This window comes from Equus caballus, chromosome 10, assembly GCF_041296265.1.
Source record: "Equus caballus isolate H_3958 breed thoroughbred chromosome 10, TB-T2T, whole genome shotgun sequence".
Taxonomy (NCBI): Eukaryota; Metazoa; Chordata; class Mammalia; order Perissodactyla; family Equidae; genus Equus; species Equus caballus.
In genome coordinates, this window is record NC_091693.1 from 89647498 (window position 1) to 89912490 (window position 264993).

A 264993-nucleotide genomic window follows, 5' to 3' on the forward strand; every position below is an offset into this window, starting at 1 on the left:
TGGTGTGAGGACAAGCCACCAGTTCATCTAACAGCTGCATAAAGTTTAAAAGAAGGGTGATGAGAAGTGGAGACAGAGTCTGTTTGCCAAATTTAGAATTAAAATGTCATGTCAAAAGTCCATTCTTACTTATTCTGGATGCTGTGTATGGCAGCTCTGTTTCCAAACTCTTCCATCGGAGCCAGGGAGAGTGCCGTCTTGGGAAATAATCCAAGGCCAGGTCAATAAGGGGAATTGTGTTGGTGTTGGTTTGACACCTCTGTTTTATCTGCAAGTTTGCCATTTGTTTCATAATTTATGCTAATTTCTTTTAATACAAAATCATGTTTTGAATTCCTTAATCCTCCAAGAAAAATCTGTGCTCCTGGAAGATGAACCTGGTTGCTTTGTATATCCAGTAGCTTCAAATTCCCCTTCCACCCACCTCAGCAGACTCCTGGGGGTGGTTCTCAGCCGTGGGCACAGATCAGATTCATGGAAGGAGTTCACACAGATAGAGACCCCTGACCCCAACCCCAGAGAGGGGATTTAAATAAGGTTAAGAACGCGATCCTTCAAGATGCCTACAGGATTTGATAAAGCAATTTTGTTGTCTAGAGATCTTATTCTTGGGATTCCTTTCATCTTTAAGTGACTCAATAAACGCTCAAAAATGGACAGAGTTCTGGAGTTCAGCTACACAAGTACAAGGATCTTCAACACTTAAAGAGATTGTCATAAATTCTAAAGTTGAGTAAAATGATCCCCTTCAGGCAAGTATAGAAATCTGTGCTACTATTCCTCTTATAGGAGCCATATAAGTGGAGAATGACGTCCCCAAGTTTTTTTAGCATAAAAGCTCACCCTGAATTCTATTATAAACCATTTTAAAATAATGCATTACTTACAAAAGACTTAAAATATCAGAAATAAGTGATTTCATTGGATTAAGTATACTGTATGTTATATTGAATGGCTTCTGTAAAAGTTAGGATAGAACCTAATCTGTCAAAATATTTAGACAAAAAATATTTTTACTTTGGGTTTTTTGCTGCAAACTTACCTATACCTTCTTATTTTGAATCACCTTAATCTAGCAAACATTTAAGCCTAAGTATAAATGACAAGGGAGTCCAGGAAATGGTTGAAGTTAAAGTAAAAAGTAAGAAAAGAAAACGTGACTATTTAAATTTAGATTAATAAAAATGACATCAAATTGAAAATTTAATTTCTCAGTCGCAGTAGCCACATTTCAAGTACTCAACAGCCATATGTGGCTAATGGCTACTTCACTGGACAATGCAGGTACAGAACATTTCCATCACTGCAGAAAATCCTACTGCACAGTAGCATAGAGAAGCTATTTGCCATAATACTAACTGCAGGGTTTGTATTCATTCATTTAGCACTATATTAAACAATTAATAAAGCATGATCCCAACTGAGCTCACTCCTATCTGGAGAGACAGACAGGTGAAGAGACTGAGCTGCAGTAGGATCTGCACAGAGAGTGGGAGTCAGAGCTACGCCAGTCCAGGTGAGTGGGAGGGAATTCCAGCCCACGCAGAAGCCTGCAGAAAAGCACGAACATGAGCTGGTCTGTTGCGTCCTGGAAAACCGCAGTAGCTCAAGCGCTGATACATACAGCAGAGGGAGGAGCGATGGCTTCCTAGTTCTCCCACCACCACTCCCGCTCCACGCTGCCCTTACTACTCGGGAAACCTACTGCTACAGCTGCTGCAGCGAGTAGAGCGCACGTTGAGACAGGGGTTGTCAGGAAACAGGTCTGCACACTGAGGCTGAGGCCAGACGTTGAAGCAGCTTGAGGGAAGAGAGCTTAACCTCATCCTGTAAGACCAGGAGACATGCAACGACTTCAAGCAGGGGAGTAATATGATCCATCCATGTTTCAGAAAGAGAACTCCGGCTCGGGGTAGAAGTTTGGGCCTGCAGCTCACCCAACAGGAAGTCAGGAGGCTCCGAGCCTGGACTGGGAAGTGGAGAGACCTCACTGCAGCTCGTCTCCTTCGGCTGGAATGACTTCTGACGGGATCTGGGATATGCTGCTTCTGCAAGGACAGCTGCCAAAATTTTAATTTCACTTTCCGCCCTAGTAAGTTAAAGCCATTTTAAGACAGAGAATGCTTCTCTTCACGTTTTGTGAAAGGAAGGCCAAGGCCACATCTATTTAATATTGCCCATGCTGCCCCATGCTCCTCCCACACACTCATCTCCCAGACTGTCAGTGTCACCTCTTTCTTCCCTCTTTGACTAAAGTTCTTACTATTAAAGGCATCCCTTTAATGTAGATAAACAAATCATGAAAAATATATAGCTAGGGTTGCAGTAAATGTTTTTGTGTAAGCAACAGAAACCGACTCTGACTACCAAAACCAAAATATCAATTTTTTACCAAGATAATGGGGCTCCTGGCATCAATGCAAGACGGGGGTCCAGGCCCAGAAAATGGGCAGAAACCAAGAGCTGTCAGAGGCCAGGAGCTACACCTGAGGTCATTCCACAGGAACAGCAGCTGTGATTCTGTCCCAAATAGACATCACACCTATTTTATGTGACACTACAGTGGTTAAAGACATAAGCCCTCTAAAATTAATAGTGTTGGATCATGAGTAGACAAGTCAATGAGACAGAATACAAAATACAGAAATAGATTCAATTATATATGAAAAATTTAGTATAAGATAAAAACAGCCTTTTAGAAGATTGGAAAAGAAGGACTTTTAAAAAGTGGTGTTGGAATAACTGCACAGCCATGTGGAAAAGATAACATTGGATTCATTCCCCAGACCACTTCCAAATGGATAGGAGATATAATTATGAAAAATGAAACTCTATGAGTACGGAATAAATATAAGGGTAAATTCTTTTCAATTTAGGAGTGAAGAAAACTTTCAGGACTGTGACTCAAAATCCAAAGGCAAAAAGGAAAAAAATAGATAAACCTGATAACATAAAAATAAAAAGTCTTTACATGGCCAAAGACTAGGCACGAAAATAGCAAACTGGGGAAAATATTTGCAACTGATATCACAGCCCATAAAATGAGTTTCCAGAAATAGAGAGCTAGGAGACAAAAATTCCTATAGAAAAATGAGCTATGGGAAGCCACAGTCAACTCAAAAACATGGAAAGACAGGCATCTTTATCCATATAAAAAGATTACCAACCTTATTCACAATGTGACAAATGCAAATTAAAATTATACTAAGATTCCAATTTTCACTTATTATATTGGCAAAAATCCAAAAGTTTGACAACACACTCTATTGGTGAGGGTGTAGAAAATAGGCACTCATTCATTTCTAGTGGAATAAAAAACTGATAAAACACCTACAGAGGAAAATCTGGCAATATATAGCAAAATTATGTATACATTTACCTTTTCACCCATCAATCCCACTTCTAAAGCTACATTGGCACAATTTTGAAAGCCATTTTTACAAGGCTGTTTGTTTCAGTATTATTTTTAATAGCAAAAGACTGAAAAATTGCCCAAATGTTCATCAGTCAAGAACTGGTTTAATAAACTATGATATATCCACTAAACAGAGTACTATGCAGCTATAAAAAGGAATGTTCACCATCTCTATATAGAACCATTTTTTCCTAATCTTCTAGTTATTTACACTGGGAGGATAATTCCAGGTCCTATTTCTCTTTCATGGTTGGAATCAGAAATCCAAGTAACAATTTTTTTAAGTAATGTTTTATATTTCCACTGAATTTTGTAATATAAACACATACACATGTGTTTATATGTGTGTGTCTGTGTCTTACTTTTTTTTCCTGAGGAACATGTGCCATGAGCTAACGTCTGTGCCAACCTTCCTCTATTTTTTGGTGTGTGGGACACCTCACAGCATGTCTGCTAACAGAGTGGTGTAGGTAGGTCTGTGCCTGGGAACCAAACCCTGGCTGCTGAAGTGGACATGCTGAACGTAACCACTAGGCCACCGGGGCTGGCCCCGTAATTTCTCAATAAAATAGTATCACACTACGTACAATTTTCCGCTTCTTGTATTTTCAGGTGTGTGCATGACTGTGAAGGGCAAAGTATCCAAGAGAAGGAAGCTAGGCAGAGAAAGAATTCCTTTGAGATTTTGTCTGAATACACTCTGCATATGTCTAGGATGAAACCTCATAAGGCCAGGCAAGAACAACTTCTCAGGAAAGAAGTGTGGGGGACTCTCAGATGAACAGTTCCCAGAGCTGGGAGTAACCTCATCGAATATACAGAACATTTGGAAGAGATCCCAGAAGAGCCACAACTTAGAAATGAGCTAGGGGCTGGCCCTGTGGCCGAGTGGCTAAGTTTGTGTGCTCCACTTTGGCAGCCATGAGTTCGCTGGTGCAGATCCTGGGTGTGGACCTACACACCACTCATCAAGCCATGCTGTGGCAGCGTCCACACAGAAGAACTAGAATGACTTGCAACTAGGATATACAACTATGTACTGGAGCTTTGGGGAGAAAAAAAAAGGTGGGGGCTGGTCCCATGGCCCAGTGGTTAAAGTTCCGTGCACTCTGCTTTGGCCACCCAGGTTCACAGGTTTGGACCCTGGGTGCAGACATACTCCACTCATCAAGCCATGCTGTGGAGGCGTCTCACATACAAAGTAGAAGATTGGCACAGATGTTAGCTCAGGGTGACTTTTCCTTACAAAAAGAAAACCAAATAAAAGCTAAAAAGAAAAAAGAAAGAAATGAGCTAGACAATCCCTAGAGTAAAGGCCATGAAGGCATGCCTTAAATGATTTTAGGAACAAGAAAGTTCACCCATAATTGCTTGCCAGAAAAAACCTGATATCCTCTAAAGAAACAGAAAAAATATATAGCATTCAATAAAGTAAAACATTTAACATCTGGCATCTTATCAAAACTTACCAGACAAACAAAGGAGAAAAAAAAATGTGACTCTTAGCAAGGAGAAAAATCAGTTGTAGAAACAGACTGAGAGATGACAGAAATAATGCAATTACAGGACATTAAAACAGGTTTATAAATACACACAACTGCTCGAGGATGCAAAAGAACACATGAGCATAATGAGGACAGAAATGGAAAACCATAACAAAGAACCAGAGGGGATTTCTAGATATGAAAAATAGAGTATTTAAAATTAAAATTTAGGGGCCAGCCCCATGGCCGAGATGGTTAAATTCATGAGCTCTCCTTCAATGGCGCAGGGTTTTGCCGGTTTGGATCCTGGGCACAGACATGGCACCACTTGTCAGGCCATGCTCAGGCAGCATCCTGCATAGCACAACCAAAGGTACTCACAAATAGAATATACAATTATGCACCAAGGGGCCTTAGGAAGAAGAAGAAAAAAAAACAAGATTGGCAACAGATGTTAGCTCAGGTGCCAATCTTTAAAATAAATAAATAAATAAAATTAAAATTTAATTGGCTGAGATTAACAGCAGATTAGACACTACAAAAGAAAAGATCAGTGAACTTGAAGGAAAAGAAACAGAAGTTATCTGAAATGAAGCACAGAGAGAGAAAACTGAAAAAAAAAAACATGGCAGAGGCCACTATCTGTGCAAAAATAGTGAGTGGCCCCAAATACATGTAACTGGCATGTCAGAAATGTTAAAGGATAGGTAAAAGCTTTTAAATTTACTTTGTTCCCTTTTCTGAGCTACAAGTTTTTCTTATTTTAAAAAGACAAACATTCTCCTATCATTTTTTATTACATAAAAAGCATGCTTTGTATAAATCCAAATGATTCTCCCAGTTAGTAATATCTTGACCCAATACCAGTTCCAGTTGTGCATTTTCCAGTAGGATGATTAAAGATTATCTTCATATCTTGGGATGCCATATGAATAGCAAAGCTTGATATATGTAAATATAGGCTGCCCTTGAGATTGACTGAAATCCTCTTTTGATGTATGAGCCAAAATGTCATATTTCTACTACCTTTAATTACAGATAACTCTAATCTCTAGTGTAGAATTCCAATTTATGAGGCCTTTAAACAAATACAAATACTTATTGTCTTCAATGATTTGTGAACTAAAACCCCCAAAAGCCAACCAAGAAAATTTTTAAAAATCACTTTTTATCTAGATAATAACATTTAATTAAATTGATTACTGTGATGACTAATTTTATGTGTCAACTTGGCTAGGCTATCGTGGCCAGTTGTTTGAGCAAACCCTAGTCTAGATGTTGCTATGAAGGTAGAATTATTAATTTTGTAGAAGGATTAACATTCACAACACTTGACTTCAATAAATAAAGCAGATTATACTCCATAATGTGGGTGGGCCTCATCAAATCAGTTGAAGGCCTTAAGAGCAAAGATTGAGGTTTCCTGGAAAAGGAATTCTGCCTCAGGATTGTAACATAGAAATCCTGCCTGAGTTTCTAGCCTGCCTTATGCATTTTGGATTTGCCAGCCCCTATAATCGCATGAGCCAGTTCCTTAAAATCTGTCTGTCTGTCTCTGTCTGTCTGTCTCTGTCTGTCTGTCTCTCTCTCACACACACACACACATACTGACTGACACAATCACCCATATAAAAAAATGTGTCAAATGCTAAACATTTACACTGTACCCAGAATTTTGAAGCGGAAACTTCTCTATAGATTCAGGAAATTTTCAGCATTCCTAATTCACGCTAGAACTAATTCACAAACTATGCAAGTGTTTACACACTTCAAGTACAAAACATTTCATTTGAAACTTTACGCTTTTCATTACATTTAAATAAATTTAGCTATGTAGTTTTAGCACACAATTCCAAATCTCTGCCTGCTGTCACACGTGCCATATCCCAATCCCCAATTTTGTATTCTTTAGTGACTGTACTTAACCACTACTGAGAAAACCAATTAAATTATATTGTTTTAAAATTAAGGAAAAAATCTAAATCTCCCAGACTCATTGTTTTATTCCTTTGGATATCTGAAATATATTTACTACAAAAAACCAAATTGGAATATTCAAAAAGAAACCCTGAAATTCATAAATTATTCTTCTACCAAAAAAGGAGGGAAGTAGTTGGTTTGACCCTCATCTTTGTAAAACCATGCTTTATTAAAAACTAGACAATATTTAAAACTGTCATTTTTCCCCTTTATTTTTTTTCAGTTCTTTGCCTACTTCCTATCTTTGAAGTCTTTTTGAAAAAGTTTAATTTACACCACTTCTGGCTCCATACAAATACATTCATGGTCATTCTCTCTGGAGAAAAGCCATTTCAAGTGAAGTGAATTTCAAGTCACCTTTCAGTTCTTCATGTTGCATGGATTTGCCACTCGAGGCTTCCTCACTTCAGTTGACTCGTGTTTGGAACACGAGTCTCAGACAATGGTTCTCGGCCCTGAGATCTTTGTGCCATTTCCATTCGCAGCCTCTGCGGTGTTTGCGTGATTCACGGGGCTACACGCTCTTTTTGGAAAGAACAGAAACTTTCATGTGTAAGACAGAACACCTCATGCTGTAACCCAGAGTCTTATGTTTACGAACATTTAAAACTCAGCAACTGCTCACTGCCTTCCATCTCGCTGGGATTCTTTACTTCAAACACAGACAATTCTTCACTCTCTGTAGCCTAGGCTTATTCTGATTTTTAATTTCTGAAATACTGAGGCTTAGACTCCAGGGAAGTGAATTTCAGTCCCCTGACCTCCCCTCGGGAGGTGTCTCTGGTCCATCCAAGATAAGTGGGACAAGCTCCATAGGAGCACAGCACTTTCCCGAGGCACATATCCCGGAAATTCCAAGTTCCTTATTTCTAGGATATTCACTCGGCTTTTCAGGCCAGCTTCTCCTCAAAGCAGAAGGCAGCTGGAAAAGGGTCAGGGAGTAAACTAGTGTGGCCAGCCCCAGGGTCACGTGTAGTCCTGGAGCCATACCACGAGGCTCAGCCTTGGGCTGCGTCAGGAGAGGGAGAGAGAAGTCAGCAGCAACAGAGGAGTGAGAGTGCGAGCAGACAGAATTAACAGCCATGGCAGGGCTTTTGAGGTTACTCCTTGTAGACGAACGGAATTACCTGGTCTAACCTGCTCTGGCATGAATTCCAGAGCATTGTTCCCATCAGCTTTCCTAAGACCTCAGCCCTGAACACTAATACTCTGTGAGTACTCAAGTGTCACAGTCACAGGATAGAGACTGTGTTTTTACCAGTAGTCCTGCCACCCAGCAGGAAGGGGATTAGACGAGGAATTTGTTGGTGGCAGTAATTGAAAATGACAGGATTCCATGTTTATTCCCAAATGAGTTGAGACATCTTTATCACACCAATTACCGTCATTTATAACCGAATGCAGAAATTACAGTCTTGTCACACATGTGTGAACACGCTGCTGATTGCATCACCTCCAGGGGTATGTGCAGCTCTGCTGACTGGAGGCCTTCTGACGCTGAGCCCGAGCATGCAGTCTCGGTAGAAAGGAGCCCTGAAAAGGATGTACCTTCCATTGTGCCGATGGTTTCTATTTCTCCCGGCTGTTACACATTCGTGCCAACACAAACCCAGAAGCTCTGAAACGTGGCTCTCCTCTATTACAAATGTTCTCTTCTGTGCCCTCTGCAAACGCATCTTTGCTGTGTGCTCCGTTGGAGGGGAGGTTTTCAGAATTGTTTTGCCTTTTTAGGAGGTAAGTTGGTATTTTCTATTCATATGAACATTTAGTCAGAAATGCAGAAGAAACTTTTTCGTTAACTTTCCCCCAAAGTTAGGACGATACTCTAAGTCCACGTTAATTTTCAGTTGGGCTCTCTGTCATTCATCAACCAGTCCTCTGCTCCTTTGTTATTCCTCCTATGTCCCTGTTTAGTTTAGATTGGGTTAATGGAAATATGCTTCAGAGTCCCCCAAAAATAAGGCAGTTGACAACCATCATTAATGAACATTATTAGTTGCTCATTTACTAGTGGCCCTGACTCATTCTAGGAATAAGTCATACTCAAGAAGGATAAACGGACCAACTGAAAAAAACAAACAACGCTATTACGTTAAGTAGTATATTTCCAATGGCATTTTACTTTTTTTTTTTAAGATTGGCACCTGAGCTAACAACTGTTCCCAATCTTTTTTTTTTTCTGCTTTATCTCCCCAAATCCCCCCCGGTACATAGTTGTATATCTTAGTTGCAGGTCCTTCTAGTTGTGGCATGTGGGATGCCACCTCAACACGGCCTGACGAGTGGTGCCATGTCCGGGCCCAGGATCTGAACCAGTGAAACCCTGGGCCACCACAGCAGACACACAAACTTAACCACTTGGCCACAGGGCTGGTCCCTTTACTTTTTGTATTTAATAATTATTTATCAAATTTTATTAAATGTTTACATAGTTTTGATCAATAATACTAACCATAACACTAGTACTAAAAATAAATGAATGATAACTAGTCCCAGACAAAAAAACTAATCCCTAAAACCATATGGTCATAGGATATTTTTTAAAATTAAAATTTCAGTTTACATGCATAATTTTCTTATAGTGATATATGATAAGGAAATCAATAAAATAATTCCAAGCATAAATGTATATATTACATTAGAACAAGATTCAGAGAATAGTAGAATGGAATTATGAGTTCAGGGAGAAAAAGGAATGATAAAATTTTCTAATAGTTAAAGGTGCCCTTCCTCAAGCATTTTCTAAAATTGGCAATTGTGGTAGGCAGCCACCACAAAAAGGCCCGGTGATCCCTGCCTCCTGGTGTTCACACCCCTGAGTGATTGCATCCCTGTGAGGCTGGGCTTGACCTAGTGACTTGCTTCTAACAAAGAAAATGCAGCAGAAGGGATGGGATGTGGCTTCCCAGATTAGGTTACAAAAAGACCGATTTTCTTCTTGCTCATCCTCTTTTGTTCTCTCTCTGTCTCCTCCTCTCTCTCTCTCACTTGTTCTGAGAGAAGTCAGTTGTCAAGTTGTGAACTGCCCTCTGGAGAGCCTCGTATGCCAAGGAACTGAGGGAGGACTCTGGCCATTGGCCAGCAAGGAGCCAGGCCCTCAGTCCACAGCCCACAAGGAACTGCATCCTGCCAGCAGCTCAGTGAGTGAGCCGGGAGGCAGATCCTCCTTGTCAGGTCTTCAGATGAGACTGGAGCCCTGGCTGACCCCTTGATCGCAATCTTGTGGGAGATTGTGAGTGATCTGACCCAGAGAACCATGAGAACATAAAATGGTTGCTTTCATCTGCTTAGTTTAGGGACAATCTGTTACACAGCACTAGATAACTAATACAATAATCACAAGTGTCAAGTGGCTGGTATTTTAGAATCTATTGGATACATTTAAAAGTGACAAAATATTTTGAATTATAAAATGACATTATTTTTCAATAAGCTTGAAATTACATCATTTGTACCCATTTAAACTTATGAGAAAACACTTCAGAAGGCAACTTAAAATGTGGGGTTGGGGGGTTTCATGACTTTTCTAAATTCTTTTAGGGAGCACTTGAACAAAAAATTAGCAGAGTCCTACAGCAGTGGGAAACCCCATTCCTTGGTGATAGTGAAAGAGGTTAAGGGAGACAATTAAAACTGAAATGGGAACTAAAGGGTTAAACTTTCTGCCTTGAAGAAGTCAGGGCAGGAACTGGGCCAAGCTAGACAGCATACAACTAAAATAATAGCCCCTACCAACTGAGAGCTTGCAGCCACACGTTACCTTGCTGAATCTCTACAACAACCCTTTGGGGAGATTTTGTCATTACGGAGATTGGAGGTGACCAATTTATCATCCCCCAGGTTGTTTCATTGAGTTGAGCCTACAGAAGAGGCACCCATTTATCCAGCTGTTCATCCATTGGGGCCCATATCTACTTACGTGATACATCCACCCATTCATCCCATTCATCCATTGGAGCCCATATCTACTTATGGGATACAACCACCCATTCATCCCATTCATCCATTGGTGCCCATATCCACTTATGGGATACATCCACCCATTCATCCCATTCATCCATTGGTGCCCATATCCACTTATGGGATACATCCACCCATTCATCCCATTCATCCATTGGTGCCCATATCCACTTATGGGATACATCCACCCATTCATCCCATTCATCCATTGGTGCCCATATCCACTTACGGGATACATCCACCCATTCATCCCATTCATCCATTGGAGCCCATATCCACTTAGGGGATACATCCACCCATTCATCCCATTCATCCATTGATGCCCATATCCACTTAGGGGATACATCCACCCATTCATCCCATTCATCCATTGGAGCCCATATCTACTTATGGGATACATCCACCCATTCATCCCATTCATCCATTGGTGCCCATATCTACTTACGGGATACATCCACCCATTCATCCCATTCATCCATTGGAGCCCATATCCACTTATGGGATACATCCACCCATTCATCCCATTCATCCATTGGTGCCCATATCTACTTACGGGATACATCCACCCATTCATCCCATTCATCCATTGGAGCCCATATCCACTTAGGGGATACATCCACCCATTCATCCCATTCATCCATTGGAGCCCATATCTACTTACGGGATACATCCACCCATTCATCCCATTCATCCATTGGTGCCCATATCTACTTACGGGATACATCCACCCATTCATCCCATTCATCCATTGGAGCCCATATCTACTTACGGGATACATCCACCCATTCATCCCATTCATCCATTGGAGCCCATATCTACTTACGGGATACATCCACCCATTCATCCCATTCATCCATTGGTGCCCATATCCACTTATGGGATACATCCACCCATTCATCCCATTCATCCATTGGAGCCCATATCTACTTACGGGATACATCCACCCATTCATCCCATTCATCCATTGGAGCCCATATCTACTTACGGGATACATCCACCCATTCATCCCATTCATCCATTGGTGCCCCTTTCCACTTATGGGATACATCCACCCATTCATCCCATTCATCTATTGGAGCCCATATCTACTTATGGGATACATCCACCCATTCATCCCATTCATCCATTGGAGCCCATATCTACTTACGGGATACATCCACCCATTCGTCCCATTCATCCATTGGTGCCCATATCCACTTATGGGATACATCCACCCATTCATCCCATTCATCCATTGGAGCCCATATCTACTTATGGGATACATCCACCCACTCATCCCATCTATCCATTGGAGCCCATATCCACTTATGGCATACACCCAGCTACTTATCCCATCTAGCCATTGGAGCCCATATCCACTTATGGGATATATCCACCCATTCATCCCATCTATCCATTGGAGCCCATATCCACTTATGGGGTACACCCAGCTATTTATCCCATCTACCCATTGGAGCCCATATCCACTTATGGGATACACCCACCCACTCATCCCATTTATTCAATGATAATCAAGAGTTGTCAGTACATGTGTAGCATCACCTAAAATATTAATCCTGCCCAAGAGCTGAAAGTGGATTTCAGACCCTCCTCATCACACAAATGAGAAGCACAGGGCCTGGGCTCAGTCCTAAGTTTGATTCTGAAGCCTGTGCTAACAGCTCTGTCTTTCCAGAAGACAAGGAAAATGACTAAATGCATTCTCTACTATGTTAGGATTCTATCAATCACTCAGATTGTTGTCTCTCCTTCTACTTAAAAGTAAACATGTGTCCTAGACCAACACTCTAGTTAAGATTCTAAAATTGTTTTCATTGTGTTAAAATATACATACCATAAAATCTACCATTTTAACCATTTCTAGGTGCACAGTTCAGTGGCATTAAGTACACTCACACTGTTGTGCAACCGTCGCTGTCATCCATCTCCTGAACTTTTCATCTTCCCAAATTGAAACTCCACACCACTAAACAATACCTCTCTACTGCCCCCTCCCCCAGCCCCTAGCAACCACCCTTTTACGTTCAGTCTCTATGAATTTGATTACTCTGAGCATATCACATAGGTGGAATCATACAATGTTTGTCCTTTTGTGGCCGGTTCATTTTACTTAGCATAATGTTCTCAAGGGTCTCCATGTTGTAGAATGTGTCAGAATTTTCTTCCTTTTTAGGGCTGAATAACATTCCTTTGTATGGATGGACCACATGTGTTTATCCCTTCATCTGTTGATGAACACCTGGGTTGCTTCCACCTTTTGGCTATCGTGAATAATGCTGCTACGAACATGGTATACAATATTTTAGTCCCTGCTTTCAATTCTTTTGGGTATATACCCAGAATCGGAATTGGGATCATATGGTAATTTTATGTTTAATTTTTTGAGGGACTGCTATACTGTGTCACACGTTGGCTGCACCATTTTACATTCCCACAAGATGCTAAAACTTTTAGCAGAAAGGCATAACTAAAATAATAAGTAATGGGTGATATACCATGAGCAATGCAGACAATTAGCTCACAATTATGGACTCTCAGAGCTTGAAGAGCCTTTAAAATACAGCAGCCCAAATAGTCATCATTCATTTGAAGATAATGCTAAAGTGTGTGGCTGATGATTACGTTACCCTTTAGCAAACGCTGATTAAAGGCCTACTATGCACCCAGCGCAATGCTGTGCAAAACTAAATGAAAAAGGAAATTACTCACCCTTTTCTGGAATTGTTTCCTGTAATGACCAGATGCAGTCTTAAACACAGCAACCTGTTCATTTACCCAGCATAATGACTCACCTGGGTGGAAAGACCCTGTTTTTCAATTATTTTACTTTCTGTCTATCTCCATGGGAAAGATAAACTAGTTATAACAATGTGGATCAGCAAATATTTGCAATTAGAGTCTTTGTGAGGTCCCATAGCAGTTATAAAAACAAAACAATTTAAATATAATCGTAGATCCTTACAGAAACCTGACATCTAGCCATGCCCACCCATATTATTTTAGTTAAATGGGCTTCCACAGCGTTGGCCAGGTTAGAAGTTACACAACTCTGAGGTTTAATTAACGTTTTGATGAAAATGGTTTCTCTCTCTGTTGAGAGCAATGATGATGAGGGCAGGTAGTGGACAAGCATATCAGAACAGGAAGGGGGCCCTTTCTAAACGCTGCTCAGGGCCCGGGGTCTGAGGGGAGAGCACTCTGAGTTACAGTCGGGGAGGAAATGGTCACTCTGCTGGGCCGTGAGTGCCCTGTATCTCCCCTCCTCTTCAAGGCTTCTGCCTGAAGTCCCATAGGGGTATATTATTCAGCCTTTAAGAAGAAGGAAATCCTGTGACTTATGACATATGCTAAGTGGGATAAACCAGTCACAGAAAGATAAATACTGCACGATGTTGCTTATATACGGAATCTAATATAGTTGAACTCATAGAAGCACAGGGTAGAATGGTGGTTGCCAGGGGTGGGGGGTAGGGGAGATGTTGGTCACAGGATACAAAGTTTCAGTTACACAAGATGCACAAGTTCTGGAGATGTAATGTCAGCAGTTAACAATACTGTATTGTATACTTGAAAGTTGCTAAGAGAGTAGATCTTATGTGTTCTCAACACACACACACACACAAAGGTAAACTATGTGAGGTGATGGATATGTTCATGAGCCTGATTGTGGTGGTCATTTCACAATGTATGCATATATCAAAGCATGTGGAAATACATACAATTTCTACTTATCAATTACACCCCAATAAAACTGGCAAAAGGAGTCACAATAAGGTGAGAGTGACAGAAGGCAACTCTATCCCTTAGTCCCCCGAGCTGTGCAGAACCTTAAAGATCAACCTGTTTAATCCCCATGAACCTTTTCAAATATTTTTCCTCCAGGAGCCCCAGAAATGTCGCGATTTCATAAGTGGTCAATCAGAGGTTAATATCAACACCAGAGCATGAGTGGAACCACACTGCATTCATACAATGTCAGCCTGAAAACAAAGAAAACTAGAATTTTATGTTGGCCTCTGCTGCGGGGTATAAATGTACAATTCCTGTTTGGCTTTTGAAATATTTAGATTAGTTTTTCTAACCCTGTTATAGTCTTTAAGGCCTCCTAGCTAGAAATGATTGATCTAGTCGAAACTTTTCCATTTTACATAGGAAGATGCGGAAATCTGGGGAACACATGGAAAGGAGAAGGAAAAAGCAAACAGATTGAAACTCAGTATTCTTTGTCCTGTATCCTACTTGTATTTAAAAGAGGAACCTTCAAGTAATCGAATAAAAAACTCACAGGGAATAAATTTCTAGTAATGAAATTTCAAGCAGTTTGTAACTGTGCTTCCATCTAACACACCTGCACCCCCTGGAAAGCGCAGGTGCCAGAGGGGGAGGGGGGAGGGGAAGCTTCTTGTGTCTCCTCTCCCCTGATCGTCAGGTCAAAGCAGTTGTCAAACACCCATGGAAGGTGCCATGTGCAGCGGGCATTCTTGAAGACTCTGGAGACACAAACAATTAGACCTGGCTTACTTCAGGGTGCCCCAAATCCAGTATGAGTGTGGTTCGTTTATGTACATGTCTAATCGTTTCTTATTCTAGTAAACCTTGTTGGCGGGATGAAATATCTTACAGCGCTGTGGTCATGGGTTGCCAGGTAAGGAGTGGCTGACATCTCAGGGCCCTGAGGATTTTGTCCGTGGCCAGGGTCACCGTAAACAGTTTACCCCAGCTGGACCCAGCCTCTGTCCTTCCCAGAGAGACCACACTATTTTTAGCTCAGTTTGGATAAATCCTCCTGCAATCTTCGCCAAGGTTCCAGCTGCTCTGTGTTTGCTCACTTCTATCTTCCAGCAACCTCTCTTTAGCTCTGCGAAACACTCCAGAGTTTTCCCAGTTCACCCTTTGCAATATTACGAAAAACACAGTTAGAGTTTAGGCTGCATACTGCTGCATTCCCTCAACGATAGCCTTTCCCAAATGATGCCTATGTTGGGTCCTTGGGATATACCAGTGGCTATAACAGGCAAAGACTCCTGCCTCGTGGAACACAAACATCCAAAATAACTGAGGCTCAAAAATGATATAAAATTTTCTCTCACATAAAACAAGTCCAGATTTAGTCAGTTCAGGGCTCCACCAGTGGCTCCACTGTCACCTAGGATCTTGACTCCACTATTTCTGCTTTCTCAGCCCTACCTCACAGCTTCCATTCTCAGGGTCACCTTGTGATTAGAAAATGGCTGCTGTAGTCCAGCCATCATGTCCAGATGCCAGGTAGCAGGAAGAGGGGGAGTGCAGGCACAAGCACATGCCCGCATGCCAGTCAGCTCTTTTAAAATCACTTTCCTGGAAGCCTCAACCATCGACGTCCACTTAGAGAAGGGAGATCTGCGAGGGAAGCTGGAAACTTAGCTTTAAATGTGGACACACATGTGCGGCCAACAATTTAGGTTTTTTTTTTTTTACCAGGGAAGAAGGGGAGACTGGAAAGTAGACAGGCAAGTCTTTGTTCCAGGTATCTGAATCTTCAACACGGTGTGTGTGTGTGTCCATCTATAAGTAGACAGATGGTAGATGACAGATAGACAGATGACAGACAGACGACAGAGAGAGACAGGTAGATGGGTGTAGAAGGAGAAACCGTAGAGCATCATATGGGGGAAACATCATATATCTGGAGTAGTTTGGGGTTGTTGTATGTGCTCTTTCAAAAAATCATATCTATAAACCCAAACTTTAAATATTAGACTTCTACCCATCTTTAAATGGTGCTAAGTATCCCATCTAGACAATTATTGTTTAAGGAGTGTGGGTTATGTGCCGCCACTCATTTCGTTTAATGAAATCCACTATCCTTGGTTCTCAAAATAACCTGCAAATTCCTTAATGTATTTATAACCTGAATCAAAAAGATCTCCACTGATCTCCTAAATAAGAGAGAAAAGGCCTTCTCTGAGAGGCCCTGGTTTTGGTTCAGGGAAGAGAGCGCAGGTCCCTAAATCCTGGTCTCGTGGAGCTCCGGCAGGGAGGTGAGTGTGCGGTCAGCTCCCCCATCCCCTCCACTCCCCACTCCCTGCAGCCCAGGAGGGGGAGACCTGGCTCTAAGCAGTGGCTGTGATGGTGAGAGCACTGGGCACCTGGACTAAACGCAGTTCTGGCTCAGCCGTGAGGGAGCTGACTTCCGCTCTCTTGGCCTGAGTTTCCGAATTTGTAAAGTAAACGTGATTAAGTGCAATTACTGTCACAGCAGTTTATTTCACTGCTAGAGTAAAGCACTAACTAACTTCTTGACAGGTTTCTGAACTTGCACTGTCTGCATCTTTTTTTGTCTTAGAAACAATTTAGATCGAAGACAGGTATATATCTCAACAAAAGCAAGAGCCCATTTCCAGCTGTCCCGACAGAGGGAAATTCCTCTAGCAGTGTGTTAATCTACTCAGGCCGCCATAACAAAAGATCACAGACTGGGCGGGGTAAACTACAGCCATTTATTTTCTCACAGTTCTGGAGGCTGGAAGTCCATGGTCACGGTGCCGGCAAGTTCAGTTTCTGGTGAGAGGTCTCTTTCTGGCCTGTAGACGGCCACCTTGCTGTTCCCTCACGTGGCTGTTCCTCTGTGTATGCAGGAAAAGAGAGAGAGAGAGAGCGAGGCTGGAGACCCTTCCTCTTACAGGGATTCCAGTCCCATTGGATTAGAACCCCTCTCTTACGACTTTATTTAACCTTAATTACCTCCATAAAGGCTCTGTCTCCAAATACAGTCACATCAGGGGTTGGGGCTTCAACATATAAATTTGGGGAGGGGCGACACAAATCAGATCATCACAAATAGTAACACAGAGAGCAGTGTGGTTCTACAATCGTTTCTTGACAATTGTGGCAACGTAGCAGATAAGCTACGTATGCTATATGTTAGTTGAATGTCTCAAATAGCTCCCTCATTTTTGGCCTGAATTATTCGAATTGGAAAGCTCAGCTGACAACAAGAACGGATAATTGCTCCATGCTCTCATTTCCCTCATTTAACTGCCTGAAAAATAAAAGACAAGCTTAGTCCTTTCAAAGGATACCCGATCTTGGATCACACTTACTTTGACGCCTACTTTCCAGTGTTTATTTCCTCAGAGCAGAAGTCTACTACAAACTCCAAGACGAGGAGAAATCACTAACAACAATAAGAGCACACCTTAGTCTCTTCATTTCAGGCATTTAATCGACTTTTTCAAAAAGCCAGCAGAGAAATCTGAACCTCACTGAGTGCTGACCGTGGCCTGGCCCTTTGCATAGCATAGTCTGCGTGATGTGCTCCTCACATCCTCACAATAGCCCTGACGACTGGGGCCGGATCAGCCACGGAGAAGGCACCTGACGTGAAGCGGCACCCAGAGCTGCACTCGGAGTTAGTGCTGGAGCCTGGATTCCAGCCTGGATCTGCTCAGTTCCAGAGCCTGGTATCGGCAATATTATTTTGGGTAAAACTGAATATATGTAATTTCAAGTAGAGTAAGAACATTCAGTATTGTTAAAAAGCATGAGATAGAACTATGTGTGGATATGGAATGGTCTCCAAGATATGCTGTGGGAATTTGTAATTGATAGCTGCACATGGTAAAAAATTAAAAGGTAAAAATGTATACGGTGACTACTGAGTCTTGATTCCCTCTTGTCTCCTGGGGTCTCCATTTTTCTTCCCCTTGGCAGCCATGATCACCAGTTTCCTCATGTTTCTTCCCAGAGGCACTCTATGAATTTACAGGCAGGACATACACACACATGTTCTGAAAACACAGATGGTGGCATGTTATAAGCGCTGGGCTGCACTTCGCTCTTTTCAGCAAACAGTGTACTTCTCTCTGACGAGGGGGGCTGAGAAATTAAAGAGATTCAAGGTTCTGGAGTGAGAAGGAGACGGCTTCGCAGCGACACTCCTGGAATAATTGTTTTAACTGTGTGCATGTATTAATTTTTTCAATTATAAAACATACATACAAGAACGCTGCATATTCTTAATATTTGGATCTTAAAAACAAGTAGTAAATTTTAAAGAAAACCAGTTCAAGGTCCTTTTACTTCTAATTTTGTGGCACCATAAACTTTCTGCTTCTCGAGGAGCATGATGTTCAGCAACAATCACTTTGTGAATTAAGCTCTGGATTGTGAGGCCACTTAAAATCAACCACCACGAGAAGGAAAAGTTATTCCGTTGCCCATCAAATGGAGATTCCAAGTTTCCGGATACCACCACCTGGTGGTCTTAGTTTGAATAGAAATAACCTTCAGTTGTAATAACTTTTCTTTGTAACAAGTCTTGGAGTCACAATACTAAGAGATAAAAAGGATCAGAATCTAGCACACTTACTTTATGATGAGAAAATTGAACGCCAAAATGGTAAAGCAATGTGCCCCAAAACACAAAGCAGAGGCTCCTGATATTCAGTCCACTGCCTTCTCCATTAAAAAAAATGCCTTAATAATCATTATCTCATAAAAATTTTATTCATTAAGTTTGTCACAAAAAGGATATGATCTGTATAACCCCAAGAATAGGGGCAAATGAGAAAAGCAACTACAATTCTCACAAACTATATTAGATGCTCTTTCCAAACTAGGAAGTTAAGTTTTAGAGATGAGTTAGGATTTCTGGAAGAATTCAACCTTGAGGGAGAATTTGAAAGAGGACAGAGAGTTGGCTCGTAGATAAGAAAGCAAAGACTTTTCCTGCGTAGGGGGCAGCATTAAAGAAACCCAGAAAATCAGTGGGTGTAGGGAACAAAAGAATCTTTCAGAAGAAATCTGTAGGCAAGCCATGTTAGTGAGATGGGGGAGGGGAGACTTCATTTTCTTCTTTAGCTTCTTGAAAAATTTCTCTCTGGAGGCTTGTGGAGAATAAAACCAAATTCTAAAACTCTTTTAATTTACTTAAGAACATTAATTGCTTTAAGGTTTGTTTTTAATGCACCATTTTTTTTTTAAAGATTATTTCTTGAGAGCAGTTTCAGGTTCACAGCAAAACTGAGGGGAAAGTACAGAGAGTTCCCATATATCCCCTGCCCCCACACGTGCACAGCCTCCCCCAGCATCCTCTGTCAGAGTGGTACATTTGTTACAATTGGTGAACCTACACTGACACATCATAATCACCCAAAGTCCACAGTTTACACCAGGGCTCACTCTAGGTGTTGGTTTGGACAGATGTGTAATGACGTGAATCCATCATTATGGTATCATACAGAATATCTTCACTGCCCTAAAAATTCTCTGTACTCTGCCTATTCATCTCTCCCAATCCCCTCTTCCCAACCCAGAGCAACCACTAATGTTCTTACTGTCCATTATTTTGCTTTTTCCAGAATGTCATATAGTTGGAATCATACAGTATGTAGCCTTTTCAGATTGTCTTCTTTCACTTAGCAATATGCATTTAAGACTCTTCCATGTCTCTTCCTGGCTTGATAGCTCATTTTTTGGGAGGGTTAATGATATTCCATTGTCTAGATGGTAAACCACAGTTTATTTATCCATTCACCAACTGAAGGACATCTTGGTTTCTTCCAAGTTCTGGCAATTATCAATAAAGCTGCTGTAACATCCGTGTGCATGTTTTTGTGTGGACATAAGTTTTCAGCTTCTGTAGGTAAATACCAAGGATCACAATCGCTGGACCGTATGGTAAGAGTGTTTAGTTCTGTAAGAAACCCCCAAACTGTCTTCCAAAGTGTCTGCACCGTTTTGCATTCCCGCCAGCCACGAGGGAGAATTCCTGTTGCCCTGCGTCCTCATCAGCATTTGGTGTTGTCAGTGTTTGGGATTTTGGCCATTCTCACAGGCGTGTGGTGGTACCCCAGCTCTCTTACCAATTCTCTAAGTCACCTGGTTCCCAGACCCCCCACTGTTCTGCTTGGCCTTCTTGGGAAGCTCTGTTTTCTAAAGAAACTGAGTCTCCAGGAGATGAATCATTTGCTCAGAATCATACAGTCAACAATATCAGAGCTGAAATTTGTACTCATCATTGTTTGCAAGGAATCGACTCAGAATGGAGTGACCTCTTTTTATACTGTGAATAATGCTGTACTATAAACACCAGGGAGCCCAGGGGCTATGAGAAGAATGATATGACTTTCAAGATTTCCACACCTTTCACATGAAAGCCTGCCTGCCTTTCTGACCAAAAGGACTGAGCAGGTTAGAAGGAATCGGTGTTGCTTCTGTTTCCCAGTTAATGACATGACAGCTTTTGGAGAACACGCCAAGCCCTCTCAGAGCTGGGAAGTCCAGGGCAGTAACGAGCGAACTGGAGCTTTACCGTCTGATACTCACATCGAGATGATCACATGCAGTCCCTTTACCCTGGGCAAACGCTTCTCTATCGGAACGTGTCCTTAGAGCACGTGAACACCACATACAGTCCTGAGACGCAGCTTCGCGCTGTACCGCACGTCCATCTGAGAGATGAAGCGCGTGCAGTGGTCTGGTTTACGTTTGCTGTCAGTGGTAAGACTGATGAATTGCCGAGTCAGCCCTACCAAGAATCCTGGAAATGGCGATGCTGACCTGACTGTGATTTCTCCCTGTGGTCAGCGCTGGGTCACCGCATCATGAGTCTTCACACCACTTAGTCATGACGGGAACTACAGTTGACCCAGACTTCCACCCCCCCGATATTTCCACTTGATTGGCCCTGGAATATGAAGTCTATGCGTTCTGTTTCGTTCTAGACTTAAGTAGCAGGAAACTTCTGCTTTTCTTCCCAAACACACTCCCTCAAATTTAAGGAGGTCAGAAGTCCCGGTAGAATCACATAACAGACGTTTCTGGCTTGTGATTCGCCCATAGGGACCCTGCGGGCACCACGATAAGAATTCTTCCCAGGCCCCAGGGTTCTACGTAACAAATGAGAGCCGTTTCTTACTAGTTCAAGCTAATGGACAAAGAACGGTCTGAGTCAGTACAATCTTCAAACACAAGCTTCAGAAAACCTTTTAACTGCAATAATTTCAAACTTACAGAAGACTTATAAGAATATACAAAATTCCCATGTATCTTTTATCCAGATTCCCAGATTTTTAACATTTTTACCCCTTTGTCTTATCGTTCTATTTGCGCAAGTCTCTGTTCTTTATTTGTTCTGAATCATTTGAGGGTTATCCTATTATACTTCCCTTTACCTCATTACTTTATAAGTATTTCCTAAGAATAAGGGCATTTTCTTACATAACCACAGCGCAGTCATCAAACGGGACACTTCACATTGATGCAATAGTTTAATCTACCATTCCTGTTTTTTCAACTATCCCAGTAAGATGTATGTGACAGACAGCAACTCCATGCCTTAGTCCCCTGGGCAGAGAGGCCTTGGTGAAGGCCTCCTGCAGAACCTTAGACAACAAGCTGTTTAACCTTTTCAAATTTTTTTCCTCCATGAGCCCCAGAATTGTTATGATTTCATAAGCAGTCAATCAGAAGCTAATATCAACACCAGAGAACAAGTGTAACCACCTTGCACTCATATAATTTCAGCCTAGAAACAAAGAAAATTGAAATTTTAGGCTGGCCTCTGCTGCAGAATTACACACGTAAATTCCTGTTTGGCTTCTGAAGTGTTTAGATTAGTTTTTCTAACCCTGTTATTGTCTTCAAGTCCTCCTAGCCAGAAATGGTTGATCTAGTAAAAACTTGTCCATTTCACCTAAGAAGAAACAAAAATCTAGAGAAAGTATAGAACAGAGAAGTAAAGGAATTACTTCTTTCACTGAATTTAAATTTAGTTAAAACTAAGTGATTGTTGTCCTAGAGCCTACTTGCATTTAAAGAAGGGATCTTCAAGTAATCATTTCAAAAACTCGCAGGGAATAAAATTCTAGTAATGGACTTCCAGGCCGTCCTTAACAGGCAAAATCAGATCAGCGGTTGATCGGGGGCAGGGGTGGGTTTGACTAGGAAGCGGCACAAGGGAACTTTGTAGGATGACGGGAATGCTCCGTGTCTCGATGGGCTCAGTTCCATGGGCACACGCACCTGTGCGATCTGATTGACCTGTACACTTAAGGTCTGTGTCGCAATAAGACTGTTAAGAAGAAACAGGTGCATAGCCCCCAGCTAACAGCCCTGTTTGGGGCTGTATCTTATTGTGAGAGAAGTCACCTGTACGTGAGGATGTGCGTGAAAGGAAGTCTGCTGTAATAGTATTTATTCCAGTAAAACAACCAAACAATCCACACCGGGAAACATCCTAAATGTTCATTTTTAGAGGGATAGTTAAATATACTTTGAAATAGGTATAATGGAAAATTATGCAACTACTTAAAAGAGTAAGTACAATCTAAAGGTACTGATCTGGAGGGACGTGCATGATGTATTTTCAACCGCCAAAAAAAATTTTGAATAGAGTGTGTGGTATTTTACAATTTTTAACTGAGATATAATTAACATATAACTGTACTAGTTTTAGGTGTACAACATAACAATTTGATATAGGTAATGATTGCAAAATGACTACCACAATACATTTAGTTAACAACTATCACCACATATAATTACAACCTTTTTTTGTTGTGATGAGAACCTTTAAGATCTACTCTCTTGGCAACTTTCAAATATAGCATACAGCATTGCTAACTACAGCACCACGCTATACATTACATTCCCAAGGGCTTATTTATTTTATAACTGGAAGTTTGTACCTATTGACCACTTGCACCCATTTCACCCACCTCACACCTTCTGCCTGGGGCAACCACCAATCTGTACTCTGTATCTATGAGTTTGGGTTTTTTGGTGTGTTTCTTTTTAGATTCCACAAGTGAGATCATACGGCATTTATCTTTCTCTGTCTGACTTCTTTCACTTAGCATAATGCCCTCAGAGTCCATTCATGTTGTTGCAAATGGCAAGATTATATTCTTTTTTATGCCAAAGTAATATTCTGTTCTATATATATATACACCCCATCTTCTTTACCTATTCATCCATCGATGGACACTTAGGTTACCTCCATGTCTTGGCTGTTATAAATAATGCTGCAGTGAACACGGGGTCCACACATGTTTTCAAGATAGTGATTTTGTTTCCTTATTGGATAAATACCCAGAAGCAAAATTGCTGGATTACATGATAGTTCTATTTTTAATTTTTTGAGGAACTTCCATACTGTTTTCCATAGTGGCTGCACCAATTTACATTCCTATCAACAGTGCACCTGGGTTCTCTTTTCTCTACATCCTCGCCAACTCTTGTTATTTCTTGTCTTTTTGATAATAGCCATTCTAAGAGGTGTGAGGTGATACCTCATTGTGCTTTTGATCTGCACTTCCCTGATGATTACTGATGTTGAGCATCTTTTCATGTACCTGTTGGCCATCTGTATGTCTTCACTGGAAAAATGTCCATTCAGATCCTCTGTCCATTTTTTAATGAGATATTTTATCTCTTGAGTTGTATGTGTTTGAGCCAATTTTTATTAATTCTTTTCTTCTGCTTACTTTGAATTTAATTTGCTCTTTTTCCAGTTTCCAAAGGTGGAAACTTAGATTATGGATTTTACATCTTTCTTCTTTTCTAACAAATGAATTCAATGCTATAAATTTCCATCGAAGCACTGCATCCCACAAATTTAAATAAGTTGTATTCTTATTTTCATTTAGTTCAAAATATTTTTAAATTTCTCTTGAGAATTCTTCTTTGATCCATGTGTTATTTAGAAGTGTTTGTTTAATCTTGACGTATTTTGGGATTTTCCAGTTATCTTTCTGATATTGATTTCTAATTCAATTCCATTGTGGTCTGAGAGCAGACATTTTATGATTTCTATTATTTTAAATTTATTACAGAGTGTTTTACGGCCCAGAATGTGGTCTCTCTTGGTCAATGTTCCATGTGAGCTTGAGATGAATGTGTATTCCCCTGTTTTTGGGGGAAGTAGTCTACAGGTGTCAATTATTTCCAGTTGATTGATGGTCTTGTTGATTTCACCTATGTCCTCACTGATTTTCTGCCTGCTGGATCTGTCCCTTTCTGAGGGAGGGGTGTTGAAGTCTCTAACTATGATAGTGGATTCATCGACTTCTCCTTGCAGCTCTGTCAGTGTTTGCCTCATGTAGTTTGACACTCTGTTGTCAGGCACGTACATTTTAAGGATTGTGTCTCTTGGAAAACTAGCTCCTTTACCATTATGTGATGCCCTTCTTTATCCCTAGTAGCTTTACTTGCTTTGAAGTCTGCTCTGTCTGAAATTAATGGTTATTCCAGCTCTCTTTTGATTAGTGTTAGCATGGTATATTTTTCTTCATCCATTTACTTTTCATCTATGTGTCTTTATATTTAAAGTGAGTTTCTTGTAGAAGACATATAGTGGGGTCTTGTTTTCTTATCCACTTGGACAATCTCTGTCTTTTAATTGGTCCATTTAGACCACTGATGTTCAAAGTGATTACTGATATAGGTGTATCCATATTTGTTACTGTTTTCTATTTGTTGTCCTTGTTCTTAGTTCTGATTTTCATCTTCCACTCTTTTTCTGCCTTTTGTGGGTTTTTTTTTTTTTGAGGAAGATTAGCCCTGAGCTAACTACTGCCAATCCTCCTCTTTCTGCTGAGGAAGACCGTCCCGGAGCTAACATCCATGCCCATCTTCCTCTACTTTATACGTGGGACGCCTCCCCCAGTATGGCGTGCCAAGCAGTGCCATGTTCACACCCGGGATCTGAACTGGAGAATCCCGGGCCACTGAGGAGCAGAACGTGCGCACTGAACTGCTGCGCCACTGGGCTGGCGCAGCCTTTTGTGGTTTTAACTGAGCATTTTCTCTCCTTTCTTAGCTTACAGATTGGCACCTGAGCTAACAACTGTTGCCAATCTTCTTTTTTTTTCCTGCTTTTTCTCCCCAAATCCCCCCAGTACATAGTTGTATATTTTAGTTGTGAGTCCTTCTACTTGTGGCATGTGGGATGCCCCCTCAGTGTGGCCTGATGAGCGGTGCCACGTCCGTGCCCAGGATCTGAACCAGCAAAACCCTGGGCAACCAAAGGGGTGCGCGCGAACCTAACCACCCGGGCATGGGGCCGGCCCCAAACTTTTTTTTCAGTAGTTGCTCTAGAGCTTGTGATAAACATCTACAGGCGCTCCAAGTCCACTTTTAAATAACACTATACCGCTTCATGGGTAACGTGATGCCTCATAATAACAAAATAATCCTAACTCCTCCCTCCGCCTTCCACCCCTTGTATCATTGCCCTCGTTCATTTCACTGATATAAAAGCATACATAGATACATAAGATAGACACATAAGCATACATAAACAAATACATCGTTGGTATTGTTACTTCGAACACACTTTCATCGGATCAATTAAGAATCAGAGAAACAAAATTTTTATTTCACGTCCACTTATTTCCTCTTCTGTGCTCTTCCTTACTTAATGTACATCTGAGTTTCTTACCTCTATCATTTTCCTTCTCTCTAAAGAATTTTTAACATTTCTTGCAAGCAAGTCTACTGGCAACACATTCCTTCAATTTTTGTTTGTCTGAGAAAGTCTTTATTTCTCCTTCACTTTTGAAGGATAATTTCACAGTGCACAGATTCTAGATTGGTGGTTTTTTCCTTCAGCACTGTAAATATTTCACTCCACTCTCTTTTCGCTTGTATGGATTCTGAGGAGAAGTCAAATATAATTCTTATCTTTGTTCATTGATAGGTGTTTTTTCTTCTGTCTTCTTTCAGGATTTTTAAATTTATCTTTGATTTTCTGTAGTTTGAAATTGATATGCCTACATGTAATTTTAATTGGCAGCTTCTCCACATCCGTGTTGTTACTGTCAATGTTATTAATTATTGATTTATATCCATTTTTGTTAATGAATAGTATGGCAGGACAATCGATTAGGGATTAGTTTGTGTTGTGCTGTAGTTTTTCTGCCCTTGCTCTGATTAGATAGCCAGGTGGTTTGTGATCCTTGGTCTTAGGGCACTTGAGGGACTGGCAGCAACGCTACTCACAATCATTAAACTCACTGAAGAGAGCTTTGATGTGTCCTTGAGGAGGGAGAGGCAAGAGATGACCATACGATGGCAGGGAGGGAGCAGAGGGAAAGATTCTTCAGCATGGAGAAGTGACAACAATCTGGCCCTGCTCCCCAGTGGGAATGGCTTCCGGGGCCCCCAGTAGTGGGAGCCCCTCTCAGTAACGATACCTTGGCCCTGCCTAGGTGCAAGCATGACACAGAAATGCACTTTCACATGCTCATCAGATGTGCACAGGGAGCTATCCATGGTGACCCCAAAAGCCAGAAGATTAGAGACTCTTTACCATTTGTCAGGCACTGTTCTAGGCGCTGAGATACCTGGGTGAAGAAAACGACAATCCTCCCACTGTGAACTTTACAGTCTAGTGTCGGGTTCTGGTGTGATCCCAGGGAGTGCCAGGAAGAACCTTCTAACAGCCTAGGGAGCTGGAGATGTAAGTTCGTTGTAGAAAATAAAGAAATGTTCCATTTCTTGCATACTTGAGTCTGTGCTGGTAAACTCTTGCTTGCTACAATAGTGATGGTCACTTTATTATGCGTGCCTACTATGCACCAGGCACCATGAGAGATGTTTTATGTTCTTTTCTTTGATACTCTTATGATCTCTGTTGAGTCATCTTCCTAATATAGGACCCACCCCAACCTGTCCACCTAAACATGCCTCAGGGGGTAGTGTGCAAATCCTCCCAATTTGAGCTGTATTCCAGAACAGATTACTTGATTAATTAATAGGATCCACCTTGTGTCCCTCTCAGCCATCCTAGCTCTTCTTCTGCCATCTCTTAAACACGGGTGTTTCCTCCAAGATTCTGTCTTTGTCCCTTTTCTCTTCTGAGTGAGGGCAATCCTTTCCACAGCTTACATATTTTCTTCATGCAGATAAGAACTCTTGCCTTAGCTCCCGACTGGTATGTCCAATAGCCCATAAGAAATTCACATTCCACCTGTTTAAACTGGAGCTCATTTTCTCCCCAAACCTGCTCCTCCTCCCATAGTCCTTACTTCAGTTAACAGTCCCTGCATCCATCCAGGCACCCGAGTCAGAAATCTGGGAGTCATTTTGACTCCTCCTCGTTCCTTACATATTATAAGAGCTATTCCCTTAAAATTTCATCTGACTCTTACTTTCCACTCCCATTACCACAGTCTTTGTTTAAATTCTTATCATCTTTTGCTTGAACTATTACTGAAGTCTTCTAACAGGCCTCCCCACCTTTAATCTCTGTCCTCCAAATTAGTAATGCCAGAAGATCTTTCAAAATGAAAACTTGGTCATTTAATTTCTCACATTAGAAAACTCAGATGGTTTCCTTTGTTGAAATTACAGTAGAAATCCAATTCCCTTGGTTTGGTACACAAGACTGCTCATGACCCAGCTCCAGTACAACACTCTAGTCCCTCCCCCCAATACTCTTCGCCACACTCCTTCCACCTGCACAGGCTGAGTCCTGGCAGCCGCCATCTCTGACGATCACACTGTTTTAGATCTCTTGGGTTGCTCATGTTCTTCCTGCTCCTACAATGACCTTCACCTCCTTGTCTATTTTAAGAAAACTTCATCATCTACTCACCACAAGCATTACCTCTGTTCTGAAGCTCTTCCTCCCATCCCCATCCTCCAGCCCTGACAATTTCCTTTTTTAAATACCCCATATACATTTCTCATAGCACCTGCTTAACTGACGACACGTCTACTAGACTAATTTCTCGAGGGCAGGGACTATAGCTCACTGCTTTTGAATCCCAAGTGCCCAGCACTGTACTTGGCGTATAGTTAAGCTGACCATACGACTAGGTTTGTGCCTGTACCAGGCTTAATTATTAACCGCACCCTCTTTCACTCTCAAAAGTGTCTCGTTAGGCGGATAAATTATACGTGGCCCTCCTGCACGTAGTACACGTTGGTAGATGTTTGAATGAATAAGCCCTAGTTTTCCTTAATCAGCCCGCATCTGAGCACTTAATACTATAAAGTATATGTAGAGAGCATTGGGAAAAAAAAAAAAAAGCTGCTTCCGACAGCCTCCCCTCGCTCGCTCGCCCATTTACCGCCCCTGGGATGCGCCTGGCGGCTCCGCGCTCCGGGGCCCCGGGCCGGCGCCGGCCGCAGCGTGCCTCCCCTGCGAGGGTCGCACCGTGTCCCGACGGCAGCCTCCGAAGCCCCAGGGTTAGGAAACAGCAGCCGGCCCCGCGGCGAGGCCGACTCGCGGACACAGCAGCCGTCGGGCCGCTCCCAACCGGGAACCGCCTCGCGCCTGGTCCGCCGCTCAGTTTGTTTTGCCCAAAGCAAAGATGGGCCCGTCGGAGTCACGCCCTCTCCTTCGCGGGCCAGTCGGAGCCCCGCATTCGGGGCCCGTGTCGTCACTTCCGCCCGGCCTTCCGGGTCCGACCTCCCACGGCGAGCGCGGTGGTCGCCGGGTGTCCGAGCGGAGCGGTCCGCGGGCGGCATGAGCGCGGCGGCGCGGACGCTGCGGGTGCCGGGCCGCCACGGCTACGCGGCCGAGTTCTCCCCGTACCTGCCGGGCCGCCTGGCCTGCGCCGCGGCGCAGCACTACGGCATCGCGGGTGAGCGCCCGGCGGGCGGGGCCGGCGGCGGAGGTCCGGTCCCCACGGCCACGCTCCCCCCGCGGCCCGCGTCCTCCCCTCCCCTCACGGCGGTCCCGGGGCGCTGACCGCGTCCTCCGCTCACGGCGGTCCCGGGGCGCTGACCGCGTCCTCCTCTCGCGGCGGTCCCGGGGCGCTGACCGCGTCCTCCCCTCGCGGCGGTCCCGGGGCGCTGACCGCGTCCTCCGCTCGCGGCGGTCCCGGGGCGCTGACCGCGTCCTCCCGCTCTGGTCCCCGGGCGCTGACCGCGTCCTCCCGCTCTGGTCCCGGGGTGCTGACCGCGTCCTCCCCTCGCGGCGGTCCCGGGGCGCTGACCGCGTCCTCCCCGGCGGTTCCGGGGCGCTGACCGCGTCCTCCGCTCACGGCGGTCCCGGGGCGCTGACCGCGTCCTCCCGCTCTGGTCCCCGGGCGCTGACCGCGTCCTCCCGCTCTGGTCCCGGGGCGCTGACCGCGTCCTCCCGCTCTGGTCCCGGGGCGCTGACCGCGTCCTCCCCGCTCTGGTCCCTGGGCGCTGACCGCGTCCTCCCCGCTCTGGTCCCCGGGTCCCCGGGCGCTGACCGCGTCCTCCCCTCTGGTCCCGGGGCGCTGACCGTGTCCTCCCCTCACGGCGGTCCCGGGGCGCTGACCGCGTCCTCCGCTCTGGTCCCGGGGCGCTGACCGCGTCCTCCCCACTCTGGTCCCCGGGCGCTGACCGCGTCCTCCCGCTCTGGTCCCAGGGCGCTCACCGTGTCCTCCCCCTCTGGTCCCTGGGCGCTGACCGCGTCCTCCCCTCTGGTCCCTGGGCGCTCACCACGTCCTCCCCGCTCTGGTCCCCAGGCGCTGACCGTGTCCTCCCCTCTGGTCCCGGGGCGCTCACCGCGTCCTCCCCTCACGGCGGTCCCGGGGCGCTCACCGTGTCCTCCCGCTCTGGTCCCTGGGCGCTGACCGCGTCCTCCCCTCTGGTCGCGGGGCGCTGACCACGTCCTCCCCTCACCGTGCTCCTGGGACACTGACCGCGTCCTCCCCGCTCTGGTCCCCGGGCGCTGACCGCGTCCTCCCTGCTCTGGTCCCCGGGTCCCCGGGCGCTGACCGCGTCCTCCCCTCTGGTCCCGGGGCGCTGACCGTGTCCTCCCCTCACGGCGGTCCCGGGGCGCTGACCGCGTCCTCCCCTCTGGTCCCGGGGCGCTGACCGCGTCCTCCCTGCTCTGGTCCCCGGGTCCCCGGGCGCTGACCGCGTCCTCCCCTCTGGTCCCGGGGCGCTGACCGTGTCCTCCCCTCACGGCGGTCCCGGGGCGCTGACCGCGTCCTCCCCTCTGGTCCCGGGGCGCTGACCGTGTCCTCCCCTCACGGCGGTCCCGGGGCGCTCACCGCATCCTCCCCTCTGGTCCCGGGGCGCTCACCGCGTCCTCCCCACTCTGGTCCCCGGGCGCTGACCGCGTCCTCCCGCTCTGGCCCCGGGGCGCTCACCGCGTCCTCCCCTCTGGTCCCGGGGCGCTCACCGTGTCCTCCCCTCACGGCGGTCCCCGGGCACTGACCGCGTCCTCCCGCTCTGGTCCCTGGGCGCTGACTGCGTCCTCCCCTCTGGTCGCGGGGCGCTGACCATGTCCTCCCCTCACCATGGTCTCAGGACACTGACCACGTCCTCCCCTCACCGTGCTCCTGGGACACCGACCACGTCCTCCCCCGTGGTCTCCGGACACCGACCACGTCCTCCCCCGTGGTCTCGGGACACCGACCACGTCCTCCCCCGTGGTCTCGGGACACCGACCGCGTCCTCCCCCGTGGTCTCCGGACACCGACCGCGTCCTCCCCCGTGGTCTCCGGACACCGACCGCGTCCTCCCCCGTGGTCTCGGGACACCGACCGCGTCCTCCCCCGTGGTCTCCGGACACCGACCGCGTCCTCCCCCGTGGTCTCGGGACACCGACCGCGTCCTCCCCCGTGGTCTCGGGACACCGACCGCGTCCTCCCCCGTGGTCTCGGGACACCGACCGCGTCCTCCCCCGTGGTCTCGGGACACCGACCACGTCCTCCCCTGTGGTCTCGGGAACCTGATTTTGATTGTAATGATTGAAGCACAGTATAGACAGAAATGGAGAGCACAGTCCTGTCACTTTGTGTATGTGGTCTCGATAACCATAGGGAGAAATTTGTGTAGTAAAATGGCTACTCAGTGCTTGATCCCCCCTTGACCTTAGACGGCCGCCCGCAGGTTCGACAGCATGACCTCGATTTTTTGTCTCCTTAGGCTGTGGAACCCTGCTAATATTGGACCAAAATGAATCTGGGCTTAGGGTTTTCAGAAGGTAAGGTGGCTCTAATTATTAAACTTAGGTGTCTTCTCTGTTGGTCTTAAAGCCTTAATAGAATTAGGTTTTAAATCTTTTTGATCAATGAAAGATTTTTAAATTTGCAATATAAAAGAAACTTCAGCATTTCCAAAGCGTAGAACTTATTTTTGCCATTAAGTTGTGATTATGTCATTTTTCTGCTAAAGCTCTTGTCCCTCAGTGTCCATTTATACATCATAAAACTTAAACATGAGAAAGAGCGCACGCGTTAGTGTCTGGGTGGCGTTCCTGTCTTTGCTGTCTGCTTGACGCAGTTCAGCTCCACCCGTCAGGAGCTAAGTCTCCGTCCTGTGGCTTGTCTGGCCTGCGTTCCCTGTCTTCTTTCCACGCCTGTCTTGTCTGCGTGACTGCTGGACTCACTGACACCTCCATCAGGGTGGTCAGTGGTGGAGCAGGGAAAGGAAATCCCATCAGACAACAACTACCTGCTCGTGCCTCAGGGGAAAGATTTGTGGGAAAAGTTGAAATGATTGGTCTGAATACTAATTTAGCATTAGTGGCAGCATGCCCTCCTGTAAATAGTGCCGTATTTCTAGTTGGGGGAACTAATTTTATTTTATTGATTTATAAATTATTTGATTGAGGTGATGCTGGCTTATAACATTGTGTGTTTTCAGGTGTACATTACTATTGATCAGTTTCTGTATAGACTACATCGTGCTGCCCACTACTAGTCTAGCCTTGACGCGTATGTGGCTGTCACCATACCCATGTGCCCCTTCACCCCTTTCGCCCTCCCGCCACCCCTTTCCCCTCTGGTAACCCCCAGTCTGTTTGAGAGAACTAGTTCAGTCTAGCTCTGCAGTTTTCCAGCTGGGTGACCTGGGCTCTGAACTTAGTCTGCACCTGTCAAGTGCCTGCTCTGCCTACCTCCCATAGTTGTGGACACCATGTGAGATAATGTGTGTTAAAATATGTGGTAAACTTAAAAAAAAAATGTAAAATTATGGTTTTAATTTTATGTTCAGCTGCCTGTATAACTAGATTTTTTGTCTTAATTTTCCTGGCGTAGCTTTGAGTGGAACGACGGTTTGTTTGATGTGACCTGGAGTGAGAACAATGAACACGTCCTGGTCACCTGTAGTGGCGATGGCTCGCTGCAGCTCTGGGACACCGCCAAAGCCGCAGGGCCGCTGCAAGTCTACAAGGAACACACTCAGGAGGTGGGAAGGAGCTCTCTGGGCTGCTTGTTTTTCTCTGGGTGAAATCCATTTGGGGATGGAAACATGGGGAAGTGTCTTTAGGGGACAAGAAGTTTGAGCTTTAGTGTTTCTTGTACATGGTAGATGTCACTTATTATTTGATTACTCAACATAAGACACCTCTTGGCCTGAGGAGCTGGGAAGCAGGAAAAGGTCAGGCTTCTCATGAGTCAGTGAAGCGCCTCCAGTCCTGAGCACACTGCTGCATCTCCTCCAGAGGGCCCCGCTGTCTTCACACTGTAGGGTGTGCCTGCCCTGCACAGCCTTAAGACAGAGGTGAGCGGACTTTTCTCAGAGACTGCACAAGGTCGCCTGGAGGGCTTCAGTAAGATTCCTAAGGGTTTTCAGAATATATTGGAGCAAGAGCATCTCGTACTGAATCTGAGGCAGGGCTTACTGAAGAAATTTTAAATCTAAATCTGGTTCGTGTGTCTGGATATTGTGTGTGTGTCTATGGGTAGCATAGAAAGTAGTTTGGCCTTCATTGTTAACTCACATACATATGTATTTTAATGAACGTGATGGGGAAGACATTCTCTTTTGGTGTTTGACCTTAAATGTTTTAAAGTTTTCCTCAAAGTAGCAATAGATCCTTCAAATGAAAACTTGCACGTTTACTTTCGAGTTTGTGTCTGCCACAGTGCCTGGCCCCTAGAAGGCCTTCAGGAAATGCGTATTAGATGCAAGAACCTTAGTCTTTTGTGATAAAAGAATGGTTATGTGAGATTCCGGACATGATTTTATAGCTATAGCCATTGAAAATCAATGTTTCTAAGAGTGGAGTGGAAAATTTTAGTCCCTCGATCTCATTGTGAAGCCTCCTTGAATAAATGTAGTCATAGATGACCATGTTTCGTAGAATCACTGAATACTGAGACGACTTTGGGAAAGGAGGACTTCAGTTTCATGATGTTCAACGCAAGAATCCCCACAGATCAGCATGTCCGAAATTCAGATGCTTTTGTGGTACCTTCATGATTTTGCTGTTTTCTTATACCATTTATAATTAATGTTTTCCTTTTTTGTTTGTTTTAATGTTTTTCCTCTCAAAAGTTTTTTTTTCTTTTTCTTAAATCTTTAGTGCCTTGTGTTGCTTATCTTTGTACATTTTTGGGCTTTACCTAACAGATCATAAAATAGTATATCCAATTATGTTAAATGGGATATACTGATTTAATGTTTTTCTTTAAATGAACTTTATTATTTTACTTATCCTAAAACAGTTATATTCATGAAGCCATGGGATTGATGGCTAACTTAGTATGTACATTTATTAGCTTTTAGTGTATGTTGGAGTAAGTATATAATGAATAAAATAAAATGTATATAACAGTTAAAATCATCTCTTGTACAACTAGTGGTCTATGTACTACTCTCTGGGAATTACTATTCTAGAATTTTCCTGATGATGGTCACTCAGTCTTTACTTCACTCAGTGAAAGTGAATTTCACTATCTCCTGAGATAACTTATCTGACTTTTAGGTTGCTCTAATGGTTAAAAAAGTTTGCTCTTTTAAGCTCAAACCTACCTTCCATATCAACCAACTATTGCTTCTAATGCCTTTCTCTGCAATGGTGAGATGAGGGTCATGCTCGCTTCTAGGAGAACCCTCAACAAGAGCCATCGTGCCCCTTTTAGTCTTCCCTCTTCCAGACTGTGCCTTTCTAACTCCTTTAGCCTGCCTTCACGTTACGCGGTCTATATTTCCCCTCCGGGTAAGCTCCTTCACGCACTCTTCTGTCTTTCATGACTTTTGATGCTGTATACCTAATTTATTCCAGAAATGTGGTGATCGGTATTGAGCTTTATAAGACTTTGCCACCATAATCTGGAACCTCTGGTTCTCATATCATCCTGTGTTCCTCAGCCGTGTCACAGTGTTGAATTGCTTCGAGTCTGCTAGTAAAGCATCTTGATCTTTATTATTTGAACTGCTGTTAAACCAGGTTTATGTCATTCTACAATTGCATAACCGGATTTTTTGAACTGAAGACATACTGTGTGGGTTTTTTTTTTCCTGACTATTATTCTAGGTTGTCCTTCCTTATTCTCTTTTCAAATGCAGTTTTTGATAAGTGTTTGTATCAGTTAGGATGCCTTGGCTGTTACTGTAATGGAAAATACGGCTAAAAGTGGATTTGACAGTCAGAGTTGATTATTGCACATAACCCAGTATGTGGGGGTGGGATGGTCCTGTCTTGATTATTCAGGGTTGGCCGTGCCATCAGATACCCAAGTTCTCCCTGCTTTCCACCTGTTGTCCTCAGTGGGTTTCTTCATATGTTGCTTATAGTTCTGAGTATCATCTTATCACCCTTCAAGGTAAGGAGCAAAAGAAGTGAGTATCCCTGTCTTGGGACTCCTTCTAAGAGTGAGAAGAAGCTTCTTCAAAGCTCCACAGCACACAGACGCCTCTTCACACCTCAGTGGCCAGAAGAGCGTCATTGGCCCAGTCCAAACCCTGTCGCCTGTGAAAGAAACAAGCCACCATTCCTGCCTCACCTGAGCAGGGTTCAGCCAAGGGCGAGGAAAGGGCAGAGCTGTCTCTGAAGGACACAGTTAGGGTTCTGTGAGCCAGGAGGAAAGCAGGCTTGGCTCTCAGGGAGCCAGCCGTCACAGACACATCTGCCACCACATTGCTTCTTGTTGTTCTCACAGTTGTTAGTGCAATCACACTACTGCAAGTGGGGTGGTGAATAGAGCACCATAGGGTACTCATAGAAGCCGTCCTCCGTGAGACTGAGAGAAAGAACTTCTCAACTTGAAGCTTAGGATTATAATACCAAATATTTGGCATTTTTCATTTAAGAGGAATACAGCATTTATTCAAAGTATCTCTCTTATGCCAAATACTCAGAAACACTTCAGAGGACTTAAGGTCAAACAAGAGAGTTTTGAGGAGCTAATGAATATTTGTTGAATAGATTAACAAGTGAATGAGCATAACTCATTCCTGTTTTTTTCCTCTAACGTGTTCAAGAATAGCAAACAGTGAGTCGTTTTTGTCCTATGAGAGAGAGTGTAGAATAAGGATGAATAGCATGGTTTCAGTCAACCTTGGGTTGAATCCTGGCTTTATAACTTATGTGCTGTGTGACCCTGGGCAAGTTACTCGTTTTTCCTAAAACTTAGTTTCTTCATTTGCAAACTGAGGATGGCAGTCGTCTGTGTCATAGGGTTGTTACAAGTGCTTAGAACAGAGCCAGCACTGAGTAAGTATGAGCTATTATTATTATTTCTCTTATTAGAACAGGGTTAGAAACACAGGAAACAAGTTAGGCATCCTCCAGCTACCACTTCGCCACTTGGTGACTGTCTGAGAAATGTCCAACAGTCAGTTTTCAGAGTCAGATGAGTAGGTACTGAAGCAAGAAGTCCAGGACCTAGACGTATTGTGGGCCTCGAGGAAGGAAGGTCTCGGTGAAATGAAGACAAAGAAAATTGTGGACGTTGTCTGTGGGTGTGGCTTCTAAGCTTGGTGTCAAAGCAGGAATCCAGTCTTCTCCGTGTTGCTTGTCTGGCATCTGCAGAGGCCATTCTGTCTTTGGAGCCCCATGAAATACCTTTAGCTTAGCCTGCTGCTGAATATGTAATAGGAGTGGAAGAAGAGGAAAGTTAACCAGTTCAGAGGAGAGAAAGAGGGTGAACTGAGAATTTTGTTCCTCTGCTTTATGACTTAAAGCACTGTGCTATTGAGAGTGGGTTCAAAGTGACTTTAAAAATGACATAGACTCAATTTAATATTTATTTCAATATCTAGTTTTCAGTGTGCTTGTTACAATTTTTAAAAATACTTTATCAATTTGCTGGATTTTTTAGAAAGATATTTGATCATTGCTTATAAAAACTTATCTTTGAACTAAGTATGTGCTATCAGTATCTTGTTGTGGAGAAAATGTATTTAACTATACATTTCATTGTAAAGATGTGCTGTGTAACTTTAAAAACAGAATCCGGGGCCGGCCACGTGGCCAAGTGGTTAAGTTTGCGCGCTCTGCTTTGACAGCACAGGGTTTCGCCTGTTTGAATCCTCGGCGTGGACATGGCACTGCTTGTCAGGCCATGCTGATGCGGCGTCCCACATGCCACAACTAGAATGACCCACAACTGAAAAATACACAACTATGTTCTGGGGGCTTTGGGGAGAAAAAGGAAAAATAAAATCTTTAAAAAAAAAAAAAGAAGCAATTATTTACTCCTTTGATAATAATAGAAGCTGAAAAGTTTATAATGATGGATGCCCATAAAAAATAATAATCCAGAATGACAACCAGTCGTGGATTTAACACCAGTTTGTTTCCCTTAAAAATGCATTTACATTTAAAACTACACAGCAGGTTTGTCACCGAGGGGATCTAGCTTTCTTTCAGGACACAATTGAACTTGATGTATTTCCTTTTGCATCTTTAGTTATGCTTAGCCATTCATTCTGGATTAAGTTAGTGCAGTAAGATTTTTATTATAATCTATAAGCCATTTAACACTTTCTCCCCTAAAACTGTGATTGTAGAGAAAAATAGTTTCTAATTATATGTCAGTTGAATCAATTCTCCCTTTTTGGATTTTACTACAGGTAAGATGTAATATCTCTTACCACTTTTCAATCTTTGTGTTTTCAAAGCATTCACTTTTTTTGTCTTTTAAAGTTTGGACTTGTGTTAAAAAAGCTAGATCTGTCTGTACTGGTAGCACATGTTATGTGCCAGGCATATGCTAGTCTCTGAAGATGCAAATATGAGTAAGACTCAGGTGCTCGTCTCTGGTGGTGGTTCTGGGACGTGCAGGCAAACCATTTAATATGATGTGGTAATGCCGAAAAGAAGTGTCTGAAATGTACACAAGAGGGAACCAAGAGAGATGCTGTTTGAGCTGAGTCTTGGGCAATAGTAGGAGTTTGCCAGGCAGCCCAAAGGGAGAGGGCATTTCTGGTAGAAAAGAGCATCTGCAGAGGGGCCGGTCTGTGGGAGAGCATGCTAAGGCCAGGCAGCCACAAGTCCTTTGTGTGACGGGAGCATGGAGGGTACAGTGGGATGGTGGGAGACGACGCAGGAAGGTGGTGAGGGGCCTTCCTCATGGGCCTTCAGTGCCTGGTTGGGGTTGGACTTCATGCTGCGAGCGTTCAGGAGAGACATGGACTGACTGTATTATTTGGGGCCACGCACTGTGGGCAGAAAACAGGATGTGTAAGTGTTAGCCATTTTCCACTCACTCTACTTTTTCAGATGTTAGGTAGGACTAGACTATAATTGAGGTATTTGAAATTTTAGTATTTGAAATGAAAAAAAAGTAGAAAATGCTGGTCTTAACTCAGTGGTTCCCGAACGTTACTACTTAGTAGAATCTCCAAGGGAGCTTGTGAACATCTTCATCCTGATCACACTGCCTGGGCACTGGAGCCGGGTGTAGTGTTAGTCAGAGGCTCCCAGATGGTCCCAATGGGCAGCAGTCTTCTGAAGTCACTGTCTTAGCTTAGTAGGCCTTCAATCCGATGGCCTTAATATGTGTGTCTAGTATTTTGGGGGTTGTAGATTCAAAATGTAAATTTAAAAAATTACTCAATAAAAGGAGTTATTTGATTTACCTTGCAAAGTGGTCACTCAGAGTCCATTTAACCTCAAAGCTTTGAAACTGGTTTTTTTTTAAAGAAGAGAAAATAATAGTTTTAAATAGGTGGAAACTGCAATGGAATATGTTTGGGTAGAGAATGGCTTTCGTGCATGCCCACTGCTGCTATAGCTGTCGTTTCTCTGCCATGTACCCCGTGCAGGCCTCAAGCACTGCATGTGTCTCCATAGCAAGTTGGCGAGTGTGTCTCACCTAGGAGTTAGAACCCCATATCTCCTAGCTTAGAATCTGTTAGGAAACATATGTAGGAGAATGATGCAATCTTATTTGATAATTTCAAATCATATGAAACTAGAAATCATTTTTAGTTTAGCTGCAAGCTAATATCCTATGAAGTGAAATTATTGGCAGAGCGGTTTAAATAGATGTAGAATTTACTTTTATGTAAGACAGGGAGGAATACAAGCATATATATATATTTAAATATGTTAAATATATACTTTATAATTTTTCAAAAAGAAACGATGGAAAGATAATTCGAAAGCTAATAAAAATGGTTACCTTTAAAGCGAGTGGGGGGAGAGAGGACAAGGATAGACATAAGATTTCTCCAAATATAACTTGTCTTATAGTTTTGACCTTGGAGCAGTTGAAATATTTTACATAATTAAAAATCACAACTTAAATTTTAAAAAAAGCAATTGCTAAAAATTGAAAAAAAAAGACAGAAACAAATTAACCTAGTGACTTTAAAAACAGTATTGTGACTGTACATACCTATTGGGGTGTGTCTGATAAACAAAAAGAATTGCAAAGGAGTTTTAAACTACGTTCAGAAAAATCAATGTTGTTATTGTGAAACTCTCTTATGTTTATTGTAAGATAAAGCAAATCAGTAATTATGTCATTAGAAACCAAAAGTTTTAAGTTAAGAGAAAAGTGATATGAAAATAAAGATGTTAAATGGAAACATTTAATCTTAAAATTGAACGGGAAGGGGCTGGCCCCACGGCCGAGTGGTTAAGTTCGTGCACTCCGCTTTGGTGGCCCAGGGTTCAGATCCTGGGCGCGGACATGGCACCACTCATTAGGCCATGTTGAGGCGGCATCCCACATGCCACAACTAGAAGGACCTGCAACTAAAATATACAACTATGTACTGGGGAGATTTGGGCAGAAAAAAGCAGGAAAAAAAAATTGAATGGGAAATATCCATATAGACTCATGATTTAGTTTTCTCTAAAAGTGTACATGTTTCCTAGTTCTTTGGATTGTAAAGACCTAGAAGCATTGACAACTCAGTTACAGTGAACATCCCTAGTGCCCAGACTATGGCCTCCCAATGCTGTTTCCCACCAGAAAGAACAGGGATCTTTGGAGAAACAGTCGATTCCAGGACTGGGCAGGAAACATACGAGATGAATCCAAGACATCATCTAGTGTCAGAAAGCAGTGAAAGGCCACTGGGATCACGTCAAAGTTTGGAAGAGATGGCCTGAAGAGGCTCTCACTGGCCAGTGATGGGACAATTTGAATGTCAGGAAGAGTGACAGCAGTGGATTGAAACACTGTACACACACAGACACACACTTGTGTGTACATTTTCACTCATTACATGGAGTTGTATGATGAAAAAAACAGCTGGTCACCATTGAAGATTACTAGGACAACTGCCTCAGTCTGAAAATTGGTAAATGAAGATAAGGAATCAAGGCGTTTATCCTGCCTTTCCTATATGAATTTCATTGTGAGGTAATCAAACAGTTGATGTGGAAATTTCTTATAACAGAATTCTAGCTAATAAATGCAGAAGAATTAACAGAATTAGAAAATCACCAGTTAGTAGCCCCTAGTGAAATAATGACTCTAGGAAGTATCATCCATGATGCTAAAGCCATTAATTTAAGATCAGCACATCTTCTGAACGGTTTTGGTGTCACTAAAAGTGGGTCAACCAGAAATTACACACCTCCTAATACAACAGGAAGCTGAAGATTGAACTGAATCTCATCAAGCCTCCAGGTCTAACGTCCAATTTAAAGGAAGTAGGATGGGTAGAAGTTAGACACCACCGTGAGGAAACGATGAGCCAAAGCCAGAGTTGGAAGGTTCCACAGCACCATCCCCTTTGGTTCTTCAGCAGATACATGTCATGGGAAGATGAGAAGAGACTTGAGAGATGGAACAGCCAAGTGTGAAATGTGGATTTTGTTTGGATCCTGATTCAAACCAACTGTTACAAGACATTTTTGAGACGATCAGGGAAATAGGAGTATGAACTAAGTGTTAGGTGATATTAAGGAACTGTTGTAAATCTTGTGAGATGTGAGAATGGCCTTGAGCTTGTGTAAAAAAGAGCAGTGTCCTCATCTGCTGAAGTGTTGATGAATGAAATGGTCTGATGTTAAAATACGGCAGGCAGTCAGTCAGTCAGTAATGGGACAGACAAAACGAGATGGGCAACATGCTGATACTTCTGGAAGGTATGTGATGGATACCTGGGGATTTATTATGCTATTTTCTCTACTCTTTTGCACATTTTTAAATTTCCACAATGAAAACGTTTTTATCTGAGTTTTACATTGAAAGAAATCGTTCTCTCTAATCACGCAGTAATGAAAAGTCAGTGTCCCTTTCCTTTATGTTGATACAGAGAAATGTGAACATCCCGGACATAGTTTTTATTTGATGATTTTTAATTAAATAGACCAACTTAAAAAGGGCAGTACTGCACAATAGATTAAAAACGAGCTCTTTGGGAATTGGTTTCAATAATAAAATTTGTCCTCTCAAGCTACGGTTTTGATGAGGTTCAGATTTCATAAAGCAGCACAAAATATTGTTGAGTGGTTTTCTTTTTTCTTTTTGCAGTTTCTCAGTTAATTTTCTTTACCACTACCAAGAATAACTTCACAAGATAGGCCTTCAGACGACCTGCTTTTGAAGCAAAACTGCATCTCTCTCTTTTCTTTTTTATCTTTAATTTGACCATTTGCCACTTCCACTGTTTGAGTGGGAGTGGCGGGGGTTTGGGGATAGGGAAAGAGGAGGAGTGGGTCACCAGGAGATCTGCTTTCTGTTCACCTTTGTTCTCTGTCCCTTTGCTCCTTCCCAAGCTTTCGTGGTCTCCTGTCTGCAGGGGACTGTGCCAGGCTTCCTGGAAAGGTGCGCAAGTCAGGCAGGACCCTCGTCCCTCTGAGGGAGAGGCTAAGCTGCTGGGTGTCTAGTTTATGGTGTGGTAAGTGCTGTGAACATGCAGGCAGAGGGGGATCTTGTCTGGGGAAGGGACAGGAGGGCATCCTTCGGTCTGAAGGGAATTAGCTATCCAGGTGGAGAGGCCAGAGGAAGAGGATCAGTGGCAGAGGAGAGTGCGTGCTTGAAGGGGAAGGACTGAGCCTGTGTGCCTGGAACAGTTAGCATTTTAGCTGTTATGCTAAGATCAGTGGAAAGACATTGAGATTTTTAAAAATTTACTATGAAGAATTTCATGCATATAAAATACATGTAAGATGTAAAATGTATAATAAACACTTGTATAGTCATCATCTTGCTTAAGAAATAAAACTTACCTGCACCATTGGAGCCCTGGATACCGACTCTGCCCTTCCTCTATCTCCTTTTTTCTGACTCTACTCATCTCCCTCTGTTTTTCTTTCATCCCTTCTTCCCTCTGGAGTAACCACTATCCTGAATTTTCTATTTATATTTTCTTTGCGTTTCCTTTTAGTTTTACTGCTTGTGTGTGCATCCCTAAGTCATGCATAGTTTTGGGTGATAAGCAGCAGCATGGACACATCTCAGTGTTGAGTGAAGATGGAAAGTTACAGGAGCCATGTAGTACGAAACCACTGGAGGGCTTTCTGCAGGGATGTGACGATAATTTGTGTTTTGTAAAGGTTATTTCCTATGCGCTGTGGATAATGGATTGGAAGGAGCAAGAACTGATGGAGAGGGCAGTTAGAAGGATGCTGTGACTCTTCCTTCCCAGAGGCTAATGGTTGTAGCCTCTCAAGAGAAAGTGTAGACAAACTCATAACCATGGCCCTTTACCATCTTGTCCCTCGTGACTGTTTGACCTCGCTGTTGTTCAGACATGTCAAGTGTCTCCTGTGTTGAGGTCTTCCCTCTTCTTCCCCTGGAAGGCTTTCCTCTCAAATGTGCATTCTCTTTCACTGCCCTCAGGTCTCTGCCCAGAGGTGTCCCCTGCCCACCACTGAGAAGTGACCCCATCCTTGTCACTGTTTTCTGGTCTTCTTTTTTTTTTTTTTAAAGATTGGCAGCTGAGCTAACAACTGTTGCCAATCTTTTTTTTTGTTTTTTCTGCTTTTTCTCCCCAAATCCCCCCCAGTATATAGTTGTATATTTTAGCTGTGGGTGGTCTTCTTACTTTGCTTTATTTCGCTTTGTAGTTTTTTTTCAATCGTACCCTGAAATCATATGTTTATTTATATACAGCCTGTCTTCCCTGCTAACATATAAGATCCACCAGGGCTGGGACTTTTATCTGTCTCGTCTGACACTGTGCTCCCTCCCCGTGCCTTGTGCATAGCAGGCGCTTAACGAATATTTGTTGAGTAGGTTAGTGAGATTGGGACGATGGGATCCAGTTGTCCCTTTTCGGCTGTCTCCTAAACATACCTCTGGCTGTGAACTTTTTTCAGAGCTTAAGGTTAATACCAACTCTTATTCCCACAAGACGTTTCCACTTGACTGTCTTGCTGTCGCCTCAGACTCAGTAAGTCTAAAATTACACATTGTCTTCCTTCCTCCAGTCTCCCACTGTCACTGGTGGTCCCCAGGCACAAAGCCTCAGAGTTATCCACAGTGTTCACTAGTCCTAACCCCTCGGGTACTCTCTGTCCCCATTTCTGTCCTTGGGGGTGTGTCTGGTCCCTGTCATCATCTCTGCTTTCTGTGCTGGCATTTTAGCCAGCCCTCAAGGCCCTGCTCGGATCCTTCTCTTCCGGGCCTCAAGCGGAAGTTTCTACCCCAGCACCCTTTTGTACTTAGGTCTATAGTTTTTGTTTTTTAAACACAATATCCTGGTTTGTACTGTTACTTTCCATGTCCTAATATTTAAAAATATTTAACTGTCCTAAATACTTAAACAAATATTTGTTGTATAAAGTACAACAAATAAAGCACTTATTGATTGAGTTGCCTTTGTTTCCTTCATTACCCTGTTTTTGGCCTCACCACATGTCCTATCCTTAGATTTGTCCTGGAGCCCTAACCTTGTCACCTTGTTGTATGACAGAGAAGACAGCTGCCAGCAGCACTGCCAGCAGCAGAAGTAGCTTTCTTGCCTCCTGTCTCTAGCCCTCACTGGCGCTGCGTTCTCTCTGAGCCTGTGGGGGCTCTTGCAGTTTTAAAAGATGAGAAGTCGTGAGGTTTCAGCTCCTGCATCATGCTGGGAATGGGTAGAGGCGGTGGATCTGAGCTGATGACGTTAGTTTTTAGTTGTACTTGTTCAGTTATCCTCTAAAAGGAAAACAGCAGCTCTTCATAACTACTTAGAGATGCAGGTTGTGAAGATAAACTTGATTGGTTAAATTATTTTAACTCATGTTTATTGAGTGTCTCTTATATTGCAGTGAGCATAGACAAGATGGTTTTGCTTCTGACAGGTCTTTCAAAATCCAGCAGGTATGGGAGTTATTTAACAGTAGATTTAGTAAGTAAATCTGGTAAAGGCTGAATTAGAAGTAGGCACAAGATGCTGATGGAGTGCAGGAAAGGAAGCATCTGACTCATTGAGGGGTTCCTAGGGAAGGCTTGTTTCATAGAGGACGGAACAGGCCCGGTCTTGACAGATGAGCGGGAGTGCAGCAAGTGGCAAGGGCTTTAAGTTCTTGGACGTGGGTAATTCATAAAAACAAAACGGAATCAGTCTGGGCCCATCGGAGCTCCATTGAGGGGCAATATCAACAAGGGCAGGGTTTTCTGTTTCCTTAGTGTCAGCCCAGGGTTACCACTGTGCAGTCCCAGTGCCACAGTACTCTCAGGCAGCGGGCTGCAGAGACGGCTTCACATAGCGGTTGACGGTGGACTCTGCACTTCGGCTGCCCAGCTTCAGATGCCCCTCTGCAGCTTCCTGGCCTTGGGGATTTGAACAAGTGACTCAGCCTCTTTGGCCTTGGCACAGTGTCTCTTCACAGAAATGAAGATTAAATGAGATAAAATAGGTAAAGTGCTTATGATAACGACTGGCACCCAGTAGATGCTCAATAAAATTTGCTGTGGGGGTGAGTTTTGACTGTTCACATCAGCCCAGATCAGGGGTTGGCAAACTATTGCCAGGGCCAGACCCTCCCTCTGTCTGATCTGTCTGTAAAGTTTTCTGGGAGCACAGCCATGCCCGTTCATGCAGTAGCGTCTCTGGCTGCTGCTCTGCTCTGCAAGGCTGAGTTTAGCAGTTGTGACAGAGACCAAATGGCCCACGAAGCCTGAGATGTTCACAGGGCCCTTTACAGAGGAATTTCCTGAGCCTTGGCCTGGAGGATGAAATCAAACTCTTCAGCTCTGAAGATCTTCAGTGGTCACTTCCACGCCTCCTTGTCCGTCCGTAACTCACAGGTGGCCGCAGTAGCTCTATGGGTTTTGCTCCCCTCTCTGTATCCTTTGTGAGCTGCTTCCTGTTGCTGGCTCCTGCGCTCTTTAGAGTTTCAACTGCTCTGTTCTCTTTTGCATGAATATGGGCAGCAGCGGGGCCAAGACCCTGGTGAGGCTGGTGAACTTCTCACCTTGGCACACAATTTAAGAGGTTCCCCCCAAAATCTATGATGAACAAAATGTCAAAATTTTAAGTAAAGACAGAACCAGTGTTAATGATTTTTTTTATCCTCAGGCTCCAACATGGCTAGACACAGCACTAGGCAGCAGAGAACAGGCAACCCGTACTTAAGCCACAACAAACCCTAGACACTCATACTTCCTACATAAATATAGTAGAGTTTTTAGATTCAAAATAATCTGCTGGCTGATCATATTTAATCACACATACTCAGGTCCATGTCAGGACTACTTTCATAAAGTGTAATTAAGCACGCATTTTTTTGGACTTAGCTTATAGTAGTGATCCATATATAATCTGTTGTATAAAGTGACAGAATGAAAAATATTTCCGTAAGTTTTTGAATGATTCATTTGAATGGTTCCCTGAGAGCCGTGGAGCATGGATCAGAATAGCAGCCTTGGATAAGTGAAGCTGTTTGCCAAGAGATCTGAGAGGATCCCCTGGTTCCTATAAGCTTTTTCTAAGAAAGGCCAGATAGGGGTATTAATTGAATTTTAATGCTTTCTGATAAACGTTGGCCCGGCAAGCGTTTTTAGATGACTGACTTTCTAATCTGCTTTGACATTTCTTCAGGGTGTTGCAAACAGTGCTTTGTTGGCAGGTTTAAAAATGTGTATAATTTGTATTAGTGAAGAAGGTTTGGAAATATTCTGTGGAATTCTCTTCCAGTACAACGGAGTCTGGTCTGTAGGGAGTGGGTCTGGAGGAGTGGACAAGATGACCTTTCCATTTCTCAGATGCTATGTTGAGGTTTGTGGGATTTTATTTGATGTTTCAACAGAATGAATTAGTTGTTCTAACTGGCCGTCACTGTTATAAAGAGATAAAATGCAATATTGAGCTTACTGATCTTGGTGCTCCTTTGCTTTCTGAATGACGCTTTAAAATGTTTTTAGGTGTATAGTGTTGATTGGAGCCAAACCAGGGGTGAGCAGCTTATGGTGTCTGGCTCATGGGATCAAACTATCAAACTGGTATGTCAGCATTACTGTATTCAAAACCATATAGTCCCTTCGCCAAAGCCTCCACTGAATTTTTTTTCTTTCCTAGAGTATAATTCTGTAGCTTTTCAATGACAGCTAATTTCCTTTTCAAAAAAATACATCAAAGCATTTATTAGAATTTAAAATTTTCTAATCTTGTGGCTAAAACCTAGTAATTAGCTCAGCACTGATTGTTTTGGCTCCTTAAATACCATCTTGCTTTATATAAAAATAGACTTAAAAACCCCTTGTATCTGTGTATATTGTGTGTGTGTATAAATACACATATATGGTATATCGTATACATAAAAGCGTAAGCTTGACTTTTCTTCTGTTGAATATCGATCTGTTCATTTATTTGTAGTGGGATCCGACTGTTGGAAAGTCTCTGTGCACCTTCAGAGGCCACGAAAGTGTCATTTATAGCACGATCTGGTCTCCCCACATCCCTGGCTGCTTTGCCTCCGCCTCAGGTGAGTGAGCGGGTTCTACTGGAAGCTTTGCTGGTGGTGCACGGGGCCTGGCTTTGCCCAGCAGGTGCTGGTGGTGGACCGGGCCTCGCTTTCCCCAGCAGGTGGCGCCATCCCCTTAGCTGGGAGGCAGTAGGAGGCTGCGGCTGTTTGTGCTCTTTAGGCCGTGTCCCACCAGCCTCGGATCAGTGTACCCACTTGACTGCACATGTCCCTTCCAGTGAGGTGAGAGGCAGGGACGAAGCGCAGGGGAAGGCTTGGCGTCATTCTGCTCGAAGGGGAGCCGTCCCTGCAGCTGGCTGGTTGTGGGGCCTCGGGGCGGAGGGCGAGCATCCTGGTCAGCGGCTGGTTAAGAAGGGCTCACCTGGGGGTTTGTTCTGAGGGTGAAATACGGAAACACAGTGACGTGTCCAGCAGGAGGTCAGCCTCCCTTCCTCAGGGTCAGCCTCCTTTTAGGATCTCTCTGAGTCATTGCCACTGAGCCACACAAGGATGTTTTTGGTATGATCTTTTTTCTGACTGCTTTTGATTTATGCCAGCAACTCTGCAGTAAAGTAGATACTTAGATTTATATGTCTCTATGTTTTTGTATAGAAAAGTCATCTTATAGAAACTTAAAAATTGCACCTTGTACTGTTTGCATAAAGATTTACAAATTTAGTTTGCTAGCCAATTCATAAATCACATAAAACATGACAGTCTAACTCATACGTGAGTTGTGGAGAAACCTTGCTCGGCCCCTGTGCAGTGCTGCTTAAAGTGGCAGAGTCCCCTGGCCAAGTGCTCACTTAAGTGGCCTCCCCTCTTCACTGTTGTTGTGAATTGCACATTCATGTCTTTGGCCCATGTTTCTACTGAGAGATGTTTGTTGTTGTTTTTCTGTATCGAAGTATGAGTTGTTTTTATTTTTAGGCATTAGTCTTCTGTATCTTACAAATGTTACTAATATTTTCCCAATTTGTCTGTCTTTTAACCTGTTTATTTTATTTTACTTTTTACTGTATAAGCATTTAACCTTTTTGGTAGTCAAAACCATCAATTTTTTACTTGATAGATTTCTGACCTTCATTTAAGATGCATAAGGAGTTGGCTCAGTGAAAATTGGGAGGCCTTGGATGGCAAAGAAGGAGAGAACATTCCTGGCAGAGAGAATAGGATGCTCAAAAGTACAATCTTGATGCGTCTGAGAAACTGAAAGAAGGCTGTTGCTTCAGAGGAAAAGGGGTAAAAACGAGGTCGGGGTAGTAGGCAGGGGCCCACATCACACCTTGTGGGCTGGATTCAAGATAGTGGATTTTATCCTGTGGACAATGGGAAAACGTTGAAGAGGTTTAAGCAAGGTTGCGATATGATCATGCTTGCGTTTTTAAAAACGCACTCTGGCTGTCATGTAGAGAATGCTGTGGAGGGGAGCAGAAGTGGGTGCAGGGGGACCACTTAAGAGAGACGAAGACGTGGTTGAGGATGGTGGCAGAAGGGATGGAAGAAAGTAGGCTGACCTGAGTGGTATGTAGAGACGATTTTACAAGATGTGGAAGAGGTGAGGGGGAGGGCTGAGGCAAGAATAACTGCTGTATTCCTCGCAAGGACAAATTCATGGATGGTAGTGTCGTAGCTGAGGTAAGAAGTTTGTTTGAAAGAGAAGATGTCTCGTTTTGTTTTGGAGCACCTCCTGCCTGTGGACACACATGTGACCTTGTCAACAAGCGGCTTGAGTCTGGAGCTGAGACATCTGGCCTTATGGATAAAAACTGTGTCAGTGGCTCATCAGTGGTAACTAAGGCCATGGCGGTGAATCAGAGCACCCGGTGAATCAGAGCACTAGGGAGAAGAGACCCTGGAATAGAGCACAGGTTGGCAAACTACTGCCCTCAGATCCGAATGACCCGCTGGCAGTTGTTGTGAATAAAGTTTTATTGGAACACAGCCACGCCCTCTCGTTGGTATGCTGTCTGTGGCTGCTTTCACACTGCAGTGGCAGAGCTGAGTGGTTGTGACAGAGACGGAATCGCCCTCAAAGCCAGAAATGCTTACGCTTAGGCCCTTCCCAGGAGGCATTTGCTAACTGCCAGTGTAGAGTCTTGAGGGAGATGAAGATTGGAAGCTCCTGTGTAGTTCGGCTGTTGAGGGGGGAGAGATGACAGTGAGGGGCAGGTAGGGGGCTTCCAGCGCTGTTTCCTCGGGGTAGGTGTTCCCTTCTTGCTAGTAAACTGCATCGGTGCCCTGAGTTGTTGGATTATGTCGAGTGGCTTCCACAGGAAATATGCTGTCACAGAATCCTTTCCATTTGTTTATTTTATTTTTTTAATCCTAAAAATTAAAAATGACCAAATATCTCTCAATTCTGGAGTATTATTAGATTGAAGACACTCAGAAGTGGGAACCTTCAGATAAATTGTGCAGACAGATATGTCCATTTAGATTAAGCGATTTTTTAGATCCTAAGATAATAGCAAATAATAGTAACTGTGTATAGAGGTTCAGTTAATTCAAAAAATGTTTTATTCACTGATTAAAATTAACAGCATTGTTTTCTAGAATGAAGAACAGTACATTTATAAAACTTTTACTATTATTTTTAAAATTTCTGAGTTGTCTAAGTCATAGTTTTTTGGTCCATAATCTGAATCAAATCTTTTCCAAAATGTCAAGTCTTTGGGGATGGAACCAGTAATACATTTTTCCTGTCACCTTTCCTTTTCCAAGCCTAAATTTCTTCTTTGATTTTTTTTGTCTGTCTGTGGCACAGCTAACTGTAAGGCTGGGTGTGTGTTAAGTAAGTGATAGTGATATTGATATACTCCTTTGAATTAACTAACCCTTTCGGCTTCGTATATAATTTGAGTTAGTCATCTTTTGTGCTTTTAATTTAGTGTAAATGCTACTGAGTTTCATGCTGATAGTGATCAGATCTGTAAGATGACCGCAGTTCAGCCTAATGGTTATAACTTCACTATTGGTGAAAAGCCCTAATACAGAGAGTATTAGTACGAGTTCAATTAAAATTCTTGTAAGGATATGTATTTTTACATTAGCATCATTTTCAAAAGGTTCATTGAAAACCCTGGATGGAATTAGTGGTACAGAATAGATCCATCCTCAAAATGAACTGAAACCTACTTCCCGTCTGGTGGAACAGTGAAGACTTGTCTTCTGGGAGCTCTGATTGGCAGTGTGTATAATCAACTGGGATTAATAATGAGATAGTTTTATGTATTTGGAAAAGGATTAGTAAGTAAAACTTCTTGAACTAGGGGTAGATTTTTAAAAATTCCTTTACCTTACTATTCTATGTATTTTTGTTAATTTATATTATTAAAGTTCTAAAATTGTCCTCATTTGTTTTTAATCACTGTTCTTTTTATGACCATGACTAAATGTAAAATCTGATAGTGACAAAATCATGAATGAATATGGCTGCATTTATTTAAACAACATCCAGAATATTAGCCCTTTGTTTGGGCTGAGTCACACACCTCTTCCTCCTACACTGGCCTTCTGTGTAGCGTGGTATACATAATACTGACTCTGGACATTGCGTATAGAATATTCAGTGTGTGAGACTGAATAGCAGAAAAAAATGAATTGTGTGTAGAGTTAACAGTATAATCACAAAACTTAACTCTCTGTACATTGTAAATAGGTGGCATATGAATACAGTCTTTTATCTATAGAATGGCCATTTGCTTTAATAGAAAAAAAAGATGATCTGTTTAATGACATTACCTTTATGTGTTTTATTAGAAATTAATACAGTTGTCATATTAGCCAAGACTTCTTTGGTTGAAAATGAAAGACATTCTGACCCAAACTGCCTTAAGGAAGGAGATCATTTATTTGCTCATCTAGTTGAAATGTCCAGAATTACATCTGACTTTATAGACATGGCTAGATGTAGGGGTCAAAGGATGTTCTTGCCTCTCTTTTGTTACGTGTTCTGTTGAGTTGGTTTCAGTATCAGGTACCACATGATAGGAAGATGGGAGTAGCTCCACCCCTGCATCCTTTCTGGTTTCCGTCCAGTAGGAAAAAGTGAGAGGTTCCTTCTCAGACATCTGGAAAAGTTTCCTTTCCTCTCCTTGGCTCTGACGGTCCGTGTGGATGTTCCTAAACTAACCATTGTGCCTGGGGGAAGGGGTGTAGTGTGTTGATTGTCTTGGGCCAGCCCAGCCCCTGCAGTTGGGAATGGGAGGTGGGTGGGGGGGGTGGGACCCAAACTACACGCTGAGAATGGAAAGAGTGGGTCCTGATTAGGTGGAAGGAGATGGGGGCCAATATTCACTAAATCGTCTGCACATCCAAGGCTTAAAATAAATCAGAAGGGATTTGATGAAAACTGAACTGTAAAATATATTCCTGTAAAAAAAACTTAATACATTAAAGCCGTTTTCTGCGAGCTTTTATGATTTTGGAAACTCATTGGAAGGTTTATTTATCAAGCATTTGCGATTTTCCTGACGTATTCCTTCATGATGATTTTCAGATATTAGCCTCTTGATAAAGTTGAAAAGATTTAAAGTTTTTCTTCCACTCTACAAAAAGAGGGTTCGTGGGATAGTAAAAGTTGGGGTGAGCTCTGAAGCTCTCATTGTGCCTTTGCCATTTCAAGTGAGACAAGAAACTTTGCTTACTATGGACAATGCACTCGTAGGAAATGAACTTCTTTGCATATTTTCTTTGCTTGACTTGTCTTCACACTTTACCTTTGGGGCATGTATATCTTCTATATACCTGAGTGCCTTCCACAGGCAAACACTAAAACATTTTTGATTATTATCATGTAAGATATGGGTGTAACCGTCTTATTAGAATTTTGAAAACATATCTGAGGCTAATTTTGTTTGTTGAGGGGGACATTATCAGTGAGTCAGATATTTAGTCAATGTCCACCATTTTCTGGGCACTGAAGATACATTGAGGAGGAAAACAGACAGGGTTCCTGACCTCTGAGAGCGTAGAGTCCCTTGGGAAAGAGAGATGCTAGAAGAAAAACTAATAGCAGATGATGAGGAGGAGGGTGATGTTCTCTGAAGGAGAGGCGACACAGCCAGTGGTTAGAAACATGGACTCTGGACAGAGCTGGACTGCCTGGGACCAGACTCTGCTTTCAGCACTGTTACATGACTGGTGATGCAACTCAACCTCTGTCTCTTCATTCCTCATTTGAAAAATAAGGGTGATAATAACACCCACAGCATGGAGTTTTGGGAAGGATTAAGTGAGTCAATGTATGCAAAGGGCTCAGAACAGTCCCTGGCACAGAGTAAGGGCTCCATAGAATGCCTCTTATTATTAACGTGTGTGCTCAGAATTCTGCGGAAACAGCTTTGACGTTCTCAAGAATGCTTTGCTATGTGTCTGTGCTGTAAGAATTAATGGTCAGTGCTTATCTGAGAACTCAAATCTGAGAGCAGAGTTTTAAAGTCACTTGCTCCAGATAGAATCTAGAATGCTTGGTTGTGTAATGACATACTAGTCCAGTCATCCTGAAACCTGGCTGACCATAAGAATCATTTTTGTTTTGTTGTTAGTAGCATTCAGTGGACTCCAGCGCCTAGTGACCCTGTGCACAGCAGAGGGATCCCAGTCCGGTCTTTCTGTGCCATCCTCTCACCTTCCTGTACTCTATCAGACAGTGCTCTGCTGCTGTTCACAGGGTTTTCAGGGCCACTTTTTTGGAAGTGGGTGGCCAGGTCCTTCTTCTAGTCTGTCTTAGTCTGGAAGCTCTGCTGAAACCTGTCCACCGTGGGTGACCCTGCTGGTATTTGAAATCCTAGTGGCATAGCTTTCAGCATCACGGCAACATGCAGGCACACAGAATGACACCCCACAGATGGTGGTGTGATTCCCTGACCTGAAACGGACCTGGGCTGCCATGATGAGAGCACCAGATCTAACCACTAGACCACCAGGGCTGGTTATCAGAATCATGGGGAGGAACTTAAAAAAACAACAGACTTCTGGCTCTGTCTTAGTCCTGCTGAATCTAATCTCTCTGGGAGATATATTTTTTAATCACTCCAGCTAAATCTAGAGATCATCCTGATTCAGAAAGCACTGTACTAGTCTATGGTGTTGCTCTGTTTGAGATGCCAAATTATAGCTTTTTTCTGTTGATATAATGGGAATGGCATGTTTGTTTTAATAGAAATATACTTATTTCTTTTTTAAAAACCCACAGAATGGTTTCAGTGCTGAATTCAGAGAGGAAGTAATTTCTTTAGTTTGAGAACTTGTTAGTTTTTTTCCAAAGTTTTTTTAGTTATAGTTTGAGTTGTATTATGGTCTTTATCAATTAATTCTTTTACTTTATGTTCTTGCTTACAGGCAGGAACTTGTTATAAAGCATACTATAATCTTTGCATAAAAATCATCTCAACTGCAAAATTCATGGATCTGGAACCCAAAGTGGTAAAATATTTGTTTTTACAAATATTAAAAATATTAGAAGCCTCTATGATAGACAATTAAGGTGTATTTTTATGTTTAGTCCTGTGGTGCATGTATAGTTAATTATGTCATCAACCGTTCATAACAGTTTATATTTTAAGAAATATATGAGAATATAGCATTTAACTTATTCCAAGAATTTAGTCACCTTCAAAGCTGTATGGTGTTTGCAAACCTAGAACTAAATTTGTTATCATTAGCTAAGTAAAGACAGGCCCAAAGGGGATTTTTAGAGATTGAGATCTAGGTTTACCTTCCATAGCAGAGTCTCTATGTTTTGTCATTAATGAAAGTCGTATAGGACACAATTCATGTTTCTAGAGTCTGTGAGATAGGAGGAAAGAATATTTGAGCTCTTTACAGAAGATTAATATGAAGTACACTTTCTTGGGAACCTTGAGAACTAAATTACTGCTCTTACAGACCCCATATAATCGCGTAAGCCCTGGCTGTGCCTGAGTGTGTGGGTCCAGTAGTTTAAAAAGCTTCATTCTACTCTAGGAAAAAAGTCATATTACATCTGCTAGGCATCTGGCATTTCCGTTGAATTAAGTTATTTGGGCCCAATATGCATCCTTTTGTTACTCATTTTGCTTCACAGTTTCAGACTCAACATTTACCCTCATTCTCCTCACCAATGGCTGCGATCTGAAATTAGATGTGGCGGCAGCCAGCACTTCCCATCCTGTAGCGTGCTCTTGACTGCACTGGTTCTGCTACCGGTGGCAGGGCTGCAACTGATAAGGGAAGCTGGTGATGCAGGTGTGTCTGTGGCACCATTACAGGCTCTGATAAACGTCTGGCTGACAATGACAGGCCAGTTGTCTGGAAAAGGCAATTTGAAAAACAGCATACATACAGATGTCCTGGTGGCTGAAAGAGCTGAGTGAGTCATGGTACCATTTGGCCAGAAGGTCTCCCTCCTTCCTGGACGAGAGCGATGAGGATGAAGTGCCAACTGTGCAGCAGAGGGTCTGCGAGGAGGCGGGGTCCTGAGCTCCTTCAGAGCAGCCCTCACTCTTTGTGCCCTTTAAATTAACTGCGAGCGGTGACAGCCCAAACCATGCCTGCTGAATGCGAGAGTGAGGAGCCGGAATATTGTCCCAGAGAAACTTGGAATAGCCGTCCACCCAGCCTTTGTGCTCATCTATTTAATCTTTTATTGAAGTATAAGACACGTACAGAACAGTGCGTAATCTCAAGTATATGACACGATGGATTTTCACAATGAACGCGTCTGTGTGCCATCACCCAGATCAGGAAACAGAGTGCTCCCAAGCTCCCCCGACAATCTTCCAGTCCTCACCCCCTGCCCCTGCTCCAGGGCAACCACTGTGCTGCCTTCTGATAACAACGGATTAATGTTGCCTGTTTTTATACTTTTGTTTCTGGTTGCTTTTGCTCAACATTATGTTTTGTGAGATTCATCCCTACTGTTGCTGGAATAACAGTTCTTAATCTAGTCCACATTCACTCTGATGTTTTAGTACTTTAACTCATTCATATACTCATAAAATGTAATTTTTAGGATGGACACAAGCTCATTGAACTTTAAATGATGCTTTAGTCCTGGCTATAGCAGACTTCATAGTTTCAGACCTGATGTTAGACACACACTTTTGAAAGCTAGTGTACATCATTAGGCATTTCCCATGTTTTAGTGGTAGCCTTGTGCTGGATCACGTGTTCTTCTCTGGGGCTAGGCTCTTTAGAGACTGAAGCTTCAGATGGATTCCATTCACTCCCTCCATGGTGATAAGGGATCTCCTTTGCCTACAGGTGATAGAACTTGAACTATCTTGGGTCTTTGTAGAATTTATTGAAAAGCATCCCAGAAAGGGAAAGGATGCTTGAACGGCCACAGGATACATTCTTTGTCTCTAATCAGGACTTTTCTCTGCTTGTTGGCTTGACTCTGCCGGCTGGCTTTCTCCATACAATGAAACACATGGCCACCAGCAGCTCCTCAATTTTATAATCTGTAAATTCTCTTATAAGAGAGGGACTGACATTATTTTTTCACTTATAGTTCAGAAAATCCCAAGTACCTACCTTTGACCTGTTAGCAGTGGTCAGGACAAGAAATCAGAGGCTTGGACCTGTCCCTGGCTGGTCATCTGTGTTGAGCCATAAGTCTTTCTAGAATCACATGGTGAGAAGAGGATGCTGTTCCTAGAAGGGTGTTGTTGGGCAGACCAAACACTAGATATCCAGAGCCCCCTGCTTTATACTCTGAAAGTTAGGGAAAGCCCTGGAAGATCATTTTATCAAAGCTATTTAGAATTGTGGAGCAAATTCTACTGACTGGTGGCAAGACCACAGACAGCGATTATAATTAGGGCCCCTGAAGATATTTGAAGCTCTAGTCTGTACCAATTCTGAAGTTTCTGTTTGGTGCTTTCAAACTTGTCATTCCCTCCCATCCCTGCCATCCTTGACTAGATCCAGAGAGGTTGCTTACTCTTCTGTCAGAGTTTTCAACCTTCTGTAAAGTAGGAGGGTGGTGTTTTAAAATAAAAACATTTAAAATCCAACACACAAAGCAAAAGTACATGTTTGTGAATTCATGAAAATGTAGTAATAGGGGCTGGCCCTGTGGCTGAGTGGTTAAGTTCGTGCACTCCGCTTTGGCAGCCCAGGGTTTTGCTGGTTCAGATCCTGGGCGTGGACATGGCACAGCTCATCAGGCCATGCTGAGGTGGTGTCCCACATAGAGGAAATAAAGGACCCACAATAGTGTGTACAACTATGTATTGGGGGGCTTTGGGGAGAAGAAAAAAAAAAGAAAAAGATTGTCAACAGATGTTAGCTCAGGGCCACTCCTTAAAAAAAAAAAAAAGTAGTAATACATTACAACACAGACTAAAGGGACACACACCAAATTCATGACCGTGGTGACCTCTGGGCAAGGAGGATGGGGAAGGGAGTTGAAAATACAATAGAAGTTTCAACTTTATCTGTTGTGTGTTATTACTTTTATTTCTAAAATAACTGAGGGGCAAATATGACAGTGTCGTGTGTGTATGATTAAATGTTTTCACCCCAATTTGTAGAAAAAATTAACATATAAATTATAAGAATAATTCCTCAAGATCCAGCTGGCCTTGGTTGCTTGGAACTTCCCTCCAGCAGCGTTAGGAGGCAGCGTGGCATAGAAGAGCTCACAGCCTGTGGAGCCGGCAGCCTCGCCAGCTTCTGGTTCCACATCCTGACCCGCTCGCTTGCTCCGTTGAGCAAGTCATTTCATCAGTTTCTCCGTTTGTGAGTTACTACAAAAAGTACTTTTTATATTATCAAAATTTCTACCTTACTTGTGATGTTTTAAAAAAGTTAATACATACAAAATGCTTGGACCAGAATCTAGTACATAGTAAGCACTCAATAAATATTAGCTATTATTCATGTTATTAATAGGGACAGGAATGAGTTCTAATCATGGGTATGTTTTCTTGTTTTATTTTTAAAAGCTTTATCTCATTTCAACTTGATAAGGTAGATATTTTATCATGGGGGTGGAAATGAGAATCAGTGAAGTTAAGTAACTTGATTAAATGCCAACAGTTACCAAATGATTGAGCTGGATTAGAACCAAGCTCTGGAACCCCAGCACCCTGGCTTTTAACCTCTACATTCATTACCACCAGCAATTAGGTCTTATCTTTCCTAAGCAACTTCCAAAGGAATCAGAAAAAAAGTCATAAACTGCTAAATTTAGCTTAATGACATATGATTTAGAATTAGGAATATAGGAAAATACATGTGGGTAAGCAAAGGGCAATTTAAAATTTTAGCATTTTGATATACAATATAAAGTATCTACTATGTGCTAGACACTATGCCAAGTGCTTTACAGAAACTTTATTATACTAAATCTTACAACTCTGCACGTAGGCATTCTGTTTCTTTTTTAGAAATGAGAAATGAGTCTCAGATGTTATATAACTTGTGCAGGGTCATATAACTCCTAAACGGAATTCAAAACGTTGACTGCCATGGCGCCATCACCACATTTTTTCATCCAGCTGAACCACATTTCTCCCACGATTAGTTGTTTGTAATTTGCTTTTGATGTAGACACATATATCCCGTTTTACTCATCTGATAATTTTGTGGTTTCCTCATAGTTTACAAAAATTGAAGGCAAGCAGCATAGAAAACATTTAATCAGGGCGACTTTCTGCAGCTAAGCAACATAAACCATTTTGTAATAATGCGAAATATAATCCTTAAATTTTTTCAACTTGTTTTTTCTAAGGAGAAAAATATACCTATGTCTGGCCCATTGAAATGTAGTAAATATAAAGGCTAAGATTTAAAAATTGTCCATTCTGGCTTGGTAGACTTTGCCCCCATTTAACGTAAAACTGTTACCATTTTGTTTCTTATAGAACGTGCTGGTACAGGGCGCTAACTTTATTTTATGAAATGAGGATTTTCAGGGCCTTTTCCTATCCTGAAGGAAAATGCCTGGTGTGTATTTCGTCACCACTGTGCTTGTCTCAGCATGAGATTCACACTGTCCTACTTTGAGTAGATCTAAAAATATTATCGTGGTATGTCACTCTTAGTCTTTTGTACATGTTGTCATAGTTAAAAACAACATATATGTGTGTGATACACAGATGGGAGCATCCTCACAGTGAGACAATGTATATGTGTGTGTGTGTGTGATACACAGATGGCAGCATCCTCACAGTGGAACAGTATATACGTGTGTGTGTGTGATACACAGATGGCAGCATCATTACACTGAAGCAGTGCACGCTTCCTGATTTATCATCCTGAGCCCAGTATGTCCCTGAGCATCCAGGTGGTGTGATGGAGAGTGATCACATCTTCCTCTTTCCTCAGGTGATCAGACTCTGAGAATTTGGGACGTGAAGTCAACGGGAGTCAGAATTGTGGTTCCAGCACATCAGGCAGAAATTTTGAGTTGTGACTGGTGTAAATACAATGAGGTACCCTGTCTGGCTCTGACCTGAACTGCTGAGCCCTTCCTAATGTTGAAATGTTCTAGATTTTATTTTATCTTTGTTTATGTGGACTTTGGTCATGTTTATGGGCCATTAAGTTAAATTCAGTCCCTTTCATTTCTAATTGATGATTGTGAGTGACCTGCATTAGCATTAATTGGATTTAAGGGCACATAAAACAGGCTTAATAAGAAACAGAAATTCTCAAAGTTCAACAGTGCAGCCTTACTTGTTTGTTTGGCAAATTGCTTTACAATTTATGTAATTTTTTCTTTATTGTTCATAACCCCACCAATTTGTATCATCTTTTTCTTTCATTTCTTGTTCACTTTGCTCATCAGGCTGCTGAACTATTTGTAACTTGATTTTTAATTTGACACTTCATCAGTTTTTAAAATTTTCTGTTTCATCTTCCCATATAAGCGTAACCAAGCTTCAGGCTTCTGTAAGATAGCAGCGTCCATTTGTAACTTTTTGCAAAGCTTCAGTTAACCACATGAGCATACGAATCAGAAACAGAAATCCATTAAATATGTGTTCATATACTGTTTATGTACCTGAAGTTGTCTGTTGACTGTGATGGTTAGGTAAAACATTTGCCTTGTTTTTTCCAAGTTTTAAATTAATTAATGAAAGTTAAGAGAACATTGTACTGGCATAGTTCTTTAAATAAAAAGAAATAAAATAGGTTAAAAGAAAATATAGTACATATTCAGTAATAGACTTTAAATAAAAATTTCAATGCTGATACCTACAGTTCAGATCTCTCACATCATAAATGAATTTTTCACATAGGAAAATGAAATTGTGGAGTATATGTTATACTTTTGGGAATTCTAAAAAAGATGCTGATAGACACTTGAGAGTGGTTAAAAACAATTTTGTTCTGGGGCCGGCCTGGTGGCGGAATGGTTATATTTGTGCGCTCTGCTTCAGCAGCCCGGGGTTCCCTGGTTCAGATCCCAGGTGCAGACCTACACACTGCTGGTCAAGCCATGCTGTGGCGGCATCCCACATACAAAGTAGAGGAAGAGTAGCACAGATGTTAGCTCAGCGGCAGTCTTCCTCAGACAAAAAAAAAGAGGGTTGGCAACAGATGTTAGCTCAGGGCCTATCTTCCTATAGGATATATATTTTTTTCTAAGTTACTGGAACTTTTCTTCAAGTGAGCTTATCCTGAAGCCCAGCACACTGAGCCAGTGAATTACTGCTGTGGTTGCTGTGAGACAGGGCTGACTGTGGACCCAGCACTTGGCCTGTTCAGCCGGGAACACTGGGTTCACCTAGGGCTCTAGGCAGCAGGATTTGTAAAGCCTGACTTGGTAGGAGACTTATAGCCCTGTCTGCGTGGATTCTCAGGCATGATCAGATATTGTATTAAGACATGGCCCATGAGAGTTGGGAACAATGATTGACTTACAGTTAGAAAACATAAAAATGTAATTTATACCTTTGCTCTTTCAAATATTCCTAAATTAACAGTGCTTTTGCCTTTTAATGCCTGGTCAAACCTCAGAGCATGCTGAAGAGAAAGTGAGCTCATTAGTAAGGCATTGTTTTTATCCCTTACGTGCTTATTTATTAATCCTACTAAAGGCGGGTTGGAGAGTCCACCATGCTATTGGGGCCTGGGCCTTTTTCTGCTGTGTGTAGTGTTCCATCAAATGCATAAAGCATGTTGAGTTCCGTTTCTCCCAAGTCATATTAATTTTTGCTTTTTGATATGTGTTTTGATTTTTTCCATACTTGTCATATAACTTCTCAAGAATGACTCCTGGGTTCAGATTAAGTGATTACTAGAAAATAGATATCGTTTCTAGTAGGAGAGCCTGGATACTGCTTAATTGCCAAGAAGTCACTGTTGACTTGTCTCTGACTTGTTTTCAGAATTTGCTGGTGACAGGGGCAGTCGACTGTAGTTTGAGAGGCTGGGACTTGAGGAATGTGCGACAGCCAGTGTTCGAGCTTCTTGGTCACACCTATGCTATTAGGAGAGTGAAAGTAAGTTTCTGTCTTTTCTCTTCATATGTAGAATATAAATAGGAACACAATCAATGAAGTATATGTAAAAGGTGTTTAGAGGTTGGGGTTGATTCTTTTTGGGCATATTTTTGTTACCCAATTAATGATGATAAACACTGAAAACTAAAATTAGGTAAAATATTTGAATAATTATTGAGTGAAGTAGGACAGCATAGCCAATCAGTACTTAAGGTTAAATAAAAATGTTTTTCATGCTGTCATCCTCAATCTACTGTTCCTTTTAGTACTTTTTAACTATAGTAATTTACTTCTGGTTTTACATTCTTCATAGTTTTCCATTCAGTTGGAAGGTCTCTTTACCTTGTTGAAACTCATATGGAGAGATGGTTAATTCTTTCTTTTCTTCAATGTGATAACATATATGAATGTTCACAAACATTTGGGGTATAGAAAGTTTTCCACTCTGCAAACAGCAGAGGATGAGATAAAAATGACTTTTTTCTGCTGCTCCCAAGAAATTTGTCTGGTTATAAGATGACTGAAGTTAGTGTCCCAGCTTTTATGTAGGTGAGTTTTGCTAAGTCACTGTGGAAAACATCTTAAGTGACATCTCCCAATTTCATTCTTTGTTTTATTACTTAAAGAGTAAAAAAAGCACCTTAATGATCTTAGCAGTAAGATAATTATGCTATTCCTATTTCAAAAATTCTGAATTTCAGTTAAATTAATATTTGAACTTTTACTGGCTGCAACTCAGCATATGAGACACAGTGTCCTGTTTGTTTAACGACACAGGTTTTAGTAGCTGAAAAATATTTTCTATGTATGTTTCATAGTGCTTCTGAGACTGAAATTGGTTAACGTAGTGAAAATATTTTGCAAACTATAAAGCGTATTCAAATGTAGTTGTGTCTGTGTTTATAACTATTAAAGTACTGGTGAGAAAAACACTGAAGAAATATAATTGCAAAGGGCAGCCTATTGAAGTATGTTTATTACTTATCCAAAAGATATTATTGGTCTCTAAGTTTGCAGTTTTTATTCTTGATATCATTTTTCATGAGCTATGATATACAAGTAACAAAAATTCTTTTACAGATATTTTTATTTAACATGTAAATGTTTATTTGATACTTGTGTGTATAGCAATCCTTATATGTAGTCATAAAATTGGTAAATTACATGTTTGTACTATCACATACTTAAAACCCTTGTATTCTGTAGGTGTCATTTTTGGATAGCCAATATGAAATTGTATTTAATTTTTCTAGAATACAATACTTTGGGAATATTTTCTTCTAAATAAGCTCTAAAAAGCCTGAGTAATGGTTTTTCTTTGGAGAATGTAAAAATAATGGTTTTTTCTATAGATGATACTTAAAAGGCCAGAAGATTTTTGCCTTGAATTAAAGTATAAGGTTCAGGAAAGCGTATTTTAAGGACAGCCCTGACTAATCTTTCATTTATTGTGACGTTCATGGGAATGACCATATGCAGCAGCATGGTATAATTATGGCTAACTTCAAAAGGCTGTTTTTGTTTTGTAGTTTTCACCATTTCATGCTTCCGTGCTGGCCTCATGCTCCTATGACTTTTCTGTAAGGTACAGTGCTTTTGATAAGTTTCATTATAAAATACCAAGTAGCATTTGCATCTTTGCAACTTTTGTGAAAGACAATATGTTTATCTTACTAATGTGAAAATAATCTGAACTAGGCACATTTGAATATTTGCAACTGGGATTAATATTACATTTTTTCTGTTTTTATGATCCTACCACATATGTGAGTACATTCTTTGCTATTTAAGGATTCGCCTGGCTGCTCTGTTTAAAAGCGTTTTTTCTTGACAGTTTTTCATAACACCTTCCTATGGTATACATTGCATAGCCAATATCTTTTAAATTTAGTTTTTAAAAATTGTGAAATTTCATTTCTTCAGGCATAATCATATGAATCTTAAGACTAAGATTGTTATAGATGGGAAAAAGATCATCATGAGTAAACGTGTTTGTGAATGTGTATATATGAATGTGTGTGTATGTGTATATCTGTGTGTGGATATATATGTCTGTGTGTGTGTCTCTCTCTCTATCCATGCCTCTTAATTCCAGTCCCACACTACACACTACATACGTTCATTCTACTTTTCCTCTTTTTCCAAATTTATAACTCCTGATTCACCTTATTCACAACATATTTACTCATTTGCTAATCCCTAAATGCTCAGAAAATAGCCTTGGAATTGCAAAGCCATGCTGCTGCAAAAAAGAGTCTTATAAGTAGAGTTCAACATTTGTTTAGAGCTTTTATTTTCTGGTAGAAATACTGTGTTTAAAAGTTATTTAGGTTAGTTCTGCTCTCCTCCATCAGTGTGGTTATATTATTCATTGGAAACATAGCCTGATTCATTTGTTTCTGTTTCTATTCAGTTTTAGGATTTTCTTCCCATCCTTGTTGGTTTTGTCCATTTTTCTGAGCAGACATTTCTGAACAAATGTTCACCTGGTTCCCAAAGTCAAGATGTGGATAAAGGCCTGTACAGGAATGTGTCGCTCTCCCCGCCACTTCCTCTGTTCTTTCTTCCCATTCAGCAGGCGCCCACACTCTGTAGGTAACCAGTCTTGCTCGTGTGAGTAGACACATGTATATTTTCTTATTTCCCACTTTCTCACTCAAGAAGTAGAATCCTCTGGATACTTTTCAGTTTTGCTTTTTTCACTTAAAATATATCCTGGAAATCACTCTGTATCAGTTCATAGAGCTCTTTCTCATTCTGCATGATACTCCAATACATGGATGTCCTATAATTTATTCATCTACCCTCCTACATATAGGCATTTAGCTAGTTTCAAATATTTTGTAAACCAACAATGCCACAATGAAGAATAATCTTGTATGTATGTTTCTTCACATTACTTGAGTAGAAACTTCAGGCTGTATTCCCAGAAGTGGGATTTGCTGGGTTAAAAGGTAAACATATATATATAGTTTTGTTAGATAGTCCCAAATTCCCATCCATAAGGAATATACCAATTTCCATTACAAGCAGCAGTGTTTGAGCGTACATGTTTCTCTACTGTCTAAAGATCATTGATTCTTTAGGGTTTTCCAGGTATGTGATCATGTCATCATGTACCTGGAACAAGGATAGTTTTATATCTTCAGTTCTAATTCTGATACCTCTAATTGGTATCAAATTGGTTTAGCACATACTTCTGTTACAATGTTAAATAGTATTATAAATGTCATTTCTGATTTTGTATATTTGTGATTTCTTTGATTAAGTTATCTAATAGTATGTTTATTTTCTTATTTTTCTTCAGCAAACAAGATTTTGATTTATTAATTAGAATTGCTGAGTTTTTATTCGCTGTCTCATTAATTGCTTCTTTGATCTTAGTACTTTCTTCTTGCTTTCTTTGTAGTTTTTCCAACTTTTGCACTGGGAATTTATTTATTTTTACTTTTCCATTTTATTAATAAAGTGTTTAAGGCTATGAATTTTCTTCTGGTTACTATTTCAGTTGTAGCCCACAAATTCTGATATATAATGTTTTCATTGTCATTTAAAAAAATTTTGTAATTTCTATTTTTTCCCCTTTCTCCCAAGAGTTGTTAAATAGGAAATTAATTTCCAGATGAAAGTATCTTTTAATTTTTAAAAATTTGTTAGTAATTTCTAGTTTTATTGCATCATGATTAGGGAATACTGTTTTTAGCCATTCTATTTTATGAGACATATTGATATTTTGGGGAGGATCTAATAAATGGTGAGTTTTCGTGAATGATCCATATGTAATTGAGAAGAAGGGGTGTTCTCTATTATCATGCTTTGAAGTTCAATACAGAACCATAAGCTTTACTAATTGTTCTTTAGATCTTCTGTATCCTTTTAATTTTTGGTCCACTTAATCTGTTTTGTGCTGAGAGTGAGATGTTAAAATCTCCTATTATCTATGAACTTCTATCCGTGTCTGTCTGCCTCTTTTGTAGTTTCATTTCATGAAGGCAGATGGACTGTTATTTGCCACATGGATACTTAGAGCATCCACGTGGTGAATTGAGACTTTTTGCACAAAGTTAGTGCTTTTTAGTTTTAATTGTGGTTGGTCTCTCACCAGTATCATGAACTAAATAAAAAATCTTTTTATTTTAATCTATTCACATTTCTTGATAAAAACATGTTTTGTATCAAGTCTGTCATATTATGTTAATTATGTGTGTTATGTTACATTTGCTGTTTATGTGGTGCGTTTTTTATTGTTTTGTTTTTTGCTCTTTGAAACATTTTTTGTATATTTAGGTGTTTAATTTTTTTAGTGGTTGCCTTTGATCTTATAACTTTTTAATACCTTTATTCCCTTGTGTTTTAAAATTTAGCCATTTGTTATCTGGTTTGTGAGTTTTTAATGGTATTTATTTTAACTTCTACTTACTGCATGTACAACAACCAGTGAGCTTATTCTACTTTCCTTTTTCCCTCTCCCGTCTCCATCAGATTTTGAGTTGTTTTATTTATACTTTGTCAGAACGTGCAACATAGAACATAGAGCACACACCATATGATATGTTCTTCTTCCTCTTTTCCCCACCTTTGTTTTCATCTTAGATACGTAACTAACTATATTAAAAACTCACCATCAGTCTTTTTGCTGGAATCTGCATGTCATCTCTTGGTTTGATGACGTTTATCTTGTGGTAGATTCCTCACCAACAGCTGATGGGAACAGAATTCTCAGGGGCTCTCGCATGTTTGAAACTACTTCCTGTAGCCCCGTTGTTCAGAGCGCAGCGTAGTGGAATATAACTCCTTGACTGACAGTTCTTCTCTGGAGTTCTTTGAAAATGCTACCTAATTTGTTGTTTTTGAGAATTCCGATGCCTGTCTCATTCTCTTTGTCTTTGTCAGTTATTTGATCTTTCTTCCTGGGGATCCTGATTGTTGTGGTTCGCTTTTCCCAGCTACAGGTTAAAGCGTTCAATAGCTTCTTTAAATGTGTAGATTCAGGTCCTATTTTATTTCCAGAAAGTTATTTTGGATTGTAATTTTAAGTATTCTGATCTATTGTTTTATCTTCTAGAAAGTCTTCAGTTATACAGAAACTGAATCTCTTTTACCTGTCTTTTGTGTCAGACACTTTCTCTCTGATACTTTTTACTTCTTTCTTTATCTCATTTTCATTCTCTTGGTTATTTTTCTGCTGTCTTCACTGCCCTTGTTGTGTTTGTGTGTAAATTTATTCTTTGGGCACCATGTAATTTTGTCTTCATTTCTGATATGATTTTGCCATTTTTCTTCTATTTCTTTCTTGTGTTCAGTCAGCTCTATTTCACTTCTTTCTGTTATTTTTTTAAAATTGAGGTCTGTATATTGTGAAATTTCAGGTGTACATTATTATTTTTCAGTCACCACGTATATGTGCCCCTTTCCCCCTTATGCCCACCCCCACCCCCTTCCCCTCTGGTAACCACTAATCTATTCTCTTTGTCCCTGTGTTTGTTTATATTCCACATATGAGTGAAATCATATGGTGGTTATCTTTCTCTGGCTTATTTCGCTTAACATAGTACCCTCAAGGTCCATCCATTGGTTGCAAATGGGACAATTTTGTCTTTTTTTAATGGGTGAGTAGTATTCCATTGTATGTGTATATACCACATCTTTATCCATTCATCAGTTGGTGGGCACTTAGGTTGCTTCCACGTCTTGGCTATTGTGAATAATGCTGCAATGAGCATAGGGGTGCATAAGTCTTTTTTACTTGTTGATTTCAAGTTCTTTGGATAAATACCCAGTACTAGGATAGCTGGGTCATATGGTATTTCTACTTTTAATTTTTTGAGAAATCTCCGTACTGTTTTCCATAGTGGCTGCACCAGTTTGCAGCCTCACCAGCAGTATATGAAGGCTCCCTTTTCTCCACATCCTCTCCAACATTTATTTTTTGTCCTGGTAATTATAGCCATTCTGGCAGGTATAAGGTGATATCTCATTGTAGTTTTGATTTGCATTTCCCTAATGATTAGTGAGGTTGAACATCTTTCCATGTGCCTGTTGGCCATCTGTATATCTTCTTTGGAAAAATGTCTGTTCATATCCTCTGCCCATTTTTGATCAGGTTGTTTGTTTTTTGTTGTTGAGTTGGATGAGTTCTTTATGTATTTTGGAGATTAACCCCTTGTTGGATATATGATTTGCAAATATTTTCTCCCAGTTGGCGTGTTGTCTTTCCATTTTGTTCCTGATTTCCTTTGCTGTACAGAAGCTCTTTACTTGGATGTAGTCCCATTTGTTTATTTTTTCTTTTGTTTCTCTTGCCTGAGTAGACGTGGTATTCGAACAGATGCTTCTAAGACTGGTGTCAAAGAGTGTACTGCCTATATTTTCTTTTAGGAGTTTTATGGTTTCACATCCTACCTTCAAATCTTTAATCCGCTTTGAGTTAATTTTTGTGTGGTGCAAGATAATGGTCTACTTTCATTCTTTTGCATGTGGCTGTCCAGTTTTCCCAACACCATTTATTGAAGAGACTTTCCTTTCTCCATTGTATGTTCTTGGCTCCTTTGTCGAAGATTAGCTATCCATAGATATATGGTTTTGTTTCTGGGCTTTCAATTCTGTTCTATTGATCTGTGTGTCTGTTTTTGTACCAGTACCATGCTGTTTTCATTACAACAGCTTTGTAGTATATTTTGGAGTCCTCAGCTTTGTTCTTTTTTTCTCAGAATTGCTTTACCTATTTGGGGTCTTTTGTTGCCCCATATGAATTTTAGGATTCTTTGTTCTATTTCTGTGAAGCATGTCATTGTGATTCTGATTGGGATTGCGCTGAATCTGTAGATTGCTTTAAGTAATACGGACATTTTAACTATGTTTGTTCTTCCAATCCACCTGCGTGGAATATCTTTCCATTTCGTTATGTTGTTGATTTTTTTCAATAATGTCTTATAGTTTTCATTGTATAGATCTTTCACCTCCTTGGTTAAATTAACTCCTAGATATTTTATTCTTTTTGTTGCAATTGTAAATGGGATTATATTCTTGGGTTCTTTTTCTCTTAGTTTCTTATTAGAGTATAAAAGTGCAAGTGATTTTTGTAAGTTGAATTTGTACCCTGCAGCTTTGCTGTACTTGTTGATTATTTCTCATAGTTTTCTGATGGATTCTCTGGGATTTTCTGTATATAGAATCATATTGTCTGCAAACAGTGAGAGTTTCACTTCTTCCTTGCCAATTTGGATACCTTTTATTCCTTTTTCTTGCCTAATTGCTCCGGCCAAAACCTTCAGTACTATTTTGGCTAAGAGTGGTGAGAGTGGGCACCCTTGTCTTGTTCCTGTTCAGAGGGATGGCTTTCACTTTTCCCCATTGAGTATGATGTTGGCTGTGGATTTGTCATATATGGCCTTTATTATGTTGAGGTAATTTCCTTCTATATGCATTTTGTTGAGAGTTTTTATCATAAATGGATTTGGGATCTTGTCAAACGCTTTCTCTGCATCTATTGAGATGATCACATGATTTTTATTCCTCATTTTGTTAATATGGTGTATCACATTGATTGATTTGCAGTTGTTGAACCATCCCTGCATTCCTGGTATAAATCCCACATGATTATGGTGCGTGATTCTTTTAATGTATTGCTGTATTCAGTTTGCCAATATTTTGTTGAGGACTTTTGCATCTGTGTTCATCAGCAATATCGGCCTGTAGTTTTCCTTCTTTATGTTGTCCTTGTCTGGCTTTGGGATCAGGGTGATGTTGGCCTCATAGAATGAGTTAGGAAGCGTTCCGTCTTCTTGAATTTTTTGGAATAGTTTGAGAAGGATAGGTCTTAAATATTCTTTGAATGTTTGTAGAATTCTCCAGAGAAGCCATCTGGTCCTTGGCTTTTGTTTTTTTGGGAGGTTTTTGATTACTATTTCAATTTCTTTACTTGTGATTGGTCTATTCAGATTCTCTATTTCTTCTGGATTGTCCAATTTGTTCACATATACTTTTTCATAGTATTCTCTTATAATCCTTTGTATTTCTGTGGCATCCGTTGTAATTTCTCCTTTTTCATTTCTAACTTTATTTATTGAAACCTTCTTTTTTTTCTTAGTCTGGCTAAGCGTTTGTCAATTATGTTTATCTTCTCAAAGAACCAGCTCTCAGTTTCATTTATCCTTTCTACTGGTTTTTTGTTTCTATTTCATTTATTTCTGCTCTAATTTTTATTATTTCCCTTCTGCTGACTTTGGGCTTTGTTTGTTCTTATTTTCTAGTTGTGTTAGGTGTAGTTTAAGATTACTTATTTGAGATTTTTCTTGTTTCTTAAGGTGGGCCTGTATTGCCATGAATTTCCATCTTAGGATTGCTTTTGCCGCATCCCGTAAGAGTTGGTATGATGTATTTTCATTTTCATTTGTCTCCAGATATTTTTTGATTTCTCCATTAATTCCTTCATTGATCCAATGGTTGTTCAGTAGTGTGTTGTTTAGTCTCCACATATTTGTCACTTTCCCAACTTTCCCAGTTGATTTCTAATTTCATAGCATTATGGTCAGAAAAGATGCTTGATATGATTTTAATCTTCTTAATTTTGTTGAGGCTTCCCTTGTTCCCCAACATATGGTCTGTCTTTGAGAACGTTCCATGTGCACTTGAGAAGAGTGTGTATTCTGCTGTTTTTGGATGGAGTGTTCTCTATATATAAGTCCATCTGCTCTAGTTTTTTGTTTAATTCCACTATTTCCTTGTTGACTTTCTGTCTGGATGATCTTTCCATTGATGTAACTTGGGTGCTGAGGTCCCCTACTATTAATGTGTTGCTGTTAGTTTCTCATTTTAGGTCTGTTAATAGTTGCTTTATGCACTTTGGTGCTCCTGTGTTAGGTGCATATAGATTTATAAGTGTTACGCCCTCTTGGTGGGGTATCCCTTTTATCATTGTATACTGCCCTCCTTTGTCTCTCATTGCCTTTTTCATCTTGGTCTGCTTTGTCTGATAAAAGTATGGCAATACCTGCTTTCTTTTGTTTGCCACTAGCTTGGAGTATTGCCTTCCATCCCTTCACTCTGAGCCTGTGTTTGTCTTTAGAGCTGAGATGGGTTTCCTGGAGGCAGCATATTGTTGGGTCTTGTTTTTTAATCCATCTCTCCACTCTGTGTCTTTTGGTTGGAGAATTCAATCCATTTACATTTAGAGTGATTACTGATATGTGAGGGCTTAATGCTGCCATGTTATCACTTGTTTTCCAGTTGTTCTGTATTTCCCTTGTTTCTTGTCCTGTGTATTTCTGACTGCCATTTTCAGTTTGGTGATTCTCTATGATGGTTTTCTCAGTTTTTTTCTTTATTTATCATTTGTGTCTCTGTTCTAATTTTTTCTTTAGTAGTTACCATGAAGTTTATATAAAACATCTTGTAGATGATACAGTCCATTTTCTGATATCCTCTTATCTCCTTAGCCTAAGTAGTTTCCATCCTTTTCCTCTTCCCTAAGTTATTGTTGCTACAACTTATTCCATTTTGTGTCATGAGTTTGTGATTAAAATGAAGTGATTATAGTTATTTTTGATGCTTTCCTTCCCTTTATCTTTAATGTTATAGACAGTGTTTGCTAACCTGTTCTGATAGAGAGCTACAGTTTTCTGATTTTGTCTTTCCATTCATCTGCTTGCTCAAGGCTTTGTAAACCTTTTCTTTCTTTTTCAGGTATGAGGGCCTTCTTGATCGTTTCTTGTAGGGGGGTTTCTTGTGATGATGAACTCCCTCAGCTTTTGTTTATCTGGGAAAGTTTATATTTCTCAATCATATCTGAAGGATAGTTTCTCTGGATAGAGTATTCTTGACTGAAAGTTTTTGTCTTTCAGAATTTTGAATACATCATTCCACTCTCTCCTAGCCTGTAAGGTTTCTGCTGAGAAATCTCTGAGAGCCTGATGGGGGTTCCTTCATAGGTTATTTTCTTCTGCCTTGTTGCCCTTAATATTTTTCCTTTGTCATTGACTTTTGCCAATTTTACTAACGTATGCCTTGGAGAAGGTCTTTTTACAGTGATGTAATTAGGAGTTCTGTTAGGTTCTTTTACATGTAATTCCAGCTCCTTCTCCAGGTTTGGGACGTCCTCAGCTATTATTTCTTTGAATAAGCTGTCTTCTCCTTTCTCCCTGTCTTCTCACAGTGGAATTCCTGTAATCCTTATGTTGCATTTCCTAATTGAGTTGGATATTTCTCAGAGAATGTCTTCATTTCTTCTTGGTCCTAGTTGTCTCTCCTCCCTCTGCAGCCTTTCTACATTTCTGTCCTCTGAATTACTGATTCTGTCCTCCGTAATGTCAGCTCTGTTTAGAGTTTTAATCTGTTTTGTGAAGAATTGCCTCTGCTTATTAATTTTATTCCTGAGTTCATTGAACTGTCTTTGTGAGTTTTCTTGTGACTCTTTGAGTTTCTTCATGGTAACTACTTTGAATTCTCTGTCATTTAGATTGTAAATTTTTGTGACTTCAAGATTGGTTTCTGGACACTTGTCATTTTCCTTCTGGTCTGGAGTGTTAATGTGTTTCTTCATGCTGTTTGATTGAGTGGACCTTCGCCGTCTCATAGTAGTAGTGTCTGGTCGCAGATTCCACCTGTGACCACTGCGGGAGGTGGGGGACGGGCAGGAGCTGTGTTTCTGAGCCTGCTGCCTCCCCTAGCAGTTGTGCCAATCCATTGGAAGCTGTGCCTATAGGGCTCTCTGTGTCTGGCTGCTCCTGCTTCCCACACAGGTGCATGCACTCTGGTGGGGATCCCCTGCCCTTGCTGACAGGCTGCACTGTTCCACCAGGTGGGATAGGGGGAAGGGGCGCCTCCTTTTCCACCTGTGCTCCCACTCTTCACTCACTGGCGGCCCACCTGGGCTGCTCAGCTTGGTGGGGGTTCATCCATGATGGCTTAGCTGCCTCAGTGTAGAGCATTCCTGTGGGCTGGGGTGCAACTCTGAGAATGAAAGCATCCCCGCAGAGGGCCACCTTTCCCTGTCTCCTCTCAGAGTTGTGCACCAGCTGCTATGTGAGGTCCCATGCCCTAGATTGCTGCTGCTGAGGGGGAGGAGGGCCACTCATCTCCTTCCACTGCTTCCCCAGGGGTCCTGTGCCCCCACCTGTAGATGTATGGCTGTGTGCATCTCTCAGCCATCTGTTGTGTTGTGTGAATGTCCTCTGTTGGTTAATGAGTGTCGTTTTCATCGTGTCTTATGGGGAGAGCCTAAGGGCACAGTTCATTCCTCCATGATACTGATGTCTCTCCCACTTTTTTCTGTTTTTATCCACTCCTTTTCTTTATGTTTGAGTTCTTGATTGTAAGGGGAAACTCTGTTTTTCTGCTCTACTCTCAGTACTTCCGACCTGGATGTGTGTGAGTTTTCCCACACAGAGCAGTTCTACAGTTCTCACTGGATATCGACTGGATGTCCAACAAATTTAGCTCAGTTCTGACACTGTCTGCCTGGAGGTAACGTCAGATCCCACAGGTTAGCTCAGTTCCACAAGACGGCCCCACTTCAGATGCCACTTGCAAGTCTAGGTTGTGTCGACGAAAATAATCCATATCCAATCTATAAATGAAAATTTGGGTGAGTTTATTCTGAGCTTAAATCTGAGGATTATAACCCAGGAGAGTCTTTCCACAAAGGAACAGAGCACTCCAAAGAAGTGGGGGTATAAGGGTGGTTATATACCCTCAAAGAGGATGTTTCACATAGGATTGCAATGTCCCTTTTACAATAGTCACGAGACTGCTCTGTTGGCACAGTGATTGATGGAAATAGCAGGTAGGTCTTCTGTCTCTGTGAACACAGCAGGGTGGCAGTCTGTTGTCTTCAGCTAGGTGGTCACAGGTGAGCTGGGAGGTGAGTGCAGCAATCAGTTCCTAGCCTAAGGAAAAATGCTTATCCCTAAGGAAATGCTGATGTGGGGGGAAGTTGCATCTTTATCACAAGGGCCTTTGTTCTGGCCATAGGAAATGTCTAAGCAGATATGCAATGCGTGCTCAATAGCCAGTCAGGCCCTTTTGGAGGAAAAAAAAGAGAAGTCAGGCCGAATTAGGTTTATACCAAATGGCTTCCTCATATACTCCAATATATCCTATTGCTTGCCATTTTTATTTGTCAGTTGCCACCTGTACTTCTGACTGACTAGTTATGAATCGAGGTTCCCGTGATTCCCTCCTCAGGTTCAGTAATTTGCTAGAATGGCTCACAAAGCTCAGGGGTCACCAGTGTTTATAAAAGATATTGTAAAGGATAAAGATGAACAGCCAGATGAAGAGGTGTGTAGGGCGAGCTCTGGAAGTGTCCTGAGCACAGGAGCTGCTGTCCCCATGGAACAGGGGTGCCTCACCCTCCCAGATATGGACGTGTTCACCAGCCTCTAAGCTCATCAACTCTCGTTGTTCAAGGGTTTCTATTGAGCTTAGTTTCTAGGCCTCCCCTTCCCTGGGGTGCAGTGGGCAGGGCTGCACTTCCAACCCCCTCGTCACTGGGACCACGCAGGGACTCCATCCTAAGTCACTCATTAGCATAAACTCAGGTGTGCTCGAAAGGGACACCTTATGAATAACAAAAGACCCTCCTGTCACTCAGGAAATCCCAAGGGTTTTAGCAGCTCTTTGCCAGAAGCTGGGACAAAGATTATATTTACTATACCACACTGGTCAAGATCAAGTTTGTTTGTTTCTTTTTCTTCACATCTTGAAATTCTTGTTTGAAGATACTTAATTCAGCTTACAATGTTATGTTACAATTTTCTTCCACTTTGCTGTTTGTTTTTTGAGGTGAATCTGTTGTCAGGTGAATTGTTTGAATTACCATATCCATTTTATTTTTATGGCACCTTTTTCTTTTTTTTAACAGATGATGACTGTGTGTGTTTCTGCAGATCCGTGGACAGGGTTGGTGGTTGGGGTGGGCACTTCCTTTGTTTTAACCCTCTTTTCCCCTAAACTGTTAGCTTCCTAGGATACCTCCTTGTGTCCTATGCCCTTTTAAGTCTGGACTCCCTGCTGTGGTTTTCCAGGATTTTCACTCGTAGGGTGGACTTTGTCTTTCTAGTGGTGGCTTTAAGTCCGTTTTAGACCTGACCCCAGCTATTTGTTTGGCTCAGTTCTTTCTAGCCTGCCCTTGTGTCCAGTGTGGCTTACAGCTGGGACGTGGGAGAGAGCTCCTTGGGATTCTGTTTTTATTTTTATTTTTACGTGTAATTAGAAGTCCGGGTGTGTTGAAGCCTGTGTTTTGTGTAGTTCTATTTGCTCTTCTTGTTCTGTGTTGGGTTTTGTGAAGATACACTGAGACTTTTGGATTTACATGGCCTCGTTGGCTCAGATACCCGGAGCCCTCTCTCCGTTAAGCGTGGGTCAGTATTTGATGTGGCAGAAGCTGCATAACTTTGTTTGCGTGCAGTGTCCTCTAGTAGACTAAATTGCAGCAGTGCCTTGAGAGAAATTACATGCCCAAACTTGGTTTTTTTGACTGATCCAATGCAAGCAGGCAGACAGACGGGGAAAAATAATCACACTGAAGCTTCCAGCTCTCAATTAAAAGGATACCATAACCAGGTTTGTTTTTGTAGTAGTCTGTATAAAGTAGTAAGGAATGATGCTGGAAGTTTTAGTGTGGGAGCCAAAGAATGGCAACGTGGCAGACAGGGAGAGAACTTGTCACTTGTTTGCTGGCCACCCCAGACTCTTCCAAATTTGAGCTGCAGAGGTTTGGGCTGTAAATGCAGATTTGAAGGCCATTAATTTACTGATAATTCAGTCCGGAAGAACGAATGAGCCCAAGGGAGATAAGTTTAGAGAAAGAAGAGCAAAAACACATTGTCTTCTGGAGGGAATTCATGTTGGAAGGAAGAAGGGAACGGCCCACCCCAAACAGGAGGAGATCCCGGAGTGTGCAGTGTGTCACAGAAACTGGGGGAGAGGCTCCAGCCAGGCAGGGGCGGCTGTCCAATGAGGTCCCCCAGGTAGGCTGTGCAGGATGAAGGGTGAACTGTCACTCCTCTCTTGCATGGTCAAAAGGGATTTCTGGATGGAGAATCTAGTCCTTGGATTTCAAAGACCTTTATGGTGTTTGAAACTGATCACCAGAGACTTGACCATCTGAGATGGGGCATTAATCTTTTGATTATCTCACCTTTGGTATCCTTAACAAGTTTTAATTGGGTCTTTCTGATTTTTGGATCCTGTCAATCAGAGGACTTCTTAAATCTGTTTCACTGTTCTGTTTCTAATTAAGGGGGAAACCTAGTGACTGTCCATCCTTTCTTTCCAGAATTGTCATTATGATCTCAGTCCTATGGGCCCCTCCCTGTCTTATCTACATACTTAAAGATCCCTGAACACCCAGCTGGGAAATGCATTACTTTGTAGATATAGGTTTGTCTCAGGAATGTTTGTTGAGACTGGGCTTTTGAATGTGAACTGCACTGTCTGATATGTTGTAGGTACCTAACCGTGCTCAGAAATCATCACAGTTTGTGGCTCACGGTCTTACTTTTCTCTCCACTTTTAAGAATTAGGCTTTGTTTATTTCCTGAATCCTAAGCAAAACTGGAGATTGGGGGTAAATGTTTAGGCTTCTGGGGAGAGAAATGGCTGAGGTCATGGTTTTATGGCATGCGAGATCACAGTGTTGTAGTTGTATTGGTAAGCATTTGGAAAAATTGAAATTATAATTAAGTAATATGAGATCTTAACATGTAGTTGAAAAAGACACTCTAATAGGCAATTTTCCTATATGACTTAGTCCAGGTTTCTTTATATGTAAAGTGGAATTGGTAGTATCTGTCCTCACAAGCTCACAAGGTGATTATAAGAGTCACAGAAGAGGACACACTTGAAAACCCCATGTGAATTTGTCACTGTTCCCAGCCTTTGCTTCTCTTCTCAAGCCACGGCAAACGCTATTCCCGGCACTTTCAGTAAAAGACCTTATCTCTCTCTTTAAAGAAAAAAATAACGGTAGGGCTCAAGCACAAATTATCTCAATTTCCACTGCAGGCCTGCAAATTTATCTACGTCTGTACCTGTCCATTTCTCCTCTGCTGCCCTTGGACATGAGTGCTCTTACCCCATGCGCTTCTGTTTCCTGCAGGACTTTACTCTGTGGAATTACCCCACCGTGTCATCAGTCTCCAACTCTACCGACCTTTTCCTTAGCCTGCAACTTCTTCCTTTATCCCGTATTTTCCTTAACTCTTCTCTTGCATTTCTCTTTCCTCTCCAGCCCAGCTCTTAGTGTCCCCTTCAGCTTCCATTTGTCAGGGCCATTTTAGGGCCGTCACAGCCCAGGGGACTCTCCTTGGGAGGTCTCACCCCGTGTCAGTTGAATCTGTAAAATGGCTCCACATCACTGACTAAACAAGGCTAATTATGCTGAAAAGATTTTTATACTTTTGCTTTTGAAGTGATTTGGCAGTGAGTGACTCACTCATGATAGATTGTTATTTCTTGGCAATTACAATGCTTACTTAGGGATTTCTGTGAAATAGGAAAACCTAACCTAGAAATTGTTTTCAGATGGAATGATGCTTAATATAAAATTTGTCGATTAATGATGTTAATTGATATATAGTTAATTAATTAAGTTTAATTTTCAGCTCTTAGCCATTTCTAGGCCCTTGGAAACTTGTAGTCCTAAGCCCCCAAGGCCCCTTGTCCATTTTCTCCTAAATGCATGGCTGGCTTCAGCCCCACTTCTTTCTGAAATTGCTCTGGCCAAAGCCAGCCGTGAGCTCCCTAATGCCGGATCTGGCCCCTTGTCAGCACTTGTCGTGCTGGACCCAGCTGCTGTATTCTGCACTGTCGACTCAGCTGTCCTTCTGGAAACTCCCTCTCTCAGGGAGTCTGTGTGCTTCTTGTTTTTCTCGTCTCCTCTGATCCTTCCTTCTTAGGCTTCATCATGGGCTCTCCTCTCTTCCCTTTGAACTTGGTGGTCTTTGGCTCAGTGCTCTGCCCTTACGTGTTCTGAGTGGTAACTCCGCCTCCTGTGTCTGGCCTCTAGGAGCCTTGGGCTGCATCTTCCGCTGCGTGCTGGACACAGGCACCTGAGCGTCCAACAGGCATCTCACGCCGGACTCTCTTCCTTTCCTCCCCTCCCTCTGTCAGTTTCGCATATTTGTCCCCATTATTTGTCTCGCTTAATGGCAGTATTATCCCTAGTCAGGCCTGAAACCGGAAATTCCTTTTTTCTGCAAAATTGGTAAACATTTTTCCAATATGAAGTGGAGCAAAAAACTTAAACCAAATTGCTTCACAGGCAGAGTATATAAGCAACATCATTTTTTTTTCCAGAAATAGAATTTTTATTTTAACATACGTTATAGCAACTAAATTACAGTTTTGCCTCTGTACTAAATGTAACTGGAGGCTAGTAATTATGTATTTCAGTATAGGATTATCAAGGACTTCCTTATGAAAACGAAGGTAGATAGAAACGGAAAACAAAATCATTTTTAAAACTTTCATTTTTTAATATATGTATTATACGTATGTGTATTTGTAGCTCTCAAAATATTTTGAGAACACAGCTTTAACTGTACTAATGTCTGTGTGAGTTCTGTCTCTCATATGTAGGGGGACCACTCACCGGAAAGGTCAGAAAAGGGGTGTTTTTGGTAGACTTTTACCCCATGTGATATGAGTTAAATTTATCCTCTGAGGAATTTTAAATCTCATTGGATTGGTGATATTCTTAGTGCCAGAAAAATCTTAACAGAAAGGAAGATTCAAGATGTAAGACCAGCACTAACCTGTTTAGACTCTGGCACTGGTAATTATACAGATATGTCACTGCTCAATTCTGGAGGGCTGGCTTTTGTAATCTAAGCTCTTCAAACATAAATTTTCTCTTACATGCTCATTTTGTTTAGTTTTTTAAGCCTTTAAAATTTTATTTTAAAATAGTTCATTTGGTGGGCATTATATCAAAATTGATGATATGGATGTTTCAGTATTATAAAATGTAAGTTTCATATTTTTGTTCTGTGTGGATATATTATTATATCTAATAGAAAAAGCTTTAAGTCCTTTACCTGTATAATAGCTCATTATGTTTCACTGAATAAGTAATGAAAATCTAAAAAGTAATATGGAACATAGCATTTGAAATTATTTAGTACGGTTTAGATTACATAAAAACTCCAGCCTTTATGAAAAATATCAGAACTCCCTTCAGCTGATGGCAAATATACTGTGTAAAGATACACATTGATTCTTTCTAAACTTCATTCAAGATAGTACTGAATCTAGAATATTTCATAGTGAGTTGTTCCATTCCTCTATGAGTGTTCCCATCATAGCTTTCAGCGTGTTACCTTCTCCTGGTAGACTCTCCATTGGATTACTTCTCTTTCTGCTGAGCCACGCTCGCTGTGCCAGCCTCGCCTAGGCAGGATTTGAGTTCTGAAGGCTCGTTTTTGGTTTCATACCAAGTAGATAAACAGTCAGAAACCAACAAACCAGGCATGTATGACAGCCAAATGAAAGTAAAAGCTGCCATAATTATGTTTTTTCATTGGGAAGAGCAATATTTTGTCTCTTCCATGTTGTAGCAAATATTTCTCAGATATTGGAAGATATGACTTTCATAAATTGTTAAAGCTAAAAGGATCAGTTTAGCCTCAGAGTAACACTCTTCACTTTCATGATATTTTTACAAATATTCTAACCTTTAAACTGTTTCTTATCAACAGTCTTTGGGAATAATAAACCAAACAGTAGTGGGTTTTTTTGGACTTATAGAATATTTGCCAAAAAAAAAAATATGAAGCGAATTTTAATTCCGTTGTTTTCAAACTGTATTCATCCACAGCTTGTATGGTGTGAAACCTCTGCCTGTACAAAATGGTACAGCTGGACTCTGCTTTAAAATTCAGACACTATAGAATGCCTGTTACCTGCTAGCCATTGTCGTAGACACTTTGGAATACTTTGCTGAGGAAATGATAAGAGCGAAGGCTTGGAGAGAAGTAGAAACATGCTTAGGAAGCCTGAGTGTCCATTGTGTCAGCGTCGTGGAAGGTGTGTAGTCACAATGGTGGGTTTGAGGGAGTGGAAGATGCGTGCCGAGTGGACTCACTGTAGTTGGCACAGCCACAGTGACAGGGGAGTTAGGGTCACAGATTGGAGCTAGACTGCCTCTTACTCTCTGCGTAGACGGGAACAGCTGTTTTAAAGCTGTGGCTCAGTGTCCTCCTCTGTAGAGTGGAGGAGACAGTAGGATTGCCGTGAGGATCAGAGGAGCTAATGCACACAAGTGCTGGCACACAGGAAGTGCTCCCTAGGTGTCTGCCGCTGTCGTCATCATCGCTCCTGCCAGGGTGGGCGGTCACAGAAGACCATCTGTTTGGGGTTGAGGGCCGTTTTGGTTCTAGTTTTCAAGGGTGAGGTAGTAATTTTATTTCACGGCAACAAAACCAGGCCGCGTCCACCTGGCCTTTTGTTGTCTTCTGCCTCCTTGGAGTTCAGTTTCTTGGTGGCAGTGTGAAACTTTGTCAGCCTGTTCTCCGGTACCTAACTTCTGAATTCGTAGTTCCAGCTGAGTTCTAAAAGTGTCAGTGTAAGGTAATAGTGTTTTTATCAGCGCTTCTCTTGTTTATAAGACCTGATAATGACACCATTTGAGTTTATTAACAATTTATTACTCAACACAGAACACAGTGAGGGCCCACCAGTGATGTGCTGATAAACGTTTAACAGCCGGCTCTCAGGTGGGTGGGGGACCTGACCTGCAATGTTTGACATATGCGTTTGGTGGTGTGCATACTCCTGCCAGGGCCAATAGCAAGCTCCCAGGATAACGTGTTGTCACTAAACATGGAGTCGGGACGAGATGTGCAGTCAGCTCTCACAAACCAGTACCAGCTGGCTCCAGCGCTCCACAGGGGCTGGCCCTAGACCTTGATGACTGCAGTCTGAATTACTGACTTTAAAAACCTTCTGTGATTAGAATGTGTGCACATACATGCGTTTTCATTGAGAATGTCTGGAAGGTGGAGACCTGATACGCTTTCCTTCAGCATTCCGTGCCTCCTCGCCTTCTGGTGACTTTCTAGCCCTGGGCACGACCTTCTTCCCCCTACCATGTGCCTGAGGTGCCTAGGGATCTCACGAGGTCTCGCGGGCTCTCTCCCCTTGGTTTGTGTGGCGGTCAAAGGGCCCGAGGCTTCCCGTGTGTGTCCCAGTTGCACTCTCACCTTGAGTTAAGCCTGCAGTAGTTCTTGGTGGGGCATGTTGGCTTTTGCGGCAAGGGTGGAGGCCGCTTCTGGCATCAAGTGGGCAGGGACCAGGCGTAGGGTCCTACAGTGGCACGGCAGCCCCTACAGTTAGGAGGTGGCTCCCCTTCCTAGTGTGGTAGTGCCCCGTTGAACCCCAGCAGTGGGAACACCGAGTGGGCTAGGCCGCGGGGCGGGGGGAGTGTCTTCACTGTGTCCCATACTCTCCGCATCACCATCTGTCTCTACTTAACGTGTTAGCTTTGTGTGGCCACGTCTGGTTACAAAGCGCGTTCATGTGCAGTGCTTCCTTTAATCCGCACTGCCCTCGCAGTGTGCTCCTTTTGTCCAGGACACCATCGACTCCGGGAGGTGGCAGGCAGCCCACATCCCACAGCTGGCAAGTTAGAGAGCGAAGTCAAACCTAGATCCTCCGTTTCCACATCCAGTGCTTTTTATGGTACTCGGTACCTGAAAACTTCATGTAAGCCCAGGCCTTTCTGTATTCCCAAATATGTGTAATTTTCTTGTATTGTGTAAACATTGTCTTTATAGGGACTAAATCGCCAAAATACAGTATTGCCTCTAATATCTGTAAGCATTTTAGGATTGAAATATTCCACCAAGTGAGTCTTGACAATAATAGATGCATGTATGCCGTAACTTTGATCTTAACAATTGTGGATTTAAAACCCTTTCAGAATGATAATGTGTGTGTTTATACACATATCCACACTTAGGCATATACGTATATACGCACGTGTGTACATATATGTGTATGTAGATACACACAAATATATATACACACAAACATACACATACATGGACACATTTTTACTGAAAAATGTTTGGACAGACATAACTAGAATTTAAAGATTACTCATGGGTGGGATTTCGAGTGTCCTTAATATAATTTTGTAAACTCCTTTATTGGGACATAACCTAGGTACACAATCTTAAGTCTTCCCTAACTGGAGTCTCCCCTCCTCTGACCGTAGCCTGTAATACCGTCTGTGTGACATAGACTGTCCTGAGGGACTGTGGCCCCAGAAGGTTTTACTCTACAGTTTCTTTTCTTTCACTTTTCGTATGTTTTCCCTGTGCTTCTTCACCTCCAGCTTCATGTTATTCTGCTTTTGTATGTACTGTTTTTAATCTGCTCACTTAATAAAATTCATGTTCGCTCCTCAATAAAATTCACAGACTTAAAAATAGCCATTTACCACATATACACACTTTTCCATATTTTTTGGTTCTCTATTTTGGGTTATTGTTCCTCCCAAAAGTCAGATTCCTGAGTAAGTGCAATGTCACTGTAATAAATACGTATCAGATGATCTGTCATTGAGTGAACTATATTACTATGTTATTAAAGTATAATTGAGTCCCAGGTTACAAGTCCTGCTCACCAGCCGTGAAACACAGGCAGTGACTTGCAACGATGTTCAGAGGATTCAGTGAAACTGTCTTTAGACACTCTTGGCACATGCTCAGTGGTCAAAGGAACGGCAGATATTTTAAAGGAGAATATTAATAGCAATAATGTTTCCTATTTTAAATGTAAGTGCCATCAGGAGAGGTATGGTATTCATCATTGATGCCTTACCAGCGTTATTTTAATATTGTAGTTGTGTTGCTCAGAGCCGCTGAGGAGCTCTGTAAGTGGGAATTCTTATTCCATTGTCAAGAGGAGGGGGAGCGTACCTTGTGAAGACAGTGCGCGTGAACTGCACAGTGGACCACATACAAAGTTGAAAATGGGTGGACCCTTTTATGCAAATCCTTGACCACATGACCACTTCACTTCAATTCAACCTATATTTTCCTCTCAGTTATTATCTGTGATCTATGTTTAAAAATTATTTCTTAAGGAGGCAGCATAATGTAGTAGAAAAAGAGCTATGGTTTAAAATCCTGGATTTGCCATTAGTTGCTATTGTTCTATTAATCTGCTATATAGTCATTGACATCCCTGAGCCATTGTTTCCTCAGTCATGAAATGTGTCGTTATGTGATTTAAATATCAATATATGCAAGGCTGATCACATAGTGCCTGGCCTATGTCAAGTGCTCAATAAATTTTAGTTTCTTCTCTTTTTCATTCACATATATCTTCCTCAAACTTTCTGCTTTGTACCATAACACTACAAATATATGCTCTTATATTTGTTTTTTTGTTTTTGTTTTTGTTTTTGTTTTGGAGGAAGATTAGCCCTGAGCTAACATATGCTGCCAGTCCTCCTCTTTTTGCTGAGGAAGACTGGCCCTGAGCTCACATCCGTGCCCATCTTCCTCTACTTTATATGTGGGATGCCTGCCACAGCATGGCTTGCCAAGTGGTGTCATGTCCACATACGGGAGCTGAACTGGAAAACCCCGGGCCACGGAAGTGGAACATGCAAACTTAACCACTGCGCCACCAGGCCAGCCCCATGCTCTTATATTTGTGATAAAAATTGCTGTAAACAAGCAGAATCACAAAAACACACTCAAATCATGATGTCTGCAATTTATTTTTAAATGGTTCAGCAAAAATATTATTTTATATGTATATGTCTGGGAGAGAAAAGTAAAGCAAATGTGGCAAAATTTTAACAATTGGTGAATCTAGATGAAGGGCGTATGGGTGTTCATTATATTATTCTTTGAATTTTTCTCTGGGTTGGTAATTTTCAAAATAAAAACATTTGAGGAAAAAGTAAGTTGTATTTGCTCATGTAAAATGACACCAAAAATGTTTCTTAGTAATACCTTTTAATAGACGTGATATTTAATGATTTTGTTTAATATCAAGATAAATTTTACATTTATATGTTTAATGTTGAGATAAATGGCCTTGTTGTGTTGCATAAGCAGGGAGATGGTCTTTGATTGGGTTGTAGTGGACGTAGACTCCACACAGCAGTGGATGCAGAAACACCTTTATCTCTGTCCCATTTACGCTCATGAGATTCGTCTTTACATAGCAAGTGTCTTAACTTTGGTGTGGTCGATGGGCCTTTTTGATCCTTATGTTTATTAGCACAGAGATTTCCACGGGTAGATACTTCTCTTTCTTCCCCTCCCCCATAAAAAAGGTCAGCCAGAGTAAACAGATGGTATAGCTGAATATGTACTCTGTCTCACAGGCTTTCATTTCAACTTTACTCAGTCCCCCCACCCACAAAAAAGGTCAGTCAGAGTAAATAGACGGAAACACGGCTGAATATGAGCTCGTGTGCAGCTTCAACTCATCATTCCACCTCACCTTTTAAGGTAGCCATTTCTAATTCCTCTTCATTTGTTGCTCAAACCACCTGAAGTTACGTGGCTGATGATATGATACCAATTGTTAATATTTGCAGGAACTCTGACCAAATTCTTGAAATGATCAAAGAGTTGTTTAATGTTCTGTGCCTTTCAGATACCGTATATATGAATGTCTCTGTACTCTGTCATAGTTTGTGCTTTGTGGCCAGGTTCCCCAAACTTCCCCACTGATATTAGGAAAGCATCTTAGTGTGGTTGTCTTTGGTTTCCATTTTAAGACTGAGAATATTTACATTCACATATTCATTTAATTCCTGTAAGGCTGTTTTAGTACTGCGTATATTTTGCGATAATGAAGCACATTGCCTGATGATGGGGAGCGGTCTGTGTCATTACTTTATTCCTGGCACCTGGGACATGAATGTACTAAATAAGTGGTTATAAATGTGAGTGAATTTAAATTATATGAAAAATCATGGTACCCTTTGGTCACTCGGACTATAAAAGCCTGCAAGCAATTGTATTTTAATATGGTTTTCACTTTAATTATGTTTGGAGTAGTTACTAATAGAACTGAATTTAAAGTCGTGTGGGATAAGAAAGTGATATTTTTCAAGGAGAAAACTTGCTGTTCTGTTGTGTTTAAGTCAGTACTGACTAGATCCCCAAATTTTACTATTTAACAAATTTGGAACCAGTATATTAGAATACTGATTATTAACTAAAGTTACAGGTAGATATTTTTGTTTTTTCTACAATCAATTGTATTGTGCAATTTACTAATAAATTTCTTTGAGCCTCATATACCTAATGGTTAGGATATTTGTATGTATGAAGCAGTAACTCCTGAGTTGGTTGATGTGTTGGTGTTTTTATATGTCCCAAAAGAGGTTTTCCATTTGACTCGTTATAATTAGAAAATTCTTGTGTTAATTATTGTCATACTGGAAAAGTCTTTTGATGACGAAAAGAGTAATTATGCAAGGTAAATGCCAGGTATAAAATGAAAATAATTTCCTGTGAAATGAAACAATATACATTAATTAGAAAGAAACTTGTAAGGCTTTTGATTTTAAATAGCTTGATTTATAACTGCAGAACATTTTCAGAGTTATTGAGTACTAACATTTTTCTTTAAGAATCAAAGCAAATCCACGTCTAATTCATAACCTAATGCAAGCACGTGAAGAGCTAGATCTGAAGGAGTGAGGAATGTTAAGCCTTAGCTTAACGCAGGATAAGTCACTGCTTTGAACTTTGGATTGTGCTGATTAGTTCCAACAGAAAATTTATGAAGTTTGTCAGTTAATTTGCATTTTAATTTTTTTTAAAATTCTGTTGTGCAGTTTCAGTAAGGCAACGGCGTGGATTGTGTTGTGTTTATATTTTCTAATGTAGGTATTGCTTTGCCTCATCTTCCATAGTAGCAAGTCAAGAGATAATATCTGAAAATCAAAATCATCAGTGAATTCTGTGGACATATTATTTAGGGATATAGGGTAACATATCAGAAGAAACAGCAAGGAGCATTTGGTGTGGTTGCCCCGAGGTGAAGGGGTGCCGCAGGAAGCTGCCAGGCGCTGTAGTGAGCCCTGTAGAATTGGGGGACTCGACTCTGCATTTACGGTTTTTAAGAAGAAGGTAATCGGGCAGAACAGCCTTGCCGTTTCCCTCTCCTAGTTGCTTGCACATGCAGTGGACCTGTTTACTTATACCAGCTGGGTCCTGCCAGTCAGCTGCTAGCAGTTCACTCTGACCCCTGCGGACTCAGGGATAATCTTTCTCTCTGAGCTCTGTCCTGAACCCCAGCCTAGAGGGTCGCAACACCAAATAATATCCTAAAGTTGAATTCTTAGAGATTTGACCTCGTGGAATAAACCATGCAGAGAATGAAAAACAATAATTATTACTCTATTTTCATCTTCAACAAACTTCAGCCGAGTCCTTTATCTTTCTTCAGTGTGTCATTTAGGGCATGTGTGTCTGCATGTGTGCATGCTCGTGTCTAAAACAGAAAACATCTTGAGCCAGCCTAGCTAGAAAGGGGAAATGTTTCTCGGGATGTGGGATGCCCCAGAGGCAAAGGGCGGCAGTGTGGGAGCCTGAGGGAGACTGAGGCAGCCTCTCTGAGTGTCTGCTTCACCATTGCTCCCCTTTCTGCAGGCTGACTCCTTTTTCTTTTTCCCTCTGGCTTTCATCTGCAGCCACAGAAAAGAAATAGAAGTGTTTGGTCTGCTGTGTCTCTGTCTCTCTCTCCACTTTGTCGGTGTCTGTCCCCTCCCCCTGCATCCATCCTCTGATGAGGAGAGCGTTGGTCACTCGAGGAGGTCCTTGTAAGCCGGGCAGACATTTGTTCATTAGCTGCCCTGCTGAGCTGCAGAGATGGGGACACCAAGTGTTCCGTGGTGACGTGGTTGTGAATTTGGTGCTCCGTGGCCTTTGGTGTGGGGTGCAGCCCTGCTGTGCCCTCTGACCACGCTGTCACCAGAACGTCTGTGAGCGTCTCTTGCTCAAGGAGCCACATTTTACTGCTGGTTACCATCCAGATGCATGCGGACTGTTCTTATCTCTGAGGTGCTGATGATGCTATTTCCTGTGTACAGAGAATTACCATTTTGTTTATTTTCTAGTCAGATGTGTATTTGGAACTTTATCGCAAAATTATTTCATGGTTCTTCAATTTGTACCAGTAAGCAGTAAACAAACCCTATGGGAGTTTTCCTCTTTTCCTTTTTCTCCTCTTGTTGATGGGTAGCATCCTTAAGAAAGTCACCCTGCATCCCCATGGATCACAGCCATAAGCACTCCCAGAGCAAGCCTTCCATCAGCTAATGATTTTCTTTCATTTATCGAAGTACTGTAGCCTTTGCGGTTTGCGGCTCCTGGGCTTAATGTTTATTGTGATGGAGTGGAGTCAGCCCTCTAAAATACTGATCTAATTAAAGTTTTAATTGAAGTATTATAATTAGTCCATTTTGATAGAGAAGCTTAAGTCTAGAATTTTATCATATTTAACCGTGAAAATTTGTAAATATGGTATGGTTTCTGGATATTTGTCATTGAGTATACTAAAAGTCATCTTTGAAAATTGTTCGGCAATCCTTTGAAATTAGCATATATTCTTCATTTAGCAGGCAAGTGTTTTTCTGTTTTAAACTTTATTTTTGTTATTACCAGTTCCAAAAACAAAAAACCAAACAACTCTCCAAGTCAATCATGCAAATAAATGAGCATTACGACTCATTAAGTATTTTTGAGTTAATGGATGAAAATTTAGCTGTTTATAAAGTTGTTTTGCTAGTCTACGATTTCTGTCTTTAATCCCCTCCAAAGCGATGCAGACGGTGGAGTATTAAGCCTGTGACTCCATGTCTCCTACTGAGGGGAGGACTCACTTCAAAGGATGGGAATCTGTGAGGTTACAGAAAGAGCGGATCAGTTGAGCAGTGCTATGTCAGGAAGAGGCAGAAGGTAGATGAGAGGATGCAGTAAGTGTGTATAAAAATATTAGAAGACAAAAGGGAAAATTCCTATACTCCAGATTTATTCTGGCTCGTAATTTCCTTAGGCATTGGTTTGGAATGTAAGTTGGCAGACGAATGGAGTCTTGGCATGGACTTTGGCTTCTGGAATTTTCTGTGTAGTTTGAGGAGTTTGAGGGAAGCCAGACTTGGTCCAGATCCATCTGAACTTCCAGGGTGTTAATCAGAACTGCTTGAAGAATCCCAGATCCTGCCCACCTGTATTCCAGATTCCCTGGCATGGCCCAGGCTTAGAGAAAAAGTGGACGACAGCATCTTTCAGTAGAAGAAGTACTTGACATGATGCCAGTAGAGTCCATGCTTTGGGGCTGCCATTTGTTAGCTCTCTCCCCATGGGTTGCTTAATTTCTTTGAGCATATGCTCCTCATCTCTGAAACGAGAATAATCACACTGTTTGGATCTGATCAGCAGTGTGGAAGATGATGGGAAAGACCGTGCAGGCTGTGCATTAGTCTTTCTTGCTAAGGATGGGTTGGGTAAAGTGAGAAACTCAGTTTTGGATCATCTTCATTCTTTATTTTTGGGAAGCAGGAGCTAACATTGATACTGTTTTGTTATTTTTTAGCAATAAAGAACATAGCAGCCGTTTATACCTAGTCTGCTGAGTTAATCAAATTATATGAAACAGTAGTGTTACTCTTCCTGTGAAAATCTTTGCCTATCTTTTGCTTCTGATATATTTATCCCTCCCCAAAGTTTTGCCTTCGCTAGTGGTTAGAGGCACAGTGTATTAATAACTTCTTCCCAAAAACAACTGTCTAGATCAGTGGTTTCCAGAGTGTGGTCCTGGGACCAGCAACATCAGCTGCAGGAACTTGTGTCCAAAGCAAATTCTCGAGCAAACTTCAGACCTTCTGAATCTGGCTGCACGTTGCAATCACCTGGAGAATGTTTGAACCTCCCAATGCCCGCGACATACTCCCAGCCAATTAAATCAGAATTTCTAGGAGTAGCATTCACACATCAGTGCTTTTGAAGTTTCTCAGTTGATTCCAGTGTAGCCGAGGCTGAGAACCACTGTCCAGTGGCTCTTCCCTTCGCCTCGCCCTCTGCTTGAAGGCACTTTGTGAACGGGAATTTATCAGATCTGTGTCTGTTGAGATAAGCTTGGGAAGACTGCTTTAGATGGTGATTCCCAAACCTAGCTGGTTGAACATCAGCCTTTCCTGGGAAGAGATTTCTGGATTCCATACAGATCTACTCAATCAGAATTTTCAGGAAAAACTTCTTCAGCAAGTTTTTCTACATGTCTGATATAATGAGTCTTTGGGCCATCATTTGGGAAGCATGTCTGTAGGTGATTTAAAAGTTACCTTATTTGTGGTGTTGGCCTTTTTTATTGATCTTGTCCTTAATATACTCATTTAATTAATTTATTTCTTCATTCATTGATTCATGAGACATTCTTTGTCCACTTTTATACATGCAAGAGATGCAGAGAAGACTAGGATACTCTCCCAGAATTCAAGGGGCTTAGTGCCCATTAGTGGAAAATACGCTCATAAATAAATAAATGCATAGAAGTGTTGTACTACAGTAGGAGACAGAAACATGGGAATCATTCTTGACATTTTCTGTCCTGTGAATCATTCTTGATTTCTTCTGTCCTACTAATTCTTCCACTTAAATGTATTTCCAGTCTGTCGACCTTTCTTCATCATCACTGTTACCCCTTAAATCCAAGCTACGGTACCCTCGTTTGGGACCACTGAGCGCTCCACCCCGCTCTTGAGCCCTCGAGTTCATTCTCCTCACAGGGGCCCGGGACACCTTCAACAGGCAAAGCTCGCCGCACCGCATGAGGTCATACTGTACGGGAATTCTCTGTGCTGCCTTCACAGGTTTTTTCGATAAATTTAAAACTACTCAAAATTAACGAAGTTTATTTAAAAAAATTTTTTAAAGAAGGCAAAGCTGACTATATAAATCTGCTGCTTAGACCATTCATAGTGTATGTTTGTGTGTGTCTATGTGTATTTTAAACAAGAGAAAATTCCAAATTCTTCACATCGCCTATAAACCTGTGTGACCGGCCCTGCTTCGCCTTCCCCTGCCCCAGCCATGGGGCCCTCTGTCACACCGTCGGGCTCCTCTCTGTCTCTCCATCGGGCTCCTCTCTGTCACACCGTCATGCTCTCTGTCGCTCTGTCGGGCTCCCCTCTGTCGCTCTGTTGGGCTCCCCTCTGTCACTCCGTTGGGCTCCCCTCTGTCACACTGTCAGGCTCCCCTCTGTCACACCGTCACAGCCTGTCTGTCACACTGTCCGTCTCCCAGCCGACAGGGGTAAGCTGCCATCTTTGTTCTCCACCAGTCTAAGTCCTCACCCCTCAGGTTTCAGCTCGCTGTCACGTCCTCAGGGCGTCATTCTTACATCGCCCTGCATTGTCTTTTCAGGCTCTTGTCCGTTGAAGGAAGTTTGTATTTTTGTGATTTTTAAAGTCATCCATCTGTCCCACCGAGCTGTGAGCTGCCAGAGGGCTGATCCGGTCTCCCGCTTCTGGTGCTCAGCACGGTGCCTGCTCTGCCAGCACTCAGACTGGTGAAGAGACGAGTAATCAGATGACAAGAAGCTCTGGTGACATTTTTTGCTTATCACACTGGAGACCAAGCAGTGCAAACAGAGGGAATTATGATGGTGCAATTTGGTTAAAATTTTAAAAACACAGGATGACCACAAGGCACTACGGGAGGACCTAACTGCCTGTGGGCCCTGAAAAGTTCACTGGGCAGTGTGAACAGCGGCAAACCCGCACCACCAAAGTAATGTGCGCGGAGAGCGTCAAAAAGTAGCCAAAACATTTCCCTGTCTTTTTCTTGTAGTTAGGAGAGACTCACCAAGAATTAATGACTAACTCCTAAGTGGAGAACGGGAAGGGAAAGGGAAGAACTTTGAAAAATATTTTAAACCTTCTGCTGAATTCGTCTATTGGCTAAAATTCAAAAATGTTACCATAGAGATTTAAAATTACACTTTAGTAAAGTAAAAAGTGATTTCAGCTTAATTTTTGAAATAGTTTTGTTGTTTTATTGAACACAGTGCCACATTCTTGCTTTGTTAAAGAATTGTGGAGTCAGAAGGCAAAAAGGGACTCAACCAAGGAGTTGTATCATGATGGATTTTTCTCTCTCTCTCCATCTCCCATTTAAATGAAAAATGTTCCTACGGTTCTGTAATATTTTTAATCATCGGAGGCCTGTGCAGTATATTTACTTCCCATGAGAGAGCTTAAATAGTCAATGATTTCATCAGCAAAGAGACAAAAAGGCACCAAGTAGAATATGTGCTGGACCAAAACAAACATTTCACTTAAAAATAATATGTCTTATTTGACTACTTAATGATGTATGTAGCCTGACTTCTCCCAATAGAGAGGAGCCCACTTTACTTGTGTGATGGGCACATTATGGGCTCCTCGCGTCCAGAAGAAGATTGCAGAGAGGCTTGCCCACTTTATTAACTGCAAGCATGAGAAAACCTGGAGAAACGCTCACTTCCTTCTTACAACTCACCCCTTCTTGCTGGAACTTGAGTGAAGATATGTAGAAAAATTCTGGAAATGTACACATCAAACTGTTAACAATAGTTGCTGTTAGAGTGGGAATGAGGCAAGAAATACATATATTCTTTTGTTATTAAGAAAGCCATTAGTGCTTAAAAATAAATTATAGTGTATAGACACATTGCTTAGCTTTTGGTTTTCTAAACTTATTTACGTTGTAAAGTTCACTATATTTAACTTGATTTTCTTTTCTTTTCTTTTTTTTCTTTGCTGAGGAAGATTTGCCCTGAGCTAACATTTGGGACAGTCTTCCTCCACTTTACATGTGGGATGCCACCGTAGCATGGCTGACGAGTGGTCTGTAGGTCCCCACCCAGGATCTGAACCTGTGAATCTGGACCACCAGAGCAGAGCACATGAACCTAACCATGACGCCACGGGGCCAGCCCCCTTAACTTGATATTTTTGATAAGATATTTTAGTTTACTGAAAATTATTTTTAAATTATTAATATTAATTTTTCTGACTTTCCTGGGTCCTGATCCCCTTGAGGTTAAGAAAACTGAAGCTTGGGCTCCCCCTATTCAGCAGATCCTCTCAAGGCAGAAGCTGGCGTCCTTGTTATGTGCACTGCTCTGGGTTTCCATTTAAGCATAGTTTTCTCCTGAGAGTTCATCACTGATACTTTCATCAAGTTTTTGTGGTGGTGGTTATTTTTATGTGTCATCTAGGATTTTCAGGTTTTTCCAGTAGGAATGCTGGTCTAGGTACCTAGTCAGCCATCCTGCTGGGAGTGAACCTCTCATCATGTTTGCACCGTAACGTACACTTGGCATGTTACACGCTTTCCGTCAGAGCTGTGAAACGGTGTGGTAGCCAAGAGCACTTCTGTGTCACTCGCTAGACCAAACGTCCCTTTGCCAAGTAGGACCCTTAGAGTTTTAGCATGCGTTTTGTCTGATGCACTGTTTGTAGGATGCGGGTAAATACTTGGTCGTGTTTCCCAGGCTAAGGTTATGGCAGTGTATGGCAGGCGTGACCTGTGGTGTGGAGCTGGGTGGGACCTTGACTACCCGCGGAGCAACTCAGAGTAGAATCTCAGCCCTCCCGCACGTGTGACCTCCCTTCTCCCTCTTTCAAGCTGCAGTAGGCTGCTTTCACGTGCATGTCCTCATCGGGCCTGCCTGTCTTGTCCTCGGTGCAGCCTTAGCCTGACCTGCCTTACGACAACAGAACAACAAAAACTGCCTTCCAGGAACTTGTCAGGAGGGTAGAAACGAACCCTTGTTGCTTTTTGTCATCCTTAAAAAGTTCTACTGAAAGAAACCAATTTTTATGGTTTGTCTAAGGACTGTTTAGCCCCTCCATTCTATTGAAATAAAATCTGTATTCCAAATGAGGTCAGAGAGCCGAATACTGGGATTAACTTGACCTTCCTGTGGAATGATTCCACCAGGTTGCCCTTTGGGGTGACACCTTTGACTCCTGAGGAGCAGCCTGAGAAACAGCATCTCTGTGTTTCCTGAAGACACGTGAGGATGCTCTTCATTACATAGGTGTGGGGTTTCTTCTCCACAAACTCCCAGGGGGAATTTCCCTCTGAGATTTCCAAGAGCACTTTGATAGTAGACACTAGGAATTCAGGGCCCTTTTTCCTTTGGCTGCTGGAAAGCTCGGCATCTCCAGATCTCCCTGTCAAGTGTGTACAGTTTCCTGGGATCTAGTCTGCTTACAGTCTCCTTTCCTACCCTCACTGTCCCTTTAGCTCATTTTTTTTTTTGCCATATTAAATGCATATTTTTAAAACCATTTGAATATATTTTGAAACATAATGGGTATATACAAAATCATTTGATTATTGTTTCAAATAATGCAAATCGGTGAATAACTATGTTTTAGAAATGAAATTACACAGTTAAATATTTACTTTTGCTTTTGTAAACATTATCAAGATAAAAAAATTAGATTTCAGTACAGTTCACTGTCGCTCGACCCAAAACAACAAATACGTGAAGACAGTGGAGACCCCTGTTAGTAATGCAGAGAAGGGCTGCAGCTGGTTCCATCACTTGTTTGAACAGGCAAATTTTCAAGAGTAAAATCACTCTCCTTCTGTATTTTGCAGGTTTCAGTAATCTGATAAATGAGCTATTTATTCATTGTCTCCCTGTATCCACACAGTGGATTATCCATAGCAACAATCCTTTTCAAACTTAATAAGACCAACTCTGTATTTATTAGAGAAATAATACGACCAGGTTAAACAAACTCTGACTGTTGGTTCTGGGTATTTACTCTCTTTCAAAGACATCTGCCAAACCTTCGGTGAGTTGCATGTTGTGGATCATTAGGGAGCTGAATTGAGGTATCACTCTATGATTTCAAATGTGTTCATTTTATGGTGTGTTTAGAGTTAAATAAGGAAGATGATGAGCAAATAAAGCTTTAGAATAAAGTACTATTTTGTGTATTGAAAGTAGAGCCGTATTCTTCTCTGTACAATAGAAATCAGCGGTATATTGTGGTAAGTATTTCCACTCCCAGTCTATAGAGGATAAATAGACTACTTAATATGGGCCCAGGAAAACATATTTCAATTTTTCTTGACTCTAGAAATTACATTGACATGGACTCTGTAAGAAAGGCTGTACCTTAAATAAAAAGATAGTTTCAGAATTACAGAGATTTTCAAAAGAGAACAGATGCTTTTTAAAGAATTTGAATTGCTGTTGAAATGTAAATTAAACCTAAGATCTTTTCATGTCAGTCCTCGAGAAATGAAGTAGTATTTAAAATCATAAAATGTTAGAGTTCACGTAATCCAATATCCTAATTTTACAGCCGTGAATGCTTTTAGAAATTGCTGCAAAAGCGTTAGTGTCTCTCATCTCCAATGTGCTTGTGCGATGTAGAAATGTTTTACTCAAACTTGTTAAGCTTCCATCCTACAAAGTCTACTAATGGGAATATAATAATCTCTTACAAGAGTAGATTGATTAATCTATTTTGTTTTGGTTTTTTACATATAATAGAATGGAGTACTTTTTTTTCTTTATTAGATTTTTTATGTGGATCAGTAGTGGGGCTCTGCATTTATGAATTGGTTGAATCTGTTTTGGTAAAATCTTTGCTATGTTAAAGATCTGTTTTTTTCTTAGATAAATTTTTGGTAGTTTTGGCACTTAAATTGTTTCTTTTTGTTTATGTTCACAGATTCTGGAACTTTTCAAATCCTGACCCTCTTCTTGAAACAGTGGAGCATCACACGGAGTTTACTTGCGGTTTGGATTTGAGTCTTCAGAGTCCTACTCAGGTAACGGAGGCAAACTGCTGATGCTTTTCCACCCGCACACTTCCCAGATAGCTCTGCGTGTGGCATGTGTTGCTTTTTGTGAACAAAACTGTTGCCCTTAGGGCAGAACAAAGTACTTTACTTAATCAGCCTGACCTCTTAGCTGTATAAACTTGAGCATTTGAGCACTGGAAATACTAGAGAAGGACAGGTATCCAGAGACGACATGCCTCTCCTCTGGAAAGACTCTCTCCTCTGAGAGGGACAGGAGCCCTCCCCACAAATGTTGTGCCTGTCATGCTGAAGGCTCCGAGTAGCCCTTTTCCAGTGGAAAGCGTGACAAGAGAAGAAAGGACTCGGGAAGGACTGTCCCCAGAGGTTGGTGGGAGTCAGTGTGTGTGGTCCTAGCTCCAGCAGTCCCTCTAAGAAGCTGAGATGACGGGAGGTCATTTCCCTCCCAGGACAGTCACCATCATCTCCACATCCCACATCAGAAGAGAGGGAGGCTTCAGATGGGGAACAAAGCAGAGGAGAGTGGCTCCTATTTTAATTTGTAAACTTTATATTTTCCTACTTTTGTTCTCTTGAGGACTTTAGAGTCAGTATTTTGGAATTTAAGTATTCTTCAGGACTTTTTTTAAGCTATTTCAGTTTTGGAAATTGTAAACTGAGGTCAGAAACACTAGAATGTGTTGAGTGATGAGGGACTTTATAACACAGAGTCTGTGAAAATACCAGCATATCAGTGAAACAAATAATATGTGGAAATTCTAGAGTGTGACTAAGAAATTATGCTTTTATGATCAATTTTAGAAGTTAGACAAAAAGCAAATCTCATTTCTCATTACTGTGTTCTTAAATTTAAATGAATACATGGGCTTCTTTTTATTTTAGGAATTTAAGACATACTTCTGAGTTTAAAATATTCTCATTCTCAATGACATTAGAATAATCTCATTAACAATAAAATAATTGTTTAAAAATGACTTAATAGCATCTAAGAGAAGAAGAAACTGAAACAGTGATGGGTGAAATGGCATTATCTTTAATGTAAATACAGTGTGCTTCAAATGAGCTGGTTCCTTTCCTGAGAAATAGATTTATTATACATGATTTTTAATAAACTAATCTTACCTGTTTGCTATCCCAGTTAAATAAAACAGTTGTGTTGCGTCTGTTGAAATGTGGCAATCCTAAACCAAGCCCTCAATGAGGACTTTCCTTCTCTGTGTTTCTGTCAGCCTGGCCTCCGTGAGTCTCGGGCTGTGGCCCGGGCAGCACGCGTGCCTCCTGGCCTTCCTTGGCCACGGCTGTGCCTCAGTTGGTCTAGGAGTGCCAGATGTTCTCTAAATCCTCCACGCATAGGTCACCTCATGAAAAGGAACTTTGTTTTCACAGGATTTTATTAATCAGATTTTATGCTTTCTTAAATAATAATAGCTTTTATTCCAAGGCCATCCATTTTGTTTGTAGTCTGGTGACTGCCACCCACCTCTTCCAGTTGAATAACCAACTTCCCTTTATACTAAGGAAATAGTTGCTATTGAGAGCAGATAGGAGTGGGAAACGGGGTCTTCAAGCCCTGAAAAAGCAGCAGGTTCAATGGCATAATGTGTAGTTCAGCTGTGCTAGAAATCCCACTGAGTTAATTTACAGTGGGACAGAATCTTGGGATTAGGAAGGACCTTAGAAACAAGACCACTCCCTCTCTTTCATTTGCTCTTTCCATAGATATGTTCCCATGTCAGACCTTGTGCTAGGTACTGGGGATCCAGTGGGAAATAAAGGTAAACATGGGCCCTGCCTTCGTAAAGCGTATAGTCCACTGTTATATCAAATAATCTCACAAACGAATGTCAAGCCTATGAAGGAGAAGCACGTTGTTCCTCAAGAGTTCATAATCAGGTGGCTCTTTGACCTATTGAAGAATTCTGTAAGGAAGTGAGGCTCATCTGAGATCTGAAGAATGAGTAGGCATTGACAGTATGAAGAGACAGGAGGAAGACTGTCAACAGGCAAAGGTCACAGCATGCCACAGCCCCATGATGGAGGAGCGGGTAGTACCTGAGAATAAAGAAATCACTTCTTCCTCTTCATAGCATATTAGTCAACATTAGAACTTAGGAAAATATATCTGTTTAATTGTTATATTTAAAAAAATTGAGTGCTGAGATTACTAAGTAAATTTTATGTTTCTCCTTACTCTTCATTGTTAGTCAATTTTTCTTTCTATAATTTTTTGCTATGTGTTGTAGGTCATACAAATGAAATGTTGAAGAGTTTTTATTATTTAATACATCTTTCATTATTAATGTATTTTTAATATTTTAAAAGTATTATAACATAATTACTATTTCTCTTAATGCTCTTTTGACATTCATTGATGCTGTCAATTTATTGAGTGTCTACTACAGCTGTAGGACAGGTTGCGTGATAAATGCTATGATAGAGGAGAGCAAAGGATGCTTTGAGAAAATACGCATTCATTCCTTTATGATGTGTTATGCGTCGTATCATTCATAAACGTTTGTCCAGTGCCTGCTTAGTGCTGGGCCTTGTTCTAGGCACTAAGAAAAAGCAGTAAACACAACAGACTAGATTCCTGCTGTCATGGAGCTAATGTACTGTGGGAGAAATGAAATGATAAACAAGTAAACAAACAAGATGATTTCAGTAGTAGTAAGTGCTCTTCAGAATTGGAGCAATTTGATAGGGAAGTGGGGAGGGGTACTTTTGCTTGAGTGGTCTGGGGAACGCTCTCTGAGAAAGTGAAATTTGAGTTGAAAACTAAGTAATGGAATGGAGCCATCCAGCCAAAAATCCAAGGGGAGAATGTTTATCAGAGAGGAAACAACAAATGTCAAGTCCTTGAGACAGTAATGGATTTAGTATGATTAAGGGACAGAAAGAGGCCAGTGTGGCTGGAGCCTCGTGAATGACGGGACAAGGGATAGGAACTGGGTTGGGGCCAAATTGTGCAGGCCTAGTAGACATGTTGAGTTTGATCTTCTTTGTAATCACATTATAAAGCCATTGGAGATTTAAAAGCAGAAGAATGATAGAAATTGATTCATGGATTTTTTTTATTGAGATATAATTGATATATAACATTATATTAGTGTAAGCTGTATAACGTAATGATTTGATACTTGGTGTATATTGTGAAATGATCACCACAATAAGTCTAGTTAACATCCATCACCATACACTATTACAAAAAAAAATTTTTTTCTTGTGATGAGAACTTTTAAGATCTACTGTCTTAGCAACTTCCAAATATACAATATTATTAACTATAGTCACCATACTGTACATTACATCACCATGACTTACTTATTTTACAAGTGGAAGTTTGTGCCTCTTGACCCTCTTCACCCATTTTGCCCACTCCCCGCCTCCTGCCTCTGCAACTACCAATCTGCTTTCTGAATCTATGAGCTTGTTTTTTGGTTTTAGTTTTTTTTTAGATTCCACATATAAGTGAGATCATACAGTATTTGCCTTTCTCTGTCTGACTTATTTGACTTAGCATAATACTCTCAAAGTCCTTCCATGTTGTCACAAATGGCCAGATTGCATTCTTTTTTATGGCTGAGTAATACTCTGTTGTATCTGTGTACCACATCTTCTTTATTCACCCATCGATGGACACTTAGCTTGTTTCCATGTCTTGACTGTTGAAAATAATGCTGCAATGAACATGGTGGTGCAGATATCTATTGAAATTAGTGTTTTCATTTTCTTTGGATAAATACCTAGAAGTGGAATTGCTGGATCATATGGTAGTTCTATTTTTAATTCTCTGAGGAACCTGCATACTGTTTTCCATAGTGTCTGTGCCAATTTACATGCCCACAAACAGTGCACAAGGGTTCCCTTTCCTCCACATCCTCACCAACACTTATCTCTTGTCTTTTTGATAATAGACATTCCAACAGGTGTGAAGTGATATCTCATTGTGGTTTTGGTTTGCATTTCCCTGATGATTAATGATGTTGAGCATCTTTTCATGTACCTCTTGGTCATCTGTATATCTTCTTTGGAAAATGTCTATTCAGATCTTCTGCCCATTTTTAAATTGGATTGTTTCTCTTTTTTACTGTTGAGTTTTATGAGTTCTTTATATATTTTAGATATTAACCCCTTAGCAGATATATGATTTGCAAAAAATTTCTCCCATTCAGTAGGTTGCCTTTTCATTTTGTTCATGATTTTCTTTACTGTGCAGAAGCTTTTTAGTTTGATGCAGTTCCACTTGTTTATTTTTGCTTTTGTTGTCACATCTGAAAAACCATGGCCAAGACCTGTGTCAACGAGCTTACCACCTATGTTTTCTTTTAGGAGTTTTATGGTTTCAGGTCTTATGTTCAAGTCTTTAATCTATTTTGAGTTAATTTTTGTGTATGGTGTAAGAAAGTGGTTCAGTTTCCTTCTTTTGCTTGTGGCTGTCCAGTGATTTGTGTTTTTAAAGATTCCTCTGGCTGCTGTGGGAGAATAGCCCATAGGGAAGATTGGGAGCCTGGAGGTTCCTTTGGAGTCTCTAGAAGTAACCTAGGCCAAAGACAGTGGCAACTTAAAATCCAAGAGATGGAGAGATTTAGAATATATTAGGTTGAGCCCTATGAAATTGCTGGAAATTTCACAGAATTCAACCTAACATTTCGGAGATAATGATAGTAGGATTGGCTGATGGATTGGAAATGGGCTATGAGAAAAACAGGAGAATCAATGATTCCTCCTAAGATTTGCATCTAGAAAACAAATTGGAAAGTGGTTTAATTACTGAGATAGGAGAAGAGGAGATGATTTGGGATAGGAACAATCAAGAATTGCGTTTGAGATGTCTCCTGTTAGACATTCAAATGGAATTGTTGAGTAGACAGATATAGGCTTATCCACCTTGGAACAGTTTAGGGCAAGAGGTACAAATTTGGGAGTTTTCGGCATATAAATCATTTTAGAAATTTTGAGGTGGAGTGAAATTATCTAGAGAGAGTATGTAGATGAAGAGGCTCAGAAGAAACTAGAAGTCTGAAGGAAGAGAATTCCACCAAAGAGGATTAAGAAGGAATGGCCAGTGAGGTAGAAGGAAAACTACAAAAGTATAGTGTCTTTGAAGTTCAAAGAAAAAAGTAGTTCAAGAAGGAGGAAATTCCCACATATTGCTGATGGGAATGTAAAATGTTGCTGTCACTTTGGAAAAGTTTAACTTTCTTAAAAAGTTAAATGTATAAATTTACCATACATCTCAGCAATAACGCTCTTAGGTATTTACCCCAAAGCAATGAAAATGTATGTCATATAGAAACACCCACAGCCAGCATCGTATTCCATGGTGAAAGACTGAAAGCTTTTCCTCTATGACCAGGAATAAGACAAGGACGCTTGCTCTCACCACTTCTATTCAACGTGGTATTGGAAGTCCTAGCCACAGCAATTAGTCAGAGTAAAGAAATAAAAGGCATCTAAATTGGAAAGGAAGAGGTAAAATTCTCTCTGTTCACAGATGACATGATCTTATGTTTGGAAACTTTTAAATCCAGCCATTTCAACAATTATATTAAATGTAAATGGTCTAAACACTCAAATTAAAAGGCAGATTAAAAGTGATAGATATGTGGGAGACTTTGAGAAACTCACCAGGTTAAGATTTGTAACCTATTGGATTTGGTTCTCTAACTCTGAGTCCTAGGATCTAGTTACTTTCTGTATGATATTTTCACTGATGAGTTTGTGTCATTCTTCTCCCTGTAAATTTATCTTTAAAAGTTAATCCTTTTTTCCTCCATTTTTTTTAATATTCTGTTTTGGACTTTAAACTTTTTTTCCTTTCAAACTAAGATGATAATCTCAACCAATTTTTTTATTTTTATTTTTTACATATCTAACATTAACACAGACATTTGTATTATTTATGTGTTTTTACCAAGTAACATTAAACTCCTTTCTAAGGGAAATAAGGATCAAGTTCTTGGTGCATCTCCCTAGTCTTCTCTCACTTATTTTATCTCACTTGTTTATTGATACATAACAAACCCCCCCACAACTTAGTGGCTTAAACAGCAGTTGTCTTTGCTCACAATTCTGTGAGTGAGCAGTTGGGGCTGGGCTCAGCTGAGCAGTTCTTCTGTTGGTGTCTCTGGGGTCCCTCACGTGACTCCAGTCATCTGGTGGCGTAACCAGGGCTGGGTGGTCCAAGGTGGGTGGCCTCCCTCACACGCCCGCTGTGGTGCGGTTGTCTCCGGAGCCACGTGTCCCAGATGAGCCCAGGCCGCTTCACTCGGCAGGTGTCAATCGCCAGGAGGCTGAGAGCAAAGCTGCAGGGGTCTTCAGGACAGACTTGGAGGCCACACAGCATCCTTTGTGCTGCAGTCAGTCATGAGGCAGCCGCTTCACAGAGTGAGAAGGAGACTCTGCCTCTCGGTGGGAGGACCACAGAGAATTGGTAGCCATGAAAATCTACCCCAGGAGCCTTGTGTTGGTAGTTTAAGTTATTTTTGACATATTTATCCTTTATTCTCGCAACATGTGGTCAAGTTTACTGATTGTGTGTTAATTTAGTTTCACCCTTTGTTCAAAGTTTACTGTCTTAGAAAGTAACTTTCCATCAGCTTTCGAAAACTCACTGTCTCTCAGGATCTTCACAGCTGTAGGACTTTGCTGACGTTACAGAGCTTCTGTGTCTTAATATATTCTCTGTCTTGAAAGAGATTTATCTGAGTTCTTGTATTTATAATTCCTTTTTCTTTTTTAGCTTCTCTCTTCTTAGAGATCTGAAAAACGAGATCCAAAGGCATTCTTACGTTATACCTTTTTCTCTTCTTGACACAGTGTAAGATCTTGTCTTTAAAGGTTTAAAACTTGACGGATACGTGTCTGGGGTCATTCTTTAAGGATAATTGCTGAGAAATACTCTATGCCTCTCTTGTTAACCAGGCTGAAGTTGTCTTTCACTTCAGAAAATTTTTCTTTGACTTTTTTTTCCTTCTGATCATGATTTGTACAGTCCTGGCATTTCCTCTTTTCTCTCTTACCCTTATTATTTCTAAATTGGATCCCCTTTTTCTGTTTTTAGGTTTATGATTTAGACCTGTAATATATCCATTTGTATAACTGGGATTTTCCGTATTAATGTGTTTAGCATTCCTGACCCCGTGCTCAGCAGCATCAGCTCTGCCCTTTCAAGTGCTCATTGATACTTAGTTTAGTGGTTATAAGCTGGCTGCAGGTTTACATATTGTTACGCATTCCTTTTGGCGGATAGTTATTTCTCTTTTTAATCTTTTTTAAGGTAGACATTCTTAGTTCATTCTAAGATATCACCTCTATATGTTTAATAAAGTTTATCTTTTTTTCCCATGATGAAATTGGCAAATTACATTTACAAGAAAGAAAAAAGACTGCCCATGGTCCCGCCTTTCCAGAAAGAATCTATGTTATAGCATATTAATGTTTCTTTTCAGTCTTTTTCTTAGACATTTTTATTTGAAGTGTAACAGCCATATTGGAAAATGCCCGTATTTTAAGTGTGCAGCTCAGTAAGTTATCAAGAAGTGACCGCACATTCAGGTTAAAATAGGGAACACCACCAGCATCCCAGAAAGCCCTGTGTGCTTCGCCTGACTCTTACCCTTCCCTCTTCCCAAAGGGAACTGCTCTTCCAGTCATTTTCCGTATGTGTGCATATTTTTCATAGTTGTGGTTACATATATGAATTTATCTTCTGGGATGCCCAAAATCCTTGGTGAACATAATCTTTAATGAATGAATATCCTAGTGTATTCATGATAGAAACTTGTAGGTACTATAAAGCTTTTTCCTTAAAATAGGGCAGAAGAAACTTTTTGTATTTTCATTTTGTTTCAGTGGAAGATGCTTAGATCTGGTTCTGATTTAAACTAGTTCTGTAGAGGTATTTTTAAAGGTATTTTTGGCTTTGTTCATATTTTAGTAAAAAAATATTAATGATCTATACATATATTGAATCATTATATTGTACACCTGAAACTAATACAATGTCATATTCAGTTATACCTAAAAAATAAAATCAACAACAACAAAAAATTAGGTATCATTTAAAAATTCAGCTCATGTTTTGATTCAAATCCCTATTCCCACAATCTTAGTTATCAGGTTTAAAGGTTGACAGTGGATAAAAGTATTTTAAAATTCTCATTATGAGTTGGAAAATCGATTTTAGGAGGCTAGCAGTATTGATAGGACATCGTATCCTGTTCCCGTTTCCTCTGGTCTGATCCTCTGCGTCTGTCACAGACCAGCTTTAGAGTTCCTGCCAGAAGCATCTGGTGTCCTCAGGCCTCCCTCTGTTGTTTCTTCTTTGATGCTTTCATAAGTGTGTAATTTTTAATATTAAAATTATATAACAAGTGCTTGTTTTTCCAACCGTAAAACGTTCTCTGGGCCCCACCCTCAGGGGTCTTGGTGTGCTCCTGAGACGAGTGTGTTGACCTGTGTCTCCTGCCCTCTGCACTCCGTGCACAAGCCTCGCAACCAGAGCCTCCACAATTGTTGACACCTTAGCCTCTGCCACCTCTGGTCCATTCCCGAACACCCACTGTCTCACTGAGCTTCCTTCCTCTAGACTACAGAGCATTGCTTCTAAAGACCAAGCAAAAGTGCTGACTTGGCACACTTCAAATTCCTTTTTCAAAAAAACTTCGTTTGGGCTCTTAGTCCTACCCAGCTCACCGAGGTCTTTGATTTTCCAGCCCATTCTCCACATTGTCTTTTCTTAGCCTTCTGTAATATCATTAACTCTCAAGGACTCTTGACCTTACCTTCTACTTTATTGTAAAAATAGACAAGAATGAGTATCTTCTTCCATCTCTGTCACCTCAAAATAATTATGTTCTGTTTCTTTCCCCGTTTCATTGGGTTCCTAATTTTCTCACTGACTTCCTTATCCAGGTCTTTGCTTCCTCAATTATCCATTGGTTTTTTTAGATCTTCAGTCAGTCCTTTTCTCTGTTTTCATAACTCACTTGATGCCACTGTCCTATGTTTCTACCGGTAAATTCAGTTTGCCTTCTATTGTTATACATCAAGATTTAGCAGATTTACCTGTTGCTGTTAGTTTTTAAAATCAACCCTCTCTTTTAAGCCTGTGTTATCTGTCTCCCTTTCATCATCCAACTGAAGTTAAGCCCAAAAAGGTCACCAGTCAACTCCTGAAAACCAAGTCAGCCTTCTCTCAGAGTCTTTCTTCTTTAGCTGTATAATTTTGATTTTTTTGAAGAAAGATATTCTCCAGCTATTGCTGTGGTGCTAACCGTGCTAAGCTCTTCTTCCCTACCTCCTTGCTAAACGTCTTCATCTCCTTTGCCAGTTCCTTCCTTACCATCCTTCCAAAAGTAGATATTCTCCAACATCGAACTCTGAATCCTCTTACGTTCATGGACCTTCCCCTGGAGCTGTCATTTACATGGGTGTCATCCTATGAGTGATGCTTGACTCATGTGTCCAGTTGCCTTTACTGTGTGATCTCAGTCGGTGGCTTACTTTTCCTCCAATATTCCTAACATGGCCAATTGATTGCATAATGGGGCCAGGCTAGATACCTGACAAGGCATCTTAGTTTCCTTGTCTCTTTGCACCCCTAAATTAAGTTTATGGGTCTTTCCTCACCAGTATCTCTGAAATCTGGACCGTGTACTTCAGCCCCACAGCCTCAGATAAGCATTTATTAGTATCTCACCATGTGTCACTGCAGTAATCTTCTAACTGGTCTCTGAGCTCTTTCCGTCATTCCACTGATTCTCAACGCTGCTTCTGGGGACAGCTTTCCATAATGCAATTCTGATTTTGTTAGTCCTTGACCTGACATATATCAATGGCCCCATTAAAGGCAGGAACAAGATGAGAATTACCACCATCGCTACTGTTAATCAACGTGATTGTATAAAGTGTAGCTAATTAGTAATAGAAGAAAACAAAATGGAAGAGAAATATTTTTAAAAGGTAAAAAATTTTACTGTCTTTTGTGCTTCATATGATTGTCAAATGTTATAATCCAAGAATATCAACTTTAAACCTATTAAAAATATAAGGGAATTCAATAAGACGATCAGTAAAAATGAATATATGAAAATGAATACTAGGTAGATACCAGTAATCATCAGCTAGAAAATAAAATGAGAAAAATTACTTTTATGTGGCACCAACAACTGTGTGTATGCGTTTGATACATGGAGGAATAAAAATAAAAATTGTGCAGGACTCTACATAATGAAAATTATATTCCTTACTAACGGACCTTTAAAAAAGACTGGAATAAATGAACGGACCTTTTCTTTTCTTATTGCTGCCATTTTTTAGGCCTTTCTCATGTAATAAAGAATTTGTCTCCTAACAGATCTTTCTCATTTGTGAATTCATGGTCAGCCACTCTGTGATGCTCTTGTCTACCCTGAACATTAACGTGCCGTACTGGTTACATAACAGTTTTAGTTTACAAATCCACATAGTTGTCATCTTCGTCTTGTCATCTCAGAATCCTTCAAGAGGCAGCTCATTACCATCAGGGTCGAGACTGAACTTTCACTGTTACTTTCAAGATTCCATGTGATCTGTACCACGTTCTAATTTTATTGCCCACCGTCCTGTTACCAGTTCTGTCTTGTTTGTCATCTCCATATTTCTGCCACTGTTGCCCTCGTTCGCCTCTACTCTGCCTGTGCAGACCCTTTTTGCCTCTCAGAGCCCAGCACAAGCTCTTCTCTCCTTTCTCTCCTTTCCTTGTTTCGGTAAATATTTGAGTACCCACCGTGCCAGGAGATACAGAGTGGATTAATGAAACTACTTGATACATATGAACTAAATACAGATTGAATGAATGAACGAGTGAATGAAAACAACATTTTTTAGTATATCAGTCAACTCTTTCCTTACTTTACTTAAACTCCATAATAGTTAACGTAATTGACCATGTGCTTCTCTGTAGTCACTTCCTGCTGTAAGCTGGTTGAGTAAGTAAAACATGTTCTTTCTTTAGCCCATAATTTTTTTATTTTTAATTTTTGAAATTTTTTAAATTGCAGTAGCATTGGATTATAACACTATATAGCTTTCGGATGTACATTGTAATATATTTCAAATTCTGTGTAGATTACATCATGTTCACCACCCAAAAACTAATTATAGTCCATCCCCTCACATGTGAGCCTAATCATTCGTTTTGCCCTCCCGTTCCCCCTTTCCCCTCTGGTAACCACCAATCCTATCTCCATTGCTATGTGTTTGTCGTTGTTTTTATCTTCTACTTATGAGTGAGATCATACGGTATTTGACTTTCTCCCTCTGACTAATTTCACTCAGCCTAATACCATCAAGGACCATCCATTTTGTCACAGATGACCGGATTTCATCATTTCTTATGGCTGAGTAGTATTTCATTGTGTATAAATACCACATCTTCTTTATCCATTCATCCCTTGATGGGCACCTAGGTTGCTTCCAAGTCTTGGCTATTGTGTATAATGCTGCAGTGATCATAGGGGTGCAAGTATCTTTATGCCTTTGCATTTTCATGTTCTTTGGATAAATACCCAGCAGGGGGATAGCTTATGGTAGATCTATTCTTAATTTTCTGAGGATACTCCATACTGCTTTCCATAGTGGCTGCACCAGTTTGCACTCCCACCAGCAGTGTACTAGGGTTCCCTTCTCACCACATCCTCTCCAACATTTGTTGTTTCCTGTCTTGTTAATTATAGCCATTCTGACCGGAGAGAGGTGATACCTCATTGTAGTTTTGATTTGCATTTCCCTGATAGCTAATGATGTTGAGCATCTTTTCATATGCCTGTTGGCCATCCGTATATCTTCTTTGGAGAAATCCATGTTCAGATCTTTTGCTCATTTCTTAATTGGGTTGTTGGATTTTTTGTTGTTGAGCTATATGAGTTCTTTGTATATTTTGCATATTAATATTAACTCTTTATCTGATATATGGTTTGCAAATATCTTCTCCCAGTTGTTAGGTTGTCTTTGCATTTTGTTGATGGTTTTCTTTGCTGTGCAGAAGCTTTTTAGTTTGATGTAATCCCATTTGTTCATTTTTTATTTGTTTCCCTTGCGCGGTCCCACATGGTACTTGAAAATATGCTGCTAAGACTGATGTCAAAGAGCGTACTGCCTATGTTTTCTTCTAGAAGTTTCATGGTTTCAGGTCTTACATTCAAGTCTTTAATCCATTTTGAGTGGATTTTTGTGCACAGTGTAAGGTTATGGCGTACTTTCATTTTTTTGCATGTGGTTGTCCAGTTTTCCCAACACCATTTATTGAAGAGACTCTCCTTTCTCCATCGTATGCTCTTGGCTCCCTTGTGGAATATTAGTTGTCCATAAATGTGTGGGTCTATTTCTGGGCTCTCGATTCTGTTCCATTGATCTATGTGTCTGTTTTTGTGCCAGTACAATACTGTTTTGGTTACTATGGTTTTGTAGTATATTTTGAAATCAGGGAGTGTGATACCTCCAGCTTTGTTCTTTTTTCTCAGGAATCCTTTGGCTATTCGGGGTCTTCTGTTGTTCCAAATAAGTTTTAGGATTCTTTGTTCTATTTCTGTGAAAAATGTTGCTGGAACTTTGATAGGGATTGCGTTGAATCTATAGATTGCTGTAGGAAGTATGGACATTTTAACAATGTTAATTCTTCCAATCCAAGAGAACGGAATATCTTTCCATTTCTTTGCGTCTTCTTCAATGTCTTTCAACAATGTTTTATAGTTTTCTGTGTACAGATCTTTCACCTCTTTGGTTAAGTTTATCCCTAGGTATTTTATTCTTTTTGTTGCAATTGTAAATGGGATTGTATTCTTAATTTCTCTTTCTGCTACTTCGTTGTTAGTGTATAGAAACACAACTGATTTTTGTACGTTGATTTTGTATCCCACGACTTGACCATATTCATTTATTATTTCTAAAAGTTTTTTATGGATTCTTTAGGGTTTTCTAGATACAAAATCATGTCATCTGCAAAGAGTGACAGTTTGACTTCTTCTTTTCCAATGTGGATCCCTTTTATTTCCTTTTCTTGCCTGATTTCTCTGGCTAGGACTTCCAAATCTATGTTAAATAAGAGTGGTAACAGTGGGCATCCTTGTCTGGTTCCTGTTCTTAGAGGGATAGCTTTCAGCTTTTCTCCATTGAGAATAATATTTGCTGTGGGTTTGTCATTTATGGCCTTTATTATGTTGAGGTATTTTCCTTCTATACCCATTTTGTTTAGGGTTTTTATCATAAATGGATGCTGTATCTTGTCAAATGCTTTCTCTGCATCTATTGAGATGATCATGTGATTTTTATTCTTCGTTTTGTTACTATGGTGTATCATGTTGATAGATTTGCGGATGTTGAACCATCCCTGCATCCCTGAAATGAAACCCACTTGATCATGATGTATGATCTTTCTAATGTATTTTTGTATTTGATTTGCTAGTATTTTGTTGAGGATTTTTGCATCGATGTTCATCAGTGATATTGACCTGTAATTTTCTTTTTTTGTGTTGTCCTTGTCTGCTTTTGGTATCAGGATAATGTTGGCTTTGTAGAATGAGTTAGCAAGCCTCCCCTCCTCTTCAATTTTTTGGAAGAGTTTGAGAAGGATAAGTATTAAGTCTTTGAACGCTTGGTAGAATTCACCAGTGAAGCCATCTGGTCCTGGACTTTTATTTTTTGGGAGGTTTTTGATTGCTGTTTCAATTTCCTTACTGGTGATTGGTTTATTCAGATTCTCTACTTCTTCTTGATCCAGTTTTGGAAAGTTGAATGTTTCTAAGAATTTATCCATTTCTTCTAGATTATCCAATTTGTTGGTGTATAGCTTTTCATAGTGTTCTTTTATTATCTTTTGTATTTCTGAGGTGTCCGTTGTAATCTCTCCTCTTTCATTTCTGATTTTATTTATTTGAACCTTCTCTCTTTTTTTCCTGATGAGTCTAGCTGGGGGTTTGTAAATTTTATCTTTTCAAAGAACCAGCTCTTGATTTCATTAATTTTTTCTATTGTTTTTTTAGTCTCTATTTCATTTATTTCTGCTCTGATTTTTATTATTTCCTTCCTTCTGCTGATTTTGGACTGTGTTTGTTGTTCTTTTTCCAGTACCTTTAGATGCACTTTTAGATTGTCTATATGGGATTTTTCTTCTTTGTTGAGGTAGGCCTGAATTGCTATAAACTTCCCTCTTAGAACCGCTTTTCCTGTATCCCACAGATTTTGGCATGTCGTATTTTCATTTTCATTTGTCTCCAGGAATTTTTTGATTTCTTCATTGACCCAGTCGTTGTTCAGTAGCATTTTGTTTAATCTCCACATTTTTGTGGCTTCTCTGGTTTTCTTCTTGTAGTTGATTTCTAGTTTCATACCTTTGTGGTCAGAAAAGATGCATGGTATTATTTCGATCTTCTTAAATTTATTGAGACTTGTTTTATGGCCTAATATGTGATCAATCCTGGAGACTGTTCCCTGTGCATTTGAAAAGAATGTGTATTCTGTGGTTTTTGGATAGAATGTTCTGTATATATCTACTAAGTCCATCTTCTCTAATGTGACATTTAAGGCCAGTGTTTCCTTATTGATCTTCTGTTTGGATGATCTATCCATTGGCGTAAGTGGAGTGTTAAAGTCCCCTACTAGTATTGTGTTACTGTCTATTTCTCCTTTTATGTCTGTTAATAATTGCTTTATATATTTAGGAGCTCCTATGTTGGGTGCATAGATATTTACAAGTGTTATATCATCTTGTTGGATTTTTCCCCTTTATCATTATGTAGTGCCCGTCTTTGTCTCTTGTTACAGTTTTTGTTTTAAAGTCTATTTTGTCTGATCTAAGTATTACTACCCCCGTTTTCTTTTCTTTGCTATTTGCATGGAGTATCTTTTTCCATCCTTTCACTTTCAGTTTGTGAGTGTCTTTAGGTTTGAAGTGTGTCTTCTGTATGCAGCAGCATATACATGGGTCTTGTTTTTTTATCCAATTGGCCACCCTGTGGCATTTGATTGGAGCATTTAGTCCACTGACATTTAAAGTAGCTATTGATAAGTATGTATTTATTGCCATTTTGTTACTTTTTTTTTTCTGGGTGTTTTAGTAGTTCTTTTCTGTTCCTTTCTTTTTCTCTTGCTCTCTACCCTTGTGGTCTGATGGCTTTGTTTAGCAATATGTTTGATTTCTTTTGTCTTACTTTTTTTCTTGCTTATTATAGGTTTCTGGTTTGTGATTACCATGAGGATCCTATTTAATTTTCTGTGTATATAACAGTCTATATCAAGTTGATAAACTCTATAGCTTGACCTCCTTCTCTTTTTTTTGAGGAAGATTATCCCTGAGCTAACTGCTGCCAATCCTCCTCTTTTTCTGAGGAAGACTGGCCCTGAGCTAACATCCATGCCCATCTTCCTCTACTTTATATGTGGGACGCCTGCCACAGCATGGCTTGCCAAGCGTTGCCATGTCCGCACCCGGGATCCGAACTGGCGAACCCTGGGCTGCCGAAGCGGAATGTGTGCACTTAACTGCTGCGCCACCGGGCCAGCGCCCGCTTGACCTCTTTCTAAAAGCTCTACTTTTTCACTCCCCTCCTCCCACATTTTATGTTTTTCAAATCATATATAGTCTCTTGTTTAGTGTGTGTCTATCCATTACCCTCTTATCATTGAAATAGGTGATTTTAGTACATTTGTCTTTTAACTTTCATATTATCTTCACAGGTAGTTGATCTGCTACCTTTAAAATATTTTTACCTTTACAAGTGATTTTATTGCCTGGTTCTTTTTTGGATTTTTTTTTTTTGGTAATTTTTTAATCTCTATTTGTGGTCATCACTTTCCCACTTAAATAAGTTCCTTCAGCATTTCTTGTGGAACTGGTTTCTTAGTGATAAACTCCTTCAATTTTTGCTTGTCTGGGAAGCTCTTTATCTCTCCTTCCATTCTGAATGACAACCTTGATGGATAGAGTATTCTTGACCGTAGGTTTTTTCCTTTTAGCACTTTAAATACGTCATGCCGTTCTCTTCTCACCTGTAGGGTCTCGGCTGAGAAGTCCGCTGATAGCCTTATGGGCTTTCCTCTGTATGTCACTTGTGGACTTTTCTCTTGCTGCCTTTAGGATTCTCTCTTTGTCTTAAATTTTGGACATTTTAATTATAATATGTCTTGGTGTGGGCCTCTTTGGGCTTATCTTGTATGGAGCTCTCTGTGCTTCCTATACTTCGATGTCTGTTTCCTTCCTTAGGTTAGGAAAATTTTCATCTACTATTTCTTCAAATAAATTTTCTGCCCCTTTGTCTCTCTCTTCTCCTTCTAGGACACCTATAATCCAAATGTTGGCGTGCTTGATACTGTCCCAGAGTTCCCTTAGACTGTTCTCATTCTGTCTAATTCTGTTTTCTTTTTTCTGTTCAGTTTGGGTGATTTCCTCTAGTCTTTCATCTAGCTTGCTGATCCGTTCTTCTGCATCCTCTACTCTGCTATTGAGTCCCTCTAGTGAATTTTTCATTTCCAGTGTTCTATTCTTCTGTCTGATTGGTTTTTTTTTATATCTTCCAGTTCTTTGCTGATGAGCTCACTGTCTTCATCCAGTCTTCTCCCAATATCTGTAAGCATCCTTATGAGATTTTGTTTGAACTCTTTGTCCAGTAGGTCATTTGTTTCTGTTTCATTTAGTCCTTTTTCTGGGGTTTTGTCCTGTTCCCTTGCTTGGAAAGTGTTCTTTTGTCTCCTCATTATACCTCTTTCTCTGTCTTATTTCTATGTAGTAGATGAGTCGGCTATGTCTCCTGATCTTGGAGAAGTGGCCTTATGTATGAGATGCCTTTTGAGGCCCAGCAGTGTGCTTCCCTCTCGTCACCAGTCCAAATGATCCAGAAGTCACCCCTTTGTGGGCTACTTGTGTCCTTCTGGTATGGCAGAGTTGCTCTTAATGTAGATACCCAGGGAGTCTAGTCTTTCCTTCCCTGGCCAGCTGTTTGTAAGTCCGGTTTGGGAAGTCTCAGCACTGTTGGCTACAAAGTCTATCAGCACACTCCTGTTACAGTTTTCCTCTTAATTGGGTTGCTACCCAGTGTAGCTGGTTGCTAGGTTCAGGGGCTTACAGTTGCTATAGGCCTCAGGCCTACAAGGCTGTTGTCACTTCTCTTAGGAGTGCAGCTGAGTGGGGTTGGCCCTAGGCAGGGAGCACTCAATTGTTTCAGGCTTTGGAAGGTAGGGCTGATCCTTTTTATAGCTATTTGTGAAGCACAGGTCTTCTGCTGCTGATATGCCTCACCCCAACAGGACCACATACCCCGTCAACACAGCCCCGGTCCATGCACACTTCCCAACCCCCTGGAGTGTACCCTGACGCCCCACTGCAGAGGCCCCCACCTCTCCACCAGTGCCCCCCACAGTTCACCTGGTCCTCACACAGGCCCTGCCGCACAGAGGCCACACCCTCGCCTGCCTGTAGAGGATCAAGGCACCCAGTCAATGAAGCCGACAAGTAACCTGAGGGCTTGCTCTTGGGCGGGGTGGGTCCCTAGGGCAGGCTGCCTGCCCAGGCTGAACTGGATTAAATCTGTAGTCTAGTGGGTGTGGCAGCCCCCTGGGCTAACAGGCCAGGGGAAGAACCTCAACAGCGCCCACCGGGGTCTGTGTCAGCACGCCGGGACCAGGTCAGAACAATGGCCCCCCCCCAGTGTCTCACTCTCTGGAGAGGTCCCTCCTCTCACCATGATGCCCCCAGAGCCCACCTAGGTGAGTCTCGTTTTACCAAAGGACAGTCAGCCTTCTCTCTGGTGATTTTAGGTTGCTGCAATGAGTGAGTTTGTGCATGGGCCCTTTAAGACCCGGGTCTTTTTGGCTTTTGACCGATAGCCAAAAAGCTAGCCAAAAAATAGCCAGCAAAGCCAGACAGTAAGACCCCCATCTCAGTTGTGCTGAGTCTGAAGGATGCTTATAGCAGTATGGGCCCCGCTTGGGACCTCACTCCTCCAGGGAGGGCTGCGTACCTTAGGGTGGCTCCTGCCTGACCAGCTGAGAAGCTCTGCTGCTCCCAAAGGTGGCTTTTTTCCTCTCTGGCAGGAATTTCTGCCTCTTCCACCTTAGTCAGGACTGTCCTTTGTTGTGGGGGTTCTTTTTATCCAGTTCTCAGTTTTCTATCCAGGGTAATTTTTCCAAAAATAGTTGTAACCTGGTTGTGTTCGTGAGAGGAGATGAGTTTAGAGTCGGCTTACACGCCATCTTGATGAGATCCCTCTGCCCATAATTTTTTTTAATTTAATTTTTTTTATTGAGGTAACTGGTTTATAACATTATATAAATTTCAGGTGTACATCATTATATTTGGATTTCTCTGTAGACTACATCATGTTCACCACCCAAAGACTAATTACCATCTGTCACCGTACCTATGTGCCCTGTCACCCCTTTTGCCCCCTCCCCCCTTCCCCTGTGGTGACCACCAATCCAATCTTGGTCTCTGTGTGTTTGTTTTTTGTTGTTTTATCTTCCACATATGCGTGAAATCATACAATATTTGGCTTTCTCCATCAGACTTATTTGCCTTAGCATAATGCCTTCAAGGTCCATCCATGTTGTCACAAATAGCAAGATTTCGCCCTTTTTTATGGCTAAGTAGTATTCCATTGTGTATATATACCACATCTTCTTTATCCATTTGTCCCTTGATGGGCACCTAGGTTGCTTCCAAGCCTTGGTGATTATGAATAATGCTGTGATAAAACCAGCAGTGCCTGTATCTTTACGCATTTGTGTTCTCAAGTTCTTTGGATAAATACCCAGCAGTGGAATAGCTGGATCATATGGTAGTTCTGTTCTTAATTCTTTGAGGAATCTCCATACTGTTTTCCATAGTGGCTGCACCAGTTTACATTCCCACCAGCAGCATATGAGAGCTCTCTTTTCTCCACATCCTCTCCAACACTTGTTGTTTCTTGTCTTTTTAATAGTAGCCATTCTGACAGGTGTGAGGTGGTTTCTCATTGTAGTTTCGATTTGCATTTCCCTAATAATTAGTGATGTTGAACATCTTTTCATGTGCATGTTGTTCATCTGTATTTCTTCTTTGGAAAAATACCTGTTCAGATCCTCTGCCCATTTTTTAATTGAATTGTTTGGGTTTTTTTGTTGTTGTAGAGTTGTATGAGTTCTTTATATACTTTGGATATTAACTCCTTAAAAAGCAGCTCATTTCAATTTTTTACATTAATAAGTAAAGTTAATTTATTAATAAATTTTTACATTAATAAATAATATCAAATACATTTAATATTGATATTAATACTTACCATTGATAATTTTAATTCTGAGTTTTAATGAAAAGATTTGCATTTTGATCTCAGATTAAAGGAACTTCAGAGGGGCTAGGGATGAAATGTCCTACGAAGGGGGCTTGCAGGTTAAGAAATCCATTTTCCACTCGAATATCCTACGGCAGAAGAGGTAGAGCCTGGAGGGTCCCCCTGTGGTGTCCGCACGCACACTCGCCATAAGGGGAGAGAGTCCAGCAGGATGGGCCTTGGCGGCCAGCCTTCAAGAAACCCTAGACGGAGTCAGACAGGAGTCAAGAGAAAGCTGCTCTTGAAAGACGAGGAGTTTCGTCAGACGAGTTACAATGCGGTGTAGTTGCCTTAAAGCTAGCACTTTTAGTTGTTCATTTATTCCTATTTATTCCACTGCCTGGAACACTTTCCTTCTCTCCATCGTGTCCCTGCTCCACAAACTAGCAAGAACAGACACTCTGGCTAAGGCGTGCTTCTCCTTTAAGCCGCAGCTTAGATAAGATTTCCCTGAAAGTGTCCTCTTTCCTCACGTTTCATCATGTGACCCCTCCCCTACTTCTGCTGGACCCTGAACTGCCTGTCATTGTCCACAGCTGGACATTGTCTCCCCCGCTGGGCTCCAGGTCTGTGGGCAGGACCAGGAGCGTCTTGTTTACTGTAGTGTGTTCGGCACGGTTCTCACCCACAGCGGCACTCAGTGAATAAGTGTGGAACAGATGGGTAAATAGGAGAATGAATGTATGTATGTATGAGTTATGTTTTACATAGCTTTGCAGAGCAGGGGAATATTTGACTGACAGCTCCTGAGATGTAAAAGCAAGCTCCTTGTGAAACCTCTCATAAATAAGTAATACTCATGACACTCAAAAATCCCATATGTCCCCTACCCAAATCCCATAAAACCTGTTGCCTTTCCTGGGACCTCTGCCCTCACCCCAATTAGGAGCTCTACTCAACAGTCTTTCCAGGAGAACAACCACTGCTCCTACACGGACTCATTCACTCATTCATTCATTCAACAAGCATTTACTAAAGGTTTACTACATACAGAACACAAGGAATACAGATTTCATCAAGATATATAATCACTGACTCTCAAAAAGTCCCGCCAGGTTTAGTTGTAGAAAGGTGTTTCCGTCCATATGTGAACGTTGTTGGGAAAAGGAACTGAGATCATGCAGCTGGCGTTCACTTCCTCCGTAGTTACCGTGGAGCGTGGAGGCTAGTTTGTTGTGCACGTATTGTAAGTGCTCTGCTCTGAGACCTGAAAGCTTTTACTCCATTTCTTCCCTTTAGAACAGATTTTTTAAAAATCTTTGTTTGCTTTCTTTGGCCTTGTGGGTTAATCTGGAAACCACTTCAACCCAGTTAGAACTCAAGAGGGTGCAAATCTCAAATAAAATAAATAAAATAAAAATATTGTTTTTAACCATGGCTTCAATGATTGATAAACCTTCTCTTTCGTTAAGTGAAGTTCTGGATCTTGGCTTCTGTAGAGCAGGATCGGGACGCTGCATAACGGCAGTTAGGAATCCTCAGGTGAGGCCAGTGTGCTTCTCTAAACACAGTTCAGACCTGTCTCTTCTTTCTTAGTCCTCCTGACTCGCTGTCTTCCTGCCACATATCAACCTGCCAGATTTGAAACTTAGATTTTAAATAAAAATGTGAAAATACGGCACAAGGTGTTTTCCATTAGTGGCAGATGAATTTCTTCTTTCTCCTCAAGAAAGGAAGAGAATTCTTCCTTAAGAAGAATATTTGAATCTTGCTGAATTTTGGATTTCTTTTTAGTCAGCAACAAAGGATGCCTGCATGGAAGGCACTCCCAGAGAACTGCAGGCCAGTGCACGGGACGGAGGCCCAGTTAGGAAAGCTGATAGGCATCAGAGGGTTTCACTTCTGGCCGCATCTTAGAATGTTCCCGAGGTGAGAATAATGCTCAGCTGGAGAATGCTGTAAATTAACTCTTTTGGGCTCAAGGGTTGAAAATCTCAAGGAGATGGTTGGTTCTCTCTCCTCTCCCCAAACATGTGTTTATACACAAAAATGTTTCATTTATGGACTTCGTGAAGGCTGTCTGTGGACCTCAGTGTACAGACCCCAGGCAGTAGACCAGCCTGGTGACAGCAGTGAGGCTGATCCTGGACCACTTGAGGACCAGTGCCCTGGAGAACTGCCTCGGAACTGCAGTTTAATGTGTGCTTTTGGCTTCTTTGAAGGTTGAGGTGTTTATTCAAAAACAGCCATACGAAGAAAGACTTTGAATTTCTTGTAAAACCACTCTTTTGGCACTGAATTCTTTTTGCAATGGGGGCATATTATATATTCTTCTACAGTCAGGTGCTGGGAAAAACTTTATCCCCCCTGATGAACTGGTAAATTGATGATGATATTGCATATTTTATGTTATTGTTTGCTTTTTCTTACCTGTGCTACCAGGAGGTGTGGAGCTGAATTTCATGCCAAATTTTAGTAATTATTTGTCGCCTTTCTTTCTAGTGTAATTATCTGCCCCTTCTCCCGTTTCATGTTTGTTCTTTTAATGAAATGGCTTTTCTGTTGGTGTGTCGTCTCCTATGAGAGAGCAAGGGCTGGTATGTTCCATGGGAATAATAGTTACCCTGTTGAGCAGGTCAGCTCTTTCCCTGTGTGGCCATGTGGAAGGGTAATTTTCAAAATGACGCATACAAAGATAGCATGAACATGTGTCACAGGTTTTGTGTAGCTCACAGACGACTTTACAGCTAGCTCAAAGGGACCAATGAACAGACGTGTAGGCAATCACTGGGTGCTGAAATGAATTTACTAGCAGATGTAAAACAGGTGAATATATTCACTGGGCAATAAATGTGATTCCTGGGGCCGTCTCTTGTGGCAGAGGGCAGCATCAATTGCATCTCCACAGGACAACATTCATTTGCAACTTTAATGGATGAGAATCATTTGATTACTATCAGTTTTCTATAACTTTCAGAGTTGTAAAGTAATCCAGTCAAAAAGACAGTGAAAGGCATAGACCCCTATTGAATCAGGGGACCCTGGGACCCTGGGACAGTGCCGCATTCCACCGAAAGAACGTCTAGCAGTCTTTTTGCTGACTGCAGTCCTGCGGTTTTTCCTGACGGCAAGGTAACGGGCAAAGAAGTGAGTCCTCATTTAGGACACTGAACCGAGAAAGAGGATCTTTGGTAGATGAGAAGGGAGATGCCCTATTATCGGCTCCTCATTCTCTATCCTGAGGCTGGCCTTGAAGGAGTCTTCATGGCCACAAGCACCTTCCTGGGGATGGGAGGGAAGGACGGCTTTCGTCTTGAAGAAGCAGGGTGGGAGGTAGGGAAGACTCCCCACTTTGTTTGACAAGCTGGAGAATGAGTGGATCTCATCCTGTGAAGCAGATTATTCATTTTCATGTCTGTTCGCTTTACCTGTATATGTTTTTGCCTTTTTGTTAACCCTTATTTCCAGCAGAGTCTTTTTTGTAATGTCATCCAGGCTGGCCTCAGATGGATGGTAGGGGACATTAAGAAGGAGCCCTGTGTTCACTCTCGTCGTGGAACTGAGTGGGACCAGCGCTTCCAGAGGCCCCGGGGGGGTGATGGTACTTCACAAGAGCTGCCCCACCCCAGGGACCATATCTCCTTACAGGGGGTCTCACAGGCCCACTCGGAGAGGCCGGAGCGTCTTGGTTAGTTTAGTGAAGTGCTTTTTTTCTTATCTTATTATTTTTTATTCTGAGCTTTTTAAAACTTGTAGCACTGATGGGTTTAATTAATTAGTCAATGGAGAAATATTATTTGCATTAATTTGAATCAGTCTATCATAATTCTGTTTCATTGCAGTTTGAGGTCTTTCTCATATTATCAATCTAATTATTGACTTATAAGCATCTGCTGATTCAGTGGCCTTGACATCTTTTAGTTATTATAAGTTCTGAGTAAATAAGAAGCTGGATTGAAGAGTGCTGAATCAGGATTCAGAAATATAATTTATGGATACCTTGTATCACAAGCCTAAGTCTTATTTCTCTGATTCTCATCTCCGCAGTAGTTGACACTTAACATACAGAAAGGCCCAGCACTTGAAAAAATATCTATAGATGAGACAGGGATAAATTGATACAATGATCTTTGTGTCCCAGGGTATAAAAACTTACACTGTAGGATCAGGCAGAGTGTCAGTCTGCCTTTTATGAAGGACTGTTTTCAATGGACAGCCGCCACAGATTGAGGCTCTGATTCCAGCTCTGCGACTGTAGTGTGAACGTGAGAAAAAGTTCATCTCTGCAGTCTTCATCTGTGAAATACGCTCTTTGAGCTAATGTGTATTGAGTCATTGTTACAGCGAGACGTGGTCCATGCCCTCTGAGAGCTGAAGACACACATGTCAGTGAATAGTAGGGCTGAACATTATGGATGCTGTGAGCGACTTCACAGAGGAAATGAGGCTTACACTAACTCTTCCTGGAGAGCTCCCTCTCAGGCAGAACCAGGCCGAGGGGCGGAGGAAGGGAGGGAGAAGAGAGATGACTTGGGGACAGGGATCAGTAAGAGGACAGAGCAGGGGGCATCAACGAGGTGCCTGGACTGAGTGTGTGAACCTGTGCCGGGCAAAGCTGAGAAGGAGGTCGCAAGCACATCTTGAAGAGTCTGGTTCTTAGTGCTGAAATAAAGAAGCTTGACTAAAAGGTCTTTAATGCTCTCTCTAGCTTGGATTCTGACTGAACTAGCATTGGTGAGTGTAAGGAGTTGATATGTTCTGACTAATCTGAGCGGTTCTTGTATTCAGTTAGCGACAGCCAAGTAGCTAGATGGACCACCACTGCCAGTTCTCTGTTTAACCTTCAGCCTTTGCAGCCACTAAAGGGTGGGGAATCGAATGCAGATTCCTTTGCCAGAATCTCTCTCCTGCTACTTCATCCTTCATGTTACTGTCTACATTTTTTGTTTTCTTCCTTTTTTTTAGTTGTGGAAAATTTCAAATGTATAAAAAGTAAACAGACTAGGATAATGAACTTCCATTACCCAGCTTCAGCAATTATCCACATTCTTGTTTAATTTATTCCTCTACTTGCGTCCCACCCCTCATTCAATAATTATTATTATTGTCATTATTATTTTTACTATTTAGGTATTGTTTACATACGTTGAAATGTACAAATCTTAGCTACAGGTTTTTGACAAACTTCCCATCACAACACAAAACGTTTGCATCGTCCTCCAAAGTTCCCTTTTATCCCTTCCTGGCGTCCTCTATCCCACCCCACCTCCAGCTGAAAAAACAGAAGAAAACATTGCCCCCGTTTTTGTTACCTAGAGTAGTGTGCCTGTTCTAGAACTTAGGTGGTGGAACCCCTGGTGTGTACGCTCTTGTTTCTGGCTCAGCTTGTTAGCTGTGAGATTCGTCTGTGCTGTTCTGCCTCCGTGTTCCCACCCTCGGATTGCTTAGCAGCATTCTGTTGTAGGAATTTACTGCACTTTGTTATCTGTTATTTTCTCAAGGGACATTTTAATTGTTTCCGATGTTGTGCTATTGTGAATGAAGTTGCTGTGAACATTCCTGCATGCATTTTCCATAAAGATGTTTTTGTTTCTGTTGGATAAACCCCTAGGAGTGGAATTACTGGGTCTACAGATTGGTTTATGTTTAACTTTATGAGAAATGGCCCAGCAGTTTTCCAAAGTGGTTGTACCAGCAACGTATAAGAGTTACAGCTGCTGCACTCCCTGCCAGCATCTGACATCGTCTGCCTTTAATTTTAGCCATTCTTGTGAGTATGTAGTGGTATCTCATTGTGGTTTTTGTTTGATTTCCCTGCTGCCTCGTGATGTTGAACGTTTTCATGTGCTTCTTGGTCATTTGTATGTTGTTTTTGTCTGATGAAGACTTTTGCCCATTTCTAATTGGGTTGTCTTTTCATGATTGAGTTATAGTAGTTCTTCATATATTCTAGATACAAGTTATTTGTCAACTGTATGTTTTGTGAATATTTTCTCCCACTCTGGCTTGCTGATTCGTTTTCTTAACAATGTCTTTTGATGAGTAAAATTTTTATTTTTGATTGAGTCTAAGTTATCAACTTTCTCTGGTTATTGCTTCTGTGTCCTATTTAAAAATCTTACTTTCAGATTGAAAATATATTCTCCTATATTTTCTTCTAGGAGCTTTATTCTTGTAGCTTTTATATTTAGATATGTTTGTCTCACATACATTTTTGTTTATGGTGTGAAGCTGGAGTCGAGGTTCATTTTTTTCTCCATACAGATGTCCAGTTCTAGCACCATTTGTTGAAAGGACTTTCCTTTCCCTTTTGAATTGTTTTGGTACCTTTGTTGAAAACCACTTGTCTAAGTGTGGGGTCTGTTCCTGGACTCTGTTCTGTTCCTTTGATCTCCTTGTGTGCCTCGTGCCAATACTGCACTGTCTTGGTGACTAGTTTTATGGTAAGTCTTGAAGTTGGCAGTGTAAGTACAACAACTTTGTTGTTGTCAAGATTCTTTTGGCTAATCTAGGTCCTCTGCATTTCCACATAAATTTTAAAAAATCACCTTGTCTGTTTTTATTAAAAAGCCTGCTGGGATTATGAGTTATTTATAAATTATTTGGGGGGAGAATTAACTTCTTAACAGTATTGAACCCATGAACATGGTATACCTCCCCATTTATTTAGGCTGCCTTTAATTTCTCTTGACAGTGTTTTTATCTTTTAGTGTGGACATTTTGCATGTCTTTTGTTAAGTTTTATACTAAGTATTTTGTTATTTGATGCTATTGTAAATGTACCTTTATGTTTTTATGTTTTTAATTTTTTCCTACTACTATATAGAAATACAGTTGATTTTGTGTATGAATCTTCTACCCTGAGACGTGGCTACCCCCACTGAGTTTTTAACACACAGTTCCTGAACACCATGGACTGTCTCCTTTCACATCTTTAAAGGGCTTTTTAGACTTGAATGTCCTTGTCTCCGGTGTCTGCCCTAAAGAGGGCCCTTGCATCCCACGGCATCTGTGGAGTCTCCGACACTGCCCCCGCTGGGTTCGATGGTCCTTCCTCTGCGGTCTCTGTTGGAGCCCTTCCCACATGGGTCTTGAACGAGCCCTTCTTGGAGGGAGAGCTGTGCTGGCTCTCCTCTCCTCCCACAGCACCCAGCGAGGAGCCTTGTTCACAGTGCAGGAAAGCGCCTTTCAGCAGTGATTGCAGGACTGAGGGACCCTGTCACTCTGGGGGTGGGGGGGGGTGGGCTGGGGGTGTCCTCACGGCAGCTTCCGTCATCGGAAACAATCCCTGAAGTATATCTTAAAAAGGGAAAACAGACCTTTTATCAAAAACGTGTCCCTGTGTTCTTCCTATTTAAAGGCACGTTTACTAGTGGATGGTCTCCTACACTCTATAAATGACTTAGGCTTTTGCTGCTGATTTTGGATGTTTGTAGATGATGTGTCTTATTCCTTTCTGTTTTCCAGGTGGCTGACTGTGCTTGGGATGAGACGATAAAAATCTATGACCCCATTTGTCTCGCTATGCCTGCTTGAGGTACCCCACGCTGGTCAGAGACAAAGGAACAGGGTTGAAGTACCACTTAACAGGACATAAATTAACTATTGATAACATAGACATTAGGCTTTTATATGCTCTTCAGATTTCACATTTTAAAAATTTACCCTGGAATCAGTTTTGAGGCAGCTGATAGAGACGTTGGCTCACTGTTGAAGCCTAGTACATAAGCCATATCTCTTAAAACCCCAAGGAGGATTTGATGTTATGATAGATCTTGTAGTTTCTGTTAAAATGTAACCTCTGCATTGTAAAATGGATTAAAATACTGGAGCTCCGTAGACTCTATTGATAGTGACACATTTAATTTTTCATTTGTCATTTTTGATGTAAAATATAATCATTGCTGTTGAGAAAAATCAGAATAAACTGCATCTCTTGCTCATTTATGACGGTACGACAGCCCCACTGAGGCTGCTTTTCCTGTGTAGTGCGTACGTGAACACAGCGCTGTGTCGGATGTACATGTGTGTCTGCAGCTCAGTAACGGCACTGATGCAGAGTCAGCCTACTCAGCAGTGTTTGCTGAGCGTCCGCTCCGCGCTTGACACGCACACTGAGGCTCTCTCCAGGACGGCCCGTGCGCTGAGAGCGGGGAATGCTCTGAGTTAAGAGCTTACATGTTTTTCACATTTATTCAAAGCCTTTTAGATATTGTACTCATATGAGACCCTATATTTCTCACTTCCTACTTCCCTACTATCAAATTTTTAAAAAATTTGTCTCTGGGCAAAAAGTCTTAGGTCCTACTGAGGTTTCAAGCAATCTTGCCCTTGAAACCAGCGATAAGTAACGCTACGAACCCTCCTTGCTACCTCCCTAAGTCTCCTCGAGAAATCTCCAGGTGCTGATGACCTGTAAAAAGGTAGGTTAAGAGGGAAAAATTAGTAAAACAAACAACTTTGCATAATGTGTATATTTTTACGTATTAGTAAAACAAAATGTGTTATAAATGGTAAAAATTGTCATTAAATTTTTGACAAGTTTTTTGAGAATTTTTAAAGAACAAAATATATTTTTTTGTAGTAATCAGAAGAAAAATAAAAAATACATGTAGTCTTATTTACGTATTTCTTGGTTTACTTGTTCCAGAAAAAAATTAAAAGACAGCTTACAAAATACAAAAATGAAACAGCATAAAAGGTAGGACAGAAGGAGACAGAAAGTGGAGCCAGGAGTGGGGCCTGAAAATGTGTGCCTGAGAGGCCTGGGAAGTTGCTTCTGGCAGCAGGAAAGGGGGGCCTGGTCAGAGCACGATTCAGGGCCCAGACCTCGTCCTAGTCCCAGGCGTGGCCCTTGCACCATGCTGGCCAACGAAGGTCCTCAGTCGATGTGTGTGAAATGAGTCTCTCTTTGGTTCTCAGACCAGTCAGGACTAATTGTTTTTGAGAGGCCCCGTAAAGAGGACACTGCCTGACAGGAGGGTGTTGTAAGGAACAGGTGCTCCAGCACGTCCTGGAGCCAGCACGAGGGTGCCGTCCTGGAGTGGTCCTTGTTGCTTCCCTCCAGAGCCTCTGGCCCCACTCCCACTGCAGGGTGTTCTCTGTATCACAGAACTTACAAGAGACATAACCCAGATCATATTTACTGTGAAATAAATTATTTATTTATTTTCCTTTTAGAATGCAAGAGATTTTAGTAAAATAATCTGCCATGTATCTTTTGAAACAAATACTTGCAATTTAAAAACTAACGCCTCTCAATTTATTTTCTCCCTCTATTTTGGGGACGTTAGTGATGCTTAGAACACTAACTTCATGGTACTTAGGTTCTCGGAGTCTCCCAGTGTGGACTGTGGGTGAACCTTTATCCGGTGGGCTCCCTGGAACTAGGGTTGGAAAGCTGGAAGGGACAGAGTTGGCTTCTCTCCCGAGCGAGAATGTGTGAGAGTTTTGAGTCCTTGGTGGTTCACAGCCAGGCAGCCTCTGGGCTTTAAGAGGCTGACCAGTCAGTCCCTCCAGGTTGGGGAGGCCAACATTTGTCTCCAGGCTGCAGAGCTCTTAGTTCCCACCTGCCTGCCTGCCCAGGCCCCTCCTGCCTGCAGTGATGGCACAGCGCTGAAGAGTGAGTGCAGGCAGGTCAGGGCCCTGAGCATCCTCCGTGACCTGGGCACGAGGTGAGAGGCTTTCTCTGTGTTACCCTTTGGATCTTACAGCGTCCCTGCAAGGAAGCCCTCCTAGTTTTCCAGACAAGGAAACGAAGGCTCCCAGGAGTCCTAATAGCCAGGAAGTATGGAGCTGGAATTGGAAATCTGCTACGACTGGATCCTGACCACATGGCCACCCTTTTCCTGGGAACAGCAGAAATTGGCCCACTGAGAAGCAGTAAAGATGTGGAACTCTCTGGTGACTTGATCCTGATCATTCCTGAGGGAACTGACAAAATTGAGTTTCCCAGTCTGAAGAGCTAAGCAGCGGACCCTGGGTCTGGAGTGACCCTGCCAAGCCCCATTGCCCTCCGAGGTCCAGGCTGAGCACCAACTGTCCCTTCTGCCTTTCGCACTTAACTGTGTATCTTAGCTCGAATTCGGCTCTTCTCACAGCAAATTCAGTAATTTCTTACTTAACAGGCCTCTTCTTGAATGAGATAACCCACTTACATGTTTTTTACTTCCATGTATTTACTGAATAGTCCCAAATCTGTCTCTCCTGCATTCCCCACCTGGGTCGCCCACAGCCTTTGCACGTGTTTTCTTCCAGCCAGACTCACGGCGCTCACCAAACTCCCCCTGAACACGCCTCCTCCTTTGTGCCCATCCTGTCCAGCCAGGCGCTCAGGCTGAAGACCTGCCTGCATCCTGCTCCTCCCCTTGTTCCCACCTCTGCACTCACACATCACAGAGGCCACGAAGTCCCGGCCCTTTTACCCCTAAATACTGCTCAGTTCTGTCTCTTCCCTCAGTCTAACCACCACTGCTCTGGTTCAGGCCATCATTAGCTTTTCTCTGGGCGATCACACAGCTTCCTAAATGATGCATCTGTTTCTAGTTCTGTGCCCTGAGCTGCCATCCTCAACACAGCTGCCGGAGACTGATCGAAAATACAATCTGATTACATCAATTTCTATGTAAAACCTTTCTCTGCTTCTAGGATTGCCTACAGGAAAAAGTTCAGGCTCACTAACCAGGCAGCTAAGGTCCTTTGGGGCTGGTCCCCTGCCTCTCTCGGCAGCATCACGAACTTTCTGCTCCAGCAACACTAGTGTGCTCACAAACTCCTCGTGTGAATATGCAGGTTGTCATTTCCATCTTTGCTCAAGCTAGTCCATGTGCCTGGATTGCCTTGCTCTCGGCTTGGCAAATTCTCACCCATCGTTTGAAAGTCACATGAAATTACTAAAGAAAAAGATTGACAACATACAAAAATTAAAACAGAACACACCATTAGCAAAGCTGGAAGACGGAAGACATGTTGGAAGGATATGTTTGCAACATATGTAACAAATGGCTTAATATCCATAATTTATGAAGACTATTAAAAATCACTAAGAAGACAGCCAGACGTGAAAGTGGACAAGGAAACCAACCGACGATTCAAGAAGAACAAACGCAAGTGTCTGAAGATGCTCAGACTTTGTCTCATTGATGACAAAGAAACGCAGATTAAAATGACGTCCCATTTGTTTGCTTATCAGTTTAGCAAACATTTAAAATATTGATAATTTCCAATATTGGTTAAAGCAAGAGCACTCTAATATACCTTTTTGGAAGGCAATTTTGCAATAAAGACTTTAAATTACCAGCAAGATTCCCTGCCCACGTCCCCTACCCTGAACCCCAACTGCCTGGAGTCCAGGTAAGAGCAGATGTCCGAGGACCTTCACTACATCACTGCTTGGGAAAACCTGGCTGCCTGTCTACAGAAGAAAGGTTACATTGTAGAGCAGCTGCTTAAAAGAGTAAGGTAGGACTGTGTCCCACGTGGAAAAATACACTGCTGTTAATATGTGTATTCGTTATCTATTTCTGTCTAACAAGTCACCCCAGAACTTAGCAGCTTAAAACAACAAACGTTTATTTATTCTTACAGTCTGTATAGATCAGGAATCCAGGAGTGGCTTCGCTGAGTTGTTCTGGCTCAGGTGTTCTCATGACATTGTGGTTAAGCGGTCACCCGGGTCTGGTGGACGTCTGAAGCTCAACTGGGGCTGAAGGATGAGTGGGCAGTGTCACCCACATGGTTGGTAACAGGCCTCCAATGCTCACCAGGTGGGGCCCTCCAGAGGCTGTGTGTCCCTACAACGTGGCATCTGGCTTCCTCCAGACCAAGTGAGACAAGAGAAAGAGAAGGTTAACCATGGCAGCCTCCGGCTTTTATAAACTAATCTCAAGAGTGGCTCACCTCACTTCCTCCATGTTCTATGGCTCACACAGACCAATTCTGGTACAGTGTGGGAGGGGTTAACCAGGGGTGTGAATACTGGAAGTGGGAGGTCTTTGGGGATTATCTTGGAGGCTGGTTACCACTAAAGGCTTTTAAGAATAGCAAATGGTAGACAAATGTGTAGGATATCCTAATTTTATTATTTTTTAAAAGGGGGGATTATGTATATATAAATGTAAGAAACACTGAAAGGTTCACGCCAAACTCTTAATGGCACCCAGGTCTGCAATGGGGTGGACTGGGGAACACGAAGACAATACGTTCAGAAACTGTTTGTAAAGTGTGTTTTCCTTTATAGATTATAATGAGCATGTGCTATTGTCACAGTTAAAAATCATGGAAGGCGGCCATATTTCCTTCTCCAGGAAGCCTCTCCGATATCCCCTCCAGCTTTTATTGCCCTCCTGTTTCTGCCACTAGACCCCGCTGTTGCAGGAATGACAGTGTGCTGCCTCGGCTCCACCTGCGAATCCCTGAGGGCTCAGAGGATGCTCATCTTTGACTCCTCTGTGGCTCCCAGACGGCCTGGCACAAAATACTTGCTCTGTATGTTTCTTGAATGAATTAACTAAAGCTTTTATTTAATGCCATCAACATTTATCAACTCCAAAAATAATGGAAATTGAGTCTAGACTCTTGATACTCGTAGGTCACATGGCCTTCTGACCTTCAGATCTACATTCTTGCTCAATTAACCTTGCTAATCACAGTATTCCTATTTCTCCCGCTTTTCCATAGGAGCTTATCTAGTAACTGGTGCGGGAGATGGCATTAAATTTTTTTTTTTAGTGAAATACCTAATGGAAAAGAATTATATGCAATAAAGTGGAGAAAATGTATGGTTTTATGTCAATGTAGGTTTCAAATATTTAGTTAAATATTGTTGCCTAAATGAGAAGGGGGAAACTGAATCAGCCCCAAATCCTTTACTTGACGTTAGTATCGCAAACGAAGCAGTTATAATTGCTGGCAGAAACGAATCATTCCCTAGGTAGGTCTGTGCAGACTCTTCTTTCTGATGTTCGGGTAAGACGGCTTAAAGCAAGCGTCCTTCCACTGGAATGGTCCCCAGAAGCAGAAATCTGTCACTTGCTGATGTCTTTGGAAAGTTAAATTTCAAAGTTTTTTATCTGAGTATACTGTGAACAGACGCTTATAACACACACACACATCGTTTGAACTGTGCTTCAGACCTCATTATTTCCTAAAGAAAGAGCATGACACTTGAAAAACACAGTCCCTGAAATAGCCAATAGTGCATAACCAGAGATTTTAGCAACAAAAACGGAGCGTTCCCCAGGGAGCCGGAGCACAGGACTCAGCATAAAGCTTTCCAGTGTTGTTCCTGGAAAGTTGGCACCGTGGGCCATTCGGGAACGAGTTCTCGGGTGTCCACCCGTGAGGGCAGGGCGGCGGCCCCACGAGGCCCGGTGGAGGAGCCGAGCGCGCACGACGCCGCAGCCCCCGGTGCGAGCTGCTCGGCCTCCCGCGGCCCGGATCGCGGCTTCAGCGTCGGGGCTGGCGGTGCCGCACGGAGGTGCGCGTGGGGAGGAGAACCAGAGCCGCTCGGGAAACGGAGCGTGCGTGCGGGGCAGCGTTTAAAGGTTGGGGCTGGGGGCCGGTGGGGGTCGGTGGGCAGGAGAGGTGAGGGCGGGAGCGGGAGCCAGCGGCTTCCAGCTCTTCCTCGCCCCCAAATCCGGGCCGAGTCCGTCCTGCTCAAGCGGCGCGAACGCTGAAGCGCGTCGGACCCTGCGGCGACCTCGGCTGAGCGGGCCCCTCGCGGCCCCGCGGCCCCCTGCAGGGAGCGACGCTCAGGAAGGGTCGCGGAGGTCTTGCGCCTGCAGAAAATAGGAATTTCCTTTTTCTCTTAGCCAAATGGGAAGCAAACGCTCCCGAGTCCCGCGGGGCGCAGACGTGCGGGCGGGGGAGCCGGGAGGCGGGGATCGTCCTGCCCCCAGAGCGGCCCGGCGGCCCCGCGGGGCGCCTGCTCCCCGGATCCAGGGAGGGCTGCGGCCCGCCCCGCGCCGCGCCCGCGTCCCCCTCCTCCCTCCTCCTGACCATCCTCCCTCCCCGCCGCCACCCCACCCCTCCCCCCGCGGCCCGCCGCGCCCCCGCGCCCTGAGCCCCCGCGCCCCCGGAACCGGGAGAGGGGACTCGCTCCACAGGCTCGGTTTCTTCCGCTTCTTTCACACCTTCGCCTCACGTGGACCGTGCGCCCCGCCCCCACCCCCGGCTCCGCAGCCCGCGGAGCCCTCGGCGCCCCCGGAAGGTCCCCCAGAGCCGCGAGGGCAATCCCGGCGCCTCCTTAGAGGAAGCGCGGACGCGGAGCGCGTGGCCGGGACGAGAAGGGGCAGCCTTCGCGCCCCAAAGCAGGCCCACACGGGGACCTGGGGCCGCGGGTCCCTTCGATGTGGGGGCGCTGGCGCGCGAGCTTCAGGGAGCCCCGCAGCCCCTGGCACCGACGTTTTCCCTTCCCTTCCCACCGAGCAGGTCCCGCGGCCGCGCCGGGAGGGACCGTGGGTGGAAGAGCCGCTGAGCTCGGGGGCGGGCGGCTGGGGCGCTGTCACTCGGGCTCAGAGCCGGTGCTCGACCCGGAGCGCTGTCGTTCCTAAAACCCGCCTCGGCTGAGCGCGGGGTACCCAGCCCGCGTCCCCGGCTCGGGGCCGGGAAGAAGGGGCGAGCGGGGCAGCCGGCCCGGCGCGAGGACAGGGCGGCGCCCCAGACCCGCCGGGGGGCGCGGGGCCGGGGGCCGGGCCGGCCCGCTCCGAGCTGCCAGCCGCGGAGCCAGCGTCCTCGGTGACGGGGACCGCGGGGCGCACCCGGCGCAGCTCGTCACCTACTTAAAGCCGCCGCCGCCGGGACTCCCGCCACTCCTCTCGGACCAGCCCCCCACCCCCGCCACTTTTCGGAGGCCCCCGCCCCCGCCACTGCCTCCCGAGCTGCGGGGCAGTCGGACGCGGAGCCGCGCGCAGAGAGGACGCCGGCGGGAGCTGCCCCCGCGGCCGACCGGCGCCCCCTGCCCTGCGCGCGGCTGGGCGACACCCGCCGCGGCCGCGCTCCTCCCGCTCCGTCCCCGCTCTGTGCCCGCTCCTCCCGCTCCTCCCCGCGCTCGTCCGCAGGCCCGGCGGCGCGATGCGGCAGCTGTGCCGGGGCCGCGTGCTGGGCATCTCGGTGGCCATCGCGCACGGGGTCTTCTCGGGCTCCCTCAACATCCTGCTCAAGTTCCTCATCAGCCGCTACCAGTTCTCCTTCCTGACCCTGGTGCAGTGCCTGACCAGCTCCACGGCGGCGCTGAGCCTCGAGCTGCTGCGGCGCCTCGGGCTGGTCGCCGTGCCCCCCTTCGGCCTGAGCCTGGCGCGCTCCTTCGCGGGGGTCGCCGTGCTGTCCACGCTGCAGTCCAGCCTCACGCTCTGGTCCCTGCGCGGCCTCAGCCTGCCCATGTACGTGGTCTTCAAGCGCTGCCTGCCCCTGGTCACCATGCTCATTGGCGTCCTGGTGCTCAAGAACGGCGCGCCCTCGCCTGGGGTGCTGGCCGCCGTGCTCATCACCACCTGCGGCGCCGCGCTGGCAGGTGAGGGGACCCGCGCCCACCCCGCCCACCGGCCGGCGGCCGCGGGCATCGCTCGGTGCATGCGCTCACTTCCAGATGGGGACACTGAGGCAGATAGGCGGGGAGCTTGAACGCGGTCGCTGGCTCGCAAACGGGACTCCAGACCCGGCGGAGCCTCCCCAGCGCTCCGGCCCCTCCTTCCGAGCCCCCACTGGGCCGACCCCCGCCCTCCCCCACCGCGTATCGCCCTTCCCGTCCCCCAACCCGTCTTCCCCTCACCCCTTCCTTCCTCTGGGAGCGGGGGTGGGGGGCGCATGAGCCCAGACCGAGCCGGAAGGAGGGGCCGGCGCCTCGCCGGGTCACGCGGGCTGCAGCGGGGGGACTAGGGGCGCCGCGCAGGGGCCGCCGGGGCTGGGTCGGGGTCTCGGGCCGGGGCGGGCTCAGAGGCGGGAGCGCGCGGGAGCCAGGGAGCGGGAGACCCTCACGGGCTCTTGCCCCGCGCGCCCGCCCGGGTAGGATTCAGGAGCTGCGGGTCCCTCTCCCTCCTGGCGACCCCGGGGAGGCAGGGACAACACGCGCCTGGTGACCTCAGGGCCAGCCTGGGAAGCCACAGCGTCCACCCCGAGGGCACTGCGCCCCCCGGGGCCCTGTCGTGGACAGGGGCGGGGGGTACGCAGGGAAGGCGCCGCTCCTGCTGCCTGGAGCCGGGTATCGACCGAGCGCGGCTCCCCGGCTTTGTACCGGTGCGCAGAGGTGGGGCGCGAAGTCCGCTCCTTTCCAACCCGACGCCTTCTGCCTTCTCTTTTTCCTTCCTGCCCCGGCTCGGCCGTCGCGGGCGCCCCAGGAGCCGGCGACCTGACCGGCGACCCCGTGGGGTACGTAACGGGCGTGCTGGCCGTGCTGGTGCACGCCGCCTACCTGGTGCTCATCCAGAAGGCGAGCGCCGACACGGAGCACGGGCCGCTCACCGCGCAGTACGCCGTCGCCGTCTCCGCCAGCCCGCTGCTTGTCGTCTGCTCCTTCGCCAGCACCGACTCCATCTACGCCTGGGCCTTCCCCGGCTGGAGGGACCCAGCCATGGTCTGCATCTTCGTGGCCTGCATCCTGATCGGCTGCGCCATGAACTTCACCACGCTGCACTGCACCTACATCAACTCGGCGGTGACCACCAGCTTCGTGGGCGTGGTGAAGAGCATCGCCACCATCACGGTGGGCATGGTGGCCTTCAGCGACGTGGAGCCCACCTCTCTCTTCATTGCCGGCGTCGTGGTCAACACCCTGGGCTCCATCATTTACTGTGTGGCCAAATTCCTGGAGACCAGAAAGCGAAGCCACTACGAGGACTTGGGGGCGCAGCCCGGGGGCGACGAGGCGCCGCCGAGCGGAGGCCAGCTGCCGTTCTTCCTGGAGGAGCTGCCCGCGGAGGGTGGAGAGATCGGGTCAGCAGGTGGGGAGGCAGCAGGTGGCCCGGCTCGGCAGAGTGGGCAAGAGGCCAGGGGCAGCCCCGGGGGAGCCCGGCTGGGGGCTCGGAGCGCGCAGGTGTCAGGCAGCCCTGAAGCGAGCAAGAGGTCGTTAAAGGATGCTTACCTTCAAGTGTGGAGGTTAGTTCGGGGCACCAAGTACACGAAGAAGGATTATTTGATAGAAAATGAGGAGCTTCCCAGCCCTTGAAAAGGAAATGCGTGTTTGTATATATGTACATATGCTTATTTTATAAGTGAGAGATAACTTATTTTAATGAGGGCTGCCCAATTTCATTCTTTGAGGAGTGGGGAAGGGAAGCAAGGGAAAGAGCTGAAACGGACTGATATCCACGGCAGAGCACCTGTGTGAATTATTTAGCGTGAGGTTGCCCGAGGCATCGCCGAGGCAGGAGGTTGTGAAGCTGCTTGACAAGCCAGGCAGACTCTGGGCATGTTAGCTTTTCATGGTGATAACCATAACCAAGTGTCTGCGTGTACCCAGTCGCTCACCACCCGCTCTGAAGATGGAGTCTAGAGATGAGGGTAGCACCAGGTCAGCTCAAAGATCACACAGGGGCACGTTTCTGGTGATGGAACCACAGTTTTTATGGCCAGCTGGGCAAAGAGTATATTATTGAAATGATGTATATAAATACACTGAATTGATGTTCACTGTTCATAGTCAGCTGAAATACCGTGTTTACTAATTTTTCTTCACTTGTTTCCTTTTTTAAATAAGTGCTTTATTATTCTATTTTATATTGGTAGAAAATGTTAAAGCTACTTTGAAAATATGAGTTCTTAGCTTTAATCATGAAGTTTAAAGTTGGCTTTTAGTAATTATAAAAATATTTTAAAGGTTGTTTTGGCTCACTGCTTTATAATATTTATTACTGAATGCCATAGCCTTTTTAAAAACCAGTTTTACTGTGTCTGGTATGCTTTCAAGCAAACGCGATGGCTGAAATAGAATTCGGCCTTCACTGAAGCCGAAACAGAGTGAGACCATCCTGGTGAGCTCACCCTTCCAGCCACACTGCACGATCCAACCGTGTTACCAAAAGAGCAGCTGCTATATTCACTTTATGATATTTTTCTATCTTAAATTTGTCAAAATAAAATATGAGTCTATCTGGTAAAAAGATGTATTGTTAGAAATTTGTTTCAGACACTCAGGCTCTATTGTTGCTGTGTGGCTTGTGTGGTTTGCCTTCAGTGTGGGGTCTGGTATCTGGTGCGTAGGGGCCACACTTTGGGGAACTTCCTATGTGAGCATGGCAGTTGAGTTTAAAACAACCACCCACTCTCATTTTCCAGTCAAGGAAACTGTTACAAAGAAGATAAAATGCTGCCTCCTGCTGTGCCTGAAGGCCCTCCCCAGCGACTTGGGTTACTGTGGAGTCTGACATGTGGGAGTGCGGTGGCCCGGGGACAAGGCTTCCGCCAGCCCTTCAGGAGAGGACTGTGAGGGTGAAGACACTTATTTGCGAGCGTGTTCCTGACACTCTCAGATGGTAGCACCCTGTGTTTTCCTTTATTTTCCAAAAACCAAAACAAAACAAAAAGCAGAGGCAGAAATGAAGTTTCAGCTCCATCAGTTTGGCCCCGCAAGCTGGTGAGCATGTGTGATTGTGGTTTCCCATTGGTCCTGGTTTACTGGTTTTCACGGGCAATTGATGGTTTCCATAGGCACCTCTACAAGCTGTTTCAGAGCCCTCAGATGCTAATGGTTGGCTGGGGTTATAATGACCTTTTTAAAAATAGGCGTTAGTTTTAATGTCAATATGCCAGAAGGCAACATCCTGTTGCAACTCTGTGGAGCTGAGAATTAATGAAAAGGAGCAAAATTGAATGACCTCTGTACTTTTTTGTTAATACTGCTGTCAGATAAATGGATAGAATGATTGTTTTCACTGAAAAGATTCCCTTTTGGTTAAAATGGTGGGTTTTCATTTATTGCAAAAGGATTAACCCTTTCCTGTCAACAAATTTGTAGAGGCACTTTATCAGAGTTCTCCAGAGAAACAGAACCAAGAAGAGATATATATATGATATATATACCTATATATGTTAACAGAACCCATAAGATTGTATGTATATCTATATAATCTATATCTAATCCCAGAGAGAGAGAGAGGGAGGGAGGGAGAGTTTAAGGAACTGGCAGTTTTGGGGCCAGTCTGGAATCTGTAGGGCAGGTGGGCGGTGGGATACTTGGCAGGGTTTTTCGGCTGCAGCCTTGGGGCAGAACTGCTGCTTCTTCTGCAAACCTCAATCTTTGCTCTTAAGGTCTTCATCTGATTAGATGATGCCCACCCACATGATGGAGGGTAATCTCCTTTACTCAAAATCCACTGATTGTGAATATTAATCACGTCTAACAAATGTCTTCTCAGCAACATCTAGACTACTGTGTGACCAAACAACTGGGCACCACAGCCTAGCCCAGATATCACATAAGAGTGACTGTCCCAGGCACCTATGGGGGGAGATGGCTGGGGGAAGTATGACAGGGTAGGAAAAGCCCAGGAAAATCAGAAGTGGACGTTCTGTTATGTCCGTTGTTTGGGAAAAGCTTGGCAAGTCAGTAAGTCCCGGGGCAGGATGGGAGTCAGGCCTGGAGCCCGGCCATGGGCGGCCATGAGCAGGTGGGTTCCGAATCCTTCCTCCATTGTCAGGAGCTCTGGGGCCCTTCTGCAGACTCAGCTCCACCCTGACTGTCGGGCTCTGGCAAGGCCTGAGTCAGGCAGGAACGTGGCTTCTGAGATGCTCCAGCATGTGACCGTGGAAGGGACGCAGCTGGAAATCACCTCTGTTGCTTGACTGACCCAGTCTTAGTGCCCCATCACTGATCACTTGCATTCACCCTTTTTCTGAGGTTATGCCCTCACCCTGTACCCGGTTGGGTGTCTGTGGTCCCTGCCTTGACAGTCAGCTCCTCTCTCAGTTCTTCAGGGTGCAGGCCCTGCCTCACACCCGCCTGCCACTTCTCAGCTGGAATCTGTCCGTGCAACAGGCCCTGCTGCTGGTCCCCTCCCCTAAAAGCTGTCGAGCCCTCTGTTCCTAATTAAGCACAGACCACTCAGAAGCGCCGGGGGCACTGACCGCCCAGAACCGTGCGGCTGAGAGGGTGCGTGCATGCTGGTGGGCTGCTGAGCGCAGCTGAAGCAGTGACCTCAGCTTCTGCAATACCATGGCCCACAGAAGTGCTCCCTTGTCAGGGGGCCTAATCGTCTGTGTGACTGATGGCAACACTTCAGAGACAGAGCTGGGTGAAGCTTACAGGTCCTTGACTGACTGATGATGTGTTTGCATTTCAGTATGCCAAGCTGACCTCTCCTCAAGCTCCCTGGGTCTTTTGGGGCCGTGTCCAGTCGGCTGGTGTGCCCATCAAAGGCGTTCTTCGTTGCCGTCACCACGTTTTGGATTTTTTTAAACGTCCAGCATTTCCTTTTGATTCCTTTTTAGAGTTCCATCTCTCTGCTGACGTTACCCATCTGCTCTAGCATGTTTTCTACCTTTTCCGTTAGAGCCGTTAGCATATTAATCACAGTTCTGCTAAATTCCCTGTCTGATCATTCCAGCACCTGTGTCACACCCGAGGCTGGTTCCATGTTTGCCTTGTCTATTCAGATACGTTTTTTCCTTGCCATTTAACACGCGTTATAATTTTTGTTGTTGAAAGCCAGACGATGTATGGGACCGTAGGAACTGAGGTGAACAGGCTTCTAGTGTGAGATTTCCTGTTACTGTGGCTAGAAGTTGGGTTCTGTAGAATGTTTGCTGAAGCTGCAGGTGCCCAGGCTTCCGATTCCTCGAGTGTCCTCGTTGTCATCTCCCTGTTGTCTTGGGGCTTCTCTGAGGACTCTTCCTTGGACGGAGTTTGGCATGCCGCGGCTGTCCCAGCTGTGGTCCGCTCTGACCGCCCGGAGCCGTGGGTGTGCTGGGCGAGAGCAGGAAGGGGAGTGCTCTGCCGTCTCATTAGTGCCTCTCAGACTTTCAGTGCCGGTGTCCCTGGGCTGGGACCTTCGCAAGTGTTTCTTAGCCTTTTCTTTTTCCTCCCCTTGGATGAGACAGCCAGAGGGGCCTCAGGTGGGAGAAATGCCCTCCCCCAGGGTGGGACGAGCCCTGGTGAGTCTTGGCCCCTGGGGAGCACCCCTCTGGGCCTGGTTCACAATGGTTGCTCTTTCCCTCCTCTGCTGGAGTGCCAAGGTTTCCTGGAAGTCACATGCATGATAGTGTGGGTGCCCCCCTAAGACTGTGGCCCCCAGGAGTTTCTCGTTCTCACAATAGTCCATATTCAGCCTCCAGAAATAGATAAAATTTGCCATTTAACTGTTTCTACCAATTTATAGCTCCAGTGGTTTCTGCTCCAGGTAGGAAGATCTCTGCTGTCACTTTCTGGATTCACCTGTCTATCCAGATTTGGGGGTGGCAGTTTGCCCTTTGACCTCAGCTCTCAGATGGATTCTAGAAAAGTCATTGATTTTCAGTGTGTCCATCTTTCTCTGGTTGTAAGGATGAGAGTAACGACTGCCAAGTCTTTACATGTGGGCGCGGAAACCAGAAGTCCTGGCGAAGACTTTTGAAAACCCTGCTCAATTTCTGCAAAAATAGAAGTTGTGAAGGGAAACTAGACATTCCTAAGGAAGTTTCCAAAAGAAATAAAAGCTCCTAAAGCTACTGACCCTCCCTGTAACTCCTGTCCTCCCGCACTCAGGCCGTGGGGACATATGCATGTGAGTGTGGGCAACTTTCGAGTCCAAGTGCATTGTGAGCAAGAGGCGATGCCCGCTGAGGTTGGCATGCCGTGGAAGTCGTCATGGTATCAACTGCCCCTTCTCTGTCCTGGGGTGCTTCCTCTCTGCATCACAGAAATCCTTCCTTCTTCTGGATTTTCTTTTACCATGTTCCACATACCTGCCATGACATCCATAATGCTCATGTGAATGGCTGAGTAGCGGCTGCTGATCTGTCTCCTCGTTGCCCCCACCTCCAGACACCATGGTCGGTCTGCCAGGCTGGACGTCACCACAGCATCTGCTGAAACCGTCCTCTCTCCTTGTGCCCCACCTCCACCCCCACACACGGAACAAGTCCTTCTGATTCCGCATCTGCTTTGTCCTGCTCCTGAGATGAAACAGCAGGCTTTGGAAGAGAGCCTGTGAGCAGAACAGAGGAGAAAGTGGAGCAGCAGGATGCACAACTAGTGAAATGGACTCTGAGCCCCCTTGGGGAAGCATCCTCGCCCCGAGTCTGAGCTCAGTGGCTCAGGTGGTGTCGATCATCCATCCGCCCTCGGTGTGGTACTCCAGCCAATGCCGTCAAAGCACCTCCTCCACTCGGAAGCTGGGCTGGTTCAGGGATGGTCCTGGGACCTGGTCAGAGCCGATGGGGGGCAAGGAGACTTTTGGCAAGACTGAAGTCGCATATTCTTTCCTTCCTGGACTTGATCCTAGGAGATGGGGTGGTGGGGGGGGGGGCTTGGGGGGGAGCTCAGACTACTGCAGCCATCTTGCTGCCAGGGACAGATAAGGTAGAATGAAAGGAAATAGCACAGAGAGGTGGACCAGGAGACAGAGAGAGAGAAACTGAGCCCTGGGGACCTCACATGGCTCTGGTCCCAAGCCGACTTTCACTTAAGTTTGCACCGTCCTTCAGATGGTCAGTTTTGTAAAACGGAGTCGTTTTTGGTGTTGTTCTTTGGGATTCTGGTACATCAGGTTTCCTGCCACTTGCAACCCAGAGAGTCCCCAGTGACACAAACATAAACTGGTGGTTCTCAGGCACCGGGGGGGGGGGGGGCGGGGAGGGACCACAAGAGGGGTTTCTGTCATTTGTTTTGACTTTCGCCACACAAGCTGTGGTGAAACATGAGCTAGAGGTTGGACGTGCCACCCTGGTCGACCACAAATTTCCATCTGGCGCGTGTCACCCATGGGCTTAGCTTAGCAACCCGTGGTTTATCTATCATCTTTCTCTTCAGTTTGCAATGGAGCTGATCCCTACATTCGTGCCTCGCAGATTCACTGGCATATTGTGTATTGCACTCTGTTATAAGTAATAACACCTGAGGCTTGTTATGGTGGTGCTTGCCATTTGCTAGGTGTGGCTCCAAGCGTTTTGCATGTACCAACTCATTTGACTCTCACAACATTCCTATAGGTCAGCATTAATATTGTCCCAGTCATTCAGGGAGTAAACTGAGATATGAAAGGCCAACAAATGTGCCCTGGCCACACAGCTGGTGGCTCGTGGATCAGGGATCTGATCTGATCCTGGGTGGTCTGGCTCCAGGGCCCATGTGTTTCCTGCTCTGCCTCCGGGTGAGGCGCATTCACGCTGACATCACAGAGTGGGACATGCTGGGCATGGCTGGGCATGGCGGGTGGCAGTTCCCGGGCTCAGGGAGGACCCAGGCTCTGTCCACAATTCCTTTCTGCTGTCCTCAAAAAGGAAGAAGACCCAACCCTGATGGCCTAGTGGTTAAGTTGGGTGCACTCCGCTTCAGCAGCCTGGGTTTGGTTCCTGGGTGCGGAACCACACCACTTGTCTGTCAGTAACCATGCTGTGGCAGTGGCTCACATAGAAAAACTAGAAGGACTTACAGCCAGCATATACACTGGCATATGCACTGGGGCTCTGTGGGGGACAAAGGAAGAAGAAAAAGGAGGAAGAGTGGCACAGATGTTAGCTTAGGGTGAATCTTCCTCTGCAAAAAAAAAAAAAGTGATGTTTAAAAAGAAGATAAAAGTTTATTTCTAGAAACATCATATGTGTGTGTATGTATGAATAGTTTTCTGTTTGGGAGCCTCAGGAACCCGGAGAGCAGCTGAGATGCCCTGAAAAGCAGAGTAAAGAAAGGGGCTCGATCGCTGTTATAACTAACAACTTGAGTGTCCCCAAGCTCTCCGGCCTTTTGGGTCAATCTCTTGTCTAATATTCAGATAAAATGACTTATCCTTTCCTTAGATAACGTTAGTAAGTGCACAGCTCTCCAGTGTTCCGAGGACTCACTGAGCATGCTCGGTGTTGCTGATGACTTCCTGCTCCGGGCTGCTGTGCTGATGATTTTTTTTTTTTAAGAAAAAAACCAGCTATATTGAAATATAATTTACCTACCATAAAATTCACTCATTTTAAGCTCACAATAGTCTTTAGCACATTTATAGAATTGTACAACCATTGCTGCTGTCTAGTTTTAGAACATTTTTATCATCCCCAAAAGAAACCCTGTACCGGCTAGAAATCGCTTCCCTCCGATGCCCCAGCCCCCGGCAGACGCCGATCTACTGTCTGTCTCTGTGGACTTGCCTCTTCTGGCCTGATTGCTTCTTGCTACCCTGAAATTGCTTTTTCAGACTGCTCTTCCTAGACTGCTCCTGCACCCCCTTTTCCACACAGGGTGTTGCTGATAGACAGGTGATGCTGGGATGCCATGGACAAGATTTACTGGATGCTTGAAGGTGACTGTCACAGGGCATCTCAGTGTCGACAAGGAAGACTCGAAAGCCAGTCTCAGAGGCCCCTGCCCTTGGCGTCCCCGACTGTCTGTCTCCTCCTGGGCCCTGCCTGCTGCTGTGTGGGGGACCCTCTGCTCACGATGGGCTCTTTTCCCATAGTCACCCCTCCCCCGGGCGCGTGCCCCCCAGTCCCTTATTGTCTCCAGAAGTAACTGGCAGGGCTTCAACGTTGTTCTCTACAACAAAAGAACAGTCATCCTCCAACATAATTCTCCACTTCCTGGAAGGTGGAAAAGCCATCGTTAGGACGGCATCGCCCGTGTTCTGTCCCACGACCCGACACTCTCTCTCCACACACACACACACACACACACACACACACACACACACACGTGTGGAGAGGGAACATTATTGTGGAAACTTTTGTAACTAATGCAGATTGATTGTCCTCCCCCACCCCCATTCTTCCTTGAACACAGGATCTGAATTTGTTCAAATTCAAGCAGCAGCGTGCTCCGGTGGAGGGGGCGTGGGTCAGCCCCCTAGCGGATTAATCATTGTTTTCCTAAAACCGTCACGGTGGACCCCCATCTTTTTGCACTGGTCAGCTCGAGGGCGGGCCTGTGACGCGGCTGCTGCAGGAGGTGAGCGGGCACGTGTGTGGGGAAGGGGTCCTGGGCAAGGTCTCTGTGCTAAGGAGAGACTGCAGAGCAGCTCCCTGGGTCCCCCTGTGTGCGGTTGGGGAGGACGTGCTGTGTGAAACCACAGTGGGCCCTTTGCAGCCCTGGTGGGCAGTCCTAAGGACGAGGGGCAGTGTGCTGAGGGAGCCAAGAAGAATGAGGGACGAGCCTGCTCCCGGAGCCCTCGCTGTGCTGCTGACTTGAGATGTGCTGCCGGCTTCCAGGCTGTTAGAGGACAGGACAAACGCCTGTCCTACGCCCACTTGTAGTTGCACATTCTTTTCCTTTCAATCAAAAGCTTCCCAACAGATGTAATTTAAATTTGATAATGAATTTTGTTTCATAAAGAAAATATAGTTGAGAAGCAAAACTTTTTTTCCATTGCAACACCATCCATTCACCTATTCAATATTTATTCATTCAACAAACATCAAGTAAATTTACATTTCAATTTCTGAACAGTTTGTTTCTTCTTTTTAATATTTCTTTATAGTAAATGTAATTAGTGATTTTATATCTACGAAGGATTACTTCCAGAAGGGCTAGTTTGAGGATAAAGACTAGCCGAACATTCTTTGAAAAGGCGTCACAAACTCTGGGGTTCATCTTCTGAAGTTTATCTGAAAGACAAGACTGCATGGTGTTCCCATGTTCACCAGAGTTTAAAAAACAAACCAGAAACCCTATAAAAATGGGCAAAAGATATGAACAGAAAGTTTTTCGCAAAGGAAATGAAATGGTTCCTATGCACATGAAAAGGTCCTGAACCTCATTAAAGTAGAAAGACAAATTAAAGTACAATGAGCACACCTGTGTCAGTGAGGCTGTGGGGGTGTCGACACTCTCCTAGGTTGCTCATGAGTGATCGTGTTGGTATGACCTCTGCAAAAGGAGAAAAGGATAATAAGCAGTGACCTCGTCATTCTCTGTGTGACCTGAATGTCCATGTCCCCCCACCCCCCAGGATCGTATGTTGAAATCCTAACCCCCAAGGTGATGGCATATGGAGGTGGGCCTCTGGGAGGGGACCAGGTCATGAGGGGGGAGCCTCATGAATGGGCTCAGAGCCCTGAGAAGAGGAGAGGTGAGGTTGCGGCCTCTGCTCTCTGCCGTGTGAGGAGAAAGAGGAGACGGCCGTCTGCAAACCAGGGATCGGGCCCTCGCCCGCTGGATCTGCCCACGCCTCCACCTCGGACTGCCAGCCTCCAGAAGTGTGAGAAATAAATTTCTGTTCTTTTTAAGCCACCCAGTCTGCAGTATTTTGTCAGAGCAGCCCAAACGGACCAAGACAAAGATTTTGTTCTGGACGAATATCTCTGGTGGGAATTGCAGTTGCCCTGGCCTCCCCTCTCCCACGTCCCTTGGTGCTGGAGCGCAGCTGTGGCCTCGGGCTGCACACCCAGGCTCCCTGCAGTGAGCTGCCGCCAGTGGAAGGGGCATGGAGGGGCTGTGACAATGCCCGCTCACCTCTTTAGAAGAAACCTGCTTGTTGATGAAAAGGTTTTGGAAATAGATAGTAGTGATGGTTGCACAGCATTGTGAATGTATGTAGTGCCGTTGAATTGTACACTCAAAAATGGTTAAAATGCGAAATCTTGTGTTATATTTATGTCTTAGTCAGCTCAGTCTCCTGTAAGAAAGTACCATAGAGGTGGCTTGAACGACCATTTATTTCTCGGTCCTGGTGGCTAGAAGTCCAAGATCCAGGTGCCACCATGGTCGGGTTCTGGTGAGAAGCCGCCCCCTGCCTTGTAGACGGCCGCCGTCTTGCTGTGTCCTTACATGGCCGAGAGAGAGTTCTGGGCTCTCCATCCCTTGTGTGGGCACCAATCCCATTATGGGCCTCCGCCCAACAACTTTGTCCAAATCCAGTCACCTCCCCACAGCTCCCCTCCAAACAACCCCGCACTGGGGATTAGAGCCTCAACACAGGAATTTGGGGGGCGGGCCACCTTCAGTCCATAGCAATTTATTTTATCACAATTTAAAACATCAATAATGTACCAAAATCCATTGAATTGTACACTTTAAATGGGTGAACCTTGTTGTATATGAATTGTATCTCAATGAAGCTGTTTAAAAAAGTAAAAGAAACCACTTGGGGGCCGGCCCCATGGCTGAGTGGTTAAGTTTGCGCACTCCGCTGCAGTGGCCCGCCCAGGGTTTCGCTGGTTTGGATCCTGGGCGCGGACATGGCACTGCTCATCAGGCCACGTTGAGGGGCCGTCCCACATGCCACAACCAGAAGGACCTACAGCTAGAATATACAACTATGTACTGGGGGACATGGGGAGAAGAAGAAAAAAAAAGAAGAAGATTGGCAGGAGGTGTTAGCTCGGGGTCAATCTTAAAAACAACGACAACAAAACAAAAGAAAAAACAAAATCAAGAAACAAAACAGAAACCAGAGGCAGAGCTGGAGGGCTCCTTGCCGCCTTCTTCCTTTGCCTCCTTCTCCCGCTCACCCTGACCACGCGCGGCTTTAGCGGGTGATGCTCCAGAAATGTGCGCTCCTGCCCCCACTGCGTGGTTTTACTTTCCAGTGACAGAGTCGCTGAAGGCACAGGACTCTGTAAGAATAAACTACCACTGTTCTGTTTTCTCCACTGATTTCATTAATGGCTGACAGAGTTTCATTCAATGAGTGCAATATTCTATGGTAGAATTGGAGTCAGAATTCATGCATAGTTTATGCCAACCGAGAGTCAATTGATTGTATCAGCTATGTTCAGAAGAGCAAAACAATGATTTCCCTGGCTATCCGAGTAATGTCTGTTTGTCATTTGTCCCTTCTATTTCACTACATGAAAGATTTCAGAGCATGAAAGCGAAACGAAGAAGCCATCATTTTTCTCAAGTCCCTCTTTATTGTAAACTAATTGGGTAGATCTTGCAAGAATGTAACAATGGATGAACCTCGGTGATATGTTCTGAAAATCATCCATAAAATAAATGTGATGCAACAGAAAGGACAATTACATATTAGCAAAGGGCACATGTCGATTTTGTCTGTCTACCTGAGGTAATTCCGGGTGTGTCTGATTTCTTCCTGCCTCAGGGTCAGCCTTCTCCTTTGGTGCGATGGAAGAGAGGAAGTTTGATTTTTATCATGTGATGCCAAAACGCCTGGTTGAAAAAACTCAAAAACCCAATCATCTTGATTTTTTTTATCTTGATACAGAACACCTAATTGAGAGACTTCTGGACTGTGGACCAAATTATTTGCTTTTTGTTTGGCTATTTGACTTCACGTGGAGTGTGCGTGTTTCCTGCGTCAGAGATCTTAATGAGGAGAGGAGCTGTTGGTCCAGGGCTGGATTCCCTACACTTACGATGAGCCTAGAGTGCTGATAATCTATTGTGCCACTTAATAAAACACCACCAGTTACACGTCTCTGCTGTGGAGCATCCTGCCTGGAGACAGCGGGAGTTAACGCGGCTCCCCACCGCGGTTGGAGACGCCCTGCCGTGTGGCGTGCTTTCATGCCGATTGCCCAGTTCCCCAGAGGGCCCCCGTCCTTTCTCATGGATAACTTCTTCACCCAGTGACCCTTAGAACAGCCCCGGGTAAGCAACCCAGTTCTAATCGCTAGGTCCCTATTTTCCTTTAAGGAATAATGTTCAATTTTCAAATGAGTTGGGTAGGCAAATGGGGAAAAGTTCTACCTTTTGCAATTCACATAGTGGCTGTCTTCCCAAATCTGCAATATATTTTATAAACGTTATCGCTGACTTGGCCATTTCCGTAGGCGCTCACTGCCACCGCAGTGGTGTAAAGGGAAATGCGCTTTGCCTAATGCCACCTAGGCCTTCCGGAGCACGGCTGGGACCCTGGGACGGCACTGCCTCCTCCACCCGATGAATGACTCTGTGAGCAGGTGCCGTCCCCTTCAATTCCATAACCACATGGAGAGATGATGGTGGAAACGGAGGCGGTGGGCCAGGTGGCTCACTGCGCAAAGGCAGGCATTCCACTGTCTTATCTGCTCTCCTACACCCACTGCCCAGCACCGTGCCTGGAATGTGGTCTCGCACTCAATAAATAGTTGTTGACTGAGTGACAAGGAAATCAAAGTCATGAAATCAAAGCACAACTTCAGTTTTCTCATTCAAGTGGAAACTACAGTGGACCACAAGCTCCTTTTAAGATGGCCTGATCGGGGAGCCTGATTACCCTCTAGAGCCATTCTTGAAAAATAAAATGCCATAAATTGGATCTGCTGGGAAAGGAACGGGCTGTGTTGTCTGCATAAAGGGCAGAGAGGCAGGACGGCCTGGTGCCCGCGGGTTGGAGTCCACTCAGCGAGGGGGATGGCCGCGCCCAGCACCCGGGCGCCCGGGGCTCCACGCTGTCAGGAGGCCTGCTCCGGTTCAATCCAATAAAAATGTTCATAAAGAAACTTTTTTTTTTGCCTAGGATGCTTGTCTTGAAAAATAATATAGAACATTGTTAACAATTCAGACAGAGAAGGTAGAAATAGGTCAGACAAAAATGAAGGGTGAAGCTGTCCTGGCCTTTCTTTAATCTTTTGAACAGTGTTTGAAAGAGCTCTTGGCAGATGAACAAATTTGTTCTGTATTGTGGAGTTAATATCTGTGCCAGAATTTCTGTCATCCCTCTGGGGGTGGTGATCAATATAACTAATAAATGGGAAATGACTAGACGGAACCCACTGGAGGCCAGCAGTCTCCCACTGTGGGCCCCACAATAGAAGGCATCCTGGGATACCAGTCATCCCGAGTTTGGAGAAATGTGGGTCTGAACGGTTAGCAGACACTAAGTTAGGCTTGAGTTATCTTAGTGAAGCTGGGCATTGTCCAAGGGTGACACTGAGGAAAAGAGGCAGCCAGAAAGTGAGCCAAGCGAGGGAAGAAGGAGCCATACGGGAGGATGAAGGAGTGAAAACAAGGGAACTCTCTCTCTTTTTTTTAAATACTTTTTCTTTAGAGCAGTTTTAAGTGAACTTAAGGGGAAGGTACAGAGATTTTCCATACACCCCCCCAAACATGCACAGCCTCCCCCATCATCAACATCCCCCCAGATGGTACGTTTGCTACAACTGATGAATCTGCACTGACACGTCATCATCACCCAGAGTCCACAGTTTCCATCAGGGTTCACTCTGGTGTGCATTCCATGGGTTTGTACAAATGTGTGTAGACACGTGTCCATCCTTATAGTATCATACAACATATTCTCACTGCCTGAAAAATCCTCTGTGCTGTTACCATTGATCCCTCCCAGCTCGAGCTCCTGGCAACTACTTATCTTTTCACTGTCTCCACAGTTTTGCCTTTTCTAGAATGTCATATGGTTGGACTCACACAGGGTGTAGCCTTTTCACATTGGCTTCTTTCACTTACTCATATGCGTTTAAGTTTCCATGTCTTTTCATCGCTTAATAGCTTATTTCTTTTTAGTGCTGACTAATATTCCATTGTCTGGATGTACCACTGCTTATCTATCCGTTCACCTACTGAAGGACATCTTGGTTGCTCCTAAGTTTTGGCAATTATGAATAACAAGGTTATAAACACTGTGTGCAGATTTTTGTGTGGACACAAGTTTTCAGCTCCTGTGGGTAAATAGTAAGGAGTGTGGTTGCTGGACTGTGCGGTAAGAATATGTCCAGGGTTGTAAGAAACTGCCAAATTGTCTTCCAAAGGGGCTGCACCATTTTGCATTCCCACCAGCAATGTTTGAGAATTCCTGTTGCTCTGCATCCTTGGCAGCATTTGGTGTCGTCACTGTTCCAGATTTTGCCCATTCTAATAGGTGGTAATGGCATTTCATTGTTTTAATTTGCATTTCTCTGATGACATACGATGTGGGGCATCTTTTTATATGCTTATTTGCCATCTACATATCTTCTTTGGTGAGGTGTCTATTAAGGTCTTTGGTCCATTTTTTAGTGGGGTTGTTTGTTTTCTTGTTGTTGAGATGGGAGTCTTTTTAACGACAGGAGAAGAATATGCTGGGGTTTGGGTGTGAACCAGGTAACCCAAAGATGTCTAGGACACACTGTAGGGGCCCCAGTGCTGTGGAGTATGCACCAGTGCTAGCACGGTCTAAGTCCCACCCGGTGCTGTGGAGACACACCCAGCGCTAGCACGGTCTAAGTCCCACCCGGTGCTGTGGGGGAAGCACCCAGTGCTAGCACGGTCTAAGTCCCACGCGGTGCTGTGGGGAAGCACCCAGCGCTAGCACGGTCTAAGTCATGCCCAGGGGAACCTCAAACAAGGATAGAGAGAAAAATGTATAGTCACTGGCTCAGATGCAAGGGGGAAAGGTGCACATGTTTAACGGTATTATTTGTGAATCCGACAGAAGTTCTGGGTCCAGGAGTCCTCTTCAGTTTAATGTTTCAATAAGAAAACTTAAGGAGGCCTTTCCCTTTAGAAGCCGGTTGACCAGCTGCTGAAATGGGAGTCAGATCTGGTTACCAGTCCCCCACCGTGGCAGCGGGAGGTTAGAGCTGTGTGATGAACTGTAAGCCACGGGAGTATGCTTGCAGCAGGTTCCCATGGTGACCCAGGGGGCCTCAGTTTTCCTCTGTGAAAAAGCTTCAGGAATCTGGTTGTTTTTTTTTTTTAAGAATGAGGAGTACACCCCGGTTAATTTTTTTTTTGGTGAGGAAAATTGTCCCTGAGCTAAGATCTGTGCCAATCTTCCTCTTTTTATGTGGGATGCCCCCACAACATGGCTTGATGAGCAGTGTGTAGGTCCACACCTGGAATCTGAACCCATGAACCTTCGGCCACTGAAGCTGAGCACACAAACTTAACCACTATGCCACTGGGCGGGCCCCTTTTAAAGTTAAAATGTGAAAATGTAACTGATGAAACATAAATGATTTGTTTTATAGAAGTATTCTAAACACAGTTTTTTAGGTAGAAAGTTACCAGATCTGAAGAGCCCATCCAGCTTCCTCAAGTCTGAAAAGGTCTGCTTCAACACCCAGCATAGGACTGTCACCCTGGGCTGTATTTTTAATGTCTGTATTTCTGTCCCCACGAGCTCATCTTTGTGTTCTCGGTGACGGTGGTTCCCAGCACGTGTAGGCATCTCATAAGTGCTGGCTTTATGCGTGAACTTCTTCTCATGCACTGAAAATATGTTTTGGCTTATTGAAACAAATTTTTTAAACTAAACTAAATTTCAAAAACACATTCATTGGGAAAATCAAAGACAGCCTCTTAATGAAGGAATTCACAGGCCTTCGATGGCAGACCTTGAAAGAAGCCTTCACATGGAGAATCCTCCTTGAATTTCCAGCTATTACACAGTTGTCAAAATAGTTAAACCAAATTATGCCGCAGACATCCAGTTAATTCCTTTTCTCTTTTTACTAAGTTGGCCATTAGTCTCTTACTTGCAAATTACGTTGTCCTCAAACCGGGGCCAGTCGTTGTTATGTAAGCTGGACAGTTAGGGACAAAAGACTTGGTTTTGTTTTCAGGTTCAGCAGTGGAAAAAGGCCCTTGGGGAGACCAGCAAAGCTGGACAGGCAGGAGTCGTCCAGCTTTGGGAGGGCGTGAGGGTGGCCCATTCGATGGAGCTGCTTCTCCACGGCGGAGATGCATTCAAATGCCTGCCAGAGCATGCTATTAGTTCTGGATGGAGAACGAGAGCTATAATTTTTATTGGCTTAAGTCTGAGGATTTTCTCAAAGCTGGCAGTACTCCACTTAAATCTCCAAATCTTTTAATTAACAAACATTCCTAGGCGGGCTAGAATTTCTCCTGATTGAACACTCTTAATATACAACATAGAAGTGCACTATGCCCTACTAGCTAATTATCTAAATGAGGTGCCAAATACTTGTGTTCAACAGACATCCTAATTAACAAAACAGATATATCCATATTTTGCATCTGAAATACTTAATAATACCACTATTCAAGGTTTATAAAGACTGTCTCCCCTGAGAAGATCAATGAAATCCCCACCTTGTTCATTTACACGCATCCCAAGCTACCTTTCTTATTTCCTTCTATTCGTGTCATCTCATGGAGTTGCTTAAGAGGGGTGTCGCACTTCACTGAGAGAATAATTTTCATTGTCAGATATGTAAAATGACGTTTTCCTGAGCCTGTACAGATTGGTAAAGCTAAGAATAAGAATATAATCTGAACTATTTTGTAGAGAAGCATTAGCTTTCTTGTGCCAGTTTTGTTAGCCGCTTGTGGGAGAAAGGTCTTACCTCTTCTAAGAAGGCTGATGAGTGGTCCTCATCTGAAGCTAACGTTGCAACTATTCAAGGAAACGTGTTGATCTCTCTGAGTGACACTCAACCTCATCGATGGCTGGTTTGTTTATTGTCTGCAACAAAGGTTTAGATTTGAAAGAGACTCTCAATTTATACAACTACCATGACAGATCAAAATTAGGTGGTATATTCCAAAACTTAAAAAACATTAATATGGTCTACGAGGCTTTTTCTTTTTCCTTGACCAGCTATCCAACTAATAAATATTTCTTATGCATTACGTTGTGTAAGGCACTTGGGCCTACGAAGAAGTATGAGAGTTAGTTCCTGCTCTGGGGGAGCTAATGTTCTCCTGAGGAGGTTAAGACCTGCGCACACGGCGAGAGACCTAGCAATCCACATAGAACATCCACCGGCTCGAGAAGCAAAGCCAAAGAAAGGCAGACCTTGAATTTGCAAACTCTAGGAGTCTGCTCCAAGGCAGAAGGAAGTCAGGAACCGCCAAAGCTAGGCTAAACTTTATTCTTCGGCTGAGTCTCTAAGCTTGAAGACAGGAGGCATATAATTTGGGAATGAGAACTGTTTGTCTACAGATAGTACAAATCTGGATCGTGAGGCTGATCTTTCAGACAGGTAACAAGTCAAAGAAAAACTGATTTCCCAGAGATTATGTGAAGTGACTAGATTTATCAAAATAGCTCTTGGAAAGTGGGCCAATCATTGCAGCAATTCCCAGTTGTGCTGGAACGATTGGACACAACACGTGAGTCAACAGAGGTCACGTCAGTGAGGCCCCTTTCACATGCCACAAGCAGCCTTGTGATTCTTCGGTTCATGTCATTGTGGAATAACCACAATGGCTGATGTGTGTAGACTTCCTGGGGCTAAAATCTTGCACAGTTTAGGCAACATTTCTTCTTGCTCTTCTCTCTGGGATTCTCTAGATTGCACCGTCAAAGTCCTTGTCACATTGAAGGTTCTCCCTCTCCGCTTCCCCTTGAGGAGGTAGGAGCATGGTCCTCAGAGGAGGCCAGTTGCCCTCCCACTCACTCCTCCTGCGCTGAGACGAGTCAGACTGAGCTGTTTCAAACCATGCCCCTCCGATCAGAAATGGCCTAGAACAGGATCAGACTCTGAAAGGTGGTCCAAGCCTGGAGATGGCTAGAATCAGAATGTGGCTTTGTGCAAACCATCATTAACAATACCTGAGACCCCAGAATTGAGGCTGAGGACCAGTGATAACCGACCACATGGTCATCTTGTAATACATGGAGGTTTTGGGGACCACTGTTACTTTCAAACACAAAATTTCCCATTGCTACAGAAAAACCAATGTAGAAAGAGTTATGGGAAGGCAAGGAGGCTGACTCAGAGAACTTAAACAGGAATATTTCAGATTCAAGCGGCCGATAGTTTAAAAAATTCACAAGCCTCCATTAAACTGAATTTCAAACATGTCTTTCGTGATCTGTTAATGAGGACAGTTTGACATTCTCCCAGGTGAAATAATTTAAGTAGAAACCATGTGACATTATAATCAATTTAAGCAGCTCTCTAACTACTTCAAGTTTGTCAAAGTGTTTTACAGTTAAAGCTATAATTAGCTAGCCCTTCTAAATTCACTGTGAGGGAGAGAGTCGAATTGCCAAGTACGCTTCATAACTGTGGAAACAAAGAACAAATAATTTTCAAAAAGAGTCGATCATTTGGGTGCTGGTTCCATGGATGTGTTCATCTTGTGAAAATTCACCAAGCTGAATACTTAGGGTGTGTGCGCTATTGTGAATGTATGTTACATCCATGAAAAGTTAAAACCGAAATATCTGTACTAAGAAACTTGGCATAAAGAGAAAGAAGGAAGCTCTCCTGACCAGACTGGCTCTTCTGAAAGGAGCCACGAAGGGCATCTGTGTTCAGTGTAATGGGCTCTGGGCGCGCTGAGCCAGCCTCTTCAGGTGCTAAAACTAACTCAATCCTCCTCTGCTTAAATTAGAGTTTGAAAATAATGGAGTTGTGTGCTCAGGTGTGTAGAAGATAGACAGAGGGCTTTTCATATGGTCTGTTTACCAGGTGGCTCGCTTCCTTGACGGCACACCTGGGTCTTGACTGCACACACGGCAGGGAGAGGGAGCGAGTCGTGACTGTGACCTCCCAGTCTGAAGCTTTCATGTCACCGAGAAGGACACAGGCTCTGGGGTGGAATTCCCAGACAGTAGCTGACCCTCTCACTCCAGGGCCTCAGGGCTTTAGATTCAGATGGACCTGGACCCAAATTCCAGCTGCCGTTTACGTACATGGGCCTTGGGCAAACCACTGAACGTCTCTGACTCAGTTTCCTCAGTAGTTCAGAGGGAGACGTTATGATGACGTCATGTTGTAGAACTGCCGGGACGGTAACAGAGGGAAAATATGTAAAGCGTTCCGTGGATTCCTGCATCACACACACCATTCTTTTTTTATTTAAAACCTGAGAATTGGATTAGATTAGTCCCAGAGTTGTCACCAGGCAGGAAGGAGATGGCAGATCATTGAAGCTCATCTCTCTCTTTGTTTTCTCTGTCTCTGTCACACACGGGCACACACACACACACAAACGCACTCCTCCTTTCGCATGGACCTCCTGGTTTGCGCCTGCCCATCTGCCCATCCCTCCTTAGCCTCTTTCTCAGGGTCCCTTAAATGCAGGTGTTCTCCAGGGCTCCAGACCTCTCCTCGACATCTCACCCACCTGCGACTTCTCCTACCCCCTGAGGGCACCCACGGGTGTCTTCCTCCTCTGCCTGTCTCCCGGACTCTAGATCTGTGTGTCAACTGCTCACTGGATGTTCCTATTGATTAAACTCATCTCATCTCAACTGTGCCACATTGCCACCACCTGCACTTCCCCCTGCTCAGTGAGGCCCCTGTTCCTGAGCCCTGAATTGCACCATCTATGCTGGTGCCTTAGCTCTCCCTCACTACCAGCACCCAACGCATCAACATGCTTGTACCTCTCTCTTACAAATACCCTTGAATCTTGTATTTCTTTGTCCTCACACTCACTGCTCAAGCCCGACCTTTTATCCCAGCAGGTTTTCCTGATTTGAGCAATCTGGAGAGGAGGTGACAGCCTTTGCACAACACTGACGCTGTGAATGCAAATTGGATTATTCTCTTCTTAACAACCCTAGTGCTCGCTTCCCATTCTTCAGAATGAAGTTCAAACTCTTAGTATGGCCTCCAAGACTTGTGCAATTGCCCCTGCTTTCTTTTCCAATCTCAGCTTCTCCATTCCCTGTCTTCTGTCCTGGGATTGGGCAGCGGGGGTGGCCTGGAATGTCCTTCCCCTCTCCTGAACAACTCCCGTCCATCTTCCAGAACAGTCAGGGGTTGCCTCCTGCGGGAAGGCTTCCCTCAGCCTCCACACCCCGCGCCCGCTGGGCTGGGTGCCTGGCTCCTGGCTTCCTGCTCACATCAGTGGACTTCCTGCTCCGTGTTGTAATCCTTTGTCTCCTTGTCTGACTTTCCCATCAGAGGCGGGAAATATGTTCTTTCATCTGTTTTCCCAGGGCGTAACGAGATGCCCGCATGTGCCGGTCCCTCCATAAGTGCAATCGAGAGAGTGATGAGCTGGCTGGAGCAAGTCTGGGAAAACTTTCCTGTGGTGGTGGAGGAGTGGGGGGCGAGGTGTGTGAACGGGGCAGCTTATCAACTCCTCCACAGTCTAGAACTAGCTCAAAAGTAATTTAAATAAAAATGAGAAGTTCATTTTTTTCCCCCTGATCCACCCACATCATCATTTCACTGCTACCTGGAGACTAAAAACCATATAACTTTCCGTTGCTTGCATGACCGTGTCAGATGCGCTGAAACATGTCACGCGTGAACAGTCTCTCTGGCGGGTCTGACGCCCACAGGATCGGATCCACCCAAGTATGCCTCTTCCTCCTTGATTCTTCTGAAACACATTACATATTCCTGCGAGCTTTTTCATCCCGGAGCAATTCTCCCCTGATGAAAACACCCCCTTCATCTTGTTCCAAACTTCCTCTCCTCCAGCAAACCTCTGCGGACAGAACAAAGGTCATGACTTGTTAAAAATCGTCAAGAGGCACCCAGAGGAGTGGACAGAATGAGATTTAATATTACGCTTAAAAGAAAAAACAGACAATTTGTCTAAATCTTCCTTTGGAAATGCATCAAAGTACAATCTTTGGACTTCAAATGTAAATTGTGTAACAGAAGACAGAGTGTCCATTACAAGGAAATTGATGCTGAGCAGGGGCCCATCGATCCCACGGAAACAAAGATTTTTGTTCCTTTGAAGTAAAGTAAATGCTAGTTATGCTATGTTTTTGACCTCATCTGTTTTGCCTTAGAAATGCTGGTATAGAACAGAAGATAAAAATCCAGAGGCAAATGACTAAACTTAATCTTATCTTTATTAATAAGTCCCTTCCTTGTTGTTTTATATCAGAGTCAAGAGCAACTTAATTTACGAGGAAAAGAATGTTTATTCCATGACCTTGTGATGAAGGGAAATCATTAAGTTGAAAACAGTCACTGGGTAGGGGGAGCGGCCACACTGAGGGGCTTCTGTACCTCGGTGGAAATCAGCGTCTACTGGAAGCAGATGCCGGACGATTACAAAAATCCTCTTTGTGGGTGAGAGAAAGCCTCTTCGAGTTACCATTCAGTCAAAGAGTTCCTCCATTTTTAGTAGGCGTTTTAATAATAAAATGGGAATGAAAGGGTGATTGATCAAAAATGTGCTTTACTGCTGATGCCCCAAAGGCTGATTTTCTCCTTTTTTCAGTGAACACAGCCACTAACGCCTCAGCTGCTGTGACCAGGCTCAACCGCGCTGTTGCGATGGTTCACGCAGCGTGGAGGCGGGGTGGGAGGGCCGAGGGCCTCTCTGCGGCCGCCATCCTCCGTCAGCGAGGGTGCCCCTCCCCCGGGGACACGGTTTACCGGGAGTTCTGTATTCTCGGTCCTGTGGTCCAGACGACACCCTTTCTGAAGGACGAGGTCGGTGGTTGGTCCCTCATTAGGGGACGGTCGCACCACTCGATGCTTATGGGAAGCTGAGAGAAGAGAGGCCCAGGAGGGCTGTGTAATCAGTCTCTGGTGTTAGACCAGAGGGTCTCAAGGGGTCCAGGAAGTGGCTCCCAAACGATGGATCATAAGATCGGGACCCGCAGTGGAACCAGGCTGGGAGCAGAGGAGATTGGGGTTTTCAGGTCTGCCTGTGGGGCGGGATCAGGCGGTAGAGACCAAAGACTGGGGAGGAAACTGCTAAGCTCCCTCCGACAGGGTCACACGCCGGAGTCCAGCGTCAGAACATTTGTGCGCTTATTTTATTCTCTGCATTCATCTCCGTTTTGTTTTCTGAAACCATTTAATGAAGTCTTTCTGAAAGTGTGAGCCTTTTCCAGATCCGCTAAGGGCTGCTAAGGGCAGGGGCGGCCTCGGGGTACCTCGGGCCCAGGCGTCCGTCTTCCTCCTGCAGGAGCGGAGTCGGGCAGCCTCTGCGGGCCTGCGTCTCCGCCCCAGCCGCTCGCGCTGCTCCTGCAGAAACGAGTGCGCGGACCGGGTTCCAGGAAAACCGACCTGCACCGGCAGGCAGCGCGGGCCTCGGCCGCGGGCGGTGAGCTGGAGCCGAGGGGATCTTCACAGGCTCCTCGGGGAGCCGTGCATCGCACCCACGCGGCCGCCGGCCTCCCTGAGCGTTTTAGCATCCTGGCTAACGAGGCCTTTTTGGAGACCACGGGGTCAGGTCACACCGCATTGTGTTTAAAGTGTTATGTGGACCACGTGCTTACATCTACGCTTGTGGCAGAGAGAAGGCAGGTTCCCTGCCCTTTCTGGGTTTGTTTTGAAAAACTGGGACATTCCTGAGCGCAGAGAGGCACATCTCAGCGTTAGCAGAGGCGCGGCCGTGGAAGAGAACAGAGGGGAGGAAGGGGGAAAGCCCCCACCTTCCAGCCCCCTGGCTGTGCGTGTGTGTGTGTGCATGCACGTGTGTGAAAATACTGCCTCCCCAAGGGCCTTCTACCGTCAAACCTTGTGGGAATGATAACCCTGTAAATCTTTCAGCGATTACCGCCCCCTTAGGAATTGGTGTATCAGAGACTCTCCTGGGTGTTGGCAGGGCCATTGGTTGGTTGGTTGGTGACGCGGGCAGGCCCTTTCCTAAATTCTTTGCGCGTTCTCTAATCCTCCTGTGATCTCTGTAAAGCAGTACCATTTTCCTCGTTTATTACTGGCACATTGAGGCTCAGAGAAGCTAAATAATGTCTGAGACCACTCAGTAGCAAGGAAAGGACTTGGGTGAGGCAAGAGAGGCACCTAGCGTGTGGCCTTTAAGGGGACAGACGCTCAGGGTGCAGGGCAGGCTGACACTTGCACGAACTGGGCTCCTCGCCGGACGGCCCCAGTCCCTGGAATGACGCGTAGGTCCTCTGACCCCAGAGCACATTCTCTTCACCAGCGCACCACGCGAAAGCGGAACACTCTGGGTGTAGTGCTGGGAAAGGAAGAGGTGTGGATTGGAACAATGTAGGTTGCTGGTCTTCAAACTTTCTGCTTATATATCCCCAAAGAGAATTTTCAAAAGCTATGTGTTCTTTGCATATGTTTAAGTCGATATCTAAAAACTTTCACCTTAAGTTTATGTAATTGCAAAGGATGTAATTTCCATTATTATTTTATTTAAAATAAAATTGATACATAATTGTTAATGTATTCAATGGAGCCTAAATCCCATAATAAGACAGACATAGGCATACATGAGGGGAAATTTTACATCATCTCCCTTTTTCCTTAACTTCTCTGAAGTCATATTTCTATTCCATTCCTTGGTAGAAAGTTTATCCCGGTGTTTTCTATGCTTGAAAGTCTCAAATATTTTTCTGAAACAACAACAGGTATATAAATTGAAGTTAGTTTTTTGATCACAGGAGCTTAAGTGTTTAAGGATTTCCTTCTGGGGCCCAGCCTCCTGGCCAAGTGGTTAAGTTCTCAAGCTCTGCTTCGGTGGCCCAGGGTTTCACCGGTTCAGATCCTGGGTGTGGGCCTAGCACTGCTCATCAGGCCATGCTGAGGTGGTGTCCCACATAGCAGAGCCAGAAGGACCTACAACTAGAATATACAACAATGTACTGAGGCTTTGGGGAGAAGAAGAAGAAAAAAAGATTGGCAACAGGTTAGCTCAGGGCCAATCTTTAAGAAAAAAAAAAGATTTCCTTCTGGAATTGAGTTATTGTTACAATTAGTGCTCAATTGGTCCTCAACTTCATTATATTACAAATGGTAATCATTACTAAATATAAAAATAAAATTCTATTAGAACTGCATCTCTTAATGAGATAGATGGGGTATTTAAAATGTTATTCCTTGCATGCATGGATGAATATTACTTACAGTCAGAAAAAGACATAGTTCAGCTCCAATTCTCATTATATTTGTTATTTTTATAGATGTGTTGAGAAATTTTGTTCACTGAACAAGTAGATGGTAATGGAAAGAGTTTTGCTGTAGGAAAGCCATTCATTTCTCCAAGATATATCCTAACAAAATCACATAGTGACCTATTGTGAAAAATTATTTTTATTGATTTATCAGCTCTTCTTTCAAAAGAATCAGAAGCCACTTGACTTGCAGAAGGATTTGTTAGCCAATCATTAGCGTCATTTGCAGTCTCCACAGCAACACCATTATTTCAAATTGATTTAATCCTGGGTGCCTCAGAGGGTTTGAAACTCTCTGGTAATCACTGTAGAGAGTCCTGACAGGAGACAGGTGTGCCTGTGAGAACAGTGCCAGTGAAAGGGGAGGTGGGAACAGAGAACCAGAAGGACACCAGGACCACATGCTCTTTCTCAGGTAGGATGGTTTAATAAAGAGCCCACATGGATGCTGAGGACATGGGAACTGATTCCCATAATGCTAGCTGTGCCCATTTTGAGGACCACGGGGACAGGGCATGGTGAATGTTAATGAAAGAGATGATAAGAACTCTTTTGAAGGACGGGATGGACAAGGGTGGGAGTGAGGCGTAGATAGTGCAGTGGTGGGGGGAAGGCAGTGTTACTGCACGATACTGGGTTTCTCTTGCCGGATGCGCATAAAAAAAGCCAATTATTACGGCATCAGCTTTTGGGGAAAGAAATGTAGCTTTATTTTGGGAGCCCATCTGCAAGGAGACAGGGGGCGTGTGCCTTCAGATCTGTCTCCCCCACCCAGGGTTGGGGGCACAATTTATGGGATGAGGGGCAGGGCAGTCTGAAGTGTGGAGAGAGGTGATTGGAGGTGAGGAGAGGTGAGGAGGTAACTGATGATCGTCGCAAGCGTAGTCAAGCTTCATGCCTCTTCATAGGACGCATGTTCACAAAATGCCAGCATTACCATGATCTGAGGGTGGAGTTTTTAGCTCCTTGATGTCTAAAAGGTCACTTATTGAGCATCTGTGCAGGCCCAGTTGAGAAGGTGGTGGTCTCAACCGGACTGAGGGGGTCTCAGTTCCTGAAAGACAACTCTGAAAGGCTCCATTGATAAGATGGGGTGGTTGAACTGGTCCTGGAGGGCCCCAAGGTTACGGCAACACCAGCCAAGTAGGGAGACAGGGCACGAAAGAAGTACTTCCCGCTTTGACAGTGGCTGGCCCCTCTGTGTATAAAGTGGGCATTGACTCATCCTCCTGAGCACAAGACTTAGAATCCAGTGTTTTTGTCTTGTGTGTGTTGGATGGGCTGATTTTTATTTAGAGTTTCAATCAAGAAAGGAACTAAGAGTAAGGTTAGAATGAGAGGTTTACAAAACAAACCAAGATTAGGAGATAGAAAGAGTACAATTTGGAAGAAAGAGAGAGGACTTAAGATAAAGACTGGGTAGGCTGACTCCGTGTGCCTGGTTTCTGTCATTAGCACTCTTTTAGCAGAGATGTTGTTTACTCTTCTCAAATTAAATTAAAATGTCCCTGCAGCTGGAACCATGCAGTCAGTGATCTTTCAACCAGAGTATACTGTCTCTCCACACTTTCAAAACTGCTAAGGGTCTTTATTCTGTGGGTAGCCTTTATTCTGTGTGTAACACACACGAACATTTTGAGTGCCATTCAGAAACAGGCCATTTCTCCCACCAGCCTCTTCACCTGTGATTCAACAGGTCTGTGTAATTCAGGGAAATGTTTGCTATGAGGCTTCCACTGTTAGCAGCAGAATTGAAAATCACCTAAGCTGGGTGGAAAAGCAGTTAAGCTAAGTTTTAAAAACTATCTTTGAATGAACAGATGAAAAGAAATAAAATTAATTTTTAAATCTTTGCTTGAATTCAAAGTTCATGAAACTCTTTTGTTAACTTATTTTGAATACATACCTTTAAAGTTGAAGAAAATACTTGAAAATCAGTTTCATATTCTTTTAGCGCAGGGCTCACCAGAATTGCATAACTCACCTGCCTATTTGTAGAAATTCTGCTTTCTAAATATCTCAGGCATATGTATTTATCTCATTAACACAAATCTTTATGAAAGCAAATGCTATATTCACACAACTATGAAAGTATCCTGTGTACATGATTTCTATTAAATGGGAAGTCAAAAACGTCTCCGAGACAGCCTTCGTCATTAAACCGTATAATCCGCTCCTTGAGGGCGCCGACTGGATCATACTCCGAACTGCTGATCCAGGGTTAACTCAAAACAAAGCAGGTAGGGAGAAGGTTTCTGATTTGCGTTGACTTTCATTATTTTAACCACCTTCTGCTTTCTCTCCGCAAGCACAGCTCATTAGCAAATGCCACCCGAAGCTCCTCCCTTTGCGATGTGCCGCTGCCATCGTTACGCGTGCACAGGCCGGAAGCGCTCTTCTGCGTATTTCTGGAAAGCTATTCATCTGTTTGAGCTAAATAAACGGAGCTGTCGAGCTGTGCAAACACAGGCCCGGGGGATTTGTTTTCGCATCTTCAAGTTGCGTCTAAATGACAGGCTCGGGCTCACGGGTTCTCGGAACACATGGAAGGCAGTCCTGGAGACGTCCTCCTGGTCTTTAGCGGGTGTGCCCTGCACCCCCGCCGACCTCCCGCCGGGGCATCGCGACTTACCGGTGGCTGCGGCGCTGATGCCAACCACGTGGTCGTGGGCCGGGCGCCGAGGAGAGGAGGAAAAGGTGACAGTGGCCTGGGGCCTGCGTAGCCCCTCTTACCACCATCCCCACCCCCGGGGGGCCGGCAGACCCGCCGGTGCGCATGCTCTGTGCGCCGAGGCCCCGGGCAGGGTCGGAGGGCCGCGGGCTCCTGTGCTGGCCCCGCGCGCACCCCTGGGCCCGTGGGGTGTGACGTGAGTTAGCAAGCCAGGCACACGGCGAAAGGGCGAGGGAGAAAGTGGGAGAAGGAAAAAGCTGGTTTTCCTGCGCTTAGACCCGGGGGTCCCGCACGGTCACTCGCCCCTGGGCCCTGCAGGTGGGCGAGACCCGGGCGCCGAGACCAGGGCGGGAGTGGGCGCCTCCTGAGCCCAGAGTACAACAGCAGCAGGCACGACCAGACCCCCCGACTCCCGGGAGGCGGGCGTCCACAGGGACTCAGGTCTCTGCCAGGGCGAGGGGCCACGAGGACACCCGGGGATGCGCGGACACGGCGATGAACCGAGCGAGGCCCAGAACCGTGGGTGCGGGGTGCAGCGACTGGACCTGGATTTTCAGGGACGTTACAGGAGGTGGCGCGCGGACTTGGAAGCCAGGTGGCCGCTGTTCCAACTAATTTCATCAATTAATGACACTGTGACTCCAGCCAAGTCACCCAATTACCTTGGCCTCCGGCTCTTCATCTGTGAAATCCTCTCTCTAGCAGCCTGGTATTTTGCTTTTCCCCTATCCTTAGAATTATTGAAAAACCTGGGTCTTAAACTTAGTAGTATTTCTGTCCGGTTTGGTTAAGGGACGCCCTCTCTCCTTGACTGATACGGGCTGTTTTTAGCCACACCTGTGACGGTTGTAGGACAACGTTAATCTTTAAAAAGCGACCTCTTCAAGGGGCTAGAAGAAAATATAAGTGAATATATTTATAATCTGGGTGTTGAGAAGGCCATCTATATACACACACTGTCAACTTAAAAAGCAAATTTGCCTATTTCATCTCAACATGAGTTTATTCGGGAATAACCAAAAGAATGGCAACTTGGGATGCGCATGCCATGGTGAACCATAGGCAAATCCAGAGAACAAAGGAGGGGAGCTGCCTTTATAGAGAAAAAGGGGGAGCAGGGAGGGGCTGTTCTAAAGGAAAGCCCTTTGGGAGATGATAGCAGGTCAGGGCAGCCTCAACTTCTCATTGGCTGAACTGCAGCATTTCTCATTGGCTGAGCTGTGGCATTTCTCATTGGCTGAGCTGTGGCATTTCTCATTGGCTGAGCTGCGGTGTTTCTCATTGGCTGAGCTGCGGTGATTCTCATTGGCTGAGCTGCAGCGTTTCTCATTGGCTGAGCTGTGGCGTTTCTCATTGGCTGAGCTGCGGCGATTCTCATTGGCTGAGCTGCGGTGTTTCTCATTGGCTGAGCTGTGGAGTTTCTCATTGGCTGAGCTGTGGCGATTCTCATTGGCTGAGCTGCGGCATTTCTCGTTGGCTGAGCTGTGGCATTTCTCATTGGCTGAGCTGCAGCGATTCTCATTGGCTGAGCTGCGGCATTTCTCATTGGCTGTGCTGTCACAGGGTGGGGAGAGAAATCTTCCTTGAGTAGTAGTTTTATGTCCTGTCCAAGATGCAAAGTTTATGTCTCTTCCTGTTTGACGTAATTGACGATGTATGATAGGGCATGAGAGCCGGTCCTACAGGCCTTCCTGACTCCAGTTGAGTTGAGGTTTCTTGTATTAATTTCCACAACATGTAACTTTTAAAAGCCAAAAACTCTCCTTTACCAAGTTTATTAAAAATGGAGGGAAATATTTCAACATGTAATATCAGAAAAAGGTTAATATTAATACTCAAAGAAAAATTATAATCAATAAGGAAAAATTAAAAAGCTCCATTAGAAAAAGGCAGAATAAGGCCATTCTCAAAAAAATTTATTAACTAATAAAGAAATATTTAACTATCAATCAAAGAAATTGAAATCTGAGAAGCAATGATGCCCGACAAAAATTTGATCAGTGTTGTCAAAGTGTGAGGGAAACAGACACTGACACCCCACTGGCTGGAGGCCTCCTGGAGGACACCCTGGCATCACCATTAAAAGCATTAAAAAGTACTCTTTGCCTTGGCATTTTTCTGGTAGGTATTTATCCAGAGGAAATAATTAGACTTGGATACATCTGTGTTCATAAGGATGATGGTCACTGCTTATAATGGTAAAAAGTTGGAAATGGCCCAAATGTTCAACAATAGGGATTTGGTTAAATATATAAATCTATATTTATAACGATATAAATAATAAATACTATTATATTATGAATACATTATAATATTTATGTAAATATATAATAAAATACATAAATATATATGATGGAATATTACTAGGATTATTAAATCATGGACATATATTAAGAATCTGGAAAGAATTTTACACTATATTTTTAGGTGAAAAATAGCGTGTGTGGTTTGGAAAAGCAGTATGTACAGTGGTTTGGTGTGTAGATTCAGAAGCCAGACCACTTGGTTTTGAATCACAGCTCTACCCCTTCCTGGCTCCACCCCTGAAAAGCAGTGTAACTTTGAGTAAGTTACTTAACATCTCTGTGGCTTGGTTTCCTCAGATGTAAAGTGGGATACTAGTGGCAGCGTATCTCATAGGGTTGTTGTGAAAATTAAGTTAGAACAGTGCCTGGCACATGGTCAGTTCTCAACAATTGTTAGTTTTTATCTTTACCATTTTATTAAATAAACGTGCATAAAAATTCATGGAGGAATATATATGAAATGCTCACAGTGGTTATTTCAGTTGGAATTCTGAGTAGCTTTTTTTGTTTTGCTATACTTTGCTGTATTTTCTGAACATTTTATGATGAACATGTTCTTACAGTCCAAGGGAACAATGAAAGTAATTCCACTTTTTAAAGAAAGTACAAACTTCCTCTTTAAAAAAGACAAAAAGAAATTGTCCAGTTGTCCCCAAATGTGTGATAAGAAACACCCACATCCAGGGACTCTGAAAACCTTCCCCTGACACAAGGGGCAATAAATGTGTAAAGAAACATTAGACTTCTCTATTAATTAAAGCAACAATCAGAATCCCCGTGAATGTGTCCAGCTGCCTTCCTTCTGACATCGTCTGACGGTTCCAGTGTTGCCTTTCTGATCTCAGTTATGACTTCTTTATGGAGATGAAACGCAAGATGATGCCATTGTGGATGACACAAGAGAAAATGATGTATTATTAATAATAGCCCACATGTCCTATTCGTTTAACATCTTCTAAGCACCCTTACAAAGTAGAAGCTACTATTTCCCCGACTTTGCAGATAAAGAAACTGAGACCCAGAGAAGTTAAGTAACTTGTCCAAGTCACATGCTAATGAAAGGCAGAGTGGGGATTCAGATCCAGTGTGGGATCTGAGCCTGCACTCTGTGGGCCATATTGATCAAAAACAAACAAACAGGGGCCGGCCCCATGGCCAAGTGGTTAAGTTTGTGTGCTCTGCTTTGGCAGCCCAGGGTTTTGCTGGTTTGGATCCTAGGCATGGATCTAGCACCACTCATCAGGCCACGCTGAGGCGGCGTCCCACACAGCACAGCCAGAAGGACCTACAACGAGAATATACAACTATGTACTGGGGGGCTTTGGGGAGAAGAAGAAAAAGATTGGCAGCACATGTTAGCTCAGATGCCAATCTTTAAAAAAAAAATAAACAAACGAAGACTGATAAACATGGGGCAATGGGGAGGGAGTGTCAAATTATCTTATCTGTCTTGAATTTCCAGAGTTTGATTCCACACCTGGTGCATGGTAGATACTCACAAATGAATGTCTGAATAGCCCTTAGGCCTGATGCAGAGCGGAAATTCCTCGTTCTTAATAATGGGGCCATGGTTGGACACAGAATTGTAATTAAAACAAACAAACAAGCATAGAGACTCTCCTCAAATGGAAGGAGGGCACCGAAAGAGAATGTGGGACCTGACCCATGAGGGGATGGGCTTCCTCCAGACTATACCCTCTGCTCTTTAAGGTGGCTTGCACCACTTATGAGTGGTTCCTGGGTCCCTAATTAGTCCCAAGCACTTCCTTCTGTTTCCTGAAGGGTTGGAGTCATGCCCTGCGGCTTGTCACCAAAGGCCTCCACCCTCCTAATCAGCCAGATGGCAGCTGCAGGAAGTGGCCACTGACCAACAGTCACACGTGGTGGCATTGACAGGGGAGATCTTCAGCTGAAGCGGACGTGAGGAAGAGTGGGCCGTGGACTTGCTGGCGAGGGATGTTAGAATTTACTTCTGTCAGTGGGCTTTATATATTAGTTGGGAAGATGCGAATAATAAGCCAACAGCTATCTGATTATATTAACTTATTAGGCCAAAATAGAAAGCTGCTTTTAAAAACGTCCTTCTAGATTAAACTTTCCTCTTAGAAACACTGATGATTCATTGCTGCTCTTGATAATTTAAAAATTTCACTGACTTTGTAAGTGTGGTGTTTGTGCTTGTGTATTTGTTTATTTTTATATGAGATATTGTATAAAGAGAAAACATGCTCTGACTCTTCAGTAGCAACCTATAAATGTCTTAATCCCTAAAGGAAAAGGGAGCAGAGAAATATACCCATCACAAAACAGAGATTTTCCCTGTCACTACACACTTCAGTGTAGTCACTGGCCTCCCTCAGCACCGCACTGTTAGATGTGTTAATAGAAAGAAAGCAGAGAATCTAATGAAAACGCCAGCAAGCCCTTGGGGAAGCCAGCAGATAGCATGTGCTGTGAATGTGGGCACAAACTGCAGACCCATCCACAGGCCAATTGTCAGCATAGGGACCATGTCCAGCACCCTGAATGGCTGAAAGATGTACACCTGCCATTTAATTTCCTCAGTGTCACCTCTGAATTATACCTACTATTAGACAACAAGAACGTTTATTCATTCCTTTATCTATTTATTTGTTCTTCCATCCATCTATCCACCTACCCATCCATCCACCCACCCAACCATCCAGCCACCCACCCATCCGTCTATCCATCTATCCATCCATCCATCCATCCATCCATCTATCCTTCTATCCATCCATTTATCCATCCATCCACCCACCCACCCATCTTTCCTTCCATCCACCCACCCACCCATCCATCCATCCATCCAAAAGATTGAGTGTGATCATTTAAAACTGTATACAACAGGCTTCTTCTATTGGTACAAATATTCCCTGTGGGAAACCATGATGTGACATGGTTTATGGTTAAAAGGATTATAATTTCCTGTCAAAACAGCACTATAACTGAGAGCTTGCTTCTATTCAAAATATCAGAAAAATTATGAACATGACCCAAAATATTTAGCAAGGCTATACTATAAGTGAAACCCCACAACCCTCTATAATCCATAACAGGGTAGAAGCCTGTTCCAAGATGTAGATTCCTAGAGATGGCAGGGACTTTGATAATCTTTTCTTTATTTCACAAGTGAGAACACTAAATCTTGGAGAGAGAAAAGGACTTGCCAGGGTTACCCACTTAACTCAGAGGAGCAAAGGCTGCAACCCTGCCCTCTAGGCTCTCAGATCCATGTTCCTTTTCTGATACCATATTCCTTCCCTGAGGAAAATCCTAAGATGGATATGCACATGTAGCTCTCACACTGCCTATGTAAGAGACCATAATATATTGTAAAATGTGCATACAACATGGAAAGATACAACTATATTTCATGTGCCTAAATTTAATAGCTAGTCAAGATAAATATGATACAAATAATTAATTTAAAAATTGTTTGCTTTGCTAAGATCTAGTAAGATATATGGGGGAAACACTGGAAGCCCATTTCTCTCTCTTTTTTTAAAATTAAAGTATGCTTTTTGGTGAGGAAGATTGACCTGAGCTAACATCTGTTGCCAACCTTTCTCTTTCTTTTCCTCTCCCTGAAGCCCCGGTACATAGTTGTGTATCCTACTTGTAAGTCCTTCTAGTTCCTCTGTGTGGGATGCTGCCACAGCAGGACTCGATGAGCAGTGTGTAGGTCCGCACCCAGGATCCGAAGTGGGAACCCGGGGCCACCGAAGCAGAAAGCGAGAACTTACCCACTACACTGCTGTGCCACCCCCCCGCCCCCCACCGCCATTTCTCTTAATAAAACTGCTCAGGAGCATCTGAGCTGACAGTCAAGTGCAGTCCCGTGTTTGTCTGACCAGTGTCCAGACTTTCCTTCTTCCTTCCTCACAGAACTGGGACTTTATTTGGGTTCCTGCCACTCCCCTGCTCCTGCCCAGTGCCTGCACCTCTGCAGGAGGGGACCCCTTTCCAGCTGCAGGGCTGGTCCCCATGGGTCTCTGGAGAGCCCACCCCCTTGCCCGTGCCTGGCTCTGGAAATGCCGTGTGACTCAAGGCAGGCAAATGAGAGGGCAGGGACGGCTGTTGGGGACTCGGGGAGCTTCCAAAAGATGGCCTCCCTCCAGGTCGTCCTGTCCGGACTGAGATCTGCCACAGCGTCGTGCCCACGATGAACCAACGGGGAGTGAGCAGTGGTGTTTATTGTTCCAGCCCCTTGAGTGTTCCCCATGTTTGTAGCCCAAAATGGACCCGTGGATGCAGGGCCTCCCTGCTCTCTGCCTCATCTCTCCAGCGTGTTGTTATCAATCGCTAATCTGCACGGGCCTCCTCCTGGGCCTGGGGACCCCACAGTGCACGTCACTTCAGAATCCTTGCCCCCGAAGGGCTGGCTGGGGACAGCAGGCTTTCTCAACTTTTTTGTTTTGTTATTTCTCCCCTAAGGAGCCCTTTAGATATTTTTTCTAATGCTCCCCATCAAAATTTAGTGCCACAGATATGCCCTATATCTGTGCATGACTTTTACAATATATGCTTTATAGGATTAAAATCGGAAGATGCCCTGGGTCCCCCCAAAAGCGGTGTTTGCCTCCTCGGCGGCGGTGCTGTCTCCCTTGAGGACATTCAGAGGGAGAGATGGAGGAAGATCCAGTGTGATTAGGATACCCCAGCACGGGGGTAGCACCTCGTTTACAGAAAGCAGGGGTGTTGCGAAATCTTTACAAAACAGTCATTGAACACAAAGATTTAAAAGCATTGCCTGGACCACATTTGGTCTTGAATTCACCCTGTTCCATTGTTTTCTCCCTTTTTGCTTCATGTTCTCATACAGCAGCAACATTCTGGCAGCCCACAGGGAGGAAAGCAGAACAGAGCGACAGCCCAAGGACGGCGACGGGGCGCAGGGAGCCAGGCTTCGGGACATCAGCCTCAGCTTTGGTGGCAAATCCTCTCATTTTGTCTTGTCTCTGAAATGTCTCTTCTATTTTCCTGTTCTTTTTCATCTTTGCCACCATCCTCATAAGCCAAAGTTCCCTCTGGTCTGGGCAATAGTCTCTGTCCTCTTCATTACTTCCTGAGGATGACTGAATTTCAGGGAACTCCTGTTGCACTCTCAGTCAACACTGCAGCCCTGTGAGTAAGGTGTCAACGCCTCCACTTTACAGACGACGACACTGAGCCTCAGGTATTTTGGTGACTTGCCCAAAGCTGGACACGATAAAGATATAGACAGAGCTGACCCTTGCCTCAGCTGTGCACCCTGTGCCCGTGCTCCTCCTCCTGGATTTTTGTAATCTATTATAATTTTAAAATTACACATGTGATAAGTGAATACATCCTCTTTACAAAAAAAAAAAAAAAAAAAGAAAAGAAAAAGAAAGGTGTTACAGGTTAAGGTTTCTGTTAGTCTCCCCTCTCTGTTCCCATTCTCCCTTCTCTACCCCCAAGGTAACCAGTGTCACGGTTCTGCATGGATTTTTCTCACTCTCAGTGTTTCCCAGAGCTATTTGTGCCCCACCGTGCTGGAGGGACCCGCACAGCATAGTGGTGCTCTCAGGCCTGGGCCCCACGTGGGTGACCTTCCGTGACCCACGCCAGCACCTTGCGTGTGGCTGACCGGCTCCACTTGGTAACTGGCTGGTTTCAAATCCTTCTCCTTGTAAACTACAGCTCTGTGGTGCGCAGACCATGCAGTGTTTGGCCTGTCCCGTTTGGTCCGTGCTTCCATCCTCTCCGCTCCTTACGTGATTTCTCCTCATCGCCATTTAACCTGAAAAGTGGGGTCCTCTTCTCTCTCTACAATAGCAGCAGCTCTTTCTGTAGCTGCCTGGGAAGGTACTTAGGTAAGTATCAATTTGTGCTGTAAAATAAAGTTAATATAGCACTTTTCTACTACTGATTAATTTGCTACCTCCTTCTCTTTTGCACCTTTTTCTCCAGTTCAGAGAACTTGTGAGCTGGTGATGGGGAAAATGAGTTATTTTGAGGTTGACAAACCTCTTGAATTCGGCCCTGGGGGATTATCACTAGGCTAGGGGCACACAGTCCCCCTGCTCCCCATATGTTTACCATAGCCTTTCAGCAGGACACTCAGGAGCAAAGGGACACATTTGTGATGGGAAAAGCTGCTGTCATTGACCCTCATGGAGACAGGCACACAGAGCTGGGAATCCAGAGGGATCAACCTAGGAATCTGTGGCCATGTGCCCCAGAGCTACTATCCAGCCTGGAGCTGTGGCCATGCATCCCCACATCCCGCCATCCAGCCTGGAGCTGTCACCGTGCACCCCAGAGCCCCATCCAGCCTGGAGCTGTGGCCATGCACCCCCAGAGCCCCATCCAGCCTGGAGCTGTGGCCATGCACCCCCAGAGCCCCATCCAGCCTGGAGCTGTGAGCATGCACCCTAGAGAACCCATCCAGCCTGGAGCTGTGAGCATGTACCACCAGAGCCCCTGTCCAGCCTGGAGCTGTGGCCATGCACCCCCAGAGCCTCATCCAGCCTGGAGCTGTGAGCATGCACCCCAGAGCCCCCATCCAGCCTGGAGCTGTGGTCGTGCACCCCTAGAGCCCCCATCCAGCCTGCAGATCTCTAGGTAGAGCTCCGGGTGAAGACCATACACGACACCAATCATATGCCATAAAGCTAAGACGGGAGGCAGCGAATCTTCCTTGCAGAGATGGAAGCCAGACCTCAGGGACTTCCTGCTGCACTCAGCCAACTGCGCACAGACACAATGACTCCTCGTTGGTGTTGGTTGAGGCACTGGACCAGGGGCTTGAACTAGCTTGAAGGAACATGGAGAATGACGGAGGAATCTGCCACTGCTCATACCCCTTCAGGGGGAGAGAGTGAGCTCCCCAGGTTTAGATGGCGCCCTTACTCTAGGAGTCAGAGGTGGGCAGTCCTAGATGCTGCTGCCCTCTACTGTAGCGGCGGACACGGCATGGTGGGGTCTGGTCAAAGCTCACCTGGTCCCTGATATGAAGGAGGGTTGGAAGGAAAGTGAGTGGTATAAGAGATGAGAGGAGCGGAGAGAGGGGACGGCGTCTTGGTGAAGTTTCGGCCAAGTGTGCCATCCTCGTTAATTCCTGTCTCAGGACTCCTAATATGGAAACCAGCCAGTGTATTTTACTCAGTGATTCCTTAGGAGGTCCTGTTGCTGGACAGAGACGCAGTAGGATAACGGCCACCAGAAGGTGGCAGCAGCATCTTCTCGGCCGTGTTCACTGGCCTAGTGGACGCTTTTCTTTCCGGGCAAAAGAAATGGTTTTTCTCCCCGTTACGACTTTCAGAAACAAGCTCTTTGAGGGGCCAAGGAGCTTCATGGTCTTTATTACAAGGAGTTTCTTAATGTTTCTCTTTTCTTAAATTAATGTCTTGGAAAATGTGAGGTCATGCATCAGCAGGTACCTCTTTTGTCTTTTCCTAATAGCCAATGTTTTAAATCCAACGCTTGTATCTGTGCAGCCAGTGGTTTTGCAATAGGATTAGGGGGGCAAGGGAAGGTGACCAGATGTTCTAATTGAGGCAGACAGTGTTGGTTCTGGCAGGGAGCAGGTGCTCTGGAAAAGTCCCAGAACCTCTGCTGTGCCCCTTATCTGAACCGAGCTGATGAGCTGGCCCCCTTCCAGAGGAGGGTGACCAGAGCAGAAGGCAGCTCGACAGGGGCGTGTGGAGGGGAAGGGGACGTTTGCTGAGGAAGAGGTGACGTGAGTGCTGCCGTTACGTATCTGAAGGGTTGTCATGGAGGAGAGAGGCGGTGGAAATCAGATTGGTTAACTGCTAGTTATGGAAACAACCCTGAAAATCCCATCGGACACGCCCCTCAGTTTAAAAGGGGGAAATCAGGCCAAGAGGGTGACGCTTGTGCAGTGTCACACCACTGGCTGATAACAGAGCTGGGACTAGATCACAGATCTTTGGCTATGGCCATGAGTCGGTGGTGGTGGTGGTGGTGAGGGTGGTGGCCTCTGTTTAGTGTTGCAGCAGAGACTGGATGTCCCTAGAGGGAGGTCCTGAATCGCACAGAGGCCTGGCCACAGCCTGTCACTCGAAAGCCTCTGTGTTCACTTCCAAGATGCTCGACGTCTGGGTGGCTGTTGTAGGGCCTCTTCCAATACTCAGCAGGTAGTTCATGGTAACGAAAGTCGTGTGCAGCTGGAAGAGGTGGGGTTGGAAGGACAGGCCCTGGGAGTGGTCTGGCTTTTAGAGAAGGCTGCGTTTATGGGCTGGCACAATAGGAGGCCAGCGAGCTCCTCGGCCTGGGATTCCCTGGTGGCCTTGTCCTTGCAGAGTCCCGGGCTCCGTCTTCGGGGAAATAGAGGCAGGAGAAAGGGGCCTCCAGGCTTCTGGGGAGGGAGTGAGGCTCCTGGGAAGATGCGTCAGTCCCGTTGCTGACTTTACAAAACTTGGCTCTTGTCTCTGTCCCGGAAGAACCCCCCCGGAGCCGTGTCAGATGGAGATGTTTTCTCGCCTTTCCACGTATGGTTTGTGTCTTTCTCAAGGTGCCTGCATGACCCAGGCGCGCCGTTTCATCTCACCTGTGCGGCTCTGATCATCATCTGGACGGTGAAGAAATGGGTGCAGGTTTCCCTAGTTACAAAACACACATAATTAAGCACCCACTGACTTTGCTCAGGATGGGTGGCGTCGACAGCAGCACACAAAGGAAAGTGAGGTCTTCCCACTGGGCTCGGCCAGAGTGTGGACCATCCTGCTGGAAGCAATGAGGGCACTACGCCTTCCAAACGCACCACAGGGGTACAGAGATGAGTTTGGCATGAAGAAGGTTTTCAAATGGAGTTGTGTATCATCTTTAGGTCTGTTAGAAATAGTGTTAGTTTACTAAATTTATTCGCATAGATTGAAGCTAAAGGAATTACTTAAGTTAAAAAGGTAGGTAGATAAGAAAAATCGCTGCTATTATTAAGTACTAACTGTGCGCCTGGTCTGCGTGCTTTGCACGTAGCTCCTCATTCAAACTTCACAGCCACCCTGTGAGTCGAATTCCATTTTACAGGAAACTGAATTACTTCAAGAAAAAGTGCATAACTTGCTCAAATTCACACAGTTACAAGGGGACAGACCTGTCTGAATCCGCAGATCTGTCTGCATTTGGGGTCTGGCCTCCTCATGCTGTTAGCGCCTACAAACATAGGTTCTTTACCCACCACACAAGAGGGGCCAAATAAAATCTGGAAACCAGGCTTATGGCAAGGAAAGGGTTTTTATTTCGGGTGATATCAGCTGGGAGACGAGAGTGAGCCCTCAAATTTGTCTCCTTTTGTCTTGTCTCCCCAAAAGATGGGAGGCGAGGGGTTTTAACGGTTTGCGAGGAATATGGCTGCTTATAGATGGGGAGGGGGCAGTCAGTGGCCTTGCTGGTCGAGCTTTCCCACCAGCCTGCATTTGGCCTCGGGAGGCTGCTTACAGGGAGGAGGATGATAAGGGAATTTGCAGTTGGACGACCTTGGCAGTTTGTCTCCATGGTGGATAGTGGATTCTGGAGTCAGGAAGCCAGGGAGTGAGCGGGGAAAGAGAGCTTTGGTTTCAACCCCACATATGCTGGGTTTAATGCAGGGGAAATGAAATCAGGGCCGACACCAACACCATCAGATTCAGCTCTCTAGAATCACCCCCCACCCCAACAGGACCCCCGGCGCAGAGTCGGGCCTCGGGAAAGCTCTGTTGACCAATGAATAAATGAATACATAGCACATGGTGGATGCTGATTCTGGCAAAAGTCATAAGCTGGTCTGTGGGTGCCTGAAGCTTAGGAAACCCTGACCGAGTTGAGTGGTTTCAAAGTTGTTCTCAGGAACTACCCTGGGGGTCAAGCCGCAGAGGAGCTTCTCGCTGCCGTGAGGGTGGGGACGTCAGCAGGCTGGCTTTCAGCCTGCTCTCCCAGCTTCCCCCAGGCCAGCTCCCTTTGCTCTATTCTTGCCCTTCTCTGCTCCAAGTTTTTAAAAAGTCTTTCCTGCTGCATCAGTTAAAAAAAACCAAAAAAACTCCCAGTGATCTGGTGCAGTAACACGCTTACACAGGTGGAGAAACTGGGGCCCAGAGAATGAAAGATGAGAACAGAGTCAGAACTCGAGTCCAGGCCTTCCAACCCTTTGCCCAATGCTTACTGCATCGCACAAAGCCGTGTTAGGAGCACGTTGGAAAACACCACTGAGAGATTGGTGTCCTTACTGAGCAATGGCGCTAGCACCAACTCCTACGTAAGGATGCATTTTAAATGCTGGACGGGCGTTCCCTTTACAAGAATGAGCTGAGGCCAGTTCTCGTCATAGATTTCTACACAAAGAACAGGGAACTTGGAAGCACAAATTTAAGAGTAGGTGGAATTAGCTAATCTAATCTGATTTTAGAAAGTTTTAGGATACAAGGTAGCAAAATAGATTGCTCAAACGAATTGACTCAGTAAATCACAGTTGAAACCCTAACTGTGAATCACGGCTGAAACCTTAACGTCGATAGAAGATAACGTTGTTACACAAAACACGATGAGTACGAGGCGAACTATGCACGAAAAGTGACAGGTTCAGCAGAGGAAGAAACTACTTAGACTAGGGTGGCTGCAAGGCGTCAGCAACGCTTGAGCGGACCTTGAGGGGCTGGTGAGGTCTAAGTATCCCTGATGGTCGGAGGGGGCTGACTCTGGGGAAGGCGGGTGAGGATTTTGGAAAAAATTTTATGATTGGACCTGGGGCCTTGGGCTGGGTGGGTGATGAATGTGGAAACATCCTTGAGGCAAATGTGTATTATGCCATTTACTTGAAATAAATGCTGGGAAAGAATTTTTAAACATTTTAAATAACGTAGAAATCAAGAGAAATGCATTATTATCAATAATAATAAAATTATCATTTAAAAATGTAGTTTCCTTCAACTATATGCAGTATTTTTTTATTCTTTAAGATCTATAATTGTTTTAAAAACAAATATTGATCCCATTTTTCTAGAATAAATATAAATCACTAAATGTAAATCGATGTTAAAAACTGAAATCATATTTTAAAGAAATTGGATATTTTGTTATTTAACGTAATCATATTGTGAATTTTTGTTGTTTTAAGTAATGAATCACTGTATATATAGAAATTACCAGGTTTGCGTTTGGGGAAATAGGATTTGACACATTCATTCCAGAAATAAAACTTCTTGTGAAGAATAATTTGCGAAATTACTAAGAAAATTCTAAAAGACAAGTAATGAGGGAAAAGTACTGAATATTGAAATAAACCAAAAAACCTTGGTAAAATAGCATTATACTCGTATAATCGTAGACATGAATGAACGGGGCCAAGAGCAGATGCTAGTCCATAAGAGGATGTTACATGAGACCAGGAGGGTGTGTGAGTGTCCTGGGGTCGCCGTAATGAAGGCCACAAACAGGGGTGCTTACAACAACTGAAATTTATTCTCTCACAGGTCTGGGGGCTGGAAGCCCGATGTCCGGGTGTCAGCAGGGCCCTGCTCCCTCAGAAGATTCTAAGGTGGAATCCTTCTTGCCACTTCCAGCTGCTGATGGTCGCCGGCAATCCTTGGTGTTCCCTGGTTCGTGGCCACATCACTGCAGTCTCTGGCTCCTCCTCCACGTGGCCGTCTTCTCCGTGCATCTTAGTCTTCACATGGCATGCTCCTCTCTGTGCTCTTTCTTTTCTTATAAGGACCAGATTAAGGGCCCACCCTACTCCAGCAAGCTCTCCTCTTAACCAATGGCATCTGCAATGACCCTATTTCCAGATAAGGTCATTCTGCAGTCCTGGCGGTTAGCACTTCAACATCTCTTTCTGGGAGACACGTTTCAATCCATAACAATGGTATCATAAACCAGTGGGGAAAGAAATGATTGCTCAGTAATTGACGATATAACTCTTTGGGGAGAAAAATAAAGTTAGATGGATACCTTACACTTTAGCCCCAAATAACTTGCAAATGGATTAAAGTTAAACCTAAAATATGAAAAAGAAAAATAGAGGAAAAATTGCTGCATCCTGGATGGTCGAAGACTCTAACTATAAAAGTAGTGTAGGGGCTGGCCTGGTGGTGTAGTGGTTAAGCTCGAGTGCTCCACAGTGGCAGCCTGGGGTTTTGCCAGTTTGGATCCCGGGTGTGGCCCTACACATGGCTCATCCAGCCACACTGAGGTGGCATCCCACATGTAAGAACTAGAAGGACTTACAACTAGGATATACAACTATGCACTGGGGCTTTGGGGAGAAAAAACAGAGAGAAAGATTGGCAACAGATGTTAGCTCAGGGCCAATCTTCCTCACCAAAAAGCATACCTTTAAAAGAAGAAAAAAGCAGTAGTAGATGTTTGTAAGCATCTAAATTTGTCAGAAGCCCTTTAAAAATTGAAATGAAAAAATAAATGCTAAACCAGGAAAAATATTTGCAATAAATAGGGTAAACACATGCAGAATTCTTAACATTCAATAAGAAAAAACACTAAAACATGAATAGAGAAAAATCATGGGCAGTTAGTAGATTCCAGTCAGACTTTGTCTCCAGCTCTCCCCGACACCACCCGGTCAAAGTGGCCGGTGCCCTCCGTCTGGCCCGCTCCATCCTCAGCCCTCACTTTACTTGGTCTGTCTGCACCATTTAAAACAAATTTTTTTTGTTGAGGTTACAATAGTTTACAACGTTGTGAAATTTCAGTTGTACATCATTATTTGCCAGTCATCTTATAGGTGTGCCCCTTCACCCTTTGTGCCCACCCCCCACTCCTCGTCCCCCAGTAACCACTAATCTGTTTTCTTTGTCCATGTGTTTTTTATCTTCCGCATATGAGTGAAATCATGCAGTGTTTGCCTTTCTCTATCTGGCTTATTTCGCTTAACATCCTACCCTCAAGTTCCATCCATGTTGTCATGAGTGGGATGATTTTGTCATTTTTTATGGCCGAGTAGTATTCCATTGCATATATTTACTGCATCTTCCTTATCCAGTCATTAGTAGATGGGCACTTAAGTTGCTTCCATGTCTTGGCTATTGTCTCTGCACCGTTTGATGTTGGTCCCCGACTCTTTGAAACACTCTCTTCACTAGGCTTCTGGAACACTCCACCCTCTTGGTTTGTATCCAGGCCACCCACCATCCCTCATCCTTCTCAAGTCTTTCCTTTCTTTGTAAATGGTGCCATCTTCCACAGGGTTCGCTCTGGCCAAAACCCTAGGCGTCGTTGCTGATTTCTCTACCTTGTGCAAGACCACGTCCAATCCACTGGCAGGTTTTCTCCCTTCAAAATACATCCTGAATCCGGTCGCTTCTCACCTGCACCACCATCACCCAGGGCAGGCCTCGTCTTCCCTCCTGGGCCGCTGGGCCGGCGTCCTGCCTAGCCTCCCTGCTTCCAGCCTTGTTCCCGATGGGTAAGTCTTCACGAAGCACCCAAAAGCTGTTTCCCTCCAACAGAGAATGCAAACACAAGGCACACAATTTAAGAAAAAATTAAGGTTTAAAAACATTTAAAAATTAAAGTTTAAAATAAAAAAATTAAAATTCTTAAAAGAGAGTAAATAATGTGAAAACTAAGTCTCCCCCTCCCCTGTTCCCAGCCCACTCAGTTCCTTTTCTGAGAGGCAACCAGTTTCTTGTGTTTCCTTCCAGAGTCATTCTATGAATTCATCAACATATTCGTTCCTTTCCACTCGGATTGCAGAATACTATATTCAATGTTCTGCATCTTGCTTTTTCTAAAAATCTAAGCCAGATCAGATTGCTCTACTGCGTAAAGCTCTCCAGTGGCTTCTGTTAGACTTGGCATGAAATCCACGTGGTCCCCAAGGCCCTGGCCCACCCCGTCTCCTACCGCCAGCGACATCCCACCAGCACGTTGGCCTTCCTCCTGCTCTGTGGCCACGAAAGGCCTGCTCTCTCCTCCCAGCCTCCACACACCTGGTCCTCTCTTCGTTGAATGCTCCGTCCCATTTCTCTCTCCTTTATTTCAGCGAGATTTCCGCTCAGACGTGACCTCATCAGAGAGGCTCTCCCTGACCCCATCTAAAATAGCCCCCACAGCACCTTCTCCCTCCTCTGGCTTTATTTTTCCCCATGGCTCTTCTTCCTTCCTGAGAGGATGTTACGTTTACTCCTTTATTCTGTTTCCCCACCTAGAAGGTCGTCTCCGTAAGGGAGGTGCCTCGTTCACTTCCGTGTGTCCAGGGCCAGGCCACGCCTGGTATGTGACACTCAATAAACCATCACCGAGATGAATAAGGAAAACAAGAACTTGTTGCATATGAGGTTGGTAAAATTTAAAGTTAAAAAAAATTGACAATATTCAGTGCCGATAGAGGCTGCTGGTAGGGTTGTAAGTTGGCATCATTTTTCATCAGGGAAATAAGTTGAAAACACAAGTTAAGAACGTTAATAATTATGCATCCTTTGGGGCCATGTCCAGGAATCTACCACAAGGAGACATTGTGAGTGAGATGGGAACGAAAGTTGTACAGAAGAATGATCATTGCCTGCTGGGGATTAATTAAATAAATTACTACAAAACATAAAATTGAATGTTATGCAATCTACTAAAACCTTATATGTAAAGAATATATAATAACATGGGAAAGTTGAAAGCTATAGTACTAGGAAAAAAGAAATATAAAGCCACATGCAAAGTTTGGAATCAGCATAAACATTCATTAATAGGACACTGATTAAATAACATGCAAAAATCCAGGCCCTGGAATATTACACAGTCTTTAAAAATGACGATGGACCTTCATGCAGTGACCAGGGAGGGCTTCTCAAGTAGATCGTATATAGATAGAAATGAAACAAAACAGGGTGCAGAACAGTGTATAATATGCTACCTTTGTATTAAAATTACATACATATCCTCATACATGTATTGATCTCTGAAAGAATTTAAAAACAGACTCTTTATTTTTATTTTCAAAATAAATTTAAAAATAAACTGTCAACTAGTTGCCTCTGACAAATGCCATTTGGTAGCTAGAGTCTTATTTTCGTTTTATGGCCTTTTGAATTTAATGCCAGATGTATATTTTACCTATTCAAAATAAATTTAAATGTAAAACCTGCATATACAATAGGATGACGATAAAAAGTATGTCTAAGTATATAAATAGAAAACATTTGAGGATAAATACCTCAAAAAATTAACAGGGATTTCCCTTGGGGCTGGAATTACTGTTGACTTTGATTTTCTTTTATATTTGCTGTATTTACCCAATACACGTATCATTTTTATAAATGAGAAAAATATTTTTAAAAGCCTAGTCATTTCAGTTTATTTTTTGTGCAAATATAAATTGTTGAACTTGAATTTACTTATCATAGAATTATACCCCTACATGCTAAATTAGTTTTCAAAACTGCTGTACTAGAAGTCCAAAAATGAACCAAGTTGGCTCCAGAGACCGTTCACGTGTGTAATATCAGTTTTTTGCTTTACTGCATAACTGAATGTTCTGAATTTCCTTTTCAGAACAAATAGTGCACACCTGCACCGGCTTTGATGCCGTAAACGGGCCCTGGGGGGCCCAGGAAGTTTGCTTTGAGAATCTCTGGCTGTGGGAGGGAGGATGAGGACCACGCAGACAGGACGTCAGGGGAACCGGGAACTAGCTACCCTCCAGGGTGCTTCTCTCCCTGTCTTCGGGCACATTCCGGGTCTAGCCTTTCCGGGCATCAGGCTGGAGTAGGAAAGACAAGCCATTAGTCGCCCAATCGCTGGTATGGACCACGGGCAGCATCTCTGGTGAGCAGACGCCTCAGGGATCTCCGGCAGGGTGATCTGTGCGAGTGGAGGTGTACAGAGGGTGGGGGAAGGATTTGTTTTTTCTTTAAGGTGGAAAAAAATTTCTGGTAATCTTCATTGCCATTGTTCTAATTTCTCTTTACTCCTCAAATAAAGGTAAATAATTCTTTGAACAAAGTTGCCTCAATTCCCAGTGCTGGACACTTGGGCAGTGGGTGAACTATGCCTGTGTATTACAGGCAGCAGCTGCCACCATACCCCTGACCTGTAAAACAACATACACCGGGCTTTGGGTCTTTCATCTGCAGTCTCTGGTTTGTGACTGGGTTGGGGCAGATCTTAATTACATGCAAACGGTCTGCTTAATAATTGTCTCTGAGTTCCATGGTTCTCGCCTGCCTGGAACAGAGTGAATACAGTCAAATGTCATGGCTAGGCTGATGGACCATGTACAAATTGTCAAATACAAATCGATAAACGGAGGCTCCTTTTTCCCAGCTGACCGTGCTGGTACGATGAGAGAAGCTAAGCCTGCATTCCGAAATCGAGTAAATATTCTGGGGTGGAGGAACTGACGCGGAGGGCACAGGACCAAGCCAAGCATACCCCAGACTAGCAGGTGTGTGGATGTGTTAGATTGCCTTCCATTCCTGGAAGTGATAGGTCTCTGGGAGGCTGACAAAAAGAAGCTGGGAAAGCAGCAGGTCAACCCTGTGGGGCGCCTCTCCATGGAAGCAGATCACACGGCGTCACACACGTGCACGGCTCACGGTGCCTCACCAGTATCTCTGGACGGGACCTTGTTGGTTGGCCTGCTTCTGGACTCAAAGAAAATGTGCGCCCAGCTCGGCATTTGTCCCTCTGGTAAATGAGTGAACTGCACAAAACAATATAAAAATCCTTTCAAAATCCGCAAAAGGGATGATTTTCTCCTAAACTAGACAACTTGGCTGTTGAAACCCTCTCCCCATGTGTCTGTCTGGTCAGTTCACCTGGGCTCGGTCTCAAACAGTTTATCAAAATATTTCTTCTAAATTAAATCTGGGGCACTTCCTCCGAGGATCCCAGTGAGGGAAAGTTCTCTGCCTCATTCCGTTTATAGCAGTGATGTTATGGAACTTGCAGAGTATAATGTTAAAAATAAAACATTATTTTACTTTTTATTTATTTTATTTTATTTTTTTGAGGAAGATTAGCCCTGAGCTAGCTGCTGCCAATCCTCCTCTTTTTGCTGAGGAAGACTGGCCCTGAGCTAACATCTGTGTCCATCCTCCGCTATATGTGGGATGCCTACCACAGCATGGCTTGTCAAGCGGTGCCATGTCCACACCCGGGATCCGAACTGGTGAACCCCAGGCTGCCGAAGTGGAACATGCACGCTTAACCTCTGCACCACCAGGCCGGCCCCCCATTTTACTTTTTAAAAACACACCATTTATGATGCAGTCGTTAGGGATGGAACACGCTCCAAGTGATGTCCTTGGCTCATCTCAGGAACCTTTCTGGCAACCCTAGAAAATAAGTGCATTACTCCCCATTATTCAGAAGAAGAAAATGAGTCACAAGAGGTTGGGCAAACTGCTGGAAATCACACAGCTTGTAAGTGCAGACGCTGGGGCTGCGCCCAGTTGTTTGCTTGTCACTAAGACACACATGTACGTCTGAGGGGGCACGAAGGACGTTAAGTTTCGAGCCAGTTGTTGATAGAGAAGCAGGAGAGAGTTTAAATAAGTAAAACACATTTGGAAATATGTACTCAGAAACTGTTTTAATTTGTTAATTATTCTCTATGCTAGAATTGCTTTTTATTTGGTATGTGAGCTAGTTCAGGCACAAAACAGTTCTTGACTTCAGCTTTGAGTTTTGTCTTCCAGCCAATTCAGACCCCAAGGTGGAAGCTGGGGTGGGGGGTGGGGGTAGTGGTTAGAGGGGGCTCCTACACACTGTCCATCTCGTCTTCCAGCTCTTAAAAGAGGGATGGCCCTTAGGGCCAGGGCCCCGCCCTGCCGTCTTGGACACCCCTGCCTGTTGGACGCTCCTCTCTCCTTGAGCTCTCTGCCTCCTCCCTGGTGTGTCTTCTAGCCCCTCTGACCTCTGCTGCTGCAGAGGAGAATGCCTCACTCACCCCTTCTGGAAGTGGCCGTGGTTGGTGCAGGTGTGGCATCTGCAGGACAATCAGAGCACGTCCCTAGTGGACTTTCTGTGCAGTTCCTGTGTCCTCTCTCCAGGCCTGAGCCCTCCTGCCCTCTCTTCATACCTTGACTTCTGTAGGTGTCATGCCCAGAAGGGTGGAGGATGGTGAGCCAAGGGATGGAAACCATTTTTCTGCTCTAACCCACTGCTTTCACACCTCTGTCCTCCTGGATATCAACAATGAGTGCACATTAGTATTGTAAAATGGACTTTTTGGCAAGTGTGAGAATAATGACTCTTGCTTGAAAGGGATCACATAATTTTCTAAATGTTTTTTCTTTAAAACAATACATCCATACAATTATTACTACCATTACACCAATTTCTTTTTAAATGTGAAAGGCCTTTCAAATTTATTATTTTTCTTAATCTTCACAACAATTTTTAGGAAGGTAAGTTAGGTATGATTATCTTTTGTGAATCACAGTTTGTGTATTTTTCTTACTATTTTGCAGTTTCTGGCCTGTGATTTTTATTTTCAAGAAGGCCATCTTACTGGATCTACTTAGTTTTTCTAAGCTGTTTTCCATGGATTAACCTCTGCCTTATTCTTTTTTATTTCCTGGATTCACAGGATATAAAAATATTAACCAATAGTTTCACATTTACATTTTTTTTTTCTTTTGGTGAGGAAGATTCACCATGAGCTAACATCTGTGCCAGTCTTCCTCCATTTTGTTTGGAATGCCACCACAGCACGGCTTGATGAGCAGTGTTTAGGTCCACGCCTAGTATCCGAACCCATGAATCTGGGGCCGCCGAAGCGGAGCTTGCGAACTTAAGATATTAACCCCCTGTTTATTACGGACTATAATTAGCTTGTCATTTACCTTTTTAAAGGTGTTTTAATGATTTTTTTGAATTTAAAAATTATGAATGATTATTGAATTTCACCAAATGTCTTATTGATCCCTATTGATAATTTTCCTTATTTTTAGATCTATAGATGTGATATTCTGCAGCAATAAAGATTAGCCATATGTTGAACTATCCTTGTATTCCATACTCTCTACTTAGACACGACGTAATTTTGTTTGAATTTGATTTGAATTCTCTTTTCAGGAGAACAAATCATTTCATGTCACTAGAGATGCCAGCTGTCTCCTGCCGTGGGGACTCCTCCACGGCTGAGCTAGTGACCCCATCTCCCCTCCTCCCGGCATCAGGTAACTGCACTAGACTTGGGGACCTGGTCCGTCACTGGGCTGGTGTGACTGTGGGTGGGGCTCATTAGCTTCCCTCTTAGGGACGTGGGACGTTGAGTCCCTCAGTGGTGGGCACCTGGGCTGCGGGTGGGTGAGCCTGGTGCAAGATGAACGAGCAGACACGCAGGAAACCCTGTGGTTCCTGAGAGTGAGAGGCACAGGGTGGCTTCCTGAGGGCTCTTGACGATTCAAGTTTCCAGAGTCTCAGATGCCCTCTCTGCTCCCGGATTCTGTGAGGACCTCCAGGGCTCTTTCTTTTTCTTTTTTTTTGAGGAAGATTAGCCCTGAGCTAACATCTGTTGCCAATCCTCCTCTTTTTGCTGAGGAAGACTGGCCCTGAGCTAACATCCGTGCCCATGTTCCTCTACTTTATATGTGGGACGCCTACCACAGCATGGCTTGACAAGCGGTGCCATGCCCACCGGGATGGCGAACCCGGGGCCGCCAAAGCAGAACGAGCGCACTTAACTGCTGCACCAGCTGCCTGCCCCCCAGGGCTCCACCTGCACGCCGCCCTCTCCTTCACTGAAGGGCGGTGAGGGTTTCTGATTTATGCAACCAGAAGTCGACACTCTCCCACCATCTTGCTGGGTGACGTGCATGACTGTGGACTACCACAACACCAGGAGGCCCTGGCCTCCTTCTAAAGCAAAGGGTGGAACTCAGCACTAAATGATCCAGAAGTTTCCTTCGAGCCCTATGGTTCTATGAGTCTATGAAATTAACGGCACTTTTTATTGAGTCATTTTCTCCATCCAGCTTGGCAGAACTCTAGAATGATAAGGATTCAGGGAGAACTAGGAGCCCGAAGGGAGTGTGTTGAGACAGACGCTTAAGACTGGAAGATACTTCCTATTTTCAAAAAATTGTGAGTCCTTAAAACCTGAAGGATCATTTTGTTTTCAGCCATTGAATTGAAAGAGTGTCTCTGCTTCCTAAACAGCGTAGCTCCAGCTGCCTGTCTGTGCTTCCCTTCACGTACCTCAGACTGGGCATCTGGCAGTGACGGGTAATCAAATCACGTCAAGGGCCGCTGAGCCATCTGCTCTCGTCTCAGCCCTCAGAAGGAGCTACTGGAAGGGGTTCCAGCTTTCATCTCGAGCTTATAAGCCAGCACCGGCCAATTTTCTCAATGAAAGAATTGATTTAGGCCTTTAAAAATAATCCCCAGCCCTGCTGACATCAAGGGGACCACTCAACATCAAGATAAAAGACAATCACACTGTGAAGAAAGCTGTTAAATGTTCTTTTACACACGCAATGAAACTCTGAAATGCGTGTCTTAAATGGCCAACACAAAAGGGCAGCAAGACAATTTGGACGCTAGGACGAGGAAAGCAGCGTGTCGGGAGGTGGTGGGGAGGTGGAGGGTGACAGACAGTTCCCCTGAGCCAGCGCCACGTGGAGCGCCCCTCCCACGAGAGTTGTGCTGGGGTCTGAAAGACAGCCCGGCGTCAACACTCCGACTGACACGTATTTTGTGTCCTGTTCTTCATTTTGGTGTTGAGATAGTGGCATTCTCTTCTTATGGTGACTATATTTCTGTTACAGTCAAACTAATAAATACATGTTTATTTGAAGTATATTATATTTCAACTGACAAAGAATGCCTGGGCTGCCATCAGATGTGAAGAGGGATGGGAATTTCTTTCAGAGCTTATGCATGATGCAAAGAAAGATACCTTTATCCTTGAACAGCAAATGTCAAAACCAATTGGCTTTTAAACGACTTTTAAATCCCCAGTCTCTCTGTCACTTTGGCTGCTGTGACAAACCATCACAGTGGGGCGGCTTACACAGCGAAGGTTCATTTCTCACGGTTCTGGAGGCTGGAAGTCCAAGATCAGGGTGGCAGCACGCTCAGGTTCTGGTGAGGTCCCTCTTCCTGGTCATGTCCTTGTATGGCCTTTCCTGAGCTTGTGCACCAAGAAAGAGAGAGAGATCTCGTTTCTCTTCCTCTTTTTACAAGGGCACCAATCCCATCACGGGGGTTCCATCCTTATGACCTAATGACCTCTCAAAGGCCCCACTTCCGTAGACCATGACATTGGTGATTAGGGTTTCAACAGAGGAATTTTGAGGGGACACAAACATTCAGTCCATAGCACCTGGGAAGGCTTCTTTTCCTTGGATTTTTGGCTTGCATTTTAGGTTGAGTTTCCCAAAGTGCACCCTCAGATAAGGGCCCATGTGAAGGCAGTTTGTTAGTTAACGTCCCCAGGAGAAACTGGCGGAGGAGTGGGGACATGCAGGAGGTCCCACAGGGCATAACTCTTACTCAATCCTGCAGTAAGGCCATCCCGGTTAGGGCCAGGGTGTGCAGAGTAGCTCCTTGGGATGTAGATTCCTATGGCTCTTAAGACAACAGGCTGCAGCCGAGGGCAGACTCCACAAGAGCTACAGTACCGGCTGGGGCAGGCAGGGCACCGTGAGGGGGGCCCCTGTGCTCAAAGGGATCCAGGCATACAGGTGGAGCACAAGCAGCAAGTTGCAAGAAACCAAAACCCACCCCAGCTCACTAAGTGATGTTATCTCAGTGCAGACTGCATCTCACCACATGTGACAGAAGCCTGACTCAGCGCCCAAGCTAAACGGCTGTTGTAGCTCATGTGACAAGAAGGTCCGAGGCTGGCAGTCCGGGGCTGGTGTGGCCACTTCCTGATGTGAGCAGGGAACAATGTCCCAACTCTGCCTCCTCGCTTGTTGCTTCTTGATTGCAAGACGGCTCTTCTACCCTCAGCCTCACGTCTGCATCGCAGGCAGGAAGAAGGCCAGGAACAGAAAGAAGAAGGTCGTATGTGCCTCAGGACAGCCCGTTTCCCAGAAATCTCTGACGACAGACTTCTGATTGCTTTACGTTGCCTCTGACCGAGTTACATCATTACCCGTAGACATAAGGAGTTCTAGGAAGGTGGCACAAGGCTTCCCTGAAAGGAACAACTTTGTGTTTATGCGGTAGTGGATGTTTTGCAAAAATACAATGGGCTATCTTGCGGGCATCCCAGGACAAGATACAAGCACAGCCTTCGTTCCTGAGGGCCGGTGCCAGCACTGGCTGGGGAGGAGCTTGTGTTTTGTGAGTTAAATATGATTGGACAATGGAATATGCACATGCACAGAGGAGATATGTGAAACAGCAGTGTGGACTTGCACATGTGCACACACACACACACACACACGTTGGCTCAGTCTTGTGGCGTGGAGAGCAGTGGGCCATGTGCTTGACGAGCAGTTACCCTGGCTGGGACCTGGGCCCAGATTGCTGGTGATGATGCTGACAGCAGCAGCAGCCACAGCCCTGGAGAGGGGAGGGACCCCATGTGAGGACGATGCTGGGATCCACAGCAGGAGGCCAGTTTGCAGAAAGCCAGTTTGCTGGTCTGTCCCTAGAGCTGGTCTCTGGGGCATCGGCACAAATCTTAAATCTTTAGCCAAGAACTGTTGGTGCTCAAGTGATAAAACTTTGTCGGTAAATTATTACAAAATAAAAACATACACGTGGACATTGCAGTAAGCCTATCAGAGAATTCTTAGAATTCCTCATAGCTGAAAATTCCTGGTTTTGAAAACTGCTGCAACATTGCAAACAAATGCTCACAAGCTTAGAAATAGAAATTAAATTTAAGGATCATCACATTCTGACAGAAAAGAACACTGTTTTTATATGAAGAGCAGATAAACCAATTATTAATGAAGATAATTTTAAAATTAATTTTCTCTTGTAACTGAAGATTCAGGAACAGAATGCATAAACAGGTGTCGAATTATATATAAACCATGAAGTCAGTTTCCTGTTACAGGAAATGTAAGAGAAAATATTAAAATGCTATTGTACAAAATTACATTTAAGATTAAATTCAGACACATGAAACTGACTTGTATGAAGGCTTAAATTTTTTTTTTTAAGATTTTATTTTTTCCTTTTTCTCCCCAAAGCCCCCCAGTACATAGTTGTATATTCTTCATTGTGGGTCCTTCTAGTTGTGGCATGTGGGACGCTGCCTCAGCGTGGTCTGATGAGCAGTGCCATGTCCGCACCCAGGATTCGAACCAATGAAACACTGGGCCGCCTGCAGCGGAGCGCGCGAACTTAACCGCTCGGCCACGGGGCCAGCCCCTGAAGGCTTAAATTTTTTGGAGAAATTGTTCTGCAAGAATCTTCAGGTCTAGATGCACTAATACTTATATTTAAAAGTAATTAATCACAAATTTATGCCAATGTTTTCACAGCCTATAAAATACTCAACAGCTCCAGGAGCAGTCGGATCTGCCGATAGATCCTCCTCAAAATTAAAGATTATCAAAAATTGTTTGCCGTCTTGAATTTTCCAAGAGCAACTCACTTTGCCTTCAATGATACCAATGGAAAATAAATTTGCTAAAAGCATAAATTTTGATGGCCTAGTAAACATATTTGCAGAAGTGAGCCAGAAAAGTCGTACAATCCATCAGGTTATCACACTTACAAAGTATTATTACGTTATATAAGATTATGACACCAAAAATACTATTATTCTCTATTTGTGAGTTTATGTTCTTACTGAGGTATCACCATTTCCCCTTCTTATGGACTGAATTGTGTCCCCCGCCAAATGCATATGTTGGAGTCCTAACCCCGATGTGACTGTATTTGGCCATGGGGCCATTCAGGAGGTCGGAGAAGGGGTCACTAAGGTTAAATGAGGTTGTAAGGATCGGGTTTAATCCCACAGGACTAGTGTCCTTACAAGAAGAGGAAGAGACATAGACATCTCTCTGTATGCACAGAAGGAAGAGTATGTGAGATACAGCGAGAAGACGGCCGTCTGCCAGCCAGGAAGAGAGGTCTCAGCAGAAACCCTCACAGCACCTTGATCTTGGCCTTCCAGCCTCCAGAACCGTGAGAAAACAAGTTTTTGTTGTTTAAGCTGACTGGTCTGGGGTATTTTGTTATGGTGATCTGAGCTGGCCAATAGACCTCTATGCATTTTATAAATAAATAGTAAATATATTTAAGGGAAAAAATCTGTCTATTTTAGTACCTTTAATGACAGTGCTCCTTGCTTTTGAACAAGGGCCCCAAATTTTCCTTTTGCACTGGGCCCTGCAAATTATATGGCTGGTCATTCTCCGAATGGAGGTCACACTCTATGCCTCTCCTAGGGCCTCACGGTGGTTCTTCTCTCTGCTTCCTCTCTCTAGATCAGCTTCTCCTGGTTTCCAGCCCAGCTGGGCCACTTCCATCCTGACTCTACATGTCCTTTCAGGTCAAGTGCCCAAGGTCAACTCATTCCTTCTGTCTCAGAGCCCTGACTCTACATTTATGGCTTTGTTGACACCTGTTGATGTCAGGTGGCCATCTGTTCCCATTGGCTGGGCCACGTGTGCGCCTGGCTGTGCAGGCCCTCACTTGCAGGGGTGTGGGTGGAAGGCGTGTGCACAGCCGGTGGGCTGGGCTGGGCTGGGCTTGCTCTCTCAACTGAGTCAACTGAAATGCTCACATGGAGGATAACTTGGCTTCAATTCCAAGCTCAACTTCTTTTTCCAAGGGTGTTCAGCATCTCTACTCCTGAATAGAACCAACCACAGTTTAAAAAGAAAAAGCAGAAACCAATGCTCTGTGCTGAGAAGCATTTCAGGGCTGCGTTGCTCAGCTCTCCACTGACAAAGAGCCCGTCAAGAACAGGATGAGGGGAGATTCTCAACAGAATAATGCAATGTCTGTGCATTTTCAGTTGTGGGGACTCTAAATTCATTTTATCACAGATTTTTGACATCCTGTCTCACTTAACATTGAACTGTGTTTGAAAAAATTCAACAGCAAAGATATACATAAAAATAGCAATGTAAATATTTTCCAGTGAGATATATTTCAATAACGTTTTTTGGTAAGATTCATATTTATCATTAAAAAAAGTAGTGAAATTAAGAGTCTTGCTATACCTTTCCAGAAGCAAACTTGAAAGATCCATGTTGCAAGAAAAGAACAAATTAAAATCATTGATTACCAAAAAATTTAATATAGTAACACCTTAGTTTCCTAGAATTCAGACTTATTGATAACTTCTACATTCTGGAGCACAGCAGTGGAACAAAGTGCCCTGAGGGCTGAAACAGCTCGCACAAAATCAGTGCGCTGAAGCCCATTTGCTTTAATCGTGGAAGAGGGACCCAGGCAGAGCCTACCCACCCTTGCAACCGAATAGCTTTGATTATCTGCTTTGCAGCCCACAGCAGATGAAAACCAACAGTTTATTTGGGTAGTGGAAATAAATGAATAAAAAGCAGAAATGCGGCTAAAATGTGCAAAGGGATTATCGATGTCAGAGAGGAAGCTCAAGGGGAGGAAATGTGCTTTGCAGACACTCAGTGCTCACATGTATCTGGTTCCCATCCTGAATACATTTAGTGAACAGGGCTGAACGCCTGCCCTTCACCACGCTCCGTGCTCAGGATCTAGACGTTAGAGGCTCAGTGCCTGCCCCCAGGGCTTGAAATCTCCCATAAAACTGAACAAATAAAAGGCAGTCATGAGACAGCGTGGAGAGTGGCTAAGTGCTACATGAGACTGAAGCCAGGACAATGCGCCAGGAGCACTGAAACGCTGCAGCTGAGGCGGATGGAGCAGTGGAAACGAGATAAGGGGACAACTCGAAAGACTGAGGAGGTGGAATTTCCGGTCCAGCATGACTGACTGGAGGCGAGGGGAGAAGGAGAAGTCAAGGATGGCTCTCAGATCCTGGTTGGTGTGAAGAATCAGTTAGAGGCTCCAGTCTCTCCAGAGGGCTTTGCCTTAGTCCAGCTGACATTTCAAATGAAGACTTGGGAATCACTGACGAAAGGTCAGACCAGTGTGAAATCGGTTTAGTAGTGATTGTCTCTGTAGGGGAGGTGGGGGGGTGGGGAATAAACACCTTGTTCTAAATGGAAGGACGCAGAGAAGCCCCTGTAAGTGCCTTGAGGGCAGGGCCTGCGTCATTTATCCTGGTGTCCTCACTCCCCAAATGCGATGGATCCTTAATAATAATCTATTTATTTGACTTAGAGAAACCAATTAAAGTCACTTTGACCTTTTCTAGTCATCTCCCTTTAGGGAGTAAGATGAGACTAAGGAAGTTTATAGATGTCTTTTGTCCTTGAGCAGATGGCCATGGCTCCAGACATATTTCTCTTTCAAACAGAATTTTTCCTGAGAGAGTTGAAAAGTCCCTGTTGTCCTCTTGGATCAGACCTTCTGGAGGCCCTGGCAAGCAGCCTTTGCATCTCCTCAGGGTTCCGGCAGCTTTGACAAAAGTCGCAGACCCCAGTGTGCTCCCTGACGCTGTGGGGTGTGGAGGGAGGCGGGCAGTGGCGCTTGAGGGCAGCAGGGGTGGCCCTGTGTCCCCACAGGCACTCTGCATGCTTCCGGGTCCAGGGACGGGTGCGCAGGAGAGGGCTGTCCTTCCCTAAATGAAAAGAGGCCTCAGGGAGCCGACCTCAGGGGGCAAAATGCCCCTGAAAGCTTCCTCCCCCCTAGGAAGTTCCTCAGGGGTTTCTTTTCAGAAAAGAAGCTCATTCCTGAGAGGCAACTTGTCAACAATTAGTTGCGCTTAAAACAGAAGCTCAGAATTGGGTCAGGGTTGGACGAAGGGAAAAAACGGTCTAGATGCATTATGAAGCTTCTCTGAAAAGGACTGTTTTCGTGATTTTAATCACTGACATCTACCAGAGCAATGTTATATTTTCATTTGAATGTTTAATTTTGAAAGCTAAGTCTGAGAAAAAGAATTTTTTATCCTTTATGAAATAGCTGTGAGTATGGTTGACATGAGCTCTGTAGTCTCAGTTGGATTTGAAGCAGGAGCAAAAACAAAATAAAACAAGAATCAAATCACACAAGGAAAACCAACGTCCACAAGCACCCCCAAGAGTGTTTGTCCCAGCACATAGACTGCCGAGTCCGTGAGCTCCAATGGCAGGTTCTGTCACTACAAAGCCTCCGGTTCGATGACATTTTGCTGCAAGGCGATGAGTGTTCTGTGTTCTTGGTCCAGGTTATATCTCGCGGTCGGAGGAGCCTTGTTCTTCCTTCCTTCCTCCTGAAGGAGCTGTGACTTTCTGCGAACCTGAACGTTGTTCAGTAACTGTTGCTGGCTAGTTGCCTAGAGAGCCGACCCTGAGGGGGGCCATCCCTATGTCAGCCACCTCTGTGAAGGGAGATCCTCCTGGAAGCATTTAGCTGCAGGGGGCACCAAGGAAGGGGTGCACAGACTAGCTCCTGGGGGCAGAGGGAGGCCGTGGAGGGGCGGGGCGCTCATCACCTCTCCCTGGACTTGCACCCCCAGCCAGGGGCCATGAGGCTGTGAGAAGACTTGGTCAGCCGCCAGTGGACCCTGGGAGCAGGCGTGGCCTAAGCTAGGCAGGCACAGGGGGTGTAAGGGGGCAGGATGCGGGTGGGCAGCACTGGGCACAGTGACTAACCCTATTCCATTTCTGAAAGCAAGGCAGGCCACTGATAATGCCATCTCCTATGCAGCACGGCTCCCTGCCCTTGGGGGAGGACGATGAAGACATGACACACTCTCCTCTGGGAAGACTGTGGCATCAGAACGAGCCATTTTTGGATATAAATGTCAGTGGCTTTGCCTGTGGCAGCTCAAGGAAGACATAATTGCCCGAGCTGCCTCCCTCCACCCCTTCCCTGCACTGCACCACCCACCTCCCTGGAGGCTGGTCCGGGGCTGGAGCGGAGGGGCAGATGCAGAGGCTGCATGTGCTCACGCTTCTCCCCCTCCCTCAGTGGGCGTCCCCAGCTCCGACTTCTCGGAATTGGGACCCTGAGAGCAGCGAGGGACTCAAGCAGGCCGAGGGGAGACCATCTGCCACGGATGCAAAGGCTCCTTGGGCGGCCCAGGAACCGAGGGCACCATCTGAACAAAACCCAGGAGCCTTCGCTGTCAAAGACACACTCAGTTTATGCATTCTGAGATAAATTCTGGGCTCTTCTAAAATTTTGCTGAGGATTTCAAAATTGAATTCTTAGGCACTGCCTCCTATACTTTCCATGACACAGACGTGACACAGAGGTGTTTATGTTCACCAACCCCCCATCAGATATGCAGGGTCTTTGCTAAATCCTTGTAAACTTTGAAACTTTAATAATAGTTCTTTTCTATCCTACCTACCCCCTACCTCAAATGGTATTTAGAAGGCAGACTTAAATAGAAATACCCTATGACCGAGCCATCCCACTACTGGGTATCTATCCTAAGAATCTGAAATCAGCAATCCCAAGAGTCCCATGCACCCCTATGTTCATCGCAGCATTATTTACAATAGCCAAGACGTGGAACCAACCTAAGTGCCCAGAAACTGACGACTGGATAAAGAAGATATGGCATATATACACAATGGAATACTACTCAGCCATAAAAAAGGACCAAATTGTTCCATTCGCATCAACATGGATGGACCTTGAGGGTATTATGTTAAGCGAAATAAGCCAGACAGAGAAAGACGAACTCTATATGACCCCACTGATAGGTGGAAGTTAACATATAGACATGGAGAACCGATCGGTGGTTACCAGGGAAAAGGGGGGGTGGGGGGAGGGCACAAAGGGTGAAGTGGTGTGCCCACAACATTGCTAACAATAATGTACAACTGAAATCTCACAAGGTTGTAATCTATCATAATCTTAATTAAAAAAATAAATAAATAAAATAAATAAAAGGCAGACTTACTGAAGGTTAGGCATCTGCTTATAGCACTGTGTATTGTTTTTCAGATTCTATACCAACCAAACACGGCTTCCGTCAGTGAGCACATGTTCTACATTGAGCGGTATTAGGACATTCAGAAAACGCACCCGACTGACAAGTCCAGAGTTTACTCTGGTTCTTTTAAAGATTTGAAGTGAAAGTGTCAAGGTTCACAAGGCTGTGTGCCCCCTGTGGCCGGGTTGAAGAGCTGTCATTACTCCTGCGGTCGTAGACACTGCTGCTTCCTAATTCCAGCCCGATGCGCATCTCACCGCACTGTCCACCTGCCGCTGTGTTCATCTGGTGTTACTTCCTAACTTCAAATACATTTTTGAACGTTGCCGTCTGAGCTTGTACACTGTGTCGTGCTTAGAACACTATAGGAAAGACACCATTCATTTAATTCTCACCACTCCATCCTAAGTACTTTTTCTGCGAGGCTGTGGTCTTTAAAAACGCAGTAGCCCAGAGGCCCTTCTGCTGAGGCTGTACCCATCACAGAGAGTAAATGTGCTCATAAGAGAACTTCTGCATCATTCTTTTTAAAATGTCAAAGTAATACATGTCCATGACGAGATCAGAAAATGTGAGCAGAAAGAAAAACTATGCATTTATGTGTATAATTTATAAATATGTATTGGTAAAAGTGTACATGTATCTTTATAAAAATGTGATGCATTTTGTCACTTTTTAATATTTTCCTGCCTAACATAACATGAACATGTTCCTTTATTCTTATAGCTGCCTAATTTTGCCTTGTATGGATGTAACAATATTAATTTATCTTTTATTGTTAAAGATTTGAATTATTTAAAAATCTTTATTATGGTAAATGCAGTGATGAACATCTTATAGTTACATTCTTGTGCATTTGCTCAAGTATTTTTGTAGGATCAATTTTCTGGAACCTAATTTCTTTTTGACTGTAGCTCTGCCCACGGCCTCAGGCGGCCCCTCTTCCATGGGACCTGGCTTTGCTGACACAGGAGATGGTGTTGCCTCTACCGGATTCTTCACATTAGTTCCTTTGACCTCGAGTCTTCCTTTCAGTTATATCTCCAGAAATTTCTCACTTGGGGTCTCCTATTCCTTTTCTAGAGGTTAGATGGGGCTTGGTTAAAGTTATATTTGTCATTTCCCCGTTCCCTCCTCCCTCTCAGCGTTGTTCCTTTGTCCTCTCCTTCAGCGTCTGAATTTCCCGGGATTCCGTCCGTGGCTTCCCTCTGCTGTAGCCCACGCTCTCCCTGAGCTGATTCTCCCTCTGATTCTAATTTATGAGGACAGTTAACTCTTGAGTTGTATCCTTTCCCTCAATCCCTGGACATATATTCCCAACCACCACCTTGGCATCTCCACACGTGCAGGTATCTCAAAGCCAGTAGTCCCCAGACTAAAGTCATGCTTTATTCCAAACTCCCAGCAAAACAGAAACAAATACAAAAATAAAAAGCAAAAGCAACACAATCCCCCCCAAACAAACCAAAACAACTCATTTTCTTCTGGTGTGTTCTCTTTTGTAAAGTGAAGGCGCCCACTATCCACCATCACACAGTCGTCCAAATTTAGAGTCAACTGACATTTATTGATGGCATCAAATGATAGTCTCCTGCATAAAACTCTCTAGTGGCTTCCCATTGTCACTAAAGTGTAACCCAAATGCCTTACAGCTGTCACGAGGCTCCTGGTCTTTACCCGCCCCCTGCCTTCATCGTCTTCCGGGCTCCTGCTGGCTCACTACGCACAGCTGTCTTCTTTCTGACCTCCTCTCAAAGAGCAAGCGCAGGTACATCTCAGAGACTCAGCTTATGCGTGGCCTTCCCTCAGCCAAGAACCCCTTTCTGATGGTGCTTCTGGTGTTGTAACTAAACACTGCCAAACCCAAGGTCACCTATTTGACTCTGTGTTTTCTTCTGGAAGTTTCATAGTTTTACATTTTAAATTTAGGTCCAAGATCCATTTTGAGTTAATTTTTGTGAAAGGTGGAAGGTCTTTGTCTAGAATGATTTTTTTTTTTTTTTGCATACGGATGTCCAACCGTTCAATGCCATTTGCCGAATACATTATCCTTTCACCACTGAATAGCCTTTGTGCCGTGATCAAAGGTCAGTTAACTTTGTTTGTGTGGGTCTATTTCTGGGCACCAATTCATATAATTCTTAAGATTCATGTATTGATACATTCCATCAGCAAATGTTTATTGAGCAACTACTATATGATAGACAAAGTTTCAGGTGCTGGGAACCTATTAGTGAAAAAAAAGAAGACAAAACCCCTGCCCTCATGGAGTTTACATTTTAGAAGATTCTGGAATAGATTACATATGAGAATGTTTTTAGAGTCATTCCCATTCCTTCCCCATGAAGCACAGTTTGCACGTGAATGCCCGTGTCTTCGCCCGTGTTTCTCGGTGTGTTTGTTAGTTCATCACAAGTTTGGCCCAGGGCTGCCCACTGCCAATAGGAGGAATATGAGGCCGTCCCTCTTCTCTCCCCTCCTTCACTCCATTTTCACTTTTTCTACTGTTGAAAAGCTTATTTTTTAGACTTTTAGACTTTTTACGATTTTTAGACTTAGGCGTACCGAGACCTTGAGTGCAGTAAGTAATGAATTATATTTCACAGCTCACTCTGATATGTCCTGCAGAGACATCTCCATTCCAGGGGTAGCTGCCCCAGGGTGGTCTGGAAAACTGGGATGAGAACAGACAGTATTTATTCAGATTGGGGGTGATATAGGCAGTTTTCACAATGCCAGCTGCTCTCACTCCATCCTGTGTCTGTACCTCTGTGACTGTGGCTGTCTGGTGATGTCCAGTCTGGTCCAGCAGTCAGAAGGGGGTTGATGGAAACAGGATGCCTTCTGAGCCTTGTTTGCGAGCAGTATTCCCAGTCTGACAACCCCAAAACTTCATTAAGGAGAAACAATAATAAAAGGGACTTTCTTAAAGCAGGATAGCAGCGAGAAGGGGAAATGAAAGATGCCATTTCTAGACGACGCAGACTCATTTTCTGGCAGGGTGAGAGCTCTGAAGTGCCTGTCGGGGGCGAGTGCCTCAGGGGGGAATTTCTAAGCTCCTGTGTGTCACATTTAAGGAGAGGCACTACTCGGCTCCCCTTAGCCACCCGCAAAGGGCAGGCCCATGGCAATTTATGACAACCAGAGCGTGAGTTACTGGCTAGTGAACTGCCTGGAAGAAAAAAGAAAAAAAAGGGAGAAATAAAGAGGATTCCAAATACTGTTTTTTCATACTAGACATTTTGAGGTAGAAATGTCTTCAAGACCATCTATTCCAACCCCAGCCGCAGGGAGGAATCCTCTCTGCAAAAGGCTCAGCAGAAACCAGCCTGGACTTGAACCCTCCCTATGACAGGGAACTCAGTACCTCATGGAGTTAAGAATGCAGAGCTGCCAGCTAATATAGAAAGCCCCTCCTTGCTTGGGACTGAGCTCTGCCTTCTAGCAACTCCCAAATATGAGTCCTAATTCCATTCTCTGAAGCAACAAACGCATGTGAGTGTCCTCATTCATAGGCAGGCCTTTGCATATGGCGGCTATCAGGACTTCCCTAAATCCTGGATTCCCTCCACACGTCCTGTGTCCTGGCTGTCAGCTCCTCTCTCAGACGTTTTCTGGTTGGTTAAAGCCTTTGTTAAACTGTGATGCTCAGAATGAATGTAGACAGCAGATTTCCGAGACTCAGGTCTCAGATGATGTGGGCTGCTAAGAAGAAATATTAGCAAATGTCCTAATTATGCTTCTGTTAATGCTGTTTTCGGGGGTAAAGTTAAATGTTTGAAGTCCATCACTATGCCTGGATTAAAGGTGTTTCCACCTGAAAGTGTTGTTTAAATCTGTCATTTCACAAATCCTTCATTTTGGAAGCTGGTGGCAACAAACTGGCAGGAAATATGAGACTTAGGAAAAGCAAAGACATCTATTTGCTAATGGTCACTACAAAATGCATTGGTAACCACGGCAAGCTTATTATGAGGGGAACAGTTAGCTGAAGTGTAAAGGCCGGGCACTTAAGACCCTACTCCTTCCTTGGAGATCAGCTATTGGCTGCTGCATGAGGACGGATTTGTCCGCACTATGCAGTTTGGTCGGGGGGCCTGCCTGCCTGATGTCTGATTACTTATTAACTCCTCGGTGCCCGTGAGTAGGAGAAGGTGCTTGCATTGCAGAAGCTCGTGCGCATCCCGTGTCCCCTTGTCTCCTGCCGGGGCTCAGGCATTCGCTCTTTGAACATCCGCACTTCTCAGCAAGGCCAAGATGTCCAGAACATGCCTTTCGCCGTGGAAACCCAGCTAACCAACCCATCAATAGTTCTTTCCTGTTCAGAATTTTAGACATAATCGAAACTTTGGAACCTAAGAAGCTTTGTAAACAGAATATAACCCTAAATAGATTTGCTTCTGACTTCCAAGGGAAAATGCCTGTCAGCTCTCATAACTCCAGATGCCTTGACCAGTGGGGCAAAGCTGACAGTGATAACGGAACCTGTGAGAATAACACGAAATTCAGGCCTTTGGGGTTCCACTGTTGTTTTTCTCAGTTAAATATACATGTGCTAGGGCATGTGTAATAAACATGCTCAGTTTAAAGAGGAACCATCCAAAGAGCATCCTGCTTCTGCCATAGTTGGGGAACAGCTCCTCTGAAGCCCCAGGGAGCTCCACCTGTTCCCGTCCCCTCAGACCACGGGGGAACCACGATCCTCAACTTCCTGTTAATCACTCCCTCTCTTTTCTTTATGGTTTCACCCATATATGATTCATACCATATCCATTCATACCAGTATACGAATAGTGCTTAATTTCATATGTTTTAGGACTTTATATAAATGGAAATATCCTTTGTATATTCTTTTAGGAATCTCCCTTTCTGCTCAACCTGTCTTGGGATTCATCCACGTTGCCATGGAAGGCGTAGTTCATTCATTGTCACAGTTTTCTCCTGCTGATAAACATTAGTGTTCTTTCAAGGTTTTTTTAATGAATAATGCGTCCGTGAAAATTCTCGTCTATGCCACCTGTGATTTTGTTGCCACTGACATTTATCGAGCATGTATCTCCTGTCAGGCGCTCTTCTAAGCACTTGAGAGGCACTAATTCCTTTCAACCTCCCACACCCTGCGAGGTAGGCGCAGTTATTATCCCATTTCATGGGTGAGCAAATTTGGCCCAAAGAGGTTCAGTGACTTTTCTAAGGTGACAGCCTAAGAAGTGACAGTGCTGGACATTGAACCAAGTGTCTTAGCTTTGGGGTCCATATGTCCAGTCAGGACACCACAATGATCCTTCTTCTGCTAATCGATCACTCAGACAATTTGAAAAATTCTAAGGCTTATTTTCATTTGTCCATATGTCCTTCTGTTAGTCAAATATCCCAAGTTCTTTTAAAAGCACAAAGCCAACAGATTTAATACAGATCCAATATCCTATGCTTCCTTTCGGGCATTGGGATGAAAATTCCCATTGTTTTTTCCCCCCCTCACATCAAATATTCTGAAGTATCTGCATTTCAAGTCAATTTCAGGTTGGGGAAGTGGGCACTTCACGAGAAGAAAGAATCCTATGTAAACTCTCTTAACTCTATGAGACATTTAAGAGCAGTGGCTAATTCCTGTGTCCCACAGAAGTCAGTTCCAGGGGCAGGCAAATGGCGGTGGCCTTCATCCCCAACAGTGTTCATCCTCTCAGCGGGCTGGGCATGAAAACATAAGTGTGAGCCATATGTCCATCTTCTGAATTGATGGGGGGCCTGCAAGGACCCCTGGATCCAGAGAAGGACAGACTGAGAAATCGAAGGAAATCTGTTGAGGAAGTAAGGGAGCGAATACCTCATGCACTTTCAAGCTTAGCAAAGTGCCAGAGGCAGAGTTTTAGGGAAACACATGAACAGACAGCCTTTCCCGAGGACAGAAGGAGCCTCCGACAACCGGCATGAACAGAACACGACACACCAACCCTCACCCTCCTGAAGGAGCCTTGGTTGCAGCAGTGTTTTCAGAACCTTAACCCAGCATCCCTTTCAGAAAGGAAAACCAGCTGGAAAACTTGTTACAGATGGAAACTACTCACGTACCAAAGAAACGTGGCAGCCGCCACAGGCAGAGGAGTCGGCAGGAAGGTGAGTGATGGACACGAAGGTTTATGCAGGATGTGCAGTGACCGCCAAGGCTGCCTTCACACACCCGTCGCTGAAGATCCCAGAGACTTCAAGAGGGGAGCTCACAGCAGGGAAGCCCAGGGGCGTCCCACCTCTCAAAGGAAGATAGACGACCACCAACAGCCCCCCAGCCTCTCTGCAGAGGCAGTGATTTTCAGGAAGCAACATTTGGGAGGGGTTCAATTATCTTTAAAGAACACACAGCACTTGGCTCTTAAAAACTCCAACTCTAGGTTGCTTTTGATGTAACGTTTATCAGTGTCGGTACCATTGACATTTCGGGCCATAACTCTTTGTTATGGGTGCTACCCTGCTCATCTCGGGACAGTTAACAGCTTTCCTGGCCTCTCCCCACTGGACGCCAGCCACCCCCTCCCAGGGTTGTGACAATCAAAAATGTCTGCAGACATTGCCAAATGTCCCCCCGGGGGTGTCAAGTTCACCCTCAGCTAAGAATCATTTCTCTGCCCTAATATGTTTGTGTGGTTAAACCTGGGTGGGAGTCTTTCAGGTCATTTCCATTTTTCCCTTTATTTTTAGTTACTCTACAACGAATATGTGTACATTTATCTTCTATAGTGAAAAATGAAGCTACTATCATGTACACAACTATAGCACTATTCATTAAACAATTATAGGCACACGCTTTTGAGCAAAGTCTGAAAAAATTGTGGATAGAAGATTTATGGAAGGTATGATATGGGAATCACAAAGGAAATAGAGAAAAACAGTTCTTCGAAGACGATTTAGCAAAAATTCATCTCAAGATGTGGGAATGGTAAAGTGTGGCCCAGAAAGAGCTTGACTGGTGACCGGGGGCAGTGACCCGTGCGGATGGAGCCCTGTTTGGTGTTCTCATTAGATTCCGCAGGCTGAGCAGACCTGTGCTCCGGGCTGCATAAGCAGTTCTTCTCCGCACTGATTGCCTTTGAGTTGAGCTGGGCCCAGGGCACCAGACCTCGCCTATGTTGTAGGCTCAGGGAGAAGGGTCCCTCTTCACATACTTCCTTCCATCGCAAGGTGTGGCACTAGGTTTCACTCACTTTGTGTGTAGGGGGTTATTTTCATTCACCCAGTTGTTTAGAATTTATGGGGTGTGGAAATAGAGCCACTAATAGATGTTTTCAGGAGGAAAACCTACCTCCTGTGGAAGAGGTGTGTAAAATCCTAGAACTGACGAACAGCCAGGGAGAGGATGACGGTGCCTGTCAAAGGTTCTGATACCTCCGCTGCTCAGCTCCACGTGGACCGCAGCCCTGGGGATGGGGTTGGAGGGGGTCCCAGAGCACGACTCTTAGAGCTGCGGATGCCCTGGCCACAGAGGTGGCAGGAGGCACAGCGGCTGTCACCCCTACAGATACACTGCAGCACCTCAGAACGTGCTCTCGTTCCCCACAAGAGATACCCACCGTACGCTCACGTTTGGTTATGTGTGAGTGTGTATGTATATATGTTGCGAAGTAGAGAAGCGACAACATTTAAAAAATGCTCAATCCCTCTGACATGCTTGGAATGACAAGAGATGTGAAAGCAACTCAGAAATAGATTCCCTTTTATGAACCCACTGACGGGTTTCAATCAGAAGGCATGAAGTAGGAAGCAAATTACTATTGTACTTTTAGGTGAGAAAAACAAAGGCAGGCAAACTCTGCCTTTGAAGCAAAATACTCATCTGTCTAAAAGGCTTCTCCTTCTGGGGCTAGGCACGCACTCTGCAGTGAATGGTGCCAACACTCACTCCGCACTCGCCGTGTGCCGGGCTCCGCTCTGAGTGCCTTCTGTATTCCAGCTCTTCATCCTCAGAACCACCCTGGGGACAGTCCCCCTCTCCTGGGGGAGGACACTGTGGGACACAGCAGGTGCTCAGTAAATATTCTGTGAATGGAATGAATAAGCCAAACTACCACCAGTCACTTTATTTTGTCTTTGCTCTTAGTAACAACTCATTCTTTCCCCTCCGAATTTCTTTCACAGTCAGTATTACACATTTGTTCTTCAAAACTGGCAGAGTCATTTCTACAAAGACTCAGAAGAACAGAACACTCTGGTTAATAGAATTATGCTCTAAATTAAACCATTAGATCAGAAACTGTTTGGATTTGTGGACAATCTCAAAAGACCATGACTCCAGAATCCATCTCTCTTACCAGGGATGTCTGCCTGTGCCAAAAACACAAACAAGGAGATACGGATGACATCTGTTTTCCTGAAAGAGCATCAATGGCTTATGAGTTCATGATGAAAACAAACACACATGAAGGTAAATCATAGGAAATTGCTGTTTCTGCAGGTCAAGAACATCAAATAGCAACAATTTTATATGGTTCAACTTAATAGATTCTGTCATATTTTAATGCAGTGTGATGGTACAATTTCATTTTTTAAGTGAACGGTGAAGGAGAGAACAGTTACCGGAATTTAACTCGATGGTGTTGTCTTACGGTGCACTTCAGTTCCCACAGTAAATTATGTCACATTTTTAATACGCTCTCCCTTACATATTAATTTAACTTATTTCTATTGTAAGTCCTTGTTTATCTATTAATTTTAAGATTATGTGGATAAGGGATATTCATTCACACATATTCCAAGGAGTCTTTGAGGCATCGCCCACTCAAATAGAGTATTTAATGTTAGTAACAGGTTTCATGCTGCTAAACATGTTCTACTTTATAGACGATGTAAATATCTTTTTAAAAAACACATTTCCAGAAATAAATGTAATATTTCATTATAAAATGTGACGCTTTCTTTCAGGTTAGTCCCCTACTAAGCTATTGAGAGGACACTTTCTGACAACAAAATATTAATAACAATTTATGTTTACACTCCAGAACTTCTCATAAAGTCTTAATATGGCCACTTCAAGTAGCCCAAAGTGTGTGATATCAAGAAAACCTGTGCCCAACATGCTCCCTCTGCCCGTGACTGCCAGGATTAGCTAGTGAGCCAGGGTCCCTAAGTGTAACCAAGTTACCACCATTTGGTAGTATTTGTATGTTTTAAGTATCTCATCTTTCTGGCAATAAACCAAATTCTAAAAATTATAAAAGGAACGGTCCTCATGAAATGTTTTACAGTATGGTACACTATACCCTGGGTAAACATGCAGAAATTGTATCTTCTGCAGAAGTGTGCTTGTCAGGAAATGATAAACAGAGAGGCCATAGGACACCCACCTGAATAAATTCTGCATCCAACCTGGCAAACATTTTTGGATACTAGCTGGGTACAAAGCGATGGGTCCGCCCTGCACGCTAGGTCCCCCGTTGCTCTAAGAGACCCACATGCATGAACCAACCACCCACAGGAAGCAGAACAACAGCAGGGCTGGAGCCTAGAGAGAAGAAGGAGTTCTCACTGACACAGAAGAATCGGATTCATGTCTGCCATCCCAGGCCTTTGTGGTCCCGGCACTCCTGTGCTCACTCAGGAGCCTCGTAACAGGGATCTGCATGGGGAAGCTGGGCGTGAGTCCTCCACGTGCACGCACAACCCCCACTCCTCCATGAACTGCGTGAGATAGGCCTCACTTTCCTTTGGTGGCCCGTCTGGAGCCTGGTCTGCATAGAGTCTGGACAAAAGGCCGTCCTCCAGGAGCTCCCCGTGCTCAGGGCGCTCACGTCCCTCTGGGTCGTGTTCAAAGCTGGATATTGAAGGTATACATAGCCTGCCGGTCCGAGGGTCCCAGTCGGCCAGTGTGGTGGCCGGCTGTTCCTCTGGCCCCTGTTCCCTGTCCACGTGCTCCTGCGGCAGGTGGTCCAAGTCTCTGAGCTGAGGGGCGTATGAATACAGCAGTGTTTGTGGGCCTGCGTCTGCTGAAGCTGCCTGTCGCTCAAATAATTGTCCTCGTCGGGGCCCCTCCTCCTGCAAATTGAGCTCCTGGTCTGCAGGTCCCACACAGATGTCAGCAGGTCTTAGGCTGTATTCATATTCAGCGACTGCCGGATCTGTGGCTGTTGTTCTGCCGAGTGGCTCTTGCTGGGGTAGGGAAGTACCCCTGGCGGTTTCCTCAGAGTCACAGAGAACGCCCATCAAGTGGGAAGAGTACCCCAGGTGTTTCACCTCCACTTCCTCCTGCTGGGGCTCCCGGTCATCGCTGGGCTCTCTCAGGGCCGATGCATCATTGCTTTTTTCCATTACACGTACATCCTTAAGAGAAATTTTAGCATCCTCCAAAACACTGAGGGTGATAAAGTTAATCACGATTTTTTTCAGCAGGCACAAAGAATCTTTTGTCAAATTCATTTCCATAAATCAAAATCTATAAAGAGAGAAGAGAAGAGCTTTTACCTTTTCACTTTAGAGAGACAGTAAAAACAGCTGTTAAGTAGAATTTATACTGTCATCAGCTAGTTTTAAAGACCTATTCTTACCCACTCATGGAAGGGAAAGTGATGTTCGGAATACACAGAAAACTTGCACATGCAGGCCAGGGACCCAGACACGCAAGATGCAAACGGCAGTAAAAAGCGGCTCCCGCGGGGGCATTTATTGTCCAGGGACCCGGCTCTGACTGCCCTCCTCTAGCTGGCTGAGGGAATTCAGGGGAGTTATCTAATTTCTCAAGCCTCGGTTTTTAATTCTGTAAAATCAGAATTTCTGCCACAAGAGGAGTGGCGAGGACTGAGCATGAGAGAGTTTTTAAATTGCCTTGTTGATTATAGTTTACTCCGTCCTTGTTAATAAGCTGTGGTCATCTGGGCTACCAGCCCTTTCTGGCTGTTCTCTGGACATGAATGAGGATGGGCACGAAAGCTGATGTAGAAAGGGAGAGAACAGGAGGGTGTGAGTACTCACACCCCTACACCCCATTCTATGACGCGATAATAAGGCCTAAAAAGGAAAGCCACCTGCCAATTTGTGGCAGATAGAGAAACTCTAAACCATGTTGGGAAAACTCATTAGAGACTAAATTTGCTGGGGACACGTGGAAGGTGCCCGTGTAGGCTGCCAGTGACGAGGTGGATTACAATTCTCATTGTCCGCCCTGAGCCGTGAGTTCATTTAGCATCGCAAAATATGCAAAGCAGCCTCATTCTTCTACAAAAGTTTTGGTTTCAAAAAGTCACATGCAGTCAATTCCCTTGTGAATTTTCCTCCCAGGAGCGGTCTCCATATGCCATCAGAAAACTAACTCTGAAACCTACAGGCAGGCAGAATAAGAGAAACGTTTTAAAGTCAAACTAACAGGAATACGTGTGCATGGTGTACATAAGGACATATGTTTCAATAATTCCCAAAGAAATCATTTTTATTGTTAAAATAGGTTCAGCCCTTTGGAAGCCTCAGCACGTGGTCCAGAGCATGAGGTTTGTTCCTCCGTCTACTTTCTTGCCTTTCCCTGCTGTGGATGGTTAAGTCCTGGCCATTCTCTTCCTACATGTGTCTCCATTCCACGTGTTTGTCCCCACTCTCCTCTTAGACTGCCTTTCTCTCTCCACTGGACTCCTGCCACTGTCTCCTCGCTACTCTCCTTGTTTCTGGTCCCGTTCCTCCTAAAGTCGTCTTAGACCACCCCCCAGCTGGATCTAAAGCACAACATCACCACACTGCTCCCAGCTCAAGACCCCACAGAGAGTTCTCTTTGCCAGCAGAATAAAGCCCGAGCTCCCTGGAATAACACCCCAATTCTTCGGTCACCCGGCCGTTGCCTCCCACGCTCCTGTCCCGGCTTTTGCAGCTCCCCATCAGGACCCCACGGTTTAGCAACCCTAGGTGGCTTCCCGAGGGTCCGCCCACCTTCATCCTGCTGCTTCCTCTGCCCGCAGCAGCTGCCCCGACTCTTGCTCACCTTTCCTGACCAAGCCCAGGCGTGAAGCTTCTCCTGATCCAAGTGGGGCTCCCGCGCCCTCCCGGCCCCACCCCCTCAGAGGCCCCAGTGCTGGCTTTCATCTTAGCCTTCATGAGTCCTTTTGAAATCCTAGCCCCCAGCTAGACTTGAACTCTGGGAGGGCAAAGATCACGACTTAATCCATCTGTGTACCCAAGACCTAGTCTAATCTGGTCCTTGCATATAGAATTTTTGTCGAAGATAAGGAGTCTTCATCTTTGCTTATGTTACTGAGTTAATCTCATACAGAAGTGTTTTTTAATTCAACTCTTTAACTTTAAGCCACTCTGCCCGTGAAGTGCCTCCGTGTCTATCCTCCTGGACGTGTGTTGCTGTCCAGACTCCTGCCACCCGAGGGCTCACCAGATTTGCTGGGTGTTTCTCTTTGCCAACGCGGGTGTATCTGTACAGGGAGTAGCCCATCACAGAAAAAAGCAACACGGTAACCGATGCGGGCAAAACATACCAGAAGAGGATTTTAACCTTCAGCGCTGATGCTGGATCTGTGAGAAAAGGCGAGGGGGCGTAGACAGTTGTGACTGGGGGAACACTGGCCATGTCAGGAGGTTCTGGGAGTGTCCCCTACGTTTAGGAATTCAGTTTCCTCATTTATAAATTGACAAGCTTGAGCTGATTGTTATGAAAGGTTTCAGAATTCTTACTCTCTCCGACAGTAGATGGTCTAAGGACTCATCTCAACCGGTCCAGTAAGGATGCACCAGCAACCGAGTCAGCAGATAGCCCAGCGTTCCACATCTGGCTGTGAGATTCATGCTGGTCCTTCTATTGGAAGGTGAGTGTGTCTGACATTCAGGCAACTCACAGCACTTCAACCCAGACAGCAAAAGCCGCTGTGAAGATCCCATTATGCTGCCCCGCTTTCCAGCCCACTCATCAGACTCGGTCTCTCCGTACTCGGTAGAGGACGGAATGTAGGTGTCTCCTGCTACGCGACTAACAGAACCCTCCTCGTGTGGGTCGGCCAGACTGTCTGGGTGGGTCTGGAGCGTGGGGACGTGTGTGGGGGGTGGCCGAGCTGGTGTGTGCTGAGAACGGCAGTAACTCCCTTCGAGCTCTTGCTGCTGTAGTTTCGTGGCAAGTAAGAGTGCACAGAGGAGGGGGACACCTGGTGACCAGGTCTAACGAGAGCGGCCCAGGCCCACCATGGGTCAGACTGCGTAGCTGATACATAGGGCTCAGTGCCACCAACTCGTACTTGTTAAGTCCTGTGGGCTACTTGGAAGTTGTGATGGTTAATTTTATCTGTCAATTTGGCTAGGCCATGGGACCCAGATATTTGGTCAAACATTATTCTAGATGTTTCTGAGAAGGCATTTTTTAGATGAAATTAGCATTTAAATTAGCAGACTTGAATAAAGCAGATTACTCTCTAATGTGGCTGGGCCTCATCTAATCAGCTGAAGGCTTTAATAGAAAAAAGACTGGCCACTCTGAGGAAGAGAGAATTCTGCCAGCACACTGCCTTCAGACCAGCACCCCAACATCAGCTCTTCCCTGGGTCCAGCCCGTGGCCTGCCCTGCAGGGTGTGAACTTAGCTGCCCCTACCATCACGTGAGCCACCTTCTTGAAATCACTCTCTACCTCGATGGATAGGGAGATAGATGCGAAAAATACGTATTTACTGGTTCTGATCTCTGGAGAACCCTAACACAGCAGGAGAGAAAGAAGCAGCCTTAGCACAAATTTCGGGCACTTTCCTTACAGACTAATAAAATCAGCAAGAGTGTCGCGGGAGCATTCTAACCACACAGACGTCGGATTCTCTTGATGCCCAGGCCCAAGAGAAAGCGGCAAAGTCACTGTCCCGTTAACTGCTTAGTTAAAGACTGGAAATAGAAGTGCCACGGACAGTGAGGGTGGCCAAGAACAGCCGGGGGAGAAGTCCAGGTTCGGGGGTCCGACCGCAGGCTCGTCTCCCCCAACGACTCCTGCAAGCGCATCTGTGACCAGGCCTCGTGTGGAAAGGAGCCAACACCACAGTGTAGACGCTGCAGGCGCTGAGGGTTCCCCGCCCCGACTTCAGGCTCCAGCTCGGTCCAGTCCTCTCACTACAGCCCCGGCCTCTGGACTGAACCTGCCCTAATTAAAAAGAGCCCTCACAACCATGACTGGTGTCACTTAGTGTACGCAGCACGTCTGTTGTCATAAACCAATAAGCTGTATCGGCGTTTTGGGGACTGAGGGACTGTGGGAAGCAGAAATGTTCTTTCAAAAAATAGACCCCAAAGAGGCAAGTGATTTTTTGAAAGAGTTGGCCCTCAGACAGTGTCTTGGGCAGGTGCCGGGAGCCATGGAAGAGCTGGGCTACTGTGGAAAGGGCAGCACCTGAGGTGGAGCGTGGCCAGGCTCCTGCAGCTGCAGCTCCGGTCATCTGCTCGTCGGCTGCTTCAGCTCTGCCAACCGCTTAATGGTTTCCGCGGGAAAGTCATTCCCACCATTTGGCCACTGATCAGGCTGTTAGTACACAGAGCACTCTTCCAAATACAAAAATGGTTTCTTCAGTCTGCTTTGTTCTGCCTTTTGCTTGTAGCCTTTTAGTTTTATTTGACATCTGGCAGAGAACTTTCATTTGAAAGGGCAAGGTGTGATTAGGATTGAGATTCAGAAAGAGAGCTTTTGACTCTGGATATGTACTCACAGAATTCTCTTTTTATTGCCTGGGACAGTTTCACGTTGGGATGTGGGAGGCGTGAGGGAAGCGGAAAATGGGTTCTGTCCCCACGCCCCTCCCAGGGCGGGTGATGGAACCGAGGCTGTGCGCCTGCCCTCGGCCAGCACATTCGGAGGAGAGGAGCCGAAGAGCCACGGATGAAGAGCTGGTCAGTGAAGGTAAATGTGAGGATTTATTTGCAACTTTCAGGTTTTGAATTCAAGGTCCTCTCACTCTGGGGAAGAACATTAAACAAGTGCCGGGCTCCTAACTGTCTCCTAACAGGAATGAGACTCTCAGCCACAGACCCCTAGCAGCCGCGTTCAGAAGGCACGAGAAGGAGACAAATGAAAGGAAGGAGAGAGAAGCGAGTGTGGGAGGGAGGGGGTAATTACTGATCTGCGGATTCCAGAGCTCGTACGGCCCAGTGAGCAACATCTGGACACTGCCTGCAGAGCCCGGAATTTGTGTTCCCAAGGGAACGAAAGATTCTGTTTCAAAGGGTAAGAGATCTGAACAGACATTTTTCTGGACAAGATTTACAGATGGCCAACAGGCACATGAAAAGATGTTGAATATCACTAATTATTAGGGAGATGCAAATCAAAACTACGAGATATCACTTCATGCTGTTAGAACGGCTATCACTGAGAAGACAGGAAATAGCAAGTGTTGGAGAGGATGTGGAGAGAAGGGGAGCCTCATACACTGCTGGTGGGAGTGCAAACTGAGAGCCACTATGGAAAACAGTATGGAGATTCCTCAAAAAATTAAGAATAGAACTACCATACGATCCAGCTATTCCACTGCTGGGTATTTATCCAAAGAACTTGAAATCAATAATTCAAAAAGGTATCTGCACCCCTATGTTCATCACAGCATTATTCACAATAGCCAAGATTAGAAGCCGCCCAAGTGCCCATCAATGGATGAATAGATCCATTCACACACAATGAAATACTGCTCAGCCATAAAAAGGATGAAACCATCCCTTTTGAGACAACATGGATGGACCTTGAGGGTATTATGCTAAGCAACAGAAGTCAGAGAAAGACAAATACATGATTTCACTCATAAGTGGAAGATAAAAACAACACACATAGATACAAGAATTGGCTTGGTGGTTACCACAGGGGAAGCGGGGAGGGAAGAGGGAGAAAGCCGTGACGGGGCACACGTGTGTATGGTGAAGGATGGTAATCAGTCTTGAGTGGTGAACGTGATGTAGTCTACACAGAAGCTGAAATACAGAAACGTACACCTGAAATTTCTGTAATGTTATAAACCAATATTAACACAATTTTAAAAAAGTATTTTTAGGATAATGTTTTGTTTCTAGCAATAAAATTGTCTGATGTTCATGAAGACCACAGAACTTCTACTGAGCAGAGGGATTATAATTTTAAAGAAGAAAAAACATGTGTGTACAAATTCCTAATTGTTATTTTCCAAGGCGGAGGCTTCTTGGCAGCGCGCTCTGGGACAGCAGCTGGGAGTTCCCTGTGGGGTGAGAGACCCCTGACGTTGGCCCAGCTCAGGCAGAGTCCCAGGCCGCTCAGAGCATTCCTGGTGATGGTCGTTTCTGTCTCCACCTGTTTCTGGTAGACACGAATCTGCCAAAACCTTGTCTACACTGCCATACTTCCTTCCAGATTTATTCGAGTTCCTTCCTCAGACCAGCCGGGACTTTTTAAGCTTACCTTTCAAAGTACTGACACACTGCTTCTCAGAGGGCTGAGCAAGGCGAGGAGGCCCCGGGACAAAGGACGCCACGTGGACACAGTACAGAGTGTCTGGCTCCAGCCAGCAGAGCACCAGCATCTGGTTGGTCACACACTGGGACCACTAGGATAGGGAATTGCAAACAGCAGTTAGAGCCAAGGATTTCCAGCACCACCCCAGACAAATGACTCCAGGAGGAAAGAAGAGACCGGGATACCGTTAAATCGTTTACTGTCACTACAAGCTTTCTTTCCAGCAACAGCTTTAAAATACCCTTTCCTCTGGGTCACAGAGTGTGGTCAGGACTGGAACAATTCTAAATAATAACACAAGGATGGATTTCTTATTCAGCTTTGTCCTGTGTTCTTGCTAACATTGTTTCCTTTCTTGGGGAGTGACTGACAGATGCCATGCAAGTAAAAGTTCTCCACCAAAGTGGGGTGGACGATCGCCCTACACCCCAACAGCAACCTCACACCCATTAACAGAGCATTTCTGTAAAGGAACTCTGCAGGAAGTTCTCTGAATTTCTACACATCAGCTTCAACGGCGTCCTGACGGCATCTCTTTCCAACTTCACATCTTCCCAGGTTCACATGCAGAGAATGGAAACATCAGGGCTGCTTGCTCCAGTATTGGCTGTGAAAAGCGACACGGATTCATTCCATTTCAGACTTACCGTTTTATTTGCTTTAGCGTTATATATGGACACGTGATACTTCAGATTAGAATAGATTTGTTGCATGGAAATAGAACTTTCTTCTGGATCTTTCTTCCACTTCTCTGGAGCCGTCAGAACAATAGAAATGGATTTCTTGTCAGTAGTCAAAGCAACCTCTGGTGGGCCAATTCGTGCTTAAAGGGGAGGGGAGAGGGAATTATCATGTTCAGACGTAGAAATCACCTTGGATAAAGTTTCAGTACAATCCTACTGGGGTCAGCGCTCTGAAGCCCACCCGCTTATTCGAGATGCCTCAGAGCGCTCCAAGAGGGGCCCAAGTCATGCCTAATCTTGAAATAGTCGTTTCACACGCCCTGACACAATGTTCAAACAGCACACGCAAGTGTTGTATGGCTTAGTTCCTAGTTACAGGGCTAAACAGTGCTGGATGGTGGAAATATGATTGAAAGTGTCTACAACACTCGCGTGACTTGAAAAGTTGATGATAAATAAACTTCACATGATTTGGTAAGTGGTAAAAATCAGACACGGAGAAATGAACTGCTAAAGACCTTCGGAGATGTGATTGGAATGATCTAGAACAGAGGTTAGCAGACTTTTACCATAAAGGTCCAGACAGTAAACATTTTAGGCTCTGCAGGCCATGCGATCTCTGTTGCAACTATTATTTACACAAATCTAAAAACTTTTCATGGCTCTTGGCCTCTAGGAAAACGGAAGGGGAGTTTGCTGCATTTGGTCTGAGGCACAGTTTGCTGACTTCTGACCTGGAAGGGCACCGGGAATGGCACAAGGCTCCAGCTCCAGGACCGAGGAGAGCTTGTAATTTCCTTATGGCCCCTCTGAGTGGGTCCTGCATGGCTGCGTCGACCACAGACCAGGGGACGGAAACATTTAAAAAGCAAATGTCAGGGAGCTGTTGCCTTAATTCTGAGCTTCACCTAGAAATTATGTCATCCTACTAAAGAGTTTATAGCAAGACGAGCCTTTGTTTGGTGATCAGAACAATCTTTAATCAATCTTGTGGACATATATCAATGGTTTATAAACCCAAAACATTTAAAAACAAATCTGTCAGTTCCCCAAATTGCACAGTCTCCAGTGAATAATAAAACAAAATCAAGATTTGATAATATTGACATCTAGTGTCAGTTTCAGATCTGGGAGAGATCTCAGAGATCACTAGGCTAAACCTTTCGCTCTGAAGACGAGCCTCTAAGATCCAGTTGGGGGGAGGCACGAGGCTGTCCACTCCCCCAGCTGATGGGTACAGGGCAGGACAGAACCACGCGGCCCCCTGGCCTCCTGGCGAGGGCGGCTCTGAGGCCGAGACCGTTACACGGAGAGGTCGGATGACCTTGATGTTAATACGTGTTTAACAGACAATTGTTACTTACTTTCTAAAAAAGGATAGAATCGTCCAGTTTGTGCCCCTTTGGAACAATTCGTTCCCCAAACGGCCTTAACTCTGGCGTAATACTGATGTTCGTAGTCAGAGGTTTCAGCAGAGAGGTTGCAGTAGGTCCTGAGGATATTTCTGCATTCGGATTTACTCAGCCACTTCTTTTGCCCGTATCTGCTGAGGAGGAAATTAAATTGATAATGAGCTGCCCTCTGCTTTACAACAGGAGAAAACCAGTCATGACACAAAACTGAGTGGAACTTAGGGCCTCCTCTTGAGAACAACAGAAGTGCCTGTCATGGAAATAAAATGGAAGCTCCTTTTGCTGCTGGCAATTTTTTCATTAGCTGTCAGGAACATGAGTCAGACTTTCTGTAATTACCTTTTCTGTGAATTATAACGTGGATGGTACATTTTGAAAGCATGTATTTCATTATTATTCTTGGGCTACAGTAAAAATTTTACATATTCTGTGGTCAATTCTTCCAGTAATTGTCCATGTGAGTTTTTAGTCCACCAAGCATACTAGGGTAAGTTTGATGGTTGTTTTAAGAAAAATTAGTCATTTTTTTTCTTGGAAGAAAAATTATCTTGACATTCTCATAAAATGTAAAACGCGACTTGCCATCAAGTGTTCTGGGGAAAATTCGCTAGGTTGGAGTGCGTATCAGAATCTCTATTTTCAGTAATGATAGTGAGGATGATGATGATGATATGAACTAGGACGTTCATATCGATTTTCCCTCTCCTTTAATGAAAACACAACACCCATAGCAAATAGGGAGGGGGAAATACTCTTAGCACTTCTCAGGTGGGAGAGACTGAGGTACAGAGAGTTTAAGCAACATCTGGTGAGTCAGTAAAGAGACAGGGTCACCCGGGAGGCTGCTGAAGGGATGGGAGCAGGTGTGCTGGGTTTCAGGAAGCTAACTCTGGTGGCAGCGTGGAGGACGGACTGGGTTAGGAGAGGCACCCCGGGAGCAGGTTAGAGGCTCCTGCGGATCCAGGGGGCAGGTGCAGGAGTCTTGGACAAGGATGGTGGCAGTAGAATGAATGATAGGACAAAAGGAAGACATATTTGGAGTCAGGACTTGGTGATCGAGTGCACGTGAGAGATGAGGGAAATGAAGGTATTGAGGACGACGTGTCTTTCTGTCTGAGACAAACGTGTGGAAGAGTGGTAACATTTACCAAGGAAAGGAATACCGAAGAGGAGTGGGTTTGGGAAGGGGGAATGGGGGTAGAGAAGGAAAGATAATGAGTTCCATTTGGGACATGCTGAGCTCAAGGCGTGTAAAAGATGTGGGCCCTGGGGCTCAGGAGAGAGTGTGAGAAGGAGGCAGCAATTTTGAAATCAGTGGCATAAAACTGCTCATTGAAGGCACAGGCGTGAATGAAATGATCCACGCAGACAAAGCAAAACCTAAGATAGGCTTCAGAAGCATCGAGATTTCAAGGTTGAACACAAAGTGCCCTTAGTAACAGCAGCTACAGAGGGAGCAGAAAAACAGACGTCACGAAAGTCAGGGAGACAGCGTGTCTTGAGAAGGAAATGACTTTTTCAAGAGTTGCCAAAGCTTGAGAGTGTCTTCCCTTCTCAGAATATGGCAACAGATTCTTGAAAGTAAAGACTCCTGTTTCGTAAGTGCCACACCTGCCAGAAGACGTTAGAAACAGAGTTCGATCTTGTTAACCAACTTGACCATCCTAGTGGTCACCACTGCCTAGGGGCTTTCAAACTTTTTCTGACTGTGAGCCACAGAAAGAAATACATTTTACATTGTGACCCAGCTCCCCAAAACATCCCTATATCTAACATACTAGAACACAGCTTTTACAGGATAATGCCTAAGCGTTATTACGTGCCATGTCTTCGGTTGTTTTCCATCCAATCCACTCCACGCCATTCCAATCCTTTCCATGAAAAATAATGCTCGTTACGTCCCTCTAAATTGACTTCATGGCCCACCAACAGGTCTTGACTTGTGGTTCGAAGAATATTGCCATTGCCTGTGTGACTCTCCCTCCTCAAACTTCCTTACTCTGCCGAGGGCAGGTTGCTTCCCGCGACAGATGCTGATGAAGGAGAAAATGCTCTTTACTAAATTCTGGACAAAATGCTTTGCAAGTCTGACCAGCTGATAGACATGAATCAGTCAACAAATACTCTAGTAGTGATGCTGATGCACAGCAAAGAGTCATGTGGGGCCTCAGAAGTCTGATTGTTTTCTGGTGATGGCAGGAAACATTCATGGAGTGCCTACTGTGTGTCGGGCCTGGTGCTTAGGATTTGCACGTTTTATCTCATCTAATTATCATAACGACCTTAGACTTATGTGCCATTATTTTCATCCCATTTTACAGATGAGGAAACTGAGGCTTGGTGAGGTTAAGGGAGCCCTCCTGGTCACATGACTGGTAACAGGCACATCCAGGATTGGAACCACTTTTCCCTAAAGCCAAAGCTTGTGCTTTCAGTGCAACGCTGTATTTTCTTCATTGAATTCTTTTGGCAGATATAATTTAAACTTTTGTCAAAATTTCATCTTTTAAGATGTGGTATATATACACAATGGAATACTGCTCAGCCATAAGAAATGATGAAATCCAGCCATTTGTGACAACATGGATGGACCTTGAGGGTGTATGATGAGTGAAGTAAGTCAGAGGGAGAAAGTCAAATACCATATGATCTCACTCATAAGTAGAAGATAAAAGCAATGACAAACAAACACATAGCAATGGAGATTGGATTGCTGGTTACCAGAGGGGAAGAGGGGAGGGGGAGGGCAATAGTGGTGCTTAGGCACATGTGAGGGGATGGACTATAATTAGTCTTTGGGTGGGGAACATGATGTAATCCACACAGAATTCAAAATATATTACGATGTACATCTGAAAGCTATATAATGTTGTAATCCAATGTTACCGCAATCAAACAAAAAAAGAAAATAGAAAAAAGAGACCAGAAGACTCACAAAAGTATTCTTGTATGTCTGGGTGGTAAGATTACAACTAATTTAGATTTTCTTTCTTATAAATTTAAATATGTTACTTTCAATACCCAGTATGCCTTTGTATGATAAATATATGTACATATGTACGTAACAAAAAAAAATTTCATATTTACTTGGAAACAAACTTCACTGAAAAGTATAAAAGTATAATACATAAGCTGTCGGAGGTTACCCGGCTGGATTCCGGCCTGCTGATGGACCCGGACTGTCTGACTTGGCACTGAGCATGGACCCTGTCCGTGAGATGTGGCCCTGTGTTCTGTGCGCCTTCCACTTGCACGGGCACGTACGAACTCCAGCACGGCAAGTTTCTTTCCCAATATTCTTTTTTGAAGGTTGCACAATCTAAATAATCTGTTCTCATAGAGCAGTGACGACTCTCCCTATTTTTTTTTTTTTTGTCCTTTTCTGAATCACATAAACGTGAAGGACAGAGCAAGCTCTTTGCTCCACCTAATGGAAGAGGAGGCCAAGGCACCTCAGGAGCCGTTTCTCTTCACAGAGGGACGTCTGCTATCCTAACACACCAGCTCCTGAGAAAGTCCTCGGAAATGAGAACAGGGTTCTAGATAAATGAAGTCAGTCTGAGGAGCAGCTGAAGTCTGTCACTGTCGTTAGGGGTCAGAATTTTCTTTTCAAAGACCAAAACGACATTATTCTTCTTTTTGTAAATATGGCGCGTTTTTTTTCTTAACTCAAACAATCAGAAAAGTATAATCAGAGAGAAACAAATCACCCTGACACCCATCACCCTGAAACGTCTGGTCCACACGCAGCTGGACATCTTGTTATGCTCACAGATACACAGAAGAGGGATCAGACAGCTGAACACATAGCCAAAAACAAAATCATCCCGTACCTGTGGTTTTAGTCAAAGTGGTACATTTAACTCGATTTGAACTTTAATAGAAAAAGAAGTTGATGTGAAATCAAAGGAACTGGTGCAGTTCAAACGTCTGATCACCACAAAAGATAATAGTTCTAAAAGATCTTTTACATTGAGAAAATGATTTATGAAAAATATTGAGAGTTTAGTTATCAAAATGAAATATTTCCATTTTAGATCACATTTAATGGCTTCCTACTGTGAAAGTCAGTACACCTCCAGTTTTTCCTCACCTTCTGATTTGTTTATTATTGTTTAGGTTCAAACATTTTCAAGGGGCTTCGATAGCTGCATCCCCCAGCACTCTTTGGTCCTAGTTTGGCACTGAGATGGTCTCGGGGCACGATGCCGGTCTCCCGGCCCTCATCCCGCCCTTACTGAGCTCTTTGTCGAGGCTCATCCTTCTCTCTCGGTCAGCCAGATGTTATCTTTAGTTAGTGGTTTGCTCCCCTTAAGAAGCTCTTGGGGAAGTGTATCCCGATTTTCTACCTGCTTGAAAATACATCTTGACTTGATAAGAGGCTCAGGCCACACCTATTTCTCCTTAGAAGATGCATCACTGTCTTCCGTTGAGTGTGGCCAGACAGAAATCACCCCATGCTTCGCCACTTGAGTCCTGCTTTTGGTGGGATGACCATGAGTCATTTCATTTTCTTAGAGTTCAATAACTTCACCAGGATGTCCTTCTTTCCTAGACACAGCATGCATTTATCAGTTCCAGATAGTCATTATTACCTGTTCAGCTGTTACCATCACTTAGCTGTGACAGGATTTTCATCTCTATATAACGTTTTTTATTTTCCTTTTCCTAAGCTCTGCCCACTTGCTTAAAAAAAGTTCTTCCTCTTGTCTTAGAATCCCTTCTTTGATTGTTATTTCTTCTTTGAGCTTTACCATTAGAGATCATGTTGTTTATGGACTCAACCGATGGACAATTATTTGTCTGAACTTTTCTCCTATTTCTACGAGAAAGCTTTCAGAAACTTTTAATTTGTGCTCCTTTTTTGGCTTTCCCTTCTGGTAATTATGGCTAGATGTTGTGCGGGACTCTCTGAATGGGGCTAGCTGCTTACTGGATATCAGGCGAATGAGTGTAAGAGTGAGGGTCTGTCACACACCTGCTCACCGAATCTCACTCCCTCTGTCAGGGAGCCTGCCCCCCTCAGGGTTGGACTGCAGAGGCTGATGTGGCTCCGACACATCTGTAAGGCCATGGCCTCTCTGAGCTGCCTCCCAGCCATCGCCACCAGCCCTCCCTCCTGCTCCCGTCTCACGAGGGGTCCTCCCTGGGCTGCGACTGAGTCTCTACAATGGAGACATCACTTGAAACTGATTTCCCCTTCAGCTCCTCCTTCTCTGACATTTCGTGGCACCAAACTGGGCTGTCCCAGTGGGGACCTTTCCTCAGTTTCTGATGGTGGCAATCCTTGGATTCCACATCCTTAGATTGTTAGGTGAGCCTCTTAGCACTGGGACATTTCTTGCTGTGAAATTATTTTCTACTGTTGGAGTTTGAGAAAGTATAGGTTTACTTTCAGCCTCTGCAGTGTTTTCTTTCAGATTTCACAATATTTGGCTGGTATGCTTCATAGTTTGTGGCTTGGGGTTGTGGCCAATTCTTTCCTTTCTGTGAAGATGGGCATTGTCAACTGTTTTGCAATCCTTCTCGCTTGCAATGAGTTTTGAGGGGGAGGTGAGGAGTGAAAATGTCTATTCGTGACTCTCTTTAACAGGAGCAGCTAGTTGCACAGAATGCTGCACTGAGTTCCACTTTAAAATGTCTAAAATTCCAATATGTTTGGGCATTTCAGAGAAGAAGGATTTTCTTGTTTGCTCAGCCACAGAATCACATTTTGACCAACTTCTTTTCTCCATTTAACTAACTTCCCCTTCCCTGAGCACCTGATGCTTCTGTCTCCATGAAGAAACTCTTTTCTAATTTAATCTAACAAAACATAAAAAGAAAATCTAACATGAAATCTCTAAAACTTTCTTTGCTTCAAACATATTTACAATAAGTAGATGGTTTCTCTTTGCATATTAACAGGAGCCTGAGTCTCGTGTTTGTAAATTCACCAAAAGGAAGAGAAACAACTCACATGAAATACTGCATGGTGTAAGTAACTTCGGCTCCTTGTAGGCCCTCTGGCGGACTCCACTGCAGGATGTTCTTCATGTTTATGGAGGAGAAGGTGATATTTGTAGGCTTAGGCAGACCAGCATGGACACAGGGAACTGGAAGGGAAGAGAGTGGATTCGGAGTCTCAGCGGAGAAAAGAAAACATAACCGCTGTGGCAGCTGGTCTCCAGACGTGGGCCCCATGACCTGCGCCTTCCCGGACTCGTGCCTGCTACTCCTCCCAGACTGAACTGAGCTGACCCCATGATGCCCTCCAACCACCAGAACATGGCAGAAGCCACCCTGGGACTAAGCCTCAGGAACGCCTGGCAACTCCCACTTTCGCCCCATGGAGAGTCCTGAGCTGCCGTGTGAAAAGTTGGGCTATCCTGCTGGAGAAACCATGTCAAGAGGCCACGTGAGGAGGGAGAGGTTCAGCGGTCTCAGCTGAGCCCGGCCTTCCAACCAAGGGGCCAGAATGAAGTCCCTGGGAACATTCCAGCTGCCCCAACGTAGGCTGAAACTCCAGGAGAGACTCGCAATGAGGCCTGCAGAGGAACCATCCATGAGCCCCGTGAACCCTCGGAGTTGTGAGAAATAATCAAACGATTGTTCTAAACCACAGAGTTTTGGGGTAGTTTATTGCGTATCAGCAGATAACTGAAACAATCCCTTTATTAGATATAGAAGTAAAATTTAGGATCGGTGCCCCTGAAAGGCCAGAGTTTTGGAGGTAGGAGTTGGGGTTAGTTTACTAAAGTATATAATAAAGCAATAATTAGAAAAGAAACCAGTGAAAGAAGATAATTTTTTAAATTAAACACAGATATGTTCACAACACTGTGCTCTAAGAAAAACTGTATCCTAGAGGGTTAATTTGTAGAAATCCTCCATAGAGAAATGACAAAGAATTGAGAAACTACCAAAAAGTTAGAAGAGGACAAAAGGAAAGTGAAGGATGGTACTTTATAAATGAAAACAAGGATGATTCCTGAATTAAAACGAATGAGAAAATTCGGTGGTAACACGTAAGAAGCAAAATATGAATTTAAACTGTTGGAGAGACCACAGAGTACTCGCTGACAAACAGATTTGACGAAGAACTTATCCTGTCACACACACGCACGTTCCAGTCAATGAACTTGGAAAACATCAAATGTTGATATTGCAAATCAAATTTAGGAATAAAATTTAGCTAAGTCACTGAAGGCTGGTCCAATGTTGGCTAACGTCCCATAATTCTTGTGTAAATTAGCTGGGACTAATGTCAGAGAAAGGAGTTAGCCTTATGCTTGTGGTAATCCTTGGCTAAGATCAGCTCTAGACAATGTATTGCAATTCCACAAGCCAAATGAAAAGAAAGAAAAAATTCTTTACTTTAGAATTAAACTTTGTAACATGACCCTGATCTTAAGCCAAAATAATCTCTTTAACATGAGGCAGAGACACCAAAATATTGGTGGTTGAGTGTGTGTTTGTGTGTGTGTATATGTTCTGTATTTGTAATGACTCCCACTTTTAACCTTCATCATTTTTTTCATATCTCAGTCTTATGTTTAAGAAGAAAGTTAAATACCCAAAGAGAAGCACTACCAACTGATCACTGTGTGGGTGTGCGTGGGAGGAGGAGCGAGGCTCTCAGACGGACACCCGCCCGACGCCCGTCTCATTTCTATTCTGCCATCTCTTTGGAACCACTGTGTTTCATCTGGCATTGGCTTTTTCGGGAGGTTATATGCAGTGAGTAATTATCAATGATTTAATACTGCTCTGTGCTATCACTGGGTTCTAAATTTTAATCAAATTTTTGAGGACAAAACAGAGAACATGGGGAAGCAATGCCATGAAGTATAGTATTTCCCAACCCTTCAAAAGTGAGGAACGCTTGTAACAAAAAACTCCAAGCATCTTTCCACATCTAAAATGCTGTGTTCTGCGTGTTTAGATGACACAACACAAGAAGAGTGGTTAGTATCCTGCAAGAACTAACACTAAAATAGACCGTTTATTATAATATTATGGATGGAAGACATTACCAAATATGGCTCCTCAGAACTAGCTGATAAGGAAGTAGGATGTTCTGGTTGTGGCAACTTGTGGTTAGAGCTGTGAAACACAAGTTATCTTAGACACTATAGTCCAGGCATACTTTTTTTTTTTTGGAGGAAGATTAGCCCTCAGCTAACTGCTGTCAATCCTCCTCTTTTTGCTGCGGAAGACTGGCCCTGAGCTAACATCCATGCCCATCTTCCTCTACTTTACATGTGGGATGCCTACCACAGCATGGTGTGCCAGGCAATGCCATGTCCACACCCAGGATCCAAATGGGGGAACCCCGGGCCGCCAAAGCGGAATGTGCGAACTTAACCGCTGCGCCACCAGAGCGGACCCCAGGCGTACTTTTTCAAGGTTTAATCCACAAATCTTTATCTTCTACAATATTGGCTTCTGCTCATCTTTTTTTTTTTTTTTTTGAGGAAGATTAGCCCTCAGCTAACTACTGCCAGTCCTCCTCTTTTTGCTGAGGAAGCCTGGCTCTGAGCTAACATCCGTGCCCATCCTCCTCTAGTTTATACGCGGGACGCCTACCACAGCATGGCTGCCAAGCAGTGCCATGTCCGCACCCGGGATCCGAACCAGCGAACCCCGGGCCTCCGAGAAGCGGAACGTGCGAACCCAACCGCTGCGCCACCGGGCCGGCCCCTGCTCATCTTTTAATAGAAGAAAAAACTGACAGAACTCTCAAGATGCCTAAAACATACCCAAAGAAGTTTTAAGAAATAACTTGGAATAAAAAAAATAGATTTCTCATTTTAATTTAATTTAATTTTCTTGGTCACTGTCACAAGGAAACAAAGCAATTTTGCTCTTCTGCAGTGAACTCTGCTTTGGAATGTGCTGTCAATCATTAATGCCCATGGAGTCAAGGGACATTTTGATTAATGTTTTGTAATTGTCTAAAGCCTCTAGAAATGCTGTGCCCATTATCAAAACGCTACCAAACTCTGGTAATAATAGGTTAAATAAAAGCAATTAATAACGTGACAATAACATTAAAAGTTTTTCATCATACCATTCTATTCCTTGAAAAGAAAACATGTTTTATCATGAATGCTGTGAAATGTGTCTCTACCTCCTCTGCAAGACTACATTACGGGGAAATCACACCACAGTTTTGTTGACTGTGGAGTGTTAATGATTTGTCACCATGGTGAGTCTCGACCTTTCTGCACGGAGACTCACAAGGGCTGCCTGCTCTTGCACAGTTCTGGCTCCGGTAGGACGTGGACGGTCTTTAGTACGATTAAAGGTAATGCTGAGAGTGGGACCCATTCACGACAGCCTAAGAGATTCTGCTTTAATAGTAGACACAGTATGTGAATAAAATTCAGTTTGCATAAGATTTAAAAAACACAACAAATATTGTGAAAACCTTTATGTTACGGTATTTAGTTGAAATGAGGTAAATTGACCAGCACATAATACAAACAGTAGCTGACGTTTGTGGACTCCTCACCCTGCAACTGACCCTGACGTGCTTTATACATCTGAATCATCCAATCCTCATAACAGCCCTGGGGAAGGTACTTTTATTGCCATCTCCATTATAGAGATGAAGAAACTGAGGCACAGAGACTTTAGGTAACTTGCACAAGTTTGCACAGCTAGGGGATGAAGGAACTGGGTTCAGAACCCACACTCTTAGCCTTCTCACTCACCTGCTACCCTTGCAAACTAATCCTTAACTGAATTGAAACAAAGGCAAGGCAATCTGACTGGGCAAGGGAAACAAAAGAAAAAAAATGAACAAATGGGACTACATCAAACTAAAAAGCTTTGCACAGCAAAGGAAACCGTGAACAAAACGAAAAGACAACCTAAGAATGGGGAGAAGATATTTGCAAACCATATATCAGATAAGGGGTTAATATCCAAAATATACAAAGAACTCGTACAGCTCAACAACAAAAAAACCCAACAATCCAATTAGAAAATGGGCAAAAGACCTGAAGAGAGATTTCTCCAAAGAAGATATACAGATGGCCAACAGGCATATGAAAAGATGCTCAGCATCATTAGCTATCAGGGAAATGCAAATCAAAACTACAATGAGGTATCACCTCTCTCCGGTCAGAATGGCTATAATTAACAAGACAGGAAACAACAAATGTTGGAGAGGATGTGGTGAGAAGGGAACCCTAGTACACTGCTGGTGGGAGTGCAAACTGGTGCAGCCACTATGGAAAGCAGTATGGAGTATCCTCAGAAAATTAAGAATAGATTTACCATATGACCCAGCTATCCCACTGCTGGGTATTTATCCAAAGAACTTGAAAACACAAAGGCATAAAGATACTTGCACCCCTATGATCACTGCAGCATTATACACAATAGCCAAGACTTGGAAGCAACCTAGGTGCCCATAAAGGGACGAATGGATAAAGAAGATGTGGTATATATGCATAATGGAATACTACTCAGCCATAAGAAATGATGAAATCCAGCCATTTGTGACAACATGGATGGACCTTGACGGTATTATGCTGAGTGAAATAAGTCAGAGGGAGAAAGTCAAATACCATTTGATCTCACTCATAAGTAGAAGATAAAAACGACAAAAAAAAAAACACATAGCATTGGAGATTGGACTGGTGGTTACCATTGGGGAAGGGGTGGGGGGAGGGCAAAAGGGGTGATTAGGGTCACATGTGAGGGGATGCACTATAATTAGTGTTCGGGTGGTGAACATGATGTAATGTATACAGAATCTGAAATATGATGTACATCCAAAAAAAATAAAAATTAAAAAAACAGGCAAGGCAAGACTGATGAGAAAACATGTATTATTCTAAGATTAAATATAAAATAATTTAAATATTAAAAAAAATTATACATTGATCTGGTCAGTACATTCTTTTGGATCCCACCACATCTTGCAGCAGGAAGCTCTTTCTTTTTCCTTCCAGAATATTTTCTTTTATTTCCGCCTAGAATGCTCTCCTGCTTTAACACGTCCCCCAGACAGTGGATGGCGACTACGAAGGTGGGGACTCCTGGAGGCTGTGCTGGGTCTGTGCTGGTGCCTCTTTAGTGCTGAGGACAGGCCCCCTGTCAATGAGAAACCACAGTAAAACGTAAGGATGTGGAGATGTATTTGCCTTGGCCTTCAGTTCTTCATCTCCTGTATGGAATGCACCACGGCAACCTCACCTGCATTGACGGGGAATATCACTTCATGAGTCTTCATGTTTATTCATTCAACTAATATTTATTAGGTGCTGTTATGTCTCTCTAAAAAGATGTATTGAAGTCCTAGCCCCCATTACTTCCGAATGCAACCTTATTAGGAAATAGGGTTTCTGCAGACGGAACTAGCTCAGATGAGACCCTCCTGCAGCGAGGCCCCTGACCCAGTACCACTGGTGTCCTTGTAAGCAGGAAGCCGTGTGAAGACTCACTGACCCAGGGGAACACCACTGCGGGTGGGAGATCGGAGTGATGCATCTACAAGCCAAGGACCGCCTGGGACGCCCAGGAGCTGCAAGAAGCAAGGAGCACCCTCCAGAGCTTCAGAGACGGCGCGGCCCTGCACACGCCTGGTTTCCTACTTCCAGCTTCCAGAACTGGGAGAGAACAAATTTCTGTGGTTCTAAGCCATCCGGTTTGTGGTGCTTTGTTAGGGCAGCTCCAGGAAACTGAGACAGGTGCTACGATGTGGCTGTCTAAGGGCGAACAAAGAGATACGCTCCTGCCCTTATGGAGCTCCCAACTAGCGGGAGAGAGACACCGTCAACAGGGCAACAAAGAAACCAAGATGTACCTACAGATTTGGTGATGAGGCTCTGGAAAGGAATGAGGTTGGAGCAGCAGGTCACAGAACCTACTAAGACAGGCTCTGAGGAGTCAGCTGTGGGGTGGGAGGGCAGAGACCCCCAGATGGGAAAGAGCCCATCAAAAGAGACAATGTCCTTGGACTGTCGAATGATCAGTGTAACTGGAAAAAGTGAGGAGAGGAGAGTGGCCACGACGAAACAGAAGGACAAAGTGGCTTGGTCCCCAGTCTTCATAAACCCTGGGAAGGAATTTGGATTATAACTGAAATTCAGCGGGAACATATTGGAGTCTTTGAAGCAGGGGAAGCCATGAGCCTACTTATATTTCAAATGGATTACTTCACTACTGAGGGGAGAAAAGATTGGATGGGGCAAGAATAGGACTGAGACACCAGCAAGACCATTTGCAGCAGCCCCAGTGAGGAGGCTGAGCTTTCCCAGCTGCTGGCTGTGGGGACGGGGTGGGCGGGCGGCTCCGAGCTCTGTATTCCTGTGTTTGCGACGGAAACACCAGGTGCTCCTGACGAGGCACAGCTGCAGGGCTCTCACTGGTCAGAGGACTGCGGGGCTGTGAAGCTGAGTGAACAGACGAGGATTTCTCAAGGAATGCTTGCCCTGTCATCTGTTTGGTGATGCAAAGAAGTGGTAAAAAACAGAATTAGCACTTTTCTTAAAGGAGGAGAAATGGTACATTTAAAAAAACCACAATCGATAACTAATATTTTCTTGGTTTTTTGATCTTTGCAAAGTTTTTAGGCACTGTTTCTAGTTTAGAAAACATAAAGACACTCCTGAATAAACATTCCGATGAGGTAAGTCATTTTTCTAACCTGCCAGGCCTGATAAGATAATTTAACCAATGCCAAAGTGAAAATATGTCACACCTACGTGGCTATCAGAAGTCGAGTGCCAATTTACGGTAACAAAAGCATTTTTGTTCATGTAGATATATGGCCTGGAAGTACAGTTCCTTTTCTCTGATGGTCCTTTGATTGCACATCCCAAATCATAAAGCTGTCAGCTCGGCGCACAGTTTCATTTCCGGGAGTGCTGCACCTTCACAGCTTCGGTTGGTACACAAGGTTCTTCATGGTCTGGCCTGGCCTCTCCTATCGCAGTTCTGCCAAATGCACCGTGTTCACCAGCCACACCAAATTACCTGCAACACCCTGAGTGGCTCTGCTGTTTCCTGCCTTCCTCCTATAGTATCTCTTGGAACTAAAAGACTCCTTGTTCCTCAGCATGTGTGTCCATTTAATGCATATTGGCTTGTACTATTTTAACGACATGATGATGCTGTGATGTCCTGACAACAGTCATCTGGCTGGGAGGCTGGTCTTTGAAGAGAAAATGGAACTCAGAAGACCTCAGAAAGGGGCAAGACTTCTGGGTTCCCTTCAACCTTTCCTGACCAGGGTGTGGCCTTTGAGCAATGGAGGGAGACGATGATGCCCCTTGAGCTGCGAGCATTTAAGATGGCTTCTGCCCTAACAGAACTGAGAGGGGCTGACAAGGTGTCCACTTAATGAACTTCCGAGTGACGATTGGTCAGTTATCTCTTGTAAGCCACATCCTTTAGATTAGTGTCCCCTCTCAGGATTTATTTTCCTTTTGTTATATCTTACTCTTTGGGAAAGTGTTCTGGCCCAGCCTCCCCTACATTACACATCATAAGGAGGAAGTCCTGTGTGTACTCTTGGGTCCTTAATAGAGTAGATAATTGACATTCGAAATGGGTAAATCTGTGACAACTTCAATAGCGGAGTTTTATAAAATGTGGCTGCTACACTAGTTCCAAGTTACCTTGTATACAGGTCCCTAGGTGTAGTGAAATGGCAAGTGACATCTTCCTAATTGCCTCAAAGCTAATACTAAGGTCTTCATCTAAGTAGGTTGCAGTTTTAATTATATGCCTGTCAGTAAACGGTATTTCCATTTCATCATACTGTGGGAAAAGCCGATGCATACATTAGTGCCTGCTGAGCACTAGCAAAGTGGTGAGGAGCCCGCCCTGACGGCCTGCTGGTTAAAGTTCGGCACTCTCATCCCTTTGGTGGCCTGGGTTCATTTCCCACCACTCGCCTGTCGGTTGCCATGCTGTGGCGGCATCCCATATAGAAGAACTAGAACGACTTACAACTAGGATACACAACCGCATACTGGGGCTTTGGGGAGGGGAAAAAATTTTAAAAAAGAGGAAGATTGGCAACAGATGTTAGCTCAGGGCGAATCTTTCCCTGCAAAAAGAGGGGTGAGGTTTTCACAGCGAGCTCACAAAGAGCCCAGGGGATCAGTCTGTGGTTACCCAGACCTCTCTCTTTTGGGGCTGAGACGTTCCCACCTTCTCGCTGTGGACCACACATTCATCCACGGTGAGGAAAGCAACCAGACTGCAAGGGGCTGGACAGTCAAGGTGTCCACTCCTGGGGATGTCCCCTTTGAGGCTGTCCCAGTTTCTCAAGCTCATGACTAAGGGAACCTCAGCACTGAGGAAGTCCTGCCTCGCCCTGTCCAGAGAAAGCCTCCAGGCCCCCAGCCCCTCTGTCCCCCTGAAGCTGGAGCAGAGCCAAGGACTCACGAGGCTCTGAGCCGTTTGACGTTGGCACTGTGCTTTATAAAGAGGCTTTGTATCCCCAGTGCCTGGCAAATAAATGCTTTTGAACAGAACTAGCCAGGGACAGGGGGGCTCACACAAATCATGGCGACAGGGTAGGACCCAGATTCACATGAGCACCAGAATGAGGAGGAACAGCCTGAACCGCCAAATCTGGATAGCTTGGACCACCTCGGTAAACTCTCACTATACACAGAGATTAGCACGGTCAGAAGACACTCAACAGATGTTTTCTAGTGAAGGAATAGTAGTCCATGGCAAGTGGTTGTGACATATTTCAAGAGTCTTTTGAAATAAGAAAATACCTTAATATGCTTCTAAGACCAAAAAGAGACTTTACCTCCTGAATGAATTTTCTATCATGGGGAACGAGGTTAAAAACTGTTGACGTGCAAAAGGCACCTGAAGGCAATTAACCAACTCCAGGAAGCAAAAGTTGTAAATAATTCATCCTACCCACAAGCAAAGGGGAGCCAAGCACTATGGCAGCCTCCAAATGGACCATCTGAGCATTGTTCGACATCACCATGCCGACAGGGACGGCACGTTTTCTTTTGTCTCAAGTAATCAACTATTTCTCTTGAAAAATATTAACTCCTCTCTCCTCCTCTGCCCCCGAATTATATATCAAGTGCCTTTAAAAAGTCAGTTGCCTAAACAGCACTTAAACGTGATTCCGGGACAATTTACTGGAGAACAGACACACAGCTGTCTTCTCTAAGGGAGAGAGCATGATTGGGTGTTAACATCAGTTCCTTTGAACTCATTCTCTTCCCCTGGCCACCCACCCCACTAAGATTCCCCTATTCTTTGCCCGCTCACTGCTGTAGGTGTGTGCTGCTCAGTTTTCCCTGTAATAATGCTGCACATTGTACTGGGTGCTGCCACCTGCCCCATCTCATTGCTTCTAATTGTTTGCGTGAGTAGATCAAAGAGAAGTTCTGAGAACAAAGGCTCTAAGGCACACTGGGACCCGCTCCCTGCTCCATCACTAACCAGCTGTTTGCCTTTAATAAGTTATTTAACTGCTGGGCCTCAATTTCCTAATTTGAAGAATGAAAGAATACTCTCTGCCTCCTAGGCTTGTTGGGATGATTACATGAGATTCTCTATAGAGAGCTCGTAGAACAGCAGCGGGCACAAAGAGAGAGCTCAATATCACTAGCTCAGTATTGTCTTCCATGGCTACTATTCTCATTTTAGCACTGAATAGACAGAGGCCCAAAGAGGCTGACTGACTTGGTTATTCAGCTATTCAGTGGATGCTGATGCCCAAGACTCTCTCTACTAGGATACACCTGCTGCCTTTAGGAAACGCTCCAAAGAGCAGTGTTGTGGGAAGAAGGGGTTGTCTACTTGTTATAAATTTTGCATGTTACAGATGATAGCTTCTAAGGAGAGAGAAAAGAAATACAATGAGGAAAACCCGAGTATTTCTTCTTCTCTGACGCTTTTCCTGGTGGACCTGTACACAGTCATACCATTCATTCAAGATGGGTGCTGGGCATGTCCTGTGTGCTAGAAATAGAAACTGATACGCAGTGGAGGGCAGAAACACACAGCCCTGGAGCAGATAGTTTCGAATCTGAGACACAATCCATCAATACACGATCTCCCTACCAGGAATGTGAAGGTTTACACGGATGAGGTATGCACACGTCAAACAGGGGTGTTATTTCTTTATAACACTCGAATAAGTAAATCAATGTGCTTAAACATGTGTCTGAATATTACTGTTGGTACTTGATAGCAAGTAGGAATTAAGAGTAGAGACTACTTTTTAAAATAAATACATTGGAGTTTACCCATCAAAGAGAGCGTGCATCTTCCAAGAATCCCCCAGGAGGGTTTACAGTTATTCCCAGGGTGCTGCTCAGCTCATGGCACTGGGGCATGCTTTCTTTCAACTGCAAGTGTCTTCTGAGGTAGTTTATAAACATGCAAAAAATTCCATCTCATCTTTTGTATAGGCTCACCTTATTTTTGCCCAACATAGCATTTCCCAGCTTGATTACCAAGCGGCTTTGAATGCTTCTGAAAATTACGCCACACCTCCACTTAATGGGTCATTCTGACTCGTGTGCAGTCTATCTGGAACTCTGAAAACAGGAGTTTAAGAAATAAATCACTGTGAGATTTTTGTGTATAGCCTTCAAAAATGCCTATTTTGAAGATACCATTATGAGTGTGTGCATGTCAGCCTGTTTTTTAGAAAACCAGTCCCACTACCTCGTGAATGTCTTCCCTTCCCGTCCTTTTTAGAAATTAGCTTTTGGAAAGCCAGGACTTGATTTCCCCCATGTTTTTTAGTCTCCAAAGTGTCTTGATTGGTAATAACAAATATCACAGTAACTGTGGAAAAGTAGATCGAACGTGTGTTGGAGTCTCTACTACTTGATAACTTGCCTCCGAAAGGAAAAGATGAAAGAAAGAACAGAATCGAAGACAAACCATTTGGGACCAAGGAGGTATGGGAAAGAGCAGCTGGTGGGAACTCCAAGTCCAATCAATGGGTATTTATTAAATATCAACACACATCATCCACTTTGTTTTCCAAATCACCTTCACAACTAGTTCTTTTTATCCTCACAGAAGCAATGCCATTCTTCCATTAGTATCTCCATCACTTGAAATTTTCAGAGAGAAAATCAGTAAGATAAAAGTGTGAGAAAAACATTAACAGAAAAAGTAAGAGAGCCTTAAAAATCAGTAGGTAGTGGGGATGTGGAAGTAATTAATGGTGTTTACTTCTGCTCATTGTTAGTTGGGATTTTGAGGCAAATGAGGTTGACAGTGTGATCTCAGATTCCCAGTCGAGCACGATGGAGACGGGAGTGTGCAGGAGTCATGGACAACGCTGCCCGAAAGGCCAGGTATGTTTCAGTAGGCGAACTCTCCTCCCTAGTGACAAGTAGATGCTTCAATGTTTTTGAGAGTGACCGGGGCTAGGATCAGACCTCTTCAGGGTGGAGTTATGCCTTGATAAAGCTGGGCAACTAAATGCAATAAAATGCAGGGTGTTCCACATGGTGCATAGACCCTGCTGAAGATCAGCCCTTCGAGGTACTTATCCCTCCAGAAAGATGTAAAAACAAACACTGGTCAGGATAAAAGCTGAGCAACAATGAAGAGGCCACCCAAAAAGAAGAGTCAAAGGCATCGTGGCACTGGTAACACTGGATGTTACCAGGTGGAACGTCTCCAGGAACCACCCAGAGAACCAATCAGTTAGGACATTCTCTTTGCTCTTGCAGTACAGCTGACAGCCTTTAGAGCACTGCTGATTCAGGAAGTGGGAAATAGCACCTAGCACACCAGCCCTGTCTCAGAAAACCACACGGTAACAACTATGCCTTTGATAACTGCCTGTGGTTTGATTCAGTATTGCCAAGAGCCGCAGACCACAGTGACTTCTTGATGCTACAAACCTCCCGACTCCCACCCACTTGGAAAAACCACCCTCAGAAAAATCCTCCTTTCCAGGGGCCTGTGTTATTCGCTGTTGGGTTTTGTTTGCTGATTGGTAGTTTTCTAAGAAAGAAATGTAGGTGTGAAAAAGGAATATGAACTACCTGGTAATTTATAGATAGAATATGATTACAGCAGAATAGCTTTATTTTCTTGCCATTATTATAAATGGAAAAGATCTGGATTTATAGTGAATTACAATTATTTTACGTAGTATTGATGGCAGCCTACCTATGACTATTTATTGAACTTTTATGTTTTTTCCTAAAAGTGTTTGAAGTATTTATTCATAGTAAGACATTTACTTGGACATCTCATTTCTTTTATAATGCATCTTTTCTTCTCAAGTAGAGTAGATGTGATGTGATATATATATCACATTTATAATATATATAATACAATATATAATATAATATAGTCATGTACTGCATGATGTTTTGGTCAATGACGGACTGCATATACTATGGTGGTCCCATAAGATTAGCCCCATAGAGCCTAGGTATGTAGTGGGCTATACTACCTAGCTTTGTGTAAGTACATGCTATGATGTTCGCACAATCACGAAATCAGCTCATGATGCATTTCTCGGAGGGCATCCCTGTCTTTAGTTGACTCACGACTGTGTGTGTGTGTGTGTGTGCGCGTGTGTGTACTCTCGTAAGTCTCAGTTTAAAGGGCCCTTTTAGTAGGAAGTCTTGCCTGACTTCTGGATTAGTTCAGTTGCCTTGTTCTGAGCTTCTAAAGAAGCTCGGTTTCCTCAATTGTGGCACTTATACCTTAATCACCTGAGACTAAAAGCTCCATGAAGAAACAGACTTTGTTTTCTTGTTCACCTCAACACCTTGGACAGTTCCTGATATGTATGAATGAATGACACTGAATGAATGAATGAATGAAAAGTGCTCAAAGGAAGATTATTTAAAAGTCACGTTGTGTCACGTTACATTTTAACTTATTCTTTTTAAAGATTGGCTTCTGAGCCAACATCTGTTGCCAGTCCGTTGTGTCTGAATTCCCCCTTTGTATAAGGATACCAGGCTTACTGGGTTAGAGCCAATCCTCATGCCCTCTTTTGTATCTTGATTACCTCTGTAAAGGCCTTCTATCTAATTAAGATTACTTTCTGAGGTCCTGGGGGTTAGGATTTCAATATATTTCTTTCAGAGGACACAGCTGAGTCTGGGACGCCCACCACACCCTCAGAGACTTGTAGGGCGGTGAGCAGGATCCGTGGGCTTGGCTGGTTGAGTGGGGAAAGCTACTGTTTCAGCCCGTGAAGCAGTTCTCCTCAACACGTTGATTGGTCCGTGTCCACTGCCAAAGGGAAACTTGCTGAAGTGTCGCCCCTGAAAGGCTCCCCTGAGAATGTTGAGGGCTGAGAAGAGGTCTTCTCTTGTACTTTGCATGATCTGAACATGAGAGAGAGCCACCATTTTGCAATATATGCAAATACCAAATCATTATGTTGTACACCTGAAACTAATGTAATGTTACATATCAATTAGACCTCAACATAAACAAAGGGGAGGGAGCCATCGATGGGTGTGTAATAAAGCCGGTGAGGTTTACATTCCTTCAGCGGAGGGGCTCACTCTCCTCAGACCCCTGCCTGCTGCCTCCACTTCCCCAAGGGGCACAATGAAGACGTGCACAAAGGGAAGGTTACGAGAAGAGACGGAGAACACCACGTGGAGGCCGAGGACTGGAGTGATGATCAACAAGCCAAGGAACGCCACCGACTGCCAGCAACCCGCAGAAGCTAACACAGGCCTGGAACAGATGCTCCCTCCCAGCCTTCAGAAGGAATCAACCCTGCCAACACCTTCATTTCAGACTTCTAGCTTCCAAAACCGTGAGATCATATTTACGTTATTTATGGCAGCCTTAGGAAACCAATGCAGTAGGTATCGTTCCTCAGAAATGAACACAATATTTAGGGAAGAGAAGAATGAATGCTTTAAGGGCTGCCAAGTCACCGAAAGTAAAGCTGAGGGGATTGATATAGGGGAAAAAATATCTGCAAAGTTGAGGAGAAGGCAATGGAAATGGGGGAAATAATGCAAACAAGTGCTTTACCCAGGCGGATGCAGTTGACGAAATATCTCACATCCTCAAAACAGAAATGTAGCTCTATGGAACGGAACTTTGCAGACACGTCGAGAATCAAGAAGTACAAGGAAAAGTTACTGACACATCTGTGTAGGACACAGTGTGCCTGTTCTCTGTGCTGGACGTGAGCTGGCACTGGTTAAGCAGTGGACAAGGTGACTGAAGTGGCTGTGTGGACATCGTTTTGGTGGCTCAACATGCAACGCAGTGATCGCCACATTCAAAAAACAGAACCAATTTTGAATGGATAATATTTATAATCAATATGAATTTTCTTTCCAGAAAAGAGTGGTCTTAATTGCATTAAAGACCACCATCTCGGACATCACAAGTTCTAGATAAAACATGCCATACTTCCGTTTCCTAAGTTCTGAGGAGCCAATAGAAAGAAAACCACCTCCACAAGGTGAAATTGTGTTAACACGAAATTCTGAGTTTCGGTGAGGGGTCAGGCCCTGCATTCCCCAGGAACCTGATGCTGAATCGTTTAAGGACAAACGCCCCAGGCGTGGTGTTTAAATGTGGCAGGCCGGCCATCTCAGCGTGACCTACAGTGAGTCAGCCTGAGTGCTCATGGACAAACCAGACACACACATAGCGAAGAGACCGGGGGAGACAGGGACCTGGTGTGACATAACTGAGAGCAAAGAAGACACACAGGAAATGTGACGGATGCATTCAGCGATGGAAATAGCTTGCTCTGTGTGCTCCATCAGCTTCGAGTGAGGACCAGCATTAAAGAGATCAGGACTTAGCTCATCACGTGGAAGAGCAGTGGAATAGCTCGAGTCTGTGATGACAGGGCATCCTGCCTTGGGGCTGGGTAGAGAGTTTTCTGGGATGAGAGGAGCTCAAACGGCAGACAGGTAACGACGTGGAAGGAACGCTGCAGAGGAGAATCAAGAGAGAGCTGCTCACGGGATTTTAAGGTCCTGGCAACCCGGCTCCTATAGCAAAGGAATTCTGAAAGATAAGGCAGAGGCATTGGATTTAATGTCTTCAGCCAGCATTTTTTTCCCAAATGCTGTGTTCTCCAATTTTATATGTAATTGACACATCTGAGAATTGATTATAGTGATTTGATTCACTTTTCTGATGTCAGCTTTTGTGTCAAATAATTATGAATTTATAACTTATAATTTAATATAATATATAATATATAATTTAATATAATATAATTTATAATTATAAAGGACCAAGAAAAAGTAAAAATGCTGTCAGAACATTACAATTATAGTGTGTGTAATTTTATAAGTAAGATCAATAAAATGATTTCACTTATTAAAATGTGTGCTACCTTAGGCTACAGTTAATTCCTAAATGTCTTTTTTTAAATCATCATAGAGGTAAACGTGTCAATGATGCCTGGTAAAATCGTACATTGAAGAAAAAAATGCAAGTGGAAAGTCATTTAAAAAATATTATGTAAATAACGAAAAGCGCTTTTAATCAAAGGATAAAAATTTACTAGATAATATTTTGTGAAAAGTACTATGCCAAGCACTAAAAAAGGCAACACATAGATATGCTGTTCTATTAAAGTGTTATAAAAATAGGTAATGTTTTCTGTGGAAATGTTTTCTGTGGAAAAGTATTAATTTTATAGCACTAATAGTTCCATCTGGCTATTGTCTTTATCTTTGTGCAAAGTTCAGGCTTAAATGGAGAATGTGTTCCACCTGCGGCTCTGAGAGTCAGGGCTACACAAAGGGGCACAGCACTCAGAGAAGCCTCGCTCCTGCCTCGTCCTTACTCCCTCGTTCCGGAACCCCACCCCCTTCCGCAGGCAGCCTGTCCCCTCAGTTGCTCTCTGGGGAGCCAACGCTGCCTCTCCTGAGGGGAGTTTGTTCTACAGGAAGCTGAATGGTTCTTGCCGTGGAAGCACACATTGTGAAGAGTGTGGTTGGTGAGACCTGCAGCCACACACTGGGGCCTCGGGTGCGTGACGCCCCCCAGAGAGGCTGGGGCCGGGCCTCCAGCTGGTAACTGAGGAGGCCGTGCAAATATACGAGAAATCACCTCCTGTCTGCTCCAGAGGCAAGGGGAGAGAAGCTGGAAAAGGAGACCAGCCTTTTGGAAGAAAAGGACCCTTGAGTGGGCAAATCCTGTGTGAGCTGCACAAGGGAACCCAGATTCAGACCTGGCTCTTAGCCATTAGCATGTAACATGTTTAAAACAAGGGGTTGTCATGCTGTGTTGAAATAAATCTGGAAATTATTTAGCTTTGAAATGAATTTGTCCGGTATGGTCAGGTCTATTTGAGGATGAGTGCTCCGTGAAGCAGAAAACAACTATCTTGGTAAGTCAAAAAAAGCAAAGTGTAGAAGAGTGTGTCTAGGATGCCACATGTTATGAGAAAGGAGGGGTATGAGAAAGTACACACGCATCTGCTGCCTGGTGCAAAAGACACACCGGAAGGGTAAGGCGGGAGCTAGGGAGACAGCTACCTGCAGCAGGTGCGCAGAAGGGGAACCAGGGCGGAGGGATGAGGAGGGAGCGTCCCGTTTGTGCAGCTCTGACTCAAACCACAGCAATGTTTCACACACCCTTCAAATACCCAGAAATCAACAGACAAGACCGGCTAGCGTCTGGAGGAACCCAAACTGAAATGCACACAGTAACAAATGAACCTAACCCTATTATAAGTGGATAGCAACACCCACCATAAAGGAGGTGAAGGAAACACCGGCTGCTCTGAGGGACTTTGGATGTCACAAAGCTGAAGAGCCAAGAACTGTACGTGTGGGCTACAATTCAGTTAGGGAATGCGCATCTCACAGGAGCACAGGTTAGCAATTCCAAGACTACTCTATGCCAGAGTTCAACAAATAAGAAAATCCATTACAGATAATGACATCTGGGTTTCCTCACTGTTGGAGAAAGAAGCTACGAATAAGGAAGGACACAATGAGCCTTGTGCTGTTGGATCAGAATCAGAAGTACCAGTGTAAGAGCATCGTCTTGTATACACACACACACATACACACACAAGAGAGAAAGAGACAGAAATTTAGGTGTGTGAGGAGGACTGGGTTAGTGAGCATATTTATCATCCCCAGCTCTGTCTGCTGAGAGAGCCTAGAAACAACATTCTAGCAGCAATGAGCACGACTGGCACCCAGATCTTGGTTTCTAACCACCCTTTCCCAGTAGAAGCAGCTGGAGCTCCCTGGGCAAGTGATAGGTTCCAGGCCTGGGGGAGGGGAAATCCAAGATGAGCCTGGAACATTCTGTGGTGCTGGACAGTAAGAAAGTGCTCAAAAGGAACGAGGCTTATTGAAAGGACATGGGCGCCAAACTAAAAGAGACTTTGATGGCCAAAGCTGGAACAATTTAAGCAAGAAAGTTAATAATGATAGTGTTGGATTATAACTCAAAAAATTAACTGAATATTTGTGAGTCCATATTGATGTATTTAAACAAATAAATGAATAAATAAATGGGGGAGAAGGACAGCTCTTCCTTGCAGTAGAATTCCAGTTAATAAATGGAGACTGTTGGGGCCCGCCTGGTGGTGTAGTGGTTAAGTTTTCATGCTCCGCTTTGGCAGCCCAGGGTTTGCCAGTTCAGATCAGTTTGGATCCTGGGTGCGGACCTGTGCACCGCTTACCAAGCCATGCTGTGGCAGGCATCCCACTTATAAAGTAGAGGAAGATGGGCACGGATGTTAGCTCAGGGCCGGTCTTCCTCAGCAAAAAGAGGATGATTGGCAGTTGATGTTAGCTCAGGGCTAATCTTCCTCAAAAATTAAATAAATAAAATAAATGGAGAAGGAAAGAGTGAAATAAAAATCACCATTGGGTATAATAGTTGTTGCAGTCAATACCCACTGCTGGATACTGAAATCAGTGGATGTAAGTTTGAGGAGAAACAAGGTATTCGCATGATGTCAAAGTGCCTTCCCACAAGATATTCATTATTCACAAAGTGAAAAGTCATGACTGTACCTGTGAGAGACCCTGCAGACACCACCTTCACCAAGTGATCAGAGTTATCATCTCCAAAGGAAGACACACTGGCCTCAGAAACCCTTTGATCTGAGGCACTGAGACAGACAACACGATTTGCGTGGTATTCTTACTCAAAAGGAATAACCTCACACTGATTATGAGGAAACTTCAAATGAACCCAAATTAGGGGCATTCTAAGGAAGAGTTAACCAGAACTCTTCAAAAGTGTCAAGGTCATGAAGGCAAAGAAAGGCTGAGGAACTAGCATAGTTTGGGGAGTTGAAGGAGATGTGACGACTTCACGTAACGTGCAATCCTGGACTGGAACCTGGGACCGAGAAAGGGCATGACAGACGGTCCTCAACTTAACATGGTTCGCCTTAGGATTTCTTGACTTTATGATGATGCAAAAGCTGTACGCATTCAGTAGGAACCATACTTGGAATTGTGAATTGTGCTCTTTTCCCGGGCTAGCGATGTGTGTGTGATCCTCTGTTAGGATGCTGGGCAGCGGCAGCCTGTGCAGCTCCCTGTCAGCCCTGCAGTCATGAGGATGAACCACCGGCACACTAACAACGTTCTGTACCCATCCAGGCATTCCGTTTTCACTTTCAGTACAGTGAAATTTACATGAGATAGTCAACACTTTATTATAAAATGGGCTTTGCGTTGGATGATTTTGCCCAACTGTAGGCTCGTGAAAGTGTTCTGAGCACGCAGGAGGCAGGCCAGGCTAGGCTAGGATGTTCCTTGGGTTAAGGGGATGAACTAGGAACTCTGTACTATTTCTGCAACTTTTCTGCAAGACTCAAATTAGTTCAAAGTCAAAGTTAAAAAAGAAAATAACAAAAGTTTAATTAGTTCACCTGAATCATGTGTGTGTATGACGTATGTCCTGGAACAACTTCTCAGTGAAATAAAACACCCAGTGCCGCTATGTTTAAATTAAGGAAGACACTTGAACAAATGTCCTCACCGTGGTAATCACAGCACATTGGTTCTAGCATGAGACCTACGCATAGAGGTCTAGTAATACTGAGATGGCGTTCTAAAGCTTCAAAACTAAAGTTAGGCTCATTGTTGACAGACATAATAAACTCTCTATTTTTCCCCTCTTTGCAGAAGATCTCCTTGAGGGAGGCACACTGGAGGTGAGATGGCACATCCCAGCAGGAGTCAGCTGGGGACAGCAGGTAGCAGACGGCTGGGGGCCTTCTGGAGGAGGGAAGTGCCAGCACGAAGTCCCTGAGGTGGGAAGCGGGTCGGCTTGCTCTGGGAGCTGGAAACGGCCAGGACAGCAGGCCCGCAGGGGTGTGGGTAAGGCTGGAGGGACAGGCAGGCGCGGGCCACGTGGGACCTGGTAGCAGAATTCAGAAGTATTCTGTGAGCAGCGGAGGCCGCTGAAGGGCTTGAGGAGAGGGACACATGACCTTGGGAAGCCATCTTCTCCCACTCCCTCGTTGGCTTGGAATGCCTGTTTCTACAACGCTGACGGCGGTTCTTTATCTTCACCGAGGAATTAGACCTGGGAAGGGGCCAACAGGGTAGAGTTTGACAAGCGACAGGGATGCACTTCCAGTGAAACTTCTGTGCCTGGAGAGTTTACAGAGCGGAGGTGAGAGTGTGTGTCGTGTCTGCCCTGAGGGAGCATCAAAGATGTTCTGAATTTCATGGATCAGACAAGTTTCTTCTTTTCCCAAATTTTGCTTTGAAGCCAAGAATATCACTACCTTCTAATGTCAGCCTCCCAACCCAATTATTTCTCTCTTTGATTAAAAATAGAGCAAGCAAATTCACATCTGTTGGTTGAAGGTTTGATATGTGCATAAGACAGGAGTCGTTTCTTCCCATCCAGCTTACGCAGGAATAGTAAAAGACAAAACTAAAGCTTCCGGTAAATCTAGGAGTTAGAAGAGAAACATTTTTGTGAATAATATCTATTGTTCAAAGATCTCTCCAAAATCCATACGCACACTTTCCTTGCCTTTGTAACCGAACTGAACTAAACACCCTTTGTTCTGAGCACTGAGCCGCGGCCCTTTGGCGGACACCTGGCTCTCCGCACTCGCTGCTGGTCAGCTCTGGGTTAAAAAGCAAAGAGGGCTGAACCAAGGCTCTGCAAAGTACAGGATTCTGGGCAGCTTTGCTATCGTTTTTGTTTTCTTTTGTTTTTTGAGGAAGATTAGTCCTGAGCTAACATCTGCTGCCAATCCTCCTCTTTTTGCTGAGGAAGACTGGCCCTGAGCTAACATCTGTGCCCATCTTGCTCTACTTTATATGTGAGACGCCTACCACAGCATGGCTTGCCAAGTGGTGCCATGTCCACACCCGAGATCGAAACCAGTGAAACGCCGGCCACCGAAGCAGAATGTGCGAACTTAACCCCTGTGCCACCGGGCCGGTCCCATTGCTGTAGTTTAAAAAAAAAAATTCCAGATATCTTGTTTTTAAAAAAATCTTTTTCTCATATACCAGAAATGCAGAAGGGAAAAAGCAATCAGGTTAACAAATCACTCTGGTTTACTGGATTCCAGTTGGTGCAGTTTAAACATAAAACACATTACCTTCTGTCATGGATCAGCTTAAAGTTTTACTTCCGAGGAAGCAGAGAGCACCTCTGTGTACCTGACCGTCAGTGCCCGTGGCGCGCCCAGGCCGGGGGACGCCCTGCGGAAGGCCGCCTCTCTCGGGCCGTGTTCCAGCCGATGCCCCCGGGTCCCCGGGAGGCGGCAGGTGCGCCCCGCGGATCCGACCCCTGGGCGCGGGGCTGCGCAGCCGGCTGGGGCGTCGCGCGCGGTCACTGTCGCCACCGCCGTCCAGCCACCTCCTCCCGCCGCCACCTGAGACCCCCGCGCTGGGAAGTGCGACCGCGGATCCGGCAGGCTGACCGCGAGCCACCGCGCTCCTCACGCCCGCCCCCCAGAAACCCTCTGCGTCCCCCAACCGCGCCATCCGCGCGCCCCATCCGCGCCCCCGCCGTCCCCTACCTGCGCGTCCCGACCGCGCGGCCGCGAGCAGCAGCACCAGCGGCGGCGGCAGCAGCGCCCGGGGCCCTCGGTCCGCCCTGGCGGGGGCGCGGGGGCGCGGGGTTTCCCCATGGGCGGGGGCTTCACATGGTGGGTGCGCCCCGTCCCCGGGCCGGCTGGGGCGGCGCACGGAGGCCGGTCTCAGCTTGGGCACCGTCCGGGCGGAGGGGCGATGCGGCCCCCAGGCCCGGGGTCGCTCCCGAGGCTCGGGGGGAAGGAGACCCCTCGGGGACCGTGGGCGCTCCCCACGCGCCGTGCGGGATTCCCCGATCCCCCTGCGGTCTGGGGTCGCCCGGTGTCGCAGACCGGGACACGGGCGCAGAGCCGAGGGGCGGCGTCCACGCAGGCCGGGTCCTGCCGCCTCCTCCCCGGAGGGCGGGGCGCTGTTGAGAAAGGTGGGAACGGTGGAAGGAAGCGAGCGGGCTCGGCCTGGTCCTCGGGAGGCAGGTAGAGGCTGGGCAGGCCTGAGGACGGAAACCAACGCCTACCGCGGAGGGCTGCCCGCTCTTTCCCTCGGGAACACCAACACCTGTCTCCAAATATGCAAATGGAGAAACACGACCCGAAAATAGGTCAACTACCTTTATCTTAGAAAAAAGAATCTTCGCGAAATGAAAAAAAGAAGCGATTTTGGTGGGAGGGGGTGAGAGGATGGGCAGGATTTTCAGAGTCCCCTCAGTAGGCTTCTTCCTCCTCGCCGGAAAGACTGCGAACAGGGTGAGTCCAGGCCAGCTTGTCCCTCTGGCTGCGACTCGGCTCAGCGAGGCAGAACCCGGGACCCCACAAACCACACGTCTGGTGTGTCGCCGGTCCCGTAGATTCCCCCACGGGGGGTGAGGGGCGCTGGAGGACTGAGGGCTGGCGGAGGGAAGGACCTGCTGCGCCCCGTCTGTCACAGTGGCCCTCCCCCGGCAGGGGCAGCTGCTCTGGTGCTGGTTTCCCGCTTCCTCAACCCCCAGAATCGGCCTCATCGCACCCCTCAGGGGCACAGCCGGGGCTGCCCGCCCCGTTCTCACAGGCTGCTGTTCCAGGTCCCTGGGTTCCTCTTCCCGGATGAAGCCCGCCTTCCCTTGGTTTCTCCAGCCCCAGGGCTGGCAGCTGCTTCCTGCAGTTGCTTGCTTTGTCTCCTTCTCAGAATCCCTTTTTACTTTTTTAGTTTTCCAACATCTGTTTAACCAATTCCTTATAGCCAGTTCTTTCTGTTAAAATAACTGGTATGTTTTCTGTTCTCCTGGCTGGACTCCTGATTCAGTAAGAGTTTAGGAAGGACTGAACATTTTCCAAGGACTGTGTGTTATCAGGACATCATCAGTGTTATCTTGAGTTACTGTTGTTCTTACTAAATGTAAATTACGTTAGTTTAGCTCCATCACCATCATTTTAAGTCTGGTGGGTTAAATATGATGTATATTTGCCACAAAAATATTTGGGGCCAATAGTTTTTTGGTATCTAAACTTTGGGACTTGTATGTATTTCCGTTCAAACGGGAACTGTTCACCGCCCTCGAGGGGCTAAGCAGACAGACCGCGGCCCTGCCTCCCTGTCTCCCGAGCCTTCGTGACTTGGCAGGAGTAGTTCGTCCTTTCCTCCTAACAGCAGGTGCCAGTGGGTGGGTACTTGGGCTTTGGAGTCCTTTCTCCTTGTTTGTGAGCCAGTCCTCTTCCGTAATCGTCTTCCCTCTCTCCCTTCCTCTCAGGTTCCCCTTTGCACTTGTCAGACACCAAGTCAGAACTTCACTGGGCTGGTGCCTGTTAAGAACCTCACCCGTCCGTCCTCAGGGTGCCTGTGGTTTTGTAGGAGGCGTGTGACTGAGAAGTGGCTCCGTGTTCAGCTGATGTTTCCCATGCACTAAGAGCACAGTCATGACTTTTCTTTTGTTTTTACCTGTGACCCGGAACTCGCCCTAGGGAGTTCCCGTTGTTCCTTTAAATCCTGCGTGCTTACCCGCCCCTGTGAACCTCAGGAGGAGGCAGTCCGAGCCCCTCCCAGCCTAAACCTTTACCGGACAAAATAAGCCGAACTGCGTCCTTCAGAAGAGTTTTGAAATGACTCGACCCATTCAAATTGGTGTTTTCCTCTGCCCATAAAGATTACAACTCTTCTTGTCATGGTTTACCACACTGAGATCCTAATTTTGTGGAGCCTGATGTACAGATTCCTGGTCTTTCTGATCAGGAAGGCCATAAACCAATGCCCCCACCCCAACCCCAGCACTAATACCACCAACAAAAAGTACAGACGTTTCCTTTTCCAGTTTAACTCCTGAAGGGTTTCAGGGAGGATACACTGTCATCATTGTCCTCACCGTCATCGCCATCATGTGAAGTTACTGAAGTCTTCCTCTGAGCCAAGTGCGATGCTGAGAATGTTGCATTTACTGCCTCCTTAGGTCCTTCCAGCAGTTCTGCAAGTTAATCGCATTACCCCGAGTTACAAAATGAGGAAGCAGGCTTGGACGGGCCATTCACTAAATAAGGGGCAGAACTGGGAAATGAATCCTGGTTAATCTAATTCAGACACCTGTGTCTTCAATGACTTCCTTATATGACTCTTGCACTCGAGAAAATAAAGCAAATACATTTGAGGGTTGAACTGTCAAATAACACACACATTGAGATGTATACTTATTAATTTATGAAAAAAGCAGCATTTTTGTGACTTCCATATTGTAAATTACAAGTGAGTGGGACAGAGGCGCATTCCTGGATGCTCAGCTATGCTGGGGGGCGGGTTCAGAATGTCCTAAGGAGACTGCTTCAAAAGTCAACCTGAAGATTAGGCTGAACCGGCAAAACCCTGGGCGGACCAAGCAGAGTGTGCGAACTTAACCACTTGGCCTCGAGCCGGCCCCTATTCATCCCATTTTTGACGACATTTTGACTTTTTCCCGTTTGGAGCTATTAGCAATAGTGCTACCTTGAACATTCCTGTATGTGTCTCCTCTTAGGTGCACATGTTTTTATCAGCGATGTACCCAGAAGTGTGATTGCTGGATCATAGGACAGACGTGATTTCAACTGAAGTCAAGAATGCCAAACCTGTTTCCAAAGTAGTCGTAACAACTTTCACTGCCTTCACCTCTAATGAGGGTTCTTCTTCCATATTCTCCCAACACTTGGTATTTTCAGGCTTCATAACTTTGGCCATTTTCGAGGCTAGGTAGTGATATCTCACTGTGGTTTTCATTTGCATTTTTCTGATCATTAATGACATTGAGAACCTTTTCATAACTTTACTAGCCATTTAGATATATTCTTGTGTCATGAGTCTGCTCGTTTCTTGTTTATTTTTTGTATTAGATTGTCTTTTTATTTTACTTTTAGTTTTTTGAAGGAATTTGTTACATATGCTGAATATGAGGCCTTTAGCAGTTATATATTGCAAATTATTCTTTTTACGGGCATTGTTTCTTGAGTCCTGTTTAAAAAGTGTTATCCCATGCTAAGGTCATGAAGGCCTTCTTCTAAGTTATCTTCTGAAAGCTTTTTTGTTTTGTTTTTCACATTTCAAATTATGATCTACCTGGCATTGATTTTTATTTTGACGTAAAGTAGGGGTTCAAGTTTTCCTTTTTTATATGAGCCAAATTGACCCAGCACTATTCACTGAAAAATCAACTTTCCCTGTAGCTCTTCAAATCCGCCTTCCTCCTTGACTGTCTTTAACGATGGCTCTGATTAAAGAATGTACTCTGTTCCATTGGTCGATTTGTCTATCGTTACGCCAATACCACACGATTTTGATTACTTTATCATTTTGCTGGTAGAGTGAGACCCTCTACTTGGCTCTTATTTGAGAATCTTGGCTATTTTTGCCCTTTGCATTTCCATATAAATTTTAGAATCACTTGTCAATTTCCACAAAACAACTGGCTGAGGTTTTTCTTAAAGTTTTTCTATTAAGTCATAACATGCATCAAATAAGGCACCTAAAGCACATTAATCTTAAGTTTTTCATATACACACAATGATGGTGCCAACGTCAGATCACAGTAGAGAAGCTCTCCAGCACTCTGAGGACCCAGGTGCTTTCTCACATCCTTCTAACAGGAAGTCACTATTTGACTTCCGTTACCATTTGACTAGTCTTGACTCTTCTTGACCTTTCTATCAGTGGAAACATACAGTATGTATTCTTTTATATCTGGCTTCTTTTGTTCAACATCACTCCTTTGAGGCTCACTCACGTTGCTACATGTATCAGTAGCTTTTATCTTTTTTAGGGCTAGGAGTGTTCCATGGTAAGTTTTTAACATCTGCATGTGTTCATCTTTATCCTGAAAGCACACATGAGGTTTCAGTGTTGTTACTATCACTGCAGCAATAACTGCACCCGGTCCCCGTGCTCCATTCTTCTCTCTCTTCTGGGGTGACGTGATGAGAGCCAGGTGGATGCTGCGCTCGCACCTCGAGAGAAGAAGCCCAGAATTATGGATCTGGAAGCGTATAGAGGCTGCACACTGCTCACCTGCTGCTCTGTCTTTCTGAGGAGAGAGAGAAACCCTGCTCCCTGGTGTAAACAAGTGGAAAGTGGGTGATTCTCCCAGGAAGCGAAGCGGAGGGTCCCGACCCTGCATGCAAACGTGTGGCTCTGGGGAGATGAGTTTTACTATCCTTTGACCGGGAACACATGGCTCCAGGTCTGACACCCTTGCAGTGTGAGAAGCAGGTGACTCTGTGGAAGAGGAGACATTCCGAGATGCGCCGACTGGCTTTGCTCAGGAGACCAGCTGTCCAGATGTGTGGAAATATTCGTGCAGCCTTGTTTCCCTGACGTTCCACTGTGTGAATGCAGGCATTTGATTCTCCCATTCTCCTGTTGATGGACATTAAGGTTGTTGCTTACGACTGAGTTGTAAGAGGCCCCGTTGTATTCGGGACACAAATCCTTTGTCACATACATGTGCTGCAAATATTTTCTCTGAGTTCTTGGCTTGCCTTTTAATTTTTCAATGATGTCTGCAAGAGCAAAAGTTTTTAATTTTGACAAAGTCTCATTTTTCAATATTTTTCCTTTGTGGTTGTGTTTTGGTGTCCCATCTAAGAAATTTTTGTGTATCCCAAAGTTGAAAATGTTTTCTCCTAGAAATTTTCTTGTTTTAGCTGTTACAATTAAATCCATAATACATTGAAAGTTAGTTTTTGTGTATGGTATAAGGAAAAATTAGAGATTAATTATTTTTCCCATGCAAATTTCTTGTTGTTTCTGTGCCATTTATTGAAAAGACTTTCAGTCCACACTAAATTGCTTTAGCCATTTTGTTGAAAAATTGTTGACCACATCTGTATAGGTTTATTTCTGGGTCTCTATTCTTCTCATTGGTTATGGATTGAGAACTCAATACCTGTTAAAATTAGGCTGTAGATTCAGTGCAATTCCAATCAAAATTTTAACAGATTTTTGTGAAACTTGACAAGGTGATTATAAAATTTGTGTGGAATTGCAAAGGTCCAGAAATAAGACTTTTTTTAAAAAGTTCAGATGAGAAGACTTTCCCTTCCATGTATCGAGACTTGTTATACAGTCTCAGTGAGATGAAGTGGTGGACTGAAGGATCAATGAGACAGTAGGCGGACACAGACATTTACGGACATTTGATAAGTGACAAGGTGGGTATTTTAGATTAGTGGGGAAGAATGGGGTTATTAGTGAATGCTTCTGGAAAAATTGGGTATTTACCTTATTTCACACCACTTACAAAAGTAACTTAAGGTGCATAGTTAAAGAGTTGTTATGTGTTAAATGATGTCCCTTCCCCCTCAAATTCACATGTTGAGGTCCTAACCCCTGGTACCTCCGTAAGTGACCTATTTGGAAATAGGGTTGTTGCAGACGTAATTGGGTAAGTTAGGATGAGGTCATACTGGAGTAGGATGGGCTCCTAATCCAATGTGGTTGGTTTCCTGACAAAAAGGAGAAATTTGGACTCCAACATGCACACGGGGATAATGCCATATGAACAGAAAGGCGGAGATTGGAGTCATGTGTCTACAAGCCAAGGAATACCACAGATTGCCAGAGAACCACCAGAAGCTGGAGGAGAGGCCTGGAACGGAGTCTTCCCGACAGCCCTCAGGAGGAGGAAACCCTGCTGTCACCTTGGTCTCAGACTGGTAGCCTCCAGAACTGAGACGACAAATCTCCATCGTTTGAGCCAGCTTTGCTAACTGCAGGCCGAAAAGCCGCTCCAAGGCTCAACGTGGAGGCACAACTAGAACACCGCGTAGTAGAAAATCTGTGTGGCCCTCGGTGGAAAACATTTCTTAAACATAAACAACACTAGCCAGAAATAAAAAGATTGATAAATTTAACTGCATTGAAAGTAAGAATTTCTGCTCATCAAGAGACACTAAAAGAGAGTTAGAAGACAAGCCACAAACTGAAAAACTATATATGCATCACATATAAATATAACATGTATTATGCTGAATGTTATGTTATATATACATATTCTCTGGATGTGCGTATGTATTCTGGAGATATATTTATACATATATATTCTGGATACTAGGCAACTTTCATTTAATTTTAAAGAACATTTTCACCTAAGGGATTTGTGATGTTGTTTTGGTCATTTCTTTTCTATTTTGAGTTTGAGAACTACTATGGAAAATGGAAACAATACTCCTAACAAAAACAATGGCTTCTGGAAGGGTTTATAGATAGCCACAGAAGTTACTTCAGTCAGTAGCATAAAGAACGATGGCAGTAAAGAAGATGGAAATCCTTGCAAAGGTTGGGTGACTTTGGCATTCGTGATCACCAACAAAGTTCTCAACTGTTGGTGTAACAATTCAGCTGGTGGCTGCGTCTGCCAGGCATGTTAATTAGCCGGAGTATGTGAAAAGAAACTAACGATTCCTCTTTTTCCAGATGGAAAGACAAAGCACGACATCAATAATTTGCTCTGGTCCAAATCCGGAGGTAGTGTGGCTTTACCTAGTGCTAGCATAGTTCCCTCTGCTGGGTAATTTAACTTAGCTCTGAAGAGTTTCGAAAATGCTGGGTTAGCATGTAAGTCAATTCAGAGTTTTTATTTCAAAAGGGCCCAGAGTAGCAAGGATAATCTCGAAGAAGAACAAAATTGGGCAACTTACACCAAGATATCATGGTTTACTATAAAGCTACACATTGAGAAATTAGAATTCATTAAAATTAACAACTGCTATTCATCAAAAAATGCCGTTAAGAGAGTGAAAGAGGAAGTACAGAGCAGAAGAAGAAATCTGCTATATATATGAAAGAAAGCAGAAGATATGAATAACTCCTACAAATCACCAGAAAAAGATACACAACTCAATACAAAGATGAGCGAAAGTTTTAACAGGCGCTTCACAAAACAAGATATCAATGAGACAAGAGGCCTCTCAACATCCTCCATCATCATGGAAACGCAAATTAAAGCCACAATGAAATGCTGGTACACCCACCACAGTGGTTACACAGCGTCGAGTGTCGGTGAGGAGTCAGAACAACTGGAGCGCTCGTATGTTGCTTGTGGGAGTCTTCAGTTGGGTTAGCAGTTTTCCAAAGAGGGTCAGGTTCATGGACAGGCGAGCTGGCTAGTTGTTCAGGGCCCCAAACTCACAAGGGCTCTATGCATGGTTTAATGCCCTGCTGGACACCTCTCGAAATTCCTAAAGGTTTTCTCTTTAAATTTGTTTTTTGTAAGTAAAGTCTTGTGAGACAATGGAGCACGCACCTGAGAACAAGGGAAGTGCAATTCGTGTGTCTGTCGCTGTTCCTTGCTACCGTATTTGCCATGCCCGTGAGCACAGAATTCTGGTGAAACCACCGTGCCTGGGAGTTCAAGGAGACTCAACGGAGTACCAGGTCAGTGGGGGATGCTGATATCCCCGAGAAGCCTGTTTCCGCCAGAACTGGAACTTGCACGGAACACAGAAAGAAGGCAGTGGTGTTCTAGGAAACGTGGCAAACTGAAGAATCTTATCAGATCTGTTCTGACTCATGTTACTTCCCTGCATTAGCCAAACACACATGCTGGAAATGATGACAGAGAAGGAAAGGAAGGGTAGGACAACCCACTGTTCTTTCTCCTTTTAGTCCCTCTTTCTCACCATAAACTGAGGGTAGAAAGTGTTGCTATAATGGGCACATACCAGGAAGCGAAATAAAAATATTTGACTTAATTCAGTGCCGCATTTTCACTGTTCTGTTAAGAATCAAATACATATGCACGTAGCAGCTGTGAAATATGAGTTGTGTAATTTCAGTGATTCCGCATACAGGTTAAATGCTGCCACATTTGCATTTAAAATTGCCATTGCACAATATAAAGGCGAATGGTGAAATTCATGCTGCTATTTAAACATTTTAGTTTTTTTCACTTACAGTCACCTGAAATATCAAATCAAAGAACAACATAAGTTGAGAGAGATCATGGAAAAAAGGAAACATTTATATTTTAGTACCTTTGATGGCACATTGCCCCACTTTTTGAACAATAGACCTTGCATTTCATTTTGTGCTGGACCTGCAAATATGTAGCCTGCCCAGTTTTTGAACCAAGAATTTTAACCCTGGATACATACTCAACAAAAACGAATGCTCATTTTTGGAATCTTCCATTTTTTCAAATATTGAACATTAACATCTATTAAATTTTATGATGCAACTTAAGACACTGCAACTCTAGGCCCCAGCCCCATGGCTGAGTGGTTAAAGTTCTGTGCTCTGCTGCGGCAGCTGGGTTCACAGGTTCAGATCCTGGGCGTGGACCCACTCCACTCACCAGCCACACTGTGGAGGTGTCCCACATACGAAAAAATAGATGAGGATTGGCACGGATGTTAGCTCAGGGCGAATCTTCTTCAGCAAAAAAACCCAAAAACAACAACAAAAAAACCCAATTGCAACTCTAGAGAGAGAAGTGTGCTTATCCTGAAAGTAAAAAAACCCAGGAGAGAATAGGAAAGGACAAATATTTTTGGTAGAACCTGGTTGATCTGAACTCAGAATCTCCTGGAGATTCACGGGGTTCCCCGGCTTGGAAGGACAAAGGGAGAAGCCAGCACCTGGAGCAGAGTGACCGTCCTTTGTGATCTGTGTGCACCACGCGTCAGAAATGTACCCAGCCAGCCACCGGATGTCACTGTTCTCTCGTGCTCCTCGTCTGGGCATCCCACAACGTCTCTGCGTGAATATTCGGTGTCCTGCTTTGCAGCCTGACAGTGGCGCAGGCTCACCCGCACGGGCCTCGCAATGTGGGATCCCTGACTATCCCCACATAACCATGATTTTCGTTCCAGAGCAGCACAGAAAGGTTTAGAAGCCATGAGCAATCTCAAGTGCAGCTCTCAGCTGGTCTCAGCCCTGAAACAGAGCTTGGGGGATGGAACACAGCAGCTGTTTACCTTTCTGTCAAGTGACTGGCTCTTCTATGTGCCCAGGCCTGGAAATCATTGTGTTTCACAGGTGGTTTAGATTACGTTCAAAGATAACACCCAAATCCTTCCATTAAAATAACAAAAACCAAAAACCAGGAAATGAAAAACAAGGCTTAATGATCAGTTGGTGTCAAAACGTGACAGCAGGTCTCCAGAACTTCCTACCAGCACCAGGCTGCAGCTGGCTCAGGCGTCTGTCCTCAGCCATCCGTCCATGTGCGTCTCAAGGACAGGCCGTGGCTGTTGGCCTCCCACACTTCCTACCCTGTGAACGGAGTGGGGGAGCAGCCCGGGCTCCTCCTGCCCCACGGGCGTGCTCACATTCATCATCCAGACCAAAGGATGGGTGATCCACAGCACCTTCCTGCCCTTCCCCCAGGAGAGTTTCCCTTAAATTCACTTACTCAGTTCTTCAACAAGTACTGCCTTCTAAGTGCTGACTGCTGTATTAGGAGCTGGGGACACAGCAGCGACACACAGAAAAGTCCCTGTCACTGTGGCGCCCATATTCTAGTGTTTAAGTAGAGATTAAAATCGCAAACTAAAGGGAAATTGCCCAGGTGGTTTCTGCAGACGTCAACCAGCGAGTGGAGGTGCAGCTCACCTTCCTACCACCAAGGAGGGGGATGGCTAGCTCAGCAGGTGAGAGCAACCACGTCCCAAACCGGCCACTGCGACAGCCTGCAAGAGGCCACTGTCCTCACATCCGCCCTTGCTCTCTCCAATCGGTTCACAAACAGCCAGAGGCTTTTTTCAAGGCAAATCTTACCTTGTAGCTTTCTTGTTTCAAACCCTTCAACGGTTTGTCCCTGCTCATCAGTTGGCAACAGCAGTCTTTACCGCGGCTGCGATGGCCCCCGCCTGCTTCGCCAGCCTCATGGGGCCCATCCTTGGCCCTGTCTCATTCCCACTCTCTTGAGATCTATCGGCCATTTCTCAGTCCCTCTCGTTGCCAGGCACTTTTCTGCATCAGAGCTTCTGCAGATGTGTCTCCTTTGGCTGGCAGGCTCTTTTGTAACCATCTCTCCCTCCCCATCACATACACACCACCCTTCACTGTCTGCCTGAACTCTGGTCACTTCTGCAGCAACGTCAGTCCCCTGGATGGATCAGGTTTCCCCTGGGCCACAGCCCTGATGATGATGATGCCCCTGTACCTCTCGCATGTGGGAGTCCGCGTGTTGCCTTTCCTGGTCATCCCATCCCAGGTCTCCAGTTTTGACAATTGACCCTACAACATGAGAAGGTATCAGTTCTCCACGTACCAACCTTTGTGGGGTCCCCACTGCCAGCTGGCCAACAGGCAAGCAATCTCCAAAATCCCTCATTGGAGCCTGTTTCCTAGGACCATTGGTTGGGTCCCCTGAAGACAGCTCTGAAATGGAGATTTGTGGGCAGTTGTCAGTAGGCGAGAGCTCCAGGCCTCAGCGCTGTGATGGAGGAGGGAAGCAGTGCTGGTGGAGGGAGCTCGAGCTGCCATGTAGTTGCAACAGAAGCTTTGGCTAATCCCACAAGGGGCTTCCGAGCTGGGACTGCCCTTGAGAGTTGCCCCACTTGAGGCAGGGGGATGCTGGCCCTGTAACCCTGCATCCGTCTGCCACTGGGTGCTGGCTGCCCTAGGAGGGTGAGCGTGCCCTTGGATAGGGTGGCTCCCTTCAGCCAAGGGCAGTCCTCTGGAGGGGACACAGCTATGACAGCCACCACTTCCGGCAGCTGGGGAAGGAACATCTCAGTCTGCAGTGGGATCTAGGGGGAGCAGCGGAGCATCCATCCCGGCAACCCCAGGCTTTTCAAAACACAGTGAGGTTCCCGGAAATAATTGGTGGGTTCTCTTATCTCTACAAAACCAGCACCTGCTGCCCTCAGCTGCTCCTACTTTGCTGCTCTCTCTGCTCTCAGATTTTGTCTTTGTTGGCCCCTTAGCTCTGCCTTTTACTCTTCTGACCCAAAAACACGTGTTCCCGTGGGAGGAAAGGAGAACTGACTGGAAAGCTCCCCGTCTCCCGGAGGTGGTGCTGGGTGCTTCATGCGTGCTCTCTTCAAACACTAACCTTATTTCTCTTCTCTTCCAAAGTTTGTTGAACTCTGTTTCCCCTTTTTATTTCTGAGATTTTCAGAATTTTTTCTAAAGATTCAATTTTAAGTGAAGATTTCTAGTGATAGTGAGTATGCCAGTGCTGTAATAAAACGAGAAATAGACAAAAAACAAAAATGATACTTTACCAGTAGTATTTAACTATATTACGAATTACTGTATTATTTTTTAAGTTGCTAAAACTGATGCCTCCTTACTATTTAACATTTAACATTAACTTTGCAATGGCAAGAACTTTTAATGACTGTCTTATATATTTATATGTGTGTATCTTGTCTGTAGATTTCTGCAAACAAGAATCACCAGTAAGAATGGATTCTTAAATGATGGATTTCACAGCTCTCCACAAGCCTGCTCTGTCCTATATCGTGCACCCTGTAATTCTTAATGAGAGGTTTCTTTCTAGTCCCCTGTTGCCTCAGCTATGTAGTAAAAATGAAATGGACATCACCTGAATGGCCACAATATTCTTTTGTCTATTTGACCTAATACAATCTTTAAAAGCCTTAGATGATTATGTTTTTTTTTTAAAGATTTTATTTTTTTCCTTTTTCTCCCCAAAGCCCCCCAAGTACATAGTTGTATATTCGTTGTGGGTCCTTCTAGTTGTGGCATGTGGGACACCGCCTCAGCGTGGCTTGACGAGCAGTGCCATGTCCGCGCCCAGGATTCGAACCAACGAAACACTGGGCCCCCTGCAGCGGAGCGCGCGAACTTAACCACTCGGCCACGGGGCCAGTCCCAGGTGATTATGTTTTGGTCTTAGAGTCTCTTCACTGTTTTGAGCTCCTTCTTGGCATGACTCAGCTCTCCCAGTATTCCATCTCGTGGGATGGGCACAGGACCAGAAGGAGCCTGGGTTCTAAATGAGCCTCTGTTTTCTCATATGTGGAACAGAATTAATGTTTATATCCTATATTGCTGTGAGATCAGTTAAGGAAATCTATGGAAGGGCTTTGAAAACAGCGTTTTAAAAATGAAGGTATTATTGGGTCTGGCCCGGTGGCACAGCAAAGTTCACATGTTCTGCTTCTCGGCGGCCCGGGGTTCGCCCGTTCAGATCCCGGGTGCGGACACGGCACCGCTTGGCAGATGCCATGCTGTGGCAGGCGTCCCACATATAAAGTAGAGGAAGATGGGCACAGATGTTAGCTCAAGGCCCGTCTTCCTCAGCAAAAAGAGGAGGATTAGCAGTAGATGTTAGCTCAGGGCTAATCTTCCTCAAAAAAAAAAAAAAAAGAAAGTATTATTAACGAGAGGAAAGGAAAGACGTGAATGGTTGTGTCCTGCGTCCCAGATGCTTTTACTAGTTATTTCTCTGGCAGTGTCCCCTGACATCTTAGGGAGGCCGTGGATTATAATTTAAAATCTCTTGCTTTTGGCAATGAATTTACCTTGTTTCCCATGTTTGTTTTAATCTAGAAATCTGAACCAGAAAATGCATGTTATCACTGTTAATTAAGTGTATTTCTCTGTATCTAACTTCAGTCCTTAAAAGGAAGAAATCGGTTTCAGGATGCAACTCACAGGTCCATTCCAGAAGGTCAGGAGGTGCAGACGAGTTGAGCTGTTGACTCAGCTGAGGTAATCTTGATGAGCATGTGCATGTGTGTGGGTCTATAATGTGGTTCATCTCCATAAAACCCCAAGCTTTATGGGTTTGAAAGCATTAACTCATGTCTCAGGGACGTCCCCTACAGATTATTAGAATTCTTGGTGTGCTGTCTGGCCATCTGCTTACTACAGGAGTTACAACCAGATGGAACGGCCCCGCTCACATCCATGCTCAGAGAAGAAATATGAGAACACCTGAGTCCTTTTCTGTTCTGTTGAAGCAGCACCATTTTTTACACCTGTATCAGCATAGTAACAAAGGGTTGATTAATTTGTGACTTTTCTGGCTTCAGATTGATCAAACTAGGAAAATAAACAGTTATCTTTTTTTCCCTCTTCCTGTTCTATGAGAATATATCAATGATCTTCTACAGCAGGCCTGTAAGTGGATATTTGCATGCTCACTGCCTTGTGTCCTGTCAGGGAGGGGAGTCTACTTAATTTCAGTTTTCAGGTTTAGCCAAACGACAAGGAAAGATATCCGGCAGCTCTGTTAGGTCACCCGGTCATGGTTTTAATGGAAGAAAGGGCGAGTGTGACAGAATGACCAGACTCCCTTTATTTTCGTCCTCCCCTGATAATCAAATATTAATTTCTTAGTTGCATACAAACAATATGAAAATACCAGATTTCAACTCCCCTTATCCCATTCCTTTCCTCACATGACCTCATATGACCGTATGACTCTATCCAGGTACAAGATCCGGATGGAGTCTACCTAGGACGCATAAGAACTACATTTTTTTCTTCTTCTTCTTCTTCTTTTTTTTTTTTTGTGGAAGATTAGCCCTGAGCTAACATCTGCTGTCAAGCCTCCTCTTTTTGCTGCAGAAGACTGGCCCTGAGCTAACATCCATGCCCAGCTTCCTCTACTTTATATGTGGGACGACTACCACAGCCGGGCTTGCCAAGCGGTGCCATGTCCGCACGTGAGATTTAAACCGGCGAACCCTGGGCCGCCGAAGCGGAACGTGCGAACTTAACCGCTGTGCCACCAGGCCGGCCCCCACTTTTTTCTCCTTTGTAACTGTTAGCGTACTATTGCGAAGACTGATTAGAATACAGTGCAAATGGAAGTAATGTCATGATGTCAGGCCTCTGTGGGTTAATTATCCCCTATTTCTATTTCACGGCCACAGATTACACCCTGGAAGACCAGGCAAGACTGTGTCACTCTATCGTCACTCTGGCAAAGCAACCAAACCTCAGAAAGACCCCTCCCTTGTTTCTTCCCTCCTTTTCTAACCTGCACAAATGTTTACTGATGCTTTCTGGGTGCTGGCACTGTGCTGGTCCTGAGGACATGGAGGTGAACAAGCAGACACAGCACTCTCTCTTAGGAAGATGGCACTCCAGCGGCTGACACAGGCATTAAACTGACAATTTCACACAGAACCTTGGGATTACAATCGTGGTACTAATGCCATTGCTCAGTCTAAAAACCTTCATATACCCCCTCAAAAATGACATCTTAAAAATCGCTGTTTATGTTTTTATTCTATTTTTCTTAGACATGCTCCTAACATCGTCCTGCGTAAGTGCACGCATCTTTTCAAGTGCAGCTAACTTACAGCCCAAGACAGAGGTCTGATTTTTGCAGAAGCTCCAAGAACTTCATGGAGTTTTGTCCTCAAAGCAGACAGGGACGTGGGGCAGCTGCAGGAGAACGGGAGGAGGAGAGAGGCCAGACGGTGCTGGGGCGCGTGCAGAACGAGCGGGTGCCCACCCCAGGGCCCCGCCTTGTGTCTGTGACTCTGGTCTCTAAAGACTGGCTGTGGAGTGAGACCACGTCATTCATTTTCAGCTGGCTTATCTCCCTCTTGGTTTATTTGTAGAAAGTTTCCGAAGCGTATCTGTGAACCCTTATTCCATGGGATGTCAACAAGTGTTACACACACACACACCAAAAAAAAAACAGAAAAAACAACTATCCACAGTCAAATAAGCTTCTTTACTGCAGAATTCTCAGGAATTCTAGGATCCCAGGCACACTGAGAATCAGCACGAGAGGAACCCTGAGTGGACACGCTCATGTTTACTGGTGATGACGCTCTTTTCTGCAGAACATCTGACAGGAACAGCACTGCCTGGAAGGAAGCTCAGGAAACACAGGCTTAGCTTCCTCTCTAAATCAGTTTATTCTCTTGTGGATACCAGGGATGGCAAGGAAGATGCTTCATCACGTAGAACAGAGAAGAAAGTGGTTCTGGGATTAAACTGTTGTTATAGGGAACTCACAGAACGGCCAATTCACGTGGACAAAATCTCTGAGAACTGACAGTTACCGTTGTGTAACTTCATAATGGGATGGCGAGGATGGGTCCTGGGCTCGTTTTTATATACACTGTGAAAGTTGGCAATAGCAGTCTATCCCTCGGTATTTTAGATCAATTATGTAAAGTTAGAATCATTTCGATTTCATTTCTCTCAATCCACCAGAGTTGATTTTAAAAAATTCAAGATTCACTCATTTGATTTAAGTATCACTAGTGTGAAGTATTTCCATCCTCCTTCTACTGGAAGCGAATTTCCCGGTTAGGACACGGCTTCACTAGAGACGAGTAACAGCGGCTGTAACTGGATGCTGTGTGATTTCATCACGCTGTGAAAACACTTCGACCAGTCCAAATTGGTCTATGAAGGTTTCTTTCTGTTTATTCCAGTTCCAGCTCTCCTAATCACTCCAGCTCCTGTGTTTGCTGGGATTTTGTGATATCTCTGGATTCTGACACATGCTATGATTCAGTGCCAAATTCCATTTCCTAAGTTATTGATAGAGGTACAAAGTACACCTGTGCTTTTCTTTCTCCCTGACATCTGAAAAAGAAGTTTGCTTTCTTTCCTGAAACTACATTCTTAAATTTATCTTCTTTATCATCCTTTAACTTATCGGCCACATAGTAAGAAACTATACTTAACAGATTAAGTAGAAACACGTTTCAGATGGGTCCTATTTGAAGTTAAAAAGGGGGTTCCAGCTCACACTCCCGAGGGGAAGTGAGCGGTTTCTGAGGCAGGAGAATCGAGAGGAATGGGTTCTCAGCCAGTCCAAAAATTGAACTTCTTCCTTTTCTTTCTTCTTTCCTTTCTTTCTTTTTCAAAAAACAAACAATTGTCTATCATAGGATATAGTTCTGATTATAATATGTTGACTTTTAAGATATGGAGAAAGTCCGGCATCCATTCAACAATTACGGCCAGTTGAGTATCCTATATCCACAGTGTTCTCTTTGTTTCTTCTCCATTCCCTGAGCAGGGGAAACATCTCCACACATGGGAAGGGCATCCTCTTGGTGTTGGGACGGGCAGGTGGCTGACCAAGCACGTGGTTCAGGTGTGTGGCTTGGGAGAGCTGCGGTTCTCAGACGGTGAGGGCTCAGCCAATTGGATACAACCATTCATTCATTCAGTGTGGACTGAGCACCTACTGAATGCCACGCAGTGTATTTGCATGGTCAGAGCCCTGAACAGTTCTAAGTTGAGCTGAGGTTGAAATTGCTAGCCAGTGCCAGGAGGCCTGGACATAGCCTTAGGAGCGGCTTAGAACACACAGAGGGTTTAGAATGATAGCGTGGACCTGTGTCAGTTCTCCCACGCTCTTGGGGCGTGTTTAAAGAGCTGGTACTTTCCTCTCTGGGTAGAGGTTTTAATTAAACTGGGATTGTCGTGGGCGATTCAGGATAATGTTAGCGATTTCTTATGATTGCTGAAACTTTATACTTAAGGAAGAGCTCTCATAGGAATTAATTAATTTAACCCATGCAAGCCAGTAAGGTAGAATGCTGTGATCTGCTATGTTGCACACACAGTAAAGACCAGGCCTGTCCAACCACGTGGCCATTCTCATTTCTCTCCCTACTGGCTGCCCCAGGCTTAGAGAAACTGCAGTTTGTGAGCCAAACTCAGCTGGTTTTGAACAGCCCAAGAACTAAGAGTGATTTTTATATTTTTAAAAGATTGTAAAAATGAAGAGAAATATGTGACAGAGACAGTGTGTGGCCTGCAAAGCCTGAAATACTTACCGTCTGGCTGTCTCAGTCCATTCGGGCTGCTCTAACAAAATACCACGGGCTGGTGGCTTGTAAACTACAGAAATTTATTTCTCAGGAATTCCGTGTCAGCACGGTCGGGGAAGGCCCTCTTCCCAGTGACAGATGTCCCCTTATGTCCTCACATGGGGGCAGGGGCCAGGGCGCTCTCAGAGCCTCTTCTGTAGGGGCCATAACCACCTCCTAATGCCACCACCCCGGGCGTTAGGTATCCAATGTATGAATTTGGGGGGACACAAACATGCAGGCCATAGCATTGGGCCTTGACAAAAAACGTTTGCCAACCCTTGGCTTAGCGGCTTATGTACAGGTCTTCATGCTGTCTAGAGACTATCAGCAAAATTCACTCTGGAAAAACATTTGGAAAAATTAACAATAATTCAAAAACTTGTCAAAATTCTTATAATATATTTTAGAAAACAAAGCAGTTGGGGCTTACTCAAGAGTATGTGGAATGCCAGCTTAAACACAGGTTATCCACGGCCCAGGACCAATAACGTGTCAGAAGCAGCTTGCAAGAGCTGATTGTGCAATGTCTTCCCAGCTCCAAGTTTAATGACTCAACTGTGACGGGAATAATTACCCCACAGAAACTGGCACTATCTGCAATCAGGCCCTTTCCTCCCCAGAAAGGTGGTTTTGAGACATTTACCGTACATCCCTGAATGTACGTCATTTGATGTCTGAAGTTGTTTATAACTCAAACTCATGTATTTAGTCTAGTAATAAGGAGAGAAATAAGTTTTGTTTCATAGAGGCTAATTTTTTACAAGATATTGATAAATTTTCTTAGACCTCAAAGCCATATGTAGATATATAAGGGGAATAAAAAAATTAGCTACATTATTTGGTTGTGGTGAGAATTAAACGTGTGAATGCCAGTAAATTTTCAGTACAAAGGTAAAGCATTTAAAGCAGTGGAACACAGGCTAATTATTCTATCAACGTTCATCTTAAATACCCATCCCCAGATTCTAGCCTGTGGACCAGAGCACATTCAGATGAACCCCATCTAGGTCCCATCTGGAGAAAACGTTGGGCTGGAGTGAGAAGAAGGGACTGTCCATCTGGTTCTGCCCTTTACTGCTCTGCGTCTCAGGCAAGTCAACCTCAGCCTGCCTGTCTCTCCTCATCTGTAGAAAAGCTAGTGTCACCCACCTTGTCAGTTAGTGGGAGGACAAGACAAGATAATCCCTGGGAAGGCACCCTGTTAATGGTAGCACATCGCACAAATGTAAAGTATTATTATCCTATACCAGTATGATTGTGAATGTGTGCAGTAAGACTCAGGCTGACATTCTGTTGAAGAGAAGAAATAATGAGTCACATCTTCCTCTGCCTCTTATTTCTTCTGTCAAAAGTGGTGAATCACTGGGCAAAAATGTAAGCAGCCTGTGATAAAGACTCACATGGAGGTTTTCATTCCACTTAGAGGAACTCTGCCGGCCCTCTGTGTTACAGAAAAACTGAACTACTGGCTGGAAACCAAGTACAGAATTCTACTGATGTAGGAAATAAACAGGAATATGTTCAATATATTTCATTTATTTTTCAATTTTGTAAAATCTAATTTTTGCCAAAATATTTTCATTTTAACCTCCTTTTAAAATGTAAGTTGTGCTATGTGCTTGCAAAAATGGTTTTACATTGATACAATCTTATTACTGTTGCAAAAGTTTGTGAAGAAATTTGTTGTAAGGTGCTATCTTAAAGATAACTGATGAGTTAATTAAAGTGATAAAAAATGAAGTAACTACAAATTAAACTTGTAATGTAAGCTATTTGTAATAGCTTCAAACTGGAAACAACCCAAGTGCCCATCAATAGGTGAATGGATGTTTAAGAGACTGATCTATTTAAAAGAGATATTAGTTTAAATTTGGGGGATAATGTATAAAGACATAATTTTGTGACATCAACAATCTAAAGGGGTGGGGATGGAGCTGTAAAGGAATAGAGATTTTGTATGTTATTGAAGTTAAGCTGGCGTAGATTTGAATTAGAGTTTTCTAATTTTAAGATGTTAAGTGTAATCCCCATGGTAACCACAAAAAAATAGTTAGAGAATATACACAAAATGAAATGAGAAAAGAACTTAAATGTTTCACTTTAAAAAATCAACTAAGTGTGAAAGAAGACAGTAATGCAGGAAATGAGGGACAAAAACCCTATAATGTATATAGTAAACAAACAGCAAAATGACAGAATTCCTTATCAGTAGTTCCTTTAAATGTAAACGGATTAAAACTGCCAATCAAAAGTCAGAGATTGGCAGAATGAATAAAGACACAAGATCCAACTGCATGCTAGCTACAAGTGACTCACTGAAGATCCAAAGACACAAATAGATTGAAAATGAAAGGATAAAAGAAGATATTCTGCGCAAATAGCAATCAAAAGAGAGCAGGGGTGGCTGTACCAATATCAGACAAAATAGACTTTAAATCAAAACCCTTCACAGGAGACAAAGAAGGACATTATACGTTAATAAAAGAGTCAATACAGTAAAAAGATAAAGCAATTGTAAACATTTATGTACCTAATAACAAAAACATCAAAATATACGAAGCAAAAACTAACAAAATTGAAGGGAGAAATAGACAGTTCTACATTAACAGTTGGAGACTTCAGTGTCCTGCTCTCAGTAATGGATGGAACAACCAGACAGAAGATGAGTAAGGAAACAGAGGACTTACACAGCACAATACGCCAGTAGATCTAACAGCCATATCCAGAACACTCCACCCAACAACAACAGCAGACATTCTTCTCAAGTGCACATGGGACATTTTCCAAGATAGACCATATTGTGGACCACAAATTAAGTCTCAACAGATTTAAAAGCTAACTATTATACAAAATACCTTCTCTGATCACGGCAGGGTGAAGTTAGAAATCAATAACAGAAGTAAAACTGGAAAATTAAAAATTTTGTGGAAATTAAACAGCATGTTCTTAAACAACCAATGGATCAAAGAAGTAATCACAAAGGAAATTAGAAAATACTTAGAGATGAATGAAATGAAAACACAACTTGCCAAAACTTATGGGACACAGCAAAAGCAGCACTAAGGAGGAAATGTATAGCTATACATGCTTGTTGTAAAAAACAAGAAAGATCTCAAATCAACAACATAACTTTATAATTTAAGGAACTAGAAAGAGAAGAAAAAACTAAACCCAAAGCTAGCAGAAGGAAGGAAATACTAAAGACTAGAGCAGAAATAAATGAAATAGAGAATAGCAAAACAATAGAGAAAATCAATGCAATCAAAAGTTGGTTCTTTTGAAAGATCAGTAAAATTGACAACCTTTAGCTAGATGGACTAAGAGAAAAAAAGACTCAAATCACTACAATCAGAAATGAAATGGGGACGTTACTACCAGTTCTTACAGAAATAAAAAGGGTGAGAGAGTACTATGCATAATTGTACACCAATGAATTGGATAACCTAGATGAAATCAACAAATTCCTAAAAACACAAAACCTACCAAGAGTAAATCACAAAGAAATAGACAATCTGAATAGACCTATATCTAGCAAGAAGATTGAATCAGTAATCAAAAATCTCTGGACAAAGAAAAGCCCTGGACCTGACCGCTTCACCAGTGAGTTCCACCAAACATTTAAAGATGAGTTAACATCAGTCCTTCTCAAATTTTTCAAAAAAACCCTGAAGAGCAGGGAACACTTACTAACATTCTATGAAGTCAGCATTACCCTGATGCCAAAGCCAAAGACACTCCAAGAAAGAAAACTACAGGCCAGGGGCTGGCCCCGTGGCCGAGTGGTTAAGTTCGCGCGCTCCGCTGCCGGCGGCCCAGTGTTTCGTCGGTTCGAATCCTGGGCGCGGACGTGGCACTGCTCGTCAGACCACGCTGAGGCAGCGTCCCACATGCCACAACTAGAGGAACCCACAACGAAGAATACACAACTATGTACCGGGGGGGCTTTGGGGAGAAAAAGGAAAAAATAAAATCTTTAAAAAAAAAAAAAAAAAAAAAAAAAAAAAAAAAAAGAAAACTACAGGCCAATATCTCTTATGAACATTGGTGCAAAATTCCTCGACAAAATGCCAGCAAACTGAATTCAGCAGCAGAGTAAAAGGATTAAATGACCAAGTAGGATTTATTTCTGGAATGAAAGGATGTTTCAACATATGAAACTCTATCAACGTAATACACTACATTAATAGAATGAAGGGGAAAAAACCACATGATCATTTCAATTGATGCAGAAAAAGCATTTAACAAAATTCAACACCCTTTAATGATAAAAAAGCCTCAGCAAGCTAGGAATAGAAAGAAACTACCTCAACATAATAAAAGCCATAAATGGAAAAACCCATAGCAAACATCATACTCAATGGTGAAAGACTGAAAGATTTTCCTCTAAGATCAGGAACAAGACAAGGATGCCACTCTCACCACTTTTATTCAATAAGGGCTGGAAGTTCTATCCAGAACAATTAGACAGAAAAAGAAATAAAAGGTATGAGAATGGGAAAGGGAGCAGTAGAATTATCTCTGTTCAAGATGGTATAATCTTATATGAACAAAACCCTAAGGACTCCACAAATAAACAGGCAGAACTAATAAATGAACCCAGCAAAGTAGCAGGATACAAAACCAACACACAAAAATCAGTTGCACTTCTCTATACTAACAATGAGCAATTTAGAAAGGTAATTATGAAACAATTCCATATATAATACCATCAAAAAAAAGAATAAAATACTTAGGAAATTAACTTAACCAAGGAGGTGAAAGATTTGTACAATAAAAACTGCAAAACATTGCTGAAAGAAATGAAAGAAAACATAAATAAATGGAAACACATCCCATGTGCATGGATTGGAAGATTAGTAGTGCTAAGATGTTAATATTACCCAAAGCAATCGACAGATTCAATACGATCCCTATCAAAATCCTAATGATGTTTTTTGCAGAAATAAAAAAACCCATCCTAAAATTCACGTGGAATCTCAAAGAACCCTGAACAGCCTACACAATCTTTAAAAAAAGGAAAAAAAAGAATGAAGCTGGAGGACTTGCATTTCCTGATTTCAAAATTTACTACAAAGCCACAGTAATCAAAACAGTGTTGTAGTGACAGAAAGACAGACATAGACCAGTGGAATAGAACAGAGAGCCCAGAAATAAACCCTTACATAAGTGATCAAATGGTTTTTGACAGTGGTGCCAAGACTATTCAATGGGGAAAGGACAGTCTTTTCAACAAATGTTATTGGGAAAACTGAACATCCACATGCAAAAGAATGAAGCTGGACCCTTACCTTACACTACATACAAAAATTAGCTAAATATGGATCAAAGATCTAAACGTAAGACCTAAAACTATGAAGCTCTTAGAAGAAAACACAGAGAAAAAACTATGGCAATGATTTTCTCGATATGACACCAAAGGCACAGGCAACAAAAGAAAAAATAGACAAATAGACTTCAGAAAAATTTCATGCATCAAAAGACAATGTTAACAAAATAAAAAGGCAACCCACAGAATGGGAGGAACTATTTGCAAACTATGTCTCTTATAAGGTATTAATATGCAGAATATATAGAGAACATCTAAAACTCAACAACAGCAAAACAAACAACCCAGTTCAAAAATGGGCAAAGGACTTGAATAGACATTTCTTTATAGAAGATGTACAAATCGCCATAAGCCTATGAAAAGATGCTCAACATCACTGATCATTAGGGAAATGCAAATCAAAACTACAACGACAGAGCACCTCACATCCATGAGGACGGCTGCTCTCAAAAACACAGAAAATAACAAGTATTGGCAAGGAAGTGGAGAAATTTGAACCCTGATGCACTATCGGTGGGGATGTAAAATGATGCAGCCACTGTGAAAAACAGTTTGGCAGATCCTCAAAAAATTGAACATAGAATTCCCACGTGATCCAGCAGTTCCATTTCTGGGTACATACCCCAAAGAATTGAAGGCAGAGTCTCAAAGAGATATTTGTACACCCATGTTCATAGCAGCATTATGCACAACAGCTAAAACATGGAAGCAACACAAGTGTCCATAGATGGATAAGTAAAATATGGTATAAACATACAATAGGATATTATTCAGCCTTGAAAAGGAAGGAAATTCTAATGTATGTTACAACATGGATGAACCTTGAGAACAGATCATGGTTGAAATGAAATAAGCCAGTCACAAGAAGACAAATACTGTGTAACTGCACTTATATGAGGTACTTAGAGTAGTGAGATTCACAGAGACAGACAGCGGGGGGAGGCTGCCAGGGGCTGGGGGAGGGGAGGGGGAAGTTACTGTTTGACGGGCACAGAGTTTTGGTGTTACAAGATGAAAAGATTTCTGGAGATTGATGATGGTGACGGTTGCATTTACGAATGTCTGTAACACCACTGAAGTGCATGCTTGAAAATGGTAAAGATGATAAACTTTACGTTGTGTGTATTTTGCCACAATGAAAAATTTGGAGAAAACTCCCAGGTGAATGGATAAACAAATTGCAGTATGCCCATAGAGTGGGATTCTACTCAGCAGTAAAAAGGAATGAACTGTTGACACACACAACTACCTGGATGAATAATTATGCTGAATGAGAGAAGCCAAGCAAAAATACTACGTACTATTTGATTCTATTTATATAAAATTCTATAAAATGCAAGCTAATGTTTAGTGAAAGAGAGCTGATCAGTGATTGTGTGGGGACAGAGAGGGGGCAGGGTGCATGGATGGAGATAATACCAAGGGGCGTGATGCGACCTCTGCAGATGATGGATATGCTCAGCATCTTAATTGTGCTGATGGCGTCACAGATGTATACTTTCTCGTAACCCAGCACATTGTACACCGCACATATGCACAGTTTACTGCATGTCAACAAAGTTATTAAGGTTAAGAAACCCTCTAACGTTTTCAGGACACCCTGTTTACAGCTGTGGGTGTCCAACAGCTGGTAAGCAGGCCTAACTTAACGGTCAAGGGTCATCATTGCCACCGTTGCTGACGGCATGGCTCCAATGATCACCGAGGGCTCTCGGGGGATAAGAAGTACTGACAAGGGACTGGGGACTGTGTTACTACCTCTGCAGCATGGGTTCTCTATCAAGCCCCTTTCTCGCTTGGTCCTAGGTGCTGGCTGCTCTGCCAAAGGCCTGAGGAACTTCTGTCACGTCCTACCTCCTTCCTCCTCCCCATCTCTCTCCAGAACTGTGCATGGCTCCCAAGCCCCTTCGCCTAGGTTTGCTTTCAGGCTTCACCACTTAGTGGCTCATGACCTTACACAACTGTACCAGCTTTCTACGGCTGCCTGACAAAGTACCACAAACTGGGTGGCTCAGAACAACAGAAAGGTGCTGTCTCACGGTTCTGGAGGCTGGAAGTCCAAAATCGAGTGTGAGCAGGGCTGGTTTCTTCTGAGGGCTGTGAGAGGATCTGTTCCAGGTCTCTCTCCCAGCTTCTGCTGGTTTGCTGGCCGTCTTTGGCGTTCCCTGGTTTGTGGCAGCATCGCTCTGATCTTTACCCGGTGTTCTCCCAGTGTGTGTGTGTGTGTGTGTCTCTTCGCATGGTGTTTTTTCTAAAAGGACACAGTCATATTGGATTGGGGACCACCCTTCTCCAGCGTGGCTCCCTCTTAACCAATTGCACCTGCAACAACCTTATTTGCAAATAAGATCACGTTCTGAGACACTGCGGTCTAAGACGTCAACATATGAATTTTTTGGAGACACAATTCAACCCATGACCACAACTCGTTGAACTTCTCAGTGCCTTAGTTTCCCCACAGTGAGTCATGCAGAGTAATAACACCTGCACTGTGGCGTTGGGATAAGGATTCACCATCAGGGATGTGAGGTTCTGGGGGACGTGCCAGCCTGGACACAGTGAGCAGTTAGGGGGTGTCGGCCAACACTGGTGTTCTCACGGCTGCCTGCGCAGATTCTCACCGTGGAAAGATTTTCATCCTGGGCTTACAAACTAATACCCCCTCCCCTCCAGCCAGCACCCAAGTTATCCCCACATGGAAATAACACAGAGCAGTATGTGCTCCATGCTACAGTCCTGCGGGCTGAGATTTCTGTGTGCCACGTAGGCATAGAGGCCTTTGGGGAGATGTCAGCAGACCCTGATGAGCAGGTGGAAGATAGGAATCCTTTTGTCAAAATCCCTTTGTTATTCATCTGATTTTGGGGGGAATTACTGATATTCAAAGTTCAGTTTCTCATCTATAAAATGGGACTAGTACAGTTATTGCCATGATTAAATGAGATGATGCAGGTAATGTGCCTGTCAGATGCCGCCAGCAGAATTGGCGCTCCAGGAACACAAACCAGCAAACAAACGCAGAAGTCACGCTGCGGCTGAGACGTGGGTGGGTCTTAGGATGGGCTGCGGGGGCCTGAGAGCAAAGCTGCTCCTACAGCTGAGTAATCCCACACCCGAGCACAACGACCAGCTTCCCGGCGATGACACAGATGCGCGGGGACCACACCACCCGGGGGACCTCTCCTGCAGCTGCCTGCGGCTCTCAGAAGCAGCTGGGTTTCAAGTGAGGCTGGTCTTGAAATGCGGCCACAGGGGGTCAGCAGCGGGCTGTGGGTCTGCAAAGAGGCAAAACAGCTGCCTGCAAATCTTCCATCCATAAATAACCTTGTTCTGAACTAGGATCAGGGTGTTCCTCCCATCCTTTCAGATAAATTGACAGGTTGGCTTGAACAAAGTGTGTCTGCAGCTTATAAAATGGGATGGGCACTAACCTCTTCTTAGAGGTTCACGGGCTATGACACCAGGATGTTTCAAGAAATGAGCTTTTATTAAACCTACGCTTTGGTTAGGGTGTCACCACACATATCACATTTAGATCGCAACTTTTCAAAGAAAAATCGTTCAAACGCACCTCTCTTTAGCGTTATAGTAAGCACAGTTTCAGATTTCCTTGGTATTTGGGACGGCCCTTAGCATCTTGGATCTCACCCTTATGGACAATTGCTTATCTTTTTTGAGCCTCGATTTCTCATCTTTAAAATGGGGATGATGCGGTGATGGTTATAATTAAGGAGACAATGCAGTGAGTGCCGTCATAAAGCCCTGAGCATTGCATGGTTGGATGCCCCGAGTCCTTCCCCTATGGGGAGAATCTAATGATGGATGGGAGACAGGACCTGTCCACCCAGTGGAAGCCAAGGGAGGCAGACGCTTTCTGTACTGGTGACTCCTGGCTGCTGGAGCACAGGTGGGTGACCAAGGGGTGGCCAGTCAGGAGCTCCCATGGGGCTGGGCATCTCAAAGGCTCAGGGCCACTTAGACACCGTTTGTGATGGCAGCTCTGAGGCTGGAGGCACAGCAGCAAGGACCCAGGATCAGCAGAGTCCAGCAGGACGTGGCTGGGCTTTGCTGACCTTACTTTCTGCGTAAACACCATTCTCCCAACAATTCTGAGGACTAATTTGTCCTTTGAACAAATTTATGTTTTCCTAAATTAGCCAGAAAATCTGCTGTTGTTGGTAACCAAAAACATTGCCGAGTGCAAGCTTCAACTTTAATTTTATAGTAAATGTGCAAAAGTACTAGTTAAAGAAGGATTCTGGCTGGTGGGTAGTTGAGTTTCTCCTGAGTTTTATTCCACACTACAATCAATGATTGTGAAAGAAAACCCTGATAATTCAAAAGAAGATTGGTTTCTTTCTTTCTTTCTTTCTTTTGGTGAGGAAGATTGTCCCTGAGCTAACATCTGTGTCAGTCTTCCTCTATTTTATATGTAGGACACTGCCACAGTGTGGCTTGATGAGTTCCATGCCCAGGATCCAAACCCAAGAACCCCAGACCACTGAAGTGGAGTGCACAAACTTAACCACTGCGCCATCAGGCCGGCCCCAGAAGGTTGGTTTCTTGATATTACAATATGAATAACATTTCCTAGGCACGGAAAGCAGAGTTTCAACCATATGGGAGTTGTTAGCCAAGAAGACTGTCTGAGAATGGCTGTGGATGCCTATCACCGTGGGTTGCCTGGACGAGCTGGCTGTGTCCTGGGTGGCTTCTCCTGCTTCCTGCTTGAGAGGCTGCACCCAAGCTCAGTGGGACCAGTGCCTTCCTCTGTCGTTCCCCAATCCCCACCAGACCTCAGCTGAGACTGGATGGAGACGCCTCTGAAATCCAGCGTAAGAGAGCAGCAGAAACATTGTGCATGCTGGCGTGTGTGCAGACAAGTTTCGGTGCAGAAACACAGATTCCCAGGCGGAAGTCACGTAACAACACCACATGGCCGCCAGCCATTGCATCAGAAGGCAAGCATTTTCTCTTCAAAGGACACTAGAAGGATCTTTTGCTCAGTTTTTTTAAAGTTAAATGTCATCTTTTTTTGGACATTTTTCATTGTGATTTAAGGCCGGTAACTAAAAACAAATGAACAAAAGAAAATAAACCACAAACCACTGCTTCTTGTCTCTCCAAACTGTTCTTAAGGCTGAGACCACATGTGCCACCACAGTTTTCTTGACGGGAAAGCTTCCATTTCCTCCCTTGCTCCCTCCCTTTCCTTCTCGTGGCAAGTCTATTCTGTTTGGTTTAAAAGCCCGTGGAAAGGCGGCTATTTTTTCTCTTCCTTGCTGGCCCACCCTCCTTTTCCTTCTCGTGGCAAGTCTATGCTGTTTGGTTTAAAAGCCTGTGGAAAGGTGGATATTTTTTCTCTTCCTTGCTGGCCCACCCTCCCTTTCCTTGGGGATAGAGGTCAGAGAGAACGGTCTGCTCATAGATGTCTGATGAAACGGGTTTACCAACCTGTAATATGGAAGACATTTGCGTCATCTATATTCGAGGTTGATGATAAAACCATCTTATAAAATTGGCTAATTATGCTGGGGTTCTACTGTGTGTGATGTTGGAAAAGTGGGGGTTTGGAGGATGTCTGAGGTGAAAGAATTGGTGGTAAGGGAGCCTCAATTTATAGCTTCTCCTTGCAGTAAAATCTGAGGCCTTGCAAAGTCTCAGTTGTGCCCAATTTCATAAAAGCAAGTTAACGTCTCTCACACCATCAACATTTAGAGGCCACCTGGTGGCTCCCATTGGGCATCTATGTTTGGAGACTGTGAAGAAACAGGTGTGATCACATTTCCAATATTCCATTGAATAACGTCCTTCAAATGCAAGACGTGCAGCTTCAGATTTGCGATGTTTACAGACGTGTTTGCAACACTTGAAAAAGTCAACTTGAGATACAATCAAGGAAACAGGGCTGCAGCTCATTTCCCGTGCCTCTTTGGCTCTGCTAAACCCTCTCTTTGAACTGAACGCTTTGGCACGATGGCCCTTTCCCTCTAATTCTTATGCATTTTGAGATCACTTTAAGGTCTTAGTGCTCCTTTCTGTACCAGAGACGAACTTCACAGAAGCTCCTCATCTTACCAGCTGTAACGACCAAACCTCCACACTGATGTGGGTCTGGAATAGGGTGAGAGGGACGCTGTCTTTTAGCATCAAGCAAAGGAAAAATATAGGTCACCAATCCAATCAAGAGTGTGCATTTAACATCAGAGTGTAGTTGAAACAGTTTTTTTTCCCCCGCATTGCTGATATTTATATCACTTGATGGGCCACTTTGAGACACTCTGTTTGTAGCAAGTGGAGTTAACGGCTGGGTCACAGTTATAGCATTCCTCTCAATGACATGCTTCTGAGTCCAAATTCAGGTTTAGAATGTCAGATTTGCAATTTATAGGCGTACTTACCTCCAGAAATCAGAAGACTGTTTGAGTTGGATGAAATCATAGAGAGGAAGGCATGTCATTCTGCTGCAGCTTTTTTTTTAAAAGATTTTATTTTTCCTTTTTCTCCCAAAGCCCCCTGGTACATAGTTGTGTATTTTTCTTTTTTTAGTTGTGGGTCCTTCTAGTTGTGGCATGTGGGTGGCGTGATGAGCGGTGCCATGTCCGTGCCCAGGATCCGAACCGGTGGAACCCTGGGCTACCGCAGCGGAGCTCGAACTTAACCACTCGGCCACGGGGCTGGCCCCCTACTGCAAGTTTTTAAAACTCTTTTTGCAAGTGAGATATTGCTATTAGTATGATAGCTCTTTTTACGTTGCTTTAATTTTGAATAATCCTAGGATCTTAAACTAAACCCTTTCTCCAGTCGGTCACACTTAGTAACTTCTTCCCATATCCTGAAGTACAAAAACACAGCTCTCCAAACAGCTGAAAGTAACTCTTTAAAGTGGAGTATTGTTGAATTTTAGGATGGATTCTCCAGTCTTTGGAGCATAAGGCGTTGGGAAGATCGTGGTCTGTGGAGCCTGACCCGTCTGTGTTCAAACAGCAGTTCAGGTTTGACCTGGGCTTGACCTCCTCGAGCCTTGCTTCGTTCTTTGATGAAATGGGTAAAACAACACCAACTTTACAGAGTTCTTTCAAGGATAATGAGAGTGACAATAATAGCTAAGATTCATGAAGGAATTTCTAGAGGAAAAACTTTTCCTCTATCCTCTTAGGTTCGTATCTGGGGGCCTGTGAATTTAACTGGCAAAAGACAGACTAACAAGGGGAAGAAATACAAATTGATGAATATTTTTATGTGCACAGGAGTTCACAGAAAAGAAGTGAAACTCCAAGGAGTGGTTGGACTTGTGAGCTGATGCAACACTTTTAACAAAGGAAAGAGGGTTTGGGCTTTAAGGGACTAGAAATTGTGGGGAAGTGACTAGGAAATATGTGGGGGAACTAATGGAAGATAAGGGTTACTTTAGCAGAGTTTGTTTCTGCAGACTCGTCTTGGTGCACTCTCTGTCTCATGATGAAGTCGTTTTCCTCGTCCACCTACAGGAGAGTGGGGAACACTTATGCCACCTTCACAAAGAAAATTTATGCACTGCGTGTAGGCAGATAAGGTGGAACAGAGACCTCTTCCCATGTCTGCTGATTCTTAATTCCTTTAGCTCAAAATAATCTTTATGCCCAAGTGGTGTATTTTGGCGTGGCATACCTGACCCCTTCAGTACTGTGCTGTGAGCCTTATGTACACTTAACACTTCCTGCAGACCAAGTGCTCATGCAGAAAGTGCCGTAACGAGGCCAGAGAAATGGGAATTTACTCCCCCTTCCTACATCATTACAAATTCTTGTAAAAATGATTTTTAATGAGACAAAATAGCGTTAATGGACACATCCTAATGTACTTTACCATTTTCCTATGATTGAAGAGCATTTAGATTGTTTCCATTTTTGGTTTTGCTATTAAAACTTACACTGCAGTGTTTATCACTGTGCCTGAGTTTATATCTGCATTTTGAAATTTTCAGTCTTAGTCCAGAGGCCCAGAAGTACAATTACTGAGTCAAGAGAAATGAATACTTTAAAACCAATTAGCTTTCCAAATTGGTTGCCCGAATTTGTTGACCTCATCCCATTCTTGCTATTATAATTTAATCTTTTTCTAGTTGTGTAGAATGGTACTTTGCTTCAATTTAAGATTTTAACATTACTAATGAATTGAACAATACAAAAATTTACTGACAATTTGTATTTCCTCTTTTGAGAACTGTTTATTTATGTCTTTTTCCTGTTTATCTATTGCTTTGGTGTTTTTCTTGTTGATCCCTAAAAGCTCTTAGTATATTAAGATTATTAAACTCTTTGTTCACTATTTGTTGCAAAAAATATCACACCTTGCTGTTTGTCCTTTAATTCAGTTTATACTAAATTTTATGATTTAGAAAATTTAAAGATTTATGGGGTAAAATTGATCAATCTTTATCTACTATAACTTCTGTTGTTTTTATAATCTAAAACTTTTCACCTTCCAGAGATCATGGAAAATTGTTAAAGTGTTTTCTTCTAAGCTTATTTTTAGTTTGAGACTTTTCAGTTTAATTCTTTGGTCAATCCAGAATTTGTTCTGATGTGCGGTGTGAGAGGAAGATCAGAGTTTTCTCTTGCCTGTACCCCAAAGATGGGCCCGCATACATGAGTCCCATTAAAAATAATTGAACAAAGACACCTAAGCCAAGAAATCAATCAATGGATTTTCTTCTTGTAAAAACTGTCTTTATGAAAGAAAGAAACTTAGAAAACTTTCATGTAACCTCAGGTTTAGTCCAAGATTTTTAAAACACAGGAAAATCTCTTTTCTTTTTATCTTAGTTATTAAAGGCATATAAACACTGCTTTTACCTTATTCTAGAGTATCCATATCTGTGTCTTTTGGTATGTAAAGACTTTGGGGCTTATATGTCTGTATCTATATCTGAATCTATAACTATATCTGTATCTATGTCTATATCTATATCTATATATCTGCATCTGTATCTGTATGTACATCTGTATCATCTAACTACATGCAGACACACAGTCCTCATTTGCCCACACCATCTAGCCTTGTAAAATAACATGACCCTCCAAGTGAATGAGGATCTTGTGGTTGTGATACAAAGGACTTGCTGGGTTAATTCTCTGTCACCTTGCAAGTTAAGACCTCAGGAGGTTGTCTCAGCCTGATTGAGATCGGAGCATATACTTAACTAAATCCCCGGCCAATGCTTGCTTGATTTGAATAGATATATGGTAGCTGGGGACAGAATTGACCAGATGCTGAACCATATGATAAACACAGAGGGTCATGCTGTGGTATAAAAACCCTGCATTTATATGGTACAGCTGGCCGTGCATAATCTCCTGCTAATTTATAAGGCAGGAGCATCTGCTCTCAAGCTGCCACCCTTTCCAGTTTTCTAACAGCCTCCTCCTTGATCTCTTGTTTAATCGAGCAGCCCACCATGCTGAGGGAAAGAAGGGGATCACCGCCAGGGAAAATGCCACGGCCCAGAACCCTGCCTCTCGGAGAGGAAAGCCAGAAACACCTCCAGGAAGGGTCTTGGTCTCAGTGTGAGTAAGACTTCTTTATTGGATGGTGGCATTTTGAAAGTGCTCTCTTCCATGGAGCATCTTGGGCTGCCATCACTGGATCGGGTCTTTCTCCATAAAGAGAGATTTCTCTCTGACCCTTAATCTATAAGAGGAGAATTTAGGCCAAATGAAATTCTGCACACTCTCAGTCAGAGTTAGTATTAGTCTCTGTTTAATTTGAATCAACTAGTGTTACTGGGGACCACACAGACGAACACAGGAGGCAGGAGCCATGATGCCCCCCCCCCACCCCCCCGCCTACAACCCCCTCCACAAGGAAGATTTGGGAGGGCCTGGCTCCCTGCTCACCGTCCTTTCCCTCTGTTATCATTCTTCCTTCTTCCTGGGGTGGGGAGGGTGGGGCTGTGCTGGCGACATGTCCTTCACTATCTACTAGATGAGGCCCAGCTTTCCACTCCCTCTCTGTTTGACCCCACTGATGTGTTGGTTGAGAGAAACTTAGAATATTTTTGTTTTAAAACGAACT

General features: G+C 44.0%; 4 protein-coding genes and 1 long non-coding RNA gene across 11 annotated transcripts; 3 read left to right on the forward strand and 2 right to left on the reverse strand.

The window, feature by feature from the left end:
• Positions 1-1190: 1190 nt before the first annotated feature.
• LOC138916016 (uncharacterized) lies at positions 1191-29298 on the reverse strand. 7 transcript variants are annotated; one of them, XR_011422648.1, is made up of 3 exons: positions 28985-29298; positions 7237-7402; positions 1191-2060 (listed from the first exon to the last, which is right to left on the reverse strand). XR_011422648.1 is itself a non-coding variant. In XM_070225549.1 (2 exons), exons 1-2 carry the CDS (start codon positions 29296-29298, stop codon positions 1753-1755), a joined length of 708 nt encoding a protein of 235 aa, XP_070081650.1. In that variant the 3' UTR covers positions 1191-1752. The 7 variants fall into 7 exon arrangements, 2 of the variants coding, with proteins under 2 accessions (XP_070081650.1, XP_070081651.1); XR_011422646.1 differs by having other exon boundaries at positions 28899-29298; XR_011422649.1 differs by having other exon boundaries at positions 1938-2048.
• On the forward strand, positions 29219-120282 carry PEX7 (peroxisomal biogenesis factor 7). The gene is made up of 10 exons (XM_023651185.2): positions 29219-29414; positions 31681-31738; positions 32796-32946; positions 46245-46322; positions 46696-46804; positions 58103-58209; positions 60112-60225; positions 61755-61810; positions 92951-93050; positions 119795-120282. The coding sequence occupies exons 1-10, from the start codon at positions 29297-29299 to the stop codon at positions 119861-119863; spliced, it is 960 nt and encodes a 319-aa protein (XP_023506953.1). The 5' UTR covers positions 29219-29296; the 3' UTR covers positions 119864-120282.
• A 6760-nt stretch (positions 120283-127042) lies between these two features.
• On the forward strand, positions 127043-130422 carry SLC35D3 (solute carrier family 35 member D3). Its single transcript, XM_001504411.4, has 2 exons — positions 127043-127838; positions 128662-130422. Exons 1-2 carry the CDS (start codon positions 127400-127402, stop codon positions 129486-129488), a joined length of 1266 nt encoding a protein of 421 aa, XP_001504461.2. The 5' UTR covers positions 127043-127399; the 3' UTR covers positions 129489-130422.
• Positions 130423-183723: 53301 nt separating this feature from the next.
• Positions 183724-187789, forward strand: LOC138916064 (uncharacterized). Its single transcript, XR_011422701.1, has 2 exons — positions 183724-184033; positions 186958-187789. It is a non-coding gene; the product is annotated as an uncharacterized lncRNA (long non-coding RNA).
• Positions 187790-195003: 7214 nt separating this feature from the next.
• On the reverse strand, positions 195004-232851 carry IL20RA (interleukin 20 receptor subunit alpha). The gene is given in 8 exon segments (XM_070223986.1): positions 195004-197314; positions 197316-197366; positions 199299-199438; positions 203308-203452; positions 204009-204184; positions 205409-205587; positions 211416-211551; positions 232398-232851. Coding segments are annotated over 7 exon segments (1551 nt in total). The 5' UTR covers positions 211493-211551; positions 232398-232851; the 3' UTR covers positions 195004-196531.
• Positions 232852-264993: the final 32142 nt, after the last annotated feature.

Bases quoted from the DNA above. Each gene is read 5' to 3' on its own strand.
- PEX7 (XM_023651185.2), top strand. From the start codon at position 29,297: ATGAGCGCGGCGGCGCGGACGCTGCGGGTGCCGGGCCGCCACGGCTAC. The intron at 32,947-46,244 runs GTGGGAAGGAGC...AAATGTTTTTAG, and splicing joins ACAAGGAACACACTCAGGAG to GTGTATAGTGTTGATTGGAG. The intron at 60,226-61,754 runs GTAAGTTTCTGT...TTTGTTTTGTAG, and splicing joins ATGCTATTAGGAGAGTGAAA to TTTTCACCATTTCATGCTTC.
- LOC138916016 (XM_070225549.1), bottom strand. From the start codon at position 29,298: ATGCCGCCCGCGGACCGCTCCGCTCGGACACCCGGCGACCACCGCGCT. The intron at 2,061-28,898 runs GTAAATGGGCGA...AAATTTTGGCAG, and splicing joins CCAGGCGCATCCCAGGGGCG to CTGTCCTTGCAGAAGCAGCA.
- SLC35D3 (XM_001504411.4), top strand. From the start codon at position 127,400: ATGCGGCAGCTGTGCCGGGGCCGCGTGCTGGGCATCTCGGTGGCCATC. The intron at 127,839-128,661 runs GTGAGGGGACCC...CGGGCGCCCCAG, and splicing joins CTGCGGCGCCGCGCTGGCAG to GAGCCGGCGACCTGACCGGC.